Source organism: Rhinolophus hipposideros (genome assembly GCF_964194185.1).
Source record: "Rhinolophus hipposideros genome assembly, chromosome: 14".
Lineage (NCBI taxonomy): Eukaryota > Metazoa > Chordata > Mammalia > Chiroptera > Rhinolophidae > Rhinolophus > Rhinolophus hipposideros.
Window position 1 is genome coordinate 52,383,608 of NC_138060.1, and position 288,358 is coordinate 52,671,965.

General features: G+C 37.7%; 1 protein-coding gene and 1 pseudogene across 12 annotated transcripts; both read left to right on the forward strand.

Moving 5' to 3' along the window:
* Positions 1-19,439: 19,439 nt before the first annotated feature.
* ARPP21 (cAMP regulated phosphoprotein 21) lies at positions 19,440-180,014 on the forward strand. Of its 11 annotated transcripts, none has more exons than XM_081073334.1 (21): positions 19,440-20,417; positions 70,781-70,954; positions 72,752-72,918; positions 73,978-74,019; positions 74,818-74,907; positions 78,816-78,960; positions 80,401-80,479; positions 81,123-81,182; positions 81,924-82,064; positions 96,356-96,464; positions 98,329-98,430; positions 104,599-104,636; positions 106,514-106,570; positions 110,588-110,817; positions 117,466-117,699; positions 125,031-125,212; positions 126,097-126,201; positions 127,163-127,423; positions 131,458-131,584; positions 177,923-178,071; positions 179,216-180,014. In XM_081073334.1, the coding sequence occupies exons 3-21, from the start codon at positions 72,790-72,792 to the stop codon at positions 179,471-179,473; spliced, it is 2,538 nt and encodes an 845-aa protein (XP_080929460.1). In that variant the 5' UTR covers positions 19,440-20,417; positions 70,781-70,954; positions 72,752-72,789; the 3' UTR covers positions 179,474-180,014. The 11 variants fall into 11 exon arrangements, 10 of the variants coding, with proteins under 10 accessions (XP_080929460.1, XP_080929464.1, XP_080929465.1 ...); XM_081073338.1 differs by having other exon boundaries at positions 19,440-20,073; XM_081073337.1 differs by lacking the exon at positions 19,440-20,417 and adding an exon at positions 22,317-22,432.
* A 58,161-nt stretch (positions 180,015-238,175) lies between these two features.
* LOC308507635 lies at positions 238,176-238,920 on the forward strand (annotated as a pseudogene). Its single transcript has one exon. The product of its transcript is annotated as an uncharacterized misc_RNA (transcript).
* The last annotated feature ends 49,438 nt before the right edge of the window (positions 238,921-288,358 follow it).

Consider the following 288,358-nt stretch of genomic DNA (forward strand, 5'->3'; position numbering starts at 1 on the left):
GGTGTGGCCTTCACACCTCTTGTTTTAGATAACCTCTTAAAAGCAGAGAGAGAACAGAAAGTGAAAGATGTGGGGAAACAGGGTTGAGGAGTAGATAAAAACTTGTTTAGGAAACCATCTGAAGCCTAGTAAGTTTTGAAAGATAGTTACTACCAAAGATAGAGCTTGAGATATAAAATGACCCTTTGGCGCTCAAATTTCTGCGGTCAGGAGGCAGAATAAGAAAGCTTTAGGGCCCTCCAGAAGTGCCAAGGAGAATAATGGAAAAAGAAGAACCTCCCTGAGGGCATTCATTACCTAGAGTCTTCAAGAACAAAGACAAGGTTTCTTCTCCCCAAGAACAGAATCAAGACTAAGAACTCTGTACCCAGAGAGTAGAAAACCTTAAGCATGTCTGCCTAGAAGGATTTCAAAATGTGCTATACACCTGGGACTGAGTATCTCCATTTTTGTACTTCCCAAATGAGAATGTTTATTGTGGTTATCCTCTCCTAGTCCAACCTCTGCATGTTGGGTGGATTGGGAAAGGTGGCGGTAGAGATTCTAGACTTTGAAATAAATGTATTAATTAGTTAATATTTGGGATTGTCTCCCATGACAAACGAGTGTATTTTGCTTTGTTTTGCTTTTGTGGTTTGTTTTATGTGTGGGGAAAAAGGGAACACAGAGATATATTGTGCCTATTAGTATGAAAAGTTATAGTATTTATATATTTATATGACTGAGAGACAAAAATATCAAGGATAACTGAATTTAATAGTTATTGTTCATGTCTCGGTGTTCTATTGATAGCTTAGCGATGTTTGAATGAGTAATAGTATGAAGACATGCATACTATATAAATCAATGTATATTTATTCCATGAAATTGTTTCTCTTGCCTTTACTGTAGGTAAAATCAATAATCTTGCTGTTACACAAAGTTTGTCTCACAATTTGTTTTCAAGTGACAATGATATAAATGATTAAAATATAAAGTAGAAATATATTCAAAGTACAGACAATTTGAATATAAAACAAATGTAACCATCAAAAAATATAGAGTATTTATATAGTTTCAAAATGCTATTTTTCTTCTAAAGTATTCATTTTCCATTAAAAGTAAAACAGTTATAAAAATAAATTGTAAGTTTGAACTAAAATTTAATAAAATTAATTTGCATTTATATTTTGAAATGTATTTAAATCATACTCAGTACTTTTTAGATATAAAACTATTCAAAATTCTAGTCTTTAATGTCCATCTAGTTGCCAGTATAAATAATCAGTGTTGTCCTTCAGATATATTGCTAATAGTATCAAAGAAAAATACAAGACACCCCACAAATTTGAATTTCAGATAAACAGCATTAATTTTTAGTACAGGTATGTCCCAAATACTGCATAAAACACATTTATTCTAAAAAAAAATGTATCCACTTTTTTAATCTAAAGTTCAAATTTAATTGTCTGCCCTATACTTTATCTAGCAACACATTGCTTAATATTACAACATGTTTCAGAGCCAGTAGGTACAACTGTTGCAAATAATATGATGATACATAAGTAAGTAGCTGAAGAGGGATTCATTGAAAACCACAAAGGGTAACAAAACAGGCACTTGGCAATACTGGAACAGTATATATATAAACATTATATGAACATATATATATATATGAATATTAAATTCTTACCCGGAGGAAAGATTTGACATATTAATTAATTTGTCTTCTTTCTTACCTAAGTTCTTCCACTTAGGTAATTCTGCCCGCATTCTATAGCAGCATCCACCTTCATATTTAGCAAAGCAAGACATTTTCATAGTAGTCCAATGGAGTTATCTTTTGTCTCTAGGCCATATGGCAGAAGTCCTGGAGAAGGGTTTTCCCTCTGAGACCTGAGTCCTGAAATGGTATTAGTCATGAGAGTGGAAATCAAGAGTTATGAAGTATGCTCTTCAGTGCAAAGTCCTTCATCACCAGTGACATTGGACACATGTATTCTTTAATAAGTGTGTGTGTGTGGGGGGGGGATGTTCTCATTAAATCCTTTTGAAAGCCTAGGACCCAGAGTAGACATCCCTTCAGATATATTTCTTTCCAATATCCATGCTCCAACAACTTCCCAGTCCCCTCTGTAGGCCCACTTTAGTCCAAGTGAGTAGTTATGGACAATGGACTGTAAGCAGAACATGTGTCATATCTGTGCTGTTTCAGAGCTGGTATGACACCCTTCCACTGTCTCCAATCACAGTGTTGACATTGAGGCACAAGACTGTATAATCTCCATTTCTGACTGAGTGGAAAAGAGCCCCACACCAACCTGCCTTAGACATGTAGGAAAAAACAGAAGTATTTTGGAAGTTTTTCCCTCTCACCAAAGGATAGCCTGGCATAGCCTGAGTAATATCAATTCCGTACTTTAAAAGAGCTTTCACATTCCAAGATTATGTATCCACCTATGAGTTATTTTTTAATAGTAACTTGTGCTTTCTTTATTTACTTTCAATGTTTAATCAGACTGAAATTTTGATTTAGTGTAACCAATAGTATATATATTTAAGGTTTCATTTCAAAAAAGCCTGTGTAGTCAAAATTTATTGCATAATCAATTTCTTTCCTCAATAATTTCCAATAACTCTATTACCATCCTCTAAATCAGAGGTTACAAATTGTGTTCTGCAAGCCAAATCCAGCTTGCTTCCTGCTTTTTGTTTGTTGGTTGGTTGGTTGTTTTTTGTTTTGTTTTGTTTAACAAATAAAGTTTTATTGGAACACAATCATGCTCATGTGTTCACACACTCTCTATGGCTGCTTTCATGCCATGACGGAGTTGAATAGTTGTGACCTATACCACATTGCCTGAAAAGCCTAAAATCTTTACTCTCTGGATCTTTAAAGAAAAAGTTTGCCAACCTCTGTCCTACGTTCTTGTGACTGTGTAAGATCTAAAAGCAAGACACAGTATTATGCTCCTTTGACATCCAGTGAAATGAGGAAGGCCGCACATGGCTTCATCACAAGTTCTCCTCCCCATTCTGCTCCCTCAAATAAGCCACTCCCCCCCCCCAGTTCCACAACCTTTCTGATCAAAGGTGCCAGGCAGTTTCTACTTATACTTGAGTCATGCATTTCAGTTTCCAGCCAGCCCACTTGATACTCTAGAGTCTACCTTCCTCAGCCTTTGGTTTTTCACTGTTTTCTGAGTGCAACTCCATGAGGCCCTGCATGGTGCAGTGTTTCCCTCTCCTGAAAAAATACGTAGGCATACATGACTAATTAACTGCTTATCTGTCCAATAGTAAGTGTCTGCTACTCAGCCATCTCCATAACCCCAGGAGAGAAACCCCTTCAGCACCAATGGAGTAAATATGAAGTAATTAACACATATTGTCTTTAGACTTCTAGATTTAAAATTGAAAATGTATTTTATATTATTTTATGACTATGTGAAAACATATTACATTAACATTTTCAATTTATTAAATTGCTCTGGAAAATCTTAAACATTTTTTCTTCTAGATAGAAATTTAGAATATTTTTTTCAGTCAAAGGAATCCAGTTGTGATATTAACTGCAATTTCACATAGTATGGACTGATTGGGAGAATATGGTCATTTAAAATCTTAATTTTCCTTAAAAAAACTTATAATTTTAATTATATAAATCATCAATGTTCATTAAATTTATTCTAAAGGTGTTTAAGTTGTAGTAGCTGATTTGTTTTTATTGCTATTGTCATTAAATCTTTGTGTGATTTTTTTGTTTTGTTTAATTAATAAGTAATCACTTTTATGTGGGGAAGCTGCTTAATTTTGGCTTTGTAAAAATTAACTATCATTGTGAACTATTATGTTAATTGCATTGGGAAGATATCTATATAAAAATCATTAGCAAATAATTTTAATTTCAGTCTTCTCTTTTCCAATATTTATATTTTTTTCCAGGGTTTTAGTCTCCTATGGCTTCTGTAACTGTTGCAAACTTGATGACTTTAAAAAGCCAGAAATTTATTCTCTCACAGTTCAGGAGGTAAGAAGTCTGGAATCAGTATCAGTGAGTTAAAATCAATGTCAGCCAGGGCTTACTCCCTCCAGAGGCACTAGGGGGAGAATCTGTTCCTTTCTTCTTTCCAGCTCCTGGTGGATGCTGGCATTTATTCGTTTATATCACTCCAATCTCTCCCTCCATCTTTACATTGCCTTCTCCTCTTCTGTCTGTGTAATCTCCTTGTACCTTTCTCTTATAATGACAATTATACAATTGTCATTGAATTTAGAATTCATTCAGATAATGTAGAATGATCTCTTCATTTCAAGATCCTTAATTTATTCACACCTGTAAATACCCTTTTTCCAAATAAAGTAGAATTTACAGGTTCCAGGGATTAGGACATGGATATCTTTTTCCTTTGGGGGTAGGCATTTTAGCCTAAACATTCAGTTTTGTTTTGTTTTGTTTTGTTTTGTTTTGTTTTTTATTTTATTGCAATGAGGAAAACCCCAGAACAGTGTTAAAGAAAAATGATGATAGTAGTTGTACTTAGCAAGAGTGCTGGTCTGTAATAGTTTGCATTAGAAGAAGAAATCTATGCTTCAATCTCTATGCCTTTTATTTTTTAGTCATTTTATACATTTTTCATAAGATATTTATTTGATCTTTCCTTTAATTAAAGCCTCATTCAGATTATATTTTCCTACAATTTATTTTCCCATGAATTTACACTTACTTCACATATGAAATTATGTGTATGTAATTGTTTGAGTGTCTCTGTTATTTTCTTTTACAAAAACTGCCAAGAGAATCATATATACATGTTAACATATATATACTTTTATCTGTTCAAACATGTGTTTATCTTTACATGTCAATTTATACTGTTATATCTCACAATGATCAACATCTCTCTCCATAATATTCATATTGGTAAAGTATTAGAAATAACAAATTCCTCTTTTTACTATTTTAAATAATGTTACAAAGAGCATTGATGTATATTTCTAGCTAGCTAGCTAACTACTTACCTACATATTTAAATACTTGATAAAAGTGCAAAATAAAAAGTGGAAATCAATGAAAGGAAGTATAAAATTGTAAGTTTCTCCACCTATGCGTGAGGGGGCACAGTATCACTTGTAAGTAGACTGATAATTTTAAAGGTGTGTACTGTACACATTAGAGCAACCACTTAAATTTTTAAAAAGTTTTGATAATAAGTCATTAAAAGAGATAAAATAGTATTATGAATATATCCAATTTATACAAAATAGGCAGAAAATGTAGAGAGGGGAAAGAAAGACTTGACAAGATAAATAGAAAAAAAAAGCAAGGTGATAGATAGACTTAAACATAAGCATATCATGTTAAAGGTCAATTGTCTACTCACCCCACTTAATAGCTGGAAATTTTAAGATGTCATGAAAGAGCAAGTAATTATATGGTGCCTATAAGAAATGCATTTTAAGTATAAAGACACAACTAGGTTAAAAATAAAAGAAGGGAAGAAAAGTTATGCCACGCCAGCACTGGATTTAAAAGCCTATAATAACTATCTTCAGTTCATACCAAATAGATTCAGAGTAAAAAATTAAGGGATAAAATTAAGGGAAAAAATTAAGGGATAAATAATGTAATTCCATGATCGTGAAGGAGTCAATATTCACAAGAGTACCTAATAGTTCCAAACATGTGTGTGCCTAAAAACAACTTTATAACACATGGATCAAAAATGGATTGAACTGCAAAAAGAAATAAATCCAAAATCAGAGCAAAATTTTAATGCCTTTCTCAATAACTGATAGAACAAGTAGATAGAAAAATCAGTAAGGATATGGAAAACTTGAACAGCAGTATCAACACAGTTGACCTTATTGGCATTTATAGAACATGGAACCCAACAATGGCAAAATACACATTCTTTCCATTGTACATAGAAGGTTAATCAAGCCAGACAATATTCTAGGCCATAAAACGTGTGTCAATAAATGTAAAAATGATTCCTTCCCTTATATTCTGGGACAGGTCTAACCAAGTCATACTAGTGCCTTTAGACTTAGGGATATGGAAGCAGAAGAATGGGAAGAATAAGGGAATGGAGGAAAGATAAAAATGGGTTAGGGTGAGGAAAGAAAATTTGGGGGAAAATCTGAAAGGAAAGAAGCAACAGACAGCTGTTTAGGAATGATGGAAGCAGGCTTGAGAGGCAAAGATTTCAAATAGTGTTGCTATGGATTGTATATTCTGTTAATGAAATTATCCAAATAAAGAATTTAATGTTGAAATCATTTTATCATTACTGGACTCGATTACATATTTCGCAGAAGTTTTCAATCTAAGATTTACAAACTCTACCAGAACAACATAATTAATATGTAATTAAAGAATCTTGCAACTTATTACTTTTGCTCTGATTCTTTGTATATTTTTTTTATTACAGTTAATGAAACTTTTCATGTGCCTGGTAATTTTTCTTTCTTTACTACTTCTTCTCTATGTTTATCCAGAAGGAAAAGCCTTTTCAGAAGTTCCCCCAACAAGCTTCCCATTATGTCTTATTGTTTATAACTGGGTAACATGACTCCCATTCCCATGGCTACAAGAGAGATTTAGGAAATACCTGACAGAAGGCCAAAAGATTGTCATGATTGTCTTAGATAATTTGATTTACCATCTGGAGCCTTGCCACCTTGAACAAAATCAGATATTTTAAAAATATCCAGGAGTCTCTGTAGATACAGTAATGGTATTAAGCACTTAAATTACTTTAAAAATTTATAGCATGATGTCTGGATTTGAGGATCAAATATTTAAATGAATATATTCATTCAATAATCAATGGAAACACAGGTAGCATTTATTAAAAGATAAAATATTTCTGTTTTTGACCATAGAGTAGACTCAGTCTTCAAAAGTTAAACGTGAACATATTCTGCAATCTGACAAATTAACTCTGAGGATGTATCCTTGAGAAACTCCTGCACAATTGGTTCAGTGAGATAGATACCATTATGTTCATAGCATCATTGTCTAAAATAGCTGAAAAACAGAAGCAACAAAAATGTCTAGTAATGGAAAAATGGTTAATCACACAATGGAATATTATATAGCACTGAGAAGGAATGAAACATGGTCAAACCTTAGAAATAAAATACTGAGTTCAAATGGGCATGTTCAAGAAACTACATCCAGTATGTATGTATTTTTGTGTCTTAATAAAACTCTAGGAAATAAATCTGAACAACACATTCATTTGAAATGAATACATGTGTGGGGTGAAGCCATTTAAAAAGGAGCATGATGAAACAAAAACTAAGGTAGTAATGAAATTTAGCAGTGAACCTGTGGGATGGAACTTTGGAGGTCACAGGTAGATTTCCACAATACTGATAATATTCTAGATAACACTCTAGATAGTGCAAATTTAGTAGATTGAAAACTGATTATTTTGTTTTAAAATTTCATATTTATTTCATAAATTCTTTTGTATATATCATTTTTTTTTAAATCAAAATATAATGAAAAATATTCTTCCACAACTCAACTTTTTGTCCTTTGGTAAAAAATCATACTCCATGGTTTTCTTACTGACAGATAATTATGCCCAAATACTATATAGAAATAAAAACAGAAACGGATAAATAGTGAAGAAGGAAAGAAAAATGAACTCCATAAAAAAGGTAATTCAGTTTTGCCAATACCATAGTGGGCTTGATGCAGTGAGTAGAATAAGAGCCACGTCCATGTCTTTGTGAGAAATATTGGATTTCAAAATTATGCAGGACACATGATACAGCTGCTAAGATCAACAAGGAGGGGTGTGTAAAACAACGTAACATAGAAAAGTCGAAGGCATCAATTTTTCTAATGCAACTTTTTCAGTTACCTAATTGCCGATGAGCGGTACAAGATCCTTTTGTTGGCCCACGTGCGGAGAGTTTAGCCTGAAAGAAACGCCCCAGTTTTAGAGCCCTCAATTTAAATATGAACAGCCCTTTCCTGATAAGTAGAGATTATTGAAAGACATTTTGCAGTATACGTCAGGGAGCAAACTTCCAGAACAGTCAATTCCTGAAAACCGGGTACCTAAAATGAACATTGAGCAATCTGCAAGGCAGTGACAATGAGAGTAAGAATAATTAACAATGAATATTATTCTAATGACACTTCACCAAAAAAATCCAAAGAATATGGATCCGGGTCACACCACAGCAGAAGCTGTGAACCATGGAACCAGAGAATCAAGGGCAGAGGCAATAATACCCTTTCAATATGTTGCTTTAAAACACAATATGTTATGTTTGCTGCCATTTTCCACCAGGCTCTGGTCATGTTCTACTTCACTTTTAATTAATGGTCTTTAAAATTTGACCCTATTGGAGAGCTGCCTGTGTAGACACATTAATCTTTACCAATGTGTCGATGAAACAATTTGGAGTTTTTCATTCTGTGAATTAGTCCAACCTTCTTTACCAAGTTTTCCTTTTATAGACGCAGGCCGTGGAGATGGCACCCATTGACTTCTGAATGTTTACATCTTTCTCTTTGAAATCTGGAGGAAGACATGTAAAAGACACTGTGCTCAATACACCCGATGCCAAGGTTGCTATGACATCCTTTTTGTCAACTAATTCCCTCTAGCACATAGAATTGGGTCTAAAATAGGCTTTTTCTACTTCTTCAGGGATGACATTGTGATTGGAGCGCATCAAGAATTTATCAGGTGTACTACTTTTAGGCAAATGAGACTTCGAGCAATAAAAAAAAGTGTTTGAGATCCCCCATGACCACTGTATCTTCCCCTTGTGTCAGTTTTAGGATCAACACGAGGAACCCACCATCCATCTGGCTGAAAAGTCATTCCCTCAGGGGTCTCATTGTGCGGCCCACTCTATTTCCACCTAAATATTCTCTATCCTAGTTCAATAATCACTTAGCAGGTGTCTATACCTTTTCAACTCATAGCATTACTCCCCCTCTCCTAAAAGACCTGTAGCTTCTGGACAAGTTCTACATATTCAGTGCTTTTTTTCCTATCATGACCTTTTTCCAGTCATAACTAAGTGTCACAGGGGATAGCATATTTGGTTATGCAGCGTTCTTGTTTATTACTAGGGTTCATCCAGTTATGTTCTCATTTATTTCGGTGCCAATATCTCCAATCCTCTCAGAACATCTTGTTCCTGGCTTCATTTTACTTAACAAACTCCTGTTTAGGTTAGTAACGTCTTGTGTTCTCTAGAGGGCAGGACAGGTTATTCTGAAACATTTGTTTTTTTTCTTTGCTATGCCAGAAATTTTTTACATAGGTAGGACATCCCCAAATAAAATTTTAAAATATTTAGATTTACTTCTTACTTTCTATTCAAGTAAGCTCGTTAGAATGCAAGAAGTTTGGATGACATTATTAAAGAAATAACACTGAATTTAATTTAGTTTTAAAGCAACTAGGAAAACTTAACATTTAAATTTAGTAACAAATTGAGATGCACTTCATAACTAATTGCAATATTCCAGGATCCTGACTATGGTCAATAACCACTGATCAAAAAGAAACATTCTTAAACATTTTTGTCTTAAAATGAGAGACCAGCTAGGCTTTTATCCATCCTATATTGGTGAATAGATCCAGCAGGAAGATGTACAAAACACTTCAAAAAGCCCTGAGAAATGGTTCCTCTGTTTATACACAGGTAGTGAGAGGGTTTAAGTGTCTACTGTCATCTAAGCCTGAGAGCTGCTAAGATAATATGCTTTACTTCTATTCTTGACAAACTATATTTCCTAAAATCTACCCAAGACAGAGTGGTTGAAGCAAATATGCTTGTGTTTCAGAGAAAAATATCCAGCCTTCAATTTCATAAGGAAGATGAGGTATGTAATCAGTGTAGAAGCCAAAGGGGAGACAGTGACAGATAATGCAGTCAATCTACTTAACACCAATTTTGGCTTCCTTTTTTCAGCCTTCCTTGACTATAGAAGATGGAAAGAGAACTATTTGACTGCCTGGGCTCCCTTACATTTAGACACGATTATGATGAGACATCATTCTTGACAAAAGGATCTAAGCAAGAGAATCTGAGGATGCTATCCCTTTCCTGACCTCAGAATCAAAACTTGGTAAATAGTTTTTTCTCCTTTGTCTTCCAATTATCCTCTTTCTTCCTTCATGAAACTCGATATTGAGACATGCTTCTCGTATATGGCTGAGTAAACTTCTAACAGACAAAGTCTTTCTGAGATGACAACAATAAACTCTGAGGAATGAGAGACAGCATATTTTGGAAGGTAGTTGATTCTTGATTTAAAGGACTAGCATGGCTTGAGTTAAACATTTTTCACAGCTGGCATTCTGAAAGCAATCAAAAATCAGCCCTGGATGGCAACTATAACTGATTTAATTAAAAGCAAAAAAAAAACAACAAACAAACAAAACCATAGGCTTCATAATTAGAAGGACCACTGGAAAGTAAGGAAACATTTCTGGGAAGGACAGATCCAGAGAGAAGGAGCCCCAAATTATATTTCTAAACTTTTGAAATCTCTAGCTGATCCCTGAACCACAAATCTATGAAGCAGACTGTAAGAGGTCCAGTTAAAAAGACAAAGAAGGGCCAGTCCAGTGGCTCAGGTGCATAATACTAGCACGGGCCAGGGAGCTGTGTCCTACACAACTAGACTGAGAAACAACAGTTTGAACCGGAGTGGTGGGGGGAAAGGGAGAGGTGGAAGAAGGGAGAAAAAAGGAAAGAAAAAAAAGACAAAGATATGATCTAAGATTTTAGCTACTGATTTTAATACTGTGTGCAATTTGAGCCCAATCAAGTTAATTACCTGCTTAAACAAAAACATCAAGACCATATTCATTGGACGATAGCAGAACACAAAATCTCCACAATGTAACATTTACATGATCCACGATACAATCCAAAATTGATTGATATACGAAGGTGCCAGAAAATATTACTCATTTTCAAGAGAGAAACAAAAAAATCAATGAAGGCCGACCTCCAAATAGCCCTGATTTTGGAATTAGTAAATAACTTTAAAGCAGCTATCATAACCAACCTAAATGAGCTCAAGGAAAATACACTTACAATGAATAAAATGATAGAAAACCTCAATAAAGAAACAGAAACTGTAAAAGAATAAAGTGCAAATTCTAGAACTAAAAATAATATCTGATTTTTTTTAAAAATTCACTGGATAAAAGTCTCTTTCAATTAGGTATATATATTATATACACATATATAATATATATTAATTATATATATATAATTAAAAATCAATAGATGGTTTAACAAGAACACCAAACATATTTTAAAGAAAAATGGCAAAGCTAGATATGAGCAAATCATATAGAAATCTGTACAGACAGATAAGAAAATTTTGTAGAGAAAAAAGCTCTAGCTCAATACACAAAGGCCCTCGTAAGATAAATGAAAACAAATAATGCAACAAATCCTGAGATTTTATTTTTTAAAAGATCCAGTTGTGTGATTTCAAATGAACCTTGACTACAATATAGAAAATACACACATACAATACAGAATATTTGAAATGAGTGTAATATATTGAAATGAGTGCACATGGTAGCCAAAAGTTCTAGCGTGTATATTAGTGAAAGACAAAATAGAATCTAATGTGAAATCATTGATAGATACAAAAAGTATGCTTAATTATTGAAAAAAGAACCATCTATCAAGAAGATACACTATTTGTAAATCTGTATCTAACAAAACATAATAAAAAATGCATAAAGCATAAAGTGATTGAAAACAATCAACAAATCCATAAGAATAATCAAAGATGTTCACATAATTCTCTCAGAAGCAGATGGATCAAGCAGATAGAATTGAAAAGATAATAGCATTTAAAAATATATAAACATTTTAATTTTACAAGTCTGAACTAATAGATTTAGATAAAACCCTCTACTAAATAGAGAACATGCATTGTTTTCAAGAACACATGGACTATAAACAAAAATTGTTCATATGCCAAATCCTAAATAAGATCTCAACAAACTCAAAATCATTGCCTAAAATGAAATAAAATTAAAACCCAATAGTAAAAAGTGGACACTCTCTGAAAAATAATATCTTTACAAACTAAAAATAAAGAGAAAAAATACATTAAGTAGTCCATGTGATAAAAATGATGTGTAATGGGAGTTACAGTATAGAATTAAATGATAAGAAAGACCTAATAGTAAAACTTTTGTTATGCAGCTAAAATGTATTAAGATGAAAGAAAATATATACTCTTAAATGTATATGATAGGAAATAGGAAATATAATTTTTTTTGAAATAGTAAAATTTAATGAGCTAAGCTTTCTCCTTAAGAGGCTATAAAGTAATAATTGAACAAACTCCAAAATATTAGAGATTCAAATGTAGTAGTTACTGAAGTAGAACATATAGATTTTTTTTTTAAGCTTGTTTTTGGGAAGAACTAATCAAAAAAAAATGCTGGCAATATTAATTAAAAATAGGAAGAGATGGTATAATTAAACAACTTTAGAAATTAATGATGCCATACTTAGAAATAATATGGATATATACTAAGGGACATCCAAAAGCCAACTGAAAAATAGAAGAGATCATAATATTCATACTTGGGAAGATAAAGGAAAGATGTCAGTTCTCTTATCAATCTATAAATTCAAGGCAATGTCAATAAAAATACCAGTAAAATGTTCTATTAAAATTTCTAGGCTATTTCTAGAATTCAAATGAAAGACAAAAAGTAAAGTTAAAAAATATAGCCAGAATAATTATTAAGAAGAGGAACTCTCACCACACCGCCCACAAAAAAAGGTGTGTGTGTGTGTGTGTGTGTGTGTGTGTGTGTGTGTGTGTGTGTGTAGTGATGGATGTATTAACTAGATGGTGGGAATACTTTCACAATATATACGTATATCAAATCACCACTATGCACACTTTAAATGTCTTATAATTTTGTTTGTCAATTATACCTCAGTGAAACTAAATTTTTAAAAAAAGGGAAATGGAATCTTGGTTAGACAATATCAAGAGTTAATATAACACATTAGTAATTAGAATAGTGTGGTATTGTTCAGATTAAGAATTAGTGCTATCACCTCATTTTAGAAATTTAAAAATTAAAAATAACTCAGGCTTTAGGGTGGAAATAACTTATTTGAGTTTCATAGTGATTTGATAGCTGATTCACGACCAAAATTCTGCTCTCCTGAATTCCAGGCCTGACCTCTGTTTACTGTGGTATTTGTTACTGCCTCATATGGTGTTAGACTAGCAGAGAGTTTATGAATCAGGGAATCTAGGTTGTGCTGTGACTAAAACAATCCTAAAAATTCAGTTGGTTAAACACAGTATTTTTTTTTTCTTGCTTAGTTTATATGTCTGACATGAGTCAGTGTTGAAATCTGCTCCACACAGTCACTCAGGGACCCAGACTAATAGAGGCTGATCATCATGTAGCTAAACTGTCTGGACAGTTGACCTCATCTGTAGCCATGTGGAGGGTCAAAAAGAACCTAGAGAATTTCATGGAGGCTTTTCATTGCCCCAGCCCCAAAATGGCATGTGTCAGTTCCATTTAACACATAACTGGTGCAAACTTGTCACATGGCCCTGCCTGACTGTAAGAGGCTGCAGAGTGAGATGTCTTATCTCTCTAGGAAGGAAAGAAGAACTGGCTATGAGCCCTGGACTGCACTTACATGGAGTAAAGTGAAAGTGACTGAATTGTTAGGCTGATGATTCTTATGTGATTCTTTCTCTCCCCTTGAGGCTTCCAGGCTTTTTTTTTTTTTTTAATACATTCCTGAATGTCTGTGTCGGTACCCTCATCTTAGGAGTTGAAGGATAAATATATGATAATGTAAGTCAAATCAGTGGGTTTGGCTCTGTGTGGTTGAAATGATAAACAAAGGAAGAGAATCAAAATAATGATTTGGAGGCTTGTCCACGGTTCCCAGGGATATGCTTTATTTGTGGAGTAAAAGAAGGCAGACCTACAGTTTACCAAATTTCAACTTTTTAGCCTAAAAAGATTTATTCATCTTCCTCAAATAGTTATCTTTTTTATGGGAAAAAATATGTGTCAGGTGTCTGTGTTAAGGGAAAAATCTAAAGCAAAAATATCATTAGTTAACATGTATGATTTTTATTTAATTATCTTTCTGTAACAAAAGTTTTTGCTGTAATTTAATACAATTCAATTAAAAATATACGTAGAAAAGTGTCTTATATGTTTTAATGGAATATTTATTTTTTAATCCATATAATTTATACCAGGAAGGCAAAAGATTAGTAATCAAAACAAAAGATATTTGAAGAGAAATTCACATTTTAAGGATTTACCCTAAAGGGATAATCTTCCAATTAACAAATCACACCACCAGTAGCTTTCACTTATGTATAACACACACACACACACACACACAAACACACACACACACACATTTTGTATTTAATAGGCTACTATGCTGTCATTAATATACTGATACAGTCAATGTCATAGGAACAAACCCCATGACTTATTCTCAAGTAGAGAACAGAGAGCCGATTATAAAGTAACATGTATTTTGCAATCCATTTATGCAAAATATAGCTATATATTTATGGATATATATGAACAGAGATTGGCTAAGCACAAAAGTGATGGCTGTTTGGGTGGTGATATTTTAGGACATTTTAATTTTGTTTCTTTTTAATTTTGATCCTTTCTCCCCCTCACTTTTTTCCCACCAATGTGTAGCTATAGATTTTGCAAATATACATTTATTTTCAAAAGAAAAAAAACACAATTTTTTTTAAAGAGTGGCTTTGGAGAACAAGTCCATACATTCATGCAAACTTATAAATATGCATATTCCCCTTTTTCAGGATATTGGCCCACAACTGGGTTTACAGTAAGATCTTAGTACTCTTTTGAAATATTAACATTGTGGATATGTTTTACCTTTTAACCATATACACACACGTATGCACACCATTTTAAGTTATGAAAAACAGTTTAAAAATATAAATGTCGTACATTTCATTACAGATGGATTGCAGTTGTTTTATTCTAGTTCCTAATTCATAGGCCTTTTAATATTATCTCCTTGTTGAAAAGCCACGTATATTATTCCAAGTCTGAATAACTTGGTAACCTTTGTCTTCCTTTGTGTGAAAAAGGGAACAGTGTCCGTTATGGAGGAAAATGCTGTATCTCAGGAACTGAAATGTAAAACTGGAGACAGCATCACACACAGTGCTTTGGCAAATGTTAGTTTATGCTCTGATTCATCCCTTGCATTTGGGGGTAAAACATTTACTTCTGTTCTCCCCATGTACGCTTCTGATGCTTCTGTTTTCAATTCTGGGCTCATTTGCTAAAAATGATAAACATCTTTTGTGGGTTCCATAGGAAGTTGAGAACACTTCATGCTGCAGAAGGTCCTGGAGGGGGCTGCTAACACAGGCCAGGTAGAGAGGGCCTGCAGGACGTCCTGCCTGCACACACCTGCTCTGCAGTCAGATAGAGTTCCTGCATCTGTGTGTTCTGCTGCCTGCTGCACATGCCTCAGCTGTGCCAAAGCCACGGGTCCCTCAGGGCAGCCAGTGCAGGGAAGAAAACAACACAATACTCTGGGGGCCCGAGGGACAAAACTCCCAAATACTAAGGGTGTGTCTAAATGCTGGTATTTCTATCCCAAGAGATGAGGGAAAGGCATATGCTATTTAGTCAACAGCCTTTCTTGTCTTGTGATGCTCCAATCTTTCAGTGACAGGTTTCCCAAACCTGTCTTTAGTTGTTTCCTCCTGTTTCTTCTTATTGTCTTTCCTCTGATTTAGATGCATCTTCATGAAAATACTACACACATTCATTTTCGAGGAAATGTCTTGTTTTGCATTCTCAGCAAAGTATCACTGTGTAGTTGTGCAGACCAGTGTTCATTTATGGTCTGCCTGTGAGAACACCGAGGGTTCGTGGAGGTAATTTTCTTATGCTGCGCACAGCAGACTACAGATAAAACATGGCTGCCCATCAAGGGATCTGTGCCATGAGAACATTTGGTTTCTAGTCTCCCAAGTCCTCTTTGTTTTTGATCGTGACATTTCTTCATGCTCAGATGCATACGTGATGTAACATTCTTTGTTGATGTTCTGAAATGTGTCTTAGAGTTATTTTGGCTCAGCACAAAATAAGAATGGGGAACTAAACTTTTCTGGTTGAAATGCTAATCCTTTTTTCCCCTTCTTATCCCCCTGCCTTTCTGTACCATGCATATTTGTATGGCTTTAAACCCAAGACTGGCATTTAATAAAAACCAAGATTGTTTTGTTGGGAACAGGGCAAATGAGAAGTCTCTCTAGGGGATCTGTGAGCCTTTATTGTGGTGGGGGAGAATGCCCTAAAGAGGAGTTCCTCGCAGCCTAATTGTTGAGGAATGATGGAAGTTCAACAGCATGGAAATTCTACTTCTCGCTTCAGCTGAAAAGGTGCTTATCAAGGTAGTTGGGCGATTTTAGCAATTTGCCTTATTTTGAAAATCCAATTTGGAAGCTTCATTAAAGGGCACTAATTTAGTGTCTTAGGGGAATGTGTGTTTAAGGGAGCTTGTCGAGACAATCTTAGATGTTTGCCAGTGTGTAGGTGAACTCAACTCCCCAAGCTGGGTATACCTGGTTACATGTAGTCTCTTTCATTTCAAACATGATACCGAATAAATTCAAAAGCACCCAGACCAAGAGAATACAAGCACCACTTTCTCTTCCCACACTACCACCAGTTCCCACCCCTAACCTTAGTTAGGAAGCTTTCAGTGCATAAATACTTCTGTGACTGGCATTGTGGATCTGTCACCCAGAGGTCCAGTAAGGCAGATAACAGTTTTAGTGCATTTAGTGGTGTTACTATATGACAGGTCAAGGACCTTAAGGAATGATAACTGTTTCAAATTGTTTAAGGAAATACAAACACTTTCTGAATGCCTAGAAGAATCATTTATTGTTCACTGCCTGCCTAATGATCCCAGAAGTATATTTCAGTTTTACATTGGGACACAAAACTTAAAATTTGGTTAGCTGAATGTTAATTATCTACATGGCCTCAAATAAACTTGAGCCTTCTCCAGTTCCTATTTTGTTGACAAAATATTATGAGAAAAGGTAGAAAAAATTAGTTGAAGCAAATTAGTGTTATTCGTCTTTGGGGTGCTTTCTTTTTTAAATAAAGGTTAAAATCCATGAGAAATTGCAATAAATGTTGTCATCAATTTTGGCCATGCACTATCAAGATATTGAAACATTTTGTTCTTCTATGTAATCCCTGGAGTTTGTACTAAGAGTACTGGTTGAGTTCCCCTCCCCCTGCCCAATGGCTATTAATTTCTAATCCAGTTATAGCCCTGAGTTGCATTTTTTTAGTGAACTCTCAGAGTAAAATCTGATTTATTCTAGGAAGAGTTTGTGTTAAGAGCAAGATGTCAAGGTTCCCTGTTAGTAGATCATCCATCCATCCATTCAAGAGATGCTGATATGTAGTGTTATCCAGAAGGAAAACCAAGTACGCTGACCCTCGTCCCAGGTAGTCCCAATTGTGTAAATTTATGGCATAGCACAACTTGGCATAACAATTTTACCCAAAGAAAAGCAGGTTTTTTTAGGACATAACTTGAGATAAAGGGAAAAGAATCAGAAATACTTTTTATTAACTCTCTCTTGACTTCCAGATTGCTGGAAGGAAGAGGAAAATGCCTGTCAAAAAGCTTTTGGAAAGGATTGAGTAGAAATAGATCAACATAAGGGTCTTGAATTCCTTAGGCTTCATTGGCTAAAACCTCATACATACAGCAGATTCACTCTTATTCTAGCAATCGCTGATCCCCAAGGGAGACAATTTCTAGTATTTGGAAAATACAGTAATTACCTATTCATCAAGGACCAATACACCCCTATCCTAATTTTTTTCACAGAATTTTCTAGAGCTACACATATCATCTGTTTGATATTTATAGTTAAATCTTAGCATAGATGAACATGGCTACAGATGTTGAAATTACATTTCTATAAAAAGTGGAAGGCACATACCTTAATAAATCTGTGTGTAATGTCTGTCATTAGAAATGGATGTCAATAATGAGTAAAGGGATGTGGAATTTTTCAACATACAGTTTATGCTAGTTATTTATTTGTTGTCTATTCATGGGATTACTAATTGCAGCTGGAAAAGTTGATTTTCTCCTCTCTATTATGGGATGGGGCGTTCATTGCACCAAATCCATAGTTATTCAGCGTCTACATTTCAGAAACTGAATTGCTGGATACTGTCAAAATGAGCTTTGGCAATCCAATGCAGGCGTGCACAACTATAATTTTGCTTCACATTAATAACAACCTAGCAAAAAAGCCCAGAATCAAATGTCTTGGTCTCAGCTGGGGGCAGAAAGCCAGAGTGATATATCTTGGCTGGTGACCTATAATGTTGGAAAAGTAAGCTCTCTATGCACTCAGGTTGGGTGGGCGGTATTCCGGAAATATATTCCCATTCCTCCATGATTTTTTTTTTTTCTTTTGGTAGTGTGTGCCCTGAGACAATACAAATGAAAGACAGAATTACAGATAATAAATTTAGCACATCTCCAGAACAAATGGGAAATGCCGCGCTTTTATTTCTTCGGATGTCAACTCTGTTCCCTACCCCACGCCCTGCCCTGCCTTGGTTTCTGCAGCACCTCGGTGATTCTAAGCCAGCGTTCAGCTGGGCAGCGGTCCGGGGGGCAGTCCCCCACAGGGACTGAACTTGACGCTGCGCGCCGGGACTTTTGGTCTTGCTCAAAGCCCAGAATCTCTGAGAGCTCTGAGGCTACGGATTCATTTGGGTGGAGTGAGGTGTTATTGTGGGATATTCTCTGCAGAGTTGGCCTGGAGAGTGAGCACCCGAGAAAGAGAGCTGAGCAAGGCTTTGCCAAGTGTCCGAGGAGTCGCAAGGCACCGGGGAGCGGTACGCTGGAGGGCTCCGGCACCGGGGGCGGTGCACGCTTGCTGGCGGGGAGCCGGGAGGCGGTATGGAGGGGCAGGGGGCAACGTGCCAGTTTTCTCTCTGATTAATGATGCTCACGCGGCCGCGCGTGGTTCATGCGCTTTGTCTCTAGCCTTGGGGCTGGCGGAGAACAGCCAGGAGAATGCATGGCACCGCGCGCGCCAGGCACACCCGGCAGGTCCCGGCGCTCCGACTTGGCCAACTCTGGCCTCGCCCGGTGGCAGAGAGACCCCGGTACCCACAGGCGCTCAGCCGCGGCCATCTCCCGGGTGTGGCCGGCCAGAGCACTGGAGTCTGCAGCCGGACCAGCTGCGGGGCCACATGCCACACTCGCTTTTCCTCGGGCCGGGACGGAGACCGGACGCAGCCAGGGCTGCGGAGAGGAGCCAGGCACCGCCCCCGGCAACAGTGCCAGCCGCGTGGGAGGGCAGAGCCGGGCAGAGGGTCAGACAACGGAGGCGGGGAGACAGGGCACGCAGAACCGGAGGACGGACCGAGGCAGGCTGGCTCTGGGTGGGACTCACAGAGTGACTGAGCCACGGACAGGTGGGAGCAGTTAGACCGCTGGAGACAGGGGAGCCAGCAGGAAGAGAGGGAGAGGCAGGGAGAGAGAGAGAGAGAGAGAGAGAGAGAGAGAGAGAGAGAGAGAGAGAGAGAGAGAGAGAGAGAGAGAGAGAGAGAGAGAGAGAGAGAGAAAAGACAGAGAGAGAGAGAGAGAAAAGACAGAGAGAGAGAGAGAGAGAGAGAGAGAGAGAGAGAGAGAGAGAGAGAGAGAGAGACAGCGTGCTCTCTCTCCACTCCAGACGCCCTCCTCTGTCCGAGCACAGCGGCTGAGGGCACTGAATGGGAGAGGGAGAGAGATGCGGGCACAGAAGACTGCAAAAGGGACCCTGTATTGCTAGTGGGGCTGAGAGATGAAGAGGGACAGGCAGACCGTCTCACTCACGGACTGACAGCGACAGTGGCAGCTCCCCGAGCGGAGCGCAGGAAAGCCGGAATCCCGCGCTGAGCCGCCAGGCTGCGAGACAGACGGGCAGACAGACAGAAGTGCAGAGGAACAGACTGGCAGACAGGAGGCGGGGTACGTTGGTTCTCTGCAGCCAGGCGGGTAAAGAAGGCTGCGGCGGCGCCCCCTGAGAGCGTCCGGAGCCGCGATAAGCAGCAGGGGCAACGGGGTCGCCAGCTGAAGCCACCAGTGTCGCCGCAGTGGCGTCCGCCACAGCCTTGCAAGGATCCCAGCCGACAATGCAGAAAAGCTCCTTTTGAACTCGCAGTTAAATAAATCGACCAAAAAAAAAAAAAAATCCAAGCTAAATCAAACAAATCCAGCCAAATCAATCACTGAGAAACAATAATATTAATAAAAACCTAATTAAATCAATCAAGGCACCAAGACGCTGGGGGGATATCCACTGTTCGGTCAAGGTAATAATCAAGGTCTTCCGACGTGAACATTGTACGCCTTTTGTGATTTTTTTTTTCTCTCTTCCTTTCTGCCATATACCTGTGCTTTTCTTTCTAATTGTTTCTAGTCTGTATTTCTCTTTCGTGTTTGTAGAAAGCTGTTGTTATATTTGTGTTGTGTTTCTATGTTTCGTCAAAGGAAGGGTATACCCCCTCTCCCCCAAATGAGGCAGAAATGGAAAGCTGGAAGAGACTTGAATAAGGTAGTTATTTCCATCTGAGAGGTCTACCGTGATTTATGCAGGTATCAAGGTAGAACGTTCCAAGGTCTCTGTTTCATTTGAAAGAGAGAGCTCTACAAAGGGGCAAAAAGTTGTAATCTGTTTGTTGTACTGGTAGGACTTGGGGTCCTGACTCCCAAGGGGTTTAGGGAGAAGAGATATTCCCAATTTATTTTCACATGTTCAAAATCTGTGTTTCTTGGCAAACTCCAAGTTTAATGCCTTCTGTGGCAGGTTGTAGATATAGTGGTAGAATTGAGTTGAATTAGACAAGTGCTTAGAAAGTTTTTAGGAAGAGAAATTGACTTCATTCAATGTTTATGCATAGAAACAGAGCTGGAGTGGATATGGTGGCTGTGGGCTGCTCAGTTTCAGTACTTGGTCACCTCTTGAAGATACAGGATAAGGGCAGAGTGCTAGCCTAAAAGGAAAAACAAAAATGGAATTGAAAGTTAGAGGGATGGGGAACTAGTTAGTACAATGCAATCACTTTCATGAGAATATGTTTAAGTGCAGATACCCACTTGATTTCTGATTTTTTTTAAGTCTGTTGGTATGACATTTCAGCTTCTCTCAACAAGAATGACGTTCCCCAAAGTTGAAATGAGTCTGTACAACATTTTGCTCTAATGCTGACTAAAATCAAATTATTCCTACCTCCTCCTCATTCACTTTGGAGATCAAAATTGCTATGATTGTTTTGAGAAAACAGTGAAATGGAGATGACAGGAAATCATTTTTTTGGGGGGTGGGTAAAAGTTAGAAAAATTTTTGACACACTTTGAAATAAATGCACCTGTTCCTTTGATCCTCTGTATTTGTGTCACCACAGGGCTTGCATGTCTTAATAGGATTTTAGTTAATGTTACTTTCTCAAAAGGCAGTCATTCGAAAGCTGAGCGTTCTAGCTATGTTTTGTTCAAATAGTCGAGTAATCTACTATCTCACCAGTAATTGCTTCTGCTGCTCTCCTAACGTGGATCCCATGTGAGAAATTATGTATGCACTCTTTTCAGGTTTATATGGATTTTTAAGGTATGTATTTGTGTCCAATCCTGTATTTCCTTTTATATTGCGTTCTTTTTATCACTTCAACTAACAGAATATTTTTCAATTTTCTGGAGAGTTTAGTATATTATTTAAGGAGTACACTTTCTTATCACAAAAGATACAAAAGGCTAACCTATTACTATCCTTGCTCATCAGTGCTATTATTTGTTTGAAAATAATTTGGTTTAAGTGCAACTTCTAAGACATTTAGGACTGCTGTGCATACATGTACCCTGTCTGGATGTGGTTTGTTTTATTTGATTAATAATATGAACAAGTTGCTATAGATGAATGCCTGTTTGACAGAATACTTTGTTTAGGTGAGTCATATTTAAAGAAACTTATACAGCTCCAGAAATTGACAGCTTCTCAGTGACTTAATTTCACTATGTGCTGATTTATGTTACAGTGTTCATCTCAGACCTAGACAGGTTTGTGTGTGCTATTAGATTTGCAAATTGCTGATCTCCCAGTGACTTTCTCTCTGAGATCCCAGCTGACTATAGTTACCTTGAGAACTGTGGGTTAGCCCTGTTAGAGCATGCTCCACTGGGGAGTTCAGTGCAGTCTATTTTTAATGCTATTTAATGAAGGAGCAAGCACCTCACTCAGCAATAAAAGAAGCATGATGGAAGACAGAGCAGTGCGTGGTTATGGATACTGGAGAAGGATATTTGGGAAGGTACAGACTGGCTGCTGGATATGGTAATTTTAATTAATTCTAATATATTGTACTAAGAGAAATCAATTAATTTCCATGAGAGATTTACACATGACGAGTTTGATATGTTTTCATAAATCTCTTCAGTAATGCTTAGAAAGAAGACTCAGTAATTGGAGTGCCTTGAAACTTAAGGGAGATACTCACCAGGGAGTTCCTGCATAAATACAATTTTTAAGACAAACTGGCAGATTCTTGGGTGGTGAGAAGTGCAGAAATGATTTCAGATTTTTATAATATTGTTCTAGTGAAGGTTTGGGGCATGTAAAATATTTTGGGCATAGAATAACTAACATCTTTCTAAGGGGTTATAACTTGAAGCTCTGCCTTGTGATTTTTTTTTTCTTCATTTTCTTTTATAAACTTGGAGTTTAGGTCCAGAATTGTGGCAACTAAGTGAAGCAGGAAGTTTTGATTGAGCTCAATAGAATATTTGAGTTGTTTTATCTTCTTGCTTCAGATAAACACGATAGATTATGTTACTGAAGATTAAATACTTTAAAAATGTAGATAGCAGAGGCAGCACTGATAATTTTTGGAATGTAATGAGGGGGAAAATATCTTAACATTACAGAACATAACACATAAGAAGCCATCTGCAGTGTTTGCATATATGCAGAACACTTGCCTTCTGGTACAACATGAGAATGGTCAGTCAGAACAGTCTCTGTTGTTCAGTTTCATATTAATAACATACTATAATCAGGTTATGTCTTTGTTCAGAGTGCAACTGATTAGGCAAATGCCTAACTGGTTTCAAACTTAATAAACATAAGAGAAAGTGAGAAGTTTTTATTAAGTGCCAAGTGAGTCATATAATTATTGTTCAATGAAGCTGTTAGAGCAATGTACAAAGTTGTTCTGGATTTTGCCAATTTCTATCCAAAACAATAAAAACTACTAAGGGAAATACATCGCAAGGAGTTACTGTTATTTGTTGTTATTGTTTGTGTTTTCCACTTTGTACATCTAGAGGGGAAAGTAAACCACACTGGCTGTAATATTTCCCTTAGTGGTCATCTACCTTTCTCAAGATTCTCAAGTCAGTAGGCATTCTCATCTGAATTCAATGTGTATTTTGTCCGTGGACGAGATAATTATAAGCTACATGAGTAGAGTGTGGAATGAGTCAGCCACTGAAGACAACAATACACAACGTAGCCAGAAATGAATACGATTGAATTCTCACTAGTATGGGGAGACAGTTTAAAGTCCATAAGTTTGGAAACTGCAAATGAACCATTTGTATATAGCTAGTTTAATACTAATCTGCTTTGTGACAAGATCAGGAAAGAATATGGGGCTTAAAAATGATGTCGACACTGAAAGCCATTTCTTCAAATGGTAAGTACTGGCATCATTGTACCTGGTACCACAGGGTTGTAGAGTGTTTAGAAATTTGTGAATTTCTAATCAGAAAAAGAATTGGCTTCCTTAAAAATGCATTATGTCACCTGGAAAGTCCTGAACATATTTCGAATCGGTGATGATGAACTTATAAAATATATACGTCTTGTCTTTAGACAAAGGATCTTTATTTTTTAGAAAATCTATGGTTTCAGAGGCTCTGTATTTCTGCTGACTTTGCTTTCTTTTATTTTTAATTCTAACATTTAAAGTTAAATATTATAAATGATTTCCAGCAGAGATATAAATAAGTGCTGAAGAACTACTGAAGGTAAAAAAGAATATTAGTGAGATAAACTCGTATATGTGACTAGATTTGTTTGCTTCTGAGTGTTAGTTTCCTTTAAGGTGTATTAATGCCAAGTTCTAATAAATTGATATTGTTCAGTGACTCGGAGTCTTATAATTCAAATTAATTTTGCTCATTTTGGATTAAACTTGGCCCTGGTTGTTTAAAGTATTTATTACTTAAATTTACATCATAACCATTTTATTTCTGTGAGAATTAGGTATGAGCTGAGATACAAAGTATTAAATTGTATGTAATATGCTTGGTAAGGAATAAAGTGCTTGAGACAGAGAATCAAGTTCATTCAGCAATTTTTAATGTTTAGTACCATTGTTATCTGTGGTCTCAAAATCCTCTGTAGTCTGGTGACATTTTCTTAAGGCACAAAATGCCCATATAACATTTTGAACGTACCTTTCCCTAAAATTATTGGGGCATATCTGTGCCCTGGGCAGTCGTTATTCAGATAAACTAAAAAGTAAATTGAAATAATTATTTTGGACAATTGAAGGGATATTGAAAAACCAAAGGATTGACTAAAATATACCAAATTGACCCTCTACTTACAAATTGAATCCTTGGTATTATGTTATGTTCTTTTTTTATAGCTGCCAGCATAGATCTTAGCATTGCCAGGTAGCGTTTGCTAAACACTGTCTACAGCCACACTAAATCAATATTTTAAATTCCTCTACGTACATTTCCCCAGGAAATTTTTTCTGGTTGTTTTTTATAACCCCCGCTTAATAGAGATATCAATGCTACAGGTTATATAAGATTTTTTCATAAGTTCTATAGTCAAGTGATATCTGTTAGAATAAAATCACAATTAAAATGCTAAAGATTTAGTCCAAAATTGTCTCACTCAAATTTCATATTCATAATTATTCCTTAGTCATAAAGTCATACAACACTTTTAAAGTACTCTACAATTGTTCCTTTTATCTAGCAACAGAAAATAATTTTCTCCAGATAAAAGGGACAGGGGCCCACTAATCATTATCCCTTTGAAAACCAGGCCTCTTACCACATTCTCATATTTCACACTACTTCAAAATGATACAGCAGTTCTTACATTAAAAATCCATTGTGGATAACACACAAAATAATAATATTTTGTTAATAAAATTGCTTCTTTAAATAATATCATTGGTTTTAAGATAAATAAAAATAAAATATGGTTTTAATTGAGAGGAAGAGTTCAAGATTTTTAACAGGAAAACAATTACGTCACTTCTTATACTAAGTGTCGTGGCAAATTTTGTAGAGATTTGTTTGGCCTGTTGTGCTTAACGTTTCTACACAGAATTGCATAACGTAATATACAGTCTTTTTTCTACAGATTTTTTTTTCATTGAGACATATTCACAAAGCTTATCTACCTAGATAAACCCAGTAATCAATCCCTGATACCCACACAAGCTAAGAAATAAGGCTTTGTAATAGGAAAATCCAGAAGAATGAGGGACTTCTCAACCAGATTGAGTGCTGTAATTCTTAACGAATACACATTCTTTTGCATTTGTATTATCGTCGGTTGCCTCTTTATTACACACTAAATACTTGAGATAAGAACAAGGACCATCTAATAGGGAAACGGAAACCAGAGGAGTGGTGCTCATATATTTAGCAGATTTTCTTCTAATTGCCAAGATACAATACTTACTGTGGAACATTTTAGTGTATAGAATCATATCTTAAAGGGGAAAAAAAATCATGCATGTTGACATACTTTGATCTAGTCAAAATTTGAGAACCAACAATTGTTGAGGTAAAATGTTTCAAGGTCTTCAGAGAACAAAGTGGAAACATCAATTTCTAAAAGTTTGCTGGCCCTAGGAGTCCAACTAGAATACCTCTGGACATGTAAATCGGAAGGCCCAGCTATTATCTAATTGTTTAGTAATCTGAATTTCTTTCAGATGATCTCACGACTGTTACAGAAATCTAGAAGAATCAAGCTATGGTTCAACACAGAGTGAAGGAAGGGAACGAAACTCACTGAAATTCGGGGACTAAACATAATTGTTTAACTTTTATTTGCTCATAAACTCAATGAGAAAATAAAAAGCTATCAAATGGCTTTAACAGCTTTTATAAAAAGTTGTATAACAATGTTTCTAAAACCACAAGGTAAAATCCTCACGTGAAGTTCTCTGTGCTGACATGTTTTTTCTTAGCACCGCGCTAATTAATATGTATGTAACTTTGGTAGAAATTCCAGAATTGCTGGCATCTGATTTAATTTAATCATCAAAAAGCTGTTGGACAGAAAATACGTAGATTCCATATGAGTATGTGACAGAATCAAGACTTTGGCAGTATTTGCAAGCTTTAAATACTCATAAGGTGCTTCTTTAAAACACTTTTTTTTTTTTAATGAGAATGTTAAAAAAGCCTTTTGATGGGAAATATGCACTTTATTTTCATTTTTTGGAGAAAGAAGATTAAGATTTATAATCAAATGATGACTCTTTAAGCCATTGGAGCACATAGTTAGGTTAAAATTACTATTGAATTCTGTCAAATAAATTAATTGTCAGAACTTTGTAGTCATATCTATGATCTCATTTATTTTATCTGGATTATGAGAATGATCTAGCTAACACTTTTAAATTACATAGTTTTATATTTGTTTATTTTAAATTTAATTAGATATGCTGGTATTGAACGAATTTTAGAAAATTATCAAACATCTGTCATAGTACTCAAGATGAATTCAAAAGTCCCACTGCTAACAATTAGTTGGTATTAATGATTCTTCATTTGTTTCCACTCCGGTGCTGATTTAACTTTGGTTACAGCACATATTTCCTTTGTGAAGATTAAAATCTTACTCCACCCCTGAAGTTTTCACATAATCACTAACAGAATTCTGGAAGAATTAAATAATGTAGCATGCAATCGTATTGTGTGTTACATGCTGTTGCTATCTGCTTAAGCACAGTTAAGCACTCTAACAACTGGATGCTTTAATTATTATAATTATTGTCCTCCTCCAGAACTATGAATGACTTAGTTTTCAATGATTTTGAATTATTTTCCAGTGTCAAGAGCTGAGAGAGCATACCTAGTTACATGTGAGATAGTTTATATATTTAATATATATATATATATATATATATGTACATGTATATATACATATACATATTTTAGGAAAAGGATGTAAATATCCCTTCAAGAGGGATATTATTTTATCACACAGATGATCATAATGTCTGCATTATTGGTCAGAAATTATGTGGGAAGCCATAGTCAGAGACATGCTTTGAACTCAGTGGGACTTTGGATCAAAAGTCAGGTTAAAACTAAAAGAGGGTAAAACTAACAGAGGGTTTGTATAGGTATGCTAGGGGTTAATCTTAGAGGGAGCAGGTAACTGGTGTTTAATGAAGGAAGGCTTCACTAAAGAGATACATGGTGCTCCATGAAATTTTGCAGGTCCAAAAAAATGTACAAAATTTTAAATAAAAGCAAAGGTCTGAGAACACAAGGCCTAAATATGGTGGTGTATCCAAATCTCACTTCTCCAAAACTTACCTCCATACATATGCAATTTAGCCCCCGAACTACTAGTCCTGGTGTTTGGCTTCTAAGTTCGAATAAATAACTGATAGTGTGACTTTGGCCAAGACTCTAAATCTCTCTGTGTTTCATGGTTTCTGCGTGTTAAATTGTGTAGTAACACCAGTCCAATCTAAAGAAATTACTAGTTACTTTAGCAATTTGATTAATTTATCATTGCTTCAATTTTCTCATTTATAAAGCTGGGTAAGGCCTACTTAAAGGATTGAAGCAGAAACAAAGTACCTGGTATTATTCTTTAAAAGAAACCATCATCTTTTCATATGGAAAACTTTAGAGAGAGATTTAACCTGATTTTATATATATATATATATATATATATATATATATATATATATATGTATATATATACATATATATGTATATATGTACACACACACACACACACATAAATGAGACAAATCTCCCTTTATTTTTTTTTTCTTTTAGTAATTGTCAAGTTTTTTTGTTTCCACCCGATAAAAATTTGAATGGTTAAAATTGGAGACTAGCTTTACTCTTTCTGTGCCTATGAAATACCAAGGACCAAGCCAAGGCAGGAATGAGTGCCGGAGGTGTGCACTGTATAAGAATAATGATGTGGACTAAGGCCACTATCTTCTGTCAGTCTCCAAGGGAAGGGGTGGCCCAGTTCAGATTTGTCGAAAAGAGGAACATATAGGTATTGTTTGTGCAAAACATTTTAATTGTGTAATTTCTATCATCGAAAAGACGTGGCTACAGAACTGGACCGTAGACTAGAATGGGGTTGGAATGGATCCATGGACACTGGGTGAGAGCCAGTAAGCAGCAGATTTGGAGTGGATGGGAGATGGAAACAGTTTTCAACTTCCTCTGAGATCTGAAAGCAAGCAGAGCTTTGGGCTTGCTGATGGGCTCCCTGGCACCCCCACGTAGGTTCCCATTTCCTCTCTCTAAGCACTGAGTGAGCTGTTTGGACTGGGCAGCTGATCTGGCCTCATCCTTCAGTATCTGTGTTTCAGTTTCACTGAAATGAATCTTTTCTGTACCTGTGTGAAAATGACCACAGGATGGGGAAACTGCTCTCATAATTGGGGTTTAATTAGTTGAGTCCCCTTAAAGGGCAATGGAGTACCACGAGTGGTTTTCAGCGCAGAAGAGGGCGAGCCATGCAAAGCAGTAAATTATTCAGAGAATTGCACTTTATTTTTCAATTGTAATTTGAAGATCAGCCATTCTTCTGAGGGACAGCACAATAAGATGAGGGTAAGGGGAAATCAAATATATATGGTGATGGAAGGAGAACTGACTCTGGGTGGTGAACACACAATGGGACTTAGAGATGATGTAATACAGAATTGTACACCTGAAATCTATGTAATTTTACTAACAATTGTCACCCCAATAAATTTAAAAAAAAGAAAGTTATCCAATGGAACTTCTCAGAAGGTACCTGAGAATACATTTATAACCTTTGGTATTCTAATATTGGCTGAAACAAAAACAAGGAAAGCATAGACAGATTATATATACAGAGGATGCCAAAAAAAACGCACACACATTTTAAGAAAGGAAAACTATTAAAATTGTAATACTCAATATACACATCTACCAAAAACAAAAGACAAATACAAGTCACATTTGACTTCTGCAGTTACAAGAGGTGCTCAAAGTGGTTACCATCAGCATCCAGACATCTCTGATTACCGTGAACTGCTGCTTGAGCAACGTTGACCAAAGTATCCACTTGTATACATTGTTTTTGGCATCCCTGGTGTGTTGTGTGTGTGTGTGTGTGTGTGTGTGTGTACACACACATACATATACATATATATATATATATACATATATATGTATTTATATGTATGTGTGTATATATGTGTGTGTATATGTATATATATAAAATCAGCATAAGACACATGCTTACATACAAGTCATTTAACTCACATTAAGAAAAAAATAATTTAGCCCCAAAGCATACTTCCCAATATATATTTTTTTACTCTTCCTTAACAATTCTTGTTTACATGTGGCAGATATTTAATCAGTTTCTTGAATTAAAAATTGAGTTTTATATTGTTGATGGCATCTAATATTCAGGATTCAAAGTCAGGATTCAGGATTCAAAATTAGCTCTAAGTAAAGTTTTAATTGTATTTGTTTCCCTCAAGTTTCCACTTCAGTGAGTTTGACATTCACCTATCTGAAAAAGAGAACAAAGAGATGCCCTTATATGTAAATTGCAACTGAACTGGAGATTATTTTGGCTCTTACAAAGAAGTTTATTCTTCAGATCTCAGGCAATGGCTGGGACGTCTACAGGAATAACAAGGCCCCTAAAATATTCTGCTTAAACTGAATACATAGATCACTTTTTCATCTCCATGGAGAGGAGATGAGGCAAAGCCAAGTTCACAAATAATTTCCAAATCGTTGGTACATGGAACTGGAGACAACTCATGTTTACTGGATATATGCCTTTAGCCATGGTGAAAGTGGTCCAGGATGCGGGGAAAGAATCTACTTCTCTGAAGGTCAGGGCAAATAGGCGGTGTTGGATGAGAAGGCTGGGGTGAGGCAAGGAGGGGGAAAGAATACAGACAAATTGGGGAATTCCAGACTCCTCTTCCTTCCTTCAGCAGACTAGCTTCAACTAACCTATAGCCCTTCTCCCTGTTATCAGGGCATAGTGATAGGATTTATCCGGGTTAAATGGCAAACCATTTAATCCACTTAGGACCATTGAAAACTGAATTAATGTTTTACCCCTATGTAAAAATAATGTAGTCCAAAAGGAAGGGATCCAGCTGATTAAAGATGGAGTGGGTTTGCTTACCTTCTACATTTTAAGATATGCTAAGTGTGGTTCTGATTGATTGAACTTCTATTTACCCATCTACTTCCCAAAGAAACCCAATATCTGGCATCTTAATTCAGAGAGACGAGGAGCACATTCTTTTTTTCTCTGAGACCGTAATAGGCTTTTGGAATGCATAGAAAGCAATAGATTCTGACACAGCTGGTATTCTCATCAGTAAGTCAGAAAATATATATATATTCTGGACCACACCGTATCAAAGTAGAGGAATTTCTATGCATGCGAATTGAGGAGAGCTGAGTTCTTGTCCACACAAGCAAGACTTGTCTTCGCATCTGATAGCATGATCATTCTTTTGTTCATTTTTGTTTCTCAAATATTTCTTAAGAGTTTCCTATGCGTCAGGTCACGTGCTAAATATTTGGGAAACTGGCTGTGTAGGATGTTTAGGCATTTTGGAGAGATAAATGCATTTTAACAGTTTGAACAATGAATTGCATGATTGAGGATATGAGGAAACTCCAAAATGATAGATGGACAGTATCTTGGATGATAAAGCAATATGAATTAATTTTGACAAATGAGAAAAATATTTCTTTACCCGTAAAGTGAATTGGAAAACATGATAAGGAGTATGCCTAACGAGTAGAAATCGTAGTGTTTCCAGAAAACAAACATGGAAGAATGAGCACCACTGGTAAATTGCTGGGGAAAACTTACGTTGTTGGTTAGGCCACAAACTAAAACTCAGTTGGGAAGCTCTCTAACAAGAGAAAGGATATCCTCTGATTAAGATGAATGTATATTGACTTGGGGTGAGCCACTCAGCTTCTCTTTTTTATTTTCCCCATGTTCTCTATTTTTGATTTTATTTATAAAATCACACAATGACAATATTACTAAAGCTGCAAGCAACTGATACAAATTGAACAGGAATTATGAACTACCAAGTTCAAATTCATATTAGATCACACCAAAGTATCTACTTAGAATTAAAAACTGGATTTTTCTAAAGGCAAATTATTCTTTGAGTTCGTTGTGAGATTCCACATTTGAGTCATAAGAAAGGAAACTACAATCATTTCAGGCTATTATCAAAGTCCTTAACAGATTAAAAAATAGCACCTGTGATTAGAAGGAGACGGGATACATATGGTTCTGTAGGGACACTTCAGAGGAGTTAGATTTGATCTATAGGTTACCTGAAGGATGATTTTTTTTTCCCCAGAAAAGGCTGCAGTACTTTTCATTGGCAGAGATAAATATTTAACTATTTGGAAGCAGAGAGATATCTGCATACATTGCCCCAGACCTGGTTCATGTTCAAATATCTTGGCCTGAAACATGGAGAAAGAATCTACTTTTAGAAGTTACCGTAAAGCAACAGGATTACACCAGATGATTGCTGAAATCTTGTCTGGTTTAATTTCTGTGATTCAATGGCCTTTTTTGTTTAATATTCATGGGTCAATTTTATGTTGCATTGCCTATAAATTTGGGTTACACTTTTTTTTTTAGCCTTGAAAATAAACACTAATGCTACCAAATACGAGTGAAATTATTAGAAGGGAATTTTATCAAGAATAGTTGGTTAAGTAAAGAGCATATGGGGTCCCAGACCAGGGTTCAGAGCCTACTCTGCAATTTAGTACATTTCTTAAGCTTTCTAATCTTCAGCATCCTCATTTCTAAAATGGGATGGTTGTAAGAATTAAAACTGAAGTGCTTAGCCCAGTGCTTAGTATTATTCATTTATTTTTTCCCAGTGCTCACATTATTTTGCTTGCTCATCCTTTGTTTTGTCCTTATCACAACCCTTGCTTGATGCCATAGGCCTCACACAAGTAAATCCTCCTCTTAAGATCCCTCTCAATCTTAAGAATGTTTTCATGATGTGACGAGTATTCTGTTCATGCATAATTGGAGTTCATTTTCCGCACAGCCATACCACACATGATAAACACTTCCAAGCCAAGGATTCAGTGGACACCAAAGTCCAGATAACTTTCTAGAAGATGCTCATCTGCGTAGATAGTAGGGTTTGACCTTTTAGAAGCTTGGATGGGCAGTAGGAACCTTGAAAAAGAGATTTGGGCATAGGTAATTTATTATTCCTTGTGGACACCAAATTCCACACAGTATTTCATTACCTACTAGTGCTGACTCATGTGGGGTAAGATTGTGGCTGTGATGCCTATATTTACAAAGTTAACTAAGCTTCCTTCTAGATTTGTCTAGGAAAAGCGTAGAGAGTTTTCAGTCTTAGCACTCTTCCAGAAGCAATTTGCAACTTTGAGAACTAGAAATGATTTCAAATAAAGTTGTAATAGACTTATAATTTGTACACTTTGCAGATAAGCAATAACGATATCCAGCAGAAGGCCATTTATATAATCAGAGATTTACCCAGCAGATCTAGCAAGAGAAGAGAGCTCTAAAATCAATTTTTCTAAAATCACCAGAAAACATTACCTCATTGTTTTGACCTGGCTGTGAAAATAGATTGGTTTTGATGTTTTAAGAAAGGATGAGGTGATAGCACTTGTGTTGTTGTTTATAGATTAGATCTTTGGGCTTAGGCAGGGATCAAACAGTGTACACTGTTAGTCAAGGAATTCATGGATGTGAGACTGAACCAGACCTGAAAATTTGCAAAACCTGATGTATTTTACTCCAAGTCTTGGTGAACTTACCTAATGTTTTGAATCGGTAGAAAGTCAACTTTTGGTTATTCCCGATGAAATACACTGATAAACGGCAAGAAAAAATCTAAATGAAAGGAATGTGATGATTTTCTGAACTTGTTAGGAAAGCTACCCAGTGGCCTTTTGTGGAGGAAACCTGTACTTATTTCTGTATTGATTAGGTCATTAGTGCCATTTGTTGTGCTCTGCGGGAATTCCTTCCCTTGGTTGGCTGGCTTCTTCTACCCTCTGAATTACCTTGTTTCTCCAGGCAAAAATTCTTATCAGTATAGAAATTCAAGATTTCTGTAGTCCTGCTGTATCATTTGGTGAAGCCACAGGGACAGTGGTGATGATAAGGAAAAATCAGTATTCCCCTACTGATTCTGAATTTACCTTTGAATCGATTCTGATCAAGTGCTGCTTGCGGGGTTATTTTGGAAAAATAATCTGTTTTATTGTTTTGCAGCGTAAATATTCACTGATATTTATGAACTGCCTCTCATGTGAAAGGGACTCGTGTGCCCATGTGATATCCCCACCAATGTGCTCTTGGCAGTGGTCACAGCCGTGACAAAATTTCTGTTGCAACGTACTTGGGGATTCTTGTCTAAGGAAAAAGAAAGATCTTTATTTCATCCTTCTTTTATTTTTTCCTCTGTAATATGATTTACACTGTAACATGCAAAAGCCACATGAAACACAGAGAATTAGATCTAATCTGGAGATCAGGATCAGGATTTGAGAATCAGGAGAGTGGAAGGATATGGGGTGGGGTCGTAACAAAAGGACGTGGGAATTCACTTTTGAAATCGGTGCAGAATGGTTGGAAATTTGTGTGCAGGCCTTTCACATCTCTGCCCTGGCTTCCATTTGGGGCAAGGATGGATTCTCAGCTCCTGATGTCACCTATCCTGGGGGCACCCTTTCTCCTAGTGTCCCTATTGAAAGGCAATAGGCTTGAGGTCAAAGTGACTTAAGTTTGAATTCCTTCTCTGCCTCTCACCGGCCTGGCCGAGTTAATTAACTATTGTGAGTTTCAATATTTTTTCGTTACAAGATGTGGGCAAAAATACTTCCTTCACCAGTTATCATGTGTCAAATACTTGCTGCATAATAGAAGTGTTATCTCCCTTCTTGCTTTGGTTTAAAAGACTATTTATCCATTAAAACATTGAAACCTAGAAAAACATGTATAATGGAATTATGTATATAGCAATACTTGTTTTCAAATGCTATGAAGTTATAGTTAAGAGTCACAAGTATTTTATCTGTCCATGGATTACTGAAAAGGGGGAAAAAAGAGACATAAAAGATTTGGGGGGATGGTGGGATTCTTTTGCATTGGGTTCTATAAGGTATAGACAATACATATCATTCAGTATAGGAAAAGAATTTAAAAAAAAAAAGACTACACTGCATCTAAACCTGTATCTTTTCTTACTTCACAACTTAGTCACTTAGAAGCAATATTATTGACTTAAGAGACCCAAAGGTTCACACTTGAGTATAAATACTTAGAGTAAGCAACTAAAAGAAAATATTAATTTGAAAAAATTTGAGTAAATAAATGAAATACAAAATGGTTTTGGAGATACCAGTTGAGTGATGAGTAGTTTAAAGAAAAACTGCCTTTTTTTTTCTAATAGGTTCACAAAGTTTGGGCTTTCAGAATCATGTTTAATGGCATTCTTTTGTGATTGTTTCTGGTGAAGGCATATTTTCTTGCTCTTCAAATATGTATTGTAAACTATCCCTCTGTCAGGATGGGGAAAAGTGCTGCAGAGGCGGATTTATTTACAATCCGCCTCTTGTCCCACAGGGGAAGAACTAATGCCAGGTAGATAAACTTATTTTCAGCCTCCCTGCCAACACACATTTATGTAATATACTGAGATAGAGAATGCAATGATCAGTTTTTACTAATGTTTTCCCTGAAATTATCTTCTGGAAAACTTGAATTAGAATTAGCCAGTGTAAGCTTCTTCATAGACTGTTTCTCTTCAACTTGTTTTCTACCAAGCAACCGCCGCCCCCCCCACACACACACACACTCATTCTTTGCCTGTACTTTCCATGTGTTTGGCACAGAGGGTGACGGTTGCTTTTGGCAGATGTACAGGATCAAAGCGGCCGTTTTAATCCTTCTACCCTCAGGGAGTCAGTTTCTCAAATAAAGGAAGTGGTGAGGTTAACAGAAGTTTCAGCCCTACCCTGAAACAAAAGTTAAGTGTAAGAGTAGTAGAATAATAACCTGTTTATTCATTATTTGTCAAAGGTAGTAGCTTTGTTACAATATTTGGACAAAGAAATTTAGGGACTGTGCTGATTAAATGTTCTTTTTGTTTATTAAATGTTTAAGTCCTATTTTGTGACTTGAAGCAAACAACCAAAATAATCTTCCTCATTTAGCTAATTTCCTCATTTAGCTAATTAGAAGAAAGGGAAATCTTTGCAATACTGTTTATAGGTAAATATAAGGATGTATTTGATATTAATATATTTTACATTATATACAGAGAACATATTGCTCTAAATTTTCTATTTTGTCTATTCTATCATATGAATTAGCTAGGTTTACTTAGATAAACAAGGGATTACCTACAAGTTTATTGTTGGGAATATATACACCTATTCTTTGATAAATATATATGTATATATTCATATATACATACACACATATCATATGTATTTTATATATATGTTATAAAATACATATACAAAATATATAAAGTATATAAAATACATATACATTCTCAATCTGGTTATATTATAAAAAGAGTAATCCATTATTGTGAGGTCAGTGATGGGGGGACCTAAGCTTGCTGCTTTTCTCCTTCATTTTCCCTCTGAATTCACTTATTTCTCTGCTAATGAGCAATATCCCATTAAGGACAGGGTTACAGAACAGAGTCAATGAAGACAGGAAACTTGCATTTACACTTGTTCTCTGCCCATCAGCACTGATAAAATGGCAAGATAAAAATAGAGGGTAAAATGAGGAATTTATTGTTTCAAATGAGGAGTTAGGGATTTCAGGTTTTGATCCCATAGCTCTGCTCCAGTGACCAAAATGAACTATACTGTCTGTCTTATAAATGTCACTGGGTGATCGGGGGCCATATTTTAACAAAATGAGCCATCCTTTTCCTTCAGTGAATCCTATTATAGAAGGACGTAAATGTGAGTGAGTGAGTGAGTAGTTGTCTCAAAGGGAAGTTTCGGACTCTGGCATTCTATCTTCTGTAGGGCCCATCCCTAAAGCAGGGGTTCTCAGCTCTGCACATGCCTCAGAAATCAACGAGAGGGTTTTTCCCAATACAGATTGCTAGACTCACCGCCAGAGTTTCTGAGTCAGAGATCTGGGGTGAGGTCCAAGTATTTGCATTTCTGACAACTTTCCAAGTGATGGTAATGCTGCTGGTCCAGGGACCACACTTTGAGAACCATGGATCTAAAACACAAAACTCCTTCTCAGAATGTAGAATTGGCATGATTGATGTTTCCTAATCTGAAAGATTAAAGGAATACTGTAAAATTTCAAAACAAACAAACTTGGGAATGAATTTTAATTTACTTTAATTTAAAAATTATTTTTAAAAATAGCATCTTAAAAGAAGAGATGAGAATTGCAAATTCCACTAGACAGAAAGAGTTAGGAGCCTCCTTTTTGGATATTTAGAGGAGGATGCAAGTTTCCCCTGCCCTTGTGTTCTAAGAGCTTCTAGTGCAGGATTCTAAAATCCATGGAGATAGAATAATTTGTAATCCACAAGCTTGGATATTCTAAGGTTCAAGAAAAATGTATATGTAAAAATTGGTGAGCACTAGAGGTGAGCACTAATACCATGAACACAAAAACCTGTAGACATTGGTGTATTAACAGTTTTATTTATAATTGCCTAAACTGGAAGCAAACTAAATATCCTTCAAAAGGTGACTGGATACATAATGGTGCACCAAACAATGGAATCTTACTCGACAGTGAAAAAGATCCAACTATTAATGCAATAATTTGGTTGGGTCTCCACAGCATTACACTGAGTGAAAGAAGCCAATCTCAGATCATCATGGACTGTATGATCCTATTTATATAAAACCTTCTAAATGATAAGTCCATAGTGCCATAGGAGGACAGATTTGTGATTGCCAGGAGATATGTCAAAGGGATGGTGTGATTGTAAAGGGAAAGCATGAGTAATTTTGGGGGGTGATGGAACTGGTAGTTACACAAGCTTATACATGTGTTAATTCGCAGAACTTTACAGCTCCCCTCCCTCAAAAAGCCAAATTTACTATATGATAATTTTGTGTGATCATATAAATACGATCATTTAAATTTTGTTTGAATCAGAATAATACTGGATTTGTACAATTATGTGAGGTTAAAATATCAATTTATTTACATAAATAAGAATGCTTTATCTCAAGCAAAAGAAAAAAAAAATGGTCTGCAAGAGGAGTTTTCTTCATAAATGCTCCTAAAGTCATTTACTGCACCCAGAGATCCTAGCAAAAGTTTGGATTGGGAAAAATCTGCCTAGCATAGTTATTTCCTGTGGCTCCTCTGGCACCCCTCTCCTAATTCATCATTTGTCTTTTTCCTTAGAATCCTTTTCTGTAAGTGTTGTCGCTTTCAAAATGAGTTTCAGGAGCAGATTTGTTCTTCTCATTCATACCAGCTGAAAAAAACTGTTGACAACTTTGAAACTGTCATCCAGATACCTACCACATATAGACATTAGCTCTCAGAAATGGCCATTCACCCACAGCATGGACAGTCCAGTGATGGCTTCCTCAGAGTGTTGGAAGGAAGCCAAATCCATTTTGAAGTAGCTATACTTTTTAGAGACTAAGGTCTCTAGAAGTGTCTAGAAGTTCTGAGCCTCCAGAAATGTTGGCAGTTTAATTCTAGCCAGAGTTCTAAATAGTTAATATCAGTAGATGTCTGTTGAATGGATGCATGTTTTGTTTTGTTTTTCTCAGTGAGAGGTAGTCCATCACTAATACATATACTGGGGGTGTCAAAAAAAATGTATACAAGTGGACACTTTGGTCAACGTTGCTCAAGCAGTAGTTCACCGTAATCAGAAGTGTCTGGACGCTGATGGTAATCACTCTGAGCACCTCTTGTAATTGCAGAAGTCAAACATGACTTGTGTTCATCTGTTCTTAACAGTATACTCGTATATTGAGTATTACAATTTTAATACAGTTTTTTCCTTTCTTAAAATGTGTATATGTTTTTTGGCACCCTCTGTATGATGCTATGTGTGAAGTACTCTGCTGAGTGTTTTACATATATGAACTTGTGTAATCCTCACAACCATTTGTGAGATCGGGGCTCATATTATTTCCATTTTCAGATGAGGAAACGAGGCACAGAGATGCTTAGTGACTAGCATCTCATGCTCAGAATCAGTGGTGGAATCAGGCTTCCAGCCTTGGACATCTAACTTGAGTCCGAACAGTTAACAATTAATTATACACTTCTGTGTTCTTTTTTTTGTTGTGTTTTGGTTTTGCCTATACTTTCTCCTTTTATGGCAAATTGATATTTTTTTAATTATATATTTCAGTTTACATATGATCCACCAACCCTGAGATAATTTGTAAACTCTATACAGAACTACCATGTTTCCCCGAAAATAAGACCTAGCCAGACCATCAGCTCTAATGAGTCTTTTGGAGCAAAAATTAATATAAGATCCGGTCTTATTTTAATATAAGACCGGTCTTATATAATATAATATAATATAATATCAGACCAGGTCTTATATTAATTTTTGCTCCAAAAGACGCATTAGAGCTGATGGTCCAGCTAGGTTTTATTTTCGGGGAAACACGGTAACCTTGTCACAACAACTGGACAGTCCATACAGATTCTAGTGTTTGAACCAGTCCCATGGGATGCCTCCCAGTGAAGTTCCCCATGGGGGCCCATGTGTGGGTAGAATTGCAGCTGTGGGCAGTGGGAGAGGGTCATGGAAATGACGGGGGATAGCTGAAGCACCCTGGGGCTATTGGAGTTGCGTACATGTTGGCAAACTCCACAATATGATGTCTTCTGTCTTATGTACTCTTAGATCTTATAGGATTTGGAAGCTGCTATCCTGTCGATCAGGACTAAGTGCTTCTGGGTCAAATCTGAAGCTTGTTTACTGGCCTTACGGAGCTTCCCATTGGCCTTACGGAGTCTCTTTTTCCAACAACCTTGGATGAGCAGAGAAGATTTTGACTGGGGAATGTAGAGAAGACCACGTCTCCTCGCTCTTTCTCTGCTTCAGCTTGTGGAACAGACAGGGGAGATTAAAAAAAAAATATATATCCAACCCAAATCTTAGAGAGGCTTTCCTTAGGTTCAGCACTAACTAGTTCCTTCTCAAATTCTTTTCTTTTTTTTTTTTTTTTAAAGCTGTGGGCTGAGGTGACAACACCTTAGGGTCTGCCCTCTTCCTCAAAGAAATCTCCAAGCCTGAATCCTAGCATAGTGGTCAGGGTGAGACCTCATGAAATAGTCGTCAGATGGGGCAACTTTCTGACATGGACCAAAGGTCATACATGCGGTTTGTAATAGCAGGGTCTTTTGTAGCTCATTTACTTCTCAGTTTTAAGATTACCACAGAATCAGCACTAAGTTTTTTGTTGTGGTGGTGGTGGTGTATTTTTGTGTTTTCTGTTTTTTGTGGGTTTTTTTTTTTGTATTTTATTGGGACCTCCAAGGCAACTTTGCTAATGAAAAGTAACTGCATATTTCTGGCTAGGGGTAGCAGAAATGATACTACCTTATGATAAAAAATGTCGTTATTATGTGGTTTGGCATCTTTCTTGAATAAGTACCCATGATTTTATGTGTGGGTATTGCATTCACTCCTCATGAACATATACCAAACGCATAGATTGAAAAACATTATGGAAGGTATTGGACAGAGCATGGGTTTTTGAGACCAACATTTGAATAATATTGGTGACATTTACCTTTTGCAGGGGACCTAAACTTTCTAAACCTCAGGTTTCTTCCCTCTTTCTTTCTTCCCTTCTCCCTCCCTCCCTCCTTACTTTCTTCCCCTTTCTTTTTTCCTTCCTTCCTTCCTTCCTTCCTTCCTTCCTTCCTTCCTTCCTTCCTTCTTTTCTTCCTTCCTTCTTTCCTTCCTTCCTTCCTTCCTTCCTTCCTTCCTTCCTTCCTTCCTTCCTTCCTTCCTTCCTTCCTTCCTTCCTTCCTTCCTTCCTTCCTTCCTTTCTTCTCTCCGTCTCTCTCTCTCTCTCTCTCTCTCTCTCTCTCTCTCTCTCTCTCTCTCTCTCTCTCTCTCTCTCTCTCTCCTTATTCCTTCTTTCCTTTCTCCCTTCCTTCCTTATATGTGTGAATGAGACTAGTGGTAGTGAGGGTTCAAAACACTATGTGTAAAGTGTCCCTTGTGGTATTTGGCACATAATATGATATATGAAAACATGATAGCTATTATTTTTTTATAGTATGGTTTAATGTATCTGTGTTTAAGTTGAATTAAATGTGACAACTATGGGAATTTGTGATCATCATTATCTGAATACCAATTTTATGATTTACTTTAAAAAAAAAACGATATGAAGTATCAATTTCCTTTGCCTACAAAGGATGCACCCAAGTTTCTTCTCTTAGTGACATATCACTAAGTTTTATGAGGAAATAAAGTAATGTAAACATGAGTTTAATTTCCAGCACAACTTAGAGGTAAATATATGTCTATAATGCCACCCTTCATGACTTTAAATACCTGCCTTTTAGACAGATTCTTTCTGAACTGACCCCTGTTTGGCCCCCAGGCTCTAGTGTGTATGACGGGATTTGTGCTGGGCTGAACTTCAAGAGTGAATGTACAAATGTTATATACAATATGCATGGTGAGAGGCGGAGCATAGGCCAATCTCCTGCAGCTGGGAAGAGCAATTAGCAGCTTCATGAATTAGGGTCTTGTTTACACTGTTGTCCAAGATAATCATTTGTTTGTTTTAACTAAGATGCTGTATCTTCATCAAAGACATCAGTCCTCATATTTAAATGATAAGGTCTTTGAATCTCATAAATAATGTTTGGATTTCACAGCAGCACCCTGTCACAGCCCCCATTTTCTCTTTGTGGCTTTGGTAATCAAGACATGCATTAAGTATAGCTTTCAAATTATTCTTCAAACAGTCATGAAAAAATTATGTGATCTATTCCAGCAAATTTTGACACAGATCTATTTTTAAAACTACCTTTTAGATGAACTGCCAGCACACATACATACATACATACATACATGTACACAGACACACCCCACAATCACTTGCACCCAGTTAGGTGAAATAAAATTTTACAAAATAAGGCATAGCCTTACCAAGAGTAATATATTCTAATTTTTATCTACTGTATTCTATTTAATTTCCCTCCATCCATTTCACTCCATACTGTGTTCTGTTTATTTCAATTTAAAAATTCAAGTTACAACCAATGATTTGACTTCATAATTTACTAACAGGTCGCCACCTAAACTCTGAAAAACATTGATCTACATATAAATTTACCTACTATTCTATCTTCTCTCCCAGGACGTATAGAAAGGAACATATCTGGCATTACTGTCTTTTTGGTCTTCAGCTATGTGCGATCTTAATATAATGATCAAAACAGATCAGTCTTTGCACAGAGTAAATGCTAGTCCACACCCTTTTAAGACAATAATCAAATCTAGTCACTTAATCAATACTTATTGATGAGTCAGATAAATTATTTTGGAAATCATGGGTGTGAGTCATTATTAAACTATATCCGGTTTTCCCAGAAGAGGGATTTCTTGAATAAGGTCAGTATGTTCCTGAAAAATGTTTGCAGATCTGAGTTGTGTTCTTTATGTAGCCACAACACACAAGGTCAGTAGTTTTTCTTATGGCATAAGCCTTAAAAACATGTTTTAAAATATGATAGAATTGATATAAACAGTTAATATTTTAATTAATTGAAGAATTAGTACACTTTTCCTGATCAAGATGATTAGAAGACATTCATGGAATGTTTTTAGAAACATTAACTTCCTACTATGTTCTTGGTGGTTCCTAGAGACCCAGAGAAAAGCAAGGCACAGTCTCTATCATTGGGGAACGTATAGCCTGACTCTCAGATAACTTCAGGACTCTGTGATAAGTTCTGAAATTGAGATGTGTACCCTGATAGAGGTCAACGTGAGCACAGAGGAGGAATACACTATGGAGAGTGGGGAGACAGCCAGGGATTTGTTAGGGAAGATGTGACTTCTGAATCTCATCTCGTTGGTTGTTATATAGCTTTAAAGCAGTGATCCCTCAAATGTGGTAAAATGAGTTTCTTCTCCAAAGGAAGAATCCTTTGGAGAATGGAAGTGGCTGAGGTGTGGTCGTAACTGATGGTGGGAGTTTCTGCTTTATAGGAAAAGCATTCTACTATTCAGGAGAAGCTTAGTCAAGAAACACATGGGTATATGATGACACCTACATGCATAACAATCCATGTAAGTTCTTGTAATAAAAACATCAGAGAGCTGTTTTGTGACAAGTGTCACAGGTGTGCATTGCACCATCTGCTGGCATAGGGAGAGTATGAGACACATTGCCAAGGGCCAGGTCAGTGTTCTAGCCCTGACAAGCCTTTCTGGCATCATTCTCAGGGAGTCTCAGGTTATGGACCTTGATTTATTTAGTTTTCCTTATTGACCAGGTTCAGGGCAAGAGGTAGTTTAATAAATAAGCATAAAGCTCCACTTCTAAATGACCTAAGATTCATTTAAATGTTTACAATTCAACAGTTATTTTTCATTCCCCTAGGCAGACACAGCAGACTGGTCTATTCACACATTGGACAATGAACAGGACACCATCTATAAATAAATTGTGGGTCCTTCCACGAGAGGACTGTTTGCTCTGCCACATCTGTGTTTATTCTTGATGTCAGCTTCTGACTCTGGTCTGATTCTTCTAGATGTCTGAACTCTGCCTCTGTGCCCTTCCCCTGCATGCACACCCTAAATACACATCCCCACTGTAACCTTGCTCTTGCCCCTTCAACCCATCTTTGCCATTGGCCCTTTGCTTGTGCCCTTCTTGCTGATCCCTGCTGTCCCATTCCTGGAAAAATATCTGGAAAGACAGAGCCATACTTGGGCTCTCAGCGAGGGTGAGAGGGAGGTTGCTCCCAACTCTTCAGTGTGTGTAAACTACATGGTAAGATCATAAAAAACTTTATTCTTAAAGTTCACTTTTTAATGGGTAATTGTCAGACTCAAACAGAGAATTATTAACTCTTGACTGAGGACTTTGAGTAAATGTGTTTTTTTTTTCCTTTCTTATTTAAAGAATATACCACTCTATTCCTCTTACTGGATGAGAGGGAGTTTTCTTTGAATCATAAATTATCTAATCAAACTTTTTCCCCTTGAAAACTAGTGAATTACCCTATAAGGATTCTTTAGAATTCACTATTTAGCATGCTTACTGAAAACCAGAGGAGATAAGTTCTTGGAAAGCTAAGTAACTCATTTTTAGCAAATTGTAAAATTATTTTTTTTTAAATTAGAGTTTATCAAGGTGACAGTTGTTAGTAAAGTTACATAGATTTCAGGTGTACAATTCTGTAATACATCATCTATATATCACATTGTGTGTTCACCACCCAGAGTCAGTTCTCCTTCCATCACCATATATTTGTTCCCCTTTACCCTCATCTACCACCCCCCTACCCCCTTACCCTCGGGTAGCCCTTAAACTATTGTCTATGTCTATGAGTTTTTGTTCTTTTATTTGTTTGTCTTGTTCTTTTGTTGTTTTCAGTTTTATATACTACATATCAGTGAAATCATATGGTTCTCTACTTTTTCTTTCTGACTTATTTCACTTAGCATTATAATCTCAATATCCATCCATGTTGTCATAAATGGTATTTTATCTTTTTTACCGCTGAATAGTATTCCATTGTGTAGATATACTACAACTTCTTTATCCATTCATCTTTCGAAGGACATTTTGGTTATTTCCATGTCTTAGCCACCGTAAATAAAGCTGCAATGAACACTGGAGCACACATGGATTTATGAATAAATGTTTTCAGATTATTTTTGCATAGATACCCTGGAGAGGGATTGCTGGGTCACATAGTAATTCTATTCTTAATTTTTTGAGGAACCTCCACAATGCCTTCCATAGAGGCTGCACCAATCTGCATTCCCACCAACAGTGTATGAGGGTTCCTTTTTCTCCACAGCCTCTCCACCACTTGTTACTATTTGTGTTGTTGATGATAGTCATTCTAACTGGGGTGAGGTGATTTCTCATGGTGGTTTTTATTTGCATTTCTCTGATAATTAGTGATGTAGAGAATGTTTTCATATGTCTATTTGCCATTTGTATGTCCTTTAAAGAAATGTCTCTTCAGGTCCTCTGCCCATTTTTTTAATTGGGTTGTTTGTGTTTTGTTTTGTTTGTTTGTTTGTTTGTTTTGAGTTGTATGAGTTCCTTGTATATTTTGGATATTAGCCCCTTATTTGAGGCGCTATTGGCAAAAATCTTCTCCCATTCAGTTGGTTGCCTCTTTATTTTATCCATGGTTTCTTTTGTTGTGCAGAAGCTTTAAAGTTTGATATAGTCCCATTCATTTATTTCAGCTTTTACTTCCCTTGCCTTTGGAGTCAAATTCATAAAATACTCTTTGAACCCAAGGTCCATAAGTTTAGTAACTATGTTTTCTTCAATGCTCATTATTGTTTCAGGTCTTATGCTTAGGTCTTTAATTCATTTTGAATTAATTTTGGTACATGGTGACAGAAGTCCAGTTTCATGCTTTTGCACGTGGCTTTCCAAATCTCCCAGCTCCATTTATTAAAGAGGCTGTCTTTTCTTCATTGTGCGTTTTTTGCTTCTTTGTCAAAAATTATCTGTCCATATTTATGTGGGTTTATTTCTGGGTTTTCAGTTCTATTCCGTTGGTCTGTGTGTCTGTTTTTCTGTCAATACCATGCTGTTTTGATTATTGTTGCCCTATAGCACAAGCTAAAGTCAAGCAGTGTGATACTTCCAGCATTGTTTTTTTTCCTTAGGCTTGCTTTGGCTATTCAGGGTCTTTTGTGGTTCCAAACAAATCTGATGATTTTTTTGTTCTATTTCTTTTAAAACAATGCCATTGGGTTTTTGATGAGGATTGCATTAAATCTGTATATTGCTTTGGGTAATATGGCCATTTTAACTATGTTGATTCTTCCAATCCATGAGCACGGAATGTCTTTCCATTTCTTTGTGTCTTCTTCAGTTTCTTTTAAAAATGTTTTATAGTTTTCAGCATATAGGTCTTTCACATCCTTGGTTAAGTTTATTCCTAGGTATTTTATTCTCTTTGTTTCCGTTGCAAAAGGAATTATTTTTCAATTTCATTTTCCTGAGATTTCATTATTAGTATATAGGAATGCAATGGACTTTTGTACGTTGATGTTGTAGCTGGCAACTTTACTGTATTCGTTTATTGTTTCTAATATTTTTTTGGTGGAGTCTTTAGGGTTTTCTATATATACCATCATGTCATCTGCAAAGCGTGACAATTTAACTTCTTCATTCCCAATTTGGATGCCTTTTATTTCTTTCTCTTGCCTGATTGCTCTGGCAAGGACTTCCAACACTATGTTGAAAAGCAGAAGTGATAGGGGATAGTCCTTTTGTTTTCCTGAACGTAGAGCAAAGGGCTTTAGTTTTTCACCATTAACTATGATATTAGCTGAGGGTTTGTCATATATGGCCTTTGTTATGTAAAGGTTTTTCCTTCTATACCTATTTTATTAAGTGTTTTAATCATAAATGGATGTTGTATCTTGTCAAATGCTTTTTCTGCATAAATTGATATGATTTTTGTCCTTTATTTTGTTTATGTGATGTATCACATTGATGGATTTGCGGATGTTGAACCGTCCTTGTGCCCCTGGGATGAACCCCACTTGGTCGTGATGAATAATCTTTTTAATGCATTGTTGCATTCGATTTGCTAGAATTTATTTAGGATTTTTTCATCTGTATTCATCAGAGATATTGGTCTATAGTTCTCTTTTTTTGTGTTATCCTTACCAGGTTTTGGTATCAGGTAAGGATAATGTTGGCCTCATAAAATGAGTTAGGGAGTATTATCTCTTCAATTTCTTGGAAGAGTTTGAGTAGGACAGGTATTAAATCCTCTTTGAAGGTTTGGTAGAATTCACTAGTGAAACCATCTGGTCCCAGGCTATTGCTTTTCAGAAAATTTCAGATGACTGATTCAATTTCCTTACTGGTGATCCATCTATTTAGATTTTCCAATTCTTCATGATTCAGCCTAGGAAGGCTATGTTTCTAAGAACTTGTCCATTTCTTCTAGGTTATTGAATTTGGTGGCGTATAGTCCTTCATAGTATTCTTGAATGATCCTTTGTATTTCTGTGGTGTCTGCGATAACTTCCCCTCTTTCTCTCTGATTTTGTTTATTAATATCTTTTCTCTTTTTACCGTAGTGAGTCTAGCCAAGAGTTTGTCAATTTTATAAATCTTTCAAAGAAACAGTTCTTTGTCACATTAATTTTTTCTATTGTATTTTGGTCTCTATTTCATTTATTTTTGCTCTGATTTTTTATTATTTCCTTTCTTCTGCTGACCTTGGGTTTCATTTGTTCTTCTTTTTCTAGTTCTTTAAGGTGTAACATGTTCTTTATCTGGGATTTTTCTTGTTTCTTGAGATAGATCTGTAATGATATAAATCTCCCTCTTAAAATTGCTTTTGCTGCATCCCCAAAATTTTGGTAGGATGTATTTTCATTCTCATTTGTTTCTATGTATCTTTTAATAGCTCCTCTTATTTCTTCTTTGACCGAGTAATTCTTTAAGAGTATGTTGTTTAATCTCCACATATTTGTGTTTTTTTCTGCTTTATTTGCAGTTGATATCCAATTTAAAAGCCTTGTGATCAGAGAACATGCTTGGTATGATTTCAATCTTCTTAAATTTGCTGAGGCAAGTTTTATGTCTCAAAATATGGTCTATCCTTGAGAACATTACACATACACTAGAAAAAATGTATGGTTTGATGTTCTAGGATGAAGTGCTCTATAAATGTCAATTATGTCCATTTCATCTAATGGGTTATATAGGGCTGCTATTTCTTTATTTATTTTCTGTTTGGATGATCTATCCTTAGCTGTCAATAATGTATTTAGGTCCCCTACTATAATTGTGTTTTGGTCAATTTCTCCCTTTAGTTCTTTTAAGTAGTTGCTTGGCATATTTCTGTGCTCCCTGATTGGGGGCATAAACATTGATGACTGTTATGTCTTCTTGTTGTATAGTGCCCTTAATCATTATGACATGTCCATCTTTGTCTCTTGTTACCTTTTTTATCCCGAACTCTGTTTCATCTGATATCAGTATGGATACACCTGATTTTCTCTGGATACCATTTACTTGGAGTGTCAATTTCCACCCTTTCACTTTGAGTCTATGTTTGTGCTTGTATCTGGGACATGTCTCTTGGAGGCAGCATATGTCTGGGTTTAGGTTTTTAATCCAATTTGCTACTCTATGACTTTTTATTGGTGAGTTCAGTCCATTTACATTTAGGGTGATTACTGATATGTGAAGATTTCCTATCATTCTATCTTTGGTTTTCTGGTAAGACTGTGTTTCCATTGTTTCTTTACCTTTTTATTGTCTATTATTTCTGTGTGGTGGTATTCTATGATTTCTCCCTCTGTTTCTTCTTTTATTACATTACATATTTCAGGTCTCGATTTTTTTTATGTAAAAGAAAGTTTGATATTTAGAGTATTGCATTTTCTTCATCTTGCTTACTTTCTCCATTCCTATATTCTAGTTCAGGCCTTTACTCTCCCACCTTTTATGTTTTGGTTGCCACAAATTATCCATATTTATGCTGGTCTAATAGCCTCATTCAGTATTTCTTGTAGCGCACGTCATGTGTTAGAAAATTCCCTCAGTTTCTGTATGTCTGGAAATGTCTTTATTCCTCTTTCATATCTAAAGAATATCTTTGCTGGATATAGTATTCTTGGCTCATAATTTCTCTCTTTCAATAGTTTGAATACTTGGTTCCACTCCCTTCTGGCTTGTAGAGTTTCTGCTGACAAATATGATGATAATCTAGTGGACTTTCCTTTGTAAGTTAATGTCTTCTTTTCCCTGGCTGCCTTGAGGATTCTTTCTTTGTTGCTAATTTTTGACAGCTTCAATATAATGTGCCTTGGAGAAGGCCTGCTAGGTTTGAGGTAATTAGGTGTTCCATATGCTTCTTGGATTCAAGGATCCAGTTCTTTCCACAAGTTTTGGAAGTTCTCCTTGACTATTTGTTTGAATATACTCTCTGTTCCCTTCTCTCTTTCTTCTCCTTCTGGTATGCCCATTATTCTTATATTGCTTTTTCTGATGGAGTCAGAAAGTTCTTGTAGAGTTCTTTCATTTCTTTTAAGTCTCAATTCTCTTTCTTTTTCCATCCGTGTCATTTTCATATTTCTGTCTTCGATGTCACTGATTCTTTCCTCCATCTGGTCAACTCTACTACCTAAGCTGGCTATTTCATTCTTCATTTCTTTTACGGAGTTCTTAATCTCCAGAAATTCTATTTGGTTCTTTTTTAAAATGTCAATCTCTTTGGTAAAATGTTCATGTTGTTCTTTGATTGTGTTTCTGAGTTCATTAAACTGCCTGTCTGTGTTTTCTTGCTTCTAGTGGAGTTTTTTAAGAACTGCAATCTTGAATTCTCTGTCACTTAAGTCACATATTTCCATGTCTTTCAGTTCATTTTCTGGAGACTTTTCATTTTCTTCCTGAGCTGTATTGTTACCTTGGTTATTCATGGCAATTAATGATTTATTATTTATCTTCCTAGACATTTACAGGAGTGGGTTCTGCAACAGGTTGATAGAAAGAGGTCTTTCTTTTGTTTTCCAGTAGGTGTTGGTAGAAAGTTTTATTTTCTATCTGACTGTAGCCTTTTGTTCTCTCTCACACTGTAGTATTATATTTTCTCTGCACTATTCCGGCTTCTCACACAATGGGGGATTCCCTGGAAGGTGGGCTTCTCTTCTGTGAATAGTTTGCCTGGGTCATAGGGCGCCGCCTCCGTGGGGGATGTGGAGAGCTTCTGAAGTTCCAAAGCTCTTCCTGCACCAGATTCAGAGCCCATGTGTTTCAGCAACTGTGGGGACAGAGCCAGGAGAACAGTTTCCAGGCTCTCAGCCTCACGTGGAGAGGTGCTGGCTCGGATAGTAGATGGCCATTAGCTGTAGCTAGTTGGCCATCAGCTGTAACCAGTTAGCCATTAGCCACTAAACTGAGCTAGCAAGCACAGATTGCAGTTAGGAAGAGGTTGTTTGTTGGTAGAGAAGCGCGGATTGCAGTTAGCAACTTGCAGTTGGTTGGTTGGCAGAGAAGCAAACAGTAGATTGTGCATCGTGTGTAGTCTGCTTCCTGTATCTCCAACCCAGCCACCAGAGAGAGTCTAGTGGTATGAGAGTATAGTGTACCTCTCATGATCCATGGCTCCGTTGGTGTTCCTTTTTGGTCTCACCATATCCTGCGTTCTTGTGTGGGGAGTGGGAAATGAGACCGTGCATTACAGCAGCTCTGTTTATTCCTGCAGGGATCCACCCATAAAGGGTACAGGGGCGGGTGGGTTGTGAGATGTGGCCCAGAGCAGTGGCGGCGACCACTACCACAGCCTGTCCTGCTTCCACGGCTCCCTCCCCTTTGCCAGAACTAGTTGGGCTGTGAGTCTGTGTCTGCGAACCACACTTCTCAAAACAGCAAATATTCTGTTCTTTTGATCTGACACTGCTACTGTTCTCCTTCTAGCACTGGGCAGGTGGGGGCGGGGCGAGCTCTGGGAGGGTAGGGAGGGGGCGGCTAGTCTCAGTGCCTAAGTCTTCCGTTCTCTGCTCGGCAGTGAGGGCTTAAACCACCATTTTCAGCCTTCTTCCCTCAGTCTTTTCTCCGAGGTCTCTGCCGTGAGCATTGGGTTCAGCTGTGTTATATGCTGCCCCTCAGCCCTGAGGGCCATAAGCAGAGCCCTAGCAGTCCGAGTTCTTCCCCTTCCCGCAGCTGCGGTAGTTCCAGGATTCAGCGAGCTCGGAGCACTGAGCTAGGTCTGCGTCCTGCGCCGTCGCAGCTCCGTCTCCACACTTCTCCCTTCCCTCCTCCCCTGCTCACACTATTTGCCCACCTTTAGATGATATCAGTAGTGGGCCTCTTAGTCTTGCCTGTCTGCTGTGCAGGGAGTCCTTTGTGGAGTTATAGTTCTTCCATTCATTGTAAATTCCAGGGGAGATTTCCAGAGGCTCACCTCATGCCGCCATTTTTATGACATCATCGAGGACTGACTGGTAAATTTTTTGAAGGCAGGTGCTGGACCATATCTATCTTTGTACCTCTCATGATTCTTAGCAAAATGTTTTACATCTCCTAGTAGGAGCAGCAAATAATTGTTTATCGACTCCACTGACATGAAAAAGGCCTGGTTATGCCCACGCTCATGCACACATGGATTGTCTAGACAATTAAAACCAGACCCTCCAAAAGACCAAATGTTTTTTACTCTGACCACTTTAAATACAAATCTTCTCAGCCTTGTAGGACATCAAATACTGAATACAATTTAATATCGTCTTATTGATTCATTGTCATAGTAGGAAAAACAGTAATCGAGCTGTGCTCATGAGAATAATGATTCATGCTGTTAAAACTTCACCTCCCTCAGTCCTATCCACAAAAAGAAGTAGTGAACCATGGAACATAAAGAGGGAAAGAGAAAAAGTGACTCTGTGAGTCCTTACTGGTAAAGATCATGGAATACTGCTCCGGGTATAGGAGCACAATATGTGTTAGCTGTTTAGGCTGCTCCTTTATTGTGCTGATGCATATACTCTGTACGGAGGAGAACAGAGAAATCAGAACTCTTACAAATGTCTTATGGCCAGCTACGAAATTTAAAAAACAATATTCGAGTCTAATTAAACTCATTATGTCCTGCCTATTCCCCCAGAGTAATTTAGGTGAACAACAATAATACATATTTCCTGGAGTGAACGTGAGGCATGGTTGTTACCTTTTTGCTTGTTGTGTCATCTTAAGGTAGGTTTCTTGGTCCCACTGAGTCTCAGTTATCCCATCTGTATAACAGACACAGTGACTGTGACTATTAGTGATTGTGAGGGAGTAAATGAGATAATTTTTGTAAGCTGCTTAACATTCTATAGGCATTTACTAATATGTCATCATATTTTGAATACCTGCTATGTATCAAGCATGGTGTTAGCTGCTGATGGTTTTGAAATTACATTTGGGGATATAACTTTCAGAAGTGCTCATAAGTAGACATACATTAGATTTGAGGTTAGGGGACTATGTGAACTAATAGTGGCCTCTGAGAGTCAGAGGTGAAAAATAGGATCATATTACATGTACAGGTGAGAATTTACAACTTTCGGAAGAGTCATAGATTTCTTTTAATTGACCAGACTTAGTATGTGGTTCCCATCAGCACCAGTAACTCAGAAACATGGAATGCCATACAAGGGCATATTGAATGTACAAGTTTTAATATCTTTACAAATATTGCAAGATTTGGATCAGTAATGAGGTGTCAGAGGTCAGAGAAGGTGATTTAGGAGTGCTAACAAAGGTTTTAAGCCAAGCAGTGATTCCTAACCTGAGTTTTATTATCAATACAATGTGATTTCAACCTTCCAAAGGGATGTCCTGAGGTGTCCCAGGTAGGGTTCTGGGAAGCAGTTCTAAGATGGGGGTTTAGTGTGCAGGATGTACTAAGGAGTGTCCCTGGCACCGTCACCATGAAGGACAGAGAAAGGAGCAGGTGAGGACAGAGGGAGAAGACCAGCTATAGTTCAAGCCAAAGGAGGAGAACAACTCTGGGGGGCACCCTGCACCTAGAATCATCTTCAGAGAGTCTTGCTAAGATTGGGATGGTCAGACCTTATACTCTCACCCCCATCAGTTATTGGATGTGAACTGCCATAGGAAAGAATGCTGCACCGGAGACCCAGCTCTCTGCAGCTGAAATAGTCATTCAAGAGACAACAGTCCCTCCTTGAGAAGGCATCTGTGTCTGCCACTGAAGTGACCAAAAAGGTACAAAAATTTGCACCATGATGCCCTAGAGCAGGGGTGTCCAAACTTTTTTCAACGTTTTTTAGCAAGGGCCATATGCAGTAAAATACACAAACAGCCTGGCCACTCACTCGAAGTGAAGTACGTATTGCCTCACCTGGTTTATTTAAGTAAACTAAATATATTTTTGGAATTTGCTGAGGGCCAATTAACAATGGATTGCAGACCGCAGTTGGCCCGCGGGCTGCAGTTTTGACACCCCTGTCCTAGAGCATTATATATCTCGACACACACACCTGTGTTGAGTAAAAATTGTCATGCATCACTCCAAGTGGGCCAGTTTTTCAAAGCTGTGGTCTCTAAGTGGTTTTCAAACCTCTCACCTTCTCCCTAGAAATAATAATCACTTACAAATCAGTGTCTCTCCCACCTGGACTGAAGCTGGTTTTGGTGCATAGTATTTGTATCTGAAGATTATTTAATCCCAGAGAAAAAGTTATACATTAATCTTTTTATTGTGGAATTTTTTTTCAAAACACACACAAGTAGATATAATTGAGTGACACACCCCGTGTACGTGTCATGGGTTGTCAACAGTTCTCCTTTCTCGTCCCAGAGGAATTTTTAATAGCATGAAACATAGCCTCCCATCTTGATCTCAGACAGATCCGGACAGATGTGTCCTCAGAGGAGGGTGAGATTTCACAACGTTTGAAGTCAGGAACATCTCTTAATAGTGTTGACGTGAGTGCAGTAGAAGCCATCAGAGCCGTGGTTCTGGGAAGGGGCCTACCTTCCCCCATGAGCCTGTGGAGCAGCGCCCAGCCAGCCACTCACATTTCCACTGTCCTGGCTCCACAGCCCAGCCGTGAACACTGGATTTGAACCTGGAATGTGTGCTGATGCCTGAGGTTGCCACCATGTTCCATGGCACTCAAGAAGGCCACGCTGAGTCACAGGCCAAGAAAGTTTCAGGTCATTTACTTCATGTTCTTAATCATGTTGTGTTGAGGGGCCTCCTGGAAACTGGTGAAGGTGCTCAGCCTACTGTGTTCTCAGCAATTTTTCAGCCCAATATAAAATCATAACTAATATTTCTGTTTAGGACAGGCATATCTTAGGGAGATTCTACAGAGAATATCTAAAGCAACTTTGGGGATCTTGTTTGAACGCTCCCTGTGACTTGAATGTCCAAATCGTTTCTGACTCCTTTGCAAGTTCAAGTCCGGGGGTTGGGTGGGGGTGGGGGTCTGCCAAAGCATTCAGGATGGTATCCCAGCTCTGTTAGCATGTCTTCTCCAGGCTTTGTCCTGAGCAGAGCCGTCCTGGCATGCCCAGGCGTGAATCACTGTCCACTTTACCCCTGCAACTCCAGCAGGAATGTGTTGGTTGTTTGGTCCCAGAGCAGGTGGCGGTGGGGGTTGTGGCGGTTGCATTTCCTCTTTGAGGTGGGGGCTCAGCTGTTTCCTTGGTCACATGCCCCTAAGTGCCTGGAGGAGGCAGGAGGCCAAGAATACAGCTGAGACTTGAGCGGCAGCCAACTCCCAGCAGCTGCTAACTCTGTTCTCTGAGCTGGAAACAACCCCAGGCTGCAGTGTGGCCTGATCTGGCATTTGGGGAGGGGCCTGTGAAGAGTGTCACTTGCACATTCTGAGTGGCTCAACCGGCCTGCCATGTGTGTGTTTGTGTGTGTGTCCTCATTTAAGGGAAACTTCTTTGACATTCAAATTACATGAAAATTTTAGGTATGTGACAAAAGCCAGAAACTCCCTCTTTAGGGATCAATGGATTTGCAGATCATAAAAAGAACTACTCTAAAAAATAAAGCTGAGGGTACTATCCTAACTCAGAATGTATGTGTTTAACATAAGCATATTTTGGTGTATATTTTGTCTCTCTACATATGCACAAAAGAAGCTTGGAAAGGATATTGGACTAGGAGCAAGAAAAACTGAGTCCCAGTTGTTGTGTGGCCTTTACAAAGATAGGTATGTGACTTTGGACATCATCATTGGCCTAAGCTTTCATTTGTTTGTATGTTTTTTAATATGCTAACTGAAGACTATACATTTCTTACAGCAGATTATAAGAACTTGTGTGTTTTTTGTTTTTTGTTTTGACAAGTAAAGTAGTTAAAGTAAGTGGAAAATTCTGAGCAAAATGCTATCTATACATGGACACTAAAAAATTATACAATCAAAATGTGTACTTAGATATATACATCATTATGCATTTATTACTACATAGCAATAATTAGTAGGTCATTTAAAATGGCTTACCATAGAGTTGTTTTATGTAATGTAAACATCCATTTGGAGATAAGAGATCATTTTAAATACCCACGTTCTGTTATTCCCTATATTAGAGAAATAAACAAAAAATTCTCCAGGTAAATATCTCATGAGCTCATGACTCTATCCTCCTATGTAAAAGCACTACTATTGATGAACAGCCACTTAATGGACTCCACCCATTTAAAAAAAAATGAATACAACTTCCCCCTCAAGTCTGGGTCTTCCTAGAGTTGGGCAGTAGTCTAGTCATCTTCCTACCAAGGTTCTTATTAAGAGTATGTAGAACAAATGAAAAGGTATCCAAGTCATCCTGTTCATTATGGTTTTGAAAGGAAAGATGATGATGTGTGTTGTCATAGTTTTAAAAACAGCCAAATTACTGCTCACAGTGTATAACAGCTCAGCCAATCCTTGCCCATCTTCTCAGACCCTTAGCTCCAACCTTGCCCCTCAAAGAACACTGGTTTAAAAGTGACAAACCTATATGAGGGCTTCTCAGTCAAGGGAATGAATAGTTAGTACATACGAAGAATGCTATAAATGATTACAGACATCACTCATGTACCCTTCCCTGAATCCAAACATACTAAGCAGAAAGGAATCACATTTCTTTTAATGAAGTTATAGGGTTTTCCCACAAGCTATTAATTTTCCCTGACACTTTTTGGGTGATTTTTTTTGTGAGAGAAGTGAGCTTCAAACACAAAATTCAAGTCACTGGCTCCACATAAAAATATGCTTGAATTCTTAAGAAATTTTAGCCCAGTCTGACTTGTAATTGTTCTTGACTTTGTTTTTAACACTTTGACTCATTTTGGTTTGGATATTTATTCCAAGCACAAAAATCTATTTTAGGATGATTTAAATGTTTATATAACTAGTTTCAAGATTGTTTTAGCATTATTAAAATAGTTTTTTTTGAGTTTTGTTACATAATTTGGTTTGTGTATACAGTGTTATTCTTTTGTTTTATCTTTGACGTTTACTTAAAACATACCTTTTCATATACTTAATTCTTTGTATTGCCCATTTGATTAAATGTCCTTATTCTTTATTTTTGGTTTTGTTAACAATTCTTTGTCTTATCTTTACTTTCAATATTTTCTGTTTAAATGGATAATTACATTGCAACCACCAAAATGCTTCACAGGGCAATTAACGCTGCAAACAGCCAATTTTAATTCATTCATTATGTTTTGGTCTCTATGTTTACTCTTTCTGATTAAAAAGGTAAAATAGGTTCATTTGAGAATAGTTGAAAAGTCCAGAGTAGGCATGCACGCTCAGATACCCCTGTGGTTGTACCCATGAATTTCCACTGGCATCACTTTGGCATGCCTTTGTTATTAAATGCAGAGCATGTGATGACTGCTGTCCTTGCTCACTTCAAAGTACTGTAGTTCAAGTTGAAGTCCTGGGACCAGTCTGTCAGAATTTAAACTCTGGCCCCACCATTTCCTAGAGTGAAATCTTGACTATGATACTTCATGTCTCTGTGGATCAGTTTCCTCCACTCTAAAATAGGACATCTAAGGGTTAATCCGTTTAGCCTCTATTTTTTAATCAAAATAATGTCAGGCACAGAGTGAGTAGCCAGTAGATGAATTGGAATTGTTCTAAATTGGCTCTGTTTACACTAGCATTTAACTTTATGTAAGATCACAAATTGTTATAGTAAAAGTAGCTTTCTTTGTTAATGTGATTGACTGGCAGTGATAATGATAATGAGGAAATAATTGCTAACTGGGACAAGAGACCTCAGCAGTTTTGCTTTACGACTAGTCGCCATAATCTCATGACTTGTTAAATCTAAGTATTAATTCATTAAATAAGTGCTTCATCAAACCATTACTGAATGCCAGGTGTTTCAGTACCATAAAAATAAGGATAGCCCCTATTTTTAAGAACTTATGGGAGAGAAAGAGAGAAATAATTTACAGATTCTTCCTGAAGAAGTGCCAGTCCCTTCAGCAAGGTCTATTGGGAGTTGGGTTTCACCTGTTGCTCTGCTCACTCCTTAATGCATTTTGGAGAGGTGCTGCGTTGAAAAAAGAGAAAAAAATCCTATGTAAGATTCTTTAGAGTTAATGAAAGGAAAATGTAATCTAATCTGAAATGGGAAATTATAATGCCCCAAAACTTAATTTATAATGAAATTCTAAATGGTACTGATACAGCAGCACTCCAAAATAATGCAAGCTAGTGAAGGAGCAATCATTTTGACAATATCTACGTTCTTGAATAGACACTGATTTTTAAAAGGCAGACCTTTATATGCTGGGATTACAGCAGTTGGGTACCACTAATGGTGACTGGAACATCTCTATATCATCTCTGACTTTGTTTTTATCCATTTTGGAGAGAGTAGTGCTAAATATAGACATGTTCATTTTTGCAGGAGCATTATCTGTACTAAAAATAAAAATAGAAATAAAAAAAGAAATGGGAGCCTAAAAACCTTTTTTGGGGGGAATGCTGTATGTATTACTTCTAATAAATATTGTATTTATTGTTTCCTTAACATATATTGAGAGAGAGAGAGAGAGAGAGAGAGAGAGAGAGAGAGAGAAATGAATGTGTATCTGTAAAGAGGCTATATTAAGATGGTTAGAGACTACATTCTACATTGACCATGGTGAACATAATATCAACAACTTATTGTCTGTCAGAAAGCAAATTTTTGCTCCGGTGTTTATTTCAAGAACAGGCCACAATTATCTTTTAAAACCCACTAAAATACCTGCCCCCAAAATTCAGTTGTAATGTTTTCAGGAGAAAAGAAAATCAACAAATAGAATAAATTTACTCCTAATTTGCATATATCACTTTCGAAAAAATAAAATGTGAAAATGGTGCATCATGACACCTTTTAAGAGAAAGCTCCCTAAAGGTTTTAACCAGTTTTTAATAATGTTACCAGGACACAAAATCTACAACTAAGCTCAGGCCACTCAACCTAGAGAAGGAAAGCCAGATGATAAGGTAGGCTTGGCTTATAACCAGAGCATTTTTTTTGAAGATTTTATTGGGGAAGGGGAACAGGACTTTATTGGGGAACAGTGTGTACTTCCAGGACTTTTTTTTTTCCAAGTAAAGTTGTTGTCCTTTCGATCTTAATTGTAAAGGCTGCTGTTCAGCTTCAAGTTATTGTCCTTTCAGTCTTAGTTGTGGAGAGAGCAGCTCAGTTCCAGGTCCAGTTGCCGTTGTTAGTTGTAGGGGGTGCAGCCCACCATCTTTTACAGGACTCGAGGAATTGAACTGGCAACCTTGTGGTTGAGAGCCCACTAGCCCATGTGGGAATCGAACCGGCAGCCTTCGGAGTTAGGAGCACGGAGCTCTAACCGACTGAACCATGCAGCCAGCCCGCATTTTTAAAATAAAAGTCTTCCAAAATTGGCTGACTGAATTCATGCATAAATGATACAGCAGGTGGGAGCATTTTAGATAGGAAGCATATTCTTTTGGTTTTTCAGTCACTTTACATTTGGCATGTTGGTGAGCCAGTGGATTGCCAGCAGAGGGGAGGAATAGTTTTGTTTTATGCTCCTCAGTTATTCTCCCAGAACTCCTGCTGGAATCTCTGAAGTTTAGAAACATCGTGACCTGACCTGGAATTGGCCCTGGAATTGGCATCTGTGGATGTGCCCAAGCCCCCCATCTGTGGTCAGGCCACAGAGTTTCTAGCAGGGAGCCAGCATGCCAAGAATTGAAAAGCACCTGCCAGATTGTAAGGACAGTTTTGGACCAGAGGATTTCAAACACCTCTCTCTCTCTCTCTCTCTCTCTCTCTCTCTCTCTCTCTATATATATATATATATATATATATATATATATATATATGTATGTATGTATGTATGTATGTATGTATGTATGTATAGATAGATAGATAGATATTCTTAATATTTACACTATGGTACTAACAATGCTTTCTGAGGCTAAAAGTAGCCATTTCTGCTAACATGCTTAGAATTCTTTGGTACTTATCAATTCAGATTACTTTTCTAGTCTTCACGTACATGACTTTAGAGAGGCAATAAGATGCTATCATGTTCTTTAATTTCCTTATATCTTCTATTTTTTTTCCTCAGTGAAAATGTGTAGTTGTTTGAAATGACAAACACATTTTCCTATATACCGAACTTTAATAAATACAGGGAAGTGCTATTCCTAACGTACTGTTTACTGGTAATGATGAATAATTCTGTCTCTGCTTAGATGTTAAAAATAATGAGTGAATGGCTCTTTTTGTCTTTCTAGTTTACATCAATTTGTGAAAATTAAATGCTGTTGCAGACTTCATCCTGAATTTTTCCAAATATTGCATGTTCCACTTTCACATATTAATTTTGCCAGGTTTTCATTTTTTGACCGTTGAGCTGGCTAGCCACTTCCTCCCTCCTTCCCTCCCTCCCTTCCTTTCTTCCTTCCTAACTTTCATTCTGAGTATGATTTCTTTCTTACTGTATAATTTTCCCCCATGTTTAGGCCTTGGACTTTTTATTAAGGAGTCCATATTCAACAAAAAAGATTCCACTTCTGAGCATGTCTTGGTAGATGTTATGAATGCAACTACTGACTTCTCCTTTCTTATCTATGTTTAAAATCTTGAAAGTATCACAAATAAGGCAGCAGCTCAAAAGCTGACTATTGTGCATTACATAAGATTGACAGATATTTCATTTCTGGGATATAGCAAATCATAAATCTGATTCTTTCCCAGATAATTTCAGCCTGGCCATTTCCATATCTCTAGCCTGGATGTACACTCCTGCAAACTTTTTTAATAACTGCATTGACCTACGTTTCCATTCTTTGGTGCAATGCCAGATGCCCAGCCCCCATCCAGGGATCAGGTTGTCCTGCTTTGTTGTAGGGTTGCTACATTCCATTTGATTTTTCAGTGCAAGGTTTTACGTTAGAGACATCAAAGTGGGTGCGTTAGCCTCATGTCTTTCTTCTGAAAATGTCAGTTTGCTCGAGGTACACCAGCAGTTTTCTTTCTTTTTCTTTTTTTTTGAAGTCTCTTAAAAGCAAGCATGCTTCAACATTATTTTGTTCTCATCACTCCACACGTGTGCAAATCTAACAGGCCCTTCTAGGCCCTTAGCTTAGGCATTACAGAATCCATGAATAAATAACCGGACCCCAAATCTTCAACTTCACCATCAAGAATCCCCAGGAAATTCTTGTACACAACATAGTACTCCCTTCCCTTCAGCAGTGACGGCATTATTCAGCCCTGGAACCCCAGGCCCATATTTCCCGTCACCTAAATCAAGACTGACCTTGTGTTTCCTGAATTTCATCAATAGTTTCTTTCAGTTCCTGCATATAGAATGGTGTGAGAGCCTGCTTTATCTCTTTCTTCAGCACCAGGTTAACTAGTAGGCTCTAATAACTCACAGAGCTTCCACAATTATGGTGTACCCCTGAAGCTCATATTATAATATTGTATGTTAGCTATATTTTTAATAAAAATATTTTTAAAAAATAAAATAAAATAAAACTTTTAATGTTCTGGAACAAGATGGTGGTGATGGCTGCACAATATTGTGAAAATAGTAAATGCCACTAAACTGTATACGTAAAAATGGTTAAAATGGCAAATTTTATATTATATATATTTTACCACAATAAAAAAAAAGATTACCAAAATGGATTAGATATTTAAAAATACAGAGGGTTATAAAAAGCAAACACCCATGTTCCTCAACTGGGGTTTCTCAGAATTAAAGGTCTTCTTGGAAGGTTAGAACAGGGAGCACCCAAGTAAGAGAGTCCATCAAGGCATTCACCTGCAAAATGCTTGGTATATGTTATGAATGCAGCTACTAGCCTTGAATGCAGCTAACTCTTTAACTGTCCCTTCAAGCAAAAATGTTTTGTTTTAGAGAGAGAGAGAGAGAGAAAGCATGCTTTATGTGAGTCAGACTTGGCACAGGGAAGTGGGAGGCACGTCATCGTGCCTGGACAGCATTTTCAGGTAGAGAACGGTCATGCAACTGCAATTCTGACACTGAATGGCAGCAGGCAGGCCAACTTTAAACTGCAGTCCCTCTCTTTGAAATGACCAACCACATGCTCCCTTCAGGTTACTTTCCAAGCGGGGCATCTGGGGTCCAATCGGCACTGGCACAGATGGCCCAGACCTGGAGTAGTGCCCAACACAGTCAGACACACACCAATTCATATGTCTTAAGGAGGAAATTACCTTCTGGCTTAGCCCTGGACACTGCAAAACACAGATCCCACTCCACCAATGTGCTGTTAGGTTGCTAAAACTGTTTCCCTCCCAGAAATGTATCCATTTCTCCTTTCAGCAAACGGTTATGGATTTGTTTCTGCTGTGTGATAAGCACTACCGGAAGTCGGAGATACACTGGCCCAAGGGCCCTCTGTCCTGGGAGTCTGGTGCCCACATTTATCATCTGGAACATTTCTTTAGAACTCATATATTTAAAGCAGGATACAAACACAAGAGAAGCTCTTGATGGCTTAGAAATAAGGGCTGAGACAGTGTTTTGCACATTCGCTTTCATTTCCTGTACTCTTATTCTACCTGTAAATTATCTACCTGTGTCTCTGTAAGGTCTCTTCCTCTTCCAGGAAAGGGGGCATCCTATGAAGCACTTCAACCACCCCTTTTGTTAGCACTTGGGGTCCTGAGCTCAGACCCTTTTCCTGCAGTGCATTCACACACATCCTGCAGTGGTTTGTTATTGCTTTCTTTCCTATATCTACTCTTTAAGTAGGCTTTATAGAGATTTCATTGTGTGAAGAACAATTCCAACATGATATTGCTACCCAATAGGAAAAAAAGAATCATGGCAATGTCCAACGAATTCATCCATCCTTCATTACAAGTTCATCTTCTGTCAGGAAGTCTGAGGGAAGTAGGAATTATTTATTGAACAGTGTGTTCTTCTCCAGCAAATGCTTTGGTCTCAGCACAGTGGCTTCTGCGTTTTCATGACTTCTTTTTCAGGGGTGTCGATATGAAATTTTGTGTAGCCCTCATTCAGCAGTATAGAGAATGGGGACACACAAATGATGGGCGGAAGCCCCTGCATTCAAGAAGGGACACATATGAACACCATTGTACCTGAAGTGGGTGGCATTTCATCCTGAGGGGCGAGATGACACTTAGGTGAGGGCTCTGATAAAGTGAGCACTTGTAAGAAACTTTGTGCAATAACGAAAAAGAGGAGAGTTTGGGAAGAATGAAAGGCTCTAATTCTACATATTTGTTTTAGCCTAAAAATGTTAGAAAGGTCTAGATGTCTGGCCAGTTTAATTAGGATAAACCATGCTTTTAATCAATGCCATTACCTACTGAGACTGAGGCTTAGACACTACCAACAGCCTGAAGAAATTCATCTACACAGGTATCTTCAGTTCAGGAGTTCAGGACTCTGCTTGTCTTTAGTGAAAATGTCTTTCCCATTGCTCATTTTCTGTTAATTACATCTACTAGTTCCCTACAGATTGCCTTCAAAATTAACCTTTTAGAACAGAAGACATTAAGAAAACCTTAGGTGAGCTGTGGTGTATATGGTTTCTAAGATATGCTTCAGTCTTCTGATTGCTTTGTTTTGAAATCCCTTTGTCTGTTGAACTCTCTAGTTAGATTGGTAACTACTCTGGGGCAAGCATCATCTCTTTCCTTTCTCTAATATCTAATCCAGAAGGCCACAAAATGTTCCACACAGTAGATGCTCAAGAAGTAAACTTTGACTCTCTCTCTGAACGGATGGATCCACTATCACAGACCAAAATCTTCTTGAGACCCATACATCCAGAAGCATGTCATGGTTTTTCCCTTTTAGTGGTAGGTTCTTTTCTCTTAACTGCTGCCACATTGGTTAATAAGTCTCTAAGTGATTAAATGTCTTGGCTTTTAGGTAGAAAAAGCGGATTCACAGTAAAGTCACCCACCCATCACCGATTAGAATCCAGTTAGAACATGGAGCCTCCTCTCATTCACTGAATCAAGAAATCTTACTGTGTGTCAGGCACTGTTCTCGGTACTGGAATTAATACAGAGGAATACAAAATAGGCAAACATCTCTATCACTGTGTAGTTTATGTAATTGTGAGAGGAGAGTGATTTTTACTACTTGGTTCAAATTTTATGCCTTGTGAAAGAATGACTCATTGCATTGCAAGACCTGGGGGAGCCAGTAATGAGAGGAGCCAACAGCCAGCTGACTTAACACTAAAAAATAGGACAAGCAGGCAGCTTGCTTGCTGTCTTTCCTGCTGTGAGCTAGTAATGAATGACACAGTAGATATGAGGATAAAATGTAATAATCTATGCAAAACACTCAGGCCAAAACATTCATGTCATAGTAAATATTCAATAAAAACATTGATTGGTGTGGTTGTTGAATGCTGTAGAAATAGCAATATCGATATGTTAATACCCCAGAGATATCCAACATAACCAGAAACTCCCTCTGTACCTGTGCCTCTTGAAATTCCATGTAATATACTTGGGGTGGCAGCGTACATCTATTTCTGCTAAATCTCTCTCTCCTACCTCTCTCTCCCTCCCTTTTGGGAGTGGAACACACCTCCTGTAGTCATCGACCCTTTAGACCCCATCTTGTCTTTTTATATTCAGGAGGCACCCTTCAATTCCTTTGCTCCACTGGAAAACCTTTCATTCTTCTGCTGTTGGGGGGCAGGTGGGAAGCAGAGTTGAGGTTGTGGGTGGGTCATTTAAATGTCTATGTTGATTCCTCTTGATTAGGTTTAGTAATGATTGCTAATAGTAATTCTGAAAAAGCAACATTAAGGCATGAAATATTCATATGCTATGGCACCAAATACGAAGCATTGACATCAGGGAAAACAAAGACATCATAGCAATGGAAACCGCTTATTTCCCTGATTTACATATGGGAAAAACAATTTTTTTTCACCATTTCAAAAACCTGACAGAGTAATAATTTATCAATTTATCTTCACTTTTATTCATTTCATCTAAATGTCTCTTCCTTTCTTCTCTTCTGCAAGAAAGGTTTTAATAATTCAAGCATTTAGCTCCCACTCACCACCTATAACAGAATCACGTTTAAGTTTCATTGTTTTTGAAATGACAGATGTTTCTTCCACTTCTTGTAAGAATGAAGGAGGAAAGAGTTCATGTCAGAAATGCTGAATTAATCTTTTTTGAAATGCCTTTTCTCTTCATGATGGTTTTTTATAATTTTTAATCCTTTAAATCAGAGTTGAAAATATGCATGTTGTGATAAATCTTCATTCCATTACAGGGTGTCTCCAATATCAATAATTGAAAATAAATAATGGCTTATATTTGTGGTTTCCAGATCAAGAGGAATTTTTAAAATGTTCTTTGAAATGAATTGAACTGAATTTAGAATGAAGAAGTTGTAGCATCAGTGAGATTAATAATACTCAAGCAAAAGTATTATTTTAGTTGATCATCCCTCCCATACCTAAAAATAGTGTTGCTTGTCACAGGAGGTCAGAATACAGTGATATGGAGGGGAATATTTACAATAAGTATGTAATTCAGTGGGGTTTCTGGAATATCTAACTCTTTCAGAACATTTTTGTTTTAGAAAGTTATATGGAGTCATTATCAGCAAGATGCCAGCAGTGTTATTTAAGTTCCTGGAAAATTTGTTTTAGTTACAGTTGAAATGACAAGAGAACTCCTCATTTGAGATCCTGGCATTTTGCTTGAAGAGTAGGGTGACACACATTTCTAAATATTACATGTATTCTGGCATCAGTTTAGATCCTAATTGTTCCACATGAAAAAAATTACAATGCCTTTCTGCAAACCCTGTGTACACTTTACTGGGACTCTTTTAGGAATGTGACTTCCTGTGTGACCCCTGGAAAGATGTGTACTATTAGTTCTCACAGTAAAAGGAAGAAATTGTACTTATAGCTAGCAGATAACTTTAGGTCATCCTGATAATTATGGCTTATGGGCTTTCAGGATTTTCAAAGAGAAAGACCAAGCACAATGTCTAGAAAACCAAATGTGTCCATCTGATTTTAAAGATAAAATCAGAGAAGAAACACACATACCATCATCAGAAGGTATATTTGTGCAGTGTCTGTGCAGTATTTCCTGGCTCCTGAAAGAGGACAGAAGATACTAGTCCAGTGAAAACCAATGTGTGGAGCTGTCTTGCAAAATCTTGGGAATTACTTACTTAGGTAAGGTGAGCCTGGTCTAGGTTTCTACTAGAACAGTCAGTAGAGGAATATAGTGTATTAAAAATAGCTCTGATTCCCTAGTCTAAATGAAAAGGTTTCTGTCACTCTATGGCGGTGGATCTTGTACAAGTCACTGGACTTTATGTCAGCTAGACATGCTGATTTCTAGTGCTTTGCAGTGCTGTAGTTCTCTAGGTACTTGCACATATATATATATATTTTTAAGTTTGCACCAGCTTGGAGTTCGATGACACTACTCTGTGTATGGATAAATCATGCCTAGACTCTTGATAGAATGAGGTAGAAAAGAGAAGGTGGTGATTAGCCTTCGTGGGTTATGAAAGTTGAGGCTATTTAAAAATCCTGAAATTATTCACAGTGGACACACAGTCAAACCAAAATGATCTTCAATGTTTTCTCAGATTATTTGGATTATTTTGTAACATGGTAGCAGAGCCATGGGCCCTGTGCTCTGTGGCACTGATTTCATTGCAGATTCTCCTTACCTGCAATGAAAAAACTACTCCAAAAACTGGGCTAGGGATGGGACAAAGCTGCTAATCAGCTTCTCCGTTACATCCAGCTCTCTCACCCAGGTTACTGACAGCTTGATGTTTATAGTGCAGCAAGACTACACCCAGAGTAAGCTTTGGCCATTAAAAATGACAGTGGTCTTTTTCAGTTAGAAATGGTGTCTGTTATGTTTTGTGGATGAGAACATGTTGGTCATACATGCCCTGACTTGGGGAGAAGTGTAGTGTAAGGTTCTCTGACCATCACATCCTAATTCTTTAATTCTTGCAGTGTCCAAATTGGATGGTTAAATAGCAAAGCTTATTTGGCCAAAGACAAGACTACTAAAAAGATGATGAGTATACTGAAGGTCCCATTTGTTTTGTGCCTATGAAAGTACAAACCTGGACAGGTTACAGGCACAGAACTTGTCTTTATATGAATGTATTACCAGGGGAAATTTTGTAAAGTAGTACTATCATTTTCTGCTTTTGATCTGTTTGTATGTGTATTAATTTGTTTACCCTTGATTTATATCATATTCAGGGAGAAAAAAGATTATTTTAGGTTCTTTTTTGTTGTGGTAAAATATACATAATATGATATCATATTAGCATTCACAAGTGTAGACTTTAGTGGCATTAAATACATTCACAATGTTATGTAACCATCACCAACCACATCTATAAGCACAACTTTTTCATCATCCTCAACAACAACTCGGTACCATTTCAACAATAACTCCTTTCCTCTCTACCTCCAGCTCCTGCTAAGCTCTATTTTACTTTTTGTCTTAATGAATTTGCCTGTTTTACCTGTCTCATGTTAAGGGAATCATACAATATTTGTTCTTCTGTTTTTGGATTATTTTGCTAAACACATAATGTTTTCAAAGTCCATCCATGTCATAACACCTATCAGAATTTCATTCCCTTTTAATGGCTTAATAATATTCCATTGTATGTTTATACCATATTTTGTTTATCCATTCATCTGTTGATGGACACTTGGGTTGTTTTCACCTTAGGTCATTATGAATAATGCTGCTATAAACATCGGTGTATAAACATCTGTTTGACTGCTTTCAATTATTTTGGATATATATCTAGAGTGGAATTACTGGGTCATATGGTAGTTCTATGTTTAAAAAAGCAGGTTCTCTTTTTCCCCTAATTCTAACTTTTGTAACTATACCAAGCAAGGTCAAATTCTCTTTACCTGAATATGCTTTAAGCATTTGGAAATAGCTATTCTGTCCTTCCTAAGTCTTCTTTTGTCTGAGCTGAAAGTGATACAACATTTTCTGTGTTTTGGAGCCCAAATATAAGATCTTATACTAACCCCAGCTACATTTCACTTTATTACTTTCATCAATTGGTTCATTCTATGGGGATATCCAAATATTTATCTAGGATCCAGTGCATTACATACCTCTCCCAAGTTTATATATTCCTGTCTTTGAGATACACAGAAAACACGGAAGAATTATAAAAGCAAAAGTCATCTTTATTTTTTAGTTCATGAAAAAAGAGGATGGTAAGGATAACATTTTTTAATCCATTTTCTTAAAAAAATTTCTCATGTGGACCCATTAGAAGTATTTAACTTTTATTTTATTAATTTTAGGGGGGAAAATAGGTTTTATAGAGATTGTATTAGTTGACATGAATATCACGTCATAATGTAGAATATCCTTGAAAATAGTAGAGGTTCCATAAAGACTTTTTACAGGAATTGAAACATTGGCCTTTATCTTTTGGATGTTTTTGTTGAGATCAGACCTGTCTTTGTTTTAAAGGCACTCGTGATTATTGTGGGGTTGTTCTTATGCTCAAAGTTTTGACATCAGCTGTTTCCATTACTGTGATTCTGCTAAATGCAGATGTAGGTTATGTTTGTGTCCAGTATACTATAATGGTTAGAAAAGAAAACTTAATATTCTACATATGAACTACTATATGTTTATAAATTGCTTAGCTTTTAAAGCTCAAATAAAAATATTCATGTAAAATATTTCTATCCCCTAAAACCCTAATATGAAAATTCCTTTTCTTAAATATCCTGCTGGGTGCTTCCTTCACCACAGTTGTCTGGTAATTTTGGCATTTGCCTGGGTGACTCAAGAATCTTCCAGAATGCCTATGCATTGGGTTGACCAAAAAGAATTTAATTAAAAGGTAGAGCTCCTGGTTGAGTGTTTCTTGTACATGTATTGAAGAAGCACATTTCCTTTGGGAAAATAAATTTGTGTGAAAATTTCTTATTGATGTTTTTGTGTCACCTGGGGTAATTTTCAAACTTGCTGAAGATATTAGACTGTACATTCTGTTCATGCTATGGTTGCTCACATTTCTGAAAAGATTACATTCCACTAATTTTCTTATTTTTACTCTTTTAATTTAATCTTACATATTCATAGTATTTTTTAAAACTTTAACAGGATAACTGTGTTGAGAATAGGATATGCCTTGGGTTTATAAAGCGTTGCAGCTTTTAAATACCATATGCAGCAAATGAAAAATCACTAATATCACCACAATTTGTGAATGGCTTGCATTTGCAGCACTGTGATAAAATTTTTTTTTTTAAAAAAAGGAACAGTACATATGGGAGAAACATTTTAGTCATTCAAATAAGTATTCTTAATTGTGTTGTTTCTCCATCAAGTACCTATCCGGATTTGGGATAATGTTAGTCATCCTGTGTTAATTTTCAGTAAAAAGATTATGAAGAAAGTGAGTAATAAAGTGACCCGCCCAACTTGCTGGTAGATTTCAACTTTCATTTCCCATTTTAACTAGCCCTTGAGAACTAAATCACTGCTGGAATTTGAATCAAGTACTGATTTTCTTTCTCCACATGATAGCGCAGTGATTAATATCTGTAACACACACACACACACACACACACACACACAATTAGGACACGCGTACTTTGTTGGTGCTGATGAAAAACAGAGTATTTAGTATTTTGCATTGTGCCTTTCTTCTCTCTTCCTCTTTCTCATCCCTGAAATCCCATAATTGCTACTATTTGCAACTCTAAGCTGAAGAAATAAGAAACAACAAAAATATAAGGTGAAATGATAATTATTTTCCTTATTGTAAATTGCTGACAGCACTGTTCATCAATTTCCTATAGCTTGTTTTGCAAGCAATTAACTGCCTTTGCTAACTACTATCCTGTATTATGGCTAAAGTATTTTCACTGAAAGAACTGCAGTAACTTTTATTTTGTACATCTGTATAGATTCTCCTCTTTCTCCCTCCACCCCTCCAACTATAGCAATTGAAACTTGGCCAGAATATCTATTAACTAAAGGTTGGATAAAAGGTACTAGTTAAACATAGTTTTGCTTCTTTGTGAAAATAGGAGAAATTGGAATAGATTAAGAATAAATGGAATTGGAAGAGTCAGGTTAGTTTGGTGAACAGAAAGCTGGAGTAGGGTTGATTTCCTGGCACGGCTTTCTTAGCAAAGAGAACAATTTTAATCAGTTACAAAAATATTTGTGATCCATATGTTCCTCTCTGCTCATTCCCATATGCCCATATTCACTTTTATCTTGGTAGATGATGACTTTATGATTCAGGCATGCAAGAATAATACCTCGCTGGCTTTAGAGCTCAGTGCTATTTCAAAACGTGTCCTGGTAATTACGTGCACACATTATATTCAGACTGTTCACGCTTTGAGTTGGTTAACTGGATATCAGTTTGTTTTTTCTCTTTCTTCATGGAGAGAATTACATCTTGCACCCACCTACCGGGGCTGGAATAATGCGACCAGGTTTAGATTTGAAAACTGCATTGCCATTCACCTTTTGGATTAAAGACCAGTGTACAAAGATGAATATCAGAAAAAGGAGACAAAAAGGTTGTGATGATGGTTGACAACTTCATTTTCTTTGGGAAAAAGGAAAACAGAATCCAAAAAGCATTTGGTAATTACTAGTGCCTTTATTAGTGCCTATTCTAAGACATGTTAGATAATGGCTGGTTATTTAAACAGATTGTAATTTTAAGACGTGTTGACTTTTATTTATTATTGAGTGTTCGTCATAGTAGCCGTGGTGAAACTGGTCAAAATTGAAAAATTTAAATTACGGTGGATTAGTGATTCATTTATTTGTCCTAAATGCCTGTTTGCTTTTCTCTCGATAGCTACATCATTTCTAGCAACAAAAGAAACATATGCTAAAGCCAAATTATCTGTTATAATAAAACATGAATAAAGCTAGAAATTATTGATTGCATAAGTGATTGCATTTTCAAAAGTCGTTTTTCCCTTGCACAACAAATGGTGTTGTAATCCAATATGTTGTTAATATAGCTGCAGTAAAATCCGATGACGAACCAGCTGTGCTCATTTAATCTTGGGAGGGGGGCTGTGAGTGGGAAGCAGAGAGGGTTTCTAAACTTCAGACTAAATAAGTGAGATGCAGTCAGTGTTTGCAAAGATGAATATATATGATGGATGAGGTATGCATGCTGTTGGATGTAGCAGGTGTGCAACAGGGTTGGAATTGCAGCGAAAGGAGAAAGATACAGCTTGGTTTTGGCAAATGGTATTAGGGATCGGTCTCTATGTTTACATTCAAGCTGTCTTTGCCTCTGCTCCTGTAGGAGTTGTGAGAAAAGAAAAGTGCACATTGTAGCGTGGATTGTTTTCAACAGGCTCAAAGTTTGCAAATCTGCTGAATCCCTCTGACAGCGTGTCTTCGCTGTCAAACATAATGCCCAGCTGGTGGCAGTCCTCATGGGGAGGGAGGGGGTCTAGATAGACTGCGCTCACTGTGCCACAAGAATATTAGGAATGCTTCTTCCCAAACTGTAAGTGGAGAGGAAAGAGCTCTCTCAGCCATGCCACTGTAAACATTTTCTTTCTTGTCCTTTTTTGTTTTGTTTTTGTGTTTTTTTTTGTTGTTTTTTACTTTTGTAGATAATGCTTCATTAAATCAAAATATTTAAATACGTTTCACTAAGATAACTTTCATAAAGAAAGGAATCACGGAAACAGCATTAAGGTATATTGTATTATTATATGTATCTATAATTAAGACAAAGGCTTTGGTTTAAAAAGGAGGCAAGATATTTGCTCATAGGTGATCTGGATTCTCATTGAGGCAAACACACAAGCTTGTTTTTTTTTTTGTAATGTAAAGTGCGAGATTTCTCTAAAAAAGGTTAAAATTGAAGTGAGTAATCTTCGGTGCATAATGCAATTGTTAATTTTAGCTTCTTGCGTGGGTGCCGTTCTGACTTGAACAGCCGGCTGTAGCCTTCATTAGAGAAGAAGCAGGCAGCTTGAGACAGGTGGAGCTGGATCAAGCTGTGAACGTGATTTTGCTGGAAGCTGGTCATTAGTTTTAGAAATCCGGTCTTATTTCTTTCGTCCTTCACCCTACCATGATTGTTGCAATTATTATTGTTGACTTTTCGTCTTTTTTTCAGGTTGACGATGTGTCAAACTATGTAAGGGAATCGCATGGACATGGGCATTCCGAACTGTTAATGGGGACATGGGACTCCAGTTGTCTCTGATCACTTGTGTGGATTTTCCCCGTGTAGAACGACAGAAGCCGCTAGTAAGTGGCCAAGACCTACAGCAGGAATTCTGCACCAAAGGTAAAAGTCTCACTGTCTGGCTGTCATTTCGTCTGTATCTCTTTCTTATTATATAAATGTGCCTGTTTGCATAGGACATTTCATTAAGTGTAACCCAAACAGACAGGGTCTGTATCAGGGACTCAACTGGCTTATAGTTTGTAAAATTGAACTCAATTTGTTCATTCCATTTTAAATCTGTGTGTTATTGAAATGCTCTGCAAACAAGTTAAGGCAACAGCAGTCCCATCTCAACCCCCTACCCTACATTGAGAAACAAGCTGTTTGCCATCGGGAAACTGAACTTTTTCTTTTGTTATGGACACCCATAGGCAGTGTCACTGAAAGAAGAGAAATCTGTCAGAATGCACTGGATGGAATAGCCTGCAACCCCCCTAAACCTAAAAGCCTTGGTCCCTGGTCACTCACAGACTCAAACCACCACCCTTTAAGAAAACTTTTCGTTTACATTCCCACAATCCTTTGCCAAAGGATCCTGCGTTTTTTAAATATATCATTAGACACCATGTGTTCTGTCACGGTAGATCTTAGCAAATTTGCAAGATAAACTGCTGTGTTTTAGGTTTTTCTCATATTTCCTATATCCAGTTGGAAGTAAAGTTACTGAATTAGTAAATGGTAATTAAACATTCCCAAAGAAACAGCGGTCAACATAGTGATTTATCCAATACGAATTATCACTGTAAGGAATGGGAACAGAAACAGAACCATCATTGCTTGGGAATTTTTGTGGAAAAAAACTGACTTTCTAGCCTACAATGTGTTTCTTTTTCTCTCTTTTTTCTTTCATTCTCTTTCTTTCTTTTCTTTCTTCTTTACTCCTTTCTTTTTTCTTTCTTTTTTTCCTCTCTTTTTCTTTCTTTCCTCCTTATTTATTTTTGTTTCTCACATCTTAAAAATATGGAGGAGAAAGTAAATGCTAAATTATTCATGGGCCTCATTTGACAGCACATCAAAAGGGGACCCATCAGGAGCTTTATGGCAGTAGGGGGAGATATAAATAAATAACAGGCTTTATCCTGGAAAAGCCACTTCTAGTGTCTGTGGAGTAGCCGAGTTCAGTTGGGATAGCTTCATTAGAGCTGCCTGCCAGACTTTTCCTTCTGCAGGACCTGGGCAGCGCCAGGAACTGACAGGAACTGGGAAGAGGCCTTGTACTTTTAATAAACTAGCTGTCAGTTTGCAGCCTGAAAATGTTGGCCCTGAAAGGTTTATTTCCAAATTTCGATCCCATATTTGTAATTGAATTCCTATCTCCTAAATTGATTTTTGCCCCCTAGTTGAATGTACTGTATTCCTTATACTCAGAAAAGTATGTCTACAGTTAAAACTTGCAAATAATTTTTGAGTCATCTGAGAGGTGCTGCAGAACACCAATACCGCCTCTCGACTCAGAAGTGGAGGGGCATCTGTTCCAGAGTTAGAAAAAGACTCTCGTTTGCTTTTCTTTTTTTTTTTTTTTTCTATATTTTAGTCGGGCACAGGGACTGTTAGATGTGTGGGAGTTATGTGTCTCCGTTTAACATTTGTTGACCCATTTTGATGGCAAGATGTATTCACAAGTGTATGTGTGTATGTGTGTGGAGAGGGTGTGGTTAGGGCCACCGACTCTGCCTCTTGTGTTTGCCTTGGGTACTTGATGTGATCTTGTTTTATTCTCCTGTTGTATAAAATTGGCAGAGATGCCTGAGCTGCTCATGTGAATGTGACTATAAAGGGAGAAATGAAATATCTCAAGAACAATAGTAAATACGTCAGTCGGTACTGACTTTATTTTCTAACATCTTAAACTCGTAGGGCATCCAACGTTGCTATTTTAATTTGCGTCCGAGAGAATGTCTGAGCAAGGGGACCTGAATCAGGCGATAGTGGAGGAAGGCGGGACTGAGCAGGAAAGGGCCACTCCAGAGAATGGTATTGTTAAATCGGAAAGTCTGGATGAAGAGGAGAAGCTGGAACTGCAGGTGAGCCTGGAAAATGACTGTTTCTCATACCGTTGCGTACAGTTCCGTTCATTTTTAGACTACTTTGAAGGTTCGTTTTAGTTTAGTTTTGTTTTTTTTTAAAGAGAGTTTGACTAGTAAAATGAATAGGAAACCCATAAAGTTAATCCTCTCCTTTCCCTGTTATTACTCACTTTTTTTGACAAACCATCCTCGAAAATGTCCTTTGAAATGAAAAATATCCAAAGGATGTATTTAATGACTGAATTTGCACACAGCATCTAATTTCCAGTATTAGTACTTCACCCCATACTAATTTCTAGACCACCTCAAGGAGTTTGTGGAGGGCTTCTTCCGAGGCAGCTTTAGGCTAGCGGAATTTTAAAAACGGGTTTGCTACTCTATAGAAAAATGAAGACCCAGTTCATGCCGGACTAAGAAAAATCCAAGACGTGAGCTCTCTTTATCTTCATGGACAGTCTAAGGTTCAAATTTTGTTAACAAACAGGCCTAAGCCCTACAATTGAGAGAGAGAGAGAGAGAGAGAGAGAGAGAGAGAGAGAGAGAGAGAGAGAGAGAGAGAGAGAGAGAGAAACACAAAAGTGGGAAGGTGGGACATTGGAAATGACTGACCATACTGAAAAAGTGACATTATTAAATACACCATGAGTTATGAGAGAAAGAGATTTTGCAGAGGGAAAACAAACCGTTTTTGCAAATAGCCTGTATGGATTTTCTTTGAATGAAACTACAAAAGTGTTAACTCTTTTTACATACCAGTGAGCAAGAGCAGATAACCACATAATGGCCCAAAGCCATCAAGGTCTGCTTTTCCCCTCTCCAATAGCTGCTATAAGGAGAGAGAGAGCTAAAAGTTAAATAAATGATCAAAAGTTTGGGGGAGTGAGGGAAAGAATGCTTTCCCTCACAGTAATGCACATTGCTGTTACTGTTGATTTCTTGATTATAGTGACACATTTTACTTTCTGTATCTCTCTCTCTGGTTGTTCATGTACTATTTGTTGTTGTTTTTTGTTTGTTTGTTTGTTTTATTTTCTTTATTTTATTCCTAACACACAGAGGCGGCTGGCAGCTCAGAATCAAGAGAGAAGAAAGTCAAAGGTAGGGTTCCTGATATTCTTTGTAGGCCTGATATCACAGATATCGATTCCGTATTTCCCATCTGAGTTATAGGATGTACCAACAATTCAGATGGTTGTATGTAAATGTTGTGATGGACTTTGGCTGTCTTGGTGCTGTCTGCTGTTAATGGGGCTGTGTTCACATCACATCTATCTTCCTTTCTCGCTCTGTATGCTTTGTCATTGGCGCATGTAGGGTCCGCATAGCTGCACGTGTATATATTCGATCCCATTTTCACATGTACAGATTTGACAGTGCTTTACAAAACACCTGGCTGCTTGTGTTGTTTTCATTTTAAACAAAATTTGGAGTGAATGCTTTAGTCTCTCCAGTTGATTTCTGCTTTGAAGCACACAGCTGCTGGTGTTTGGAACACAATCTTGCCCTTTTTAAAGCATCTTAGTCCAATCCCTCCCAAACTTAGTTTTAGTAGACGTTATTTATTTATTTATTTTGGGGTCATCTTTTTCTTCTGATATTTTCATGAAATGACAGCAATTCATCCTTCATATGTTTCCAATGCGATGAGCACCCTGTGCTGAAAGGGTTTCTTAAATTCATCCGTTCACATCCCCCCTCACCTTTGTCCGCATCCACACAGGGGTCTGATGGTTTGCACTACCGAGGTAGATAGCACTGAGCGGCTGGCTTGAAACTCAGTTTTAAAATCTGATTGGGGATGTCATGTGAAGGTGGAGATGACTTGATGGCCCGAGAAGGCTTTCTGTTTGTTTTCTTTATTTTCTTTTCCTTCCCTCTTTTTCCCCCCCTTCCCAGTCAGGAGCAGGAAAAGGTAAACTGACTCGCAGCCTTGCTGTCTGTGAAGAATCCTCGGCCAGACCTGGAGGTGAAAGTCTGCAGGATCAGGTACACCCCCGTTACTATCATGACTTGCATGAACGGGGTCCACCTTTGTGTGCATGGGTATGAATTTGGCATTAGACAGTGTTTTGGGGGAGAAAGAAATAGTGAAAGAAAGAAATCATTGTCTGGCTTCATCCCGTTTATAAGACATTGGAAACTAGTGTAACAGTTTGTCACAGAGTGTCACGTTTGTTTTTTTCCAGACCCTCTGAAAACTGCAAATGGAAAGGAATTCAAAAGAATTTAGATTAAAACTTAAAAAGTAAGCCCGGTAGTGCTGAATTTCCTCAAAGGCTCTCTCTTGATAAGACTGAACCAAATATAGTTCCAAGTGTCCCATCTCCTTCCTACGGGAGATTCTTACCTCTCCCCTCCCAAAAATGCATTTGCCTATAAGAAACACAAACCTGGCTCTTATGAAACTTTAGAAATAGTGAAAAAATGTGCATTGAGCTTTGGAGGAACACTTTTAATGGCCTTTGGGTGGAGAACTCTCAATACTGGAAAAATTGTTCAGACATGAATCTCAGCAGATGGTGAATTTAAGTTAATATTGTTAATATATTGCTGTATATTCTTACACTTATTTTTGCTCCTTACAGCAAGACTATTAGGCTCTAAAAATTCAAATACCAACAAAACCCTTTCGTGACAAAATGGGAAACTTTACATCACCCTTATTTTTGTTTGCCTTTTAGGCATCATATTAGTTTTTATTAAAATAGTCTTGCTGTTGATATTTCCCTTATTTTATCAGAGGCTGAGAGCAGTCAAGGCTAAAGTAAAATGATTTATCTGAGCCCAGGGGAAGGAAAATTGATTAAGATATCATTATTTTTGTTTGGTCTTGTTTTGCTTTTCTCTCTGTACTTCAAATTCTCCTCATGGATACAGAGCGCATTGAGAGCACTTTCTTTAAAAGGACCAAAAATAAACCCCTTCTAGGTTTCGTCCTGAGAGTATTTTTTTTCCTAGCCTCATTTTCTTAACACGCCACTCATGTCGTAAGGCATGGACAGGCTACCTTTCAGTAGCCATCACTACATCTCATACACAAGCTTTATTTTCCTTGGGTTCTGAGAACTGTGTGGCTTTTCTTCAGCATTTTATTTGTGCTTCTATTTTTAATGGAGATTGAAAAGGGGGAATCATGACTATCACGGCTGGTATTATTCAACGTTGATGGATGGCTTATAAGGTACTGCACACGACCTATGTTAACGCTGCAGAATGACAGACTCTGGGAGAAGGATTGCCCCAGTTGTTCCCCCACTCCTAATGCCAGGCAGAGAAGGACAGCCTTGATAGATGTCATCTGCTTTTTATCCCATTTGACAAAGTACCAGGAGGAAATTTTTTAAGAGATCGTCTGTATCATAGTGCCCGTTCCTGGACCTAAGTCTAGTTTCTCCATCCAATTGGTGCAGAGAAATAAGATGCAAACGGTGCTTTGTTCCTGCTGGTTCCAAGCTCAGTAACCAAGACTAGCTTTGTAGGAGAGAATTAGAGCTGCAAGCTTCTCTTTGGACTGCCCGAGGGGTGGTGGGAGCAGTGGGGGCTGCTAGAAAATACCCAGACATACACATAAGCAAGTGGCCATGCTACTCTTTTAGAGAAGAAAGAAGCAAACCTTTAAGTTTATATGCACAGCCTTCATTAGGTACCACTGGCACTTACAAAGTGTGAGATCTGAATCCCAGAAAACACTGGCAGAAGTATACAGTGTATGGATTGTATTGCTTCCCCGATGTTTGTATATTCACAGTATTTGGAAAATTGCCTTCATTTTCCTGTGTGGGAAAAACTTTTGCTACCTGTATTACTTGATCTCAGACCCATAGCTGATGGTTCAGTCTGTCCTTCAGTTAAAGGAGTTTTGCTTTTCTAATGTTTTACTCTTTACCTATCAGTGTATTACTGCAACTTGAATCATTCTTTTACTGTTGTTGGATATAAACTTATCCTGTACCAATGTATTTATTAACACTTGTATTTTATTATTGAGCATATCAATAAAAATATTAAAAAATAACAGATTGTTTTTTACCAACTCTATAGCACTTTTGTGTGTTATTTCAACACCATAATGTGTATTTATGTATAGAACAGATAGGCATTTTTCTAAGCATAGTATTTGTCAACACATGGCATGAGTTTGTCCATTTTTTTGTAGATGATAGCCTCTGCTCTTGCATTTACATTTCCAAGTTTCTTTGATTTTAGATTCAAACTTACAGACGCTAGATAGTTCAATCAGTTTTGAAGAAGCAATGAGACCACTTCCGTGGCCTGGCACTCTGTTTCTCCTGATCCACTGTCGAACTGATTCTTCCCCACCCCTTGCCCTATCTTCTAAGCGAGAAATGTTCCAGCTGTTTCCTTAGCAAGTAGAAGCAAATCATAGCCCTAAAATCTGCCTGAACATTTGCAGACTGAGACATTTCTGTCCCAATTCAAATGATAAAAGGTCCTATAATCAAATTACAGTCCGTTTTACATATTTAGTATATGTTCGTCTCAAAGATAAACGTGTGAAAGTCAGGAAATCTGCTTTGATTAAATCTTTATCATGAGAACGTGTTTCAGTTCATCCTGTATATCATGTGTCTTTCCAACCATGGTGACTTTTTATTTCACCCAGCAATTCATAATGCAGTCCCTCCCCCACAAAAAGAAACTTGGCTTTGGAGGACTTTTATTTTATGCTTGTCAGATTAGCCAGGTTTACCAAGAACCGTTTTGAATCCCAGGTGGGCTATAATTTGGGGATTTACAAGCATCAATTTAGTCACATGTAGATGAACACTAGTTCAGTTTTCAGTGAGAAACACTATTAGTCACTGGAAATATTTTTTTTCCCTACACTATAAATTTTAATGTCACTAGTGAAAGAAAGCTTTCCCATCAAATGATCTCTTACATAAGAACAAGTGGGCTTAATGTTGGCTAATTTGTCATAGTTTTAATCATAGCATAGGTTTTTCATAAAACTAAAAAACATAATTTGGCTCATTCTTCTTCAAAACAGTGAACATGCTCTCAACCAAATGGCTTATATACGAGTTAATACAAAATGATTCATTTTCGGTGCAAAATAAATAAACATAAAAGTGGATTCAGACCCAATACTATAAATGGTCAATCTTATATTAATCATCAGTTCAAGAGAATCTTACATTTTGGAAATGATTAACTGATACTAAAATTAAAATAATATTAAATATTTGTATATAATTGGCGGACAATATAATTCTGCTGTCTACCTTTTCTAAAAGGCAATGCTTATTGTAACTATATATTATGATGGTTTATTAATGGCATTTGTAAACAACGTATGATAATAATCTATACCTAAGATTTCTGTAATTTTATAGCTTGGTTTTTCTTTGCAGTAAAAATCATTGTTGATACAGTTCTAAAATAGACTTTTTATTGTAAATTGACTATTAGGGCCTTTATGTCTGTGATTCGTAATATATGTCTGTTTGTGTTTGTGCCAATTTCTTCCTATAAGGAATTATAGAAAAGAAATGTAGAAGCCTCTCTTTTTTTGAGACATGACAGTGGCTGTCATGCAGGCTTACCAATCAAGAATTTTTTCCTGGTGTTTAAAAATAAACCTGTAGAGAATATAAGAATTGAAATCTATTAGAAAGTAACTTGCTGAAATTTAATATTCATGAGGCAAAGTTTTAATACTGGTGTTTCTCATGACCTCCCATTGACTTCTGAAGTTTAATTCACCTTAAAGGGCAATTATTTTTCTGACAGGTTTAATTTTTTACCATTTAAGAAAAAAAAAATCTGCACCTGGCTTTCATTTTCCTGTACTTAATAACCTCTATGCAAAATGGAAACCAGACAGAGATTATTAAATCTGGCCCTAAATTATTATATTTTTTCCCCAACAGGAATCAATTCATTTACAGCTTTCCAGTTTTCCCAGCCTGCAAGAGGATGATAAATCTAGGAAAGATGACTCTGAAAGAGAAAAAGAAAAGGATAAAAACAAAGATAAATCCTCTGAAAAACCCAAGATCAGAATGTTATCAAAAGGTGAATGTGAAAATGTTTCCTTAACTTACTCAATTTGGGCAAACAGAGTCGCAGAATACATTCTAGATTTTACACACATATTCACCTTCCACCAAACCACATCTAATTTTGTGTTTGTGTGTGTGTGTGTGTGTGTGTGTGTGTAAAAGATGTGAAATTGATTTTTTCCCCTGTTCAAGGTGTCATTATTTATGTAGATAGAAAGATTATTTTTAGGATCACATATTTTGTTGGATTTTCATTTGAATCTCCTATTTTCAAAGATAAATGTGTACAAAGCTGTGAATATAAATCTGCTCTTGATTCAGGTTTATTAGTCCCATTAATTTGGATTGATGGGAAATTATCCCCAGTTTTATATAACTTTCATGTTTATTATTAAAAGACAGTGGATTAGCAATTCTCAGTCCATAAGTGATGTCATCCCCAAACCACAGATGTATATGTCAATGTCAATGAAATACACACAGCAGTTTGCCTGGCACAGATGAATTTGGTCTCTGCAACTCATATACTGCCACATCATATCTCACTTACAATATACAGACTTCTACTTTAATGACGTTTCCCAAAAAAAGTCATTGCTTCTAAAACTGCAAACCTAAAATCCAGATTTTTCAAATTGTTGCCATACATATAATTGTACAAAACTAAAAGAAAAAGAAAACAAAACTAAGTTAAGTTGAAATGAAGAATGCCATGAATAAATTGCTTTGCAGTAGACTTTTTTTTTCTTCAATAACTGAAAAAGACTAGGGCATCCAATCAGCTGAGGAATGATAATTAGTTCTAATATGCTCTATAACCACATATCTGCTTATAATAATTGTCTTTGCTGCTGAATATCTAAAACCCAATGTGTATACAAGAATAAAGAAATACCGGTTCCTAAAATGGTTTTAGAAATTAAGCTTTAACCAGCATCAGAAGATTTGAAAGATTTGGGAATATTTAGTGTCCTCCTATGTTTTGTATTGATTAATATTTAGATAGTCTTAGAACAGAATTTTGATTTTTTTTTTTGACTCCTCTGCTTTAAGAGAAAAAGGTTTCCCTGGGATCTCAAACTCTTAAGAGCTCTCTCTGTTTGTTGAGAGTACTTGACACGTGGAGGTCGTGCCCTTGCTGATTTAAAATACAGAATGAACATGTGATATTTGACTCCACCCACCACCCACCCAGACTGTGCCCACTTCCCCTCTTATGACAGTTGGATCTTTTCACACTCAGGATCTATTGGGTGTTCCCAATCCCTGAATCTGATTTTCATTCTGATATTATACTGTCAGATTGCTAGTTTTGAAATATGTTATCTTTCATACCAATAGCTTCACTTAAAATTTACCTGAGCAGGAGGGAAATGGGAAAGGTTAGGAAAACCTTTTCTATCCCACTTCCCCACCATCATTCCTGACAACTCCATCCTGCTATTTGTTTCAGATTGCAGCCAAGAATATACGGATTCTACAGGCATAGACTTACATGAGTTTCTGATTAACACATTAAAGAATAATTCCAGGTAAATTATTAAATACACCTCTTATTTTTAGAAGAGTAAAGTGGAATATTACAATCAAAGTCATTAATCCGAACACTCTAAGTAGGGAGTTGTAAAGTACAGATGTCTTAAATTATCTCTTGTATTTTCTCATTTCTGTTAATAGTTTGTATGTTTAGTGTTTATAGATAGTCTTGATTCCTCGGTAGTTACCCAGTGAATAAATTATAGTTAACAAATTCTGTTTTGCTAATCACAAAGAGATACTGGTAAAGGAGAAAAAAAATCAGTATCAAATAAACCAATTATGCATTATATGCAGTTATAGAACCATCTAATTGGGCTTTGCTTTGTTCTAGTTTCCTATTAATTTAAAATATACAATTTACTTGATGTGTTTTATGGGCCTAATGCCTTGCAGATCCTAATTAACATTAAAACTACAAAAGTTTCAATATTATAAAATTCTTAACAAATGAGATAAGAAACAATTTTATGTAGAATCAAACCATATGTATTGGACAGCATATTCCAGAGAAGAGTTAGGTGCAGGTTTGTGGTCACATACATGAAAACCATCTTTTCCATACATCCAAATGGACTTTTTAGGTCTTTGGGAATGGGAAGTCCATAAAACCTTTACATTTTAACATTTATTTTGCAGGGACAGGATGATACTCTTGAAAATGGAACAGGAAATTATTGATTTCATTGGTGACAACAAGTATGTGAAATTGCAATGCTGGTTCATTTATATGATACGTCTTAGATTGGTATCTGGGTTTAATTAGTCATGCTGGAAAGATTTAGGGATAGATGAAACATTGTTTAATACGTTTACTGAATTGTTAAATGAAGATTCGATTGGATTTAGGAGCTATATACTAATGAGAATTGTTGTTTGGACCATGTGTGCTTCTGCTTGTTAAATTCCTGACAAAATGGCTATAAACAGGGGGCTACTGATTAGCATAGAGTAGCTGTAACAAGAAGCGACCCTTTTCATTTTTATTATAGTTTTTTAATGGGCTCCAGCTGGCTGCAGTCAGTTATGCCTGGAAATAATTGCGCTGCTTTCAGTGTAAACCGTGTAATGACGCATCTCCAGACAGGCATCTGCAGTCACATATTATGTCATATCATTTGTCCTGGGCCTGGCTCTGTTGGTAAGGTATCATGGACTAAAATAAAATACTTTCCAAAAGACATTAAGTTCTCTTTGGTGAGAGTAATATGCAACTACAAAACAAAGATATTTCTTGTAGCTTACTGGATAAATCTGTAAGTGGAAGATTTCTCTGTAAATGAGAACATTAAGAGATGAAATGGGCTTAGTGGTTTGAATGAAAGAGAAATGATATTGTGTGTGTAGCTGTAATATGTCCATCAGTCCAGAAACAAACATGCTGATTCTACAGTTTGGGTTTTGGTTTGTTTGTTTGTTTGTTTGTTTTTGTACTTTCAGTAATCATTATAAAAAGTTCCCTCAGATGTCATCGTATCAGAGGATGCTTGTCCATCGAGTGGCAGCTTACTTTGGGTTGGATCACAACGTGGATCAAACAGGAAAATCTGTGATCATCAACAAGACCAGCAGCACAAGAATGTAAGCCTTATCACCGTATTTACTTAGCATTTTCTTTTTCTCTTATGGGTTCATTTATAAGAGCACAGTGTAAAATTCAAAGTACATGACATTTAAAATGTGCAGTGTTATTTACCTCTTGCTCTTATCAGCAGTAGGGTGGCATTTATCTGTAGAAGATTATCTGAGGACCAGACAAGTTTACAAAATTCAGGCAATAAAGTGGATTTATTCCCTGATCTTTAACATAGCTCCTGAAACATAATTTATTTTCTTTCATCTGTATTCCATGTGATTACAAACAAAACCATAAAACGTTTTAGGCCAAAATGTAGCTCAAATTAAAAATAACAGACATTTTAAAATAATGATGATATATGCAGGATAATTGTCCATTTCTTTCCTTTTCTGGTTTGTAGACATCCATCTTATTGTGGTTTCTCGAGTAACAAAAAGCGTCAAACCTGGACACAGAAATCCTGCCTCTAAGACCTAATTCTTTTACTTACTAGTTGTGTGACCTGAAATAAGTCATTTGAAATCTTCCATCTCAGTTTTTTTCACTTATAAAATGAGAGTTTTGAGCTAAATGATATCTAAGTTCTAGCTCTAAAAACAGGTAGTTGTTTTGGTCCTTAAAATACTTGTTTGCTTCTTTCTGTCTTGGTATCTTGTCACTTGGTATCTTGTCTGTCTTGGTATCTGGTCCCATTGAGTCACCAAAAACATAAGCTACGTCGTCATTTGTTTTGGAAATTTGGAGCTCTCTGTCTTGAACCTATGTACCTTGTGAGTATAGAGTGAGCTACTTCTATAACAAAATACATGTTAAATGGAAAAACAGTCCCTATGTAAAGCATTCTCTTAAAACATTTATGAATTACAATTTCCTTTTCCACAGTGTGCTTGGTAAATTGTGTAAATTGCACAGGTTTTAGGAATTCTGTTTTAGTGAAGGGAACTTCTGTGTCAGGCAGAGCAGCATGGTTAAACCACTCTTTATTTTCTGCTCACCAGAGTTTGGGACAAGTGGGGATGGAGATGAGGCTCTTTCTCTATTCAAGGCTCAGTCTGTTCAGCAGAACTAGAGTGAAGGTCACATTGGAGAGAACACAAACGGAGATCTGGGACCTGGCTTGGCTATTATCTCAGGGACACTGAACACTTCACTTCTCTAGGCTTCAAATGACTTATTTATCTGCAGGAGGGTTTGAAGTGCATAATGTTTAAGAGCCCTCGAAGCTTCAGAATTATTGGGTCTTGTGGATGTATTCTATTGTGCTGGCAAATACATTTTAAAATTTATCAGCTTTACCTGATGGTTGGCACATGTCCCTCCTCTTTAAACAGTAGTAGGAATGAAAAGTCACGGTCCTTTAATCCTTTACATCTTCGCTTTCCATCAAATATTCCTAGTTATTGCTATTGTTGTTACTAATTCTCCATTCGAGTTTTTCCATGACTTCAAGATTCCACAATGCCGGAGCACACTGATTATAAAATAGGCAAGCAACTGACTATTTCTTTTTACCCTCTTTTTCTCCTCTTTCTGTATAAGGCCCTAACAAGTAGAAAAGCCCGTAAATCGAGTAGATTGTTTGACACAGGTTCAATTAGTAGAGACAGTGCTTTAATTTTGGTGCACACTAATTTTATAGTCACATAGTCATGAATAGTGGTACCAGTGTTTGAGACCTGTTTTCTCATAGAATAGTTTTTGAGAAAATTGAGCATTGTGTGAAGATCCTTGGTAAATGTTGAGTGACCACTCTGCATGTGTTCTTTCCGATACAGTAGCCACCAGTTGCATATGGTTGTTTCCATTTCAATTTAAATTAATTAAATGCAAATAAAATGTAAACTTGAATTCCTCAGTTAGGCTAGCCACATTTCAAATGCTCATATTAGACAGATCATATGTAGAACAATCCCATTATTTCAGAAAGTCCTGTTAGTCAGCTCTTCTCTAAATCGTTGTGACAGTTGCAAGTTTCCAGGTACCACTAGAGAATACAATTGGTCCCTTCAAACTTTTAATCCTTCTAATTTCTGCGACTGAGCTTGGCTAGTGCAGGCATCATGTTATCATATTATTAGATTTCTTCACTTCACTTCCAGGGGAGCAGCAGCTTTTCAAAAATGTTATGGCCAATTTCAAATAGACCCCACATGTTTATGTCTTCAGGAAGAGCAAAAAGAGCTTGTGCAAAGAACACCCTCAGGTGAGGTGGCTACAATGGAATGCCTGGGCTGGCTTAGTCTCTGCTTTGTTTCTGCTCTTGCACACCACTGTTTAGCCCCCACGCTGTGAGTCAAACCATGCCTAAACCAAAAGACAAATAACTGTGTGTCATGGATGTTCCAGGTATTTTCTGAAGAGTAGAGATTATTAATGTTCAATTGATAGCTGTCAAGTCCTAACTGTTCATTTCAACCACCTTTCTGACCACCCTCTATTGGAGTAGCTCTTGCTGGGTAGGGTGTGAGGGCTGTTATCTTTTAGGACAAAAGAAAAGGATAAATTAATTATCCTTTTTCATTTTTTTTTTTATTTTTTTTTTAATTATCCTTTTTCAAATAGTAACAAGTCACATTTATAGGACCTGGATCACTGTTGGCAGTTTTAGAAAAGGAGAAGTGTTGTTTTATATTTGATATTAAAGGTCTGTTGCCATGTTCTTTTGGAGTTGAAGCTCAAAATGGAATATTCTCTTCAGAACATTCTATTTAAGTCCTAGGAGTCTTGGTTTTCTTTGGTTCCCTGCAAATTTCAAGAGTTGTGCTAGCAGTGCCATTGAAACATGATGGTTGTTGGGACCATATTAATTTAGATATTGTTTTGCATGGAAATGTCCATATATATAAAGGAGGGAGGCTGAGATGGAAATTCCTGAGATGGCTCCTCGTGGTTCTTGTGTTTTGGGAATACCTTTTCAATGTATAGAGTTTAATGAATGCTACTCCAATCAAATACATAAAAATGTATATTTTAAATGTCATTATAGCCTGGGAGAAATGCAGAACAATGTAGATGGAGGATGCAGAAAAATATGGGTGGAGGGTTACAAGAATAAAATAAAGGGATGAGGGAGAGAAAGCACTTGTTCATGTAATTTTTAATTTTTCTTTCTCAATGACACTGCATTGGCATATAAAGTGATCTTCTGACATGGAAGCCTATCAGCTACATATTGACCGGGATTTATTTCCCACAATCCCTGTATTTCTAGAGTGTAGGCAGTTCAAGTAATTGTAGGTTGTGACTTGAGAATATTAAGTTTTGCATGGAGAGAAAATAGTTTCACATGAAGTTCAAAATATTTAAATCATGACGACACACTAGGAGGATTATACAGAGGGTCCCCTCCCAAAAAAAATGTATACACATTTTAAGAAAGGAAAAAACTGGATTAAAATTACACTGATGGTAACCACTTTGAGCACCTCTTGTAACTGCAGAAGTTAAACATGACTTGTGTTCATTTTTTTGTTATCAGTATGTATTATTACAATTTTAATACAGTTTTTTCCTTTCTTAGAATGTGTATACATTGTTTGGCACCCTCTGTATATACACGTGTATTTGTACTGCACTCACCTCCAGTATTTTCTCTAATATCCTCAGTTACAATATATTTGTACTTTCACGATGGAAAAACTCTGTGGACAGACTTTTCAGTTAGTTACGTGATATACTCTCTTACATATAACATTATCTATTGTTTATTCATTGCATGGAATACTTTCCCTCTTATTTCATGTATGTTACTTCATTTCCTCCTAAAAGCATACTTACAACCTAAGTACTTAGAGCCTCATTTTACAGAAGAAGAAAATGATGCAGAAATTTAGGTTCAATTTTGGATTTTCAGAGAAGCAATGATTAGCATGGCTGGGATCGAAACCAGTGTGTCAAATGCCAAGAAAATTTTTCTCAATCTAATTCTCTTTAAAGCAAAAACATCCAGAACATCTTGAGCAAAATCCTCAAGAAGACTCTTTGGATTGGGAGGGAATTTCAACTTGATTAAGTCTTTTGTTGTCTGATGAGGAACAATAATTGACAAAAAGATATGTTTGCAGATTAACTCAGGGGTATCAGTGAATAACAGATATTCCCTACACTTTGATAGTTCTTGCTTGATTTTCTGTGTTTAGTGCCGTTACAAGATGTGATATTTGGGAGAGGGTGATATCCATTCAATTTGAACCTGGCTTTATTCCATTTCAGTCTTTTTTCTTTCTTGAAATGAAAAAGCTACATTTGTCAATAATGTCAGTGTAGAAGATGAAGAATAGAAGAACCTATTCATTGTGTCATTCCAAAATTATTGCTATAAGTAACCCAATTGTCCAAATCCAAGGTGTTGTGCCATAGCCACAAGAGCATGAGGTGGGGTAAGGATATAATAGTCCAGAGAAAGTAAGAAGTAACTGTCATGTTTATGTGGGAGGTATTCAGAGAAGGTGCCTTCATCACAGCAAACTGATGCATTTTAGAGAGTTAGCACAGGCAAGTCACTTTCCCCCTGCAACACTGCAAGCTTGTTGGTTCCAGGAGCTAGCCAGGGTACGAACAAGTGAATGAACATGACCCAAAGCCTCTCAGCACACCTATTGGTCCACAAATCCAATCTTCATGACTAGGGACACCGCTGATTAGAATTTGCTGCTTTTTCTTTGTGGTTGTTCTTGAAATAATGAAGTTTTTGAGCTATGTTTTTCAACCTTTAGTTCCAGCTCTCTTTCCTCCATATATTGTTAGAAATATGGTTGATTTTCTAGAATGTTTTCTGTTGGAATTCTTTGGTAGCTGTCATATTAGGTGGTGACACCAAATGAGCATCTTGGAAATCTGGGGTAGAGGTATTCAAGTCTGTGCCATTTAAATGCTACAAATATAAGTGTCGGTTTTTATATAAGAAGTTTTGCTCTTCTCTTTGTCTCTCTTTCTGATCTCTGTTCCTTATTTTTCTGTGAGTTTAGCTCATTGTTCTTTTATTACATTTTTTTCCCACCTCCTTCTCTTTTTCTTCATTCTAGAGCAAGGATATAGGGTTGGGGTATATTGTTTGGAGACTATAAAGTGTCTACTTGCACAAGTGTTTTCCAAGGGGCCAAGATCAGTCACAGGCAAAAACCCATGTGTGCCTGAATGTCTTGGCATATGTCAGAGTAACTGTTTAACTAGTCCCAGATAATTTTCATGTTAAAAGGTTGTCATCTCTTGAATATTTTTTTCTTTTGTCTTTCACATCCACCCACTATCATTGCCTCAAATCCCCTACTCTAAAGGTACAGAGTAAAGAAAGGAAAGAGCAAATTCACTGAAGAATGGTTACAGGCCGCAGAAACCCTGCAAGAATAGTGGCCTAAAGACAAAGGTTTGGGGAGACACCTTGTAAGTCCAGTGCTCAGGAACACAATGCCTTGATTCCTGAGAAGTGTGGACTTGGGTATTTGCCTGGAATGATGAGTGGTGTTAATGACTCCAGTGCTTTGCTTGTTTGTTTGTTCCAGGAAGCATGATTAACAAAGCTGGTATTTGGTAAATCACAGGCACCATGAAAATGTGCTTTAGTACTAAGCTAGGCTTCTCTCTAAGTGAAACAGTTGAAGCCCAGTTGGGTTTACTGAGTTTTTGATGTGATGCGCAATGACTGCACTAAGGCAGGATTGTGGGACCCTCCACTGTCTCAGTGGGCAGACCCAAAGGGGCGTGCAGTCAGTATATCAGAGTCAAAGACTTCTGTCCTGCTGAGTTTCCTGAAGAGGCAAAGGTTTAAAATGAGAATCACTGGTTTTTGACCCTTAGGCATTCCACTCCCTGCAGGTGATTAATTGCAGTTCTACCACAACAAAACGAACTAAAATTTCCATGATTTACTCCCACATTTGTTCTCTGTCTTTTCCTTTGGCTGGGAGTGTGAGTAGTACCATGAGTGAGTGGCATGCTGAGGTGGATGCTTGTTTAACAATCCTCTGAAGAAGCCCAAGTGCCTCTTGGAAATCCACGAGTGGTTGGTTAGCATCCTATCATTTTTAAACATGGCAAATTTACTCCACATTTTTTTATACAAATAGCCTCGAAAACCGTCTGACTTGATGTCTAAGATCAGAAGCCTAAGAATTGCATTGCACTTAGGAAAACCATCAAATTTTGTGTACTGAACAGACAACCTGGTCCTTTAATCAATATCAGGCTCAAAGTAAAACTTTTTTTGTTAACATTGGTCAAATGCCGTATCACTTCTCTCAAATATTATATTTTCTCATATTATTATTGAGGAGATAGGTAAATTATAGGTAAATTATTGAGGAGATAGGTAAATCATAGAAATATGTTTTGTGAGGAAAGAATAAGTTTGTTGTATTCCTTTCCCCACTTGAAATTATTCATGAGCTTTTAAGTGTCGAACGTATAATGTACCACTTAATTTTGGAAATGAAATATGCATGTACCTTCTGTAACATTAGTATTCTTAATATATTATTTTCTTTTAAAAACATTTTCATGGAGTAATGAGACTTTTAGATTATTTATTGACTTATGTATTTAGCTCACAACATTCTAGATAGATAAAACTCGACCATTTTACAGGAACGAAAACTGAGATTCATGTCTTAATCTTACCTACTCAGTGCATGGAAGACCAAGACTGAAATCCAGTCCTCCTGCCACTCAGCCGTTACTCTTCTAAAGTTTGAGAAACAAGAACTAATGTTAATAGTACCAATACTCTGAAATGATAAAAGCGAGAAGAAACTGAAACACTATTTTTTCACCAGTATCCACTGATTTCCTTACAACATCCTAATTTGCATGTATTTTCAAAATTGAACAGAGAACCCAATTCAACAATGTTTGTGCTAAGAAGGATGACACCAACAAAACTCCAGAACCACAGAACACTCTGGGTTGAAAATTATCCTGGCATACTTAAAAGTGAGATAAAACCCATGTTCTTAAACTATCAAGCAAAAATATATTTCTCAGTTGTTCAGTATCATGCTTTCAACAAAAGAAATATAGAGTATAGAACATGTGCATCTTCTGTTCATAGTTTATTTGAAGAGCCAAAACTCTGTGGTGTAGTCAGGGCTCTGTGGTGTATGTGTGTGTGTAAGTGTAAGTGCATAATATGTAAGTACAAGGATGTGTGTAAGTGTGTAAATACATTTCATTATCTTTGTTATACAGTTTGGGACAGTTGGGAGAAAGCTTCACTATACCTACACATACTATATATAGTATTGTCCTAAATATACAACAATTATTGAGGAAGCAAGATGACTGTGTCTTGGTTCCTTCCATCTGCAACTATGCTTGCTGGTAGTAGCAGACTTAGGCTCCCATCCCGAGGGCTTTCTTTGTTGCTTCTAGATCCATCCTCAGAGTTGGCAGTCATTTTAGTACTTGTACCTTGAGAAAAGTTTTATGACATACTTGAAGGTGAGAGCCTGGTTGTATATAATGAATAGTGGATCTTCTTGTGTCTTGTTACTCTTAAGATTTCTGATATGAAGAGGCCATTAGAATATTACCATGGCTTTTTAAAGAAGGGATAATTGCGGCAAGGAGTAATAAAAGAACTGGTAGTTTATTGGTTGAAGGTGTTTGGTTTCTACTAAATTGTATACTTAAATGTTAGACTGTAACTATTGACACAAAATCTTCAAACAATAAATTGGAATCTACCAAGAGAATTAGATTCCTACCTAATATACAAGTATTTTATCCCACGACCAGACTCTTTCCAACCTCTCAGCCTTTCTAGATATCACACTTCCTAACCCCTACTTCCCACTATCTGGCCTTTATACCAGGAATATGAAAAAAATAGCATTTCTTTACACATACAAAAATTATCTCAGACCTCTATATCAATTAAAGTGCAGTGATCACTCTGGACCTTCTCAGAAAGTAAAGTACTTTATTTTCATATAAACTAAAATGGAATAGTTTTATGCACGCCATTATAATACGTAAGTAAAAAGCCTTCGGTGCCAAGAACCAACAATCACATTCAGTAGTTTCCAAAGAAAACGTTAAAGAAAATTGTTACTTGCTTATTTGGAACTGATGAATCAAACCATGATTTGAATATTATAGTACAGATTGGATCTATTCTAATTAAGGTTAGCACTAATGTAAATGTTAGTTCAAAATTCGTTGGTGCACTCTTAGATTTGGGCTACTCAATAAAATGTGAAAATGGTAATAATAGTTTACAACGTTCACTGAGTACTTCATTAGTGTTTGGCATTGGACTCCACACTGCTTGCATTATCTGTATCTCATTTAATCCTCCCAAGCACTTAAGGTAAGTATTATTACTTTCCATTTGCTACAACAAAACAAACACTTTTTTCATAGGGATGTTAAATAACTTGTGAGAAGTCACACAATTAGTAAGCTGCAGAGCTGAAAAGACACAATAATGTGTTTTGCAAAGACAAACTTTTGTTAGGCTTGCTTATCATCATTTGTGTGTCAATTGTTTAAAACTTAGTTTAATTATTAAACTATTGCTATGTTAAATTTAGTGTGCTAGTTTCCATCCATTTTATGTAAAGTCATTGGGTTATATGCTAAAATTCATTGTGTTTTGGGGGGAGCCAAGCTTTGAGTATTTGGATATATTAATGGCATGGCCTTTTAATGTTCATATAACATTGAAATGAAAGAATGGAGAACTCAAAGAAAGGAAAGAATCTGTACTAGCCCTCTTTTCTTATTTTTCATTTGTGGAAATTCTCAATTTATAGGCAAACTTGCAAAAATACGCCTGTTTTGTTAAGCTAAATAGATCGATCTGGTGTGTATGATTCTTTGGTGGTGCTGCCAGTACATGCTCAATGCCGTTCAGAAATAGCCAAACTCACAAACAAACGTAATATTCCAGATCCCAATTGCATGTGACTTCTTTTTGTTTTTCAAATTACATGTTTTCTCCTTTTATCTTTATCCCTCTTATCTTTTTCTAGATCATTCTATTTTGGATTTCCCTGTTAGAGAGGAAGAAAAAAGGTTGAGATTGATTGCACACTACCACTTATTATGATCATTATCTTATCATTAGTAAATGCATGTTTCTATGCATGTAGATCAAGAAGAACATAGCAATAAAGAAGATGATTTTTCTTTTGGGCTTGTTTGTTTACATATATTGAAAGGTCTTAATATGATAAGCCAAGATCAGAAGTAGGAAGCACAATTAATCCTGGTATTTTTAAAAGTAGCAGTGCAGCAGAAAGATTAAGAATTAGTTTGACAAATAAAATGGCTAAATGTTCATTTTAGCTGATTATAAAATAATATAGACCGTGAAATAAGATTTAGAACATATTCAGAATAAAAGAATATTTTAATTGTACATAATCCAATGATTTAGATACAAACCATTTTTAAGTCGTTGAATTTGTTTCCTATCTTTCTAAACTAATAGCTTTTGTTATTTTGTGGTTATAAAATACATCTTTATTATAATAATCACAAAAGTATATCTATTCTTTTATAACTTGTTTTTCTATGTTAGTAAATAGTATTGGGTATCATTTTACAAAGCTACATGTTACATATGGAGATATTTTAAGTTAACCAGTCCACTATGGCTTTTCACTGTTTTGCTGTCTTAATCAATGGAACTCTTGCTATTTGCTATGGTTTCATTTTAAGAAATAGAATCACTTTGTCAAGGTGGATTGATATTTTGAAGGCTCTTTATGCCCACAGCCAGTTTGCCAGAGCAGTGGTACCGATTTAAGGGATGTTTCACAGACCCTTGTTGTCTTTGAGTCTTCTTCTTACGATTTTGTTGTTTTTCATGAATAACCTTATTTTAAAGGAGGAGCAGCTGTTTCCTATGTTATTTTGCATGTCTGTTTACATATACAGTACACAATCAAAATAGAGAAGAATAAAATGAATTTTTCAAAGATGTAGAGAATTGAGAACATAAGTTTGAAAGATGCTAATAAAGGAAGCTTGGTAGCACTGCCTATATTGGATTTATACCATTTTAGTCTCTTAAGTAAGTCTTAAGTCAGTCTCTTTAAGTAAGTCTTACTTAAAAGAGACTAAAATGATATAAAATGACGAAATGATAGTGGGAATTGTGAAATACTTCAAGAAGAAAAATGTTTGGACTTTTTTTAAAGAAAAAACATCATTTATAAATATTTTCATTGAAAATTTTAAAGAATTAAGGGAACAGCAGTTCTACTTAGAGTCCTCTAATATGTTTGCCTACTAAAATATTTTTCGTAGGTGTCTTATACCCCCAAAATATTTTATTCTGTTGTGCACAGCAACCTTTATTGGTTAAGATGTTTATACATATTGATGACCATCTTTCAGTTATCCAGTATGAAATTCAAAGATTTTGTACCCCTCCATATTTAGTAGAATTGAATTCTTCATTTATATCTGTGCAAGAGAAAGGGACTGGGAGGGATTAAGCTGAAACCATTTGGAAGAAAAGTAATAAGTCTCCAACTGGCAGTGCAAATAAATCATGGAAAATACTTTCATGTCCAAAGATTTTAAAAACTAATTATAAGGAGTGCTCATCTATTTTAAACTTCAAGAGAAAAAAAGTCTAACTAATATTGGAATTGATTGACCAGAAGAGTTTGATTGTCTTATACAGCATTGCATTCAACCACACTGCCTTTCAATTCATGAACTATGCCTAATAAGGAACAATGAGGAGTTAATTTTAATTTTTGAAAGATTGCATTGGGGATGCCAGCACTGTTCACACGTGAACAATGAGTTTTACAATAGATACCTGCTACAAATTGCGGGAAAGCGTTTTTCTTTTTTTTTTTTTTTTACCTTAGAAGAGGAAACATTTTGTCATTAAAAAGACATGTGAAATTCATTTTCTCTGCTTTTTGATGATGATCTAGAGAAAGCTAGCAATGATAACTCCTGAGCTAAAATCCACCAGAAAAAAGAAGTTTAGGCACATGTGATGTATGGCCATAAGATATGTAGTAAACCCCAGGTATCATTAATTTAATAGATACCATGATGTTTTGTAGTTTCGAGCAGTTTTTCTTTAGAGTTTCATCCTTATATTCATACATTAAAAGTAATCCATTCCATTTTTCAAAAGCGTCCATAATGTATTACTTTAGTTCTATTCAATGTATGGCTAAGAGATACCATTGCTATGATGTGAAATTAGTGATACAAAGGATTTTTAAAAGCCATAATGTAATGGTGCGTTACTGGTAATGTTTAGTTTAATCCTATGTGATACTTCAGCTGTATGCTATAGTTTTCATGAGCTTCAGCTGCAAATTGCTCTTTCGCTCTACAGTCATAGATAATTCTCTATAAAATCAACCTGGAAAAACCTTGTCAGGTTTGTTTTATTCCTTTTACACAATCTTCAGATGGTTACTTTATAGTCACTCAAAATATTTTTTGGAAAATCTTGAAGGGATTAATACTTTTGACTATTAGTGTCTAGAGTTTGAAAAGATTTAAATGAGATACTAGAAAAGCAGTTATGGAGAAAGCACTTTGCATAATTTATATCAGTAAGAAATATTCTTGCTCTAAATAATACTGACATTATTGATTAGAAAAAGTTCCTCTGACTACTCTTTGTTTATGTGATCGATATAGTTTTCCTAAATATGTCCTGCTATAAAAAACAAATAAACCAAAACTATGAAGAAACGCAAATGCAATTTTAAAAGTAATGTTTAAATAACTCCCTCATTGCTGTGATGACATTTTAAACGGAGAAGTTCTCAGACTAGAAAGCTAAGATTCCTATTCCCATTCTCTTCCCAAGATACCCTCAAATTTTAAAAACTTTTATTAAATAACGGGTATTTTTAGTCAACATGAAGCAAAACATAAATTTGATTTTTAAAGAACATGTTTTTAATGTTCTAAATTTAAATTTATGTTCCTACTAACCAAACTCTTTATTGTTCTGTTTTATAATTTAAAAATTTGTTACTACATATCTTATTCAGTGACCCTTTGACATTCCCTTAATTACAGTGATTTATATACAATTGTACTAAATTTTTATTCATCTGTACATTGATTCACTTATTCTCTTAATCAAATGCCTCCTTTATGTCATGTACTACTGTAGGCACTTATATAAAAAATGAGGTCCCTACCAAACAGAAGTTATGTTCCAGCTGCAGTTAGTATGTTGAAATCTCATGCTAAATGGTTTTCTTCTTAAGGAAGAATTTAATCTAAAGTCAATTCACCTTATGTTCACAAATCCAAAAGTTCACATTCCCAGACCATTTTACTTCTAAAAAATCAGTTACAAACTATTAACAATAAATACAAGAAATATACCTGTAAATTGAGCAGCAAGTAAATCATTTCATTTATTAGAGTTTATTAGACTACAGAGCTTGGGGATATTAGGAGAGACTTAATTAGCATTGGTACAATCAGCATTTGTATTTAAGTTAGTATCTTAATTTTACTTGCTACATAAAACAACATTGTAACTAAGTACTGGTTAAAAATATTGGGGTGCTTAAATATGCGTAATTCCAGAATTATCGTTTACAGTGACCTCCAACTATTCACGCTAGTATTGTAAGATTTTATAGTATAAGTAATTGAAGTGTACTGTGACTGGGCTACACCACAATATGTTTAATTTCTATGCTGTAAATGGTCTTTTTACTGTAAAGTACAAGTTGACTGTACTCCCTTAGTGTTCTGATTTTAAAATGTCATTTTTGCACTTCCAGATTGTTACATTTTATTACATTTTATTTTTGGTGGGAAATGTTCACATTGATCTTCAAGATGTTGTGATACAGGGTTTTTGTTCTTTATTGTAAGGTTTGAGGGCCTCTGGCCCACTGTATCTTGTATAAGCAGAGGGAGACCGAATCACACCTCTACAGGGATATGAATGGATTGATGTTTGTGGCTTTAGTGGACAAATCTATAAACTCAGAGCCAAAATGATCACTGAGCGATGGCTTCTTTATCTGTCAAAGAGGCAAAAATAATTTGCTCCTCTTACACCAAAGTTTTACTGTAAGGATTGAATAGGATAATGATATCACTGCAAATATACACCCTTTTAGAAGCTATAACTGGTATTATTCCAGTGTTTTGTTACTGTCTGTTCACCAATATTATTATAATGTATGTGCATGTGTGAGTCTCACCGAGATTTGAAATACACACTTAATTTTTTGTTTTCAAAATGCTATTTGCTTATTTTGGATCTGTAAGGAAATGATGAGATTCCCTTACTTACTGGTCACCCTTATCAAACAACAAACTGAAGAGGCTTCCCAATGACTGAATGCATAATGAACCCAGTAGGGACAGAAAACCCACTGGGATTCAGAAGTAATACATCAGATATGACAGACATACTTTAATGAGAGTCATAAATGACAACTACTTCTAAACCGAAGACAAATATTTTAGCACATCCTCTGGGGATGACCCCAAATCCAAGTCATTCATTGAGTTCTGTGGAGTGCAGTGACAATTGTGGGAAATGAATAAGGAAGGGGAGCCCTTTCCTGTAATAACACAAAATGATTAAGAGGACTAACAAAATCAATTGACTGATCAATAATGTGTAACTGCTTGAAGCATTTTCCCCATGCTAATCAGTCATCAAGTTGTTTAAATGAAATATCTCCAGTTTCTCCAATTACTGATCTGATTTACAAGGCATGGTCAAAGATGTCAGAAACTCCTGGAGCCAGATTCCAGAGCAGTTGTCATTGGAGAAAGGTAGAAATAATTTATAAATGATCCTCTCTCACCACAGATTAAGAAGGCCCTTGAAAGGGAGGATATGATGGGAGGTGTTCTCCTGGTTTCCCGATGTTGGTGAATTAGTGTGTTATTCCCAAATTCTAATATGGGTGGGGACTTAATTGTTCTAGAATATGGGTGGGGACTTAATTGTTCTAGAATATGGGTGGGACTTAATTAAATTCAAGAGTGATTGAGGTCCAAATAACTATAGAAAACATCTATACATGATATATGTACAGGCCTTTAAAATATTTTTTTTAACTCAGCTATGGTGCATAGTATGCAGCAAACAAGACTCCAAATTCAAACCAACCGAAGGTATACTAACAAACCCTGTGAAGGGATTTGTTATTACCTACCTATATATTGCCAGCAATTCTAGTATCAAAACCACATGTAAACTTCTCTTTTCTTTTTTTCTTTTTTAAGTTGAATGCCACTGTGGGGGAAAAACAGCACTAAGAAATAACTTTTCACGGGGGTGGGGAAACTATTTTATTGATATGTTTTACTTTGCTGGCAGACCAGAGCAAAGGTTTTGTGAACATTTAAAAGATGAAAAAGGTGAAGAATCCCAGAAGCGGTTTATCTTGAAGCGAGATAACTCTAGTATTGATAAAGAAGACAACCAGGTTGGTTCTCAAGTTTGAGAGTGGCTGACATGGTTTTTGAAGGTGGGCTGACTGATGTTCTTGTTGTTCCTCTGTTGTCCCTTTCTCCCTCTCCCAATTCTCCCCTCGCTGCCTCTGATACTGCTGTCCTCTCTCCACCCTCCTGGCCCGCCTTGCTTTCCCCTGTGGCATTCAACGGGTAGCAAAGAACTCCATGTCCTGGCCGCTTTAGCAATGGCTCTGTGTTGGGCTGCATGGGTGGTGCTTGGCGCAGTTCCTGCTGCATGTGTTGGGGGGTTGGGGTGCCACAGGCTCGCAGCTGTTGGGAAAAGCTTTGTCAGTCGCATTTCCAGATGTCTGTGTAACTATGGCAGTCGTTCCACTCCCTACAGCTTTGTCCTTCAGTTGTGCACAAATTGAGCTGGATTATCAAAACGGACCGATGAACAACTGGTGTAGCTGTAAAGAACAAACCTTGTTATGGTGAGGACAGGTGGATTTTGCAACTATCCTAAAATAAATCTTCACAGAAAAGACTCAAGTCCATGTTTTAGTCTCCAGACCCTTCTCCTTCCCATGTTTTATTGTCCGTGTAAACCGTCTGCTTGTTTTGCATGAACCGTAGCAGAACTTTCTCTTGATGTGTATTTCTCTTGCGGTCAACCATTATGTTGTTCTAGAGTAGCCTGATTCATGGCCTGCATAAGGGTAGAGATACTTCACTAAATCTCTTCTCCAGCTGAGGGTGGGGGATCTTGGACGATTAGGAAGAAAACAAAGTAAATGGCAAAAGAAAAAAAAAATTTAAATGAGAATAAGAACAGTAGAAAGTCATATAAAGGCCATTACAATCACACTTTGTGTCTCTGACAGTCAAATAGACTTTTGTGAAATTTGCTTTCGAATTCGTAAGGGCAAAATAATAAGCATCTCACTCAAGTTATTATTTTAATTATTCTCAGTGAGTCACTGTAAGCCAGTACGTGCATCTCTGACGCACTTTTTTTTTAACCTGTTCATCATTTGTATCTCGTTTCCTCCCACCACCACCGACAGAACCACCGAGCTATATTATGGCTCACGTTGATTCTGAAACACGTGCCTTTGTTGTGTCCTTAGTGGGTGTTTGTTGAATGAATGGATGAACGTGGTTAGGGCAGGGCATTTGGTAAGGAATAGCAAGAGTAAAATGGGAGGGTAGTTGAGATGCAGGATGTGGTTCTGATAAAAAGATGAGCAGTCCTCATGCTGGGTTCTTTGAATTATTACCTTAGATTTCTTGATGTTGACCCTAATCAACAGACTTTAAATTTAGTTCCTACTTTAATGCCAGATGCAATTCCCAGAATCAGTCATTGAGTGAATTAAAAAATTAGGATACAGAGAAATAGTGTCCACATCTTCCTTTCCACCCATTACTTTCTGCACTCCCTTATTCTGTTTCTCCAGTCCCCAAGCTTCCAAAGCCATTTCTTCCCTTAGCCACCTTGATCTTGCCACTTCCTCTTTTTTTTAACCAACATTCTTCTTCCTTCTGAGGAGTCAAAATCACACAGATTAGCAAAGGAGAGAGTCCATCACTGGTGAACTGTCACATAGCTAAACTAGGCGAACCCATAAGGCACATCCAGGTCTTTCATTCCAGAAACACCTGTGCTATTTGCATACATCAAGGAAGCAACCAAAAGCAATAAACATGGCGCTGCTTGTAGTGCACACGGCACACATGTACTTTACCACGGCTTCCTTAGGGACCAGAAGGGTGAGACTTTTCATGCTCCATATGTTGAAGTGAACATTCATTATTCTCAACTGACAGTTGCTTAACTGCAGATTTCTAACAGCTCAACTTGGATAACCCTCCTGATTTCTTTTTTCTGTTCAGCAAAACAGAATGCATCCATTTAGAGATGACAGACGAAGTAAATCAATTGAAGAGAGAGAAGAGGAGTATCAGAGAGTGAGGGAGAGAATATTTGCACACGATGTGAGTAGTTGTTTTAATTGCCTCTTTAGTGCGGTCCTTCCATCAGCAGTAAGGCGGCCTCTTTCCCAAGACAGTGAGCTGGCAGGGACCAAGTAAGCTGGAGCCAGGGAACAAATAGAACTGCAGCAAACTAGAGGTGTTTCTGGAAGAGGACCTGGTTCAGGGAAGTGATGGAAAAGTAGCCAGGGGTTTGCGTGCATTCCTAGGATATGACCTGTGTGGGAAGAGAGGTATAATTTTGGTCAGTTAAGTCGACCTCAACTACAGGGATTTGAAGAAATGTCTTCATGTACCTGTTACCCATCAGATGCCACATTGTTGTCTTCTTAATACCAACACTTCGCACAGGAATTACAAGAAAACAAAGAAGAATCTGTTGATCACACACACACAGAACTTTCTGAATTCATAACTATGGGTGTTTTATTATATCAAACTTAAATAATAATACTCATATCCCCCCTCAATTTCAGACCAAATTAGTTCTGTGAACAGTGTTCAAGGGAAAAATGATAGAACAATTTCTTTTGTTTAAATTGCAACAAATAAAATGGGGTTGGGACTTTTTAAAAAAAAATCACTTTACCCAGTGTGGTGAAAATAAAATGCGATTAAATTAAATCAAAATTAAAAGGTGGAAAAAAAAAAAGGTGGCTGGCTTTAAATGCAAGAAAATGAAAAGGGACAAACTATTGCCATAGCTTTTCTATGCTAAGAAATTATTTGGCAGCCTCCTAAAATGTGGGTTCTTCCCTCTGCAGACGTAGACGTGTGAGCCATTTTGTGTGGACTCATTATGACCAACGCTTTGGGCCTTCCTCCGTCAGGTGGGGCATCTGACCTCGTGTGGTGATTTGCTCCTGGAGACTACTGCAGAGTCCTAGGCTTCCGTGTATATGGAGGAGAGCTGCTGTCCTTAGAGATTTCAAGCTGAGGCTGCTTTACCTGATCCTCCAGTGGGTGCTGGGTCTTTTAATACGAAGCTACAGAGGAAGCAACACTCTGTACTTCTTTCACTTATACGGGTGTCAGTTATCTCTTCTAGACCCTCTCTGCCTTTCTTGGATACATTACAATCAAGTTTTAGTGATTGAATAACCTGGCCCCGAACTCTGGAATCAGAAGAGTGGGAGAGCGGGAGACGGAGGTAGCCATAGTTGGATGGTGTTCGATTACAATTCTAGAAGGTGCTGCACAAGTGTGGACTACTTAGGTTTTTCTTATGATCAGTATTATTGGTGGTGCAGCCTGACATACATAGGCCTTTAGTTGTGTTTGCCACATACAAGAAGGAAGCAATGAGAGAATCTGTGCCAGACATGGTAGTGTAAGGGTGCCTCCTGTGGGCTGGAGGGAGCATGTTCCTGTCTGATGACCTTCATGGAAGAGACTTGACTGAAGGCCAGTTTATTATTTATTGTCTCTCTTTCTCTGGCTGTCTCACACAAACACACTGACATAAACACATTCCCCTCTTACTGGTTCTGGCAAGCCATATAATGGATGAATGAGTCGTTATCTTCAAAAGCAATTATTAAGGACCCAGGATAAGGCACAAACAAACAACATTGTGCTTCCCTGCCCCAAAGTCGTGACACATTGTCAGATATTCAAGAGCTAGGTGACAGAAAGTAACATCACTGATGCCTGTGTGGGGGGAGGAGAACACCTGTGTGGCTGTTCTTTGTGGATTCTCGTGACTGCAGAAATGTCATTACAGGGAGCAAGGGTCAGTATGACTTCTTGTACACATTGTATTTCCCTAGGTCCTGATTAAGGAGATGAACAGTAAAGGCCCTAGGTTCCAGGTTAAAGATGGGAGGCAAGTGTCATTGTTTAAAGCCTCTCGGGCTACACGCTGTATTCACTTTTTTTGAGGCTGTTGTTTGTCTTTTTTTTAAAGTAGAAGCAGATTTAAATCTAAGAAAGCTTCAATGCCAAACTATTGTCATAGCCTACTCAGTTCATGAAATCTTTGGCAGCCTTCTTTAAAATGCTGTGACTTTTTCTCTCTGCAGGAGTAGGGGTGTGAAAGGCTCTCTGGTGGCCAAAATTTCCAGCTTTAGTAATTCAACTGGGGCACTGACCTCTTTAAGATACTACTTTTCACCTGATCATCTAGGACAGGAATTTTTCAGTTGGCATTCTGTTCCCAGAGTGTAATCATAGAAGGGCTTCCAAGATGAAGTAAAAACCCTGATGTCACTGCAAAAAATATTATGTTCATGAGCATACATGCATTTGTCTAAGGAAAAGATCTGTAGTGTTTATTAATTATAAGTTTTCATGACCTTTAAAAGGCTAAGAGCCACACTTCTAGAGGGAGAAAAAATGCCCAGAGTCTTTCTGCCTAGTCCAAAAACTCTGTAGAGACCATGCCACTGGTGTTCCATGTTTCAGCTACATAACAAATAATCCCAAATTTATCAGCTTAAAACAACAGCAACAAAATGCTTCTTATTTCACAGTTTCCATGGGTCAGGAATCTGGGAATGGCTTCGCTGAGTGCCACTGGCTCAAGGTCTTTCCTGAGGTACAGTCAAGCTGTCAGCTGGGGCTGCAATCATCTGAAGGCTTGGCAGAGTGGTTATCTGCTGCCAAACTCACTCACTTATTGGAAGGCCTCGGTTCTTTACTGACTATACGCAGAGATCTCAGTTCCCACTATGTGGGCCCATCGGTAGGCTGTTAAGTGTCTTCAAGACATGGCAACTAGTTTCCCCCAGATCAAGTGATCCAAGAGAGATAGAGAGGGCCCCAAATGGAAGCCACAGTCTTGTCTAACCTAATCGTGGAAATAATATGCCTTCCCTTCTAATGTAGTCTATTGGACACACAGTCTATTGGACACACAGACCAGCCCTAGTACAATGGGAGAGATGCTGCACAAGTTTGTATAATAAATACCAAGAGGTGAGGATCACTGGGGGTCACCTTGTATTAATGGGATGTTACTGTGTCCTCCTCTACTGACACAAACTCAAGGGCATGACAGCAAGATGAACTTTCATGAATACATTGAATTAGCAGTAACCACGCCTTGGATAAACCTCATTGGCTACAATACAGCCACTGCGCAAAGGTGGTAAATACATTTAATAACAAACCTTCCTAACCAATTACATAAAGAGAGGATGCTTTAGGAAACTAAAGTGAAATTCCAGATTCGCAAACGATTATTACTACTGCCTAGATTGTTGAGATACACAAGATAATCATCAAATTATGTTAAGTCAATTATAAAATAAATGCAAAGAATCCAGCATAAGGAAATTAAGTTACAAATGTTTAATCTTTTTCTTAGTTGGTCTTTAACTTAGCTGGTCTTTAAAAAACTTAGATAATAAAACCAGCTTTACTTGCTAATTATTAAGTAGTGGAATCATTCAAATAGGTTGAAATATTGATATTCTTAAGTAGAATCATTTTTTCCTACTGAAAGTTACAGTAAAAGGGATAGAGAAATTCTTTTTGATATTTACACTCTAGCAAAACCCAAATTTATTTTAAAATTAGATGTGTTCTTAAATATTTTGCAAATGTATCTTGGTGTCTAAGGTGTGTGTGTGTGTGTGTGTGTGTGTGTGTGTGTGTGTGTGCACGCATGTGCACGTTTTTGTATGTAGGTGCCCAATCAAAATATGCAGATTACTTTGGGATATTCTAGAAAAGAATTTCAAATTATAGTTTGAGAATTTTGGTATCCTGAGATAAGACAAATTTATTTATGATTTGAGAGCTAAATTGTTGCCAGAGCCCACAATTTAGCTCTTAAATCATAAACAAATGCATTTTTGTAGTCAGAAGTGTTTGAAATATAACTTGTGTTTCCTTTGGTAAGAATTTCAGCTTATTTTATGATTAATCCTATGCAATGTTGCTAGTTTGGGGAAAGTTAAGTTGATAAAGCAATATATTTTAAAAAGACATGTTTTGCCTGGAGGGTAATTTCTGAAGGATATTTATGTATAAATAGGGACTCAGGGAGGAGCTCATCCAAGGTCTCCTTTTGGCTGTACTGGGATTCTTCCTCAATGAGAACTGATAAGGGCATGAGGTACCACCTGGATTGGGGGTGGGACGTGGGAGAGAATTCTGTAATCCATTAGGCAGAGTCGTTTTTCTCCTTAAAAAAAAATAAAATAAAAATGAGCCCTTTATATCTGAGAATGCGTAAGTGACAGCTTTGAATACCACATTAACTTCTGTGACAATTTTATCTTCCTCTGCTATTAAAATATGCAAGTTATTCATACTACTTTTTAAAAAAAAAGTTTATATTCATCAGCTGCTGAATCATGGTCCTTCACCATCTCTGTCTTTTTATGAAAATGTGGTGGAGGGTTGATGACATGATTCTTTATGACCTTTCCACAAAAATCAGAAAAATATTTTTTGAGATATGTTTTGGAAAATGTTGTCTTTGACTTGAAGGTGCTCTATTTTTAAATTCAAAGAGTTCGGGCTGCTTAGTTCTTCCCAAAATGCTGTTCAATTAATGAGTTTGAAGAGGTCAGCAAGCCTTTGGTCAACTCCTTCAAAGTAGATGGTAGAGTCTCAGTAATTCCAATACCCAGCGAGATCATTAGAAATGTAACTGACCTCTTTCCAACGACAAGAGCTGTGATGCAGCCAAGAATTGAATTCATAATGTATCTCTGAGACAATCTCATTTTCTTTCACATACCATGACTTGACTCAAGCCAGTAGTAAAACCAGACCAGAGGAAATAAAGACAGTAGGATAGTTCATATACTGTGAACATAGCTTCACAAGAATAATGTCAGTGGTGCACTATTGGTGCTTATTTCCCTTTATAAAATTAAATGTCAAATAGAAAACAGGTATTTTCCAAAAAGCTTTTTTCTGAGTTTACTAAAGTGTTTGCTTTTTGTTAAATAATGTTTTGGCACACCTGATATTCAGGTGCATTTAAATAAATGCACGGAGGTTAAAACAGAAATGGTTCTCGAGATGCCCTCACTGAAATGCTCAGACTACTGAGAAAAATATTGTGTCCAAATCTAGCCCTTTGCTTAGTGGAAGGAAATTATTTATCCAGTAAAATGTAACGAGAAACCAATATCCTGCTTGCCTCTCTGAGCAGAGAGTGGTTACATTAGCACCATCTTTGAATTTAAGAATTCGATATTGAAAAATCATTATTATCTCTTTAGTTTTATTTTATCTTCAAATGGACCTGTGAAGTTTCTATTTTTTCCCTTTAGCAGGTCACTTATTCACCATTTAGAAAATCTACACTATAATGCGGTGTATATATTTATGTTTAGAAACTCTACTTTGAAAATACTTTTATTTCCGAAACACGGTCTCTAGATTATAGGACTACTGTACCATATTTTGTTTACACTTCTCTTTTTCTGTTTGTTAAAATTTAATTTGATCTCCCTTTCCTCAGCATGTAATGATAATGGAATCTTATCTTCCCTACAATGTGTATTACACCCAAGATAGTAGAGAAATGAATGCTAGGGGGATGGAAGCTAAGGAGAAAGTCATTTGTTTTTTTGTGTGCGTGTGTGAAAACCTAAGAAATCTTAGATGGAGTTTGGCGTTTCTTTTTTCTAATTAGCTTCATTTTGTTTTCACTTGTCTTCTGCCACTCTGCCCTTAAGATTGATGGTATCTCTTCAGTTTTGAGAGTCTTGCAGTCAGTCTGTTTATTTCCTGAGAGTTTATCATTGCCGGGTAATCACTGTGGCTTTGCAGCTCGCCCATCCTCAGGTTCATCGTGCCAAGTTTGCACGCTCTGCTTGGATTTGAACCTGTCATTTTGGCCCTTGTTGGTGGCTGCATCTCCGCAGCCCCAGAGGAAATCGCTAGTTCAGGATCCGATGGTCACACGTTCCTCCAGCAGTTTCATTCACAACATCTCTCTTCTGACCTTGATGCTGAACGGGCTAAATCTGTTTGAAACCTAGAGATGCTCTGATGGAAAAGTACCGTGTGCTGCATGAGAATGGTTTCCATTTCTAACTCTAACCTATTTTTTTTCCTGTTTTATTTCCATTTTTTCTCAAAATGGCACATATTTTTCTTAATTCTTTTCCCCTTGGAGGGGAAAAGTAGTTTTAAAATCAGGCAAGGATTTGGGATCCCTCAGCATATCCAGAACGTCTGATACAATGCCTTTGTTTTATTTTTCAGTCAGTTTGCTCCCAGGAAAGCCTTTTTGTGGAAAACAGGTAAAATGAAATGTGCTTTTTTGTGTCTTTAGAGGAACAAAGTCTGTCACGTGTGTCCTGTATATTCATAGATATGTATATACACCATATATAAGTGCATGCTTGAATATATGTATAAATAAATACATATATCTATGCATGCACCCATATACATATGCACATATGTATGTTATTTTACATGTATATAAACTATTTTGGGGGGTGGGGAAGAAACTTCTCTCAGTTACTTCCAAACATGAGTTTAAATATCTTCTTTATTTAAAGTCTCAACTTCTGGTTTTTCCTAATGTCTAATTCCTACTACCTTCACCAGGCATTAAAAAGTATAAATGCTGAGACAACATAGGAACTTGCAATTTCATTGGCTATTGAATAGGCTGCTAAAAGTACTTGAATATTTGGTATTATTAGCCACATATATAATTATATGTACCTATACCAATAATAATTTGAATAATATTAAGTTTCTCATTCTAAACAATCTATCAGTCTTCACAAAATGCCCAACTTGGATATCTTATCTAAACTGGCCTAGATTTAGCAATCTACCTGGCTTGGGAGTTAGTAGTGATAAGTGATTGTTGTGAAATGAGTGGGTTATAAAATTTATACAAAGTCTTGAGCATAAGAACAGAAATTTTTCAAATTTAACATATACTTCTAAAAAACAGTTCTAAACTGACATACGTATTAAAATGCTCCATTGATTTAATTGCAGATTTTTAAGGGGAATTAAGGAGTTCCACATTTGCTGTGCTGATCACATTTAAGACGCATCAAAATGGGCAACTTGGAATAGAAATATGGTATCCATTAAAGAAGTGATGGTTAATTTCATTTCAGGTGTAGGCTTAATGGGTGTACCCATAAAATTGATTAAAATGGAGACCATTTGGTTAAATTCTGGTAGAGAAAGTTTAAACTGGGAATTAGATATAATTGGTAAAAAAGACAAAATGCCATCATTCATATTAGGAATTAGAAACCTTCAAGTAACCAAATCCCATAATGGAATAAACTTCTTTTAGAAGAAGACATGAAATTAGAAAACAAGTCTACATGAGGCATTCAAAAGCAACCTTAAAAATCCATGCAGATTCAGACAAGTGTTCCTTATTTACAGTAAAGTTAAGAATCCATAAGCATTAATGTCTTAGGGATGATTCTGAACCATTCCAAAATTCTATATCCTTACCAAAAAGGTTAAGTGAGCATTTATTATTTAGTTTAATGGGAAATCTTATCCACTAGTCTTCTAGCCAATCTTTTTTCCCTGCTTTATTCTCTAACCTTATTCATTTACTTAGGTTTTGTATAAAAAGACTGCTAATGTACTTAAGTGTCCCTTGTATTCAAATTAGATTATATTCGTCAGTACAATAGTTGGTCACATACATGCATTGCACATATAAACAAGTTTTGACGTTCCCCAAAAGCAAAAGTCTAACTGAGTAAATTTCCTACAAAAATAAATATGTTTCTTGGGTACCTGTCTCTGGAATTCCAATAGTTCACTATGCTCAAGAAATAAAGAATAAGTTTAATAATGCTCAAAGAAATAAATCACAACTAATATACTTAATTAAGTATGTATTATATCTATATCAGTTTATTTTTTTATCCTCTCCTCTTCCATTCGCTCTATGTCCTTTTCTCTTCCTTTTCCCTTATCTAGTGTTAAGGGAATCACCAGTGTTTGATTCCTAGGGTAGTGAAAACCATGCTGCTATTAATTTACTATGGCAAAATTCAACATCACGCAAACAAAACAATATATGGGGTTGATTTGCAAGATAAGTGTGCTATAGTAGAGTACACATCTATTTAGTACTCTTAGGTTTTATATCATAAAAATCATGTTTTTTCATTTCCGGTAGGCTCTTGGAAGACAGTAACATATGCAATGAGACCTATAAGAAAAGACAGCTCTTTCGGTTGGTATGGTTTACTTTTTTAAAACTGTGTTTTCAGATTGTGGCAAAATCAGTGTTAAATATAATTGTATTAGTGTAAAATATCTCTGTTGATGAAATAAAATATGTTTGGTTATCTCTTTGTAAAGCTTGTTACCGAGCTAATGTTAAAGCCACATTGGATAATGTAAGATATGGGACTGGGAGACCATTATTTTGGATAAAATCCTTTAGGATTCTTCCTCTGATTTTCCTCAAGGGCTAACTTTGGAAGCACACTGATTTAATATTCACAAATCAACTTTGATGAATTTCAGAGTTAACATTTCTCTGACAGGTTCCAATTGTATGTACATTCTCAACACTGGAAACAAATCAATGATAACTCTATTTGAGTATTTGTTTTTTAGCTACTACCATCTATCATAATATTTCAAACAGTATTTTCTAAAGCATAGATTTTTTATTTCTAAGGAAAGATATGGGATTGCTTCCAATTATAATGAACTATTTAAATCAAGATATATGCATATTTACACACATACACATATATATTTACCAATAATATTAAAGTATATAATATAATATTGTTATAACTCGATAACTATAATATAATAATAATATATATTTTTAAGTTATAAACTAGGTGGGAAGGTCCATGAAAGCAGAGGGATCATACCCATTTTCTCACTACTCTATTAAATGTATCTCCATGAAACAAAGGATACACAGTGCTGTATATATACTCAACACCTAATACATATATTTATATGTCAGTGCTTTTATGACTATTACGATTCATCTGTTATAGGAAAGATAAAACAAACAAACAAAACTCTTGCCCACTTAGAAGCAAGAAAATATCAAGAAAAATAAATGATGTGTGTGCCTAGAAAGTATATTTTTGCAGTAAATCTGAACTTAGGGTCTAATCATTAGAAAAGGTACAGTAATTTGTTCCCTTTATGCTTTGACAGAAACAAAAACTGGATTTTTTTTTTAACTCCCTTCATATGTTTAGGTTTAACTACATAGTTTAATGCTTTCCTCTTCTATCATTAGATACTTTTCACACTTAAAGATTAAGAAAATAACTCTGCATTTTTCTCTTGAAAGCCCAAAGAAAGACTAGATTTATTAGTACTCTTGCATTCATCTACCATGACCTGGTTTGTTTAGACAATATCGATAAAATATGTGTTCTTGCCCCATATAGGCCCATTAGTTTTACATAGCCCCAAATAAGGTCCCTAGCAACAGCTACCATCGACTCAGATCAGCCATCCCAAATATGGACACCATTGCCCACCCAAATCACCAAACGTAGAAATGCAGGAAGATGATCTGGCACAGAGCCATCCACACAATATAAAATTAATTCAAAGTGCACAGCATATTTTATTTGGGCAAAAAGAAAACGCCATGCTCAAACAACAAGGAAAATAAATGTTATCAGTTAATCAGCTCAGAAAGAACTTAGAGTATGTGCTTTATGAGTACTCTAGGATTAAATTCTAGTTACATATAGGAGGGCCAAGTCCTCTTTATGACTAGACATCTCATTGCCATTGTCTTCCTGGTTTCCAATAGGAGGGAACTAGGATGACTAAGGAGTGATGGAAAGACACTTGGGGATATGTTTATGATGTTTATGATTCCACTCCCAAGTAGATATAAAACTTAATTCTGGATCTCACCTTACCAGTGTTAAAGAGAATAATCAACAGAACATTATAAAATATTGTTTCAATGTGTAAATATCTAGAGGTCATAAACTAGAATTAGATGTATTGTTTTGAATCTCATTTGTGGTAAACCTCTAAAGTAGCAACTTCAATTCCCTCTTTTAAAATGCACAGATCTTGACTTAGGAGGATGATTTGAGCTGATTGAGTAGAGGGAGAAGAAGTTAAGGAAATCTTAGGTTGCCTTATTGGCCAGCGGATGTGGCACAGGTCTAGAGGAAGCACCCAATGTTCTAGAAACATCTCTGCAGAGTGAAGGGTGTAATCTACAGCACACTGGTTTGCACCCAGAAATAGTGGTGGACACCTTCTTTGTAGAGAAAGGCCCAGCCAAACTGGAATTTAGAGGAAGTCTAGATTCTACCTGTAGAGGTGCAGAGTTCATGGAGGAAAGGGATAATTGAAGCAGAATTAGTTCACCCCCACTCGGAGAGCTTCCTTCTGACACATCCTGTACGCTGAGGTAGGGACTACCCTCAAATATTTTCCTGTAGTAAATATTCTATATTAGCTACAAATGAGATCACATCTCTTGTGCATTCACAGTTGCTAAACAATGATTTAGCCAGGCTTTGTCAAATTCATCAAAATTATATAGGAAAAGAATGAAGTTAAATTTGGAGATTGAAAGGGAAACAATCAGGAATCCAAAAAACCGCTAACCTTTCTAGCAGAGAAAGGTAGTTTTCCTCCAGGCTGCCTCTTCTGGCTTTCTTGATGTTTAAAGGAGTTTAAGAACTAAAGTCACCTGGCCATTGGTGAGTGTTTGATACCTCCTACTACACCTTGTCTTTTTTGAGATGGTCTTTGTTTCTAAAACCAGTCATCCTATGGTACTGAGAACAGAGGATAAGAAAACATTGACAAATGACAGCAGGGCACTGAGTGCTTTCGTTTTTGTGAGTTTTCTGTTCCACTTCCTCTGCTCACTTTACAAAGTTCTATCACAGATTAGCTATTTCATTTTTACTATCCCTTAGGTCCCTTTACCTTCTTAGGTTTTCATGAAATAAAAAAGAAACGTTTAGTAAATAAAGTTGAAGTAAAACCTAAAATTTTCTGTGTATCCTCTCTACAATTTGGTCGATGAGTACTTCAATCAGATACACAAACGTCTAACATCTCAACAGTCCATTATTGTCTTTAGGAGAATATTTATTTAACAAAGCTAAATGATCACATTTGTAAGATGTGGATGAAGAGCTGAGTAGGTCATATTGCCCAGTGATAGGAAATTAGAGGTTATATCTGTTGTCCCTGATTTATGAACCCTCTACTTATTTACAAGCTATGAGAACCTTAGGATATTTTAATGATCCGTTATTTCCAACTGCAGAAAAATCTTTGAAAACATTAACTAAGTTACTCTTTAAGCAGATTGGAAACCAATGAAAATGCAAATTTCATCAACTTTCTCTAGAAAAGACATGCAGTTTTGCACACTGCTTAGAAATTCGCTGGACTCTTCAAAATCTACTCTGGCTGTTGGCTCTCTTCCAATAAGTTCACTCTTTCTCTCTTTGAATTTTCAACAAATGTGTTTTGTCATCTATGGAGGTTTTTTGTTATTTCCATTGATCCCTTTAGAAAGGTTCATGTTAGTGTAGTGTTTATACTGTTGTTATCACAAGATTTTCCATATGAAAAGGATTAAAAGGCTCTTTCTTCTGCCCCTGAAGGTTAAACTCACTGAACATAATTCTCACCATAGCCTAACAGTAATTTCTGTGATTTCTGTGCTGTCTGTCAAAGCCTTAATGAATTCAGATATACAGCTCATAAACATTAGAAAATAAATTAATAAATGGCTTCCCTGGAACCGTGTGCATTTTACCATGATTCAATTATCGAATGCTGAAGGGAGAGATAAAACTCTTCTTTGGTGGAAGTTGCTTTTAGGGTCCTCCGAGATCATAATTGTTTCCAAACATTGATTTATTATTGATTTTGTTCAGAATTTACCCCCCTCTCCTCTCCACAACAGAAGTGAACAATTATACTTCATACCATGGTTTTCTAGTGTCTCCTTCGTTGGCAGAGGGATCATGTGATATTTCTAGGTTTATTTTTTTGTTTTTTTTTTTTCTGTTTGTAACATGAGTGTTATGTGGGATGTGTCTCTGTCTGTACATCAGTGAGGTATTTATAGTATTGTTTGTGAGGCAACAGGTTTCATGGAAAGAGTTGCCCAGATGGGCCTTGTGTAGACGACTCTTCCAATACAGGTCACATTCTATGTTCGTACTGTTCATGGAAGCTAACACTGTGCATCTTTCTGATGGTCGTGCTCCAGGAGCAACAGAGATGGCTCAGGGAGAACATCCGGAAGTCGGCAGAGCAGCTCCGAGAATGAACTCAAGTGGTCCGACCACCAAAGAGCCTGGAGCAGCACAGACTCTGACAGCTCCAACCGCAATCTCAAGCCCACCATGACCAAGACAGCGAGTTTTGGGGGCATCACGGTGCTGACCAGGGGTGACAGCACATCCAGTACCAGGAGTACCGGGAAGCTGTCCAAAACAGGTAGTTAGTACTAAAGAGGGTAAATCCTGTGGTATTTCCTGAATTCCACACAAGCTATAAGGTCACTATTCCCTCTGACTTTGAGTTAACTACTAACATTAATTACAGAGGACAGAAAGTACAGCTTAAGTACCAGTACTGCTTCTTGCTGGGTGCCTAAGTCCAATTATTAACTTCTCTAATCTCTAGTTTACTTATCTAGAAAATATAGGTTATAATAGAATATTACTCTAACCCCCCTCAGTAGATTACTGTAAGTTTAACTTCAATTATTTATATAAAAATGGTTACCAAGGCACATGGCAACTATTTTACAAAGTTTAGGATTTTTTGTTGTTGTTGTTTTAATTTCATACTTTGATTTATCTCTTAAAACCACATTGTAAGATAATTATGATATTAGTAGTTTCCATTCCTGCTTTGGCATACTGTTAGTATGATCCTGGGGAAGTGAGTTAATCTGTTTTTCTGTCTCAGTTTCCTCATTTGAGAAATGGGAATAATAATAGCACCTATATTGAAAGGTTATTAAGACCAAGACTTAATATACACAAAGCAATTCACACAATGCCTGGCAAGTTACTAGCCCTCAATAAACACTAGTTCCTGTTTATTTTTATTATTACCACTTAATTGTTTTCATCCCTCCTTTGCAGATAAGAAAAGTGAGCCTCAAAAGATTTAGAGTTTCCACGTAGTCAAATTCCAGCACCTTTTTTTTTTTCCTTTTTTCCCCCTCTAAGTGAATAGTGATCTTTAGAGGTAGGTAGTTCAAGTGTGCACGGACAGTCTTTGGGAGGTGCATGACGATGAGAGATGTAGGAGAACCATTCACTTGAAGCAACTTTAAACACATAGAGACATCAATACCGTGAAGTTCATATTAGTCTGCAAAATACCCTAGTGGTCTGCCATTACTAGCTCTTCTGTCTCCCAAGAATCCCTCACCATTGTTTTCAAATTATTTTCATGTGTTCATGATTCAAATACCTCATAAAATCCCAGGAAGGTGACAGAGGACCATTCAAGAGCACTCCGTGAACTTCAATTTTTAGTTTAGGATGTATCGTAATTGTGTTGGTTTGGTTTTGGTTTTGCTTCAGAAGTTCGGAGGCCCTGATTCTCAGCTAGGCTGGGGGTGAGAGCTGTGATTCAGTGACTGGCTGTGAATGTCAGGTGGTGCACTCACACCCTGGCGTTGCTGGTGAGTGGGAGGCCAAGGCAGGTGGGGGATGGTGAATGGACACCACCAACCAGGGGTTAGACATGGGCTATCTAACCTAAACTATGACTATTTTCCCAACCAAAAGTCACATTCACTCTAGGGCGGGGACTCTATGAAATATAGACTCGTTATGCTAATTGTTTAACATAATTATGTTGTTGACAAATGCCTCCTGAGAAATGAGCTCATGTTTTCCTACCTAGGCAGGAAATTAATAGCATTTAGTCACAGTTACTACTTTGTATATCTTGCCTCTTGGAACGATCAGGTGGGCTCACACTGCCTTCTGTCATTTTTGTTCACCAATTGGAGAATTCTTGATTTCTTACTCTAATTAATTGCTCTTATATCCCACTATTGCATCAATTGAAGTCAAGAAAATCCACCGTGGTGCACTTAAGCTCTTGTAAACTAAGAAAGGTTAAATAGTTTTAAATCTCCTTAAAAGTCAAAAACCAAGTACCTTAAATGGCTTACTTAAAAATTCCAACACACCAAAAGAGTGCTTATGATTTTCAAATTAATCGCCATTCTCCATGCAGCAACCCCCAATCACTTCCAAAGCAAAGCTTTTTGGAAACATTTAACACACTTTAAGAATGCTAAACTGCCATTTTCTTTGAAGAATGATTAGAAATTGTAAGTGCTTCAGACTTTTTTTTTTCTTTTAATCTAAGTGTCTCCATTTGAAAGCTTGTCACGGTGCAGGAGTGGAAAGCAAAAAATAAAAAAAATAAAAAAAATTAAAGGAGATCAAGATAGGTTGTCAAAACAAACACAATTTCCCAAGATGATTTTATGAAGCAAAGCTGTCAGTTTTGCTGTTGTGGAGCTTCAGAACAACACAAAGTTTCCATTTTTTTTACCTTCTTGTTCACAGTGGAATTGCAAACTTTCTTTTGACCTTTCAGAAACCAAGTCTGGAATTGTGACATTTAAGGTACTCTTCTTCTCCTCTAATTACATAGGTTCAAGCTTTAAATAGATAATAACGACCTTTGTTAGGTGGGAAACATGTTTCCCTATATTTTGGAAAAAGCATATTATCCAAGTCTGAGCCCGCAAGCACATTTTCTTGGCCTGTACTGCCTTTCCCCTATTGTATCCCCCACACTGAGCCCAGTAATGGTCACCTAACAGTTATATGTCCAGCACACACCTATGGAGGGAAATGATGTCATTGTGTCATTACATACTCCTTGTGAAGAGAACTGGAATGGTGGAGCTTGCGCTGCAAACCCTGCTGTTTCTCAATAGTGGTGCTGTGGTTGAAAAATAAGACAATGACATCTATTTCAGTCCACACTGGCCAAACTCCATTGTTTTACTACCATCCCTCCCTCTTGATCTGCTGTGCAGGGGTTCTCGACTTTAACTTCATGAGTGTCACATGAAGCATTTCTTGAAGCATAGATTGCTTGTTCAGGAACCATGCTTTGAGAACAACTTCTCTAGAGAAATAAGAAACTTTTCTGTTTTGTTTTCATAATTTTGCCTGTCCTGCTCTTTTGTTTTCTGGATGCAAGAATATTCTTGTTTTTGTTACCTTTCTTGTCTACACCCTAGAGTACTTTTGGAAGCAAAGCAAGATTCGTCATCTTGCTGCCATTTCCTATTCTTCATGTTTACTTTCATCACTACAGCAAATCATTCTGGATATTCTCTTCTTCATTGTAATTTCAGATCTTTAGGTTATTCTGCTTAACTCTGACCCTTGGATCTGGAAACATTTTCTTGAATTCAAAAAGAAACAACTTATAGTTCAGGGTCCTTATACAAGAAAATTTGTTTGGGTGAGTTAAACAGGCAAGGAAGACTTTATTCATAACTATTGCAATTGGAGTCAAGACTATTACAATAGGGGAGTTTTGCTGAAACAAAAGGCAGGGGAGTTTTAAAGTGAGCTTGTGTTAAAGTACTGGAGGACATTAGAGATGTGATTGGTCAGTTTGATTAAACCATCTGTGTTTGCTAATGGTGTTTATCTAAGGCAGGCTCTTACTCTACCACAGAAACTGACAGATAAGGGCACGATTTCTTGATGATTACATTTCAAAAGGATGGCTCCCAAGTGCTTAAGTAAGACATTCCTGGGTTGTAAAACTCATAAAGTGCTTGGAGAAGATTTACATCTTAAGGAGCAAAAAGGCAGGTAAAGGGCCCATGTCATGAAGAAATCCATCTGAAGTCTAGCTGAGCTGAGGAGCCTTCTAAGGCCACCATCCTCATTATCACTCATCATTTAGGTTGGTGGCTTATATTTTACAAAAGAGGATATTGAGGTCTCAGAAAGGAGTCACTTGCTGAAGAAAACACAGCTAGTGCTTGGCAGAACTAGAACTCAAACTCAGGATGCTTCCTCCCTCGAGAGTGACAGCACCCCCATACTCGAAGCAGATCTGCCCATGCCCTTCCCCTTCTGCCCTGCCCCCTTCCCAGTTTTCCATTTTGTTTTGTCTTATGATCCCTTTTCCAATCTTTTCCCATTTTCCCATTTTCCTTTTTCTTGTCTCTGTCTTGAGTGTTCACCTGAGTCTCTCGCCCAGCCTCCCTACACCTCCCACAAGCTGCCTCTTAGGGTCCAGCTTCGACTTCTGAGCATGCCATTGAGAGTAGCATTGGATTTCTGTGCTACATCTCCTAGAACTCGGCACAGACCTGTTCAGGGCTCTGGGCCCCACTTGGCTCTCTTTTCAATGACTCTAGGGAAAACATAGGACCTGCTGGCTTAGAGCATGTCCATGGATTCAGGTTGCCTCAGTTTGACCTCAGACTCCACTAAGTGCCCTTGGGAAATTTACTTAACATCTCTGAGGATCAGTTCTCCTCTTCAAAATGAAGGTACTGTGAAAATTAGATTGGATCGTTCATATGAAGTGATTAGCACAATGACAGTGGCCAATATTTGCCATTGCTGTCATGAAGTCCCTGAACAAGGAAACAAAACAAAACAAAAAAACCCACTTTAACGCTCAGCACCCGAACTAGTAAAGTTCTCAAATATCAATTTTATTTTTTAAAAGAATCTTTGAACAATTCTAATCCCGTGTCTTTTATCACCATTGCTAACATCCATTTTTTGATCAAGAATTTCAGTAATGCTGGCTGTGTGTAAAATATCGCTTTCTCTGATTCTGGGTGCTTGGTGTTTACAAGCTGATCAAACTTGTGATGAATCAGTCAGAAAGGCCTGTTCCTGAACCTGGTGACATGGTGACTGCTGAGCCACCCTTCCCCGGAGGTTTGACTTTGTCTCCATCTTTGCAAGTGTTGACAGTTTAAGCTAAATTGACTTCCTTCTTTCTTTCTTTTAACCTGTGGGATCAAATCATTTGCATTGTATTTACATTGTCTTCTTATTGTTCCTATTGAAGCAGCTGCTTTTCCCCAGCTGAGAGAAGGGACATTATAAGTCAAGGCTTGATAGCCATCTTCTGAAAACCAAAATGAAGTCCCTCTTTGAGTTTGGTTGTGGCACACCAGTCTGCGTCCATCAATCCCCACCCCCAACACACATACCCATGCCCGCACTAGCTCACCCCTCAAATCAGTTAGGATGTGCCTCACTGGACCCAACTCTTTCTCACTGTCTCTGTCCTGGAGATGGACAGAGTCACATGTGTACATCACTTTACATGTCTGGGGACAGGAAGTTTTATTGTATTATTACCATTGTTGCTGTTGTTGTTGACACTGTACTAATGTCAAACTTGGACTGTCACATCAAATCATGTGGGAACGTCCTCAGACCAACTCTAGTTTGCACTGGCGCTGTGACTTCAGTTTGACCTCAGGTCATAATGTCAGCAATGCAGTCTCAGGATTACTCTTAGCATTTTCAAATTTATGTTTTTCCCCATGTTATTCAGAAGCCCATCAGTATTTCAACCAGGTAGATAGAGCATCCTGAACTGACCTGACACTTTATCATTATTAATAATCAAGTCATGGAAAAAAGCAAAGATTCTCAACTGAGAACCCTTGTAGCCATCCATTGTATATACATAGGCATGATTTCAGGAGGCAGTTGGGTCATGATTAAATCTAGATCAGTCTGCCAAGATCAAATCCCAGCTCTGTCATTGTCTAGCTATGTGACTTGACTTGAGTTATCTAACCAGTCTATGCTACAAGTTCCCTATCTATATAGGCAGTAACAGTACTTACTATTAGTGTTTCTCCAAGTGCTCACACATACTGAGTGCTTAGGAAATATCACTGTCCTCTAAAAGTATCACTCTTCAATGGCTCCTCTTCTCTGTAATTGCATGCTGTAGTCCTATTACTTATTTTAAAAAGACTTCCAGTTTAACTAAAGGGCACATTTTAGAATCTTGAAAACAATGTTAACTATTCTTTATATATCTAAACCTTCAATGACACAGAAGAATGCATTTTTAATGACATAAATCAAGAGTTGTGGGCTAATAATTTTAAAAATTCCCTGTACTACATTCTTGCAACCTATGATATCATCCAAATCATCTATTAGTTTGAATTCACAGATACAAAAATTTTGCTTGGTGTGTTTTCTCTCCAATGCTTGGGTTCATATTCAGTGTTCAGAACAGCCATGGTCAATCAAGGGTGCCAGAGTTGCTTGGCTCTGGTTACAGAGAAGAGTGTCTAGTATCTAATGGACACTGAATGTAGCTGGTGTTTCTTTGTCCACAATAGGGGGGAGGGAGATGATCAGGGCTAGATTCCATCTTGGAGGCTTCTGCATACTGATCCAGTTACCTACATGTTTGAGAAATCCACAGTCCACAAACATTCCCCTGACTTGACTCTTCTGTGCCAACTGGAGGATGCTCAATCATTGCCATAAAGGCCAAACCCTTGTTGGTCCACCTCTTGGTTGTATTAATGACTTCTGTGAATGTGTGAAATAGAGAGCAGAGCCTAAGCACTCCCAATAGGAATGATCCAATTCTGCTCCCATCTGAAAGAAGAGATTATTTCTTACTACGCACCTTCAAACTGAGCCTTAGGGACGTTGAAGAACCAGTACGTTAAAACCATCTGTGTGACCAGCCCCTCCTAGGACTCCTCCTTACACTGTAGTCTCTTTAATTTCCATACTAGTCATTTTATCCTCATGGCTCCAGCTCAGGAAGACATTTCCATGGCATTCATTACTCAGCGTGATGGGGGTTTTCAGGCACTGAGTTCAGGACACCACTTACCAATTCATCACCTCAGGGGCACGTGAGAAGGCCAAAAGGAAATACTCATCCTTAATCTCTTTCCTTTTAGGAAATGGACACAACAAAAAAATATGTGGTAAATATTTCAGTAAAATGTGAGCCAAAAATGTGGGAGGGGCATGAGTTAATCTCCTCCCGCAGCACTCACCTCCCATTCTGATGGAAGTATTTAGAACCCGAGTGCTTGAGTGATGTGTTGGTTTGTGTCTCTGGTAGGTTCTGAGTCGTCGAGCAGTGCGGGTTCCTCAGGATCACTGTCCCGCACCCATCCCCCTCTACAGAGTGCACCCCTGGTCTCAGGCGTTGCAGCCAGTTCCCCTGGCTGTGTACCCTATCCGGAGAGTGGAATGGGGGGCCAGGTTGGTGCCGGCAGCACAAGCTACATCCTCCTTCCCCTTGAAGCTGCAACAGGCATCCCGCCCGGAAGTATCCTTCTTAATCCACACACAGGTTAGTATGTTTCCTCTGCTTTGGCAGGGCCACGAGACCAGACTTTAGTTCTTGTGTTTGATCTTACACATTTACTAGCGAGTTTTCTGAAAATTCCTGAGCAGGATTGCTTGGTGCATGAACTGCTATGAAAGGTCTTGGTTTAGGAAGAGTAGATCTATAGCTATAACCTATATATCTCCATATGATAGCAGTATTGATATAGATATATAGATACTTCCCAGAAATAGCTACTTTTCTCTCTGTCCTCTCTTCACTGACCATGGTGTGTTTCATGTACTCCCAAGAAGTAAGATCAGAGATTGTTGAGTGGTGAACTGGGATATTCTAATTAAAACTTTGTTTCTCAGAATAAATCCATGGCTATCCTGTTGTGATGTTAAAAGAGTTTTTTGCATCCATTATATTTCAAAACCTTGAGATTTTTAACTGGGACACATAATGATCAGTAACTATGGAAGTTGCTTTCTTACCTTGCAACTTCACCAAACTCCTACCAGAGATTAAGGATTACCAGTGGTAAAGAGGACACAGAGAGCAAATTCTTATGTATTTTAGAGATTTTTAAACCTAGACTAGTTTTGGTGGGGTTTGGAAAATTGCTAACTTCATGTTGATAGCTTCTTCCATGATGAATGGCCATTGGTTCTTGACTTTTTAGTTTCTCTAGTGGTCAATTAATCTCCGTGCGGATTCCAAAGGACCCAGAGCATTGAGAAAATAGACTGATGAATATCTGCTTCATGGGGGAAACGTCTCAGTGTGATGAGGGGGGCAATGTTCCATGTCTTCAAATCCATTTGGCAATATCTGCAGACATTTTGATTTTCATGACCTAGGGAGGAGCGGGCTGCTACTGACACCTAAGACAGTAGAGCCCAGATCCACCATCCACAATGGATAGTGCAGCCCCTTACAACACAGGATCTCCAGCCCAAAATATCAGTAGTGCAGTGGTTGAAAAACCTCGGATTAGAAGGTTTGACCTTGACTAAGTCACTTCCTTAGAAGCCTTTATAAGTGATTGGAAAAAAAATTGAATTGTCTCAAAATATATCTGAGGTTTGCTTTAGATTATTGCAGATATTTCTTTGATTAGCTAAACTTGAAAATGCAAAACCAGATGCGAATCTCATAAAAATGATCTGAGTCAATCTTCTCACATGTATAGTGCTACTAGTAATTAGGAAATCCAGAGAAACATGAGGATGATAGTAAAATAGTTACTTGAATAATTGCCACATTTTCATGAAAACATATGGCACATTCTCAAGGCATGGTGTTTGATTGAGACATTTGGAAAATGCCATCAGCTTCAGGGAAAAGAAGGCATAATCATTTTATTGAAAACCATTTGAAAGCTTTCTGATTAGATACTTCTAAGGAGAATATTAGATCGCTTTTATTTTATGTGGATCATGGTAAGCTCTATAAAGGAAATTAAAAGAAAACCAGAATCATATTCACGACTCCGGGCACTGATCGAAGTATGATACGACTTTGCTGGCTTAAATTCTTTCACTTTTAATAGAGATGAAGGGCTTGCAGACAAAAACACACACTAAGCATTAGTTATGAGTAGTTTGTTTTAAGCAAAATTATAGAGTGTTTCAAAAAAGCTCAACAGAGTATTTTTAGGGTATAATGCAAGAATATTATTTGTAATGGTCGTGTGGCTGTGCATGTGTGTGTGTATATTATTATCTGCAATCTTGTTTACAGAGAAAGAAATCAAGTACTGTCTGGTGCCAAGTCCCAATTCTTATTCATTGGATGGAGTGGTTTAGAGCTGTTATCAAAATATTTCCTTTGAAAAAGGATTCTCACTAAGGAACAGGATCTAATAACATTGTTGATAGCTTCACCGTACATACTCCTCGGACAAATGCTACACATTAAAATAGCCCTAGTCCAAAAGAAAAATGTATTAATATGTTGTATACTGTGGTTGAGTGGTGAGATGTAAGGTGACGATGACGTTTCTTCTCTTACATAACGTGTTTTGGTTTTGTTTTTAAATTGAAAATATGCAAATGCATGTGTGTATACATGTAGGTGTGTATATGTGTGTCTGTGGTGTGCATATGTTCATGTCTGTCTGTCTATCTACTATCTATCTATCCATATCTGTCTATCTATCTATCTATCTATCTATCTATCTATCTATCTATCTATCTATCTAATCTCTTCAGCTGTAAATTTGCTTCCTTTGGTCTGGAACTCATCTTTCTCTGCCATTGCTGTGAACTCCTGAAATCCATACTTCTCATCTTCTGCCAAATATATGGCTTTGGTGTTAGGAACCAAGAGCATTGACTACTTTGCTTCTCTGTGTGAATTTTCCTTGTGTTTATTTCCTTTTTGTCCAGCATATTTATAAGCTCCTTGTAGGGAGGGGCCTTACTTGGCCATTTTTTTTTGCTGCCCTAGAGTGGAAAACAAAGAAGTCTTAGGCAAATTATTAGGCTCAATAATTATATATTATTGAAATATTATCTACTACCCATTATATATGTTGATATGCATGGGAAGCCGTTTTTCATCTGATGTCTTATATTTGAGAATGTGGTGCATGTGTACCTTGATTAATTAAATATCTGTCTTAAACAGGAATAAGACAAGCAATTATTTGAAAATACTAAGGTACCTACCAGTCCTGTCTACTAAATGAAACACCAATGAAACTTCCTTGGCCAGCACAATAGCCTTGGATCTTACTATGTACTAAATATTTGGCTCCCTGAAACCAACCCCTCCCACAAATATTCTTGTAGTTCCCCAGGCACAGCCATGACTTTTTGCCTCTCCTTGGACTAGGCTCTCAGCTCGTCTATTTCTAACTCAGGACCTCTGGCCTGATCTTTCTTTGCTTTTCAGACATCTGGATGGGTGGGTTGCTGCAGAGGTTCTTTTTCAAAGTTATCCCTCTGTACCATCTTCATTCTTGCAGGGCAAGCCTGGGTTTGACTCTTGAGTTTGATCTTCCTCCAGCTGTCTTGGACTCAGCCTCCTTTTGTAAATTTTTAGCAGAGTTCATCTTTGTTTGGCTATTTTCTTTTAAATCAGTGCTATCCAGAGATGCTAGCAGCCTTTGGCGTCCCTCAAGTACTTGTTGATGCCTGTATATGTTGTGGTTCTGTTTTGCTTTGCCTTCATCTGGTACAAATGCATAAATGTATGATGTAAGAGCATGCCATCTGCAGAGATTTCACTCTGAGTAGCCTCGGAGGGCTGGTCTATTCCAAATGCCTCTGACGGGCTTCCTTTTGTTTTTCACAAAACTTCTAACATTTATTTATTCACACTGCTTCCACATTTTTTTTTAAATGCACCATAAAGTTTTGATGCACTCTCTATAAAACATATTTTTGCAAGATCTGAATTCACCATTGACTATCCACGAACAATAGGGCATCATCAAACAATAACTTCCTTGATCGCCTTCTAAAAACTAAGAAAGGCAAATCTCTTTTCCTCATCCACTCTCTTTCTTTGAAAATAAATGCCCTTTGCCAGGTACATGGCAGAAATGCTTTGGTTGTTAGGAACCAAGAGCATGTGACTACTTTGCTCTTTGTGTCAACTGCCCATGGGTTCAGTGATTTGTTACCAGCACATTTATAAGCTGGTAACTCCCTTTCGAGGGAGGGCTCATACTTAGTTGTGTTTTTGTTTATGTTTTGCATGCTGAAGAGTAACAAAGTCTTAGTTACTGTGCAGGTAATCAATAATTCTATGTGAGTAAAATAAAATCTGCACATTAGACATGTTGATGTGGAAAAGGGAGAAGTTCTTCACCTAATATCATGTATTTGAGAGGAATGAACTCACTGCATTAAATCCTTCTTTCTGCCCTGGCTGAGCTCACAGCACCCTGGCTTACCTCTGTCTTTGCACCCTCTTCACCTATGCCAACACACATGCCAGGGGGTGCTGGGCACACCAGTGTATTTCCTGACTTCCGAACTGAATAGTCCTACGGCCAGCTAGTTTTCCTTTCCCCTTTCGTCTTCAGCAACTGTCATTCAAACTAATTGCTTGTATTCAGTGGTAATTGCATCTGGATTTGTTGTCAATGGTAGAATATTGAGAGGCGATCATTGCCTGATTTGAAAACCAGTAGTTACACAGCGTTGCTCTCTTAGGAATTTGTTTTAGGTCTCTTTCCATCTTATTTCTTTCATTTTCCTCAGTTATTTTTACCTCTCCTTGGTGAGCATAAAAATCAAACTTTTCAGAAGAACCTGCCATCTCCCTCTCCCCACGTAAATTCTTAGTACTTTATATATGCAATTATTTAGAAACATTTCTTTCTTCTGCTCCACAGCATATTAATATTTCAAACAGGAGATCTAAAATTTATCACAAAGAACATCTGAATATTGTGTGGTTATGTTTTTTTCACCCTAATTATGGTCATTTTTTCACATTCCCCTGGGGTAAATTGAAAGTCATGTAGAATATAATAGATTCTTTTAGCTTTCCATCTTTGTGTGTATGTTTGTATGTGTGTTTGTGTAAGTACAGAGTAGGACCGATTTTTAAATGATTTCACATAATGTTGCTGTGAAGATTTTTTTTTAATGTTAGATATCTAAAAGCTTTATCTTTTTAAGATACAAATGAAAGCAGGGTGGTGGGTGGGTGGGGGAGCCATTAAAGATTAGAACACTATATGGGCTGATAGATTTTTGAAAATTGTACTATTTTTCCATCCTTTCCCAAGATACTGGTTTTTTTGGAGGAAAAATGAATTGTAGATTTTAAATACAAAAGAAAGTTATTTTTACAAAAATAAAAAAATATAAAACAATATTAATTGATGGTGATAGGAAAACAAGTGTCTATGAAGAATATTAGGAAAAAACACCAGTAAGTTTAGTCATTGTTCTGTGACCATAATTCTGGCACATTTGCTTTTCCATCACAGCACCTTGTGAGTGGTTATGAAACTGTTGTCAGAACTTCCACAGTTCTGGCAGGTATATTCATGAATATGCAGCATCTAAGGTATCTTGTCGCATACCCACAAATATCGTTTGGCTGGAAATGTCTGGTAATAGTGGGGAATGCTAAGCTCCCATTACAGTTCCTAACTGAGCTGAGGTCAAGTCCATCACTCTTTACCTACGAGCATTTTGTTTGGCTTCACTATAACCCCAACATTTCCCTCCCCAACCTATTCCAATTTACTTTCTTAATGTCATTTATAAAGTGCACAGGTGAAGTGCATGATCTACACACATCTGACGTGGAGCCTTGGTAAATATTTACATACATGAACACCTGTGTAAACATCACCCAGAGTAAGACAGAGAACATATCTAGTCTCCCAGTAGCTTCCATCATGCCCTCTTAGAAATCCCGCTGTTCTGATTTCTGGTCCATAGGTCAGTGCTGCTCGATCTTGAATGCAGTAGAAATGGAATTATACAGGAGCCACCCTCTTGGGACTGGTTTCTTTCAGGTAGCATACATTAGCTAATTCACTTAGCTCCTATTTTATAACAGTCTGTTCTTTTTGTTGAATAGCATACGGTTCATTTTTACTAGAATACTGATTCCTTTTCGGTCAGTTTTCACATCTTCCCTCTCTGTCCTGTTCGTTTTTGGTGCTAATTTTCCTCATATTACTGGTGATCTTCGGTTGTTCTTCATATACGTTACAAAAGAACAAAGCTGATTTCCTTGCCCAAGATGTGCCGCTTACCATGGGTAAGAGTACTCATGTAAGTCCTGCATACTGAACATTGTAAGGACAGGCTATGCGCTTGGGAAGAACTCAGCATGCTGGCTCTGCCATCCCCTTGATACCAAGAGTGGGGAGGTTCTCCTCTGAGACCCTAAGCCCATGCTGGGAGTCCTTCACCTCCAAGGCATTTTGCTCAGGTTCCTAGAGAATATCTTCATAGTTTCCACTTGGGTACACACATTCCTACCTCTCCCTTCCCCATAGGGATGTGGGGATTATAGAAGAGGGAAGAAAGGACTCACAAACCATCCCACAAACACTTTCCCAATCCATTACTCCATATTCTGATCCTGCTCATTCTTTATCTACCAATCCTGGGTGCAATTCCACCTTGATGCATGGCCCCCACCTCTCCTGACTTATTGTGCATTGATTAATAATTTTCAGGGATGACTGGATTTTTTTCATGGTACCTCCTTGAACCAGCTACTCATTATGCAAACTTGGATAGTTCAGTTATTTGGTGTAAATGGGAAGTGAATGGACTTTGCAGTCATATTGACCAAAGTCTTTTCCCGGTTCTCTCACTGTTTTTTGTGTTTCTGAATAAGTTGCTTGGTCCTTCTGAGCCCTAATTTTATTGTCTCCAAGGTGAGATGAGATTGCATACCTGTAAGTTGTTGGAAGAGCTAAGATCATGCATGTCAGGTGCTTGTCACTGCGCCTGCCACATTGGAAATTGATCTGTCCTCTCTTTTACCTTCCCTTTCCGCCCCCTTTTCTCTCTTTCATTTGCTGTCTCAGACTCTTCTCCTTGCAGTTCCTATAACCTTTCTGCTAGGCCTCCATTTCCTCTTCTGAAGCACAGGGAGGTGACACCTTCTTTCCTCACAGAGCCATGATAAGGTTCCAATAATACTAGTTTGTAAATTATAAAATACTCCCCAAATAGTAGTAATTATAATAGTGAACTATACTATTATTTCAAAGGGCAGAATCATGTATTTTGCTTCATCATTATAAGATGATCCTATGATAGGTTTGTTAGGCATCACCTTTAAAATCTAAACCCCCATGTACTCCTGATTATGTCTATTCAGAGAAGTGTGAGTGAATGGATGTGATATGTTCTGTTGTATAAATATTTGTGGAAATGATAATGATACTGAATTGGGGATGAGGCTAGGAGAAGCAAAACAAATGTATTGGAAAATAACGTGTAACTGAATGTAGCTGGAATTGCATAAAAGGAAAGCAGCCCCCTCTCAGGGCACATTATCTCGCTGATGGCTGTGACATACAGGGCAGCAAAACACAAGGCTTTGTGAAGATTGCTTCTCCACAGGCTTTCTCCACTGGGTGCCACTGTACACAGATGTACTTAGCTTTGGCAAATCTCCCTGAGGTGGTAGATTTATTTGCTGCTTCTTAAATTGCTCTGGGCTTACACTGTTATCTGGTTTAGCCGGATGGGTCAAAACCAGTCAAGTTTTCACATGGGCGAAGGTTCTCATATCCTAGATTTCCACCGCCCTGTCCCTCTACCTTAGATTGCTTTCCAAATATCTATCAGAGGGGTTCTTTCTGCCAAAGGAGACGTTGAGAGGCTCAGCTGGACCAAGCTATGATTCCATTGCAGGCCAGCCTTTTGTGAATCCCGATGGGACCCCTGCAATATACAACCCCCCCGCCAGTCAGCAACCCCTGCGAGGCGTGATGGTGGGGCAGTCCCAGCAGCAGCCACAGCAGCAGCCCTCACCTCAGCCACAGCAACAGGTCCAGCCGCCACAGCCACAGATGGCAGGCCCACTGGTCACTCAGGTAAGGAGCTGCTTGGAAAGCAGGGAGGAGAGGGGCTCCGAGATGAAGGCTGCAAAGTCCTCAGGACAACAGCACATCAGGGAGCGGGGATATTTTCCATCGGTGCCACCCCTATTTACTCATAACTTCAACCTTGCAGCCTAGAATCCCCGGTTGCAGGTTGACAGGATTTCATCTGGAGCCTTAAGTTTGGATAGAGATGAGTGGCCGATCCACTGCATGGTCAGAACATGCTACTAGGAAAGACAAGTTTTTCTTAGGTCTAGATGCTATTTTTACGTCCGAAGGAGCCTATCTTGGGAACTGAGCTCATGTTTCTACCCAGGCCATTGTATCAACTTGCTCACACATTCCCAACACAGACCAAGTGTTCATGTTTGCAAAGGGTGGGGATTAATCTTTATCAATGGAAAGAATAGAAATCAATTCATTGCAAGGTGGCCTGATTGTGCGTACTCCCCTTAGAGAGATGTCGTGCTGCCCTCCTTTGCTTCAGGCGACACATGGAAATGTCCACAGAAACCTGAAGTGTACCAGATAAGTTGCTGGAGCGATCCTTGATTTAAATATATATTTTTTTCCTCACTTCTTGGACCTTGGGCAATATTTTAGACCCAGAGGATCTCATCAACAACAACATGAAAAGTATCGCAGTACCTTCTTAAAAGAATGGTCACTGGGCAAAAGAGCTCCGTCAGGCCTGGTGGGCTCCAGTCCACGTGGCTTTGACTTTCCATTGGTGGCTGGTCCCTCTCTCTGAAGTGCATGGAGCTAAGAAGACCAGTAAGGGGTGATGGTGGCGTGCTTCACATATGGCAGCCTTCCTGTGGGATTTCACCCCCCAGCGTATCCCTCTTACCTGATCGGCTTTTTCTTTCCTCCAGTCTGTCCAGGGGCTGCAGGCTACCTCCCAGTCAGTGCAATACCCAGCAGTCTCTTTTCCTCCCCAGCATCTCCTGCCTGTGTCTGCAACGCAGCAGTTCCCCCTGGTACTGTATTACATGTGTGTGACTTTTGGGAGCATGTTAATTAGTTTTACTACCTCCCTGTGCTAGGCTGAATGATGCTGGGTGGGTGCCCTGGGCTGACAATGAGGGGTATGTGTGTGCGTGTCTCATTCCAGAACATTGCAACCCATCTTCCACATCATGGTTTTCTTTCTGTCATCTGTTCCATGTTTAGTGCTTCCGCCATCTGGTACCCTTTTATTTTTAAGAGTTTCCCAGTGAAGCAGGAACTGAATGCCCTAAAAATTAGAAGTCAGAAACATAGAGACACATGAACTTGGTGTGATGGTTGGGAAATATCTTAAAGTCAGTGTTGAGATTGTAATCATCATCATCCCACTGTTCTGCTAAAGGCATCCCCATCCCCCAATTTCTCCTTCATTTCTGCTCAATGTACTAAGTCCTTTTGGATAACAACAGTGAGCATTGTTCCTAAATCTCATGCCAGGCTGGTGAACAAACACTACCTGGTATAAAAATGGGACCCCACCCAGCCTGCTGGTGATACCGGTACTGACTCCATCTTTGCAGCAGTCCTGGGTGATGGTGAACACAAGTCCTTCTGCCTCTCCCAGAAGGCAGATCCTGTGGTTACTGCTGGGAAGAGCAGTTGACCCTTCAGGACAGAACACCAAGCTCTTGTCGTCTCAGCACCATCCTCAGGAGCCCAAGCCCTTAGCGAAAAAAAATCCTAATTTGATTCCATTGAAAGACGGAGATTTGGGTCAAATTGTTTGCCATCTCTGATCCTCAGGATGATTAAATCTGTTTACTCTTGTTACATTCTCTTATTCCGGATGGTGAATTCCTTTCTTTTATTTTTTTTCCAAAGTGCACTCCCTGCTTCTCCTACAATGACAAGCATGGGGCCTGTATCTCTGTGTGCCTCTCCCATTACTAAGCTGATCTCGCTGATTTCCTGCTTTATTTCTGTGTCTTGCAGAGAGATGACGTGGCGACGCAGTTCAGCCAGATGAACCTGAGCAGGCAGTCCTCAGGAGAGACTCCTGAGCCCCCATCCGGCCCTGTTTACCCACCATCCCTCATGCCACAGCCAACCCAACAACCCAGCTATGTCATCGCTTCTACAGGCCAACAGCTCCCGACTGGGGGGTTCTCAGGCTCTGGACCTTCCCTTTCCCAACAAGTTCTCCAGCCCCCACCCTCACCCCAGGGATTTGTGCAACAGCCTCCACCTGCACAGGTAAGCATGCTTTTTTTCACACCTGTGACCTATAGCTGAGTTGTGGTATACTTTGACTTCTATATTTCCATGGAGAATATTGTCAGGTCAACCTGTCTTGCTCTTCTGGTCCACATTGATATTCCCCACCTACAGGACCTGGTCTGTCCTATTCATCCGTTGTGCAAAAAGTAGATGTCATGAAACTGACCCAACGGTCCACGATACAATGGGGGAACATCTCATTTTCCAGACTGCTGGTGCAGAGTCCACATCAAAACAGCCCCTTTCATGTGATATCCTGCTCACTGCGTTGCCCAGGAAATTGGAGAGACTTGGAGAAGCAGAAAGCCTGCTCCTGGGGAATTTTCAATGCTCTCTTGGCTGCTGCTCTGGAAATTTGTTCTTTCCTTTCTTATCGATTCATAGCATTTTCTGGAGCTAACTTGGTGCTCTAGGCAGGAGCTCCTCTGTGAATGTAAAGGAGGAAGCTAAGCCGACATCCACTGTCCTCTCCTTTCCCTCGGGGGAAGCTGAGCTCACTTGTACCCTCACAAGTAGCCATAAATCATATTTAATTGACTCGAGCATGTAAGACACCACAGATCACTGATTTTTACTGTCTTCTCAAAGACTGATTATGTGTTACTGTTCTCCACCAAACATGGCTGGTGCTCTCCTGGGTATCCCTTGCAGAATATTGCAAGTGATTACTGTCAAGATGTAAAATGCACAGAGGCGTTTTCTGGTCCACTTTCAAGGCACCCATGTCCCAAGCATATTCCATCCTAATTATGAAATATTGCATTGGATGAGCTGCTTAAAGTACAGTGTCACCTTCTTATCATTTGTTTCACTGCCTTAACATCTTGAGTAAATTGTTTTCTTTTCCAGCCATGCAAAACCCTCCACCATGAAATAATTTTCACTCAGTTGTACATTTTATATTGAGTGATTAAGTAATAGTTCATCTTTAGTTGCCTTCTCGGTAATGTTTCTTCACTAGTAGGATTTAAGGAGATGTGAAAAATAATTTGAAGTTATAGGAGAAAGGTTCTCATACATATATTGATTATTTTGCTAATAAATTAAATGTGTTAAGCTTAATTATTGGGAAAATTGTTTAGCTCTTTTAGCCTCAATAGCATCTAAACATTCTTTTACCCATTTCTGTTGTCAAAGAGAAGAGTTGGCAGAATATTTAATTGAAGACTTTTTAAAAAAGTCCTTCTTTGATGAAAGAATTTCAGTATTAGTGAACTGCAGGAGAAAAGAAAACTCAGAATCCCTCGGATGTCTGCAATAGAAATGCTTTCATTTCCTTTTTAATAGATTTAAAAATAGAAAGGGGGGAGGGGAGACAAAAACATATATTCATGATTCATGATCAGTTTAGACATCCATGAATTTCTTTTTAAAAGAACCACAGATTGAAGTATAGGATATAACCCATAGTGATTTTCATTTTAAAACTTGATTACTCAACTGTGGAACAATGAGAAGAACTTGTGAGAGACAGTTCTTGGGCATCCAAGGAAATATGTTAAACGTATGCAGAAAATGAACTATTTAATACCGTTGGAGGTCAAGTGTGTCTGATTTGTCATGTGTGCTTTCTGAATGCTGAATGGAAGGTGAATTAAGAAACACATGGGCCAGGCAAAGAGGGATTTGAAGAGGGGAAGTGAGAGAAGTGCTTATTGTTTTTTTTTTTCCTCTCATTTCTTTATTTCCTCTCCTAATCCACTCACTTTTTGATTCTCTGCATTTTAACATAGTTATTTGAAAATATATATTTCCTCCCTTTTAGACTATTCTCACTCCTTTGTCCCTTCCGTTCTCTCCCTTCCGACCATTCATATTGATCCTTCAGAGGTCTCTCTTAGCTCAGCCCAGCTTCCTTACTCTATGAGGCAGATGAGAATGAGTCCAATGCCATTTCCCACTTGCACTGTATGCTTGGGAGCTGCAATTCCTGAGGGCTGGCTGATAATCCACCTGGAGATGCTGGGCAAAAGTGACCAAATCTCAGCCACCTTTTGTCAGGGTGTCAAAGAAAGTAGAACTGGGAGAAAAACAAGATTAAAACAAACAGAAAAACAGTACTAAAAATGAGTCTCTCTCCACCACCAACCCCACCCCTCTCTCAACTAGGAATTGCACTTTTATCCAAACCATTAGTGCTCATCAGGAAAATTTTCAATTGTTTGAACTCTGTCCCTCAGCCCTGAAGATATCATCACGTTTCATACTAAATATAAGAGGAGCGAGCAGGGTTGGATAACACATTTAAGAGCTTACACTGAATCAACAAACAATCTCTCCTAAAGGAACAAAATGTGATTCTTCCTAAAAGTCCTACAAATATAATGTCAATGAACAAATTAGATGGTACTTGTTCTTACTGTTAATATTGGGAAACACCTGCTGTATAGAATGGCAGTCATCTTTAATAGCATCACAATTTGCTGGAGCATAACTAGAACTTGTGATTACTCGAGAATCATTTTGGTTTTTATTGTTATAAATGGCCTTACAAAGAAAGGGAGAACCAGTAAGATAAAATAACTGCAAACAATACATATAATAAATTAGTTAATTGCAACATACTGACCTGTTTTTGTTTCAGACTCATTCAGCTTTTCACCCTTGACCATCCATAGTGTATGGATGTTCCGATATTCCGATAGTCAGAATTGTACTTCATCATCATTCCATGGGATTGCAACACCACAGATCCATACAGGCCATGTTATCTGTCTTGGACCTACTTTATCCTGAGGCAGGAAAACAGGCTACATATGTTTCGATAGCAAGATTGAAATAGAAGAGTGCTTCCTGTTTGACATGAGCAAATCAGAAAATAAAATAGCCATAAAAATCACAGTTCTCAAACAGGTGGGGCGTAGTTTTATTCTATGAATGCAATACTTTTAGGCTGCATACTGGTATTCTTCTGTTTACACTTTAAAGAAGATGACAGAAGAAAAGTCAGAGGCCTAGAAATAAAGAATGTTTAAGATTAGTGAGAGACTAGCCTGAATATAAGTGACCTGAAGCAGGCAATGAAGTCTTTCCAGATCAGGAGCTATTTGATTTGAATCTTACTGGAAGTAATTAGAATATGGACAGCCATTCTCAGTCATCCCACAGGAACAGGAGGTGACATAGACAATATTTTAACGTATTTCCCTTTTTTAGATTGAACATAAATTTCTTGGATCCTACCTGTATGCCAATCACTCTGCAAAATGCTTTGATAGACTTTACCATATTTCATAATTTTATTCTTTGCTTCTTTTAGGCAACAGATCAGCAATTTTCATGTCTCACCTGTATTTCCACAGAAAAACAATTCCAGTTAAATATGATATTTAAAACCACCATAGTTTGTTTGTTTTGGGGGGTTTTTGTTTTGTTTTGTTTTGTTTTTTGGTATTGTTGATGACTATTGCATTCACTCTTTTCATTTCAAAAACACAAAATTCAGTGTTTTAAAACAATCACCATTGTATTGCTCATGACTAGGTCAGCGGTTTGAGCAGAACTGGGTGGGAAAGGGCCATCTCTACCCATATTGTACTGGCAGGGACAGTTTGACTGGGGCTGGAACATCCAAGAGGGCCTCACACATGCCTGGAATGTTGGTGTAGACTGCAGAGTGGGGCTCCTTTATTCTCCACATAGCCTCTTCCTCCCACAGGATTCCCTGGACTTCTTTTCCTGGTGGCTGGGCTCTCGTCCTGCAAAAGCGGAAGCTGCAAGCCTTCTTAAGGATCAGGCTTGCAAGTCTTAGAAGTCATCATTTCTGTCTGCCTCCTGGCATTGGTCAAAGCCAGTCACAGAGCCAGCCCCGATTCAAGGGCTTAGGGAATAGATGTCACCTCTTCATGGGTGGAGTAGCGTGAACACATACATAGGCCTGGAGAAAGATTTGGGCAGTTATGTTTACAATCTCCTCCAATCATATTATGTCATAAGATGACAATATAAGTTTTAAAAAGTTACTTAATGCACAGTTGTCACTCCCTGCTGTTTCTCCCTTTCTTCCGCAGATGCCCATATATTATTATCCATCTGGTCAGTACCCTACCTCAACCACGCAGCAGTACCGGCCCATGGCCTCGGTGCAGTACAGTGCTCAGAGGGGTCAGCAGATGCCGCACACAGCACAACACACAGGTACTTGGAGTCTGTCTTCCATTTTCTCTTCTAACCCAGTTGTCTTTGCATGTAAATCTCTCAACCCTCCTCTCTGGGTGAGTATTCAAGCGTGGCAATTTAAACCAGCTCATTTCCCTTACCCAGAGAAGATAATGGAGCATTTGATTAACTCCGTGCAGAGAGGTAACAGGTACAAGAAGGTGAAGCCCCCGTCACTCCAGCATCCCAGGCATGCATGCTAAACACGGTGTCTGTGAATTATCATCGCATCCTCTTTCTTAGTTTATTTTGCAGCAGAGAGCCAACCCTATCCCTATCTTCCTAGTTCATACTTTTTTTTTTCCAACTTAAAGAGAATTCTACCTCTGGTTCCTAAGGCTAGGGGATCGCAAGAGGTTGTTTCTAATACCCTCCTACAAAGCCCTGTCTGTAGAAGAAGGTCGCTGACATTGCAGCCTGTGTCCCAGTGGCACTCTGACTCCATGGCTCACTTTCTCGAGGGCCACACGTCTGCAGCCCAGAGCTCGGCAGCCGCTGTGCAGTGGGAAGGGGGGCCGATGCACTGTACGAGAGTGAGTAGCAGGTCTCACAGTGAACCGGTCTCTTTCCCTACTGTGTCACACTCCTAATGGGACGCCGGTACCTAGAGGGCCACAGCAAACCAGCAGGGCTCACTGACGCCTGATAGGGACAGGTCTCTGTCCTTCCTGCCGACCACACTGCAGGGAAAACTGCTAACTGGCCCCCGAAGACCGCCAGACGGGGGGACCCAACCTTCCTTCAGTAAGTAGGTCCTGGTAGGGCATATGTTCCCACTACCACTCATCAATGCCTTGTCATCTATCTGCAGTGAATTGATGGATGTGTGTATGTAATATGTACAGATATAAATGTGTGATGGATACAGAAGATGAACCATTGTTAGAAGCTATGACAAAAAGCACAATCCTTGCCAAAGGTTAATACCAATAAGAATACTAATGCTCACACTGCTAGAATTTTGTCAGATTGGAAAAATAATGCAATTCCTCTGTATTTGCGGATAGCTGTCTGTTCTTTCATTCACTGCATGGACTACAGTCTAGGCGAGAAGAATGAGAGAAACGTTTGGGAGGCAACCCGACGTTGGCTTGTTTCCACACGGTATTAGTTTGAGAAAGAAGATAGTTTGACCTCTGAATTGACTTTACGCTTTTACAGTAATAAGAACACAAAAGGATTTCAAATTATTAGTGTTTTTTGACAAAAGCGTTTGGTAATATTTTCTCTGACTGTTAGAAAATGTCATTATCTCTATTATTTGGTGGTAACTGTGCTATGCATTTAGATATATGTTATGGTAACGTGTTGTTTGCATTCTGCCCTGTCTTATTTTCTTCTGCTAATGTTTATCAAAGAATTAATTTATAGTCTTCCAGCTGTTGGTCCAGAGGTGATAACAAAGTTTTCCTTTTGGTTTCCAATGCCTTTAGAAGAAGAAAGATGCAGATATCTACGTATAATATAGTTTAAATTTAGTTTAGTGTCATTGTTTGACAGATTTCTAAAGAGATATTTCAGTCTTGCTTCAGAGGATAGTTCATATACAGTAATGTGGTTACAAACATGCCAGAACCCACTAACCCTGTAAACTCTGGGTCTCTTGGAGGGGCTGAGAACATTGGATGAATGTGTTAACTGGGCAGAAGAATTAGATTAGAAACAAGCCTCGGGTTTCCCATTGATTCTTCTCTACTAACTTCACTTATGAGTGTCAACACAAGGAAGAGTATATGTGACATGTTTTACTCCTTTGAAAAACATCCTGGGATAATTTATGGGTTCAGAAACACCCCTTCTCTATCTCAGAGAGATCTAACAGGTCTCAACTACATTTCGTGGAAACTGGTGGCTTTGACTGGCCTCATGCTTCCGCCTCACCACGGAAATGCCACCCTCTAGATGAGATAATGACATTGCAATTAGAAGAATGCATTCTAAAGCAATATCATGCTCAAAATAGAAGCAAGTGCTTCACGTAGTAAGGAAGTGCGTGGCCACTAATGTGGTCTGTGGGGAGAAAAGAGAAATGATACATAAACAGTATTTTCTCCAGAAGTCAAACATCAGGATATGCATGTGGTCTGAGACTTTTGAGCTCCTAGTTTTTGACGACCACAGGTGACATCAGACCTAAAATCCAATGCAGTTTCCACTGCAGTGTTGAATTTACTGAATGTTTGGAAAGGCAGATCATGTCCCCTCACTGAGAATCACCGCTGCTAATAAAATTCAGGTAGCCCAGCTCATGCAATGTCTCTGTAACAATGCTTGGAGGCTCGTGGCCCTACAGTTGGCAGGCATTTTGCTGGGTTTAGCGATACAAAAAAGGGACTTTGCAAAGGGACATGGTGGAATTATTTGGGGGAGCAACTCTTTGTCAATGGACCATCTCATAGAGGAGAGAACCTCTTTGGATAACTGTAAAAGCCATATAGTCTGGAGGACCTTGAAAATAGTTCCTCTCTAAGCTGACCTCTGGACGACTGTTCACGTGTCACCGGCCCACACTGCTGCCTTGCCTCACTCTTCCTCCTGTTTCCTGTAGTCTTGCAGCCTAGAGCTGACCCTCTCCCATCTCAGCTGGTACTGACACCAGACTGTATCACGGTAAACTCAGCCATCCCAGGATTAAGCATTATAATGGGACAAAATTATGTCAGCGATAGCCATCTGAGATTTTAATCCCGATTTGCTTCTTGGCACTGTTCTTAATCTTTATTTAATTGCAATGAAAAGAGTCTCTTTCTTCTCCATTCTTGGCAGCATTGAAATCTCTGTAAATTACTGTATCTTTCCTAGGTCTTAAAATTATACACAATGGATTTTTAGGAAGTGAATTGGATATTCTACAGTTGACTAACTAGGACACTTGAGTGACACTGAGGCCCAGTAAGGGGCATAGTCTTCCTTCTGGTGATTTTGTACTCTTTACCCTACCAATGGGTGATAAAGGTACTAAGCAGGTGGCAGAAGAAACATGTGCTGGTGAGATTATAAATAAAAGCCATTATTTTAAGATACTTTGGAAAAAATGAATAGTAGATCTGCACAGCTGTATTTGAATTTTGTAGCTACATATGTGAGGAAAATAAAAACCTTTAATATAGAAATGTCTCTAATGAAAAACAAATTGTTTATCATCAATTTGACATTATTGGGATCCCCCAACAGTGAGGGGGGGCAATGTTCTTTATAAGGCAATTGTTGATAACCCAGCGCTACATAGAAAGGCAGTTAACATGTTACAGCCAAAAAAACTATGGTGTTCAAATCATTCTTGCTTTGAGAGACTTGAAAATGAGGGTGTCTTGCTTGAGAATAGATTTTCCTCAGTGATCAGATATTGATATGAGGTTCTGATGAACACACTTTTCAGTCCTTTATGTTTAGGTTTATTTTAATAGTCAATTCTCATATCACTTTTAGTTAATACCTGTGTCATTATGGTTTTACTCTTGATTAATAACATCTTTAAGACCACAAAAATGTTAGCCATAATTATATCCACCATGAGTTCAAGGTGGCTTATGGACTAGTTGCTATGTTAAGTATTTACAAACATTGCATTGTTTAATCCACACCACAAATTTACAAGGGAAATACTAGCTACTAGGACTCCTGTTGTACAGAGAGGAAAACTGTTACTCAGAGAGGTGAAATAAATTACCTTGGGTCCCACAGTTGATCCAGTTGGGAGGAGCAGCCAGGTTTCATGTTTTTAAGCCTGAGTATTAATTAACCATTTTATGGTAACAGCATAAACACAGTTACTGGTTTTGCCTTTTTTGGCTGGCATGGATAATCACATAGAAACTAGCATTTTGGAACTAAACCAGCGTGCCCGTGTTACAGAGGCAGATAGCATTTAATTCATTCGACTGCGTAAGTTGGCTTAATAGCAAAACACATCTGGAACCCTGGACTTTTGCTTCCTGACCCACCATGGGCTTCCATATCATTTTGCAGAGCAGGTCATTAACAAATGGCACAGAGCAGCTGAGATATGTATGTACAGGTTACACATTGGAAAGGGATTTTTTTAAAAAAAAAGAATTCCTGTTTGATGGTGTCTCCAACTCCAAATGCCCTTTTCAGTTTGACTTAAAAAGACATATATGTCGCTTCATCCTTGGCTCTCCAAAGTCTTGGACATATCCTAAATTGAACAAAAGTGAATTGGGAAGTATCCCTTCCTCTTTTATATTTTGGAAGAAATTGTGTTAATTTGGTGTTTTTTTCTTATAATGTTTGATAGAATTTTCTAGTGAAACCATCTGGGCCTGGAGATTTTCGGAAGCATAATTTTTTACTTTTTATTTTAATATAATTTCTGGAGCTTTTTAATTATGAATTCAATTTATTATGGACTGTTCAGATTATCTATTTCATCTTTGTTGAGTTTTGGTAGTTGGTGGTCATTGAGGAATTTCTTGTTTAATTTGTGAGTGTAAGGCTGTTAATAGTATTACTTTATTATCCTTTTAACAGCTGCAGGAGATGTTGTGATGTCCTATTTCAGTTTTGAGACTGATGGTTTTTAAATTCTTTCTATTTTTGCCTGTCTTGCTAAATTGACCATTTTTATTGGTCTTTTCAAAGAACTAGCTCTTTGTTTTTCTCATTGTTTAATTATATCACTTCTGCTGTTACGTTTATTATTTTCATCCTGCTCACTTTGGTTTAATTTGCTCTGCTTTTTGTAGTCTCTTGAATAGGAAATTGAAGGATTGATTGGAAAACTTATTTCTAACATGAGCAATTAGCGCTATAGGTTGCCTTCTCAGCTCTGCTTTAGCTGTGTCCCACACATTTTTGATAGGCTGTATTTTCATTTTCATTCATTCATATCTACTGTTAATGTTTTTGAGTCTTCTTTGACCTATGGATTATCTAGAGGTGTATTGTTTCATGCCAAGCGTTTGGAGATTTTCCTGTTGTATTTCTGTTATTAATTCCTGACTGATTCCATATTAGTCAGAGAACATACTCTGTATGGTTTCAATTCTTATAAAATTGTTGAGGTTGGTTTTATGGCCCAGGACATTGTCTGTCTTGGTGAATGTTCCATAAACTCGTGAAAAAAACAGGTATTCTGCTGTTGTTGGGTGGAATGTGTATACATGTCAGTGAAATCCTGATAGTTTATTTTGTTGTTCAGATCTTCTATATTTTTGCTGATTTCCTATTTACTAGTTTTATCAGTTGCTAAGAGGTAGGTATTTATGACCACAATTATAAGACTTCCTAAAGTCCTGAAATGAATCTCAAGGCAAAGTTTGCCCCCAGTACTCCCAAAGAGCCGGGATGGCAGGGAAACTTTGAGGCTCTTTAATTATTTGGTTCCTTCCCAAGTAAATAAGAAATGTTGCATTCCCTAAAAGAAGTTGGAAACATTCCATAGAGACATTCTAGAAGATAAAGGCCTTCTGTCCACACATAGCATATATATAGCTGTTCCTATAAGCAGCTACCTATATCTCTCCCCTGCCAGACTTTCAATACTGTTGCTTAATGCCAGTAATATTACTTTAGGTTTAGGTAGAAAACCTAAAAGATAACTGTTTAATCAGGCAGTCCAACAGTTCTGTTTTCCTGAGACAGCAAAAGATTCCGTATTCTTGAATGTCATGAAAATAGGACAATGGGAAGATAAAAATGGCTGCAGAGTAGAGCAAGAAGCGGGGAAATCACAAAACTGGAGTGAACCTTAAATTAGATTAACTTAATAACTGCAATAAATCATTTGGTGTGGATTCTGAAACCGGTGGAGATGCACCCACCTCTGCTTTTTACAATCCTTTTGCTCACCCCTACTCCCAGTTATCTGCCAAATGATTCCTTTTGGATAAAAACCAGTTTCATAGAGCATTTTCATGAAAATGTTTTACTTTTCAAATTGTCGTTCAGAAGGAAACCAAGGAAAGGAAATCTTTCAAAAATGCATCACATTGTAAAATATCACACAGCTTTTGTGAAGCTTCTTTAAACTTTTTACTTTACTTTTAATCTGTTACTCTCCGGTCTCTGTGTTAAGTAAATGATGCTCCAACCTGCTTTGCAACAGTAGAGTTGGAATCTCTTGCAGGAGACAATAGTGGAGGTCTTTAGAAGTTTTGAGCTTCTTTCCTCACTCTTCACTTATATTTAACGGAAACTTCCCTTGGACTTTGTCTTATATTTGGCTCAACAGCCATCATGAGAAATGAATAGTATAAATAGAAACGGAGTTTAAACACTCAGTTTTGCTAAATAAGGAAATTGAAGGTCAGCCTCCTGCCTCATGTGGAATCTCTCTTGTCAGAGCCAGAAAGGAGGCTTCTACTACTTCAGTATTTACAGATTTAGTAACAGATGCAAATTTCAGAAACTCAGCTGGCTTACTCAGGCTGACAAAGTCTAACTTGGGAGATTTTGCCCTTGATTATGTGACTTCAGTCCCATCTAACACATGCAGGGTTGTAAGGAAAGCACACAAGCAGTCATGAAAATAATACCCAGAGAACTTGGAGATATGTTATCACCCCTCCCCATTCATGAGAGAGAAATCAGAATTTCACCACCCCTCAGAGTATCATCCTCCCCTGCCCTGATAGAAAACATGGAAATAAGCTTTACAACAGACCTCCTGTTGTCCAGCTAATCACAGAATGATGGATGCAGATAAAGAAGGTTGCAATTAATTTAAAATATATGTAAATAAAAGGCATACAGAAGAGTAGTGAGGGAAGAGGAAACCAGGTCAGGGAACTTCGCTCCTGTTTGTTTTATTTTGCTAACTGATAATGGTCTAACAGCATAATCCAGGAATCCCCCTGAGACACTCTATCCTTTAGAATATAGATTGCATCGATTCAGACTTCAACTCTACATATCCAAAAAGCCATTTGTGTGTAGGGAGTTCTTCAGCAAACAATTATAAAGTTGGAGAGGGTCAGCATGTCAGAACTGCAAGCTCTGTAACAAGCCATTAGATTTTTCTGGTCCTCTCTGGAACAAAAATCCAAAATACCTCTTATGTCATTAGGTAGAGCAATGCAACTCCCTCTAGCCCCTTCTACACATACATCAACTCTAGGCCTCTGAAGATTCCTAACAAGAGCTTGTAAATGCCATGCCCACCCCCTCACACGGTATGGGTGTTGGGGGAGGGCTACTGTGGCCAGTGCTCTTCAAACTTTGAGGTGTATAAATACCACCCAGGATCTTCTACAGATGCATATTTTGATGCAGTAGTTCTGGAATGAGTCCTGAGATTCTGCATTAGTAGCGTGCTCACAGGTGATGCTGATGGCTATGGGGTCGACCATCTTGAGCGCAATGTCATAGATAGTACACGTTGAACCACGCTGGCCTGTGTATAAGTCATTGCAAAGGGAAAAGACATCTCCACATTTACTCTTTTATTTGACATTCTTTTTTATATCAGGCACAAATCTAACACTTCATAGTCAGCATACATGACCTTATGAATTACAGCCAGTAAGTATTTAGAATTAATTCATTAACATTTACAAATCCAAATTTTGAGTTAGAAAATAAGTACAGCATGATTTTACTACATAGCAGGTACTCATCAGCATTGAGAGATTGAATAATACCTGTGCCTATTTTCATGTTAGCTTGCACAGGGAGCATGCATGTACATGTGCGTGTGCGAAAGAGAAAAGTTTAAAAGGCTACATAGAAACGTCTCAGCCACCCAATTCAAACATTATTTAGAGCAAAGCTGTAGGTAAATGTTATGAAATGAAGCAGAAAGGCAGCCTGCCAAACCAATCCACATCAATAAATGAATACACACATTTTTCAAAGTTCAAACACCTAAGGAAACTCTGGGCCACTTTCAGGGGTACAGTATGTTTGGATTCGTGTATGCTTAGCAAGTTGTGAATGTTGATGAATTTAAAGTAATAATGCTCTCATCAAAACTCATTTCAGCTGACTAGTTTTGAAAGTGTTCAGATGGCAGGGAATGATTAGGCCCTGGAAATCTCCTCATATCACCCTTTGTTCACAGCGGCCATTTCCTTCATCATTTTCTTTCCTTCCGAATGCATAGTAATGGAATGGACTTGGTTACATCTCTGACAGGAAGGTATAATTATATGTGACACGTATATATTTGTAACAGACCAAAACCACAGTTCCTTTCCTGATAGGTCTGCATAGAATTTCGATAAGAACATGTTTAGCCATTTGTTTTTCTTTCAGGAATAATATTTCTGTTGGAATAAGCATGTTGTTTATATTAGCAGCTCCTGGTAAGAAAGAAGATGATTGTCTCTTTAATGTTCTGAAACACATTTGGGATGGGGCAAAATGTACCTTAATGGAGTCTATAAATTTGTTTAACCAGAGCAATTGAGTAACGTTGACAGTGAATTCTGTGTTTTTAGCTTCAGTCATTAAGCAGTCAGTGTCAGTGTAATTGAGAGGGGTTTTATCTTAAGAAACCTTTTTCTTTGTCACGATATTCCTTACCTTGAATCCCCCAACCCCACCCCCACCTTCAGGTGGGCTGGAGATGAGGAGAAGGAATACCAGAGCTAAAGAAAGAATTTGGAATACCACTGTAACCATAATAAGATACATTAATTTTATAGTAAGTTTTTCTCTTTTTATTTTAAGTTGCCTTTCTGAAATGTTTTAAAAAAGGCTGTTTGTTGAAATATTCTACATATAATTTCCCTACATTTTAATAGTCAAAACCCCTAATATTATATATATGTGTGTATATATATACATATATGTGTATATATGTGTATGTATATATATTTATTTAATTTGAGAAAAATACACTATCAATAACCACTCAGAAACAAGGCAAAAATCGTTACACTTGACAGCTCTGAGGAAGCAATTTATACTATCGGTGTCTGCATTATTATGTTACTAAAAGCAGAGGGGGTGAATTAGCTAAGAATTACATGAGGATTTAATTGTCTAATTTCTGTTAACATCAGTGGAAGTCACATGGATAAGTCCTTGCAGAACATGCTGTTCTGAAAATATTAGTCTAGGAAGGGTTTCTATGGCAATGTTCATGTGTTTCTTTCATTAATTGGCCTAATTATCCCATTTACAGAAATAGGAATGAGAAGTATTAAGCTGAGATGATGAGAAAGGTTAACCTTATTGGGAGCAATACTTGCTATTTTCAGGCCAGAAAAATCTTACAAGTTCCCAAAACAGTATAGACGGCAAGATTCCCTATCCCCTAGGAAGTTATCATGAAAGAGGATTTATTCGACACATTTGTAAGACTTGCTTTAGCACTTTGCTTTTGATGTATATCTTGTGGTGTTTATATATCCAATTTTTATGCAGTTAAGCACTACTGGTTTGGGTAGCAGTTCTGCTTTTCTCTAAAGATAGGAAGTAAGAGGTCGCAGCAATATTTCTGTAATGGTAAGATGCAATGGAAAGTGGAAAACAGTAGCTTTAAAAAAAGAAAGAAAGAACTGAAGGAAGGAAGGAAGGAAGGAAGGAAGGAAGGAAGGAAGGAAGGAAGGAAGGAAGGAAGAAAGGAAGGAAGGAAGAGTTGGATAAGAGATGGTAAGGAAAGAAAGGTGGCGAGATAAGCATACAAATTCTGTTTGTTCAAAACTCTGACATTCCTATGCAGTTTTCCTAAATAAGAGGATCCGAATGCTTTAGAAAAATCTAAGGAACCCAAGCTCGCAGGGTTATTCCAAGCTCGCAGGTTTACCTGATGACATAACTGAACTAAATTAAGAAAGGTTAAGAGTATTTTTTGTTTTGTTTTCTCCTTCTTTTATTTCTTGTTAATTTATTGTCAACAATTTCTGCAGTCAGTTGTCACTTAGCTCTATGAATTACCCCATTTTCAGTCCCATCTTTCTTTGAAAGGACTTTTTTGTTTTTTTTAATTCTCATGGTCTCCATTCCCACCCCGTCCCCAATTCTGTTTTCTTATTTCATTTATTTTCCATCTATAGTTATTGACTCCACACAAGTTTTCTGGTCCTCTCTTTTTTTTCTTTTCCTTTCCTTTTACAGTAAACATGCCTTTGACTTCAAACTTTGGGTGCTTTTCATATGTTTTAGTTGTCTGCATTTTCCCCTTTATTTTATCAATCTCATTTCTTTCCATTGTACACACTCCTCTCCATTATGAGACAGGGCACTTCATTCTTCCAGAGACCTTCACAATCTAACATTCAAATGCTTAAGAAGAATGTGCTAGATTTCCTCCACATTGAACTGAAATTAGTACTACACTGTCTTTCTTTCACCTTGCTATTCTGAGAGCCAGAATCAAGTGAGCCCTGAGGGTTTGTGACTTCACTTAGAGATTTAAAAAGTGAAAAGCATCTTGAATAATGTTACTTTTATCTTGCTTCCCAAATTCAAAGATGCAGTGGTACCCACAGGAAAATCAATAGCCTTTTGGATGGTGTTTAAATTTGTCATTTCCAAGGTGTTCACAGTTGCTTAAAAATTTCTGTGTTCCGACTTTGAATGGACAACAATGTGCAAATCACTGAATGTAAAGGACACTACCTCAAAAGTAAGTAGCCCTGAAATGTGCTGCTCTTTAAAATTATTTCTTCTTCCCACTGTCTTCAGATGTGGCTGTGTCCTATAAATTCAGCCAAACCAATCAGCATGTATGCTCGGTACTCACTCTGTCCTAGCTTACCCCTTTCTCAGACCATCAACATAAGAACAAAATTTTAATCTCTCCCTTCCAGCTCTGAAATGCTATGGGCCCTTCTGTCCTCCTGAGGGGCACATGAACACTGCAGCTCTGAAGCCAAGCAACAATGACTACAACCCAGGAAGGCTACAGGATTGTGTGTGCCGAGTAGAGTTAGTATAATTATAAAAGACACACAGTGACTCACAGACCTTCTGTAGAGCTGATGGGTGTCTCATGCCTACAAGTAAGGTCACTAATTGATTCAGTTGTTACAGCACGATTCCATGGCAGAAGCATTTTTGCACATCTGTCCCTTGGAAGATCATGTTAGCAACATGCAAAAGCTTTCACACTTATGCTCTTGTCCAAATTCCTGACACCTTGCCAGGCCGCCCTCCTTGGTTTCATCCAGGTACTATTCAGAGTTGTCACCTCACCTTCCTTGACTGTAGTAAAGATTTTGATGCCCTTCCAGGACTGCCACCAATCCCTGATTGCCTGATGACATCTTCTCCTTGATTCCCACATCATTTCCTTGAAGGTATCTAGAGACTCATTAAAATTGCGATTTTGATGTTCTCCCAGATGCTCTTACTCTGTTGTTTTGGGGTTGTTGTTTTTTTTTTTTTTCAGTAGGTCCAGCACCATTGCAATTTTTATGAGCCATTCTGGGTCATAACTATTTCAAGAATTAAAAAAAAAAAAAGTGGTAGAAAGAGAGGCCAGAGTAGTGCCAAAAATTCAGGCTGCTACAATGGAGTACACACTTCGAGGTATAGTTAAGAATATATGGCAGAATCTTTCAAGTTTAGCTCCCGGTGGGGGGTGAGGTGGCATGCATTTTTTCCTCAAGCAAAACAACTTATAAACAAATATCACTCTAATCACTCGTCTATATATGGACAGTGTTGTCCATACACAGTGTTGTCCGTATATGTCCAGAGTGGGTAGTATTCCATGACAGAGGTTAAAGGTGTTAGGTGTTCTTTAGTGAATCTTAATGGAGACCTTGATTTCTCCAGCTGAGACCGACTAGACCTATCTGGTAAGAAAGTCTCAGCTTTTATCAGGAAGGTGAGTCAAAGAGAACAATTCAAGGACAAAAGATAAATCAGAGAGAAAAGCTCCTGCCCTGCTGAAAATTGTGGCAAAAATTAGGAGAAAGAGAAGATGGTCCTAATGGTAATTTTTATTATTTTATTTTGAGTATGTAACTTTTTATAAATTATGAAAGCAACACAGTGCTTACAATAAGGGATTTTTTTTAAAAGACCCACAAAGTTAACACTAACACAACAATGAATTTTCAGTTTTGCCTTTTCTTTTTCTGCTTTTGAGCTTATTATAGACACATACCTGTACTGTAAGTATCGATCATGCCACTTATTGATATAGCATCTTTATTTATTAAAACTCATGATTTAACACGTGCTTGTAAAACTGATGCTTCCAACATTTGTGTGACACACTTTTTTAAGAAGTAAAACTGTATTTGCAGATGATGTCCATATTTACCTAAAAATTTCAAAACAGTCTACAAAATAACTAGGAGCAATAAGTGAACTTCACAATGTTGCAGAATATGTGGACGACATAAAGGAATCAATTGTGTTTTACGTACACTGGCAGCCAACAAATAGGAAATTTAAAAATTCAATTTGAAATAATGTGTGACACAATTTTAATAGCAGTGATTAATCACCCTGCTCCCAACTTTGTAGGTCCAAGGAGGGCCTTAAACATGGCCTTCATCTTTCAGGACCACTCAGGTGAGCCCCAGACACCCCCAACATCTTGGAGAGTAATAGCAATGACAACATGAAATGTTTCTCAATGCAGTCTGTATGCTAAGTTTCCTCTCCAATAAAAAAAGCATACATTGTGGGGGAACTGAAGCTTTCCAGTCTCTCATTTATTTATGTTCTTCGACTTCTGTACTCAACAAAAATTTTATAACAAACTGTCATTACTGGCTTTGCTGTTTCTCTCCCCAAACAGAGAAACTCCACAAAAGTTTCATGGTATTTTTCCTCCCTCTGTCAATTGCTTTTTGTCTTTTTAATTTCCGATCAGTTAAAAACAACACAATTCAAGGAGCTCACACTCTTATTTTTTTATTGATGCACATTGTTTATTATTTTGGTTAGAACAAATGAGTATGGGTTCCTCATTGTATAATAAACAGTCACTAACCCTGAGAATTTTAGTACGCTTCTTTTGCCTTTTACTTTTTTTTTTTACTTTTTTTTAAAATTAGTTTCAGGTGTACAAAACAATGCGTTAGACATTTCACTTCTCACAAAACTGAATAATATTGTATGTCAACTATTATATATATATATATATATATATATATATATATGCATATAGTCATGGGATATGGAGTACAGCATAGGGAACAGAGTCAATGGAATTGTAATAGGTATATACAATGTCAGAGGGGCAATAGATTGGGGAGGGGGTTACCGCTTTGTAAGGAGCTCACACTCTTTGAGTTCCAACTCTACCTCAAGTGCCTCTGGGAATACGCCACACAAAGGAGGTTTCCTTGGCAACAGGAATGTTGAAAAAAAACCATGGAAACGTTGGCTCCCTACTTCCTTCCCTAGTGCACCCTGCACTGCTGTTTGCCGGGCATGGAAACTACACTTGCTGGGCATGGAAACTACACTTGAGACAAGAGTCACTGCTCTTGATTGGTTTAGCCTTTGACTGTAAGACTTCACTCTCAAATACTTGCGCTATTTCCCCATTAATGAAACACTTCAGCTGTGAAATGGGCATTTTCTCATTATTGCCTGTAGCTAGTCTTTTCTAGACATTTAAATAGAAATGGAAATTGGGTTTGAAGAATTTGGTGTGTGTGTGTGTGTGTGTGTGTGTTAGAGAGAGAGAGAGAGAGAGAGAGAGAGAGAGAGAGAGAGAGAATGTGATGGTCAAGATGAACTGAATTTAAATGACTGGTAACACTTATTTTTACATTTATTTTCAGTTTCTGGAATTTGCATAAAAGGTATTTTTTAAACTGTGGCAGGACATAACGTCACGTTGGATGACTTCTGTGAAAATTAATGTATTAATTTGGCAGAACTTATGACTCACTTATTTAGTACGCTTCTAAATAAGTCCCTGTGAACTCAACAAATTTTCTTCCCCTATTAAAATTGTCAAGACAAATATAGACATGTGAATTTATAGATAGGTGAATCTATGAAGTCTAATTTCAGGGACTTCATTCAACACATAGGAGATCAAGTTATGGGATTTTAAGCCCTAAGCTCTCACTATGCCCCAGGAAATCAATCAATAAACCCATGTCAGTGGGATCCAAAGCTCAACCTTTTCCCAATCCACTTTATCCCTTTTATCTATATTTTTTCCTTCTTCAGAACAATGATAGAGAATATGCATATATAGTTGTCGATTTCTAAATTACCCTGCTACTGAGCTTATCAGTTATTAAGGGATACTTAGTGTACTGTAGGCTTTTTCTTCTTTTTCCTGGTAATTGAACCACCTGTTCAATTCAGACCTTTAGGAATTTAAGAGGTTGCCAATAGATTAATCTCTTATTCAGGAACAAGTCTTTAGCGTAAGGAGGAAAGATAAGAGAATTAGTTTCTGCCTTTTTTGCGTGTGGAATGTAAACAATCGAAATTTATTTTCTCACAGCTCTGGAGGCTAGAAGTCCAAGGTCAAGTTGTCAGCAGGTTTAGTTTCCTCTCAGTCTTCTCTTCTTGGCTGACAGGCATCTGCCCACTCTTTTTTAAACTAAAGAAATGAAGAAAGATATTAAGAAAGCCAGTGTGCTTTGCCAAAGCATTCTTATAATGTCAACAAATCCTCACACTTTAGATTGTCTTAACTGCCAACTAGAATGAACCAGAACAGAAACAGCAATCTTTCCCATTTTGTTTCTTCCCATTTTGAGCCACTCTAATGTTGCAGAATTTCATTATACCTTCGGGAGCTAGGTGGTATATATTAAACATCACATTGTATCTGCATGTGTGCTTATAAAAGAAGAGTAAAAACCTAAAAAGGACATGCCTGGAGTTATTCAAAAGCTTTGAAAGACAGAGTAAAAAGACAATCAAAAGCTTTCTTTTTTACTTTCTTTGTCGCGTTTATTGTTGGTTTGTGGTAACAATAACTTACTATAAATTGTGTGAATTGGGAATTCCAGATCTCAGTAGCCAGGGCGCTCTCTTCCTGTTTCAACTCACACTGGTGGCCCTCGGGGTCTGCAGTATTGTCCCCAAGACTGGCTACTTGAATTCTGTTCCTTTGCCTGGTGGTGACAACCAGCACTTGCAGGACGACAACTGCCATCTGGCTCTTTTGCTGGTTGTGTTGGTTTTGGAGGATATGAGCATCTCTAGGGAAGTTAGAACCTCTGTGAAATCACCACAGATGGTTTTATTTTGGAAGCTAACAGGCCTGGGCGTAGAAGTAGGAAGTAGAAAAATAAATCAGCTGGGACTTTGATGTCTATGGGTATTCAAGGGACTTGAAGTAAACCTCAATAATTTATTAGAACTATACTACATACCTGGAAGAATTTGGAGGCATTGTGAAAGTGAATTGAAACTTGCAAAAACCCCATCATGGAACTCTGGATATTAGACTCTTCCTCCAAAAAGGTGGTGATGTGATATAAATTCTCCATGGGAAAAATACATGTTCATCATTCCTAAATCACTGTTTCTCAAGAGATGTTCCACCAGCATTAAGGTGGGGAGGAGAGCTTATAAAACATGCAGATAACCAGAGTTTTCTGAATTGCTGAGAGTTTGGCACCACCTCTCCCTACGGATTACCCAGTGTCTCTCTCTCCAGTCTCTTTAAAAAGCTTTTTTTTTTTTTTTAACTAACTGTACTGACTCTAAAGCTCAGACAGATCAGCTTTTCCAAAATGCATTCTCAAGCAATTAGCATACCATTAATAATTAAGAATCACTGGCCTAAAGATAATCTACTTTGAGAATTCTTCTGATATTTTTTTTTCCTTCCCTACGTTCTAAAGAATCCATGTAAGCAGGATACCATCAGGTTCAAATTGGGTACAAATTTATTTTCACATTTTCAAAGGTGTCCATCTATCAGGAATACTATCTGATCCAGCAAACATTTGCTTTCTCTAAAGATATGTTCAGCAATGATTAAGATTGGAAAGTGGCTGACTGGTTAGATGGAGGTGAGATACATGAAACAAGTGACATCTGGCCAGCATTTTTGACTACTTATAAGGCAAAGCTCCTTATAAACAACTACATGACCTCTGAACCTTCGCGGGGCTTTCTTCATCATGGACTAACGTCACTCACATGAAGACAGAGACTTTGTACTGGAGAACAGCCTTCTTGCACCCCCTCCCTGTCCTCTGTGTGCCTTGATGCCCCTGGAGGTGCCCTTTGAGGCTATCAGCACAGTTGGTGTCCTACTCTGTTAATTAAAGGGTATATTTTAATATTCTCTGAGGGAAAAATCATCTGAGTAGAATTAAGAACCAATGTGATTCTTTATTATAAAACGATGGAAAGGGGATGCTAAGATATCATGGAAATATCCACAATATCTTTCATGGAGATGCCAATAGGGAAGTACAGTATGTGGAGAGTAGGAGGCTGGAATTATTAGCACGACAGCCAGCAGTGGTGTTAATGCCGTGAGCAAACAAGTTTGTTCAGGGTGTATAATGAGTTCTGTCTCTACAGATGTAATTTCCAAGTGAAAGCAGAACACCAGTTTTGCAGCCAGGCATTTAATTCAGCCAGTGTTTACTGAGCCTCTATTAGAACCAATGATATCTGGTGACACAGAACTGGTGCCATCCCTCACTGAAGTTACTGGTACCTCCCACACAGGAATCCACTCAAATCTATTGAGATTCTACAACACATTTAAATAACAAAGAGCTTTCTCCAAAAGCAGAGCACTCAACACCAAAGTCGAAAACTTGATATAACTGCATATGCGCTCGCATGTGGAATACCGTGTTTCCCGTGCGTCTTTTGGAGAAAAAATTATTATAAGACCCACTCTTATTTTACTATAAGACCGGGTCTTATATAATATAATATAATATAATGTAATGTAATATAATGTAATGTAAAGTAATATAATATAATACCGGGTCTTACATTAATTTTTGCTCCAAAAGACGCACTAGAGCTGATTGTCTGGCTAGGTCTTATTCTCGGGGAAACAGGGTATGTATTATTATTCTTACACTCAATTTTTTTCCAAAAGTCAGTTGTTATCTCTTCACATATTTATAAGCTAAATTACAGAGATATTCTCTCATGGAAAATATTCTTTTTTATCTTGGTAAGCAAGATAGACTCCACCTTGCACTCTGTAAAAATTATATTCCTGAGGCTGTTTGGGAAGTGCTGATATTATTTCTCAGATTTTGCTTATTTGCTCTTCTACATAAAACCAGTGACATTAGCAACTGGCATTGCCTATGCCAGGTGTGACACTATTCAGATTATTAATATATTAGACCCGTCGTCTGACACTTTCAGGCCCTCATATATTTTCTCTTATTATAATGTCTACTTATTTCTGACAAATATTGGATCCATAAAGGTTAAAAGGTTGGGAAAGAAAGCATCTTTGACTATTTACTGCTCACATCCTTCATACCAATAGTGTCAATAGAAATCTCACAGAGCAGCCATACAGGCAACATGTCTTGAACAAATGACACAGTTTCCTAAAATAATAAGACCAAATGTTGGAGAAGATTGTTCTAACCGTATAATTTAACCCTAGTTTAAGTACTTTTCTATGTTACGGTTTTTGTAAGTCTTCAGTTAACATTGTATTGATGGCCAGACGTTTTTTAAAACCAGATTTGGACTCTGGAGCCAAGCAAACTATAAAACTATTCGCCAACATTACTCAATTCTAGTGGGGGGAGATGTGCTTTAACCACTGTCTCTCAATGACTTCTTTTACTAAATGCATTTATTCTAATGCTTGGACAGACCAGGTTTTCTGAGTCTTAAATATACTAGGCTTTTGAAATAACGACTAGGGAACTGAATCAGAGGCCTCAGTAGGGGACACAAATATAGGATCAAACAATTAAATGTGATAGAGGAAAACCCCTAGAGATACGTCTAAGATTAGGGTTTCCATGTGTCTTTTCAAGACTGACGGCACAGCTAGGATTGAGGAAATCCATCAAACATTCTGTAATATAATTCAGTGACATACTTGAGGTGCATTAAAACTCCAGTGATTCTCATTAATAGTTCTCCCACTTGCATCATTTCTGCCTCTCTGGGTATTTCTATTCCAACTGGGCTCTTGGTGGAAGATGGCAATTTTACATAGCCTTAGGACAACTCCTTAGAGAGTCAGAACCTTGTTGTGACTTGAAATTCTGTCGAGGACTGCAGAGAACTGCAGACAGTGCATCTGATAAAGTTATGTAAAAGTCTTGATATGTGTATAACATCCACCGGTCTCTCAACAACATGCCTCATGAAAAATGAGGAGTTAGGAAATGGCTGCCTTATTTGTCATGCTTTTCACAGTGCAATTATAGCCAGAGGAAAAGACCTATTATCTGATCCCATGGAGGTTGGACAATCACCAAAATGGTAACCCAGAGGTTCTATTTTTGACAATCGCAAGTCCTTTGGGAGGAGGGGGAGGGTCACTGTAAAATCTAATAAATTTTACAGAAGTGAATATAGTACATTAATCCTGACTTTGAAGTCAAAACTGACTTTAGTAGCAATTAGAGGCTTAGTAGTGGCCTCTCGCAGTACCAGCATGGAAATCATGTATTAAGTAACATCCTTTCCAAATTTCTCATCACCTTCTAACATTTGTGGAAACATTAAAAATTGTTCACCAACAGTAAAATTTTGCTATGAATTACTTTGTAGTCCAAAGATTAAAAAGGGAGTGAATTGCTAAGGATGACTAAAATAAAAAGATACATTTTAAAAAGCTTCACTTGTTTTAGGAATTAAATGTTAGTGTCTGTTCTTGTCCTATAGAAGAATATGGTGAAAGTTTTAACTTACATTGGTAAGCTAAAAAAGATGTAAGGTTGATGAAAAATAATAGTATTAGCCATGTGAAATCTCTTAAACATGTATTTATCGAGAGAAATTATAGCTGTATTATGTGCATACATATGCATGATACATAATACCATTTTCAGAAATGTGTACTTTTAAGATTATGTATTTGATTTTAAGAGCTGACAGCTTGCATTAGAAATATCCATTGTGAATGACATAAACTGGTATGGCAACAGATTTTAACAGTATTTTTTTCCTTCATGTATTTTTTTTTCTCTAAGGCTGATGTGTGCCCCTGACCTTCAAAGCTAAATTTGGATCCTTATGTGCTTTCCCTCATGCATCCCTGTGGGGAGATACCACTTAAGTACAGTAGGAGGATGTCAGGAATTAGCCTCAGAAAGTGGCACACCTCCATTCCTAACTCCAAGTGACCCTCTCAAGCATAGTTTTCTTTGATTACAAAAGAAGAGGGTATTAAGAACACAGAATTACTGAGTAAAAATGGGAGGGGATAATGTTTTGTGGGGATTTTAGTTTTCCATTTGCGTATACATACACATTTTGTTTTCTAAATGGTCGTAGAGAGGGAAATGCAAGTCTACCACTTCTACTAAAAGTACAGCTGTCTTGTTTGTATATGAAATATAGAAATCCATAGATAGAGGTAGAGGGGGGAGGGAGGTAGAGAGAGAGAGACAGAGAGAGAGAAAGAGAGAGAGAGAGAGAGAGAGAGAGAGAGAGAGAGTCTATAGAAGATTTTTAACTACTTATTGAGTTATGGCCAGGAGTTTGATACTTACTATTTCCAAAACCTCTTCAGTTCTCAGGATCTGAAGTACTTCTCTATGTTGTGCTGATTAAATGCAAAGTAACAACATCAGAATTAAAATCATGAAAATTACATTATTGTCTCATGTATGTACTATTGCTGAAGGCAAAAAAAATTTCACTTAAGTGAATTTTTTTGGAAAAGGAAATTATCCTTTTAAGTAATTGAACTTATATTTTGGATAGAAATTTTGCATTAGAGATTTTCCTTCCCCACCTTACCAGAATATATGCACTGAACATAACATTATCTCTTCTTACCCTAAATATCTCAAGACTACACTTCTTTTTCCTGGTTTATGTCTATCAAAATGTCAAATTCTAAGCAGGATTTTCTTGGAACCATTTTTTTTTTTTCTTCAACTGTGATTTGGGTTGAAAGAGTAATAACAAAGCTTGTTAGAAACATGTCTGACATTGATTCTGAGGGCTAGCTAAGCCGCTTAGCTAAGAATGAAAAGCATGGGGTTTAGTGCAGAAATGTTGTAACATGTAGTTAACTGGGTCTTCTCTTTTGCTCTGGGTCTTTCAGTTTATTACATAAGTGAAGCATCAGTGTAGTGAAAAATCAATCAGCAATTCTTCTTGTCAATTGGGCATAACTGGAATATAATTTTATGCTTTCTTGCCAAGGAACAAAGCTCATCCATTCCAAGAAACAAAGAGATGACATGGAAATGTAAATGAAAGTAGAATGCTTTCAATGTTTATTAAATTAATTGAACGTAAGTAGTTTCCTCCTACTGAGATCAAAATTAAGAAAGATGGAGAAGTAAAAAATTAATCCTTTAAAATAGATTGGCCCTTAATAATTATCACATATACATAATTTATTCTGTATAATGGAATGGTTAGGAATAAGAACTGGGTTACATTACCTGGCTTCAACTCTCTGTCATTATAGCTGTGTGACCTTGGAGAAATTAACCATGTTGCCTTAGTGTTCTCATCTGTAAAATGAAGATAATCCTAGGACCCGCTCATCAATAATTAAGTGCAATAATGAGGGTAGATTACTTCAAGTGTTGGCGTTAGTAAGTGCTTGATACATAGATAGCAATGACTGATTAACTGTAGCTCTGGGTACCTCATGGAGCCTGCAGAAGAAATGGACGGTGAATGTGAAGACTTTCTATTCCTATGGTACCTCTTTTCTGCTTATGGGGAGTAGCTAATAACCGAGGAAGTGAAATGTTCCATTTAGAGATCTTCCATTAGAAGTTTAACTTTCTGGGTTTCAAATGCTTATCACACAACTAGAGTCATGTTTTTATTCTTTAAAGAGGAAGCTGGGCATCTTGGATTCTTTGGGAAAATATAGGCACCTGGTTCTGCCAAGTTGCGTTCTGTAACTAATTTGTAAATCTCCACAAATTGGTTAATCTCCATCATTGTAGTTTCAATGGAACACATGCTTGAGGTAATGTTGAATGCAGTATGAAGGTGCCAATCCCTTTATTAATGAAAACAAGAGAAGCTTTGTTTTGTTTTTTTGTGTGTTTTTAAAAAAGCACTATCACAAAATAAAACAAGTAGGCACTAATTTGTTTCTTTGCCTACCCTCGATGCCATTGCATGTGAGGGATTATCATGGAAAACACATTCTTGCTGTAATTTGGAGCCTTTAGGCATTTGATGTGCCAATTGCCTTCACTTGGATCTGGTCGGTAATTTATCACTGGAGTGTCCTACCCTGCTCAAATGCGCCCTTTGTGGGCAGAGGCAAAGCTAATACACTTTCCAAGTGTATTTGAATTGCTTCAATAAATCACAGCTGCCACTGTAAGCAGTTTTATCATTTGCCAGAACAATAACTTATCTTCATGCTTTATAGACACAATGCTCTCCAAGACTTTTATTTGTGTAAATTGTAATGCATCATAACCCATTTCCTAAAATGAAATTAGGAAGCTCATCATATAGTGTGTGTGTGTGTGTGTGTGTGTGTGTGTGTGTGTGTGTGTGTGTGTATGGAAGTATTCCAAGGAAATCGTGTGAGCTCACAAGAAATAGGGCAATTTTTATCCTGTTTATTGTATAGTTGCAATTTATTTCTTTATTATTACTATAATGATGTGGGCATTAAATGCTTGCAATTGGAGTTAAACTTCATTTAGCTCTTTATTGCTCTAGTGTGTAGGTGAAACCAGATTGCAAAGAAGTAGGACTAAGCACCAATGGTTCTTGTTGGGTCTGCCTTGTAGAAGATGGAGAAACCCAATGTTTAACAAATACCCATCTCTATTGATGACTCTATAGACAGCCATTCCAATAAATCCAGCTGCAGAATCAAATTTGTGCTCATCGTGATCTCTGGGACTGACTGCCAATTTCTCCTTTATTTCACAGTGAAAGAAACCCAAATTTAAACCTGATTTGAATCCGTAGACTCCCGAGAGGGAAAATGTACTACATAGCAATATTAGGTCTGAAGTTGCCAATGAGAAAGACAATCCAATTTTAATACTATTTCAGGACTCTCTTCAGAATGATGGACAATAAAGTGTGTTCTTTTTTTTTTATTGCCTTGACTGAAAAACTGCTAAATATTTATAAACTAATTTTCCATCACTTCTTACATAAGAAAATACTTTTGTTTGTAATGCCTCAATAGTTCACTCCAAGCAGAGAAAACAGTGTCTATAAAGAAGCCAGGTTTTATAATTAAAAACTAATTTATTTGTTTCAAAGCCAAGTATTTTCCCATGCATGTTACAATATTTGAATTCGCTTTATTTCTTTCTGTCTTTATTATCAATAGGGGACTTACATGTCCTGTCATGGAAGTTTCGATTTTTCCACCCATCTCTTGAAGTCTGGAATGTTGTTTATTTTATAGTAAACTACCCACTAGCCATTATTAAGAACTTCATAACCCCCTTCTTTATGCCTAATTACAGTATCTCTAAGCCAGTGTTTCCCAACTTCTAGGTAGGGGTCCCAACCTACCCCTTAAACGATCCTTGAAAATCAGCGTTCAACTCAATCATAACTCTCCCATCATCCCGAGTTTAATCACAATGCACTCCAGGATTGTAACCGCTTACCCCCATTTTTTATACGGTTTCTGGCTCCACCAGCTGCCACCTTGCCTCTCTGATACCTAACCCAGGCAAACCCACTCCAGCTCCAGGCTCATACCTGCTGGATGCCACACATTCATGTTGGGGAAGTGGGGGGTGGGGTAAACAATGGAGATAAGACTCAGATTCTTCACTGTTTAAGTATGTGGAATTTTGCCTCTCTCTGTCCCACTACCTCTTTTTCCCAGGCCCTTCTCACCTCTTTCCCTTTCTCTCTTTGAGTCCATTTAACGGAGCTGGTTTCCTATTCTCCAGCATGAATTCAGTGGGCAAATTCTGCTCCAGACAGTTTATGTGGATGGAGAACTATATCACTTTTTGAAAGTCTTACTCATTGTCCCAAAATAAAGGGACATTGCTGAACACTGAGATATTAGTGATTCCAATTATTTTTGAAACTACCATTATTTTATAAATACCCATTTGAAAAAGAAAAACAACTGATATTTGGTTTATAGCAATATCATTACTGTTAATGTTAGGTTGGTGCAAAAGTAATTGCGATTTTTGCAATTATTTTTAACCTTTTAAACGGTGATTACTTTTGCACCAACCTAATAGCAGTGTATCTTTGAAGAAAAGAGCTATACAATAAAACATGGTATGCCTTCATGGATGATTGTTTGGAAATTTAATTGACAATGTTTCTATGTGGCATGCCATTCATAAAATTCCTTTTTAGTAAAAATTCTACTTTAGCACGTTGAGTTTTACAATTTTTCAAGTGCTTAATTGAGCATGACTCATTCTTTAATTTTCTTTTCACTGTAGGGCCATCTGAATCCTTTAATAAATTATTAGAGTATTATAGTATTATTATTATAATTATTTTATCATGAAATGCTTGCAATTTATTGTTATATTGTCATTGTGTTCTTTACTGGTGATGTTTTTCAGTATCCTAAGTTCTTTTTAAAAGGCATAGTTTACTAAAGAATCAGGGATGTTCTAAAAAATGAGAAAGGGCTAGAATAAAGGAATTTCTCCTTTGAGGTATCAACCTGTAGTAAGCCCAGATGGAAGGTGAAGAGAAATATCAATTATCGATAATCCTGGAAGAAATTACACACTCTCTGTCTTTCTCTCCTTCAGGTCTTTGTATATCTGTATGATTATATATTTAGATCTTGAGAAAGTAAAAATTAGCTCAGCCTGAGAAAGTGAAAACCTGCACAGCCTTTCATCAGGCTGGAATAACAGAGAATAGCTGAAGCAGTGTGGATGGGAAACATGTCTGTTTAGGGCCTGTTGGAGCTACAGGGTCACAGAAACCCCCTTATTTGAGTGACTACTGATCTTTTTTTTAAATTAAATTTATTGGGCTGACAATGGTTACTAAAGTTACATAGGTTTCAAGTGTACAATTCTGTAATACATCATCTATATGTCACATTGTGTATATGGTGATGGAAGGAGAACTGACTCTGAATGGTGACTACTGCACTCTTAGTCACTGAGAAATCTTGTCCTCTAAAATAATGAACAATCACATTTTTACGTTTGAAGTTGTATCAGTTACGAATGAGACGTCCTACTCCTGTCTAGATGACCTATATCACCGTCACATAGGGGAGCAGGCTCGATTTACCTCCCGCGTTCAGTTTCAGATGGGGGTTCCAGGACAAAAATTCCTCATTGATCTTCAATTTGTGGTTCCAAAAGATGTAGGCCCCTGGGTCCACCTCGCAGCCCAGACAGGATGTTGACTCTTTGACACAGCCAGGCCCTGCTTTAAACCTATTAAAATTCTGCTGCATTTAAATGCCGTGTGAGGTCCTTATGATATTTTCCTCTATCCTTTGTTGGTGAGACACCCCATAGTTCCTCTACTCTATGGCCTACTTCATTGCAATGAGTAATAATTTGTCAGAGTAGAGTTTCAGTTGTAGGATAATGGGGCTAGGATGCTCTCTGTACATCCATCCAGGCTACCGTGGTGATAATTTGGGGTAAACTTTCTTTGCTACCTGCCTAGAAAAGTAGGCATGTCTGCCACCAAAGCCACACCACCCAGCCAAGAGACAGAAAAGGAAATTTGATACAGAAACATAGTGTGGGAGTCGGAGTAGAGGCATTGCTTAGAAGAGCATATGGTAGTTTGGCTTGAAAATTCACAAAAGTTTACCTCAACTGCAAAATAGAAAGTGTACAGCTTTGTGGGGGTGTGGAGATATGTAGCCCACTAAGAAAGGGGTTTCGCAATCCAAGAGACTCACTCTTCAAATTTGCTGTGTTGTCACAGTTAATAGAACCCATTGCATCTGGGCAAATAAAATAGCAGCTAGAAAGCTGCTGGACCACAGCCGATATTAATTGCAAAATCTGAAATATACATTTTATTTGTTTAATCTCTGGGATTAAAACCAAACCTATTTTATATGATGCTTTTCTTCAAAGTGTAGCTCCACATTGGGCTTCTAAATTCTCTTAAAGAAGGAACATCTTTACTCTTTTCGAGGTCTAAAATTTCTCCTTTTACTCATTTCTTTTCTTTTCAGCAACTTGGCCTGGGAAAGAATAGCTTGGTTTTACCAATGGCAGTTTCTTGAAGGATAGGTATTAGTAAGATTAGTCCATGGCTCAGTATTCTGTCTTGGGAACTACTATTTGATGCTTTTATAGCTCGAGCTGCTTCTCCTCTTGGACTGGTAGCCTTTTATCTCGATGACTTAGGGACAGAGTATTCTGAAACAGCATGTGGTTCTTTTTACCACAAACAGTCAATGTTGTTTGTGGTAAAACAGTTGCTGCCATGTTTTTAGAAGACTCTTGAAGGGTGGCCTGGACAACACTCAGCCTTCAGAAATGAGGACGTATTTCATTAAGAGTTTTTACTGGTGGGCAGTGACTTTGCCAACTTCAGCTTATGCCACAGTTGCTGAACAACCTTTCTAAGCATGGGAGATGGCCTGCAGGAGAATTACATACAAGGTTAAAGTCTTAGGAGCCTGTTGACTGTATTCCTATGCAACAATTCTTTATGCCCTAATAGTTTGTGTCATCTATGTGATTTATGTGACAATCGGGGGGCTATGTGGGGGGATCACTGTTCTTATACATAATTTTGGCCAGTGGATAGCTGTTTGGTGTGACAAATAGAGTTAATTCATCATCAGTAAAGACCCAGGATTTTCAAAGTAGACCAGAACAATGCCTGTCGATATTGGCAAAACATCCAGTCTTGAGTTGTGGAAGCTGGAGGAATTGTCCAGTGCTGTCATTTTTCACCTAAGAAGCTGAGGTATTGTGAGTTATGAGCCGTGCCTAAAGCTACAGCGTTCACTTATGTGACCTGAGACACATTTGGAGAGAATTTCCTTTCTCTTTCTTTTGGTTGGAAACTGCCTGTCCCCTGGAGCTGGAGTCACACTTGGTGAGATGGGAAGACAGACGAGTTGAGGATTACACTTTTCTCCAGCTGGACTTCAATATTCTTGGCCCTATGCACTTTGGTTTCCTTCGTGGGTTTTACTTCTTGGCCTCTCAGTTCCACTCTTTAGAAGCAAACCTTCTGGGTGAAATGCTACGTAACACAAGACAGTCATGCTGTGTTCTCTAGCAACATTCATTTAACAACAACAATACATTTATTAAGCGTCTGCTGTGTGCAGGCATTGTTAATGCATGGAGCATCTGGGGTAAGCCAAGTGGAAACAATGAAACAAGGATAAATAACACGGAAGCAGTCTCTTACTGGGATTATAGTCAAGAAGAAGAAAAGTGACTTTTTAAATTGCATGAACACATATTAGGTTGGTGCAAAAGAAATTGAGGTTTTTGCGATTATTTGTAACCTTTTAAACCACAGTTACTTTTGCACCAACCTAATATTTCTAAAGGCCTTTTGGACTACACTCAGATCAGATCAAGAGGATTTTTGTGGTTGGTTTGTTTTCTTCCAAAAGATATCGCTACAGACTGATCTTAACAGATTCCAGAAAAATCCAATTCATATCAAGCAAATTTTTTTTTTAAGAAACGTAATATTTGGTTCAGGCTCAATGGTATCTTTTTAAGTAGCAAATGTAGCTGTTCTTTGAAGCCATTAAAGTTCTAATTTTGGCTGCAGTTGGTTACTGCACCTAGTCAGAAATGTAACCTTTCATGAATTTGTCAAATTTAATTTGAAACATTTGGGGCCATCTGTTGAAGTATCTAGTATCAGTATAAGCTATTCTTGGGAGTGGAATAAAAAGGAAAGATATTTAAATGGGAAACATCTTCCAGAGCTTAAAGAGTTTGTGTCAAAAGAATCATTTTCTTAATTGTCTTCAATAAAGCAATTCTGTTTCAATTGTAGAATGTTAGAGTCAGAAGAGATCTTAAACAGATCTCATTTAGCTCAGGACCCTACCTTTTATAGTCATGGGGATCACGGCCCAGGGCAGTTAAGTCAGTTTAGTTTCTAGGAGCCATACAACTCAGTAAGTCATAGGCTGACCTTCAGGTTGTCAAACAATTGGTCAGTGATCAGTACAGCAATCCTTGTTTCAGAGAGTGGGTGTGTTTTCTGCATTCAGAGGTGAGGCGGCGTCCTCCTGCGTCGTCCCCACAGTCTCAGATTCTCCGTCACATCTCCATTAGAACTTTTCCAAAGCCAACCAGTTTTATGCCCAGTGTTGTGAATTCACCTCTACAAGATATAGCCCGCCTCTTTTTTTATTCCACTTTATTTTGGGCAATCACCTGTGTGCTGATCACAGATTTCTTAGTTGCAGAAAAATGAAAGGGCTTTGGATGCCTGAGAACAGCTGCCCAAGCTTTGCCCCTTGATTTCAGCCTCCCAGGGCAGGGCCAGCCAGAGCCTGGGTCAGCTGCTCTTCCAGAATTGCTCTGTTGAAACGGAGCCTGACATGATTAGATTGCAATTATTTTTGCCTACAGCAGGCTGTTCCTCATAGATATTTTGATTTTTATTGACGTGAGATAAAAGGAATTTTGCACTTTAAGAAATGGCTTTCTTAGCCTAAGCATTGAGTTTCTTGTTATTCATAGGACTCAAAACTATGTCTTAAGAAATGAATAAAAAATATATCACCTTGAGGATAAAGCTTATTGCTAAGAGTGTGTTGCCTCTTGAGAAAACCCTGGGGTTGTTGTACTCTTAGCAGAAAGTGAATTTCTAACTTCATTCATTGTTTTGAAGTTATAAATAAAAGCAACTTGAGCATTTTCCATATGCCAAGCAGTAGGCTTACATGTGTTATACCACTTAATCCTCCCCCAATCCTAGGACACAGCAGTCATTGATTGTATCACCTTCCCCATTTTGTAGATGATGAAAATAGAGGTTTGGCAAGGAGGGTGGTAACTGCTCCAGGATCCACACACAGTCTGTCTCCCAAGGCTGGGTCTTCACTATAACATACTGCCTCTCATGACTTGACAATTTGTGCTTACAAAATAAAACAGTAATGATCTTTGCTTCCTCCCAGATAAATGTTTTTACTGGTTTTTCAGATGAGAAATTTGCATCCACTGAGACTTCATTAGATATATAGTCATGGGTATTAGATATCAAATAGCAGCTCTTTCACACCTAGGTAAAGCAGTTGTAATTGTCTATTTTTAAATTGCTCAGCTATGTCCTTCATCACGATCTTGTTAATAATGCCAGGCCGCTTAGGAATTACTGGTCATGAAATTTCATCATATAAGCTTTCCAAGGGCCCTCACCTGCTGAAATAACTAACGGTCCGTAATTAAAATTTTATTCTCCAAAGAAACAGCTCTATGTGTTTTTAGTAAGTTAATAATGAAACTAATTATTGCGCTAGGCTGCATCATTTGGCTACATCTATTTAATATGGGCTTTTGTAGCTTTGTGTTCCCTGGTAGCATTATGATGGCACAATGTCAGCTAAGCTGATGTTTCTTTTGGGAGGTGCTGCCAACTCCCTTTCAATCAAGCACTTTCGTAAGACAGTATCTGTCCTGTTTTGGCTGTTCAAGACAATTATACTGATGGTGAGGTACAAAAGCCCAACAGCTCAGTTAGTGTTTTTTGTGATTGTAACTGAGGTAAGATGGAGAACATCCCCCCCAAAATGTGCTTACCAATTTAATAACAGAATAAAAAGGATTTACCATATGACAAGCAATTGAAAAAGCATAGCTGAAAATATTACTAAGTGAGAAACATTTTAAATGATGTCCTTTATATTTTGGGATGTCTGTATCAGGACAATTTCCCTTCAGTATTAAACTCACAAGGACCTTTCAAAGTAAAATCTTGCTTCTGTTGGTAGTCTCCATTGGAGCAATCACAGATGCCCGAACTTGTTTAAGTGACATTAAATTGCTCTTCATGGATGCAAATTTATTCTTTGAGAATTCCTCAAGCCCTCCCTCCCTCTCTTCCATTACTTTTTAATACTTAGAATCTTGCTGGAGGAGTATACTGAGAAATGGACTCTATTCGAATCCTCTTATATTTGAATGATACAGAATGAGAATTACTCATCTTTCCTGCTCAATCGGGAGTTTTAAATTCTGAATTTTGTGACTGCATTTCTGGAGTTCCTGAAACCAGGACAATGTTACGCAAAATGTTTTTTATATGTACCTAGGTACAGTTGATTAGTAAAAGAGTCCAAGACTTTCATCAAATTTTCAATGTGATCCATATTCCTCTATAACTGTTAACTGTCAGTGCCATTGATCAATAAACTTCCCAGTGGCGTCTATTGTTTCATTGTCCTATTCTCCCTGTTTCAAAGGTTACTGAGGAAATTAAGCAGCGTTTCCCAAATCACGGACTTAAGTGTTTCTGGAAGTTCCTCCTGTGACAAACAGTAAATATGTCAATTTAAACAAGATTAATACTTTCAATTATTATAAGCACTCAATCCCACCCCCATCACCCCACTTCCACCCCCCTTTCGTCCCCCCCCAAAAAAAAAAGAATTCTGAAGATGCTCTCTGGGTGGGAGGCTGTTAGTAGAGATTAGAAGAGAAAGCATACCATAACTCAGTTATTCATTTATTTCTTTTGGCACTGTTTTGAACCCAATTATCTGCCAAACTGATTTAAATAATTTCAGTTCTAGCCATACATTGTTTAACACATATGCATAATGGAGCATTGGTTGAAAACAGAAAGAGAAAGAACAAATGTCGCAATGCAATTTATGAGGAGCACAAAAGAGAGTAACAGTTTTCGAAATTCAGTTAATAAAATTTCCACTAGTTTCCTTTAAGAAAGGTGTATTTATGTATAAATGTACATATGCACATGCATGCAAGCCTATGTACATTTAAATTACACATATATGTGTGTGTAAATGTATGCACATCTGTGTATGTATGTGTATATATAATGCATCTGTAATAATTGTCCAATTACCTGAACCCACACCCATATGAGAGCAAAACGGAAGAATATTAATAATTACACTAGAGAAACAGGCGTTAACAGACACATACGATCACCCTGTATATAACTGCAATATTTGCCTCCGTCATTAAAAAAAAAAAAAAAACAACCCAGGAGGGAGGTAAATTTTAATCTCCATTTTAGGCCCCTTTGGATGATGGATTTATATAGAAACTAGTGATTCAAAAGTCAATACATTCCAAAGTTTAAAAGAGGACAATGGTGACATTCGTATGCAGTTTGTCTTTTTGTTTAGGAGGGGTAAAGGCTATATGTAATCTACAGTGTGTGTGTGTGTGGATAAGTGCTTGTGGTGAGCAGTGTGAATCCTTTGTCTTATCTCATCAGCTGGAAACAAAACACAAAATCATCAAACCCAGCCGGTTAATTTTTAATGCAGAAAGTGGAACATTTCCAAACATCAAGTTAAAAAGCACTTTTTAAAAATCTATTTTGGTACTTCAACATGTCCTTAATTTAAATGTCCATTTTACTATTCACTTGGTCCCCAAGCCCAACGTTTCAAACCATGATTTTTATTTTCTCAAATGGTTACATAGAAAAGCAAATGAAACATTATGTGTAATTTGTTAAAGGGGGAAAAGTAAAATGTGTCCCTATGTGTCACAAATATTGTTAAATATTTCATTTGAAAGAATACTATAATATAATCAATAATATGTTCATTGAAAATATTATACTTTTTCTTGAAAATCACTTGCTTTGTCATCTAGCACAGAAATAGTGCAAAATGGTCAGGTTAGAAACATTCGTCAAGTGGAAGATGCTTTGTGCTTCTGTGAGGCTCTCAGGGGGGTTCAAGGTGCTGGAAGCATTCTAATAGTCTAACAAAATAGGAGATGGGCCCTGGAGAGAGCAGCCAGCTTGGGGAAGCAAAGGAGGGGGCCCTGCTTTGCATCTTCTCTTTGATGCCATGACAGGGGCCTCCATTTAATAAGTCACCAAAAAAGGCTGCAAGGTGGCTACTTGAACTCAGGGTGCACTCAGCACCCCTTTGCTCTGAGATGGCTTTAGATGAAGGGCAGCTCTGCTTTTCCTGAGTACTCTGATCAGGGCAAGCAAATGTAGCCTATGGGAGATGTAAGCATAACTGTGATTAGGCCACTAGAGACAGAGGGGGAAGTGGGTTTGTTTCTTGTATCGGAACAAAAGAAGCTGCATGTTTCCCTTAGTCCTTGGGATTCCACATGGAGGAGAGCCTCTAACTAAAGAATACAGCACCCCCGACTGGCCTAAAGCTACAGCCTAGAAATGGGCATTCCACCAGGGCTTGGAGTCTGGGCCCACCTACCTTCCAAATGATTCTTGCCTGCATCCAAACAGCTGCTCGCCCTTCTGACCAGCTTGCCTTTGGTACTCCCCGCTATGCTGGTGCTTCTGCTGCTTTTTGCTTCTAGAAATTGCACTTTCCCCATAATCCAAGGACAGAACAGCATAGTCATTGCATTACCCGTGGTCACATCCACGTGGATTGCACTTGGCTTGGAGAAAATGTGAGGAACTGAAGCCTGAATATCGTCAGCTACAAGGAGCAGTTCAAAGAATTTTTTCTTTTTTGGGGGGGAGGGTGGGATAAGGGCGGGTGGGCAACAGGGTAGTTAGAGTCCATCCTGGTACTGTTGTCAACACCCAGTTTGTTTTTCATTTAAGGTACAATTCTGCAGAGATGAAAATAGTATCATTTATGTAGCACCATGTGGTGGAAACAAATGCGAACTCTCATGTAGGTAGAAAATGGCATGTGCTGAAAGACGGATGAGTCACATGATCCGATATCTACTTGACCTTCAGAAAAGCCCTGGGAATGGGAATTTTTAGCCCCCAGTTAATAGGCGAGCAAAACAATGCTCAAAGATTTTAGATAACTTCCCCCAGTCACAAAGCCAGTGGGTAGAAGATGGCATTCAACCTCTTTCTTGTCTGTCTGATTATAGAGCCTGTGATTTTTCCATTAAGAAGCAGAAATTTAGAGTTAACCCCAGAATGCTTATTTAAAGTCTCATTTAAATATTCCTATATAGTAGTTCATATTGATGATTGTTGCTTTAAAAATTTGAAAAATTATGGCTAAATATACTAAATTGGAGAGTCATGAATGACAGCATTTTCTAAACCAAATAGGCTTGGGGAGTGCAAGATCAGTTAGGGTCGCTATAGAAATAAACTAGATTCTTCTTTTCCTTTTTTCATTTCCCCTGAAATATTCTTTGCCCATTCTTATCCATTTGATCTCAGCCATCTGGATCTGCAGCCAGAGAAGGAAAATGTCAAATTCAACAAAATGAGTAGTACTGCTTGAGTTGAATCATAATTTAACTTTTTTCGTCTTTGCCCTACAGGATATTTAAACAGTAACATTACTTTATAGTACCTCCTAAGTTATTATCAATCCCTACAAATGTTGCCATTTCCTCAAAATGGAAAAGCAAGCATTAGGTCAAAGAGTCAAATATTCTGCCCTAATATCTAATGACATAAAAATTTGAGAGTTAACATTTACTTAATTGCTGAAGCAGTCATGCTAAGTGCATAGTCTGACATATTATCAGGTGTTTAAAATGGATCGTCTCTGAGGGGGGAAAAAAATCTATAAAACCAAAGGTAGCACTCTGCTAAAATTATTATCCAACTATCTTTAAAATCTTCATTTGAGCAGATTGGCTCAGTAGCTTGCAGGAATATATTCTTGGAATCGTTGAAGAGAAGGGACATGCTAGCTATTCTGTTTGCCTCTTCTCCCATCACATAGCCATTCCCTATCCTCTTCTGACCCTACACACTGCATCTCTCAGTTTCCTTTGCCTGTGGTTTCCAAGTGTGTTTTACTAATGGAAGGTATCAACCACAAGAGATCAGAGGGCAGAAGGCTAGACCGATGGTGTCTCTTCAGAAATCCCCCCTGCCTTGGGATTCAGTTGGTTCTCCACATGGCCCCTTTAGCTCTTACTGGCTTCTGGTGACACTGGCTCCTTCCCTAAGACTTTCAGGCTAAGAAAACCATTCCCCATATTATTAGGCTGTGGGTATCTACCTTGCTTGTTGGTCCCTTAACCTGCCTACTCATTTGGCAATGCTCTCTTTATTGATAGTTCTTCAGATGAATCATTTGAGTGGAATTCTGTGGCCTGCCAGAACCAAATGGTGAGAGAAATATGCAGAACACCAGCATCTTAATTTTGGCACTTCTGGGATGTATGGTTCTAAACAAGCTATTCAATTCCTGTGCTTTATTTTCATCCTCTGTAAAATGAAAATGATAATTATATCCATGTCTAAAGTGCTTAGCTCAGTAAGTACAGTAAGGCACACACAATAATGTTAGTATGGATGAAGAAAGGAGAATGCTTGCTCTTCCTGGATTGAGTTAGTGCAAATGAGGTCTTTCCTGACCCACTATATGACTTCCTCAGAATGTTGCCTTTTGGTAAATAACTGCTAATATCTATGTCTGAACATTGGGATACAGTTAGCGCTCTAAATCTCAGCTTCAACACCCAGAACCTCTTGGACCAAGAGATGTCCAGAACCGTTGTACAGTCAGGTCGAATGACTGCAGGCTTAATGGGGAAAAAGAAGAGATGTCGAAAAGCAGGGAATATCGGGTGTATGCTGTATGCTGTATCAGGGAAAGTAGGTATGGTCCAGATCTCTTGGTCTGCACTTTTTTTTTGTTTGTTTGTTTGTTTGTTTTTTTTATTTTTAAGGCCAAATGAAAGTTGAGGCGTAGTCACATGAGAGTATAACCATTGGTTAGAAAACTCAGTGATGTCCTAAAAAAAAATGAGGCTACAAAAATCTGGTTTGGTTTCCTTGATGCCTCACCAACTGCTAACAGATAGGTTTGAGAATGCCAAACATAATCTGTTTCAGATGCATTTTTTCCTCTTCCCTCTCCACTCCCTTGTTCAGCAACTTCCCATATTCCTTCTTCTTTCTCCTTTTTGGATCTATCCTTGCCCCCATCTCAACAGCAACAGGTGAAAATAGAAAAGTGGGCCGGGCCCTCTTGATCTGCTGTTAGAAGGAACTTATTTTTTTTTTTTCCAGAGGCAAAGAGGGTAAGAGAAAACAGTTGACATCTGGTCAACTTTTTCTGTATTTTGCTGCGATCGGGACAAATTGTTTCCCTTCTGCCACCCCACATGTCTGGGCATGGCTTTGGGCTCTCTGTTCTGAGTACATTGTTTCTTCATTCTGTTCCTCCAGGTTTTTGTTTGTTAGTTTATTTTATATTATGTGACATTGCAGGATTTTTGTAGGGTGAGTGGAATAGGGGCAGTTTCTTTACCAACATCTTCAATAGGTCTGCTTGAGGTGCTGAATGTAGAATACAAGACTCAGCAAAGACACGCTTCCTTTTCCAAAGGATTGCAATCTACCTGGGGGGGGGGGGGAAGCAGGACCTAAATAAGGAATAAAATGTAATTCAAGTTCCTAGAAGGTGGAAGTGCAAAGAACAAGGGAAGGGCAGTGCACATATTGGTCATTGCTCAATCACTAGAATGTGTCTTGCAAGGTGGATCTTAGTCCACCCTTACACTCCTTGAGAAAAGGACTGTGCCCACTTTGCAGATAAGGAAAATGAAGTCAGAGAGGAGCGGTGGCTTCCCACAGTGTGTGTTTGCCAGATTCCCATCACCCTCTCTAAGAGAGGGAAAAATGGGTGGATTAAATAAGAGGAATTCAAGGCAGAAGTATTTATTGAGAGCCAAGGCCCCGCAGTGATTCTCAAAATGAGGTCGTCAGACCAGTGGCATCAGCTTCACCTGGGAACTCGTCAGAAGGGCAAATTCTCAGGCCCCAGCCCCAACCTACTGAATCAGAACCTGGGGTTGGAGCCCAGCAATTTGCGTTTTAACTGGCCCTTCAATTTGTTCTGCGATAGTCCAATGTGGAGAACCTTTGATCCTGGGAGTAGAGCTCCAGGGAGGGGTGGGGAAGCAGTCAGTCAGAGGTGGAGACAAGATAATGAGCCAGGACTGAGAGGCAAACAGAATGCAGAGCTCTGAGATGGCAGCATGCAAACCTTGCTGGGTAGGGATGTGCCTGGATTAGCATTCTCTCAGCAGTACTGCTAAGAGTAGCCCTGTGTCCAGACAACAATTGAACTTGAGGCTTCTTCCAAGTTCTCTTAGCCCCGATGTGTGTTTGCCTTGGCTCATTACACTGAAGACAGCAGCAGTGCATTTGACCCAGAGGGTTCCCTTTGCCTAAAGGTCGAGGGAGCGGGTTCTGCTTTGCAGGGCTGCTTCTATGAGGCCTTGAAAGGAACGTCAGGCAAGAAAGGTTGTGACTGTCTTAAAATGCTCGTGCTCCATTTGGGTGTTTATAAAGCATTTAACCCTGATGAAATATGAATATTATCCTTAAATGCCTTAGGTTGAAAGGAAAAGTTAACAAGTGAATGATCTAAATCATTTCTCTTCTTACCCTGGAGCAGACCATTAAAAATAAAATAAAATAAAAGTGCTCTGTCAACAGTGGAGACAGCCTGCCCTAGAGAGATGATGGAAAGAGCCTTCAGGACAGACCATTTGTCCTTCAGTTTTATTTTCACTTTAATTATTGTGTAATGGGATTTAAGTGTTGACCATAGCCTCCAATTCCAGACAGCCAGAAAGATAAGCACATTTTTGTATTTGTGCGGACAAGCCTGAAGACTTCTGATTGTTGTCTCAATCCAGATAAAAACCATGCTTTTAAATAATAGTTTCCCTCATGGTGAGATTAAAGATATTTCTTATTGCTGTTACTAAGAATAATCATGAATTGATTATGTAGATAAACAGAAAGCATCTCCTTATTGTTGTTTGGAGTTGTGACATCATCTGGTGCCCAGAGGCTTTACTCTGGGGCCATCTGTTGGAATATTGATGAAGTGACAGAAAAATAGGGAATCAGAAGTCATGTTCCCCAACCTCGAACTATAATGAAAACTTTGCAAGTGTTTATCCCCAAATTCTCTTTGGAAAATATTGGTTATAGGTAGACTATGTAAATTTATACCAAGGTCAGTTTTTTTGTATTTTTGTGGTTTTATTTTTGTTTGGTTTTTCCTTGTTTTGTTTGTTTGTTTTTGAATTATACATTATATAATCCAGAACCAGTTAATTACTCTTGGGTTGTAATGAAATGCAAAGAAGTTGTCCTTTTAACTTTTGTGGCATTCTAAAATTCAAAGCTGACTGATTATATAGATCTGGTTCTTAAGGAAAAATCAGAAGAAACTAAATCCTAAAAGCATTACTGCTTGGCATTTTATGTATGTATGTATCTATCTATCTATCTATCTATCTATATATATATATATATATATATGTGTGTGTGTGTACACACATATATATATACACATATATATATACATACATACATATATACATATACATATATATACATGGATGTATGTACATGTGTATATATATATATATATATATATATATATATATATATATATGTATATGTATACCGTGTTTACCCAAAAATAAGACCTAGCCGGACCATCAGCTCTAATGCATCTTTTGGAGCAAAAATTAATATAAGACCGGTAGTATAGTCAAATAAAATAAGACCGGGTCTTATATTAATTTCTGCTCCAAAAGACACATTAGAGCTGATGGTCCAGCTGGGTCTTATTTTCAGGGAAACACGGTATATTCAAAGAATATGTATCTGCAATATAGCAGGAAACAGCTTATTGATGCTTGTTTCAGTTTCTTCATGGAAATTTCATGTCATTGTCTACTTCAGTATATAATGTTGAGCATGTCATCATCTCATTGGATCCTGTCAATTAATTTTGAGTAGCAAGTTTGTGGCGCCATGAGCTTCTCATTCATCTCTAATCAGGACTTCCTTCAATTATTGCAATTCCATGTGGACACTGATCATATTCATAAAATAAATAAGAGTTTCTTTCCTTCAGATTCTTGTCAAAAGTTCTCCTGGGTAGCTTCTGTTGCCTTCCCAAAATTATGGCATTTTTTTCATGTCTCCTCATAAACTTCCTGAGCTGTCTTGACTTCAAACCAGTTGGCAGAGAGGAAAGATCCAGGAAACGTTACTGCTGGATCAAATGAGGTATATAATAGTGCGGAGGTGACACTGAAAGCTATCAGGTGGTCCAGAGAGAAACATGTTGACTCTCTGTCACTCAGGTCCCAACATTCTTGGTTATATACATCCCTTGATGTTTCATATGCTATGAATCATGACATTTTCATAGATTTTTTTTTTACTCTCTTCCGTATTTTTAATCTTTTCCTCTTTATTTTCCTTTCTAAAATATAAAAACCTTTATTTCACATTTATCCCATGTTAAAACAGCAACAAAAACAAAATAATAAAATCTAGTCAGCCCTATGTTTCCCTCTAGCTCTCTGCCCAACATTCGGTCTCACTGTCAGGCCTCTTGAGGGAATCCCTTTCCTTCCTTTTCCTTCTTATCTGGTAGCTTTATCCATGACTGTCTTTGCTTTTGTCGAGATCACCAATATATTTTTGAACCGAGGGACTACTTTCTTCTCTTCCTTGGCAGTTCTGCAGCTCTACTCATTGTTTCTCCTTCTCATTTCTCCTATTCAGGTTTCATTTTTTTTCAGACCAGTATTTGAATAATACTGTGCTTTGGGGCTCCATCTGTATTGTCTTCTCAGTCTGTACCCACTCAGAAGTATATTGGCTCTATGAGGAGGGACGTCCTGATGACTTCAGGCTGTTTGCCTGAGCCCCAGAATTCTTTTGCCCATGTGGTCACTGATCATCTCCATTTAGTGTCCCTCTTGTATGTACGGCTAAGACACTACAGTCAACTGTCTTACCAATCCAGAACTTGGGATTTATTCTTGGGTGTTTTCTTTCCGTTGTACCCTCTCTGCCATTCACAGATGCCAGTTTCTGACAGTTTACATCCTAAGTATCTCTCTTATGTGCCCTTTCTTCTCATTCCTACCACCTTTGCCTTAGTTCATGTCTCCGCCCTGAATTATTGCCACGTCCCCTCCCCAAGCCCTAGGAGTCTCTCTACCTCCACTTGCGCAACCCCAAATTGACTCCTGAGAAAATTTTATGCGATAGTTATCCATATTATATTGTTCTGCTTATAAACCTTACGGGGCCCTAAGTCTTTCAACATCAAATTCCAATACTAGAAATGGTTTTCAAGGCCCTAGGATTTGAGACTGACTCCTTTCTATCTTTCTGTCCTGCCTTTCCCCATTTCTCATCCGCTGTCACCTCTAAAGACTCTAAACATATTTTTTCAGATCTCTGGGATATTCACATGCTGGTCCTATGTTTATACCCCCTTTATCCTGATTATTTCCACTTCACGCCACTCCATTAGCAAACACCTGCTCTTCTTCTAATACTACATTCAAACAATCTCCTGGAAAAACCTCTCTCACATACATCCCGTTTCCCCACTCACACCAAACGTAAATCTCCCTCCTCAGTGACACATGAGTTTGAGATATGTTTCTATCCTATTGTCATCCCAGTGTATTATACATTTCTATGCCTATCTCCACCAATTGCATAAGCTCTCTGCATGGATCTTATAGTCATTTTTACACCAAATGTCAAAAAGCAAAGAGTAAATAAGGCTTGAAGAAAAAAAGAATAAAAAGAACAAAATATAAGGAACTGAAAACTTGATTGTTGGACATTGAATTTTGGTCAGTGGTATGCCAGAGCTCTGTCATTCAGGTTTACAAGAGCAATGTTAAGAAAGGGCGGGAGGGAGGGAAGAAGGGAGGGAGGGAGGGAGGGAGGGAGGGAGGGAGGGAGGGAGGGAGGGAGGGAGGGAGGAAAAAACAAAAATTAGGAATTTTGCCAGCTGATTGTTAAGCCATGTGTAGCTTGAAATTGGCCACAGTGGAAATATTTACACCAGGGAAATAAGCACTACATATATATCAGCAATTTTCTTTATTAGAGAGTCAGTTTACCAGCAGACAGCTGATATTCATGATTATGGTACAGTCAATTCATCTGAACTCCTGTCCATCAAACATGTGATACCTCTAAAAATCCTAGATGCCAGTTTCTGACAGTTCACATGCTACGTATCTATCGGATGTGATGTGCCCCTTCTGTCCATCCCCACCACCCCTGCCTTAGTTGGTGTCTTAGTCTCTGCCCTGGATTATTGCCGTTGCCTTCCAATACACTACCACGAGAACTGTATTATTGTTAAATCTACCACTGGAATAATGTTTGGGTAAGAACGCTGCCAGTCTGAAATTGAAGAAGATAGTTATATTTTACTACTTGGGAAAAATAATGTGCAGTGATTTATTATATAAAGAGGACATGTTGTTTCACTATGAGTTGCTTTTATACTTTTATGAGTTGCTTTTATACTCAGTAGCAACTGAGTTGCTACTAAGTAGTTTTGCCTGTTGTAGTGATAGGTAGTTTTGTGCAGATTGAATCTGTGACCATAGCACTTATTTTCAAAACAGTTGGCGATGGCCAGGTTGCACCCTGTAGCTATGTGACAGTGACAGTTTTGGATCACAATGGTGTTGACCCCATGACTTTTGACATCGTGATTATCCTGTTCTATCCAGCAGATCAAAAGCAATCCACCAGGGGGAATGTTATCAGAGCCATTTCCGTCCTGACTTTGCCCTAAGCTTTGTCTGGGGAAAAAGCTCCTTATGTTGCCTCAGCAGCAGTTCGCTGCAACCCAGCCTGGTTTTCAGTATGTCCATAATTAACACTGGTAGAGGTGCAAGAATGCCACATTTTCTTCTAAGCTACACAGCCTCATTAAGAAAGGAAAACATTTGTGAGCTTTTCATGCAGCTCTTCTCCCTCTGAGTTGTTGAAGTTCTCTGGCTGTCAGCACAGCACTATGGGCCAGGAAAGTTCAGAGAATTGCTTCAATAATATGACAGCCTCTTCCATTTAAAATGGAATTCAATGCCAGCTTCCCTCAGAGGCATTCATTGAAATTCCGTGCATGATCCATTCCTCAAGTCATTTAACAATGTCTCTCATGTTTGCCCTGATTTAAAAAAAAATAAAAGAGAGAGAGAGAGAGAGAAAGAAAACCAGCTTTGTAGTTGCGATAACATGGATCAGGATGGTATAATTGCAGTGAAGAGGCCCCCGAGCTTGCAGTAATAGGACGGTTCATCTGATGTGTATTGCCATTAGAAAATGACCCATGCGTGGATGTTCTCAGGGGACAGTAAAGAGGCTTTTAAGAATTACACTCTGTGCAGTATGAAAGCTAATGAGCAAAAGAGTAAGTACGAAGGAAAACTACGGCTTCAGGAAGCATGGTTCCACTTAGGACCTGTCACAGCTCTCCTCAAATGCATTGGGATGGATTGGTCATTGCTGGGACACATACTGCATTACCTCCATCCCCAAGCAGACTCCCTGCAGGTCATTATGCATCTGTTCCTAAGGAATTAAAACCACTGAATAATAAATGGTGGGGAAAAGAAAGAAGATAGATGCAGAGACTACCATAAATAAAATGAAGGCAGACATGGGCACAAAGACGAAAAAAGTCCTAATGGATGTTAAGAAAAAAAAAAGCAATTTCTTGTATTCTCCTTTTAGAATTCTTAGGACCATTTCATGCTATTTTACTTCATGTCTAAGAACAGAACAGTATCTGATTATGATTTGCAGGTTAGGTATTTGTATCCTATATCTTAATCTTTGAAAATGTTTGAAGATTAAGAATGGCTTCTAACTCAGCTACATGGCTTTCTCATTTTAAAAGTCCTCCTTAGAGTTTGAAGTCCTGAAAATTGGGAGGTTAGCAAGAAGACAAAATGCGTCAAAAGATTCACACTTTGCTTTGCAAAGCCGACCCCACTTGGCCCACATCGTCACACCTGGGATTTATCACCTAGGACTTGTATTAGAGTAGGAAAGCTCTGTAAAGACTAGTGAAGGCAGATGGCTGCCTTAGTGTCCAAGGACCCCTGGTTCTGGTAGGCGTGGATGTAAAGAGAACTGTTGGGGACGTCTTCTATTTTCCATGGGGGTGGGGTAGCAGGCAAGGGGTATCCACTACCCCAAATCCACCTCTCTGAAGCAGACGGTGCTGGTTCTGCTTTCAGGAAACCAGAGAAATATCATCATAGCATGCTGTCCCCACCCAAGGCCACCAAAGTGCTATAGGTAGATGAAGTAGAAAGGACTCCCTGTGTTAGAGCCAGTGCTCTAGGAACAAAGGCAACCTGGGGAACAAATCCATAGGGTTCGCAGAATTAGAAAGCATAATGATAGCAGTCTATAAACTCCAATAGTACAGCCTGAGTGGCCTGGGGGGTCTTCATTTTTCCATCTGCCATCCTCATGTGTTCTGCAGAGTCCCTGTGTATCTTTTTTCTCTTATTTTTATCTTTCAAAACTATTAACACTATTTTTGATTCCAAATGTCAAGTGACTTTCCTAGGGGCAGCCAATTGCCTGGAACAGTCAAATGACCAAATCAATCTTACATTTAATGTGGAAATAAATTAACCTTATATTTTAACATCAGTTTGAGAAAACAATTCAGAGGAAATACAGTCTTCAAAGATTGAGAAGAGTCATTATTTGAAACAGTCGTAGTAATTGAAAACTATAGTATCAGCTGTTTAGAAACTAATGAAGTAAATGAAAAGACTAGAGTCTATTTGACTAACCCCCACTGCACTCCAACCCAACTGTCTGTCTGTTGCCCCATTATCTGAGTAACGAACTTTAAAACAATTATTGAGTGGTGTGAGTTGATTTTGACAGGGCAGTTATGTTTTGCCTTTGATTTTCTTTCTTTCTTGGATACCAGCAAGATCTTGCTCAACAAAGTGTGGTTCATAACTCTTGTCCTCTTTATTCAATTGTTTTAACTATTGAAAAAACAATGAATGCAATAAATGGCCATTGAGTATCTGCCACACTAAGGGATTATGTTAGTGTATGAAAGTTGGAAGAATGTATAATAAATAGTGCTACCACTTAGTGAGTAAGTTTGGCAAGTGTGTCAAAGTCAAGACACCAAAACTTGAATTCTAGCTTTCCCTCCTGTATGACCTTAACAAGTTCCTACAGCTCTCTAACTCACACTTGTCTTTTTTGTAAAAGGAGTTTAGTAACAGTGACTGCCTCCCAGGATTGTGTGGCAATAAAGTAAAAGTACTTAATTCACTGTTTGAATTAGAGTTAAGTGATCACTAAATAGAGCTAGTTAGCTAGTTTATAACGGAAATGTTTCAAAGGAGATGAAAGTGTAGAGGAATTGATTGATAGAAAACCAAATAAACAGAACCCAGCAGATATCAGAAAGTGGTGCAATGCATGAAGTATGATAATTCAGCAGAGAGAGAAAGACTAGTACTGGATAAACATTTTTCTTCTTCATATTTTTCACCAGCCACACCACACCTGAGCTAACTATAATTCCATCTCCAAATTATGTACAAAGAGCAGAGTTTGGATTCATAATCAAACAGCTAGCTGATTCTTTAGGAACTTGGAGAAATATTTGTATTTTGATTTGTCCAAGATAAGTGATTTTTATATTTAGCAGAGTATTAACTTTAATCATTTGAAAAGACATTTTACCATATGAAGAATATTTCCTTTAATAAATACAACATGAAAATTACACTGCTTCGGTAGTTGGGGTAGGAGGTAGATTAATTTGCTATGTAGATTTTACCCTCTTAACTACACCCTTCCCAATCTTCAACCTCCATAGCCAACAGCAGGGAAACAAAAACGTTAGAGTACAGGTTACCATTATGTCATTCGTTCATTTCCAAAGTGTTGGTTTTGTAACAAAGTATTTGAATAAGAGTTAAAATGATGTCAGTCGCAGTCATGCCAATTTGTAATCCTTAATCAGTTTACATTCTGATTTTTCATAATTGGGCTACATCACGAGAAATGTTTCCTTGACAGAATATTAATGAATTATCCTCAAACTGCAAATACTATTCAGTAACTGTTGTATTTTAGTAGAAACACTATTAAGTTGTCAAATTTATAAGATCCAGGCATTTTAAATCTTACAACTCCTCAATCTTAGCAGAGTGCATTCTTTTATTTTCGGGGAGGCATTTGTCCACTCCTAACCTTTTTACCTTCAGAAAATAAATGGCGCGTGTGACTTGAAAATTGAATGAATCTTGACTGAGAAAGAAATAAAAATAGCTAATGTCTTTATGATCTCCATAGCATGCCTACAGGGCAGATACTGTTGCTGTTTTGGTTTTCTAAGATGTATTCTATCTTGCTAATCCTCAATAGATATGAAAAACTGATCATTTCACAGCTAAGAATTCACAAACCGGAACACATTTCTCATTTGAATAGACAAGATAAGCAGGTTGCCACCAGCACTGGCATCTCTGCCTTCTGGTGTGTCATGTCCCAGGCAGACACTGTTAGTTCATTCTTAGGTCACTGCTATCACATTTCTATTTGTCTATTCCTGGACCAGAGCTCAGATTCAAATTCCAAACGGCTTCCTGTCTAAGGACCATTCTGCTACCTACTTACCTCCTGCAACATAATTTACAGAAATGGGTACCTCCAATTAAACCATTCCAGGTGTAAATGTCTTGCCTGGAGAGCAAATTGAGTAATGAATGGGTTTCATGAATATAAATTGGGCTTCCTTTACACTTGAGTTTCATTTTGAAATTGTAGAGCATTATTCGCTCTCCACATAAATCTTTATTTGCCTTAAGTGTGTTTACTGTGGGAAGCCCAGCACAGAGCTGGTAGCCCATTGCTATGCAGAACCGAATATTAAAGTTCACAAATCAGCAGGCAGAGGAGGCCTGGGGAGGGAGACACCACAGCCACTGCATCTGTGCTCTCCAGGAAGATGAATTGTGCCCTCACAGGCCCTGCATCCCCCCTGGGAAGGGGTCACACCACCTCCTCACTCTTTTTCTCTCCTTCGGTATTGTTTGATATGCTTCAAAGGTGACTTGTAAATTACACTCGCCCTACCTACTGATCACAGGCATGTCAGGCCTCCCAACTTGGTGTTTCCCCAACCTTGCTCTCTTAGATGTTCCAGAATGACTACACCTTGTTTCATCTCGTTTGATGAACCGAACTTATCTCTTAACTCAGTGACTCTTTGCAAGCCTGTTTTGCAATATTTCTCATATTTCATACCACTCAATAAATATCCCACGATATTTCTAAGATGAGTGAAGATACTCTTTTGTAAGGCCAAAGATACAAATATTGTCCTCCATAAAAAACTGTAATATAATTTTATCCTTTTTCACCTTTCTCAACATAAAGTTCTAACTGTCACATGCACTCAAAGTATGATTATTTATTAACAGTGTACAGTGTATATTGATGAGGAATTATTTTTACCCTGTGTTTCAATTTTTAAAAATCTGATTGTAAAGCTTAGTGTTTGTGTTAAGAAAAATCTAGGATTTTAAAGATTTTCTCTCAGAGAATTGTATTAAGATAGCAGTTGCATTCTCAGGTTAATAATGAAACTTCTGAAAGAACCTTATTTCACAGCATAAAGTGAATTTGTTTCATTTCTCTGCTACCGTATCATTTTCACCTAAATCATCACTTTCTTCCCAACATTTATAAGAATAGTTTACAACATTCCTTTAAGAATAGACATTTCTCCAAGGAAGACATACAGATGGCCAATAGACATAAGAAAATATGCTCAAAGTCACTAATCATCAGAGAAATGCAAATTAAAACCACAATGAGATATCACTTCACATCTGTTGGAATAAATCACAAACAAGTGTTGGCAAAAATGCGGAGATAGGGGTACCCTCCTCTTGTGCACTGTTTGGTGGGATTGCAAATTGGTGCAGCTACTATGGAAAAACAGTATGAAAATTCCTCAAAAAATTAAAAATAGAACTACCTTATGACCCTGCCATTCCACTTGTAGATATTTATCCAAAGAAATCCAAAACAGAAATTCAAAAAGATATATGCACCCCTATGTTCATTACAGCATTATTTACAATAGCCAAGATATGGGAACCACCTAAATGCCCATCAATAGATGATTTGATAAAGAAGAGGTGGTACATATATTATACAATGGACTATTACTCGGCCATAAAAAGAAAGAACCCTTACCATTTGCAACAACATGGATGGACCTAGAGCGTATTATGCTAAGTGAAATAAGTCAGGCAGAGAAAGACAAATACCATATGATTTCACTTATATGTGGAATCTAAAGAACAAAATAAACAAACAAAACAGAAACAGACTCATAGATACAGAGAACTAACTGATAGTTGCCAGATGGAGGATGGGTTGGGCGGCTGGGTGAGAAATGTGAAGGGATTAAAAGTACAAATTGGTAGTTACCAAATAGTCACAGCGCTATAAAGCACAGCTGTAGTAACTATGTGTGGTGCCAGATGGTTACTAAACTTATTGGGGGCATCACTCCATAAATTACATAAATGTCTAACCACTATGTTCTACACTTAAAACTAATATAAAATAATATTGAATATCGACTGTAAAAAATTTTTTTAAAGAAAAATCACCTGTTGTGGTGATTAAAATAATTAGAAGAAATAAATTCTGGTCCACTAAAAAGCAAAGAAAAGAAACCCAACCAAATTACCCACCCAGAAGGACACATAACACATAAATGTAAATGCTGCATTCTGTAGCAGCTGTTATATGTACATGGTCACTTATTGGAGTGTTTTACCAGAACATTCCCCTTGGAGCTAGTGGTGAAGCAGTATAAAAGCATGCCATACTTTTCACTTAACCATTGCCTTCTGTTGAAGGCAGCAGACATTGAATTAAGGTACTGAATCATCTTGTTCACGAGGACATGGAAAATAGAATGAATGTAAAGTTAATAGGCTATTTGTGGGGTCTCTGGGTGAAATGAGGTTGTACAAAAGGGTAGAGAGTAAGAAAATGAGTCAGTTTAATAAGAAGAAAACTTGATAATCTGTGAATTCTCCGAGTAGCATCAAAACAAAAGCAAAAGACATCTATGAAAGTTATAATGTATAGCTGTCAACTGATGTCAGTTGAGGTTCCTGTGTTTGTGTCATGAAGAATTTACCATTTTGACAACATGCTCATGAAACTATTCTGCATAAGGATGGAAATATCAGTCAATTTTTTGGACTCTTGTCCACACTGAGAAGCAAAAAAAAAAAAAAAAAAAAAGCATTGATGTGGAGATCGGGATCTCTGAAGGTTGCCTTGTAACCAAGTGCTCTCGCCTCACCAAATATCACTTGTGTGTCTCCTGGTACAACCAGTTTAAAAGGTGTTTTTTTTTTTTCTTCACAGGTTACCAGCCAGTTATGTCTGGTCAGCAGGGGTTCCAAGGCCTAATGGGAGTGCAGCAGCCGCCTCAAAGTCAGAGCGTGATGAGCAACCCAACAGGAACTCCGGTGCAAAGTGTAATGGTCTCCTACCCAACCATGTCTTCTTATCAGGTACACATCAGTGGCATGGAAATTGTGGCTTATAAAGTATTACTTGCCCAAGCAGAGGCTGTGGGTCCATCCCCGTGTCAGGCGGTTGGCTGGGTGGTAGGTGCTAGACAGAGCCACTGTTGATAGTTGCCTTTGAATTGAGATGACAATACACAAGAAAAAAATGGTAAACATATGCTTCTATAATTGCTGTGGCTTTTGCATTCCCCGCTAAGTGTGGTTTCATATAAACTTTCTATTTATGGAGGAAAATTCTTTAGTCTAAACGTCTATTCAGAAAGACCTTCGGGCATTCTATTGAAATTTTCCGTATTAGGAGAAAGCCCTCATGCCAAAGTCCCATTCATTTTTATACACCCCCCATCCTCACCCACCCCCCAAAAAAGAAACTTCATTTTACCACACTTTTAAATTATAAGAGATTTTAAAATGGCATCCCAGATTTATTAAAAGGGCATTTATGGGGCCTAACAACTGCATTTTCCGGACTAAACATATGTTAGATATTTAAAAAGTGTTCTGCACCTCTGTGATTGATATCCTGACATACACTGGAAGTGGAAGTGAAAGGTGAGTGAAATGCTTTATTCATTACATTTAGCTGCACCAGGTACTTGTGGCCCTAAAGAGCCTATCCTCAGCCCTCCTACCCTGACAGTCCTTACTCGTCGCATCAACTTCTAGCTTCAGCCCCATAGTAGATATTCTCTAAAGCTGTAGGTTGAGAGGGAGTTAGGCGCCTGGGACAAAAGTCCATCTTGCTATAGATGGTTCCGGGCCACTTCATTTGCATAGAACCAGAATGGAAGTATGGCTTCCCAAACGGAGAAATCCAGAGTGGGAGATCCACACTGTAGCCCATGCAGGGAGACAAGAGAGAGGAAGGAAGCTCAGAACCCGTCTGAGCCTTTACTGCATGTCAGGTGTGTACCAAGCATTGTACATCATCCCTGCAATCCTCTCGGTGGCACTTGGAAGTAGGTATCATTATGCAAATGATCTGGGGAATCAGAGATTACGAGACTTGCCCAATGTGAAACAGCTAATCAAAGGTAGATCTGGGATTGGTGACCTGTTAGGCGTAACTCAAATAGTGACTATTTTTCATGATACATGAAGTGTTCTCTTTTGTGTCTCCCTACAGGTGCCAATGACCCAGGGTTCTCAAGGACTGCCCCAGCAGTCATACCAACAGCCAATCATGCTACCTAACCAGGCAGGTCAAGGGTCACTCCCAGCCACTGGAATGCCTGTGTACTGTAATGTCACACCGCCGACCCCTCAGAACAACCTTAGGCTGATTGGCCCACACTGTCCCTCCAGCACTGTCCCCGTGATGTCGGCTAGCTGCAGGACAAACTGTGCGAGTATAAGCAACAATGGGTGGCAGGTCAAGTTCTGAGGCTCTGGCTGTGGTACATTTCTTCAGATATTACTCATGGCCTTTGAGGAAAGAGGAGCAAGGTGGGAAAACTGGCTGAGGACTTAAGTATTCACTCAACACTCAAATGATTGTTGCTGGTATTCTGTAAAAAAACAAAACAAAACAAAAAAACAAACAAAGACTAATATACACATTAGCTGGTTAATGGTGCATATTTCTGTCATGTCTGCTAGATATGCCTTTATAGCTTAGCTAGTGACATGAATTCATCAAGGTAAGATTTTCTCCTACCACTGAATACCACTGTGTAGACTATAATATCCCTAATTTGGATTATTAGTTTTGTACTTTGTGTTGAGTTTGTGATGTTCAAAGTATTTAAATACTATATATCGAACTCATATTGTACCAAAGCTGGAATGGAAAAGAAAAGAATTGATGAATGGAAGGAATAATTTATATACACTATAGAGTTTTCTTTTTTAATGGATATATGCTGTATTGTAGTGTTTAATCAAAATAAAACTATTTGACCTTATGGAGGAAGGTCATGTTTTTACCCCAGTTTGGTTCACTCTCTCTTCCAATATGTGTTTGCTTCTATGTCACTGTTATCCCCTGGGAGCACTACTGCATGAATAATGCACGGAAAAGATGTTCCAGGTATTTGTACATGAACTGGAATAACATTGGGAGACATGGCAGGCAAACACTTAACCAACTGTAGTTTCTTATTCTAATACTACATGGGTCCTAGAAATCAGATGGCATCTATTTCACCCATTGATTGACTGCACATTTTTGAAATGTATACCTTGGTTTTAGTTTTAGGGTTATTGAATACATGTAGCTATAGTTCCCCAATTAGGAAAACATGAATGTCTATGTAACAGCAGTCCTCTATCAGGCCCTGTTCCACATTCATTCAAGTTCCTCTACCTACTTGGAAAACAAGATTTCTTTGTTTAAAGGGAAATCAGAAGAGGCACGGTCGAATTCCATAGATTGTATTGTTTCATATAATGTAAAGGGCAACTAGTCTTGGCAATGAGTCACTAACTCAAAGATGCTAATGTTAGATGTCCTAGTAACTTAAAAGAAGGTAAAATATAGCAATAGCTTAGTTGCAAAGATTCAGAGCATTGGCAAAAATTTTAGAAGAGGCTTACTTCTGTCTAATCCTAAAATGTTTAATCCCCTATAGATTCTGCATTTAAGATTGATTTATGACAATCTTTGAAAAATAATAATAGAACTCTGAGTGTCAGCTTTGGCCTTCTGGGAGATATTTAATGGGGGAATAAAACCGCAGAACTTTCACTTTACTATCACAGTATAATACCTATGTAGTAATTTTATATTTTATACTTTCTGCCTAAAAGCCACTATTACCAATGAGAGGGATATGGAAAATATATTGGGACAATTCCCATTGTTTTTCATATTACCACATTTTCTGTATTCGATTTTTTTCCATTTTCATGTTGTTTAGCTGGAGATAGAGTTAAGCAACTAGTTTAAAAACTCTGTCAAAAAGATTACCATTTCTTAATTTTATACTATATATTTTTTTCCTTTAAAAGGGAACTTTTACACATACTCTCATTAGCTTCATTCCTGGTGAAATCTGTCCCATTTTCCCAAACCTCCGTCAACTGATTTCTTCATTGTAAATAAGCCCTAACCATGGAAAATGTTATGAAAATAGGATGTTGCATTTTTTTTTGTTGAGACATTAAACCAATAGACTGAGTAGCTATTAAACCAATAACTTATCTGAGAAGGAGCGATGTGTTTGCCTAATTAACACCTTCCTCTAATGGAAGGATGGGGCCGAACAATATACTTTCATTTTTTAAATATATTCTCTATTTAGCCCTCTGATCTCTTTAGCCCTCTGATCTTGGCAGTGATCCCAAATTCAAGGAACTAAATATGCATCTGAATGTTTATTTTCTTCTCACAGAATTCTGGGAAATTTTGATCTTTTCTTTAATGATCCCTAGAATTACTGAGCCTTCTTTCCCAGAGTTTGGAACATGCTAGGGGTAAAGAAGGGCTTTCTTTCTCTTTTGCCACTCTTCTCCAAATGTGTCGCACTCTGTCATATTTAGACATTTGACTTTTGTTGCCTAAATCTTTTGGCATTCTATATCAGGCTGGGCCTTCTTCTCTACTTTCACTAAATATTGATATCCAGCATTATGCAATTCCAAATCTTATGTCATGCTATCTTTTACATTAAAACATTTGACATGGTTGTGTAGAGAGATAGTGATTTAGAATAAAGTTATAAATCATCATAACAAAATAAGTGGGGTACATACAAGGCAGAGCAGCTTTATGAGAGAGATTTGAAGGACAAAACAAATACAGCTGGGGAAGGAGATGCTGCCCTAGATATGGCTTTTGAGGCCTAATAAGTGCATGTTTAGACACTGCTTCCGCTTTTGACAGCAGTTGGAGCGTTATGGGATGCTTTCATCCTCCTGTTACCTGTATTCTGTATACACAGGTACATATTGTGGACAGAGGTGCAGGCCCACCCCTTACCTTTGCCGGGCACTTATCATCACAGGCAACTTTGGTCATTGACAGACCAAAAAGAAAGTATTGTAAATACCTTACCCTAAGGGCAGAGTTTAAAGAAATTGTTTGGATTTTGCGTCAAAATAATAGAATAGCAGTTTCTCAATTATTTCCTTGGAAGACTGCTTTCTTGGGATACTGAGAGTTGTTATGAAAAAGACCAAGGACGATTATAATTGGGAGACATGGTTAACGAAGGTTAAGCAATGTTTTTTTGAAAGATATCTAATTTCTGGAAACCTTTAACCTATCACTTTATGTTATGAATTTCCAACAGGAAGATATAACAGGCATAGTTCCTCAAATGTACTTGAACACAATATCCTTTTATCACAGACTGTATCAAAAGACTAAAATTATGAGGAACTTATATGTTTTAAAAATTATATCAGAGAGTCCTAAATCAAGAATACAAATGTAGTTATTTTATTTCTATAGAAACCATTTTATATATCAAAATGTCCTATCACAACCTTACTTCCAACTATGACATCTTTCGGTGCCTGCACTGGTATGCACTGTTTCCTCCATGAATGTGAGTCTGGAAGGTAATGCCACAGTGCCAGTATTTCTGGACCTTTTTTTCTTAAATTCTTTTTGTTGAAGAATTTGATGTTTATATCTAAAATTATAGTAATTGTCATATAGATATATAGCTATACCACGTTTCCCCGAAAATAAGACTGGGTCTTATACCATAATTCCCCCAAAATAAGACCAGGTTTTATATTAATTTTTGCTCCAAAAGACGCATTAGAGCATATTTTCAGGGGATGTCTTATTTGTTCATGTACAACAATCTACATTTATTCAAATACAGTCATGCCATCTTCTTCTGGAACATCATCATAATGTACTAAATGCGTCCATCTGGCTGACGATCTTAACTGGGGCTTATTATCTGGGTAGACCTTATTTTCAGGGAAACACGGTAGGTATCTCTAATGAACCTTTACATTCTATGTGAGTATAAAAGAGAACAAGAGTGAGTTATGCATTCATTTATTCCATACTTCCTAATTTCAAGACCTTGTGCCACTGCCTATGGAACCCTTGCATTTAGGAAGTTGATGGATTTTCAGAATTAATTATACCAGTATATAAATAACAAAAAATATAGGAAATTGGCCATAGGTCTCATGTAAAAAATACATGGCATGTAAAGATAGGATTTTAGAGAAGGAGCTTCTTGCTGTGGTTTTATGAAACTTTTGACCTGAGCTATGTTGGATAGATGAAATTTGGGCATACAGACATGAGGGTGGGTGAGTTACAATCCCAGCCAAGAGAAATGCTTGAAAGAAATGGAAACACAGAAAACATGAACATTATAATTCAGGCTCATTGGAGTAGGAGGCAACTAGATAGGGGAAAGGGACAGGATGAGTACTTGGAAATCCACAATGAGCCTGACTGGCATGACCCTGAAAGAGGTGAATGGGGGCTTCTCAAGATTTTTGAATGAAAGGTAGGTAATGTGATCTCAGCCAGGGTTGAGAAGCATGGGCCTCAAAAAGTAGGATGGATTATACTTGAAAAGGCTCTTCATTCAGAAACCAGAGATGAGCACAGTAATAGTTACGGTTTGGCACCGAGCTACAGCTACCATTAGCATTGTTCAGATAAGTCAGAAATGAGTACTAGCTCTTAACTCTTAACACAGCAATTCTATCGCACACACTGCAAAGCTTTGGCGGTATACGACTACATCTTATTTTTCAAAACTTCTGCATGTAAGTGCCCTGTGTTAAGCTGCATCACAAGGCTATAACCTGTCAGCGTAAAGCAAATGAAGACTGCCGAAACTGGAGACAGCATGGGAGGGGCGGCCAAGTTCCTATCATAATATATTCAGTATGGATACACAATACGCAGTGAAATCTGATATCAACTTCCTATGCTCCTTTTAAAAAAAAAATGGTGTGAACACTTATCCATTATGGCACAGAAAAACAAACAAACAAACTGTGTTCTGTACCCAATGGATCTTGTACACAAGACCAGAAATCTCTACTTCTTCCCAAGTTATTTTGCCCCAAGCCCTCCTTACTAACAAAGTTGTTCTCTTAGGGATCTGAGATTATTCTCCTACAGTTCTCAGCTTTAGTGTTTGTTTCAAGTTCAAATCTTTATCACCTGCTTTCAGCAGGGTTTTGCAGCCTGCAATCTTCTCTACGAAAAGATTTGCCACTATTATGTGTCATCAGTGACAAGAGCTTCTCACTCTGAGCTGGGTTCTCTGCTGCTCACAGCACTATACACACAGTGGGGGTGAAAAGTGTCTGATACACTTCTGTAGAGGACAATCATTTCCTGATTGATGTCCTCACAGAAATCTGATTCTTCTGGGCATGGGGCTGCTTTCGCTAAGACAATATTAACCAGGTCCCTGACTGCAGAAGCTCAGGGAGTGCTCTGATGTTTGTGTTTTATATTTGATTGGTTTTATTTTACTGCTTTATTCCATTTTACTCTCAGTGTTGGCATAGAAGGAGAGAGAAGAGGTCAGATACTGCACAAACAGGAGGAGACATAAATCTAAGTAGGGGTGAACACTGACACAGGATTTGATGGCCTGTCGAGAAACAAACCCATGATGATACACAGGCCCAGACCCACTCAGCTGGATAGCATCCCTTTGGAGGAGAGTTACTTTCTGAGCACTCAAGGCCTCACTCCTTCAGTGTCTGGTGGATACAGGGGAAGGGAGGGCATTCAGGGGCAGAGAGGGAGAAGGTGAGGCATGGAGATATAGAGATCCTAGAATTCAACATAGGGCGGCTTCGAGTTTCTTACTAAAACATCCAGTGGCCCCATACGAATGGCCCAAGAAAATACTTCTGACTAAAGCTGGGGTCAGCTTAGGGCCGTATTGCTTCCTCTGTACCCCAAAAGTTTTTACAGTGTTAATACCTTTGAAACAATCAATGTTTGCATTGCCGTAATGTTCCAATAAGACTCCCCAATTTCTTAACAGTTTGTGTGTGTGTGTGTGTCTGTGTAGTTTTCTGCTGATTTTCCTGGGTTCTTGAGCACGTAAGTCAGTAGTTACCTTTGTCTGTGCAATTGTGTTCTCTCCTTTTGTGTAAAATATCTCAGCTAGTACAAGGTTCACTTTTCCTTGAAGAAATATGAGTGTGCTTACCTTTCCATTACAGGGACACTGGAAGAAACACCACATACATAGCACAGTCTGGGTCATCTGTATCAGTCCCATGAATTGTTTCTAAGTGACTGAGAAAACACAGACACAGGAAAATCATCAGGCTTTTTGTTTGTTTGTTTTAAGAAACAGGACGATCACCTATCTTTTCCAAGTGATTTAAATTTTGGATCTGCAGGAATGAGGCCACGTTTTCAAATGAAATGCTCAAGCCAATTTCATCCTTTTCAAAAGAGATAGGAGTTACTTAAGGTGCTTAATAGCGATGTAATAGAGAGCAATGGCCTGAGACTGAAAAAAGCAGTGATTTAAATTGGACATTAAGAAAATTTCACTCGAAGCAAGGGCAATTATACAGTGAAATAATTTCCTAAGGGAGAAACAGTGAGACGCCATCAAAAGAGTTGTTTAAAAGAGAGTAGATAAAAACAATTGCAGCTGAATCTGCCAGAAGATCATTTTATGATTTATTGCTTTCCTGTGCCTGCGTGTCATCCTCACTGGAGAGTTACAAGGCTCAGGGAGCTTACCTTATAGCCAGGAACAGTTGTCATTGTACCACAGGACTACGGTGTCTGTATTCTCTTCTTCATGCAAAAGTGTAAAGCTATAAAAGGAATATCGGGAAAAGAGGTAAGGAGAACATAGGGGACTCCCGTTATTCAAAATCTACCCTGTGTCCTAGAATATTTTTAGATATGCACGTTTCTATATCTATTATCTATGTCTATTATCTATGTGTGTAAGTATCTATCAATATATCTGTCTATATGTCTATTTAATCTTATTCAAATCTTCAAGCATCTAACTGATTTGTTCAAACTGATGGCTGTTAATCAGTTGGTATCACTGGGCACAAGGATACATGATCTGATTCTTCCTTCACACCAACACATTGCTGCACCTGCAGTGTGGGATATAAAAAGCATGCTTACCTGATGTCAGAAGTCTTGAGTTTGAATCCCAGCAAATGCCCCACCCCCACCCCACCTGCCACCACACACACGCACGCATGCACACACACACGGATTTGTGCAAGTCCCTTAACCTCTCACGTTTTCAGATTCCACATCTGCAAATAGAAATGTGAAATGCCGTATTGGCTGAACAGTGTTCACTTAAAGAGGTTGTCAGTTTTTTAGTGCACGATTATATACGATTTTAAATGAATCTGGCTGTCACACAGGCCTGCATAATTCCCTGAAATTCTCACTATTAAGGTTCTTTCTGGAAACTTATGCATTTTAGTGGCTATCTTACCTCTTCTCTTATGCTATCTAAGAGTTCACTCCTGGAGGAATCCATCACTGCAATCTCCTTTTCTGATCTTGGCTGTCCCCTAAGTCACTCAGGAAAAGGGCCATGTCACACCTCACTCCATTTCCATCAGTTTTCACTACACCTACACCATGCCTAGTCCTTGTTTGTATTGGCTGTGTCCACCCCTAGACAATCTGAAAATACAGTGTTCGCATCCAGCCTTCCTAACAACACACGTGTGCAAGCACCACACTACCTATAGGGATGGGCACACACTGTAGTTCCTGCTGCCTGAGTGTGTGGGCTCAACGTCATATGAAATGATCACGTCATAAAGCCTGAGGACCCAGAAATAATTCCAGGCATTCAGAACATACAGTTCTTTTTTTTTTCTTCCTGTCCTCCAATCATGTATTACTTTCCAACGGCTGCTACAATAAAATTGGGTGGCTTAAAACAACAAAAACATTCTTGCACAGTGTTGGAGGCGAGAAATTGAAAACCAAGGTGTTGGTAGGATTATGTTCCCTCCGAAACTTCTTGGGAAGAATCTTTTTGCACTTCTTTCCGATTCTGGTAGGTATCCTTTGACTTGTGGTGACATAACTTCCATCTCTGCCTGTCTTCACATGGCCGCCCATTATATGTGTCTCTGTGTCTTCTTTCCTCCTCTTATAAGGACCCCAACCACAGTGGGTTAGGGTTCACTCCAATGACTTCAGCTTAACTTGATCACATCTACAAAGACCCTATTTCCAAATAAGGCCACATTCACAGGTACTGGAATGTAGCACTTCAACATGTCTTTTTTGGGGGACACAATTCAACACATAACACACCTAGTGCCTGCAGGTCTCCAACTGTAGGCAAAGGTCAAGCCATCCTGTCTGCTGCAGTCCATCATCAGTCCTGCAGTACTTGGTTGTGTTTCATAAAACACAATCAGACTTTGGATAAAGAAGATCAAATTTCAAGTCCTTGAAGATAGTATGGGGGTAACAATGGACAAGCCTTTCTTTCCTCAAACATTTCTTCTTCTGGATACTTTTCCTGTAGCTTCTAGATCCCCTAATAAGAGTAGAGTAACCATTCCATGTTACTGTCATTACTTTTCATGTAACTGCATTGAAACTTTCTCTTCATGACTGTGGGCTCCATCTTCTCCCCTTGGACAAGTTAGTCAGTCTTTGAGTCTTACTTATCTGCAAAACAGAGACAATGACTTCTCCTTCACTTGATAGCATTAAGGATAAAGTGAGATTTCAGATAGGAAGCACTGTGTAGGCATCTGTCACAGTGGCAAGCTCTGTCCCAATGTCAATCACGGCATTTTCTGTTGTGGTGCCATGTTCCTCTGATCCACTGGGACATTTGGGGGACTTAATATCCAACTATGGTGGTAGAGGTTAGGATTTCAGGACTTCATTCGTTTAGAAAGATCTACAATGGCTCTACTGATCAGTGAGATTTGGACTAGAGGACCTTTGAGATCCCTAACATTTCTGAAACAGTGAAGACCTATGTAGGATCTGTCTATGCCATGCTATTAAGAAACAATTCCATCTAGGTTTTCAGGACTATGAGAGTGTTTAGGGTAATTCTCTGAGTGTAAAAAGGGGTTCATTCTCTTTTAGAAGGCACAGAATTTCAAAGACAGATAGAATTTGGAGGGATTTACAAAAATCTAGTCCCCCTTTGTAGAGTTTATAAAAAAAAATAATGTTCCTAAACTACCTTTTCATCGGAGACACCACCTTTGGCCTTGGGCTCCTTTACTCTTGCTTTTTGGGTGATAGATATTCTTTGCCTATCTATTTTGCTCCAAGAGATATCATTAATCATCTGCACATCTATTAATCATTTACACAACTCTCAGCAGGTCAAACATTTTGGCAAGTCTCTCTAAATTTACCTCTCATTGCAGTACCTGTAGCCCCTAGCTTATGGTGGCTAAGCATAACCACCCAACACTGTCACTTGGGTGTGACCTCATTCCTGTGAATATTCGTATGCCCAGCTCTGTGACCTTGTCTCCTACCACTGACCATGTCAGTGATGCTGGTGTCCTTCTCATCAGCACACCTCTGATACTCTTAATGAATTATATGTCCTCAGGACTCTCCTATGAAAGATAAACATCTTTTGGGTCTTCTGACCTTTTAAACTGTATCCCTCTCAGTACACCAACTCCCCTCAACCTTGTTACGCCGCCCTCCGTCATCGGTCATGAAAGCTTGAGCCCTCTAATAGAGTTTGCCACATCCCCCAGGGTTCTTGCCCAAATGTTAAATCCCGTGTCCTGAGAAAGTGTTATATTCTAGCTCCCATGATCAAGCACCCTTAAAATCTGACCTTGAAAATTCCTCTGGGTCCTGGAGGTACCTGTTCTCTAATTATCGCCATTCCTTCTTGTATTAATCTCTTTCTTCCCTGATCAGGCCCAACAATTGCCCCATCAGCTTGTGCAGGGATTCACACTCCTTATCAGCCCACCAGCCAGAAGAGGAAGAGAGGGCATCTGCTGGAGGGGGAAGGGTTTCACAGTGTCTTTCCCAGCCCAATGCTGGGAAAGTGCCACCTCTGTGAACTCTGAAGTTCGAGAGGGACCTTCAGAACAAGTATCCCCTGGGACATCTACAAGGATGACCATGGCTCAGGATCTCTAATTTTCTCAACCAGAGCCCTGACTTTAGCATCACAGACCTTCCCAGTAGTAGGTAGAAAACTCTCTGGACTTTAGAGCTCAGGTTTACTGTCTGCTGCTCAGCTGTGTCACTGCAGAAGTTAGAAGCCTCTTTGTAAGCTCCTAGAGGCCCTCTGCCTCTCACCCTTCAGACTTGAGAACCGTTTGTTAATAGTCTTCCATTCTCCATCAGCTTTCTACAGTATGTTGACACCATTTAGCAGTCGCTAACCACCACACCACTAGATTTGTGGGCATTATTCTCCTCATATCTTTCATGTGCTCAACTCATCATACCTACAGGGGCACATTCCTCCACAGGGATGCTTTTCCCCATCACCACCAATAGAATATTGAGCAACGTAACTATGTGCCAGGTGACTCAGGATGGCATCTCCTTTGCCAATCCCTGAGTCCCATCTTACTGCCCATTATCTTATTCCACTCTTGGTACCACTTCTGTTAGTGAAGGTCCTCTGAGAAGCAGATGTCAAGACTTCGGAAGAAAATTAGGTAAGGAAAAATGTGGTGGGAGCTGGAGGAAAGCAGCAGAGTCATCTGATCATCATGTAAGTCTGACCCCTATAGAGAGACGAGGGAAAGAAGAAAAAGTCTGCGTAGGAAAAGTCTTAAAATTCAGTGCAATTCAAGCAAGTTTCATTAAGATCAATGGGAAGTGCTCAAGTCAAAGTTGCCATCAGAGGAGACTCACATGTCTCAGGAATGAGCCCACCTTAGCATTTCGGCTGAGCTCAGCCTGTCTTTTGGAAGCATGTGTAAGAGTGGCCTTGTTGTGAAGACGGTGATGGCTTTCAGAGCACAGTGGCCAGGGTCTTCAGTCAATATCATGCCCCACAGAGATCTGTGAGGCCTATTCCCATGGCTGCCACACACAGGGACCCAGAATCTTTGCATCTTTAGGATTCGTCCTTCTATTTGGTCCTATAGTCCTCTGCATTCAGCCAGTGAATAGGAAGGGTGAAAAGCGACACACACACCCCTCTGCTCACATTGGTGAGGATCAATCACATGGATAGACTTCATTGAATGGACAGTCTAGGGAACGAGTTCCTAGTGAAGGGGGCCGCTTAGCAGCAAGACGTCTACAATATGGAGAAAGAAACACAAGCCTTTGGTGGATAGTGGGTCCTTCCTGCCACTTAGAATAAATAAAAGTGAAAAGATTCATAAAACTGTTATTATTCTGATGGGATTAATGATAAAAAATATAATACTTTATCCAATAGTTGAAATGAGATGGAAAAATAAAATTAGATATTTTATTCTACGAAGTACACAGAAATAACATTGAAATGGATAAAAAAATCATAAATAAGTGGGGTGATGGATGTGTTAATTAACTTGATGAGGGGAATCCTTTTACAATGTATGCATATATGACGTTATCATGTTATACTCTTTAATAGCTTACAATTTTGTCGATTATACTTCAATAAAGTGTAAAAGAAAGAAAAAACATCCTAAATATCAAATGCAAAACCATAAAATGTTAGAAGCACATCTTCATGTCCTCAGGTTACGTATTGATTTTTTAAAGAGAAGACACAAAAATCACAATAAAAAATTATTAATAAATTTTGATTACCACAGAATTTAAAACTCCTCTAATGAAATGTCACCATGGCAAGGTGAAAAGAGAAGCTATTGACTAAAAGATATTATTTATAGTCAAAATATGTAAAGAACACTTATAAATCAACAAAAAAGACACCCAATCCAATAGAAAAATAGAGGACAGAATTGGACAATCAATTCACAGAAGCATAAACTTGAAGGTCAATAAGCATATTTAAATAAAGGCTCAATATTACTAGTGGTCAGGGAAACGAAAAATTTAAAATTCTAGATACCATTTTACTCTCAATCACATAAGCAAAAATAACAAATCAGGCAACAATAAGTATTGGATAAGAATGTGAAGCAATAGGAGCTCTTATCTACAATTAGAGGTGTATGAATTGGTGTAATCACTTTAGAAAAGCAAGTAATATTATCTAGTAAGATAGAAAATAAGCATATTCAGCATCCAACAATTCTACTTGTTAGGAAAATGGCCTAGAGTGCCCCTTGCACAGGTAAACAAGCATACACTTACAAGAATGATTCATGGGAGTGTTTTTAAGAGAGGAAAACTGGAAACAACCTAAATGCCTACAAGTAAGAGAACAGATAAATGAATACATTCATACAATGAAATATCATACATCAGTAATAAAGAATGAACTAGAGCTGCATATGCCAGCATGGAAAAATCGCAAAAACATAAATTTGTAATAAACATATGAATAGTGGAGAAATATTTAAAGTATGATACCTTTGAAGACATTCAAAATAAATGTGTATGGTTTATAAATACGGATAAAGTACAATTTAAAATTAACAATAAAATGCACATGTGAATAATAAATATGACATTCAGGCTAGTAGTTAATTCTGGGGAAGAGAGGGTAACAAATGAAATGAGTATAGTTACATAAGAAGGTTTAACTAGACCTGAACTACCCGATGTGAAATAAATGTAAAAAAAAAATGACTTCACAAAAAAATAGATGACTAAATACTGAATTGTAAAATGTATTCTCTAGATTTTCCTGAAAGCTTGACATTAGAAAGTAAACATTAAGACACATAGGAAAATGTGTTTTGTTGTTTTAGTTTTGTTGCTTTACTTCTGAGTTCGGTGAATCTTGTAACTGAAAAATATTCTACATTTCTTCTCACAAGCATTAGAGGATACCTTTTGGAGGTTTGATAGTTCATCCATGAGCACTGCTAGCATTTTATTTTTTGCCTGTCATAGGAGAAATGTTGCTTCACAAAGTCATAAGGACACTGGCTGCCTATTTAGATATAGAACTTTCTTGGAAGAGAAAGCAGACCTCAAGCTATGTTAAAGAAAGAAAAGAAGTACCTATGTGAGTGAATGTGACTGTGTGTGTGTGTGTGTGTGTGTGTGTGTGTGTGTGTGTGTGTGTGTGTCCTCAGATCTCAGGCTGTGGATTATTGAATTAGATTGGATTTCTCAGAACTTTTGGAGCATTTGGTTATTGTTGGTACTTTTGCGTTCTGTTGAAGTCAAATAATATTTCATCTGTATTTTTATTGCTGCTATAAATTTACCAGACATTCATTGAATACTAACAATACAGGCTAACTGAACAATTGAATTAACCATATCTAGGATTTTCGTTAGATAAATATGTTTCTTCAGGGGCCTGACTTCTTTTCTTGCAAACCCAAACGTCCACTAGCAAATCTGATTCGATAGCATTGAGTAACTTCTACAACTCCAAACAAGTGCATAAATGTTTGGGGCTCAAGTTTCCTCATATCAGAAAGGTATTATTAAGCTGAAACGTTGTTTATTCTTCTAATTTCTATAAGATTGTGTACATCACTGTAGCAGTAGGAAATCACTGAATTATAAACTCTTGCACCTTACAAGACAGTAGAGAGAATTTAATATTAGTAGAGGCCCCTCAGTGTGAATTTTGAAAGCTCACAGTGAGAGTATCAGGACTATAACAATCCAGATGTTCTAGTTTCCATCTTAGTAGTTATTCATTCTAAAATGAATATACTTCATTATTTTTCTCTCTGTGAGAAAAAGGTAACATCATCAGCATTCTCTACCTTTTTAAAAATTCATAATTCCCAATTTAAATTTTAAAAATTAAAAGACATGCAAGGAGAAAACAACAGCAACAAAATGTTAATTAACAGAAGCAAATGTGAAGATAGATAAGTTAGAAGGGTCAATGGAGAAGCTTTAAATGGCCATCGTACGTAATTTAGAGAAAATAGATTTCTTTTTAAATGGCTGCAAAGATGAATATTTCCGATTGAGATCTGGAATCTACAGAAAGGAATCAAATGGATATTGTACAATTGAAAATAATACAATACCTATAACTGAGAACTACTGGATGGGTTGAAAGAGACATTTAGCAGAGGAGGACAGAATTAGTGAACTCAAAGACAGACTAGACAAAATATCAGAACTGAAGCATAGAGGCACAGAAATGGTGAGAAAGGCAAAAAAAGCATAGGAAATGTGTAGGCAGCAAAGGGTGTAATATAAATGTAACCGTAGTGCCAGATGAAGAGGACAGAGAGAAGCAATAAAGACTAAATGGTCAAGATGTTTCCTAACATGCTGGAAACTGGCAACACACAGATTTGAGAAGCTCAGCAAAACCTAAACAAGATTAATACGAAAAAACTTATACACCTCTTTGGGCTATTCAGGCTGAGCTCCTGCTTGATCAGAGGCTGGGTTGACAGAGGGCTGGATGATGTAGGATGGCCATAGCTTAAATAGATTGCATCCGCTCCATGTGGTCTCCTTCAGCAGGCTCTCCTGCTTCTTCTCATGACAGCAAGGGGGTTCAAGAGAGAAAGAAGTTAAGCTCAGAACTGACATGTCACCTCCACCACCTTCTTTCTACTAGCTAAAGCAAAATACAGGGCCAAGCAGATTCAAGAGGTAGAGAAATTGTTTTCACTGCTTAATGGGATGCGGGGCAAAATCACACTTTGGAACAAAGTGGAGTATGGAACAGGGTGGGGAGTCATTACAGGCAATTGTGTAACATCTACTGATGCTTATCTGGGAAACCCACTGCTCTTTGCATACACAAACCATTTCTTCTAATTGATTCTGACAACCAGAGTTTGGGTTAGTTTCTATGAATGAGAAAACCACAGGAAAAGGATGTTGTACAATTTGTTTCAGATTAACAGAGTGGTAGGTAGAGACTTCACCTTACTATAATAGGCTGCCTTCCAAATGCCTGCCCCAAACCATCTATTACAAAGCTCTATATGAGGAATAACACTGCCATCTACATGTGTCTTAAAAATGTGCTCTATTTTGTCATTAAAGTGTTTTCCAAGTTTTGCACTAGTTGCTGAAAATTTCAATTCAAGTTCAAATTCTTGCTTCTGCTGAGCATCTGAGGAGCCACAGCACCAGGCCCAAGCACCTTCATTGAGCAAGTGTGTGAGAGAATGTTTTCCCGACTATAGGGCAATGTTTTCCCCAGGCTGCCCCAGCACCAGCATTCCCCACCACCTCACCCACAACAACTTCCCTCATTACAACTTCCTGACCTTTGAAGCATTTGAGTTTGTAACTCCCTGCTGGATACAGGGGCTCAATTCTATCGTTCATTAATTTATTAGCTACTAATATTGTAGACTCGTTCATTTGGTTTCTTTTTCTTAGTGAAGAAGAATGAAAACATGAAACTAGTTATCTTTTCCCCTCCCTGCTTTCTATTCCAAGAATCAGCAATGCACTGAGAGCTAGAGATGAGGATCTTGTAAAAATGCCGATTCTGCTTCAGTGGGCCTGGCTGGAGCCTGAGATTCTGTGTTTCTAACAACCTGCCAGGTGAAGCCTTTGCTGCTGGAAGCCACTTCCCACGGCCATATATCCTTGAGAACTGCAACTTCCCTAAGCTCCAGCCAGAGAAAGGCTGAAGAGGCTTTGTTTTCACAACTTACAGTCCAAGAAGACAGCCTATTTGTTCTGGGGAAGGGCGGATTGCTGTTTGATGGGTGGGGTGGGGGCAGAGGGGATTGTCCATCATGAAGGGACAATCTCTAGGCATAGAAAAGAATAGTTGGATTTTGTGGGTCCTGTAATTAACAAGGACCTATTCTCTTAGAGAGCCAGTCCCACAGGACTCTGATAAGGTGAGGAGGGATGATTCAGGGCTCGGACAGAAATAGCAGGGTGGGCTTCATGGACACGCCATCTTTGCAGTCTCACAGAGCTCCACACTTAAAAGGGCCTGCACGAGAGTTAAAGCTCTGCTGTCACCATCTTAAAAGTCTTAATACATTTGAACACGAGGCCCTGAATTTCCGTTTTGCACTGAGCCCCACAAACTATGCAGCTGTTCCTGAGTCACAGTGAGAATAACCTCAAAAGATACCCATTTGACAAGAAGCAGGGGAAACTCATCCATCTTTGAGCTAACTCCTGAGTTCAGAAAAGAAGCATTTAAGAGACAATCATAATTAACTTATCTGTAAACCCATCCATCCCATGTCCCATCTCCTTTAAGTGCTACAGAAGACTCAACAATTTTTTGTAGTCCCAAAAAAAGGGACTCCTCCAACCTGACTGAGCTTCAATTTCTTGCCACTCAGGGGATTGCAGGCTCTGAATTAAACTTAATTTGATTTAGATAAGTAATGAGGCTTTAAAAAAATAAACAAACAAACAAACTAACCTTTGATGGTGAAACAAGGAACCGCACAGGCTTGGAAAAACAGATCAATCTGAGAATCTTACAGGCAGTTGAGAACAGTTATAAGTGCATAAACACCTAGCCAAAAGGACATCATGTCAGCTAAATTGATTGACTGTTAAATGGAGGGTAGCTTGTGATTACATCTGTTCGACAGACTGTTGTATCCACATTATCAAAGCGGTGTTAGTATGGGCCACAAGCCAAGACTGGGAAAGAGCTGGTTACGGGGACGGGGGCCCTGGTGGCATTCATTAAAATCGGAGCTGTCAGGCCTTTTGAGTGATGAAGTGGAACAGGAAGCAATTGACATTTGTTCAGATCTTTCAAGGGAAGCTGGGTGTGTGAACAAGAAGAGTTTGAAGAAGATCTTCATTAGTGATGAAGTGATGCAGCAAAGCTTGCAGACGAGGCTTTCATGCCCAGAGGTCCAAGAAAATACATGTGTCAAAATCGGAAGGAAGCCCATGGTGCTTTTTTTTTTCTCCTTTGATATCAATTTGCCTTGCTTGTGTAAAATTAATCTCACAGGGTCCATCTATCCTGTATGGTTAGAAATTAAGACACAATTGAAAACGTCTGTGTAATCTAATAGAATCAAACCGTGCCTTTTTCCTTTAGAAACTGAGTATGTCACCTATTGAATACCCGCCATGTGAGCGGCCCTTTGCTTTGTGCCAGGGTCTGTAAAAGAGTACAAAGATGATTCAGGCTTGCGTCCTATAATCAAGATTACACTTTTCAGAGGCAAACAGTACCTGAACAAAACGGAGGTAAAAAGTCATGCCCTGTGAAGGATACTGTGAAAAACGCCTACAGTTATTGTGAATCCAGGAGCTTTATTCCTACTTGAGAAGACTGGATGGGAGCATAAGGTACAAGTTGATGGGCTGTAAGATATTGGTAGGATTTCACTTTTCACTGTTAATGGGGAAGACCATTCTAGAAACACGAAGCAACCTGGATAAAAGACATAGAAGCAGTGAAGAGTGAGCATCCATGAAAACTTTTAGGGGAAATACATCTTGGAAGGAAGGACTGCAAGAGTGAGAAAACTTTAATATCTTAGGTGATAGCAATGCTTTCAGCTGTCTATCTGTGTTTGTTGGTTTTTAAAAGACCTTCATAAGCTGTTAATATTCTTAAGTTCATATGAATTCTCAAAAGGAAGATGCATCAGAGTTTGCTTTTTGAAAAAATAAAATTGTATTCTAGAACACTTTTAGATTTATAGAATTGTTGCAAAAATAATAGAATTCTTATATATACCACAACCAGTTTCCCCTGTTCTTAATATCTTACATTAATGTGGTCCATCTGTCACAATTAATCAAGTAGTACTGACATATTCTTATTAACGAAAGCCCGTGCTTTCTTCAGATTTCCTTAGTTTTACTGGTCCACTTTCTATTCCAGGATCCCAATAAGAATATCATATTAAATTTTAGTAGTCTTGTCTCCCAAAGCTTCTCTTGACAGGGACAATCTCTCAGACTTTCCTTACTTTTGATGACCATAAAAGTTTTGAAAACTGATGCTCAAGTATTTTGTAGAATGTCCCTCAAATGAGATGTATCTGGTGTCTTCCTTATAATTAGAGTGAGGTTATGGGGTTTGAGAAGTAAAGTGCTATGTTCATTACATATCAAGTGTACGTACCATCACCAGGACTTATTGTTGATATTGGTCTTGATCACCTGGCTGAGGTATTGTTTGTCAGGTTCATCCACAGCAAAGTTACCATTTTTGGTTGTTTGTTCGTTTCTTTGTTTTCCATACTCTTTAGAGGAGGTCATGTGTTCAGCTCATACTTCAGGAGTGAGGTGCTATGCTCCCCCTCCTTAGGAACAGAGTATCTACAGTTGATTATACAAGGCCTGACAATTAAGTCTGTGAACTTGTTGCAATGCTGTTGCTAACCTTTTTTGATATCAGAGAGATTATTCGTTATGAATTTGTACCAACTGGACAAAGAGTTAACCAAATTTACTATTTGGAAGTGCGGAAAAGGCTGCGTGAAAGAGTTAGACGACCTCAACTTTTCGCCAACAATTCATGGCTCTTGCATCATGACAATACACCAGCTCACACAGCACTGTCTGTGAGGGAGTTTTTCGCCAGTATACAAATACTGTATTGGAACACCCTTCCTACTCATCTGATCTGGCCCCCAATGACTTCTTTCTTTACCCTAAGATAAAAGGAAATATTGAAAGGAAGACAATTTGTTGACATTCAGACATCAAGGGTAATATGACAGCTCTAATGGCCATTCCAGAAAAAGAGTTCCAAAATTGCTTTGAAGGGTGGACTAGGGGCTTGCATTGGTGCACAGCTTCCTAAGGGGAGTACTTTGAAACTGACTGTAGTGATATTTAGCAATGAGGTATGTAGCACTTTTTCTAGGATGAATTTGTGAACAAAATTGTCAGACCTCGTATTTGTGTGGGTCTATTTACAGGCAAAGTATTCTGTTTCACAGATCTATGTATCTGTTCTGTCAACAATGTCATGTTGTCCTGATTACTGTACTCTTATTGTAAGTCTTGATATCAGTGGTAAGCCTTCCATCTTCGATCTTCTTCCGTGTTTTGATGCTTAGGTAAAATAGTAGAGATAATTGATAGTGATATGTGATAGAGAGTGACTGGGGGCTAATTTTGCCTGTGCAGTTAGGGAAGACCTCTTTAGGAAAGATCATTTGAGATAACTAAATGAAGAGAAAGAGTGAGTCTTGTCCAGTTCAAGAAACTAAATCTTCAGTGAAGAGACTAAGGAGTGAAGGGTTCTGTATAAGTTTCAATTTGCTTTGTTCAAGCAACTCTAAAAACAGTGTGGTTGCTGCTAAGCTAAGCAAGCTGGGGAGAGATGGAAGAGATGAAAGCTGAATGAAGAAGGAGCACTAGGTGGGAATTAGAACCTGCAGGGGCTGATGGGCAATTACAGACAGAATTTTAGACAGCAGGGGGAGGTCAGAGTGACCCTGGAAAATTGTTAGACAGATTCAGGCAGGCACCTTAATACTTGATTGAAATTCATGTACAACAGATAATTTGTTGCACTGTGTTCAAAATTTTTCCCACTCTTTTTTTTGTTTTAACCTTTGTAGCAGTTACAAAGGAAGGCTAGAAAACATGACAAGAAATAATTCAGATAATTTTGTACTTTCCCTTATGGACCAAAGTTTCCAATAACCATAAATTCCTGCCTCACTTGTAGAAGAGATTAAAATACAAAGCAGTGAACGTCCATGTAATTTAAGATGTTGTTTATGACCTTGGATTTATTTGTGTACAGTCCTCTTTTTCAATTTCTTACTATTCTTTTTTACAGCTTTCCCTCGTTTCTCTCTCTCTTCCTCCCTCCCTCTGTCCTCCTTCCCTACTGCCTCCTCCCCCTTTAAATTTGGTTCTATTATCTATCTATCTATCTATCTATCTATCTATCTATCTATCTATCTATCTATGTATCTATCATCTACCTATCTATCATCTGATCTAATTCAAGGACCTCCCAAGGTTAATCTGTTAACATTGCAGCATTAGCTTGTCTAGAGGGACTTTATGCCTCACCAGTATAGAATTATTTGCTATTCCCCAAACTTCGGCCTCATCTGTTTGCTCATGCTCTTTCCTTTCCCCTGACACCAAGTCTCCACCCTACAGATATCCTACCAATCCTACAGGATCCAGTTAAAGTGCTTGTTATCTTCTCTACAAATCACTTCTTCAGAGTCAAAATGCTAGAGATGACTTTTGCCCGGGGTAGTGCTAGATCTAAACTGGATTGGGGAAATTACTCTGACATGTGTGGGCAGAATAACTGCAAGATAAAAAAAAGAAAAGGAAAAAAAAAGAAAAGGAAATAGTGCTGGTTGGTAAGACTCAGAAAAAGAGTTTTGAAAGCCTATGAGCCATTTTCCCCAACTAGCTGTAGTTTCTGCACATTTTCCCTACTCATATGTGTCAGTGGCACAGGTGGTCAGTAATTTTCTTTCTTAATGAGAACAAACGAGTTCTGGATGTTTGATGTAGGCTGACTGAGTCCCCGGGATGATGACAAAATCACCAGTTTGGTCTCTGGAGTTGAAAGAATACTATGTAAACATGGCTGTGAGTCACATGCATTCAATTTAAGTAATTGCACTTGGACATGTGATGATTCTATCTGAAAATGGGATCAGTCAGGGAGAAAAATGGACTTTGTGAGGCTGAAAAAACAAGTCACTCACCAAAAATGAAAATTTCCATTTTATCCCTGAGGTCTTTTCCCCAGAAGCTTTCCATGTCTCTGAAGCTCTGGAGAGTTCTTTTTTCTCTTGTGTTAAATATGTAGTGCATGCTTGTGTGTGTGTGTGTGTGTGTGTGTGTGTGTGTGTGTGTGTACCAAATGCATGCAATGATCCTGCTCTATTTGATATAAAGCAAGATGCATGGCACTGCAGCTGTCACATGTTAATCTGCATCTTGCATGGCACAGGCTACAGGACAGTTGTCCTGTGCTCTCTCTCACCTTCTTTCCCCTCCCCCCCTTTCTCAAGCTACATCAAAATGAACAACCATAATGACATTTGCCTTGACAAGCTAATTGCATTTCCTGAACCAAACAAGATAACACTAAGGCTCTTTGGGAACAAGAGTTAACTAACTTCATATCTTTATGTTTGTAAAAATATGATTTCTTCTTCCTCTGCTCATCAATCTTAGCTAATCTGAAATGTACATTGTCATTATTTCTAAGGGCATATAGCCCTTGGTTCTGAGATGGACCATCCTCTAACGTACTGAGGTAGCAATTGTAGGTTGAGATTCGCTCTTTAGCAATGTGTTCAATAGTTTGTAGTAGTAGCTGTATCAGTAGTAGTAGTAGTAGTAGTAGTAGTAGTAGTAGTAGTAGTAGTAATACCAATAATCACATATGCTATTTATTGGGAAGTTATTATGTACCAGCCATGGTGCTATGCACAAGCTATATAGTACCTAATGTAATCCTTTTGATCATCTTCTCAATAGCAATTATTATCCCCATTTTGGCAATGAGGGAGTTCAGACTCAGAGAGATTATATAGGGCAAATAACTTACAGGTATTACAGCCTGGATTCAATCCCAGGTCTACTGAAATTGTCATCTTAATACCCCTGCCATATTGCCACTCAGAACCTTTAGAAGGAGAAGCTCTTACCCCTAATACTAGAATCTATTATAGATAAAGACTAAACAGAGGGAGATGAATTAGACCCAATCTTTGACTTTAAGCACAGTTAGGAAAAGAGGCTCATACAAATAACAACAAAGATTAGATTGGTTTAAAATGCTTTAACAAAAAATACATAAAAGGAAATGAAGTGATCAGGGAATCACAGATCATTGGCCATAGTTGGCACATTGCATTTTAAACAGTAATGTTCCAGAGAAATGGAGATAAGCAATTATGTAAAACAATGTCAATGGATATAGCAAGGTCCAGAGGGAAGCAAAATCACGCATGTGTCTCCAGTAGCCTTGGAAAAAGGCATGGAAGAAATAATTCTGACTCCTCGTGACTTGTGGTGAGGAATGATTGTGGATTCAGAGAGTCACAAAAAACAAACAAACAAACAAAAAAACTGGACTGCTATGTTCATTGCAGTATTATTTACAATAACAAAGATATGGAAACAACCTAGGGATTCATCGATAGACAAATGGATAAAGAAGATGTGGTACATACATACAACGGACTATTACTCAGCCCTGAAAAAGAATGAAATCTTGCCATTTACAACATGAATGGATCTAGAGGATATTAGGCTAAGAGAAATAAGTCAGACAGAGAAAGACAAATACCACATTATTTCACTTATATGTGGAATCTACAGAATAAAATAAATGAACAAACAAAACAGAAATAGACTCATAGATACAGAGAACAAACTGATAGTCGCCAGATGGAAGGTGTGTTGGGAAACAGGGTGAAAAAAGTGAAGGGATTAAGAAGTACAAATAAGTAGTTACAAAATAGTCACAGGGATGTAAAGTACAGCTGAGGGAATATAGTCAATAATATGGTAATAACTATGCATGGTGTCAGGTGGGTACTAGACTTATTGGGGTGATTACTCATAAGTTATGTAAATGTCTAATCACCATGTTATACACCTGAAACCAATATAGTGTATGTCAACAGTAACTGAAAAAAAAAAACTGGATTAATTCCTTTAGTCCACTCAATTTGCAATGACAGAAAACCCCTAAAAGATAAAATTTACTCAAGATCAAACAGCTGTTTCGTAGTGACATAAGAACTAGACCCCAACTGTCTAGGTTACTCTTAGACAGGAAGATGTTTCTTTGAGTCTGCCCACACAGTGTTTATCACAAAACCTTCTAAAGTGGGTGGCAGGGAGGGGGTAAAAGATGAGCCTTCTTCATTTTATCTCTTGGGGCAACTCAGAGGAAAAGATGATCAGCTGCCAATGCAGTAGAAAGTGCCCCCAAACTATATTTTAATCTGTTGGCTATAAAGACGCCCATACACTCCATGACTGATGGGAGAGGAAATTCCATTTGAGGCACTTGTCCCTACCATATCTCTTCTTCTGAGTCAACAATTACCAATTACTGAGTTGTGCTACTGTGTTTCCCTGAAAATAAGGTCTACCCTGAAAATCAGCCCCAGTTAAGATCGTCAGCCAGACAGACGCATTTAGTATGTTATGACGATATTCCAAAAGAAGATGACATGACTGTATTTGAATACATGTAGATTGTTGTACATGAAAAAATAAGACATCCCCCTGAAAACACACCCTAATGCATCTTTTGGAGCAAAGATTAATATAAAACCTGGTCTTATTTTTGGGGAAATACGGTATAAGACCCAGTCTTATTTTGGGGGAAACAGAAACAGGGTAAGTAGGTTGAAATGTTAGTAGAGTGTAGCAGTTAAGAGGGTGGGTGAAGCCAGACGCATCTCGTTCCATCGCTTACCTCAACTAAACCACATTTTTCATATTTTCCAAAACAAGAATGACAAGAGGGTTTTATTCAAAGATTTGGGATGATTAGTAAATTAATACGAAAAAGTACTCAGCACATTATCCGGCTTGGGAAAAATTTCTCAATAAATGACATCTACAACTATGATTATTTATGTTGATGTCATTGGCATTAATTCAATAAACATCAATTAGGTGCCAGTCCACTGCCTGCGAACCGTGGCCTCAAGAGAGAATAAAGACAACAGAACCAAGGCTGACTAGAACGGAGGGTTAGTGGGCCTTCCAAGAGAGTGTGGGTCTCCCATCCAACTCACTACCCGCATCTATCTTGGTTTGGGTTCTCTCCTAAATCAGACCCTGAGACAATGATTCAAGGGCAGATGTTTAAAGCTGTGATCCCAGGGATGTGATCCCAGGAAACAGATAAGAGAGTGAGGAAGTAAGGCAGGGAAGAGAAGGAAACTAACAGTGGATGTGTTTATTAAGCAGGGGACTGTGGAAAAGCAGATCTCAGTTCGGCTGGGGCACTCTCAGAAACAATGTAAACACGCCTCAGAGTGATCTGATATTAAGTCAAGGATTCTAGGGCACTTTGCCACATAGTCCCTTTCCATTATTGATTGATGTCTGCTTTTGCCAGTATTATCTCCCCAGAGATTGGGTGTTCTTTGCTAGCCAGGAAATAGCCCTCAGTTAGAGAATCCCAGGTATTAACAAGAAGCAGCCTTTGAGGGATGAAGAAGTGAATGCATAAGAGATGGGTGAACATGTAGGGACAATTACAGTGTCTAAAAGAGATTCCAAATAAAGGCAATACTTATGTTGACTGCCTCAAACTCTAGTGTTCTAATCATGGTTATATTGATGACTTTTGTGATCCCAGGGGATGATTACAGTTCTAATTACTACTAATAAAATACAGCTTGGGTCAGCAGTGGGAGATACAGAAAGATCTGAACAAGACATCTGGAGGAGATACCAGCATGGAAGAGAGGTGGACTTCATGTGAGCCAGGCTGGGGGAAATGTCCCAGGTAAAGTACTCCCTTTCTGTTGGCCTGTGACATTGGGAGGGAGAAGGAATTTCACTCTGGTTCAATGGCAAAACTATATCGGGGCACCAGGTAGAAGTGTGTAACTGCTTGAGATCTTGAAAATAATCATGTCCACCACAAGAAGTGAGTGGAACTTCCACCGACCAATACTGAATTCTCCACTTGTATGTCACTCCAGTTCAAAAGAATCATTTCCATGTTCTGGTACCTTGCAGTGTTGGAGGAACTGTGTGTTACCGCACCTACTACAGCTTCCACACAAAAAAGGTTGGAATAGCTTCAATTCAGAGAGGATACATAATGCGCCAAGTTAGCAGGGAGAATCAGACCAAAGCCCGTGTTCTTTCCACCAGCCTCACTTTCAAACCTGTTGTGGAAGGGCAGCCTATGCCAAGTATTGAGCTAAGGGCACTCACACAAATACCCTCAGTTAATTTTAGAGTGTCAGCTCCAACAGTGAGCCAAGAACATTATCCTGACTCCACACTGTTCTTCTGGGCCATGGCTTTCCTGGACCTCTCCAACGCACTCTGTTCAGCACCACCACAGTAGGGCTGGGACCTAAAACCTGCAATTATGAACCTGTCAGTTCCCCCTTTCTACTTATAACAAACGTATTCAATTTTACATGCAAATCAAGATAAAAATAGTAGAAAATTGTTTTTTTTTTCCCAGAATGAAAAAAGAAGTATTTGCTGAAGTCACTGTGATTGAACAGTGTTTAATTATTACTTATTTTATTGAGCTTTTTTGAGGTATATATATAACGGTTTTGCCAAGGTAGGAGGCTGGTTTGGGGCTTATTTCAATAAGTTGTAGTAAAGGAAAACGGTTTTATGGACACCAATGGGAAACAGCCACAATTTATTTAAGCTGCACTTAATTTTAAGTGCAAACTCGTTCTTTTCTATCGCACTGGCAGATTAATGGTTTGAATTTCTAAATACCAGTCTATTCAAATGTCAGACAAAAACAGGGTTCTACGAACACTAATGTATCATCGTCAACAAAATTGGGTTAAACTGCTGATTCCCAGGTTCTGCTCAGATTCAGATTAATAATTCAGGCATTTTATGTGTGTGTGTGTGTGTGTGTGTGTGTGTGTGTGTGTGTGTGTGTGTTACAAACTAACTAGGTGAATTTTATGAAGGTAATTCTCAAAAGAAAACACTAGATCAATAATAAAATTAGTTTATGTGTATCTCTGAAAAATAATTTGGCAGTATGAATTAGAAATTTGACATTGCAACTTTACTCAGGGAGATGTAACTTATAGAAATTAATTTACAGAGAAGAGAAGCCCATGTGCACTGTGGTCATATGTTTCCCATTGTTTTCCCAATGTGTTTCCCATTGTTTTCTTGAAATAGTAACCTGAAAAAACAAAACGCCTCAATATAAAACAATGCAAATGTACACAAATGATTTAACCACCATGAAACTCAGTTTTCCCAAATGTAACAATAAGACAATTTTTACCTAGTATCATTGTCGATAATACAAATGTTTGCAAAGTGCTTACTCAGTACCATTTAAATGTTAACATCCATGTTTCCTCTTTTCCTACACCCATCAAGATACTATACAAGATGATATGCACCAACTATTGAGTAAAATTCAGAGATGTTTGCAATACAATGCTGAGTGAAAAAACATGGTCTGTATAATAAGTACAGAATTCAGCAATTGACAAATATGTGTTATCATTTTAGTTCGGGGTGTCAAACGAGGTGTCATGCGGGATCTCTGGTCCTTTTCCCCTCATAAGAATGCAGGATATGGTAAGGCCAAAAAAAAACACCAACAGAGCCATGGATAGGGGAGTCATACCACTATATTCTCGCTGGCGGCTGGGTTGGGGACACAGGAAGCAGGAGCCACACGATCGGCAGTCTGCCATCTGCTTCTCTGCCAACCAACCAACCAACCAACGCCACTTGCTAGCTGCAATCCGCTCTTGCTAACTTAGCCATGGCAGTTATATTAGTGGCTAATGGCTAACTGGTTACAGCTGATGGCCATCTACTACCCAAGAGCCTGAAAACTGCTCTCTGGGACTCTGTCCCCACAAGGGGTCACCAACTTTTCCTGATAGGACCATTTAGTAAACATTTTAAGCTTTGTGGGATATCCAGTTTTTGTTACAACCACTCTACCATTTTAGCATGAAAAGAGTCATAGGCAACACATAAAGAAATGGATGCTGTGTTCCAATAAAACTTTACTTATAAGTCTTGTAAATTTACAAAACTTTTTTACAAAAGCAGATGGCTAGCCAGATTTGGCCCACAGGCTATTGTAGTGTGCTGGGCCCTGGTCCAATCTACATATTTTAGCTATATAGGAAATAAAAATGAAAATACTGTTTCCAATCCAGAAGGAAATGTCCCAAAGTTTAAATTAGATGGCATTTGGGTAGTTGCATTATGCATAATTACTTTATTTTGTATACATTTTTGTATTTCACAAAATTTCTCAAATTAGTATACACTACCTCCAAAATGAAGGGGGGAGAGAACATTTGAAAATGTTTACACATTATTAGAGCCCTCGGAACAGTAAGAAGACTCTCACCTGAGATTAAAATATTACTGTAAAGTACTGACAAGTCTAATACTATTTGGATAAGGTGGGACATCAAGGCTGTTGCTGCAATTTCAGAATCCCCTGTGCACTTGGAGCTCTGTGACTGATCTTTATCAAACCGTTTCAACTCTGTAGGATTTGATGTGTGCATTTTTGCAGCTGTGATGGGGGGCCCCCTTTCTTTCAGTTACACATGAACTCAAAACGTCACTTAATCAAAACCAACTACATTCAGTGGTGTTTGTCATTTGTTTAGCACCCTGCTAAGAGCTATGAAAGATAAAATGAGACACCATTATCATGATTCTCAAGAGTAAATTAAAAAAGGAAAAGTTCCAGAATGCTGGACATGGTAGCGGCAGGCAGTGTAAACAGTTTCAGTTGCTGCTGATGTTAGCATTCTGGTGCCACTGCCCTTGGTGATGTGTGTGACCAGTGGCGTTATATCCCCCAAAATGTATTTTGAAGTCGTAAATCCTAGTAGCTCAGAATGTGGCCTGGTTTGGAACTAGGATCTTTGAAAATGTAATCAAGTTAAGATGAAGTCATTGGGGATAGCCCTAATCCAACATGATTGGTATTTGTATAAAAAGAGGGAAATCTGGACACAGGCACACAGGGGGAAATTCCCTGTGAAGACAGAAGCAGAGGTTGGAAAGATCCATCTACCAGCCAAGGATCGGTTGAAACCACGAGAAAATAGGAGAGAGTCATTAAAGGTATTCTCCGGCTCGGCCCTCAGAAAGAACCAGTCCTAACAACACCTTGATTTTGGACTTCTAGCTTCCAGACCTGTGAGACAATAAATTTCTGTTTGAAGACACCCAGTTTGTGACGCTTGGTTATGGTAACTCTAGGAAACTAATACAACATAAAACAATTAACCTTGGATACAATCTGAGAAAAGGGATTTATAATTTATTTGGAAGCATGTCATTTGTGATTCCTGAGTGCAGTTGTATTAGAGAGTGTGTTTTCATGGATAATCTCCAGGTAGCTGCCAACAGTCCCTGCCATCCTTGCAAGCAAATGCCACTCTCATGACAAGGGGCAGAGATTACAGTTTTGCCTTTCCTTGATCAATAGAATGCAGTGGAAGTGACAGTCTGGGACCTGTAAACCCAGGCCTTAAGAGGACAGGCAGTTTCTGCTTTCTCTCTTTTGGAGCCCAGCTTCCATGCTCTAAGGAAATCAAAGATAAACTAGCAAATGACTAAAGAACATCTAAAGGGAGACCCTACATGATGACAGTCCATCTTCGATGTTCCAGGTCTATCTGAACTCTTAGTTGATTGTAATCACCTGAGTGACCCCAGTCAGCATCACAGAGAACAAAAGAACTACCTAGCTGAGCCCTGCCCCCATTCCTGACCTATAGAATTGTGATACAAAATAGACGGTTTTATTTGACCACATTGGGGATTTTATTACACAGCAATGGATAACTGATGTAATGTGTATCAGTGTTGGGGGTTGATGGCAGAAGTAGAGAGGTGGACGGCGGGCTAGATTACAATAGATTAACATAAAAAGGAGTGGAGGGAGAAGGGAAAGACAACCAAGATTAGAAATTTGGCAGTGGACGTACTGAAGTTAATTTGCCAAGAACAAGGAATAGACTAGATTTATAGGTTTTCTTGTTTTTGGGTCAGAGCAAGTTAAGCATGCTTGTAGAAAGGAGTCAATGACTGAGGAATACTTGCCCACCTCCAATTGTACTTTTAACTTAGCTGTTCAAAGGACTGACTCCACAGTTCTGCCTAAAGAGCAGACAGGAATATAGTTCATCACTACACTCTCTGGTTCTATGCCGCTTAGCATTGAGTTTTCTCAATTCATTTTTCTCTCCTTGCTCAGGATAAGTTTTTCAGCAAAAAGTTTATCATGTCTTTTAAATGTGACATGCTCGTTTTTAGTAAATTGTCATACATAGTGTTCTCATGCTCTAAATTCTTTAAGACAACTTTGGCATAAACCATGTGGCTCAGAGAATGCAAATTATAATCAATATAATAATATATTGCCCAGCTACACAGCCCACTTTTTGGTCCAAGGAATGTAAAGACATGAGCAGGTCCCTGTGTTTTTTTTCCACACAAGGCTTCCTAAACATTCTAGATATTGGAAATGGTTGCCCTCCTCCCTTTACTATTCCAGTTACAAACATACATGGCCACCATTAGGGCAAATTCATACTCATGTTTGAAAACTGAAGGCAGACGTTGCCTCCTTGAATCCCACATACATGTAAAGAGGCACGTAAAAAGTACAGTGAAAATATAGGGGAGATGGCTGTATTTTCACTCTGCTTTTCACGTGCCACTCTCTTCTGACATTTGAGCATATATGTGCTTCTTCTCTAAATCTGGAAGCTCCACAAGGTCGGTCTCTTCTCTTATATAGTCCTCTAAGCTCAGTGTTTCCAGCACATCAAATTGTTTAATAATGTTAAATAATAATTGAACATATGATCTGATACCAGAATCTGTGGCATGATCTTGCATGAGTCATCTAACTTCCCAATGCTTGAGTACTTCTTTGTCTCTAGCTGAAAGGAAGTGATTGCTAGTTGCTCCTGTCTACTCTACATTGCTCTTCTGAAGTTTATCCAGTTAATCATCATAAAACACTCAGAAGACAAGGGATATGGAACAATGCCAGATGGTAACAAAGTCCCAAGGCATTTCGAAGAGACCTGTCAATCAGTGAAAAGTCATGGAATGCAGCTTCAAATACCAGATACTCTGACAGCTGCAGAATCTTGTCTGTCTGTCATGCTGATGTCAGGGATCCTGGGGGCTCAGCTATGAGTCCTGCTGATTGATGGTCATAGTCTCCGTTCTGCCGACACCTGTTTGGATGTATCCGTGAAAGATGAACATGTGACACTGCTGCACTTGGCTCTGATATTCAATTTCACATGTGTTCTTTGTCTACAACAGTTGCAAATCTTTTATAGTTGTGGATTCTAACATCACTGGAATTCAAAGCTGGGATTGTCTAGGACAGGCTGACATTAGCCCTGGAACGTGGTTGTCAATTCTCTTCATACAGTCCCACTTTAAATAATCAGATGTTGGATGAAAAGCAAATATTGCTGTTTAAATGTACATAAACATATATACAAATAAATGCACTTTCCACAATTTCCCACATTTTCCAATATTTTCACCTTCCAATATTTTCCAAAATTTGCCACAACAGTGGATCTTCCAACCCCATTTAAGCTACCCTAAGTAATGCTGCAAGAAACAGGGGATGTTCCCATCAAGCCCTACCAAAATTGAAGATTCAAGAGCAAAAAATTTTTTGTTTTTTTTTATGCCTGTAAGTTTTAGGGTGTTTTGTTACACAGTAAATGATTACCGATACACTGCCCTATCTAGTCCTAATTCCTACTCTTATAGGCAGCTATTTCAAATTTCTTTTCCTATTTCTTCTGGAAATTGCTTCCATATTTACAGCTAGCTAGCATCATCTCAATACCAATTAAACAAAGTTATGTACACTTTCTAAGACTCAGCATTGTCATATATAAAATGAGATAGCAATAATAGCTTCATTACTGGTTCTTCTAAGGATTACCTGCGACAATGAGTTTAGACACACTATACAGGAAATGGCACATAGTAAGCACTATGTAAATTATGGTTTTTATAAGGAGGAGAAAATTACATTTTTCATGTCAATGTACAATAATTAAGACAATAGAGATCCATAACTGGGATACACATGGTCAGGGTCTATATAGACTTAAAATTAGCATGACCTTGAAAACAGAGACTTCTGCACAGTTGAGTCAGTTCATACATATGCCTATATTGGTGTTTCTTGAGTTTTAAAAGGTGGATGTTATCTGAAGCTTTAACTAGACAATATGATCTCTCACCTCTCTTTACAATGATTATGAAGGCATGCCTTTCTCCATCTTCCTGTTCTGGTAACATCATAAATTTTACTGTAACTAAAATTTAGTATTTACATATTTATTATTTAAATATTTTTGTATTTGACACATTCCGTTTTTCAACTGTTTCCTGTTTTTATTTTGTGAAGTTAATTTTCACAGTTTCATCTTTTTTGTTGTTGTTTTGCTTAATGTTCTATGTACCTGCCATTAATTTATCAATAAATTCTTTGCTTTAGGCTTTCCTCTGATTCCTGGCTACCTGTTCAGGCTTGTAAGTGACTTACTAAAAATCTGCCTGGAATTGACATTCCAATGGAAAAGCAAGTTGACCGGTGATTTTGAATGTAGAGAGATAAGGAATTAAATAGATTTTTAATTAAGATATCCCAATGTCATTCTCTGTAGCAACGGTCTTTTGGACTGAGGAATCACCTAAACTCTTGCCTGAAGCAGATAAGCCTCCTGGCCTAAAGAGGGAAGAGGTTCTCATCACTGTTTTCTGCTGGGAATTTCAATCATACTAGCTATGCCTAACGACCACAACATGCATAACTGCAGCCCTCCAGAAAGTAAACTTAGTATGTCCTGGTTTTATGAAGTGGCTATTACACGGCTGTATGAATTTGAAGAATAATGTGACAGCTCTAACGGCTCCTCAACTTTCTATTCTTCTTTCTGCACCTCCATCCAACACATTGGCCTTGCACTCCACCTTCAGAGGTAGTTGGGACTTCTAATTTCTGAGCCTTTCCAGGGTACTGTGGCATGAATGAATTTGCTCCTTGAAGGCTCCCCATTGCACACTTTCAGCTCTGCCAGGTATGCTGAGCCAGTTATCACTGTCCTTATTCTTCTGTCTCCAAATTAATTAAATTAACATTTTAAAGTAGCTGTTGTAGCCTAATTCTCATATTGCATGCTTTAATTCCTTTACATTGTCTACATGTTTATTCCTTTACTTTCATTTTAGTAGAGTTTAAGAGGAAGTGAGGTAAATCTATTTGTTTACATTAACATGTTTCACTGAAAATCTGTATCTTCAGTCCATTATTCTCAAATATTCTCTGGGATTAGAATCAGAAGCTAAGAGTGAACCAAAGACGAATTGGGTTCTGGGGAGAACAGTGCTGTCCCCTACATACCATGGGACTAGCTTATTTGAGGGGCGCTTTCAAGCTCCTTGGTCAGTGAAACTCTCACTATTGTGCTAGAGATTTTTGGAACACTGTCTGTTGAGGCAGGCAGGGGCTGTCTCCTCATGAAATTTCACACTGGAATCAAGCTGAGTCAGAAAAAGATAACAAAGGCTCTGTTGGAGTAAAGTTGATTATTCTTTACCGGATTTGGAGCCAGGAGCCTCTCTTCTGGCTTTGCCAATATACTCAAATCAGGAAAACCTCATTTCCTCATGGAAGGAAAAGTGGGTTTCTATAAAGCTGAAGTGCAAATATAAACTTCATATAGATCTTTCTTTTTATTTTTAATTTAAAAAAATTTATATATTTGGTATACAATATTATATTGGTTATATCAGTTTCAGGTGTACAATATAGTGATTTGACATCTTTATACCTTACAATGTGATCACTCTATTAATTCTAGTAATCATATGTCACCATGCACACTAAGCACAATATTGTTGAGTTTATTCCCCTTCACCTTTTTCACCCATCCCTCTACACCCCCTCCCCTCTGGCGATCATCCTTACCATCTCTGTTAGAACTGACAAGGGACAATCCGGAAGCCTCTGTCACTCATTGCTGACCAGTCCCTCCTTGATTGTTGCTCCCTTCCTCCTTGGAACTGCTTAGCTTTACATTTGAAAAAGTTAACCTGACTGAACTTTTTGTTTTATATAGAAACTGGCTACTTTAGAATGTCTTTTTTTTTTAATTAAAGTTTATTGGGATGACAATTGTTAGTAAAGTTACACAGATTTCAGGTATACAATTCTGTAATACATCATCTCTATATATATATCACATTGTGTGCTCACCACCCAGAGTCAGTTCTCTTTTCATCACCATATATTAGATACCCTTTAACCTCATCTACCACCCTCCTCCCCCTAGAATTTCTTTTCATGTCCCCAACTCTGCTGGTGGAGTGTAGCTTTTGCCCCAGCATGAGACTTTTTTCTGTTTTGAGATGCAATCAAGGAATATGTTCTCCCCGGCTGAGACTTCTGATATGTGGGGCATTTCAGGACTTGCCTCAAACAATGTCTTCCCACTCTATGGTCCAGAACAAGGCTTTGGAAGTAGAAATGTGAAAGAATAATAGAACTTGAGACTTAAAATCAATTAGAGTTTAGTTAGAAGATGCTTGCTAAATAGTGCAAATACACACACACACACACACACACACACACACTTTTTTTTTCTTTCAAATTTATGGACTGTTCTCTTTTGAATGGATAATGAAATTAAATCAGACATTTAGTTTTTCCCTTTTGGTTAGTTAGCTAAAGTTCAATCTGCTGAGTAAGCCTGAATAGACCAATTAGGCAATCTCAGTCACCGAGAATCAGATAACTGAGCCCTTTCTGTCCTTTTTTCCATTTTCATTCTCCTAAAACATAGTAAATTTGTCCATCTCAAAAAATAATGTCCTTAGAACCGTAGCAATTTTCTAAGATACAAACAGTGAGGGTTCTTCATCCACTTCTCAAATATTTTTCATATGAAATTCCACAAACAAAAGCATGGGATTTCTATTCTGTTCACATTCTTGTAGTATTCTCATAACCTCCATTCATTTTTTCTAGAAAGAATAACAATTCCCAGATGGTACATTGTAGCAGAAAAATTAACTGAGCATTTTTTAAAAATAAGTTCTTCAAGTGTTACTGGCTTCTTTTATAGTCTTCTTCTTCTCCTCCTTCCTTCCTTTCCCCCTTTCCTTCCCCTTTCTTCTTCTTCCTTCCTTCCTCTACCTCCACTTCCTCCTCCTCTTCCTCTTCCTTTACTGGTGCTAGGTTATATCTGAAATAAAGTTCTCCAAAGAAGATATTTAAGTCTATTTAAGAACATGAAAAAGATAGACAGGCAGGGTAGTTTTAACTGTTGTTGTCTTGGTGATAAAAATCTAATAAAGCTTTAAAACTTGACTCTTCTCTCATCCACATCCTCTTCTCTGTTTTAGAAATCCCAAATTGATTTGTCAAGACAGATCAAAGAGGAAAGAAATTTTCCATTGGGATTATTGCTTCTGTGGGTGAACAAAATATAGGCAATGAGTTATAGGCAATAAAGAAAATGAAAAAAATGCATGGTGTTCTAGTTTTATTACTTTTTTATAAGGCCAACTTAATGATGACTTTCACCATCCTCCTGGTAAAGAGAAGGTGCAATATTTCTATTTTGCCCTAATCTCTCTGAGATATCGTATAGTCTAACATCTTGACCTCTATTCTGAGAGTCAAGAATTCTTGCTATTCCCTATGCTTTCCTCCAGAGCACATGGAATGCAGTGGGTGCTATGATCTCAATACCTCCTCAGTTATCATGGACAACTCGAGCCTCATTGTTCTCTTCTGCAAAACAAGGTAACAATACTCTACCTATGTATAAGTTTAGCCGGATTTGGAAAACACAGAATTCTATATTGTCACTCTAGTCAGCTTATTTGTCATAGATAGATAAATAGATAAATTTGTTTATACCTTTGTGCATGGGTCTTTGTGTGTCTGTGTGTGTGTGTGTGTGTGTGTGTGTGTGTGTAGAGAGAGAGAGAGAAAAAAAGAGAGAGAGAGAGAGAAAGACAGAAACAGATTCAGTAGAGGGAAAGAATATAGAAAGGAGAGGATTAGGATGAATATTTATGTATATACATGTATATGTATATATACACATAAACATGTACATACACATATATACATAATTTAACTGCAATAAAAACAACTATGATTACATCAACATGACTGGAAAATATCCTTAAAAAACAAAAAACAAACACAAAACACTGTCCTTTGCCTTTACAGGGGCATAGGGTAAAACAGAGCAAATTTAATCCAACCACACTGACATTTTGTTTGTTTAAACGTGAGCACTGCATAGAAGACAGAATTAGGCTCATCTGAATACATTACCTGAAAATTTGCCAGTTTGATCTTTGTACAGTACAAATGCACTTCATGAATTAATGTCACCTCTTGTTCTTTTCTAGAGGCTGTCAAATTCCTGTCATTCTTTTCTTTTGTATTCAGCTATTTGATGAAGAGGAAAAAAACACTGGCAGAGAGTATAATTTTGGAAATAGAAACAGCCCTTAAGCCCTTAATGGTAGCTGCAGTATGTAGTTGTAAGGTGTGTGTGTGTGTGTGTGTGTGTGTGTGTGTGTGTGAGAGAGAGAGAGAGAGAGAGAGAGAGAGAGAGAGAGAGAGAGAAACTGTAGAAATAACTACCTATCCCAAGGACTAAGTTCTTGGCTGCCCCTAAATACGCACTGAACTAAAGAGATCAGTCTTAGGGCACTTGATCCAGACACTTGCAAGACTTTTGTTTTATCTCAGAAAATACAAATTTGTGAACAATGTAAGAATAATATCAGTAAACATTTTGTTAATTTTGACAAAACTTTCCTTTGTGGATCATAATGATTCCTTCATAAACAGAAGGAAAATCTACTGAGGTATTTATATTTTGTTTTCATTATTATAGTAGTTGGAATGTAATCGTAAGAATCAATCCTCCCATGTCCCTCCAAAGAGATTTTCACTCTCTGCAACAGTATTGTAGGCCCTAAAACAGTCACTGCCAGACACTCCAAAACACAACCATGCATGAGGCCTTTGTTTAGAGGGGGAGAAAATAATCCTTAGATGGGGAACACGAAGAAGGGCAAACCATGGCGGGAGGATATTCTTTTCATTTTTTTTCTTTTTTTTTTTTTTGAGGGGGGAGGATATTCTTGATGACTTCTCAACAACTGGAGAAGGAACACATTTAATGGTTTTCTGGTGAACAGAAGACATCAAACAGCTCCACTGCAGAGCTCCTTCAAGGGACAGGACTCTTTATGAGGCAACAAGAGAACCAAAGCATAGAGAAAGGGAATGCAAAGAAATGGCCAATGTCCTAGGATCTGAGGTCAAAATTCCCCACAACCAACATCGGCCCAGAAGTAGCTAAACTTGCCTCCTACATGAAACTATATAAACTAGAATTTGGAGCTTATCAGAAGTGTCAACCATAGAATGAAGATGGAAGGCCTTTTGTCAGGCATTCTGGAATGCAAAACGTCAATAAAGCTTGAATATCCTTGGATAGGGAAAGAGCTCCCACAGCCTGTGACTGAGTTGAATTTGCCACCAGCTGAACTATGTGGGAGTCTCAGAACTTCTTTGTGTAATGTAATAAAATGAAGGAAGGTAACATTTTTCACACCTGAGATTTTGGAGTAAAATTTAGAGCAGTGCCAGCATTTATTTTGCATCTAGGCAGATTTATGAGAGTAAAACTATAAAATAGATGCTGTGTTTCACTAGAGGAGCTTACAAGTATTGTGGGAGAAAATTCATCCATTGCAATATTGGGTTATTGGGTCACTAGTTAAACAGACATCAGTCCAAAGAGCTATGGAATGGGCTGGAGGCAGTTGGGAAAGGGAAGCTTTCTCAGGTGAAGCAAACTGAGATGGGTCTTAAAAGATGAGTAAGAACTTTACCAATGGGAAAGAGGCAGAAAAGAATTCCACATAGATGTAAACATAGTCAATTCCATCGTGAATTAGTGTGTAGATTTTTAGAATTTTAAGTTAATAACAAGGAATAAAAGGGAGAGGATGCAGATAAAACTAGTGAGGTGAGCAGGAGCCAGACCCTAAAAGCACTCGCAAGCCAAGAAATGGGTTTGCTACTTTTGACGACCACAGGATGCCTGCGGGGTTTCAAGCAGCAAAGCAACATGGTCAGGACTGGGAAGTAGGAGAAGGTGGTGACAAAGGTGGGGAGAGAAGGAGAGTTAAGATTAGAGAAGATTACCCACTGATGTTCCCATTCTCCTTACTTTAGACTTAGCTCTCGGTACAGAGAGAAAATAAACATAAATGACCAATCTACTACTTTTAGATACTTTTAGATGGAAGCCTTCTTGATTCTGCTGATTCTGGGTCTCTGGATTGTGATTAGAAAAAATCATGCAACCATATTTGTTCACCACCTAATATAACCTTCTACAGTAATTCCAGGTGAGTGAGAGTCACCATAAATGTATATTTTTATATTACATTTTGATCAATGAGCATAGGCAGTTTTCTCAATGTGTGGGCTGTATAGATGAGGTGAGAGTTCAAATAAGGATGTGAGAAAGTAACATATTCATTGATTAGGATGATCAGCAGTGGCGTGCGTGCAACTCTTATTCTTCCAGAGATTTCTCACTTACAGAGCCACAGACTGATCAGCATGGCCCTGATTGTGTTTTCCCTGAGGTTCTAAAAGCCCCACGTCACCCAGCCTTTATCCCCAACTTGGCATTTTGCCCATCAGAATCCATCCCGTCCAGGAAACAGAGAAATATGCACAATTAACACATTTAGGAAGTTGGATATGGGTTGGAATAAAGTAACTTCGGACCCTAATGTATTCTTGATGGTGACAGTGCTTCTGGGAGGCCAAAGTTGACCCTCAAAACTTGTCAGAGCTTCACACTATCTGAAAGGTACAACTAGCTTTCCTGTTGAGAACATTTTTCCAGAAATGTTAAGACATAAATAAAGCTATGAAATGTCAGAAAAGACCCAGTGCATTCTTGGATAGGTACCCCACTCAGTCTAAGTGATGCCAGGTGCACACGCCATATTGTAATGTTCAGAATTGGCCCACATGTGGAAAGGACAGTACACTTGCTCACATAAGCACTGTGTTGCAACTAAAGAGAGCCAGCTGGTCTGAATTGTAAAGCCACATATCTCCTACCACCTTCGGACCAAGACTCTACACAGTGTCCCCAGATTGAGGTAATATCCTGTAATAGTAATAGGTGGGCTTCATGTTGATCTAATTTGCTGCTCTCTAGCATTAGCTGAACTTAGAAAGAGTCTGTGCTATAAGTAGCAATTGAGAGCCTATGATAATTAAAGAATGTTGGTTACAACCGTTTCAACCTCCATCAGGCTTTTTGATGGAACACACCTGGATCCAGGATGAGTGAACATAGGGAGACATGCCTGTTTAGTACCACCCCTTCAAAGTACAATGATGATCTGAGCAATAACAATGAGATAATATCAAGAGAAAAGAATAAAAGAGATAATACGCTTGAGAGATACAGAGAGAAAGCTAGAGGGAAATACAGTCATAGATTATATATAGATAGATAATGGATGGATGGATGGATGGATAGATGATAGATAGATAGATGATAGATAGACAGATAGATAGACAGATAGTTAGATAGATATAGAGAACCAGACAGACAGACATGAATGGAGAAGTCCTCCTAAATTAAGAAAAAATAAATAAATTTGAAGCTTGTTTATTTAGGAGCACGTTGTGTCAGCTCCTTGCTTTGAAGGAAGCAGGCTGGAGAAATTCCACACATTGCGGAAGGCATACTGGAAAATCAAAACCTAGAAGAAGTGAATCTCAGTCGAATGGAGTGGTGCAAGATACTCTGAGGGATTATCCCAAAGCCTCTTGGAGATGAGGGGTGAAGGCACAGGTCATTTCACAAAGCTCACGTAACATAGCCATTGTTTTCAGTGAAGCCTACAGGATTTTAAGCTGAGCAAGTCTCTTGGTTTAAGGCTGGTACAAGGGATGTGAGAAAGGTAGAATGTTAGTCGAAAGAAAGAGAAAATACAGATTGTGAATGAATTTTAATGCTGGTTTTAGAAGTTTGCAATTTGTTTCTTAGGAAATGGAGGGGGTGGAGCAGCTCGATGATGCAAACAAAGACATGGCATGGTTAGGATAAAATTTCAGGAAAATGACTATGTTGGTCCATGTAACATTTCGAGGACTTGATTGGAGTTCGACTGTGGAGGCGTTGACAAGAATGAGTTCTAGACTTCTGGCCTTTGACATTGGGTAGGTCATTGTACCACCAAAAAAGAGAAGGAAGACCTGATTTTTTTTTTCCACCTAAAAATAAAAGCTACCATCTCTCAAAAGCATATTGGGAGCCAGGCAATTTGTAAAGCCCTTTACATACATACTTTTATTTAATCCTCACAACAGCCCTATGGGAAGTGGATCATTTCCCAATTTTACAGGTAAAGAAACTAAAACTCAGCAAGATTAATAAACCTTTTTTTTTTATTTATTGGGGTGACAATTGTTAGTAAAATTACATAGATTTCAGGTGTACAATTCTGTATTACATCATCACAATGGTAAACCGTTGTGTGTTCACCACCCAGAGTAAGTTCTCCTTCCATCACCATATATTTGATCCCCCTTACCGTCATCTTCCACTCCCAACCCCCCTTACCCTCTGGTAACCACTAAACTATTGTGTGTGTCTATGAGTTTTTGTTTCTCCTTTGTTTGTCTTGTTCTTTTGTTGCTTTTGGTTTATATACCACATATCAGTGAAATCATATGGTTCTCTGCTTTTTCTGTCTGACTTCTTTCGCTTAGCATTATACTCTCAAGATCCATCCATGTTGTCACAAATGTTCCTGTATTATTTTTTCTTACCACCGAATAGTATTCCATTGTGTATATATACCACAACTTTTTTATCCATTCATCTATCGAAGGACATTTTGGTTGTTTCCATGTCTTGGCCACCGAAAACAAAGCTGCAATGAACATTGGAGAACATATGTCTTTATGCATAAATGTTTTCAGATTTTTTGGGTAGATACCCAGGAGAGGGATTGCTGGGTCATATGGTAATTCTATTCGTAATTTTTTGAGGAACCTCTGCACTGCCTTTCATAGCGGCTGTACCAGTCTGCATTCCCACCAACAGTGTATGAGGGTTCCTTTTTCTCCAACACTTGTTACTATTTGTCTTGTTGATGATAGCCATTCTGACTGGGGTGAGGTGATATCTCATTGTGGTTTTTATTTGCATTTCTCTGATGAATAGTGATGTTGAGCATTTTTTCATATGTCTATTTGCCATTTGTATGTCCTCTTTTGAGAAATGTCTCTTCAGGTCCTCTGCCCATTTTTCAATTGGGTTGTTTGTTTTTTGTTGTTGTTGCGTTTTATGAGTTCCTTGTATATTTTGGATATTAGCCCCTTATCGTAGGCACTGTTTGCAAAAATCTTCTCCCATTCAGTTGGTTGCCTCTTTATTTTGTCGATGGTTTCTTTTGCTGTGCAGAAGCTTTTAAGTTTCATATAGTCACATTCGTTTATTTTAGTTTTTACTTCCATTGCCTTTGGAGTCAAATTCATAAAACGCTCTTTGAACCCAACGTCCATAAGGTTAGTACCTATGTTTTCTTCTACACAGAATAAACCTTTCTGAAGTCATCTAGTTTGTAAATTGTGGGTACAAAATTCAAATTCAGATTTGTCAAATTTCAAAGCAATTCTGATTTCTGCAATTCCAGAAAGGGCAGTGAGTTATTTTGATGGCTATGTAGCAGAAGTAGGTATCCTCATTCATTCATTCATTCATTCATCCATCCATCCATCCATTTATTCATCCATCCATCGATTCATTCACACAGCAACAATTACGGAAAACATATTTTTTATATATGGGCAAAGTCTTTTCTTCAGACTGTTTCAACTAGAAGAAACAGATTTCTGTACCATATTTTGCCTGGAGTGTCCATGCATTAGTGCTTTCCATTCTGTCCTCATTGATTATTACAAATAAATTTGTTATTATTATTAATAATAAAATAAGTTATATTAATAGACCTCCAAACACTAACATGTTGAAATTCATGTTTAAAATTACATGTTTATAGTGAAAATTATGAATCCTTCTGAAATGTAATCTTTTAGCCCATATGTGGACCACAAAATGAGGGTTTATAACAGCAAATGACTTTGCCACCTGCCAGGTTAGTGGCATCCACAACTCCTAAAATGTAAACAAAATTGCTCTCAGAGACGTCACACACTTAATTCACTTCACAATGACATCTAGCCAAGAGAGTGAGTAGCAGTTGAAATCTAGTCCAATTACCCCTTCCCAAGTATCAATTAATAGTACCTTTTTCTAATTCACATACATCCATTGTCCACTCCCCCAAACCACACACCAATACAGCTGTGTTATATCAAAGGGAGAGAGAGTCATTTCAAATTCTCCCACAGGCACCTTGTGGGCTAGAGGTGACCACAGGTGGTTTGGATGCCCACCTGTGGACCCTGACTCTACAGTTCCTGAATGAAATACAGTCAGAACTGCAGTTTACCTGAAATTAGTTTTTTAAAGGCAATATTCTAAGTATAGATGAAAATACATTTTCAAGTGATAAGAATTTGAGAATCTGATTAGAATTCTCTTAATTATTTCTAAAAAAATTTGCCTTTTGACTGTTTATAAGGTTTCCAAGGTGCAACCAAATGGATAGGACGGAACAAATATTAATAAGGCAGAGTGCATCTTGTTGCCATAGATGCCATCCCTTTCCTAATTAATGATCATAAGAGTCTCTGTATATCTATAATATCTTTGCTACTATTTGCAACCTATAAATGAATCATGAGTTGGAACTTCGCAGTGGGGGGATTTTGAAGGCTTTAGCACATGTCCTGAATGGCAAAGGCTTTCATGTTATTGTAAAAAAAATCTCTGAATATATGTTCTCATAGCAACACATTCTGAGATGAAAGACTGCACCAAAATAGTGCAGAACATCTGGAGGTGCCCTTACAAAGGGGTCAGTGTTTGACGACCAGCCAATGGGAGGAGAAAAAAATATGTATATAGCAAATTCTATGCAATCAATTGAATGTCTTTGCTCCCTTTACTCTGTTTCTCTGCTGGAGTTACATATTCCTGAATTTCTCACTGCTGGTCTTTGTGCACAGGATCCTTCTCCTCACTCACCTATTCAGCATGCTTTCCATTTCTTTCAAGTGCCTCTTTGAAGCTTATCAAAGCCTCCTCTTTCACAGTCCTTTTAATTTTCCTCTTAAGTAACCTCCAAAGCTGGAGGTCCCTGACCCTTCTCTTTCTGATTACTCTAAAGTGACGCCTGTAGATAATGGATATTCCAATGACTATTTCTAGTAATGAGTCTCAGATTATTCACATGCCAGTCAGTCTCATAAATTCCCTAGGGATTCATCATGAAGAGGACTAAAACTCCAAGGAAATGGTGAAACTCACAATTTGGATGTTTCAGATGGATGTGGCCTAAATATTCCAATAGTGACAAATCATTGTTACATGGTTAACAGGGAAGTTTCATTTGGAACAGGTGCTCTGAAAACTCACTGATGGCATCAGTAACTTTTGCTCTGGTAATGGCAGACAAGGCTAAGTAGACCACGCCTTTTGCTGAAATCGATAGAATCACTGGAAATAAAGCCTGCTTGAAGACACTGCTTTGATAACAAAGTTATAAAGAACTACCAGAAAAAAGATCTAAGAAGAAAAAAAAAGAAAATTCAGAGAGGTAAGACTGTCCTTTGAGGCTGCTTTCCTCCACAGTGCTTTGCTGAATTCAGAAGAAAGAGAGTTTGAGAACTTAAGAAGTATATTTGACAGCCTCATGGATTGAGGGGGATAAAAACTGGATTCCAAGCCCGCCAAAATCTTCACACTTTGGATCTGAATAGGAGTAGGCGAACTTTCTCTGAAAAAGGCCAGCAAGCAAATACCTTTTGCCTTTGCAGCCCATACCATCTCTGCTGTAACTACTCAACTCTGCTGTTGTAGCATGAAGGTACCTGTACAATTCTTACAGGGGTGTACAACGAAAAACATATTTCTTATAAAAATGCTTCCTTTAGACATTCATCGTTCATCATTCAGTAGAATCATGTGCACTCCCGCAAAAAACTTGTGTCTGGACCACGCGACCTCACCCATTTACCTGCCTCCCCCTGTCTTCTTTTCCCATGAAGTGCTCACATGGAAAATTCTGCCTTTACTGAACTCACTACATGCTTTCATCCTCTCAGTTCAATTGATCTCTACTCTGTGAATCCTTACTTGGTTCATCCTAATCTGTTAAGAGCTTCCCTTAATCCTGTATTTTACAATAATATGTTTATACATTCGCCTCTCACAGTAGGCTCTAGGAGCATGACTGACTCTCCATTGTGTCTTCAGCACCTAACATTGTGGCTAGCTAGGTTTATTTACTGAAGAATATTTAAGCTGCATGTTGAGTGTAGTGTCTCATAAATAGGTCATTGTTATATAATGCGCCAAAAGACAATTTGCTTTACAAAATAAATTCTGAATATTTAAAGACCAGAAGTTGAATGTTTCTTCATCTATTAGACTGTATCCTCTTAAGAGAAGAAACTTACGTCTGAATTTTCTCTCTGATGCTGGCACCTACAGAAGGGTCTGATAATTCGGAGGCACTTCAACCAATAATGCACTTCAACCAGTAAACACTGGTTGAAAATATGGCTAGAAATATCACATTAAAATGGGGACCATTACTATAAAATTGAGTCAGTACATTCGACTTCTGAAAGTCACAATCTAAATTCGTACTAGATTTGTAAAGCAGAAAGAGAAAAAGATAGAATTGCTCCTGGTTTAGATTTTCCTCAAACAAAAATTTGCTGAACTATAGTGTTGATGTTACAAATAGAAGGGGAGAGAAATCAATGTTCTAAGATGAACTGAAGCTATTGAAATAAGTTAAAAAATTTCAACTTAAAGTTAAGCTTTTTGAGGAATAATGTTTCCTTTAATTTCCAAATAAATTGAATACTTGCTGAATAGCCCCATACTACTTTTTCTGTACTCTAAATGCCTGCAGCAAAAACTGTTAGATTGGTTTTAGGTTTTTGATGTGTTGCTATTATTAGCCCACGAGTACTTAACTTAGCATCAGGGAAACCAGGACTGGATATAATAAATTGAGGTTTATTTTTTAGTGAGATTCAGTCTCAGAGAAGTGATAAGTCCCCTCAAAATTCCTACAGAAGGCTCCTTTAATATAAGCAAATCATACACACATAATCGTATTTCCATTCTTCCTTTCAAGTTTTAAGCACTTGCTGAGAAGGGCCCATGAACTTAGATGTTTTGGCCATAAACTTCAATAATTTAAGATCAAATTGTAGCTATTTCAGGAAAAAGGGAGAAGACAGAATCATTAGCTGAGATCATTTACTTGTAGACAAATAGAAACTGTTGAGCCAGAAGAACTGTACTCATGAGTGTCTTACAGCATGAAAGGATCACGTGATAGAAAAGTAGACAAAGACAACATGGAATTCTTGTACACGGTTTGATTTTATTTTGTATTTTAAAATAAGAAGTAATGTGACAGCTTTGCAGTCCCTCCTTTGCATTTCTAAATGGAGAATTTTGGAAACTGCTAGAGGAAAGCACGGTGTCATTTTGGTTCTGCATTCTGGGTCCCAAAGGCACCAATATCACACTACTGAATGCAAAATAGGCAACACTACAATGTGGATATCTGTCACCGGGCTTCATTTGATGTTTTCTTTTACTGCATAGGTAACCTATAGGTGATATGATGAATTCACCAGACTAAGACAGAAATATAGTTAGTCTTTTGAGTCTTTGTCTGCATTCTGGGTTGAGAATATTTTTTTCGGTTAAAAATCTCTAACCTGTATTCTCATATTTTTTCATAGAGATTGTCACAGAATGAATGACATTTAAACATCACTGAAAGAAGGCCATTCAAGTTAGTTGTACTATAGTATCCTACTGCCTTCCTGTTCAAATAACCTCCTTGGTTAGTGCCTTGGTTAGTGCTCCAAGTTACACTGTTCTGTCTGATTGCTGAAATAGTTTGTACAAAAAGCCTGACTCTTTGGTGGAAAAAAAAAAACACAAAAACATCATAGAGATTAAAATGCCATGAATCTTCAATCAGACATAATGAAATCAAAGGTACCAACAATTTGACAAGTGAAAAGCAAAGACATGTGGCTATAATTTAATTATTAGGAACAAATGATGTTTCAAAGACGGTACCTGAGGTATCTATGAATAAAACTCACACAAACTGCATGGTGCTTTAAGAGATTAAAATTGTATAATGTTTTTGAAAAATGGTAAAGTAGACCTAAATAAAATGAGAAACATACTATGCTCACGAATGAGAAGACTCCAATAGACATGTCTGTGCTCCCAAAATTAACCCAAGATTTGATCTAATTCCAATAGAAAACCAACAGATAATAGAACTTGACAATTTGAGTTTAAAATTTATATGAAAAATGCAAAGTCCACAAAAAGCAAAATGCTGAAGGAAAATAACAAGATGGAGGATAAGAAAAAGATTTATTGACGAGATACAAAGACTAATTTTAAAGGCTATTGATTAAACAGTATGATTTTGGCTCAGTGATAAATAGACCAATGGGACAGAGTAAAAATCTAGAAATAGACTGATGACAATACAGGAATTTAGTGCTCTTTAACTCTGACATCACAGGTAGGAAGGAAGAGAATGAATTATTCAATGAATAGTTTTATCTATATTAATTATACATATGGAAAAGAATTCAATTTCAGTTCCTGCTTTTTACACAAAATTTTGTGGATAAACTGCTTAAATGTGCAGGCAAAACTATAAGACATTTTTAAAAAGTATTAATTATATTGATAACATAAGAGTACATACACAGTCCTTAAACAAAATAGAGCAGTACACGATGTATCTGACAACGTTAAAAATGAATAACCTCTATTTCTGAAAAACTACCGGAAAGAAAAAGAAAAGACATGTCACATCATGGGAAAAATATTTGTGCCATACTCATCCAAAATATTCTGATCTAAAATAGTTAGAATGACAATCTGAAAGAGATAAGAAGTCCAGTAGAAAAATGGACAAATGACTTAAGCAGGCACTTTACTGAAGATGAAACTCATATGAACTGCCTGAGTGGCCCAAAAGTAATTAAACCAAATAGTTAATTTACAGTCATTTTTAAAAATCATAATCCCTCAAGGCACCTTGCAGAAATAGTTGGAAGTTCTCTGTTGAAAAACCCACATTATTCTGGGCTTCAAAAAATATTCATGTATATAGTAGTATCTCACATGGGAAAAATGTCACAAAATCACAAAATATATAGAAAAGGTACATAAGACAGTTACCAGAAAAAAAAAAAAAGCCATCACAATCAGAACCCAAAAATCAACTCAAAAATAAAATGTTTAATTTTAATCAAGAAATTCACTGAGAGTCTTGGCATTATTTTTTAAAAGGGAGCACAGATATGTTATAAATTGTTTTAAATACTTCTTAAAATTAAAATAAAATAACTGAAATAAAACACTGAAAGTGCAGAAAGGATGTGATCTGAAATGGAAAGTTTAAGATGCAAGGGGGAATTAAAAAAGAAAAAAGATAGTAAATATGGACAAATATAAACAAATACTGACTAATCAAAACAATAATTACCATTATTTTTCAAAAGAGGGAAAGGGAAATGATTTATTTTAGAATGCAAGTTCAAGCATATCTAATTTATCATCCTTCACATACATTGATTTTTTTTTTTCTTTTTACAAATTGAAGGTTTGTGTCAATCTTGCATCAAGCAAATCTACTGGCGCCATTTTTCCAAAAGGTTCAGATGATGGTTAGCATTTTTTAGCAATAAAGTATTTTTAAATGAAGGTATGTACATTTTTTTACACATAATGTTATAGCACATGTAATAGACTACAGTATAGTGTAAACATAATTTTATATGCTCTGGGAAACCAAAACGTGTGACTCATTTTGTGGTGATATTCACTTTATTGCGGTGGTCTGATACTAAACCCACAATATCTCTGAGGTCTGCCTGTATGTATGTTAAGATGCGAGGCCTACACACTAGCAGAAAAGGAGTATATAATTTACGAAACATTAAAGAAAAATTACAATAAGAAAAATACGAAATCATTCTCAAGGCAAGAAAAGAGAGAAAAGGAAACACTTTAAATGGCAGATACTGACAGAATGTAGAAGATTGCAAAGCACAGTGATGGTATGAACACATTACATGTTCTGTCGAAAACAAGCTAGGACACAAGTGAGATGGAATCACCCAGGTGATTCTACTGATGACTCTTCAAGTCAAGGTTTTCATAAAGTTAAGGACACCTATAAACTAGATCAGGTCAATTAGGGGACACGTGCTCTAATAGAGAAGATGTTGGGAGTAGAGTTGGGAAGAGAACTTATTTTTTATTAATAAAGGGAGATACACAGGGACAGATATGGGTGGGAAATAAAATGGATGTTACTTAGCCTTCGAGTTCAGAACTGGGCTTCACCACTATATCCTCCATTAACAATGTTGTAGACAGCCTAAATAACCAAAATCTTTCTATTCTTTGGCTTAAGGATGCACTTCTTGGGACCACTGCTGCCAAGAAGCAACCCCAGAGGAACCCTGTCTTGGACTGGAAGCAAATATGGCTGCTTCCCCTTTCCTGACAGCATGGAGGCCTCAGACTACCTGAAGGAATGAGGATGAGTAGGACGACGGGTGAAGATTCTTGCTTCATTCTCTGACTCATGTATTTCAGCCCATTTTTCCTTTAGTTTCATTTAGTTTCCAGTGTCAGTTGGAACAGCACATTGCTCAAAACCAAGGACTCTGGAGCTAGATTTCCCACGTTCAAAAAAAATTTTTTTGAATACTTTCTGTGAGACCGCAGGTCAATTATTCAGTGACTTATTTTCATCACATGTGAAGTTTCTATATCTGTGCTACCCACGTTCTAGTGCTGTTGTGGTAATTCAATGGTTTATGTGGATTGTGTGTTTATAATAGTGACTGGCCTACAATCAGCACTCAATAAATGTTAACTCTTGTTATGGTTCATAGTCATTACTATTTTTAGTATAAAAGTGACCACATGAGGATCTGATTGAAATTTGACCTTAATTTCAAATGTGTGCATTTTATGTGTATTTAGCCTACTTTTCTTTTAAAGTCACTCATATAAGAGTTATACTCCATTTGTCAGTAGACAAGTAAGAAAAGAAATGTAGCTAGGAAATAGCATGTACATGATTTATTATGAGTATTAATACATTTAATTGAGTTTATGCTTTTCTTCAATGTTATAAAGACAACTTTGCTGGATATTCAGGTAAGAAGCAATCAAATTATAATTGTCATTATTTTCTAGGTAACAAGTACTCTTTCTTTGTTTTAGTTTTTGTCTGCCTAAAATGTCTAGGTAGTTTTTCCAACCTTCAGTTCGTTTTCTATAAAACGTTGGAACTTTGAAACACACACACATATATCAGATAATTTTCAAAGATTATTAAAGAGGCAAATCACTTTCATATGGTTAAAATCTTCATTGGCTTCATCTGAATTTACCGTTGTCATACTTTCTCTCCAAACAATCAAACTCACCTCTCTATAGTGCTTTGGTTATCCCTTGGTTTATAAAGATATATGTAAAGAAGGTCTCGAAAAGTAGATACTTTAGTCCCTCCACAAACACATTTTCAGAGCCAAAGGGAAAACAAAACCCAAAAATACAATTATTTGGAGATTCCAGTTCATAAACAACGGAAAGAACAAAACCTCATAGACACAGACAATAGTTTAGGGGTTACCAGAGGGTAAGGGGGTGGGGGGAGCAGGGCTCTAGAAGAGGGTAAACGGTGCCTAATATATGGTGATGGAAAGAGAACTGACTCTGGGTGGTGAATTCACAATGTGAAATACAGGTAATGTATTATAGAATTGTACACCTGAAATCTATGTACCTTTACTAACAATTGTCGCCCCAATAAACTTTAATTTAAAAAAATATGGTAACATAGGTGGAACAAACTCACCTTCTCCCATGGACACACTGAATCTATAGCTACATACGGAGCAACTACTATGTATCAGGTGAAAATAGAAAAAGCAACTACTATGTATCAGGTGAAAATAGAAAAACCTACATTGACATGGGTAGGAGAGGCTGAGACAAAAATCTTCCCACAAACCTCACCTCTGGGGCACTGACACACAATCAGGAAGAAACTCACAACTCCCAGCTTCTCCTTGAGGAGTGAAGAGTTTGTACCCAAATTTCAAGACTTCCACCTGAGAGGTGGGCCTCCAAAACATCTAACTCTAAAAACCAACAGAGTTTATTTCCATAAGACCCACAGGTTCTCCAGAACAAACAGTTCCTAACAGGCTCACAAGGACTCAGCTGTCCCCCAGGGCTCAGTGCTGAGGCAGCAGACTGAAATGCAGTCTTCCTGTGAAACAGGCCTATTTGCATATCTCAAAAGCTGTGGCCTTAGGGGCAGGCTCCTAATTGAACACACATCTGGGGACGCCTGACTGAAATACTCTTCAGATATGGGGGAAGCTGGCTGCTCTCCCTCTGCCTCACTCCAGGTTGCTGGCATCTCCCAGAAAGGAGCTTGAGCACACATCTGGTACACTGTCTTTTGTGGTTGCCATCCAGGAGACGCACCCCTTCACCTCCTGGCTCTCATGGGCTCTCATGGCCCTTATACAAACGGGTACCACAAACCTATAACAAACAGTTTTTAACTAGCTATTCTCCTGGGGCAAAACACAGAGGCAGCAAACTGAAATGCCCAGTCTTTCCTTTGAAAGAGGCCTCTTTGTATATCTTAAAAGCTGTGGCCTTTTTTGTACACATTAGGAATTCTTTTAAAATATTGTAACGCTAGAGTTACCTTGTCTCAGGGCAGATGGTGGATTCATTCATTCGCCATGTATTTCAGACTTTCTAAAATAACTTCCTACACTGCAGAGAATGAAAACAAAAAATGCTACACTTGTCCTTATACCTACGAATCTACATACAATTTAGTTTCCATTAGTTAGAAATGTTTGCTCTAACTTGAGTTTGGAGTTAAATAAGGATACAGCAAGCTAGGTGTCCACTTTGTAGGTACTAGTTACAATGGGAATACCCTAGCCCAGAAGATAAAGATTCTTGCAAATTCTGGTAACTTTCCAGATAAGGCGACATGTTTCTGAAACCAATGGTGCTGGCAATAGCTTCCTGTTCCCAAGATTTTAACTAAGGTTTGTTCCTACAAATTGGCTCATTGGCTTTGTGATTCCCAGCTTCTTGGCTGGGGCAAAGGAAGCAGTTTTCTTTCTGAGCCAGTGTGTTGTGTTATTCAGTCATCCCCAGAGGCTCAGCCTCAAGAGTGCTCCCCAGGTTCTTCTAGCAATTTTGTAAGCCTTTAATTGCATGAATTATATTCCATATCTATCAAGGGTGTTTATGTTATCTGTAGCTGAGCTCTTACTAATGTAGTATTTGGTGCCAGTATTAGTTACAGACAAGAATGTCGCACTTCACGTGCTTACTGCAGACACCAGTGAAGTGTAGCAATAGGGTCTTGGAGAATAAAGGTTAGTTAAAACTTAATCATGAGTTCATGGCAATTACTGCTGCTGTTGTAGAAATGTATCTTTACTTAAGCAAATCAACATGGCCGTAGTACCAAATGTGTAACTACTGATCAACATTCTTCTCTCTACTGATAAGCAGAAAATAGCAGAAGTACTGTCTCCTGCAAGGATAACAGTCCACCTTCACGGTCACACCGCAAGGATACATAAACTCCCAGATTCCCACAACTTGCTAAGTGAAATAAGCCAGACACAAAAGGACAAACATTGTATGACTGCAACTTATATAATATACCTAGAACAAGAACACTCACAGAGACAGAAAGTGGATTAGAGGTTTCCAGGGGCAGGAAGTAGGGCAAATGGAGCTATTGCTTAATGAAGTACAAAGTTGCCATTTTGGGTGATAGAAAATTTTTGGAAATTGATAGTGGTGATGGTTGTACTGATGTAATTAATGTCACTGAGTTGTATACTTCAAAATGGTTACAGTGGCAAATTTATGTTATATAAATTTTAGCACACTGAAAAAATTAGAATGAAATTTAAGTCCTCCTTAATTTCTTAGTCTAACCATGTTTAGCTGGAGAGGCTCTTGGTTTCTTGGCAATTCCACCTTGAATCAGGAGTGGAAGCACCATCAGTAAGTAATGCCAAGGTTCCTCACTGGAATGAGTGTATGTCCTTGGGTACCACAGATACTGCATTAATTCTACAATTATTTCAACAATCTCCCATTTGAAGAGTTAAAAAAGATAACAAAGCACAAAGATTATCACAGAACCGGGCCCTACATTCCAAACTCAAAAAGCAAGGTAATTCTTAGCTTATAAGACGCAATATACTTATATGCAAATATATGTGTTCAAATTTTAGTACTAGAGCTTGTCCAAAGTCATAGAAAATAATGAATGGTTTCTAAGGGAAGAATAGCAGACGGAAGACACCTTTTGATTTCAACTTTATTGACATGCCTATCAATAGAGCCAATTTCCCGAATCCATTACAATAAGTCCTCACTTAATGACATCGATAGGTTCTTCAACTTTTAGAGAAATGACATAATGAAACCCATTTTCTGCTAGGCTAATTGATATAAACGAGTTAAGTTCCCACGGCATCTCATCAATATTATAACCAAATGATGCTGAAGATATTTGAGTATCTGCTGTACTTGTGTATCTAAGCCACATTGAAAGAAATAGTTCCTTTATTCAACAAACATTTATTTTTCACCAATACTATCCCATGTGTTATTTCCCTTAAGAGGTTAATTCTGCCTCAATGGAATTAAGATATTTGAGGGAGGGGAGAACCCACAGATTGCCTTTCTTGAACAGTATCATTTGGGACATTGCTGTGCTCCGGCAATGTCAGGAAATTAGAACGATCACCTCTGGCAATCAACCTGCCTTGAAATTCTGTCGTTTCTCGTGCAGTTTAAACATCTCAGTTCCCTTCACTTCTTGGAGCCCTGTGTTTCTGGCCCTTTTGAAGGCGGGCGTGCCTATCTCTATGGGTGCGTCTTAAAGCAATGGGAGCCCAGCTCAAGGAGCTCCACATACCTTAATAAGAGGAAATGTTTTTACTTCCTAGAAATGCCAGCCTTTGCTGGCTTCCTGGTACATGCTGCATGTATGTGCTACCAGCCTTCCATATGTGAATGAGAGATGCTCACTTACTCTGCAAACACTGCTTGTTGTAGCTTGGGAAGGTATTTCTCCCTTCTCAGGCAGAGGTCATTCTGGTAATATCTGGTTATTGATCGAGTTCCTTGGAGATACTGTTTTTCATTGGATGACAGCGTATTGTAAGCATCAGAGTGAAAGTTACGTTAGAATCCAAGAGGTTTATCTTGGCTCAGTTTCCAATTAAAGCTGCATTTTTCTTTTATATTCTAGAAATTTGATTGTTTGGTTTCAAGAAATAAGGTAAATTAAACCCACTGGACTATCTGATACGCTTTAGCTCTCAGACAGGTGGTCTAAAATACACAGTCCTTTCAATTATTTTAGTGGATTCACTTAGATCTAATTCTAACAAAACCCATTTAGCAACCATCAAACTGTCAATCACAGACCCTTGAGTGAAGAGATGGGCAAAGCAATAGGATCAAAGTAAAGCAATTATATTTGCCAACTAGAAGGCTTTATTTCATGAAAAGGAACAGCAACACCAACAGGTGTTAAATTGGACCAGCTGAAGTTTGTGTTTGAGAGTCAACATGTTTTTCTCTATAGCTTTTCTTGGACAGTCCACAGAGATGGTCATGTTTCACTTTTATGAACAAATAAGGCCCTATATAATCTCTGTCTGCTACCTGGAGTCTGCTCTACTTTAAACACAATGGGGTGAAAAAGTTTGCTGCCTTAAAGACCAGGCCCCTCGGTTTCTATTGGCACCTACTATTTTGAAATACAAAATGTCTCCCATTTCCCATCTATTACAGCCCTGATTCATATTAACAACACCTGAAGACCCAAGGCAGACCAGCAGGAGACATTTGTAACATGTTAAATGCAACTAACTTCTGCAATGTTAAAAAAACCCTTGGATAGCAGAAAGATTTTAAAAAGAAGGAATTTAATAGCACAATGGTCAAAGGATATGGTAATGCAAGGACTCAGCTTCCACTACCTGCACAAGAATACAGGATATGGTGAGACCAAAAAGGAACAACAATGGAGCCATTGATAGGGGAGTCATACCACTATACTCTTAATAGTGCTGGTCAAGACACAGAAGCAAACATCCGCCAGTACCCCAACAAGGGGTCTTCCTACACCCTAGTCTTGCTGGCAGCTGGGGGAGACACAGGAAGTAGGATCAACACGATCCGCAATCCACAAGCCTCCTGCTGCCCGCGCTTGTTAGCGTAGCCACGGCAGTTATATTAGTGGCTAATGGCTAACTGGTTACAACTGATGGCCATCTGATCACAGCTGATGGCCATCTAGTACCCGAGTTAGCACCTTTCCACGTGAGGTCAAGAGCCTGGAAACTTCTCTCTGGGACTCCGTTCCTACAAAAATGCAATAAGAAGAATCCAAATGGCTAATGAGAATAAGGAAATTTAATGTTAGCAGTAATCAGAAAATTGCAAAATAAAAAAAAGTGAGAATGCTGATCTGGGTTGGTTACACAATGTGTTCTCTTTCTAAAAATTTAGCTGTACAATTATGTATATTTGTCTGCATTTTTATTATTGTTCAATAAGAAGTTAAAAGGGATTGAAAAGTAAAAGCAGTAAAATAATATTTAAAAAGAGAGCTACCAATGTATACCATTACAGACCGATAAAAATTAGGCAACCAAAATATCAAATACAATCAGGATTGTAAGGAAATGTGATACTTCTTACACTCCTAGTGGGAATATAAACTGACAGCACTATTCTGGGGTGGGGGCGGGGGAGGAATCATCTGGTACTGTTTAGTGGAATTAAAGATTCTTAAACTCTAGGACACAAATCTACTCCTGGAAATATACCAAGAAACTCTCATTTAGGTCCACAAGGGAACATGTATAAGGTGATCAACATGAGTAACAGTTATTTGAATCTGATACATCAATTAAATGAGGTATTACATATCAAGATCTTGATACAGTACCTTTCATGTACTGTGGAACACATACATGAGTTAATAGGGGAAAAAAAACACAAGACCAAGGGACACACCTGGCTGGATGTGAGATGAAATCTGGAAATAAGTGAAGCTACTGAATTAAATACTCCTCTACTAAATCCATTTTTAGAAGTAAATAAAATATTTTTTCCTTGATTTCTAGGCTTATGAAGGAAAGTGGGGGTGGGGGAGGGGGAGGTAGCCAAAAAGCATTATAGGCAGAAGAATACGTGCATAAAAAGAGGGAATGAAGCCTGGAGCAATTCAGTTTTCTAAAGTATCTCGGGATCCACAGGAAACTTCAGCAAATCATTCCGGGTGACACAGATCATGATGGTCTGAAAAGCCACCAGGGCAGACAGGGACTTGTGAAGTGACAGGACAAACCAAGAAAGTATATTCAGTGAGTGGCAGAAGGGTAATGAAAAAATAAGACCTAGAAGCTGAAGACAAATCAAAGAGCAATAATACAGGCAGAGGTGAACTGCCTGGGGAGTTAACGATGTGTAAGTTTCCGAGTCCCTCCCTTGCCCAAGCCCATCAAAGGGTCTGTACCGATTTTTGTACTCTTCTTCAGAAAGATATCATCAGTCTAACCAAGCAGCCCAAAGTTCCCAACGTCTTGTCTCCACTCTAGAGATACACCTTTGTCCTGCTTATGTGGACATTAGAGGTGCTATCTGTCCAGGTGTGTCACCCCTAGAGCTTTGCCTGGAAAGATACAGAGAAAATATCCCAGCGAGCAGCTAACACTCCCATAGTTTCATTTTCCCCTTCCTTATCAGCACAAAATAAATGCTGTTAGGGCTTACAGAGAATGAATTCAGAGCAGCCACAGCCAAGACAGCCCAGAAAAACACAATGTCTTCATCTTCACTCCTACACTGGGTGGAAGGGGTAATCAGGGGTGCAATAGCCTCTCCAACATGTACAGTTTATGAAATTAATTACACAGTTCAGCTTTCTCCTGTGTGCCCAGAAATAAAATCTAAAAGCGCTACAAAGCCTTTGAAGAGGACACCAATAGGTCACTAGCCAGTATCACGTTTAATATCATGAGGATTGATTGCTTTTATACCTGGGGTCGGATAAGGAGACCACTGAAAGCCACATCGTTGCTACATTTGGGCAGAGATTTTTAGCATCTCACAGACCTGGAGACCACTTTGCCCCCTGCAAGGTCTTATTATTACACTCAGTTAGCTAAATAAACGTGTAATCTGTAACCTCTGGCATAAATTACCTATTTCACAGCCTGCTCCAGAGTATGAAAGAAATCAGGGAGAGACAAAGAGATTCTTTCTTGTAATTCCATCCACTGCAGGCGAATTGATGAAACAGCTTATGCAGCTCATTAATTAAGTGAGCTGACCCCTGAAGGGTAATACACAACATCTGGAAGTGTCCAGTTATCTAAGCAAGGAGACGTAGATGGGACTGGCTGGATTGCAGCTCAGTTGAACAGAGTTTACTGTTGCTGAGAGCCTTGCTACCTTCTCAAAGCACGGGCCTGTATCAGCAAGCAGCACAGGCATCAGCAGGGAGGTTAGGATGCAGATTCTCAGGTCCCACCCCAGACTCAATGTGTATTTAAAGATCCTCAGGTGGCTCACAGCAAGGTGAAGTCTGGAAAGCACTGGTTTCAAGAAATGATACGGAGATGAACAACAACTCCCAGGCTATCTGAAGTCTAAACACCACAGATCTGAGAACATATGCCTGGACATTAGTTTACATGAGATCTGGAATCACACCAAAAGAATACAAATGCTAGGTCAACCTTTAGCTTTCATGTGCCCTTGGTAAATTGTCAACCTCCATGGCTTCAGTGAGATAATAATGTTATTTTCTTAAGAGAACTGTGGTATGCATGCCAGGCTCAGAGCATGTGGCCTGCAACAAGCCCTCAATATAAGTTAGCTTTTAATATTACCATGACATGAGGATATACATACTTAAGGCATGATTTGGAAATGCATAACTGAATCCAATGACCTTTACTGCCAGCCTTGATTATACGATTGATTGCTGACCCTCTGCCTGCCTCCTCCTGGCTCAATTCTTTGCAGAAAACATGAACTCCCTCAGTGGCACTGTTTGAATCCTAAACACTCCTCTTGCCTTTGAATGCAACTGTGGGAATAGCTCATTTTTTTAGGTAGCTTTTTTTTTTTTTTTGAGGTGTTGCAGCTTTTAAAAATAGGCCAAAGTGGAAAATGTGCTGGTCTTTGCACAAATTATTTCCAACTCAGCAACATAGATACTCAACTGGACCATTTCCACATTTGGGCATCTCAAAGGAGCTGACACAGAGGAGAAAATCCTAAAACATGGTTTTTGTTTGTTTTAATTCTAGTAGAAATCTGGCTAATCCAAAAGTCAAGGTTTCTAAAGTACATAAAAATAGTTACTTTGAGAATCAGAAGGGATGTGGGGACATTCCTGACAAGTGGTCTTGGGCATGGAGAACCACTATGTTCCATCTAATCAATATTCATACAGGGTTATCCCTTTTCCACTCCCAACTATTTGATCCTATTTTCTCACTCAATTCCTTGATATATTGTCTGCATTCCAGAAAATAAACAAGTAAATGAACAAAAATCTTATAACAATGAGAGGATATTAGAACATGAAAATGAGAATTCTGCATAACTCAGTAGGTGCAGATGAAAGAACTCTGGGTAGTGATAAATGAAAGGGACTTTACCTTATATACATCTCTGTACCTTCTTTTACTTCATTGTAAAATGGGTCAACTCATCTCTGCTTCATAAGACGGAGGCAAAATTCTTAAAGTTTACGTGGGAGTATCTGCAAACTTTAAAGTAGGTCTTCTCAAACTCTATAGCGGGTGAGAATCACCTGGAATGCTCCTTTAACACCTATTTCTGGGCTCCACCCCTGCTGATCCTGATTCAACGGTTCCGGGGAGGCTCTAAGAATTCACATGTTTAACAAGCTCTCGTCCATGTTGATGCTGCAGAGCCATGGGCAACATCTGCACCAGGTAGCACTGATCCAGACCATGTTTCACATTTGTTTCACTCCTTTTCTACTTTTACTACAACAAATATAACCAAAAAAGGGCGGTGGGGTGGAGGGAGTCTAAAATGTTCTGGTTAACCTTTGCCAATGGCTACATATCAATATCTTAGTTTTCATTTCTATTTGTCTATTAATATTAAATATGGGTTCCTATTGCCAAGCCTGGCCCTTTCCCAATATTCTGGGTGGAGTGGTTTTGGGGGTCATATGGTATAGGGTTAAGAAGAATAGGACTGGGACAGGGCTCTACAGTGGAATTCCTGCTCGGTCAATCTTCTAGTTGCATGGCCAAGGTCAAGTTACTTCATATTTCTGTGCCTTGTTTTTTGTTTCTTTCCAAAATAGAAATCATATAAGTACATCCCCTTTGATGTTTTTGTGAGGATTAAATAAATAAATATAGAAAAAGCATTTAAAACAAGATTTGCCACAAAGTCTTTCAATCCAAGTTGGGCATGATAATAGAGATGAGGAAAAATCTCAAATGTCAGGATGCCTCTGTTTGACTGTTAAAGGCATTTTTTTTCCTTCATGATTTGTACATAAATGTCACTTGGACTGAATAGGTTCAGTATCTTCATTTTTAAGAGATGGGGAAATAGAATTTCTTGGGATTATTTGCCCCAGCCCCCTACCCCCAAAAATGGCAGAATCAAGATTTGTTTCCCAGACTTATCCTACTCAAAGCCCGTCGTTATTTATTTATTTATTTATTTATTTATTTATTTATTTATTTAGGCAATATGCATCGTTTTGGAGTATGGTGCTTGATGAGCTCTTTGAGGCCAGTCTATCACATTTCCCAGAACACTCTCCTGAAGGCCCATTGAACCCCATGAAGGATTTATTTGACAATACTGTGAAACAATTCAGGAGGCTCAACCATATACCCTTTGATGGAAATTGAATCAGATGCATTTGTTAAGGGCCACTGTTTTCCGTGTAAAACGCCAAGGTGAGAATGAAGGCCCTAAACGAGAGTGGTGAGTACACGTTCAGCCAGAGAGCATTAAAATAAGGATTGGGCATAGGAACAGAGCTTTGCTTCATACAACAATAGGAATTAACCTCACAATTATATCAATAGAAATATTTCAAAAAGACTCCAGGCTCAAGAAGGAAGCGAGAACATACGTATTTCCCCGTTTCTTCCTATGAGCTCACTAAAATAGAAATACAGAAATAAGCTAAAAAATAAGCAACGCTAGCTAAGAGAATGGAGGGTGTGGAGAGGCCACCAATGAGCAAGCAGCTACAACAAAGTTTTAAAGATTAAAACCAGTTGGGATGTTGACATACATAATAGGCAGAATAACCATAGCCTTTAACGTGTTAGGAGGAAGTGGCCAAAGAGATGAGTATCCATCTGCTGTAGAAATTCTAGAGGAGCTCTGGACTTAAAGATGGCAGATAAGTAGGGTTACAACAAAGATTATGTGTGCGGATCTTTTATAAAGTGAACTGCGTTAGTCAGCGACCCCATCACACCCTACCACAGCCCCCCACTGAGCACAGACTGCTAGGCATTTTGCTGAAAACTAGTAAGACAGGGCTTCTAGAAGGAAATTGAGTAAGATGACTGCACAAAAGCTAGGAATGTTGATGCCTCAGGAAAAAAAAAAAAAACCTCCTCATTTTGACATTTGGGGCATAGGCATCATGATATTCAGCAATACGCCTGCTCACTTGAGAGCTAAGGCTGCCAGCCTCCCGCTCCACACGGCACCCAACCAACCTGCTCAGACAGGAAGGAGCTCCAGCAGAGTGTCCTACAAACACTTACAATCCCCAGGTTTATGGGGAGAACAGGTATGTGAGACACTATGGGAAGAGAACAAGAGGCAAATTTTATAAAAAAGAAAAAAGGAAAATAAAACAGGAAGAAATAAAGAAATAAAATGATAGACAGAAACCAGATATCAAAATAGAAAATTGTGTTTTGGGGGCGTCTTTAGAGTGGAACCCCAAAGAGCTACAAGGTAGGACTGCATAGGCAGACCTTCTTAGGGTAATCTAGAATTGGTACTAGATTGGGTATGGCTCATAAGAAAGAAGTAGGAGGCTTGCTGCAGGGAGATCCTGGAAAAGCGAAATGGATGGTCATGTGTCTAACCTAATGGCCTGCAATCTGGCCTAGAGTGGGAAGCTGGAGGAGGTGAAGGAAATAATTCTGGCCGATAAATCCCTGGCTACTAGAACTGACCAGGACAGCAGAACTGCACTGCATTGGGCGTGCTCAGCCAGACATACAGAAACTGTTGAATTCTTGCTGCAACTTGGAGTGCCAGCAAATGATAAAGATGAGGCCGGTTGGTTTCCTCTTCGTATTGCCACTTCTGCTGGCCTCGATGAGACTGTAAAAGCCCTTCTGGGAAGAGGTGCTCAAGTGAATGCTGTCAATCAAAATGGCTGTACTCCTCTATATTATGCAGCTTCCAAAAACAGGCAGGAGATCACTGTCATGTTACTGGAAGGCGGGGCTAATCCAGATGCTAAGGACCATTATGAGGCTACAGCAATGCACAAGGCATCAGCCAAGGGTAACGATGATTCAGATCCTTCTGTACTACAGAGCATCCACAAACATCCAAGGAACCAAGCGTAACACTCCTCTACACTTAGCCTGTGACAAGGAGAGAGTGGAAGAAGCAAAACTGCTGGTGTCTCAAGGAGCAAGTATTTACATTGAGAATGAAGCAAAGACACCCCTGCAGGTGTCCAAAGCTGGGCAAGAGAATGGTGGAAGGTTAACCTTCTTGGCTTTATTCTTACTTCATATGTTTGGGGTTGTCACCAGTGTCCTGGAAACTCACGTACTGATAACACATCATCTATGAATGATGAAGTTTTTTTTTTTCACCTTCAAAATTCTTATAAACGTTTTGATTATTGTTCCTACTAAGCTTACAGTTTGCTTTCTACGCATTGAATAACTGTTGAGACTGTTCTACTATTGTTGTATATTATTCCCTATTGAACTTTGGTTAATTCTGAGTAAATGATTCTGTGGCTGTTGTGAGTCTGCAGCATTCTCCTACGCACCCTCTGTCCCTTCTGAAGTAGAACAACCCCAACAGCATCAGGCCAATTGGTCTGCAAATGTTTTTAGGTGGATTCTAGAATGTTCCTTTTGTGCTGTTGAAACACATCCTAACTTGTTTTTTAAGCTCACTCAGAGGCCTAGACCAAATATTTATTTTTTTCCAACAGTATATTTAATTTACTTTTGTTATAGGAGGAATACTTATATATTTTAGAGGACCAAATTTTCAGTTGGAGGGCCTGCTATCCATGTTTGTTATTCCTAAACGGTAAAATAATGAAAAATGATGCCCATGTACCCATGTATCTTATTAAGGAGCTATTTCCCTCCATAAAATGTTTTAAAAAGGAAGTTTTAAAGTACCCTATATTAAACCACACTGTACTGAAAAGAATGGCAAGCTTGTTAACATACTATGTAACAAAAATGTGTTTTGATTTTTATTTCAAAAACTAAACAAATAAAATGTTGAGAAAAGAAAAAAAAGAAAAAAAGTAGGAGGCCTAGGACTCTAAATATTTACATTTAATGGGATAATTTGGGTATCTTTTCTCCTAAATGCTTATATCAGATTTCAGTAAGCAGATGGAATAGATTTGGTAATTGGGCATTAATTTTTGTGTCCATCTCAATTGGTCAGATAAGAAGAACCTAGTCACAATAATTTCTGAGATTAAAACGTCACCATTACTCCACACTTAAAATAGATACATAACATAGTAATTTGATTTTTTAAAAAGTGTCAATTAATTTTTATGGGAATATGAATGGATAACCTTAAAAATAAATTCCAAGGGATGCTCAGTACTGATCTCTGTGGACCAGTCTAGCTTAGTACAGCTTTTTCTGAGTTCATTTCACCTTACTTTGGATTTGCTCCAGGGCTAAGCCAGCTTCCACAATTTTTTATTTCAAGTCAAATATTTTACAGTATTTTTATTCTGTGTCTGTTTCATTTTTTGCTTGTTAAATCATTTATTCATTTATTACTTATTCAGACCCATTGAATTGTGAATGGTGCTAACGGAAGTGGAAGAAGAAACCAATCCCTTCCACACCAAAGATTTACACTCTAATAAGTTTTACACTCCAAACAAGTAATTACCACACCATATAAGATAACAAAATAAGCCTCCCCTCATTCATACTTTCCTTCCAAAATGTTCTCCCTTGGTTCCTGTAGGATACCGCTTGCGTTCCTTTTCTCTCACATCTTTCCTTACTTTTCATTCTTTGTTTCTCTGCTCACTCGTACTGCCACTTAATTTCAATGTGACAGTAGAGTTGGTATCATGAACTGATAATAAGGAAGTATTTCCTCTATTGTTTTTAGGAGCATCTTTTCCAGCTGAATTGTCTTTCAGTTTGTATGAACATTCTGAAAGATAATTGCCTAATTTTAGTTAAAGAAAAATGCCAAATACAATATGTTCTTATGCTGCTTATGTAGTGGCAGCTTTTCAGCGAGCACGTAAACTTGGCAGTTTTCATCTCAGAAGAAAATAAAAGCTAGACAAGTACAGCATTGCATTAGACAATGAAAAATCTTGAGACTATTTGGCAGCAAATAGAAACAGGTTGGTGTAGATATACTGTTAAGTTTGGGTTGCAAAATTCAGTACCACCGCCAGGATGGAACACAGACCAGGATCTGAAGGTTCGACTGCTTGTGGGGCCCCTTGCCGCTCAGAGAGGAATGCATTGGCGGCTGAGTTGTTGGTGTTTTCCTACCTGTGATCACAAGGGCCCATGATGTCAGAATCTCCCTCCAACTAGTCCTGCTCTCCGTTGACTGCCATCTATGTTGCAATTCCCACGCTTAGTTGCCCATGACACAAGCCAAGTCAGTTATCCATAGCATGGGCACCTTAGCTTCACCCAGTTCCAGTATGTTTCTCCAACATTCTGATCCTAAAGTGTGAACACCCAAACATTCTGATCCTAAAGTGTGAACACCCAAACGCTGATATGTGTCATAGCAAATGGGAGCCAACTGGCTGTAATTCTCTGAATTTAGGAAGTCAGAGGGGCTAACATTTTTAGGAAGTCAGAGGGGCTAACGTTTTTAAAACCCTTATCTTTGCAGGTCCACATCTCCCAGAAAACAGAACAGTACGAAACAAAGCTACAACAATTACTTTTCTCCCTTTCTTTAAATACAAGTTGTGACAAAATGTGGACAATTTATGCATGTAAATTGCTCTCAGATCTGTTTTTGCTCATTTATCCCCACCTCCAGTGCTGCAGTACAAGCCCTCGTCATGTGTACTGTGGAATGTGACTGCTACTACCTGTTAAGTCTTCTTCCAAACTCCAACCCAAATAGACAAAGCAGCCTCTGTAAAATACATCTGATCATGTGTGGCTCCCCATTGCCCTGGAGAGAGCATTCAAATTCCTCCACGTGGAATTCAAAGCCTGCCACCATCTGGTCTCAAACAATCTTTCCTCCCTCTTGCTCCACATTTCCCCCCAGCTTGTTGTGGTTTTCCTGTGTTCCCCATATGCTAACTTCCAGATTCCCCTACTCCCCTGTCTTTACTCAAACTTTTGTTTCTCTGCCAGGGATTCCTTTACCAGCTATCTGTGTCCTATATTATCCTTTGTTTAAATTTGGTTTCTATAATTGCCCTCTTCCAGTAAGTCACACATTTTTCTTTTCCTTTCCTAAAGCTCCCATGACAAGACTTCTTCCCTCTAGTCCTGCCTCCTCTCCTTCTCTTCCGAGATCTCTATTCTGTATGCAGTGATCCTCCCTTTAGTCCCCGTGCATTTTTTCTATCCATCTGTCAGGCCTCAGCCTGTAAACCATCATTGTAGATGAGTCTTTCTCCCATGGTTACTCCCAGATAGGGTAGGATTCCCCATGACAGTCTAATCGCACGTTAACTCATCTTTCATACACATCACATTCGAAGTGAATGAGCAGTTGTATGGTGATTGTTGTCTGTCCTGCTGGACTTAAACCTCCGTGAGGTGGGGGGGTGACTGATTCCTCGCTTTGCCTGGAAATTGTCTGGACTTGTGTGGAACTTACTAGCTATTCACTATTTGTTGGAAGACATCAAGCTTCCTAATTATAATAATGATATAAATGGATATTTATAACACTTAAATAAATATAATTACTGTAAATATTATTTATTATAATAAAAGTATGTTGTAACTTAATTATCATAAACTGCCAAGTGACTGTCATTTTTTACACCAAATGATTTACTCAAAAGACTGTGGCTTCATGAAGAATCATAATTTGGGAAAATTTTAAACTCATGGGAGAAAAGGCATGTTTTGATTTTTTTTTAATCTCTGAATTATAGACTGTTATGAAATTCGACTTATTTTAAATTTACAGAACCTGATGTTAGTGTCCTTTGGGACTGTTATGTTTAATGGATACAATAAGAATAATATAAAATAATTTTCTTATTTATGTATACATTTTTGCTAAAGCATCTACAGCAGTGTTATCTAATTAAACATGTCATCCTAAAATATGATTGGTGGTTTTATTTGACTATCAAGTAGATTTGAACTAATGCCACACAAATCAAGCACAAATTCACATATTTCTACTCAAATTTTACCAATTCTTATCAAAAGGATGTTAGTTGGGTGCATTTCCTTATGTTTAAGCCTCTAAAACATTACCAGCTACATTTTAGTCAATTAATACAGTCCTAGTGTTCACTGAACAATTTCCCATGCACCCTACATATTTTCCCATAACAAAATATTTGTTGCAGCTCCTTTTTTAGAATGAAAGCTCTTTAAAGAAAGGGGAGTTTTTAGCATTATTGTCACAACTGTAATTTTTCAGTACATTGCTCAGAGCAAACACCCGTGAAGGTTACTGGGTCCAGTGTGGCCTTTGGGCAGAAGTATCATGGCCCTGACACTTTTGGCATCTTGTGGAGAAGTGTCCTTGGACTATGGGGCAGCTGGATATGGTGTGGGGCTATGCAGCCCAAAGATCTATACTCTTCTTTTTTTGTAGAACAAGCATAAGAGCAACATTGCATGGGTGCCATTAATATTTGGACTTGGATATTAACAGGTCTGAGATAAGGCACTAAAGATTTAGGGCAGTGCTGAGAAATAACAGACTCACATCACAGCATATGGAAAACTAAGGGGCTGAGGGTCTGTAGGAACTGAGTCTGGGCACAGCCCTTTTCTCTAAGAGAAGAAGCCCAGCACACTTACATCATCACCAGGCAGTCTGGGCTGAGCCCTGAGGCAACCCATTAGAAATTCTGGCTGCCATCTTCACGCACATCTTCTTTGTTCATAAACCCTTGTTTTCATGACTGAGTTGAGTCTGGGCTCACAATACTTTTTTAAATTTTCTTTCTTTCTTTCTTTAAGGCACTGAATATGTGGTGGCCTGGAAACTCAACTTGTTAACAACCAATCAAGAGAAATTGGTCTTTAAGTGATAATTATCTAGATGAGAACAGGAATGACAAAAGTCAAAGCAATTACTCTTTTGTGAACATCTGCTCACACCTGTCACATCATCTATTCCTACAACAGCCCTGTGAAGGAGGTATTACTGGCCCTCTTCAAAACCAGGAAAAGGAGAATCAGGTTCAATAAAGGCCTCCTCCCTGGTAAAAGGCAATCTTGTCTGATTTCAAATATCATCTGTTGGGCTGATTCTCCTGTGGTTCCCTTCAAAGTTATCATCACACAAAAAGGTTTGTTTTTATGACAACGACATAAAGTGCTTGGGTCAATAATTCAGTGTATCTGCAGGCTCCAGACAATATGTCAGTTACTTCATTCTCTCTTACCTCATCTGATCATCCTCTTGTCTCTAGTGGATTTTCTGCTCAAATTCTAATTAAGCCACAAGTCAGTGGTTTTCAAACATTTTTCAATTAATGAGATCCATTTTTAAATTGAAGTCTAAATCAGAAGTCCTACCTTCTCTTCGTCAAACACAAGCTGCCCTTGACCAGATTTTGGAATACTGATGCTTCCTAGAAGATGGAATTTGAAAGCCACCTCTTGAGTCAAAGGATTTATTATAGAAAACAATTGAGCAGGTCCCACTGTGAGTGTTCTGGTTTCCCAGGAACTGTTGTCTTGGACAGAAGGCCATGCCCTGTTGGAGAAGCGATGACGGCTCACAATCTACTGAGCTGTTGCAGCAGCAATAGGATGAAAACATTTTCCGTAGAGTTTCGACTCACAAAATGGGAGAATCACCTAATTATCCCCGAATGCCTGTTACTGCAACTCAATTGTATGGTGTGCAAATGGTTTATGTTATAAAAATTAGGCTCTCTATGTATCTTGTGGAAATTGAACTAATCTCACCTTGACAATAAACTCTTAGGCAATCACACGGATTTGCTATTTGACTCCGTTTGTCTTCCTGATCCATTAATAGTGCATTTATCATCAAATGAACTGCAGATGATTTACTGCTGTTTGCCTTCAGCAGTGGAGATGACCAAGGTGCTGACATTAGCTGGTTACTCTCACCACAGGACAGAGACTCCCCAGGCACACAGGAAGCTTAAAAGAGTCTGTGAAAGAGGAAAAGAAGAGGTGCAGCAGAAGGCAGACATCAAAACAGAAAATGAAATTACTGAATACAGTTAGCCTTTTTATAGTGTTTCTGCAAATGTGAGATGGCAAATACAACTTCTCTCGTTGGCCACCCCACGAGCAACACCCCCTACAAGTGTTTCTTATCCTGCATCAATGGGTTTTGCTTATGGAATTTGTCCCTAAATCCTAAAATGGAAATAAATATTATACTTCCCTTTATCACTAGGAGAGAAGAAAAAATAAGAGTTCTGTGTTTTCCCGTGTTTTCTTGGCTCCAATTTATTATACGAAACACAGCAAAGATATCCAGCCCCTACGATTTGGTGGGTAAATCAGATCGTCTTCCAGACATCATCGCCCTTTCCCCATTACACCCATGCAGTCCCTTTCACTTTTAAAACAACAGCAAGAGCAACAAAACAAAACAAAATAACACGGACACTTCTGTTCCTCCTAAGAGTCATCCAGTTTTTTCTTTCATAGCCAAACAATAAGCCAACTCAACTCCTTCTCCAAATCACCAGCTTCATCCTGCATTCTGAATCTTGACTTCTCTTTTCACCCTCACCCAATCCTCCCTTCCAAGCAACAGCACAGGACACTGCGTCAGGAGCTCTGTGGGTGCCATGAAGATTTTAGACAGTTTAGGGTGGGTCTCAACTTGCCCTGAGTTCATGGAGTTATGTCAGAAGTATCAGTGAAAGAAAGAGGAAATCACATCTAGGCAGACACTCTACCTGAGTCATAACTTCTAAGGTGGAAGTGAGGCATAATAGAACTCTGGGAAGAAGTTCTATTAGAACTATGGGAAGAAGCAATGAGAAGGAAGCCTGGATCCAATATGGAATTTCTCTACTCTTTTAAAAATTTTACTTATTTTAATTTTCTTCTTACGTCTCTTCCTCTTCTTATAAGGGCAGTAATCCCATCATGGGGACCCCACTCTCGTGACCTCACCTCCTGATATCCTCACATTAGGGATTAGGGCCTCAATGAAAGAATTTGGGGGGACATGTTCAGTCTATAACACTCTATAACCTCATACAAACTACTTAATAATGCTGAAACTATTAAAACAGGGAATCACAATATTGCCCTCAAAGAGCCATCTTACAGGTATCCTGTGGCACAGTGCTTAGAATGGTGCCTCATACACAGCAAGAGCTGGAAAAATACTTTGGTGTCTTCTGTTTTCTCAGGAAAATATATAGCTATCTCTCTCTGGGGTAGCACTTAATGTAAGGAGTAAATACAACCTAGAATGCCTAGGGGAGCATATGTATCGTCTACGGATAAGGTGGATAGGCTCATCTCTGCACTGGTGATTCAGCTCTTGGTCCTTCACCTAGAGTAGCCTTTTGTAAGGGGACACACACCCAGAGGATGACACCAGGATGTCATTGAATGCCAGAACAGCCGTATCCACTTATAGCATCATACTTTAAGGTTATTGTCACATGTGGGAGCTTCTAGAGGAAGATGACCAGGTTAGGAAAAGTCTGGAAGCCATAGGAATGGGTGAACAACATCCCACAAGTCAGGTTGCTAGATTTAGCAAATAAAAATATAAGAATCCCAGGAAAATCAGAATCTCAGATAAAACAACAGATATATTTTACTATAAATAGGCATCATGCAATATTTGGGGCCTACTTATACTAACGAAGTATTCCTTATTTATCCATGACTCACATCTAAGCAGTATCATTGTACTTAATTAGGCAATTCTAGCTACAAGGAGCTTCTCGTCCCTTGTGGGAGACACATGAGACAGAGATGTAACATCACAGTCATGAACCTATATGTGTGTTGATACTTGAATGTTATGAATTGCTGGGTGCACACACTTCTGAATGAGCAATGGGAAAGCTCAGTATTCAGTGGCATTATCTGGGGAGAATTCCTCTACTTTCTATAAAGGAATTCATCCACACTAATGTAAGCGAGGAATAAATATTACCACAGAATTTCCTAATACCTGTAGCCTTTATCCTGTGGTCATCTTAGGGTTCCCACAGGTGATCTTAGGATCTAGTCTTCCCAAATCCACAGTGTTTGCTGTAGTTTATTCTCATCTCTCACCATTACTGGTTCAATTAGGGGGTGTTGCTGTGATTATTCTTGGACTCTTTTTTTTACTTACTTCCTAGTGGAGTGAGTTTTAGGTTATCCATGTTTTCTGCATAAATACGTGACAAAATCCTTCATCAGAAAGTTTTTTCAGTTCCTGGGACAATAGCAACTTTCTCAAATTTGCAATTTGCCACACAGTTTTCCGTGAATATGTTATAGGTCATTCCAATATAAATTTCCAAACATAATAATGTGAAAAAGCTACCAGCAACGGAATATGTGGCCTTTATTTTACAAATTCCATTTGGGATAATGCCCACACAGTTCAACTTTTCTGTAACCCACACGATTCAGCTTTTTTCTAACTCTCTTGATAAGAAAAATAAACTGTGAGGAGACATTTTATTCAAGGAAATTGAATGAGGTAAACACCTGAGCTATCATTTGGCTGCCACAGTAAGAGCCAAAACTAAACTCTGAAATTTCAAAATAAAACTCTAGTAAACTAAATATTTCCCTTCTCAACTTATCTGGATCTGTAATATCTAGAAGGATCCACACAGAGCAACTCCCCACCCTAGGCAAGACCTCCCTCTCTCAGGAAGGGTAGACAGGGTGACAAATATCACATAACTCCACCATAATGAAGTGAGGAGGGAAATACATCCTCCCCCTCAAAAGCAACAACAGAGCTGGGCAAAATTGTCAATAAAAACCATGTCAGTGTTTTGGAAATTGGCCAATGACATTAAACAAACTGAGATGTATCCAGTCATGGAACTTTGGGACTTCTGATAAGGACAGAGCATCCTTGCCCTGCATTTCCCACTCCCCACTCCCCACTCTGTGTGGTCTCTCCACCAGGGCAGAGCAGGTGGTGAACCTGCAGCTTTCCTCCCACTGCTGAAGGGACAGTCAGCAATGTCCCTTAAGTAGGACATTGTCCGTTAAATGGTGACCTCAGTGGTAAGGAAACCAAACCAGCAGCTCCACTAACCCAAAGTTACAGTCCTGTTTGGGTCAGGGCATGGACTCGCAGACTAGCCAGGGATTTAACAGTGAGTTCTGGGAGGTGACAGCCCTAGAGGCTTAAAGGAAGGTTTTTTTCTCATGTTAACAGAGGCCGTATACCTGCAAGACAGAGACCTACCCAGCAGGAGGAGCTGATTGAAAATGGGCTCCAGGTCTTCTGAGGTGAAGGAAATATTACAAGACTGGATTGTAGTGATGATTGCACAACTCTATAAATTGACTGAAACTAATTGAATAAAACATGTACAATGGGTGAATTTTATGGTATATAATTTATACCCAAATAAAGCTGTAAAGAATTTACATGACTCATTAAAAATATACAACAATTTAAAAAGCAATGTTCCAATCTAGATATTTGGATATTACATAAATCTGAAGAACAGATAATAAGCTAGGCCTTACTAAAAAGAGTTTAAATTAATATATACATATATAAAGTATTATAAAAGTCTATTTATCTTAAAATTATTGTATAATAGAAATTCAAGAACAGCACTCTCCAGTGTAACTTTCTGCAATGATGGAAATATATAGCTGTCCAGTCCAATATGTTGGTTCCTACTCACATGGGGCTTTTGAGTACTTGTAAAGTAACTAATGTGACTGAGAAACTAAATATTTAATTCCACTTTATTGTAATTAATTGAAATTGAAATCGCCATTTTTGACTAGTGGCTATCTTATGGGATAGTACAAGTCTAGAAAAAGCCCATATACATAGAAATGTAGTTTAGGGAAAACAGTTGTTTCAAAACAGTGGAAAAAGAATAGATCACTATTTTTATCCGCAGAGTACATTTTTAAGTCTTCCAACTCAAGAAATGCAAATGAAGGTAATGTGATACTATTTTTACCCAAAATAGGCAAAAGAAAAAATATTAACCATTATTAAGTAGATCGTTTGCTAATGGATGAAGCAACTTGTGAACTTGATTTTTAAGACATTCCCCTTGGAATGATCAAGGAATCTGGTTTATGGGGGGAAATTGGCTATGCATAGCAAATAACCTAAAATTATGCTGATAGTTGACTCAGAAATTTTACTTGTAGAAAATGGCCCTAAGAAAATAATATAAAATGAGCATAAGTCTGCTCACTACCGTGTTTACAACAGCAAAACACTGGTAGTAAATTGAATATTGAAGAATAGAAGACTACTAAAATAAATTACATCACTGTATTAGTAGAATTATAGTGTATTTTAATATTTATTGAACAAAAAATATTGTTTGTTAGCAAAAGCAAAATGTAGCTTGCACAACATTAGAAAATCTGATTTTATTTTTGATGTCTATATTTATCTGCCTCTGTATCTAGAAGCAAATAAATCAGTGGAGCAGCAGGGCTCATCTATCAGTGATGAAATTATGGGCATATCAATTAGGGATCTCTGTGGGCAAGCACACAAACCAATTCCAGTTACATTATGCAAGCAGTGTTTATTTAAGAAGAATGAAAAAATAGATTAACTCATATTGAATCTAACTGAGAGAGAGTGAGAGCGAGAGCGAGAGAGAGAGAGAGAAAGAGAGAGAGAGAAAAAATAGGAAAAATATATATATTAAAAGAAGCACAAAAAGAGTAGGAGAATGATATAATGTGCAGCTCTATGACAACAAATTATGAAGCTGGAGTCCTCCTAATGGTCCAGACATTAAGTCTTTATTTTCTGGCCTCTGAGATGGTTCTGGTCCAGAGCATCTTTAAGGAAGAGCCCAGGCAGCAAGGGTCAGGGATGTGGGGAAGAGTTCAGAGATCAGGTCAGTAGCAATCTGCCAAGTAATACAGGAATGTTTCAATATTTTAACAAGCATTACAGCTGTACTAGTGCTAATGAGATATCAGTCTTGTCTACGTCTATACCTCCTATATTTACTATCTACTGTCTTCATGAGGTCCCTGTTCTATTTGCTTCTTAGAAGTATGTTTCAAATATTGTTCTTAGGAAAGAATGGGATACGTGGATTATTCTAAGAATTCTTAAAATTTCTCAAAAGTTAGGTGATCGATGATAGATAGATGACAAATAGATGGATATACAGATAGATAGATAGATAGATAGATAGATAGATAGATAGATAGATAGATAGATAGATGATAGATAGATAGAAATTTTTCAAATATCTTTCCTGAATTTTAGAACACTTGCTGCAATCATTTTTAAAAAATGATATATTTTTCCTCTGACTTCTAAATGCAAATTTTGCATTTGAGCAATCTGACAGCAGTCAGATTGTGCTTCTTTTTTAGTTACCTTACTCTTTTGACCTGGAAATTTGTGTGTGTGTGTGTGTGACATTGTGCCTTTTCTAATTAATGTAGCCTAGAACTTAAACCATGTTCAGTCTGAAGACTCTGAACTTTCTTCTTCAGTTAACTTTCCTGTATTATCTGCTTACTCATTGCTTCTCCTCTCTCTGTGCTTTCTTCCACATCTGATATGCCTGTATTAATATGTTAGAACTCTAGGTCCTCCAGGGCTCTTATCTTCTCCCTTATTATTTTCAGCTCCTTTTTATTTTACTCAGTGTTTTGAGAGATTTCTTGCACTTGAACACTCAGACAACTAATTGAGGTCTCAATAGTGACCAGCCTGTTCTTCAATTAATCTAAAGTGTTTAATTGTAAAACTATGTTTTATAGTGCAATAAAATCTCTTTGCTGCTGTACTTGAATTCCCGTAGATTTATTCATTCATTTATTTTTAAATTCTGTTTTCCATCAGTCTACTTCTAGCAATTCCATTTTACTGGTTCCAATTATTTTTCTTTATCTTTCCTTTGACCTATGCATTCCTAACCCCACTCTATTATAAATGAGTAGTGATTTTTCTCAGCCCACTGGTCTAAGTAAGGATTATTGTATTAAACTAAATGGTGATGGAAAGCCACAAGCACTTTCCCCACAGATTTGCAGTGTGGAGGCAAGACATTCAGCTGATAATGGTGATCATCTCTTCATGTGCTTATTTTCCATCACTTTGTTCACTTCTGGGAATTTCTCGTCCTCTTTTATCCATTTTTCACATTGTATTGTTTGGGTTTTCTTACTGATGAATTTTAAGGGTGCTTTATATTCTAGATACTAGTCCTTTGTTAAATATGTAGTTTGTAAATATTTTTCTCCCAATCCATAAGTTGTCCTTTCATCCACTTAACAGTGTCTTTCACAGAGCAAAAGTATTTAATTTTGATAAAGTCCAATTTAGTATTTTTTTAACTTTAATGGATCATATTTTTGGTATCATGACTAACAATTTTGCCTAAATGCTAAATGTTGCAGACTTTCTCCCACATTTTCTTTTAAAGTGTTATATTTAAATCTATAATCCACTCTCCCTGAATTTTGCTATATGATGGTAGGCTTAGGTAAAGAGTCACTTTTATAAAAAATTGACTTTATTTCTTTAGAACAATTTAAAGTTCACAGCATTTATTACTGTCAGTTGATGATCTTGCTTTCCAATTCACTGAATAATTAAAGGAATCAGAAATTTAGGCAATCAGAAGATAATTTCTCGTGACTCATAACTTACCTATGTATCTAACAACATCCATATTCTTATGCTCTGCCTTCCTCATGTTACAACAGATTAAATATCTGCCTTCCTTTCTGGAAGCATTTCCCCCATCCTCTCTTGTTTACACAAGAATAACACTCCAGCAATATTCCTGTCTCAAATATTATCGGTTTTTTCATCAAAGGTGGCATACTAATTGTAGCATATGAACATGCTGCTATCTCTTCTATATTAAAAATATATCTTAAACACACTTTCCTCTTAAAGTACTACCAATTTATTGGGTCCCTTTCTCATCAAAAGGACTTCAAAGTGTCAGTTATGGTCACTATCTCCATTTCATCTCTTTTCTATTTTTGTCTTATACCCATACTAATCAGTGATTTTCCCCCATTATTCCATTGAAATGCTTTAAAAACAGCCTTCATGTTATTAAATCCAATGTTCAGATCTCAGTCCCTATCTTATTAGAGTAGTGGTTTACACAGGTGATCCCTCCGTCTTCCTAGAAACAAAATCATGACTTGGTCTCCAGTCTAGGTTTTCCTCCTACCCCATTGCTTGCTCCTTCAATTTGTAGCCAAAGTGTTGAGTGACAAAAGATGAATGGCTAGAATTGGGGTTTGCCTTATTAAAGTGTCCTGTAGCTAGGGTACCCACCTCCCTTACTCAAGAGAAAACACATTAATGTTAATTAATATTTCTTTTTAAAAGTAAGCACGATCTATTCTCACTTTTAGCAGTTTCTTGACAGGAATAGCTAATTTTCTTTTTTCTTTTTTTTTTGGCCTTCACTAGTTTCCTGTAGTGCTTCTCCCTGTACCTCTTTTCACTTTATTAAAGCTCATCTGAGGAAATTATCTTACACTAAAGAACACACATAAACTTTTATTTAGCAAGCTGTGGGAATTAGGGATATACAGCAAGAACAATTGAGCTCCTTAAGTACCAATGCCACCAATGCTGTCTCACTCATCACTCATTCATTGGACTGATTGCTTTAATAGAATAGGAGGTACCACTTCTCCCCTGGATCAACACATTGTTCTCTCTGGGTGTCACAGAAGATAGAAGATGGGGCCAGGCAGGACTGTGAGCCTTGGAAATACACTGGGAGTGAGAGTGTGAATCACTAAGAGATCTCTATCAAGGGAGTAGAAGGAGGTTATAAGAGACATGTGAGTTTAAGAGCTTTAATCAAATGGGAGTTTTATACTCAGCATTTGTGGGAACAAATTCAGGGGATCCAGAAAACTGCCCTTACCATTTCCATTGTGCAGTACTTTATTTCCACTATAAAATCGTTTCTACAAAGTCAGCTCAATACTGATTCTTCCGTTGGACTTGCTAGAAGCATCCTTTGCTCCAAATAGTGTGAAGAACTTGTGGTACATTTCATCACAAGTTTCATTCAAGTTCTTGCAGCAGGAAATGTGTAGAAACTGATTTTCCTTATATAAGTCAGGTAAGAGAGTCTGCAGGACTCTTCCATTAACACACGGGAGCAGACAGCAAGAAATTATTATCTGTATCTATATAAATTAATGGGAAATTTTATGTTATAACATCACCTGAAAAGGGGATGAAGGAATTTTTGACTTTCTTGGAGGGCCTAGTTGAAGTGGACTTATCTAACATATACACTAAATGGTATATGTGGAATTCACTTTGGTGGACCTTGCAAGATGAGGTGGGGCTGACACCTCATAAGTTTGGACCATCATCCTCAAAAGCAGGTGATGTGCAATGGAGCACTTTCTCACTAGAATGGCAATATGACAGGTGCTCCAAGATGAGTAGCTCCAAGTAGTTCTGTATTTTACAACAGCCAATGATTCCCCCTGGAAATGACTCTGGTGAAAATATCTTGTAATACCATAATTACTAACATTCTCTCAGGCGTTACTATGTGTCGGGCACCAACCTAAGACTTCACTTGTGCTATGTCATCAAATCTTCCAAATAATTCCATGTTAGGTATTATTGTTACCCACCTTACCCCCTCATTTCCCAGGTGAGAAAAAAGAACTAATCAAAAGGTCACACAGCTTGTAGGTAGCAGTGCCAGGAGTGAAAACAAGGCTGCTTTACTTTAAAAGTTGTTGCACTTAACAACTGCCTTCTAAGAAGTTGAAAGTCAGAAGCATGATCTTTAACAATATATCTCTGATGAAAGGAGATAATATCCAAGTCAGCAAAGTAATCAGTGGGTTGCCAATGGGAGAAGCAGAGCGTTAGAGACTGGAGAGATTAGAGGAAATCCATCATGAAGGAATCGGAGTTAGCCAAGGCTATCGGTAAGGACCGTGGACAGCATTTCAAGTTTCTCTGTGGTTTGGGCACCAAAATGCAATGGAAAGGCAGCTTGAATCAAAACAAGAAACCCAGTCCCTCCTTCTTACAGGTCTTTCTTTTCTCCCTGCACACAATAAAGGTGGTAACAGGAAAGAAAGGAATGGCTACAATTTTACTGATTTTCCAATACAGAGTGGTAACTGACCCTTCTCAGGAATGACTTCATGGGTACACCAAAAGAAAATCAAACCTAGGTGGCTGCGTGCCGGATAAAACCCTGGGATTCTATCACTAAAAGAAGCGAGGTAGTCAGGGCCCAGCATGTACAGAGGTCACTCCCTCTCACATTCAGCCCAAACAAAGAACCACTTTATTAAATGAATCCTGGAGGCACCAGGATTAGATCCTTAAATTGTTGGTTAGGAAAAAGCATAGGTGGGCTTTACTTTATTTTCTGGGTGTAAAATGAAAACATATTTGTCCTGGAAATTTTTGAATTCACAGAACTGTATCATCAAAAATTATAAATCACCCATATTGCCACCCTTCAGAGGCAATCATTGTTAGCAGACATAACTTTTTCACACCCTCCATCTCCTGCTAATTTCAGAACCCCAGATGACCCAGTAAAACCTGAGGTGTCCTAAAGGAGACTCTTTATCATTCAGGGGGCTGTACAACTTGTGTTGAAAGTGTGTCAGATGGCAATACTTTTTCCCCTTCTTCCCAGGTTCCGAACAACCATTTCTTCCCCGGTGATGGACAATTTGATTAAGGAAGACTGTCTACACTCCAAGTAAATTTGACATGTTATTGGGGCAAAGGATTTTTCTACAGCCATTAAAGATAAGATTGACTGGGGATACAGAAATATGTGCTGTGCTAGGGTAGCCAGAGCAAGATCTGCAGATAGCAATTTCTTTGTTCGTTTCATGCCAAACTTAACAAAGTACCTAAGAGAAAGAAATTAGTTGGCAAATCACTTGCTTATCAAATCATTTCCTATTTTAGGGTTGTCACCCTTTTTCGGAAGATAATGGGTGAAAAGGAGCCACTTCCCATCACAGAAGGTTGTAAGACCCAAAAGCTTCTTTCTCAAGACTTTATTACTTGGGTTAGAAGAGTCCTTCTTTCAGCTCTCTCAAAAACTGAAACTAGAATAATATGAGATCACAGACGTCTTTCACCAACTATTGCACTCCGTTACTGTACAGTGCATTGGTGTTTCTGGTGGGTGCTGTTATAACTGTGCACATGTGCACATGAATACAGAATCCATCCCTCTGATGTATTATTCATCTCTCAGCAAATATTCATTGAACATCACCTAAGTGCCAGGGGCTCTTTTAGTTGCTGCTGCCATGGTAATGAAAACACCATCTCTGCCTTAGTATGGCTTACATTTTAGTAAGGGATACAGACTATAAACAAATAAATAATATCTAATATAATGCAAAGGGTTGCTCAGCACAGTGACAAAAGGAAAAGAGCATCATATAGATATAAGGAGATGTTTCTATTTTACACAGAATAGTCAGGCAAACCTCTCTAAGGAGGTGCCTTTGGGCAGAGATTTGAATAAAATGAGGGAGCAAGACCATGGATGACTGGATTTAAAAAAGGAAAGCAGGAAAAAGTAAGTGCAAAAGCCTTGGGGAAGGGGAAGTAGTGAGTTTGCGTGGGCTCTAAAAAAACAGCACAAGAAAGGCCTTGGTGGCTAGAGTGAGGGCAGGGAGGGAGACGTGAAAGCAAAGACCTTAGAGATATATAAGCAGAGCCTTAAACACCATGGAAAGACATCACTATGGTAAACGTACTCCCTGGTTTCGTCTCCTTCCACAGCCCTGAGCCTGTACTCCTTCACAGGGCACCGCCCTCTCTGATGATCGGCACGCCACTCACTAGTCAGCTCCAAGCCCTGGCTCATCAGACGTACTCTTGTCTTGAGCTGCACTGAGCTTTCCATACACCCACTCCCCAGGTTCCTCCTTGCGTCTCTGCCTCTGGATCAGCAATATCCTTGGCCTCAAATGCTGATCCATATTGACCTGGTGAATTACAACACTCATGAGAAAAAAATGCCTTTTCTGTGAGGATTTCTGGGTTCACACAGGACACCAAACCCATCTTTATGCCGCGTCTATTTTTACCATATACCTGCTCTGTGGTCATTACTTACGGGCATTACTGCTTCCCTCATAAGAAAATGGACTTTGTGCAGTCACAGATGAGGTATTTATCTTTAAATAACTGATGCTTAGCACAAGGCCAAATGTGTGGTGAAAATAAGAACAACAGCAATAAGAATAATAAAACACATGAATAAATGAATGAGCTTGTGAGTGTCTAAATCAAAGGAAAGTTGTCTGAATGAGTTTGGGATTTATTTTATTTCAGGTCAATGGTACCAAAAGTCATCACAAAATGGACTTTTCTTTCATTTTCATTCAGCCAAGAAGACAATCTTTTTCTGAACTTTTTCTAACAGAAAACTGGAAGTGAAGTGAATGTCAAGAATGTTCTATGCATGGCAAATGTAATAACTACATAATATACCTGTCAAAATGGTGTTTAAAATAAAATGCTAACAGACCCATATAACTGAAGAGGTTTTGTGGGAGTTGCTATTATTATAAAGCAGTTTTTAACACTCTGCAAAGAAAATTATCACCTACGTGATACTTTTAAAGCAACTGTGCTTTAGAGGTGCAAACTCTACCTGACATTACCAGTAAGACATTTCAGACAATCCATAGAGCTGATCAGCTGTGGATTGCAAATCCACAGAATGGGCCAACTCCCATGCTCAGTGTTGAATGGGAAGAGAATGAATGACATTTCAGAGTAAAGTTTGTCTTTAAACATGGCCCTTTATTTAGGTAAATGTCTAAAATTTAACATAGAATGTTAAATATATGAAATTAATGTGACTAAATCATATTTGGAAATAATAAATTTAAAAAAATGATCTTTGGTGTGATTCAATGATTGAATTAAGTTGGAAGTAAAATGCCCTCACATAAATTGAGATATTACAAATCAAAAGCAGGCTGAGAAGATAAACTGAAGTTGTTGTCCTGCCCTATTTAATCACGTCCAACTTCTCTTTCCTCACATTTCTCCTCTAGTCACAATTGCTCCAGGGGCCTCCCTCCCTCGCCTGGGCAGGGACAGGGTTATTCCAGTTTCTGAGGTCCCACCAGCCCTAACAGAGGAAATGCCTCAGGTCAACCTGTAGTGGACACTGAAATCATGAATATGGGCAGAGCTAATCCACGTGTAGAAATGAAATCTAGCAATTTTGAGATGGAGGTCTACATGGGTTGTTAACACAAGGGAGGAACCAAAAGAAGGGTTAATACTGAGTTACACAGCTGGGCGAAGCTGAGGGAAGGAGAAGTGGAAAGGACAGAAAGGAAAACGAAACGCACCTACCACTTATTCTGTACTTACTATCTTGCCAGGCACTATGTTAAGTACCAGAAGTAGAGAGTACACACTTAGCCAACAGCATTTTGGCACATACCTGGAGTTCCCGTGATTATTTGTTGAAGGAATTACCTGGCACAAGTGGTTTGCTTCAGAGAAGAACCTGTCAGTGGTAACATGGATAGTTATTATTTGCCACGATTTTATTCCCCTTGATTCTCTTCTAACCACTGGCATTTCTTCTTCTCTTTGTTTTCAATCCATCAGTTTAATTGCAGATCTCTAAACCACAGTCATTAACCCTCTGAAGTTCTCTGAATTTACCCTTTCTCTAATTGACTGAAAACACTCTCATTTCTCAAACAGGATGTCTAATGATAATTTGCAGATCTTTACCGATTTTCTCTAATCAACTGCATGTACTCATCACCATTTGGACGTCCCACCATCGCTCAAACTTAGCATAACCTCCTCATCACCTTCAAAGGAACTCCTCAAGACATTATCACAATTATAAATTCTATAGAGATATTTTTGAAATATTTATTAATTTGTTCACCCTTTTTAGATTCCAGGATAATTGATTCTAGGGTTTGTGTCTTTTTCTATTTGGTGTTGCTTAGAGCATCGAGGACAGTTCTTGGCTAGTACAGTGATGGAGGGACCCATCACGTGTTTTGTTTATTGAAGTGAATGCAATGGTTCAGTAAATATGAGGCAACTAAATAGTAAAGAAAACATAATTTAGTCAAAATATTTTGGACTCTTCAAAAACTATCTCTAGCAATATACATAAACCTGGAGTCTGTAAGTTTTCAACATATCAAGGAACATAAAATGTAGCATATGTTTTGGTGAGTAAAATATATACCTACACATAGGTAAAAAGACACTGTGATTTCAATTTCAGTATCATTTGTAGCACCCAGTGAATACCACAAAAATATTCACTAATGAGAGCTAAAAGAAATTGTGTCACATCAACAAAATAGCATATCACATTAAATACTATGTGTGTGTGTGTGTGTGTGTGTGTGTGTGTGTGTGTGTGTGTGTTATTACCATTCGGCTTGGATTTACTGGAAGAATACACACTGCACAAGCAACTAGAAGATTAGGACCACAGTGAGGGGTAGGGTTAGGGTTTGGGGCAGGAACTTAAAAGCCAACTATACAAGAAAGATTAAATTTTCCCTACACACTCTCTCCAACATCTGGATTTTTATTAGATGGTTATATTAGCCTAAAAAAACTAAACCAAACAAAACAAAAAACCAACTCCAGATAAGTGAAACAAAACCACAGCTGTTAAAACTATAGAGAAGTCTGATGCAACAGATTTAATGGAATACCACCTTTAAAGTGGCTGATACAATTTACCAAAGGTGGGTTTAATGTAGAGAAAATATTAAAAAGATATACATTGATATACACAGAGGATGCCAAAAAATGTATACACATTTTAAGAAAGGAAAAAACTGTATTAAAATTGTAATACTAGATATGTATCGATAACAAAAGATGAATATAAGTCACATTTGACTTCTGCAATTACAAGAGGTGCTCAAAGTGGTTACCATCAGCATAATTTTAATATAGCTTTTTCCTTTCTTAAAATGTGTATACATTTTTTTTTTGGCATCCTCTGTACATATAGAGAGAGGGCACTGTGCTGAGTGAAGTAAGTCAGACAGAGAAAGACAAATACAATACAATTTCACTTATATGTGGAATCTAAAGAACAAAATAAACAACAAAACAAAAAACTCATAGATACAGAGAACATTTTGATGGTTGCTAGATGGTGAATTTGGAGATGAAAAAGGGAAAGAGATTAAGAAGTACAAATTGATAGTTACAAAATAGTCATGTGGATGGAAAGTACAGCACAGGAAATATAGTCAATAATATTGTTAATAATTATGAATGTTGTCAAGTGGGTACTAGCTTTATTGGTGTGATCACTTCGTAAGTTACATAAATGTCTAATCACCATGTTGTACATCTGAAACTAATATATTTTATGTCAACTGCAGTTGAAAAATTAAAAAAAATACTTTAAAAAAACAAATCCATTCATTCTTTTCTAGTACCTTTATAGACTTTTAAAAAAAACATTTAGATCTCTCAACTTTTGATTTTGTGCATGGTGTGTTGTACAAAAGTTTTATCTTTTTTCAATTAACTTTATGATTTTGCCAATACTATTTATTAAAAAGTCCATTAATCCTCAGCTAATTTGAGATGCAGTCTTTGTCATATGTTAAGATTTCATGTGCCCGTGTATATAATTCAGAGCTTTTCCTTTTGTTAGTCTGTATTTCCATTCCTAAGTTAATACCATAATGTTTTATTATAGAGGCATTATAATTGGCTAGGGCAATTTCTCAAATTGTTCTTCTCTTTCAGGACTTTCTATTTATTCGTGCCTTCAACAGTAATATTGTCTTCAAATTGGCTAGGTACAAAAGTGATGTAAGTATTTTATTGCATTGCGATCCCATCATTTATAAATTCACTTAGGAAGAACTGACATCGCTCCAATATTAGTCTCCCTACATATGAACATATTACTTTTCTATTTTTTCAAGTAAAATTTATATAATGGAAAATTATTTTAAAGTTTTAAACAACTTAAGTATATGTCTAGGCTTGTTTCTTGTTTGTGTTTTGGTTTGGGGGACATTAAAGGTAACTTGAGCCTCAATAAATTAGTGTGCAAGGGTAATTCTCTCTCCTGGTCCCTCACTATGGAAGCTCCCTACTTACAAGCTTCTCCAAAGAATATACTACTACTCTAAGACTGCTGTCTCATCCCCTGTAATTCTGAAATCTCAATCACACACACTAATGACTACCTGGGTGGTGCGTTGTTCAGAGTAGGTTGTAATATACGAACGTATAGGAATCTTTCTTGAGTATATGTGTCAAGTGCTAGATGAACTGGTTTGAAATCTAGGAGGAAGGAGATTGACATGTAAACTTAGTGAGTTCAAGAAGTTGTAACTTGGCTTTTGAAGCTCTGAGAATGTCAGCAGCCCTGCTCTTCATTTAACTTTATGCACTCTTTTCCCACCTTGTCGACTGCATCTCTCCAGGGTGTACATTATGTCAGCAGAACATCCTGACTTAAATTTTCCTTCACTTAAGTTCACAGGCGGTATTCAGGAAAACTACCATTAGGAATCATAACAGTGAAAGTTGAAGCAGGTGGGATGCAGAGGGGTGGGGACGACAATTACCAACTGAAGTGCAGGCATTGTTCTAATGCTGTGAAAGGTGCTTTTAAGTATATTAGTGATATTTCGGGGAAGCTACCTCGTCAATTCCTTCAAAATAAAACAGCCATTATGTGGAAAATGTGACGTGGAAGGAAAGAACACAATGATCCCTTTGTTACAAACATCTGGGCAAATAAATCAAGATTCAATCAGGGCTCCCTAAAAGAAATGTTAAGTATTAGAATCAATGGGTCTTTTGAAAATATTTCTGAACATTACAGAACAATTAAAATGATCTGAAAATACCTATTCTTTTTTCTTATATACTTCCCCCTCTTCCTTATACTAATAAGCCCCCCTAGAAGTTAAATGTCTGTCTCTATGAACCTTACTTCTAGTTGACACTGGGCCACCAATTATTAAATAGTAGGGCAGAAAAAAAATGGTCACCAAAAATAATACATGTGATTATTTTATAATCTCTATGTCGAGCAGTAACTGAAGATGCTCTCTGCAAATATTTTGGCATAAACTCTCATGCAGGTATAGAGTAATACCCATGCATTTTCAGATTTTTGAATATTGATCTTGTCTTGGCTGTACTAATAATGTGTTGGGAAAAGTGAAAATAATGTGGATTTGAGAGTCAGGCCTGTGTTTGAATTCCAGGTTTAATTTATTTTGGTTGTAATATGAGGCAAGCTATTTAGCCTTTCTAGGTAATGGGGAAAATAATATCTATCTTAAATATTGTAGTGAATATTAAATAAGATAATATATATCACAAATAGATACCTTATGCTGTATTGCCGCGTGGCCTGCAGAGTCTCTGGTCCTGGTCCCCACATAAGAACGCAGGATATGGTGAGGCCAAAAAGGAACACCCACGGAGCCATAGGTAGGGAAGGCATACCACTATGGTCTCACTGGAGGCTGGGTTCACACAACGTGTGACCTGCTGTCCGCTCTGCTGCCAACCGACCGACTCTCCTCGACTCTCCTCGACTCTCCTCCACTCTCCTCCACTCTCCTCCACTCTCCTTCACTCTCCTCCACTCTCCTTCACTCTCCTTCACAGCCGTGGCAGTTATAACAGTGGCCAATGGCTCAACGGTTACCGCTGACGGCCATCTACTACCCTAGCCAGCACCTCTCCACATGAGGCCAAGAGCCTGGAAACTGCTCTCTGGGGCTCTGTCCCCACACTCCACCCCTACAGGGTCTCGCCTCATAATCTACGTGATAAGCATCTTCTGCCAGGGGCCCTGTGCCATATTAGCCTATTGACACCTACAGACAAAAAGAAACGGTAATCTTAGGAACCAACAATGGCAAATCCCTTCCATCTAGGAGGATACACACTAGCTTTTTGTCCTGGGAAAGGAGGGTCGCTGCCACTGGTACCTTTCCTGGTTTGTGGTACCAGACCTTTATGGCAGTGCTGCAATCCGCTCTTGCTAGCCCCCATTTTCCTGCTAACGTAGCCACAGCAGTTATATTAGTGGCCAATGGCTCACTGGTTACAGCTGACGGCCAACTAGCCACAACTGATGGCCATCCAATCACAGTTGATGGCCATTTACTATCTGAGCCAGCACCTTTCTATGTGAGGCCAAGAGCCTGGAAACTACTTTCTGGGGCTTTGTCCCCACAAATGCCCAAAAAACAACAGGTTTTCAGACGGGCAATTGTTTACCACTTGCACCATACTCATCCTACTTTTTCTTTTCCTCAATCTCTCTCCACCTCCTTAGAGAGTATTGGTCTGTATAAGAAATCCATAAATACTTGAACGAATAGAGAGATACTAGTGTGGCCTCTGTTGTAATTGAGGTTTAACTACCCCTACTCCCAAAATTGAAAATCATCGCTACACAGCTACTTCCCATAATAACAAAAAGTCAGATCATGTCTTAGGCTAAAGTCTCACTGAGATGAAACAGAGCTGACAACCTCTAAGTTTGATGGATGTTGATGTCAGAACAAACACCGAGAGTAAATGAATTCATTGTGTTACCTTCTTTCCAAGATCACACAGAAACTGCCTGGATTCCCCATTGTTTACTCCATCACCTAATCTCAAGCTCCTAAATGTGGTTCACTCTCTCTGTGTTATGTATTCGGCAGTGGGAGGAAAGAACCAGTTGTCGCAAACATGCTAGTAGTAGGCATTATAGAAAGCACTGTACATGCATTTCCTTCTTACTTCATAAGCTAACTCTATGACGTCGGTATTATCATTATTTATCATCTTTTAGGTGAGGAAACTGGGACAACCTGGGATTATTTTTAAAAATCACATGAAAAGTAAACAGCACATTCAAGCACCGCTTTTCTAATTTCAGTGCATGAAATCATTTCACTACACTGCCTGCTGCAAGTTTTAGGGGCTCCCTAGGAAGCTCTTCACACTGACCTAAAAGCCACTTGACCTTAAGATAGAAAACATGTAGTCATTTGCTTCCCTTTCAATGATCTTTAAAATCTCTGAAAATGAACATTACTAATGGAAACTTGGTTTTGTCCCCTGCCTTCTTCTTTCTATTATTGAAAGGATACTACATCTCAGAATCCTGGGTCTAGCTGTACTTACAATTTCTACAATCAAAGGAAGCCATTTTACTTCTTACGACCTCTGTTTCCTCAGCTGAAATGAGGCTGGACAAGATGATCACCCAAATACTTTTCAGTTTGAAACATATTTTATTTTTATAATGCCAAAAAAGTCATCGCTATCTTTTTCCTAGGCTTCATTTTGAAACCTTTTATTCACATTTAAGACTCTCTCTGAAATCTTCAACAAATTATATATATATATATATATATATATATATATATACACACATATATGTATGTATATATATACATATATGTATGCATGTATGTATGTATATGTATATATATATATATGTATACATATATATAGAAATTTGGTGTGCCCATAAATAAATACTAGTGTCAAGCATGCTATAAATAAATATGTGGGAGAGATGCAGGCAGTGTTTATTGACTCAGTCAGAATATACCTACCCAGAGAGGCAGATCAATACACTATGACAGTTGGAAGTCTCCAACAGGATGGTGAAAATTGTGCCATTACTTAAGGCACAGGGAGGGAAAGGATGTATATGAGGGGTTGGAACTTCTATTTCATTTCTATCTTCATATTCAAAGTGTTGCAGGCTACTGAACAAATGCTTCTGAGCCCAGTAATTTATACTAGTTTAATAAAAAAAATGTGGTGGAAGAGGATATATATTAGGATATAGTGAAATTTTGTAAATGAGCTACCATACATTGAACAATTACCACATTCCTGCCTCTGTAATGTCTACTTGCCCTATTGTTTGATTTAAAACTCAAGGTATGATGCGTAGAGGGTATCCTTAAGGACCCCCAATAGAAATGAGATCACTAAGACTCAGAACGTTAGATTTTGCTATTCATTCCATAACTAGTAAGCTGCATAACTAGAATTTGAAACTGATTCTGTCCAGATCGAGAGACCAAGATCTATCTTTAACAAAACAATGATTATGATTTTGATATTAGGGAAAATAATGTTATCACAGGTTTCTTAAAGTAGCATTGTATCAATCCTGTGACCTACAACTTCCTCGTTTTTGATCTGCAGGACATATCTAATTTTATAATATTTGATAACTAAAAGGGAAAATTGAATGCCACTTTGAAAGTGGCTGATACGATTTACCAAAGGCAGGTTCAATTTAGAGAAAATATTAAAAAGTTGTACATTGATAAAAGTTGACAATCCTCTTAAATGGTGTTAGAAGACCTTATTAGGTATCTGGCCCAATAAATCTGATGCCCCTGGGTTTGCTAATGCAGGCAAAAAAAAAAAAAAGTTTGCTACTTTGTTTGTTTTGTTTTACCCTAAGACATTTGGGTTTTTCCTTCCAAAGCTCCTAGACTGGGCTTCTGAGCAGAGACAAAGGAATGATCATCATACTTTGCAAGCTACAGGAATACAGCACAACCAACATGAGGAAGAAATGGAGACAGGAACTTCCTAAAGAGTCGAATATCCTCAAGTGACTACTTTAAGATAAAATGGATAAATGCTAATTATATGAGATCTCAGACCTTGGAAATTGGTTTTAATGAGGGGAGAGAAAAGAAAGTTGATACACATTTATTGATTTCTTCTTGTAAGTCAGACATTGTGCAGACATATCTTTATGTAATCAGTGCCCCAACTCTTTGAACTGTCTCATTTTACAAGTGAGGAAAACTATAGTGCTGAGTGGTACCCTCACTTTCTCAAGGTAAAGTACAAATGTAAATTTTGGAATCTCTGATTTGATGATCTTTAAGATCTTTGAAGATTAACTTTACAAGGACCCTTTGTTTTTTGGAGTTTTTTGTTTGTTTGTTTGTTTCCTTTTCTTCCCTCTTCTCGTCATCCTTTTCTCTATCATTGAAAGCATTCTGGTTAATTTATCACCACCATTTTTTGGAACAGATTTTTTTAAAAAAGCTTTAATAATTTTGATTAGGAAAGCAGTATACAATTTCAATGAAGACCTGTCTGGTTTTTATCCAAGTAAATTCCCACCTACGTATGCTCCTATCCAGGGCCTCTCCCAACTTACCTCATTTACTTATTTTATCTCATAACAGAGCTTATTAGAGTGCAGAATTCTGTCTATACATGGAACATAAGCCACACTGCTGGGGTGTTGAGTTTCTTTCAATTTAATTACGGGTGCTTGCTGGAGAGTAATTAAGAAGATGAGTGCCATATACAAGTAATTTTCAGAACCATCTTCCAATCCTGATCACTTCCTCACAGCAACATTTTCTGACAGGTATATCCATCTTTCAAGTTAAAAATTGCAATATTAGGTGACTTAAAAAATTGCAATATCAGGTGGTAATGAGTCCTAAAAGAAGAAGCACAAAAATTGAAATGATGATATTTATTAGCTAACCTCTAAAATAATAGATGCCTCGTGGTTTCTTTAGTACCACTTGTATTGGGGACTAGAAATGTTTCCCTGACAAATGAAATGCTTTTTTCCCAGTTATTGAGAGAAGGAAGGGGTAGGAATTGGTGGCACTGCAGCTACTCTACCCGTAGTGGGCATTTTCATTTATAGCTAACAGTCTAGAATCTGTCATTGTTTTATGATACTAACCAGAAGGTATGAGCATTTTCTCACAGCTATAAGTAATTCATTGACTATTTCAGGTAGTGAAGTCACTAAAAATCAGCAGGAAAGTTTAATGCCCTGACTTTAGAACAAAATCCTTAGTACGTATTGCTGAACACTGTTTTGTTTTGTTTTTTTAAATGACAGCAGGCAAACTAATTTCCTAAAGACTTTGCTTGTTTATTCTAACTTATTGATTTCATAGCAAAATTCCAACTGCCATTTGAAAGACTGAACAAATGCTAAAGCTACTCTTATAATATTGCTTTAGTTCTTAAAATCTGATTACAGATGAGATCTCGCTTTTTCACATTCTTACCCTGATGCATTAACATGATTGACTCTCTTGAATATTGAACCAAAGTATGAGAGACTGAAAAATAGATTAGAAAACTTTGAGAAGAAACTGGGATCTTGGGCAATAGCTTTTACTTCTTTAATAATTTTTTTAAATGTATTGACATATAATTAACATATAGCATTATGTAATTTTAGGATGTACAATGTGTTGGTTTGATATGTATACATTGCGGTATGCTTACCACCATAGTGTTAGCTAATATCCCTATCATGACACATAATGATCATTTCCTTTTTGTGGTGAGAACAATTAAGTTCCAGTCTCTTAGTAATTTTGAAATTTGTAAGACAGTATTGTTGACTGTAATCATTGGGCTATGTGTTAGATCTCTGGGATTTATTATCCACTTGCTGCAAATTTGTATCCTTAAATAGCTCCCAAACTTCCCCACCTCAGTCCCTGGTAATCACTATTCCACTCTCTGTTTTTATCAATTGGGTGTTGTTTTCTTTTCCACTTTGTAGGTGAATATTCTGGTAGGGAGAAAATTTCTGAATTTGATAATGATAGACTAGGTCTACAGCTTTATATATCCTTGGGAAAATCAGTCTCTTGGAGCCTCTGATTTCTCCTCATGTAAAGTGGGGATATTAACACCTACCTATACGAGTATTGTATAGATCAACTGAAAAGAGATAAATGAAAAACTTTGTAAACTATAAATCACCATAGCAATGTAATATTGTCATTGATTCAAATGAAGAAAGAAAGTGAAATCACCTTAAAGGAAATTTGAACAATAGCCCCTTCCCTCCCATTTTGAGTTAAGGGTATGTTTTCATATTTTATTCATATAATACTTTAATAACTTATGGTAAAAAATTCACAGTAGATGGAGGAAAATAATGTATTCTCTAATGAATCTGTTTAGGATTTTTCCCCTCAATGTAACCATTATTAATAATTGGACATATATATATATGTTCCTCCTTCCTTTTTAACTGCCCAAGGTTATGTGAGATGAACATGGAAGAGTGCTATAGTTTCTCCTCTGTGGGACCCATATTTGTCATTTTTCCTGCTTGGAATGTGTCCATCTTTTAGATGTGGAGAAATAAAAATCTCCTTGTGGGCACAGGTAATGACAAACTGAATCATTGACATCCCTCCCCAAAAGATTGTTATTTGAAGTATTAGGGTTTTTTGTTTGTTTGTTTGTTTTTGCAGGGAAAAGATGATTATTCCACTATTCATGACTCATCAATTTTTAGGCTGTCATTAGTATATACATTTGAGAATCAAGCTGACAGGAAAATAGTGCCAAATCATGAATGTGGAGCTTGGAAAATACTGCATAACTCGATTGCTCTGCTGCTTTCAGGATAATCTAAAGCCAAAATGATCAATTTGAATTGGTTGAATAAATTTTTTTGCCAAATATTTTGGAGATGCTTTTGAATTTTACGTTTCTGCTATTGCCTTACTACATTTGAGGTACTGTGACTGAAAATAGCCACTAGTTTATTGGGGATTTCAAAAAATTTGTGTGGGGTCTTAACTGAAAGAAATGTATTTATAGATGCTAAGAGTAATTTATATTGTTAAAAAAGATAATATGATATCTTAATATACTTCACATAATCACAATGACGGCTATACATCAAAACTAATTTTCATTTTCCAACTGCGTTAGGAAATAAGGAATTAGCACCCACGATCTTCAAAATCTGTGTTTTTTTTTACCCCTAAAAATAATTTTCTAAAACTATGTACCTATTTACATACTTAGTTAACATATAAAATTTTTTATTATAGATTTAAATAGTTGTAAAATACGTAATTTCTAGCATATCATAAATACTGATTTCAAAATATAACTATTTAAGTGTATCTAATAGACTCTAAACATTTGAGAAATTTGATACCCACATTAATTCATTTAAACAAATATCCAAACTCCCATTAGTCAAATATTTTACATCATTCGTTAATCTTTTGAACTTATATTTATATTCTACGTAACTCTGGAAAGATGAAGCTTCAGAATAAATTTCACTAAGAGTCTGAAGGCTCAAACTGTGTCTTTTTCTTTACAGCCATGAATAGTTTGAATACAAACTGTTTATGGAAGTTAAAATGAACCTTCATTTAAATGGAAGATTTTTTTTTTTTAATGAGCCATGATATTATGCCAAACTACAACAGGGTACGATTAACGACATACGTGCCCCTAAGTGAAATGTCATAGAAATGACAAAGTTTTAGAGTTGGCAGGCTTCTCTCAACTGCTTTAAAAAGGTAAAACTATGCCTTTTTTTCTCCCACATAAGAACCATATGTCTCTCACCATGGTATAAAAGCTGTTATATTCAAATTGTACTTTTGTTTATTCATTCCATCTTGGCAACAAATATCTCAAAAAGAGCTATAGGAAAATGTTTAAAAGATTGATACTACCGCATTCACTATCCAAAAAACAAATCAAATTATTTCCAACAGTACTCGAGTCCCTTTTCCATCTGCAACACAGATAATAAATTAAAATGTCAGAAATACTCTTTGGCTTAAACATTTGTTTTGAAGATTAAAAATATGACCTGGCTCTACTGTTTGTGAAAGTTGTGTGAATTCTGTTGTTTTGCAGATTGCAGCAGCATGGACCCATAAAAAGGGAAAATGGCTGTCTTGGGATCTTCACCTTGAGTATGTAATTTTCCTTTAGGATACTTGTATGAGTGTGTCTTGAATACAGCAAGACAATGGGAAGCAACGTCTGGTACTATGTAAAAACAGAGGATCTGCCTTCAGGTTCTGTCTCTGCTAACAGTTATGTGGATTTAGGAAAATTCACAGCCTCAGTTTCCTTGTCTATACAATGGTAATGACATCGTGTCTAACTAATAGAACTGTTGCCAGCATTAAATGTGATGATGCATGTAAATATTCTTACCATATACCTGTGATGTAGTGCAGTAAGGACTCAATAATTGGTTTTTACTACAATTTATTACATGTAGAGAACGTTGGCAAGAAAGATTTGGAGATGTTTTCCAGAGCGGTTATAGTCAAATATATTTGCAAAATACACATAAGCATATTGAATGCTCTGAGAAGTACTGCACAAAAGAATGCTCTCAAGCTTTAATTAACCCAGCACTTTTCAGTGTTGTTCACCAAGGATAACTCCTCTCACATGCCAACCTAAAATTTTGTGTGAACATCCCACAGAAATTAGAAGAGCAATAGGTACCCCGATACCAAACCGTTTCTTGGTGGTGATTGATATTTAAGAAATTTGTTGGTTTTGTTGATAATATTGTGCTCTGAAATAAGGTATATGTTCTAACTTTACTAACAATTGTCACCCCAATAAACTTTAATTAAAAAAATAATAAGGTATATATTTTTTGTTATAATAAAGAAGTCCCTGGTTATTACTGAAGTTTTGGAAAATTGGAATTATAAAAGATAACAATTAGTGGTACTTAGGCTCATTCCTCTCCAAAAGAAAAAAAAAATTGTTAACATGAGTTGGGTTGCCTTCCATATTTTTCTGCCACTTAATTTTTTATTAGTATGTTTTACTTACACTCAATCTGCATATAAAATCTGGTATGTATCTTTTTCACTTAACTTTTTAACCAGCTATTATAAACTCTTGGATTTTTTTTTGTAAAATATGATATTGTTTTCACTTGAGTTGACACAGCATAATTTACCTAACAATGAATTTCTGGTAATGTTTTTATGGTTTTACCAAGTTACAATTCTTATAAACTAGTATTAAAGTCTCCTGAAATTCTAAAATTTTTATGTTCTAGTTTTCTTCCCCATATTTTGGATTACTTATTCACAATAAAAATCTTAGAATTGGGATTAAAGGATCAAAGTTTTATTTATTAATTGATTGAGCTGTTTGTTCAATAGATACTTATTCCCTTTTATCTGGGTATCTGTGCTGAGTGTGGTGCCATGGTTGGGATTTAATGGTATTCAGCCATGGATCTGGCCTGATAGAAAATATGCTATCAGATTTTTAAGACTCGGGATATATAGACAAATGGCTTTTCAAGAGCACTGTCCTAATTTGTGCTATAGATAATAATAAACCAAATAGCAATTGTAGAAGTATATAAAAATGTAGATAAAATATAGATACAGAGGTACAGATATATAGTAATAAAGATATAAATCTTTCTGGGAGAGGAATCACTATGATGGATGTATGGATGTCTCACATTCTCCTTTTATCCCAATTCCTGCTTTCAGTAGTAAGCATGCCTTTCTTATCTATCTAAAAGATGTAAGTATCTGAATACCACTGCAAAATGTCTACTATGAACACTTTTGCACACATTTCACAACATAGAGACATCAAAAGAAATTCTGAAGGTTTTAATATATTCTAATTCATATTGTCCAGTGGACCTCTAGAGGAAGGTCCACTTGCCCCTAGGTCCACAAATTCTTGGGCCCTCCCATTTAATTTTTTTAAAAATTCATATAGTAAATAGCATTTCAGCAAATCAAATACTTCTCTCTCTCTCCTCTAAATTCCCACAAATTGGTGCCACTCGTAGAATATTTCCTCCACTATTGCCATAGCAACTCCAAGTAATTTCTCCTTTCTCTGGGTTCTCTCCAACCCAGCAGCCAGATCGACACTCCTGAAACCTAACTCTGATCGTTTCACCCTCTCAAACAGAAGTCTTTCATGACTCTCCAATAACCCTCGGGGGAAAATCTGAATGTTATTTTTTTTTTCAAACCAAATGTCTTTCTCCTTCTTCTCAGGCAACTTCAGTTCCAGGCAAATCCAAATCTTCAGCTCTCTATCTACACCCTTCACTTCATCTCATTTCTTGATTCATTCTGCCTGGTTGATCTAGAAAGCCCTATCTCATCTACATAATGGTAATAACTATCATGTGTCCACTACGTACCTTATGGCAGCAACCAAGTGTTTCCAAATGCTATATCCTTTACTTTAATCATCACAGCCTCTATTTCACATATGAAACTGCAGCAGCCTTGTTTGTCCAAATTCACACAACTTAGATTTGGAGTTCTGTTGGTCTACAAAGTTCCTGTTCCTGCAATTCAAGTATATTTCATGGTTCAGATATTACTTGTTTTTAAATCGGAATTACCACCAAATTCATGGAGTCCTTCCCAGCTTTCCAGTTAGACATGATTTCTCACTCTCTGTGTTAATGTAAATCTTATTCTGTGTCTTTATCTCACCATTAATTGTGTTACCTCTTAATGTAGGTAGGAAATATGCCTTTTTCACTTATTTATCCATTCGTATTTTATCAATTTTGAGCCTACTGAATGACAGGGACTTAGCTAGACATCTGGTCTATAGGACAAAATAAACACGATCTTCATTCTCAAAAAACATACCATTTAGTTGTGGAAACAAGCGTTAAGTAAACTCAAAATAAATATATAATTGTACATTTTAAGTATTGCTGTGAAGCAAAAGCATGAAGCACAATGAGACAGTGAGAAAAGATGTACATGGGGGGCTAGAAGGCGGACATTTTTCAGAATTGGCCTTGGTGGGAAAATAAAATGTCATCACAGACATCAAGATGAAAAGAAATTAGCCAAGTAAAGAATGGGAGTATAGAGGAACACTATTCTAAGCAGAAGAAAAAGCATAGGCAAATGTTTGTAATCAGAGAAAGACTGTGTTTTCCAAGAATTAAAAGGTTGTTCAAGGATCCATCTAGAGTGTGCAATTGTCTATGTAAATGGAACCCCATTAGGGATTCTGCAGTGGTGCCCTGAGGTCAAAATGCTACGAGTAAATCAATGGAGTGGAAAAGTAGCATGGCATCTGTGCATACCTATTTTATCTTTAATATATTTTTAACTCCACAATGCCTAATACTATTCCTTGAGTTTTTTAATGTTTATTCCCTGCGAAAGAGTGAATTAGTGTATCTATCTTCTGAACCATATATGCTTTATCATCATAATCATGTTATATTCTTGGATCATTATACCAACTCTCACTGGAGAATATGTGTGAAATTCTGCACCTTTTTTTTTCAGGTGATATTTCTTTAGTTGTTTTTAGTCAAGGTTGGACCTTCCCCAGTGACTGTCTTGAGCTCTTGATATGTTTGCCAGCTATAAATGACCATGAACTACAGACATTTGATAAAAGACTGCTTTGACAGTATAGCTATAAAAGAACCATCAAGCATGTCATTCTGAGGCTACAGGTTACCGAAAATTCAGGAGTGTAGTTTGGTGTTCCTTTTGAATCAATTTATGACAAATTCTGCTAATCTCATTTCCAAAAAGGCTTACTTTTCTAACAGATCACATATTATAGCCCTTGACCTTTCTGAGAGGATTCAACAAAATTGAATTTGTAACAAGTTAGAGATTGTGTAGAATGCTGGAAGACTGTTCTTCCCAGTTATAAATCCACTAGGTGGACTGAAGCAAGTTTCCCTTACTGGGGAAACAAAGTCATTTACATTTTATAAACCACTGCCAATCAGTTAGTAGAAGCTCTACTGAGAAAGATCTGGAGACCATATTTGGGCTGGGGAAGAGATGCCATGACTGATTAATAGCATCTGCCAATGATTCAGACGGAGGAACTGGAAGTTAGGCACATGGTTATTTCTGCCAAAGTCCATTTAAAATAGCCAGGGCCTTGAGACGTGTCCAGTATGGTCTAATTTAATCAAAACACAAAACACCGGGGGATATTAAACCAAGATTCTTAAAGAATGGCAAAATACACCATTAAAATAAAAAAAAAAATGCTCATAAAACTAAAATTAATATTCAAAGAGTGCTATTAAATTGATTATAAAAATGTCTTCAATATAAATTTGGGTAATAAGCCCAGGCAGGTATTGAATTATTGTAATAGTTTTTTTTTTTTTTTATTCAGCCTACTTACTAAATTGTTCTTTAAATTTCTTATCACTCTTACCATGTTTCTCTTGAATTTTCACATGGAAAACCTGCAGGTAATTATAACAAATTCCATCGAAACTTCCAAATACCTAAATACCTTTTCTCATCTTATTGCATTGACTAGAATTTCTAAAACAATATAAATAATGGAGAAAAAAACACAAAAAAATCTATGCATCCTTTTTTTGTTCTTACCTCTAATGAAAATTTCTTTAATATTTTATCATTGACATCAGAGATTACAATAAGGGCTATTTAAAAAAAATCAGAATTGAAGTTAAATAACATAAATAACTTTTCTGATATCAATTGATATAAGTCATATGATTTTTTTAATACTTTGACTTATTAATGTAATATACTTCCTACTATTGCTGAAATAAACATACTTTATTTAGGTGTATTATTCATATTGCTATAATAGATATGTGAATATTTTATTTAAGATTTTTGTTTCAAAAAAAAATTTTTTTGTTTGAAAATGGGAATAGAACAAATATTTTTTCTTGGGAATAATTATTGGTAAGGTTATTGCATCAATACTATGTTTGTTTTATAAAATTCTGTGCTTTGTTGCAGTTTTTGTCTGGAAGCAACTTAGGGTAGAAGTTAAGAATAGGCTCTCACAAATTAAAACAGTATGGTATTGGCAGAAAAACAGACACAAAAATCAATGGAACAGAATAGAGAACATGGAAATAAACTCATACATGTATGGTAAATTAACTTATGACAAAGGGCTAAGAATAATCAATGGGGAAAGGACAGTCTCTTCAATAAATGGTGTTGGGTAAACTGGACAGCCTTATGCAAAAGAATGAAACTGGACCACTGTCTTACACCACACATAAAATCAACTCAAAATGGATCAAAGACTGGAATATAAGACCTAAAATCATAAAACTCCTAAAAGAAAACATAAAAATAAGTTCTTAGATATTGGTCTTGGCGATGATTTTTTTGGATTTGACACCAGAAGCAAAAGCAACAAAAGCAAAAATAAACAAGTGGGACTACATCATACTAAAATGTTTCTGTGCAGCAATGGAAACCATCAACAAAATTAAAAGACAACCTACTGAATGGGAAAAACGATTTGCAAATCATATATCTGTTAAAAGGGTTAATATCCAAAATATATGAAAAAAGACCTATAGAACTCAATAGGGAAAAAAAGGAATCTAATTAAAAACTGGGCAGATCTGAATAGACATTTTTCCAAAGAAGAGATACAAATTATCAAAAAGTATATGAAAAGGTACTTAGCATCACTAAGCATCAAGGAAATGCAAGTCAAACCAGAAGGAGATATCACCTCATACCTGTTAGAATGGCTATTATCAAAAAGACCAGAAACAATGAGTGTTGGTGAGGATATGAGAAAAGGAAACCCTAACACACGAATGTAAACTGGTGTAGTCACCATGGAGAACAGTGTCGCCACGCAGCAGCCTGTTTGTTTCCCTGTATCTGCCCCCAAAGAAAGGAGAGTCTGTAAGATGGAGCCTTTCAGGGACTTTGCTAAACCTTTTTTTTTGCACCTTATACCTCCCTGTTTGGTCCCAGAAAGATGACTGGACAGTCAATGACGCGTAAGATTCCTCACAGAAGGAACAACTAAGCCAGGCGCAGTGGAGTGAGGACCCACAGGAGAACCCACGAAGTTCACAGAAGTGGGCACAGCCCCCCACCTTCCTCAGACTAAGGAAAGCCTAAGCCTCTGTGGCTGCATTCCTTCCCAAAACCTGCAAAGGAAGTGATTCAATGATGTCCTCTCCATCTATTCATATTCATATAGGTTTTGTCCCTTGCAGGCAAGGGTGATTGACTTGAATCAGTTTCCTATTATGATGTATGGAATTCACAGATCTTGAGATTGACAAGCTTTATCTCCTTTACTTCCCCACCTAACTAATAAAAGCTGATGCTAGGCCGCATTCCGGGTGCCTAGTCCTTGAGACTGGGGGTCCCTTGGTCTGCTTAAACTCTATTCATGAGGGAACCCTCCTCTCTCCCCACAACTCTTGTCACACGGGACACAACAAAACAGTATGGAGGTTCTTCTAAAGATTAAAAATAGGATTACCTTATGACCCAGCAATTCCACTTCTGGGTATTTATCTGAAGGAAATTAAATACCACCTTGAAATAATGTCTGCATCTCCATATATATTATAGTTTTTTTTGTTTGTTTGTTTGTTTGTTTACAAAAGCCAAGACATGGAAACAACCTAAATGTCCATCAACAGACGAATGCATAAAGAAACTGTGAAACACACACACACAAATGGAATATTAGCCATAAAAAGAAGGTAATCTTGTCATTTGCAACAATACTGGTGAAACCTGAGGGCATTGTGCTAAGTAAAAGTCAGACAAAGAAAGACAAATACTGTATGATCGCAATTATATGTTCAATCTAAAACAAACAAACAAACAAACAACAACAATCTGAACTCATAGATCACAGATACAGAGAACAGATTGGTGGTTGCCAGAGCAGAGCAACTACCGGGTGGATGAAATGGGTCAAGATGGTCAAAAGGTACCAACTTCCAGTTGCATGATAAGTAAGTCCTGGGAATATAACATACAGCATGATGACTATAGTTAATAATAGTGTATTACATATTTAAAAGTTGATAAAATCTTAAAATTTCTCATCACAAGAAAAAAAAATTGTAACTACGTGTGGTGATAGATGTTAACTAAACTTATTTTGGTAATAATTTCACTATATATACATACATCAAATCAGTATATTGTACACCTAAAATTAATACAATTATATGTCAGCAATATCTTAGTAATATAAAAAAGAATTTAGGCTCTTAAGTCTGACAGAAGTGTGTTGGAAACCCAGTATCATTACTTACCATTGTTCCCCATTGTAAGAAAGGATAACAATGGTGCCTACCTCAAAAGATTTGAGAATTAAATATAATTGTTCATACTAAGTAATTACCAGAGTTTGTGGCAAGTAATAAGCTCTCAATACTGTGCAAACACACCCACACATACAGTCAAAAAACCACAAACATTAAGAATATATTGTATTTCAAAGACTTAGTAAAATTTGCCAGTAAAGTAATGCCAACCTAATGCCTTTTGAACGCTTAATTCTTTGAAACCTTTTCCCTCTTTCTTTCACGTGTGTTTTATATTTCAGGGCTCTCTGACTCTTCTGTCCTGTTTTGATTTAATTTGTATTAGCCCAGATACCAACTATTTCAGTGAGATTTTTAAAATGTATTAGTGAGTTATACATAGCTTTTGTACATAATTAGCTACTTAATCCCTCTCTGAATCCATCTTTATATCTCATTTCTCTCTTCCAATCATTTTTTTTTCTTCTTCAACATTGTCAAAGATTTGTCTGTTTATTGGTGTTTCCCAAAACTAGTTCTTCAATTAAACACTCAGTGTCTCTTCCTTTGGTTTCCCAATTTATTGATTTCTCTCTTTATTGATTTCTTTCTCTTATTTTGATTTTGAGGTTTCTGGAATGCATAGCGTCTGCCTGGCTGAGGACGCATGGCAGAGAAGGGAAGGAAACTGAAGAGGAGACACCCACCGGGCCTCACCTGTAGCTAATGTTTGCCTGGGGCTGTATCTTCTTCCACCCTGAGTATAGACTCTGGGTTTCTGGGTCAAGCTCATAGTGGGGAGGGCATGTGTGGGAGGGCACAAAGCATCCCCTTGCCTATTATACGAGGTCCCTTATCAGGCAGACCTAGTATTAGAATGTGAGGTTTGAAATCAGACACCTGGATTTGAGTCCAGGCTCCGCCATTCATTAGCTTGGTGACAGTTTCTTTGAATTCTCTATACCTCGTTTTCCTCATCTGTGAGAAGGACATAAGCATAGCATTTTTCTCCCAGGGTATTCATAAGGATTAAATGAGATAATGTGGGGGCTCTGTGTATCTCACTGGCAGATTCCTACTGATAGAAACTGATGCACGCTGTGTGTTTGTTCATGTCTGTGTATGTGTGTGTCTAAATTACTTCTAGAATTAATAATTTAATAATATTTCTTGAGTGAGCCTTGGGAATTTCCTCCCAGCCTTAAAACTCTTACATGTTATTGGGACCCAATCGTGTCAAGAGATTGAAGAGCTCACTGAACCTCTGCAGCTACTGCGTGCTAAAAATGATTGAAGCCACTTGCCAACATAAAAGTGCCTTGTGCGCAGTTATTAATAATACTGAGCAGTGCCCATTATAGAAAACCTGCAGCTTTTATGCTTCCATAATTTTGGGCATGCTATCATCCTCTCAAGAAGGAAGAATTGCCCCCAACACAAATCCTACCAGCTCTCTATTTTCCAATAAAGAGAACCTTGCAAATGACAAAAACAATGGCAGGTCCTTTTAACTAGCACCACTCAAAGGCTGGGAAGGGATGCGACTGAGGACCGCTTACCCTGCCCTACACAAATCACCACATGCTTGGCTGTTTACAAGCTGATAGCACGATCCTCCATTAACAGAGACGGGAAGGGAACTGCTCCCCGGTTGACTGAGAACCATTTCTGAAAACGCACTCCGTTATGATAAAAATAGCATGAAAACATATTTAGAGAAAAATGACCAAAATGGACTCTTCAAAAGCAAACTGCATATTCTTGTGCATGGCATGTCTGACTATGGTTTGCTTCAGAGAGGATACTCAGAGAAAAGTCTTTGACATTCCAAGAGCCTCTCCTCTTTATTAGATAAGACTTTTTATAATGACTTTACTTCTTGTTCACACGACAGGAAATTATTGTTTATTATTCTGGATTGCTGTGTGTAAACATTTTAAATTACAATGTGATTTGTTGGCCTCATAGCAAATATACAACATTTATACTCTATATAAAACACAAGTCAGCCACTGTAAACTGCCTGAGACGATGATAGAAAAATTACTGAGCTAAACATTTTAATCATAACCAGGGCACGGAGAGAGTCCCCTGAGAGAAAATTACCTATAATATTAAGTAAAAACACTTGAATACAAGGATCCAGAGAGAAGAAAAACTGTGTGGGAAGTGACAGGTCAAGGGTTGTTGCTGGCAGTGAGTTAAAGCACTCCACTTGAATGGCTAAAGCTCTAGGTAAGTCATTCCAAGGAGAAGAGCTTCACCGATCTCCTCCTCTTCAGCATTCCCATTGGTGAGTGAGCCATTGGGCTGCTCTGATCCTTTGAGTATCAGAAAGCTGCTCCGACTTATCCTGCCACCTCTGGGATCCCTTTCCCTCCAGCTAAAAACTAGAATGAAAGGATTGGGGTTTGATTGTGAAGACGAGGTGGGGAAGAAAAGTCAAATACATTTTAAGAAGAGTAGCTTAATTTTTTCCTTTTGGTCACAAAGTAGTCTTGTGGCAAAAATATCTTTTACAAAAGACTTTCATTGAACTATTTTGAAATGGGTACCCAGTAAATTAATGCTTTCTCCCTTAATGGGGATATTATTAGAGCTTGATTCCGTGGTATTCAATTTTTTTTATTTTTAAGAACACTATCAGTCATTTACATAATAGTGTAAAAGAGGTGGGCAACTGTGTTTTTGCATGTCATATATCTTGTCCCAAAGCCATATTCTACATGAGCTGTTAACATGTTAAAATAAGGGATCCCTAATATATATAGAATTTTCTTCAAGATGGGCCTCTTATGCTTTCTTGTATGTTTCCTAGGGATTTTCTGAATTCAATATTCAAGGAATAGTTAAGATGTTTCTAGGACTTAGTAATGTAATATTCCACTCTGCATTTCTTCCCAGTGATAATATGTTTCCATTGTCTTGAATTATTTTTCTCTTGCCCAGTGTAGAGATAAGATTAATATAATTTGGAATATTTGGTGCTACAGATGTTGTACTTGGAAGAGAAAGAGCAGGAAATCCCTCTGGACAAACATCTCTGAGAGGAGCCACACTGAATAGTTGGGTTACATCAGCTTTCAGAAAAATTCCCTCTTCCCATTGTCATGCAGAATGTGAGAGATTTTTTTGGTTTCAGAAAGGAATGAAATTGGGAAGTAACTGTGAAATGCTTCAAAGGAAGAAAAGACATTTTCTTTCCTTGTTATAGCCTCTTTCAGGATCTTTATTGAAAGATAAACTGGGATCCTGCATGCTTTCTCTCTCATGGTATTATGGGAACTGTAATATCCATGAAATCTCTTGTGATTTTTTTCAGCCAGAGTTGCCTTTATTTAACTTACTGAAGAACTATAAAAGGTACTGGTAACAGCACCCACGTGCAAATTTCGCTTCTAAAACTACCAGATGAAACCAGGAAAGGGATCAGAGATTTAGCAGACAAAATAAAAACCACACGACAACATAGAGACCTAACGCCCCCTATTGTTAAAAATGTATAAATCTGGAAATACATTCAACTAGACGCTTCATCGGGCACTTTTTTTCCTTCTCATTGGGGCAGTTACCTATGCAGAGACTATCTTGTTGTTATTTTTACCAATGTACCAGATGGCTTGGTTAATCGCATCCCTTCAGTATTATTGTAGCCAAGTGGCTATTGCCACGTCAGGCATGAGGAACGTACTGATGAGGAGGGCTCCAGCATATACAAAGCTGCTGTGGGGAGCCCTGCTAATTGCCCTGTAGTCCAAACTCAGCATCAATGTGATTTCCTGACAGCAGTCCAGATGGCTCCAGCCTCTACTCCAGGCATGCCAGCCTGCCAAGGAGGTTGCGGCCACCTGCTCAAGGAAGAGAGCTGAGTCCATTAATTCAGATTTACAAAGATGACACCGATTCAAGAGTGTAGGCCATGTGGGACCCCAGAGTCCATTTCTAGAAACAGGCCCCTAAGCCCTCCTCATTCATCCAGTTCCCTGGCCTCTGGCCTTGCATGTAACAAAAAGTTAGTTGCTGCCTTTAAACTCTATTTGCTCTCTAGTTCTATTGCTGGCAGAAAGCGGTGCCGTTTGTCAACATTATCTCATATCGACAGATTCCAGACACTAAAATGGTAGTTGCTGGGGCCATTAAGAGATGCTTCCACACTCTGCCTGATGCAGAATTTATAGAGTCTCGCTGTGTAAGGTCCTGGAAAGAACAGATTGTCTCATTATATGAAATGACAACCTAGCACCTGAGAGATAGAGCAATTCCAAGTACTCACACCCTCAGGTACAACTGGGTTTCTGAGGCTTGTTAAAAATGATGCTGATAATCTTTTAAGATGATCCTTTACAGGCTGCATCTTTTTCTATGCTCAAGGCTTCCATGGAAAATATGCTTTCTTCATCCCAGAAAGCTCCTGCAACTCGTCTGCTGAGGAAATCTGTATTCCTATCTAGGCAAAGTTGATGGATAACTTTGCTCTTTGTACTTTCCTGTATTTCCACACTGTATTTAGATATGAGTGTGTCTTCAGTTGGGTTCCTCAGCAGTAGAACCTGAGACAGGGATTCCATGCACACGATGTATTGAAAGAGTCAGTCAGGAAGGGGGAAGTGAAAAAAGAAAAGGACAGAGAAAGGAACTGAGCAAGGCTGTGGTCCCAGCCTTGTCCCACGGAGACTCTGAAGCTTGAGTTGTACCACAGAGTTGGCCTCCCCTTTTGCCCTTCTGTCAGCCAGTCAGAGTCCTCCAGGGGGAGGGATGCTCAGGATTTGTTGTGCCCTCAGGCCTGGAGGATGTAGCTCGATCTAGGAGTGAGTTCTCAGAAGGTGCTTGGTGGGTCAGCAGCACCAGCAGCACCTGGGAAGTTAGCGCTGTAAGTTCTCAGCGATCTCCCAGACCTACAGCATCGGAAACTCAGGAAACGGGCTCCAGAAACCTGAGGGTCAACACACCCTCTAGGTGATTTTATTCACAATAATATTTGACAGTCTCCCATCTTGGTCAATTCTCTGGAGAAGGGGGAAGAGCTTTCCACAGCAGTCACTCACAGCAGCTGCAGATGGCTGCACAATTCTGGGAAAAGGGCTCAGTGATTTCCATCAGGTCTCAGGAAAGCTCTGTGCAAAGAAAAATGGAGGCTACACCTTAAGTCTCAGGAGATGTTAGTGGGGTTAAGACGGTGGATTTCTTCTTTCAAGGATTTCAGGGGGAGAATCATATGTAATGCTTTCAAGTTAAAAAACGGTTACAGTTTATTGGAAGAACTGACAGAAGAGGAATATGGCCAGCATTGGAAGCAAGGTGAAAAACAGTGTGAGGTGAGGGTTGAGAGGTAGGCTGGGGTCAGAAGGGCATTTATAAGGGCTAAAAATATTACAGTTAACATTTACAGAGCACGTGCTATGTGCCACACTTTGCTAAGTGTTTCTCACACGTTATCTGAATTAGTCCCCGTAAAAACCCAAGATGTGAAAAGACTAAATTAGAAACTGGGCCTCAGTAACTAGCTCCAGGGGCACAGTAGTGAGGAGTGGAGCTGAGTTTGGACCGAAAGCTTTGTCTGACGTGAGCAGTACTGTGCAGCTCACCATGGCTGCAGTGCTGGTCACACCAGTAGGAGAGTCACCGTTTCCCTTTCAGAGCATACAAATATAAGCTGGCTCATTGTCCCATGCCTCTGAAAGTGCTGAGCCTCTTTCTGCATCTTTGCTCCTAATTTGTCTCTAGATGCAATCATTAAGTCCTAGTTAAACTAAGCAGAAAAGAAAGGGAAATATTTCATTTCTGAATTAATTGGATTATACATGAGCATGACCTATTTTATTTTTTCTGTAAAGAATCATTGTTTTCGAGAACTGCAAAGAGTGAGAGATTTTGAACAAATAAACTGTTTCATCAGGAAGGTGATGGATATAGGTAATATCTTCTGCAGAAGAGCAGTGTTTTAACTCAGAAAACATAGACTCAAGCAGTGGAGATATATATCTTCCTTTTCCAAAAAAATGGGGTCCACAAATTTGGGATTAATATAGCTATATATCTATATATCTATATTTATATCTATCTATCTATCTATCTATCTATCTATCTATCTATCATCTATCTATAGTGTCTTTTTAATTTGCAAGCACACAAAATTGTCATTTTTGCTTTTACAACAATACTGAACACACAAATCCAATTAGTGCTATAGATTAAGATATTTATGCTGTAGCCCAGTACTATAAAAATTTTATAATTAAATCCAAGATCAAGATGAAAAGAGGATTTGGTGGTTAATTAGTAGCTGACTATAATTATAGAATATAGTATTTTTTCTGGATTTACTATGGGGATAACTAATCAAACAAAGGAGTTATTTATTTCCCTTGATTTGAGAATTAATATAATGTAAATAAATAATGTTTATTATTATTTTTAAAATTTTTATTAACTTTATTGGGTGATGTTGGTTAGTGAAATTATATAGGTTTCAAGTATACAATTCTATAATACATCATCTGTATATTGCATTATGTGTTCACCATCTAGAGAAGGTTCTCTTTCCATCATCATATATTTTAATCCCTTTACCCTCTTCTGCCACTCCCTTCCCCCTATTTATGCTTGTCTATATTCTTAAAATTTTTGAGAAAGAAAATTTATTTATATTAAAATAACTATATGTTTTTTTTAATATAAGTTTTAGTCACACTGAATAGATCTGACAATTAGTTTTATAATAAAAATAAAACCCACATGAATATTTAATCTGTATGTAGGATTTAATCTATGGAATAAAAGAAATGCTAATAAATGCATTCAGTTCCTGTTTCAGTTATCTATTGGGAAACCACCTCAAAATGTAGGGCTCAAAACAATGACATATTATTTTTTTCACATTTCTGTAGTTGGTTGACTGGACTCAGTTGTTGGTTCTTCTCATTGGTGTCCCACAGGCATCTGGCTTAGCTGGGGTTGCACCATCCAACATCGGCTCTCATCCTCCAAGGGCCTTTTTCCATACAACCATCAATCATTCAGGAGTCTTACCTGGACTTCTTATCAGTATGTCAACAGGACTCCAAAAAGGAGCATTCCACAAGGACAAGCCCTCATGTGCAAGCATTTATCACGCCTCTAGTTGGTTGATGCTCATCAATGCTTGTCAGCCAAAGAAAGTCACATGGACAAGCCCCGAGGCAACGTGGGAGGGAACTACACAGGAGTATGTATACAAAGTCAGGATTTGGTAGGGTCATTCAACAACACTGCTTACCAAATTTCTATAGTGCAACCTGAGAGCTATTGGTGTTATTAGAAAGCAAGTACATATTAAGCAATACCAATATTTTGTTCATTACATATAAACGTTATAGAATTCTGAAACGTTGTCTATTCTAGCTAAACATCAGAATGGTTCAGTTCAATTTGTTCTAGAGCTGCAGGCTTATCAGGTATATCTTACTTCAGCTGAAAGTTTTACTATATCTTTTGTCTTGGCACATCATGGTTTGGCATCTTTTCAGCTTCTAATATCAGTGTTTTCACTCACCACCTCCTGTCAAGCCAATGTTTCTATTATGGCAGCACACATGTGCACGTGCACACACACACACACACACACACACACACACACACACACGTGCCTGCTCACATACAATCATCTGCAGACCCAGGTGACCCTCCAGGTAAGTTCCCTTTCAAGTGTTTGCTCAACTGTCCAAGTTGCTTTGATCCTATGGCTCCTCCATATTAATACAAGCTTCTATGAATGCATAACAAAAGAAGAGAACTCAGGACAGTCAAGCCCTGGCGATTAAATGCTTCATCCCACAAGTGACAGGTCACTGTTACTCAAAATGCATTGATCATAACTTGTCACATTGCCAGTTTAAGTTCAATGGAAAGGCAAAATGCAATTATCCACATACCCAGACATAGAAGAGAACTATAACCCAACAAATGTAATCTAATGAACAAATTTATACTATTTCTACTAGGGGATACTCCGCTAATATGATCTAATAAATTCATTAATACTTATATTGATGCTGTCATATATATGGCCAATACTGAAATTATGCAAACCAACATTTCAATGTTGACCCCAAAGTTAGGAGAGTGATTGAAGTATGGTGATGAGAAACATTTTCACAATTTGTTCTGAATATTCTGTACTCTGAGTTTCTTTACAATGAAAACAGTTAAGTATTAATTGAGAAGAAGAAAGAAAAAAGAATATGATAACCTATGAATGGCAGTCCATGCTTTTGGCGCCAACAGAGTTTTTCTTCTTTGTAATCCTTGGGTAAGGTTAAGGGAAAGACCAGTGAAACTGCCTTTAGGTTTTCTCAGACTTAAGGAACTTCCTGCTTCCTGTAGTTCTTCCACCTCCATTTAAAGAGAATGGCAAAGCCATAAGAAGCATGTGTTGGCCCTGTTCAGAGTACAGTTTCTCATCTATCATCCTGGGACTGACCATACACGCAAATCAGGCAGAGATTTAAACAGCTCTGTGACTCAGTTATTCAAGTCATCCTCCTAAAATAGGATAGAGTTGGCAACCAGGAGTTTGCCTAGCTATCTTTCTTTTGTAGACTCTTGCTCACTTAGGCCTTCAAAGGATAATGCCAAAAGATGTCCTTCATTTCCTTAAACTTCTCCAACTCAGTCCTCTGTCCAGTACTTCTTTAAGCTCTGTCCATCTGGTACCCTTCTTCCCCTGCCTCCCTCCCCTGTTCATGAACTTTCAGCCTTTAGCCCAAGCTTTGGCTGAGTCAGACTTCAGCTAAACATCAGTGAACCTTTCCTCTGCTCATTCATATTTGACTCACCAGACGGCGGCCATGGTCTCTAGTGCCCTTTGGTTGCAACAGGGCACTGTGATAGAAGAAAAAGTGGGCAGAGCATGCATTGACAACCTCCGCTTATGTCTGTATGTTAACATAGACGGTGGGCCATTTCTCATGTATTAACTAAATACATCTCACCACAACAAGCGCTAATTTAATTTTCTTCCTAATGTCCCAGGGTTTAATAGGATATTAACATGACTTTCACCCTTCTCTTTCATGATAATAACCTTAGCTATTATCCTAAAAAGAGCATTCATTTTATTCCTGAGTTCTCAGCCAGTCTTGATTACAAAAAGCCTCCACTGCACTGCATGCTGGTTGAAAAAGGCTCTATTCTGATAGAAGGCATCATCCCCCAAAGATGAACTCTAATTCTTAAATCATTTTTCTTGGGCAGATAAGGGAGAAACTGAGAGGAGAGGAATGATCAGTTCATCCCATCACAGGGCCCAGAAAGATTCAGAAACAGAATGGCACCTATAAGTCTTTTGTCAAAATGACTGGAGTCATGCCATCCGAGATTCTGGGAAGAAAGGTCTTCCATGGGGTGTCTAACTTGCACCAGTTCAAGTTCTTTACCATCCACTAACAAAATTTACTGTGCCCTTACTCTGTGCATCAAGGTGCCGCATTAAGAGTTGTGAGAAATGAAAGCAATGTATGAATTTGTTCTTTAGGAACTAAATGTCTTATTGGGAGCCATGATAAATTTGCTTGAAAAGAATAGTCGAGAGGTAGTGGATGGGGGGAGGGGGGTTGTCAGTGTGTGAGGGATATAAATGATAAATGTCTATTACATTGTTTTGTGTACCTGAAACTAAATATATATATATATATATATATATATATAAGTGAATAGCCCAAAAGTGCCAATGGAGAGAAGCAGAGAGAACATGCCAAAGCACTTCACAGATGGGCGAGGGCTCTCGGAAATGGCAAGGCTTGGTCTTGGAAACTTCACTGAATAATAGGAATCAGATATCACTATTTTAAGAAAGACGGTATCTTCTCTTAAGTTGGAGTAGAAAGAGTATTCCGTTGTGAATTGCTCGATTTACTTTTTAATGGAATTTACAATAAAACTACCCCAATATTCATAAGTTTGCAAGAAAAAGAACCATGAGATAGAGGGTGTGGTGAATTAAGCACACTCACGAAATGCAGTATAAGTTAATACAGGCTTTTTCACAGGTAACTGACAATAAGCCCTAAGAACCATAAAACCATTTATATTTTTTGTTTCATTCTATTTCTGGTAATATATAATATAGAAATGATATAAAATTTGAACATTTCTGTACTTGTTTATCATAGCACTATTTACATTAGCGACAAATTAGAGATAGTTTAACAACTGGGAATGTTTAAGTAAATTTCGGTATAAACACTTCACAGATTAGAATGCTATGTCTATAACAGTACTTACAAATAAATATGGAAAGAAAACATGGAAAAATGTTTGTGTGGTAACTGACAAACAGCAGGATGTACATTTACATATAAATGTGTACATAAACATGTTTATTTTCCAAGCTTTATCAACATATAATTGACATTGTGTAAGTCTAAGGTGTATAACGTGATTTCATATATTTATATATTTATTATCACATCTGCTAAAGAACGGAGATATGAGCACTAACATAGCATTTATAGGGGAAAAATAGACACAAAAAATATATATATCAAGAAACAAACCAAAAGCAACGAAAGGATTTTAGTCCCAATACCTCAATAAAGTTACAAGGTGGGGACCCGATATGGGTCTCAAATAGGATGCATAATTTGGACTGGGATGAAGAGAAATCAAAGATTGTATGCTAACTATGAACAGACTAGCGTGACATGAGTTCTTAGGAAGCTAAACCACATATGTTCTGGTCCAGAATTTCAGCCAAAGTCACTTTCTTCCATTGAATTTATAATAAATAGGAAAGATTTCCATTTGGTATAGGAACAATACTGACCAAGATTTTTTTTCCTTGGGGAGAGGGCCTCTTTGGCTATTTGGCTAACTTTTCTCTAACGAGCCATTTGATTTCAAAGCATTTTCAATTCTTTCAGTTAGAACTTAGGTCATCTGGAGATGGTGTTTGCTATTTTTTGGACTTTCATTTGCCCTGCCTTTTTTCTCTCTCATCTTTGTACAGCTTCCTTTTTTTTTTTTTTCCTGAATGGCATTGAGCTCCAGTTCCTGGCTACACACAAAAGTTGAAATAGTTAGTCATAGCTTCAACCTATCTACCTGTTGAGATCTGGGTGTTAAATTTCATTGCTTGTGTGACCCAAGTGTCTGATTTTCCAGGACTGAGATCCCTTCAGCTTTCAAATGTCAGCACTTTTATCCCTGCAACTGTGTTGATCCAGAGCACATGGAGGGACCTCCTACCTTAATCTCACTTTTCATCTTTCAAAACATGTTTTCTTTTAAAGCTTTTTCATTCTATTTCCTGAATATATCCATTAGACAAGGAGAATGTGTAGCACTTTAATTCTTATTTAAAGAAATAGAGATGTTTTTCAAAATTTTAAATTATACATGCAAGTATAATTATTTTTATTTTATTCTGTCATACTTCCTATCCTGGGAAAGATTGTTTTTTTCCTAATAGCAAATCCATGCATGTTCTGTTTTTTTCCTACTTAGTCCAGTATTGTTGGTCTAAGCCCACTCTTCTACAGAAATCTTTCCAGTTGACTTTCCCATTGGTTGGGAATCTACGTCCTATACTCCCAGGCACCCTTACACATATGCAGCCTAGGAATGAACACTAGACAACACAACCATAGTGATAACAGTATGTCTGCTGGAAAAGACCCTATGAAACAAAATAAGTCACTTTTCCTGTATTATCACCTCCAGTAATTTGTTGTGTTAAAAAAAAAAGAAAACAGACAAGATCATTCATTTTCATTTAAATGTCAGGGTTTTTTAATCATTTCCTGACTGCTGAGAAATTTCCCTGTCATCGTATTAACAGGACACTTTTAATAAATTACCAAGTTTTCTAGAAAATATTAAGAGAAAGTTGGGTATATAATTTTACCAGTGAATAATGTAAATTATTTTAAAGTTAAAAAATGAACACATTAATGGTGCATGGAACGCAATTAAATGTCTATGATATTAAAAGACAAAATGAATTCAAGGACATTTTGGGATATTAGAAGCTTGTGTCAGGCTAGACTCAAAAAGCTTCTCTGAGGGCCCGCATTTCCTCTCTCCTATCAGGACTATTAATGTTGAAATTTTTGAGAAATGCTGATTGCATAAAAAGTCTCTTTCTGTTATTGCAGAATAGATTGAATTTCTTTTTGCCAATGATTCTATCATTTCCTTATAAGTAAAAACTCAGGGAGAGGTAAGGGCTAAGTGTGTCCTTGTAAAGAGAAGCATTCAGACAAAATGTTGGTTTTACAAATTGTATGCTTCATGGAACTGCCCTTCTCCCAGAACTCTGTATGTTAACATTTAACATAGATGTTAGCATCATTGCCTTCCAAAATAGTTGGGCTGTTGTCAGTCACAAAGTAAGGCGAAAGCCTAATATCAGGTTAATGGCAGATAATCCCTTGAAAGGGAGGCTATTTCCAGGATATGTCATGTGTGAGAGAGACAGATCTTCAGGGAGGAAAACATAAATAAATGGTAGCCTTAGCTTTGAGAGCTTAGAAAAATAAAAGAACAGACTTTGATTTCTGTTTTACTTTTGAAATTTAGCATGGCTCTCTAAGAGGACTGGAGGACATTCAACAGAGGCAGAGAGGTTTTGAAATTGATACTCAACATTCTCAGATGATGTTGATTTGCTAGTGATCACTCTCAACTCTTCAGCCGGTCATGTAAAAACTGCTTTGCCTCATTTTCTCCATGTGATATTACCAGTGGCGTTTCCTGTCACCCCCAGTGAATTGCATTCTGAGGCTGCTCCCTGGGAAGGATGCAGGGAAATATTTATGTATGGTCAGTGCC

Coding starts and splice junctions, on each gene's coding strand:
- ARPP21 (XM_081073334.1), top strand. CDS start 72,790: ATGTCTGAGCAAGGGGACCTGAATCAGGCGATAGTGGAGGAAGGCGGG. Junction 78,961..80,400: donor GATCAGAATGTTATCAAAAG/GTGAATGTGAAA, acceptor TATTTGTTTCAG/ATTGCAGCCAAGAATATACG. Junction 117,700..125,030: donor CCTTCTTAATCCACACACAG/GTTAGTATGTTT, acceptor ATTCCATTGCAG/GCCAGCCTTTTGTGAATCCC.